This window comes from Zophobas morio, unplaced genomic scaffold, assembly GCF_036711695.1.
Source record: "Zophobas morio isolate AGI-343-1 ecotype UQ-CSIRO unplaced genomic scaffold, CSIRO_AGI_Zmor_V1 ptg000002l, whole genome shotgun sequence".
NCBI classification, from domain to species: domain Eukaryota; kingdom Metazoa; phylum Arthropoda; class Insecta; order Coleoptera; family Tenebrionidae; genus Zophobas; species Zophobas morio.
Genome location: NW_026972107.1, coordinates 24,983,153 through 25,196,594, shown reverse-complemented (window position 1 = coordinate 25,196,594; position 213,442 = coordinate 24,983,153). Strand labels below are relative to the sequence as shown.

The following is a 213,442-nucleotide window of genomic DNA, read 5'->3' as shown; positions in this document are numbered from 1 at the left end:
GAAATAAATTAATAAAAATTTACATTTTCGTGTTTATACGGAAATAAAATATTTTATAGCTAAAATGGTCCATCTATTGAATATAGACAAAAATAGTATCGACATTATCAGTAAAAAGAATAACAAAAGCATCAAAAATATACTCAAATGGTCCATGGACTCGTTAAAACATATATACAGGGTTTCTATAAATGAGTATAGGGTCGAAGTAGGTCATGAACAAGTGCCGCCTCTCAGTTTTAGGCCTTACTAAATGCACAAGGACGCACGACAAATGCCACACGCATCTGTAAAACTGGTTGCCTAAATGCTTCATCTTTAAAAAAAATAAAACCAATTCATTACAATAAAAATAAAATAATAATAAAATCTGTTTACATCTCTAATGTGGTATTTTGTATACTTTTAAAGTCACAACTGGAATCTATATAATTTGCAAAAACGATTTTGTTGTGATTTCACTTGAAAAGTTACGTGAAATAACAACAAACTCGTTAATAAAAAATAAAAGTTGAATCGATGGTAAACGAGAACCTTGAAAATTTTCTGGAGTTGGTTTGACTAGACATTTAATACGGTGCCTCGAATATTTCTCAAAACTGAAAATATTTGATTTAAATAAATTTTAGAATGACCTGAAAACGATATTGCTTCACTTAAATAAGTAGCAAGGTCAATCTGACTCAAACAAATGTTGATTAAAAATCTTATTAGACCGCATATAGCTGGTTTCTTGCTTATAAATGTAATACGAGAAGCTTCAAAACATTCAATATTGTTGGGCTTTGCTCCGTATAGATTTTCAGTCCACTTGTGTTTACGCGATTAATTTGCGATATTTAAAAATGGCGTACTAACTGAACGGAACATTATTAAGTTCACAAGTCTAAGTTCGAAAGAAATCATTAAAAAATTCTTAATGTCAATTTGACGGTCACCTGCAAAAATCGACAGAAATATCAATTTAGATAAATAGATTAAAGAAAAAATGAAAACCACTGTTGTCAACATTTTTTAAGTTTTTTTTAATATTATAGAATGAAGAAAACTATGAATAAAGATATTTTCGAAATGATTTTTGAATAATGAAAGTTTCATCGATTTCGTGTACCCAACAGCAAGTAGTGAATTAAAATATAGTCAAATATATAAAACAAAAATAAAACTTTATACTTAACTTAAAATAATTTGAAATATTCTTGGACCCAAATCTAGGACCCATATGCCTTCTATGTGTTCTACATTTGGACCCAATTATTTTTTCTTTGCTCAATAAACAGTGCTTAACGTGTCATGGAGTTAGTGCGTCATTTTTTAATCAGCCTGTATATTTTTTATCGTATTGAACACAAAATAATAAAACATTATTACGTAAGTACTAAGTCATAAAAATTGTTGCTGCATTAGTTTTGAATCACAGTAATCTTCGTTGGCATACTCTAATACTGAGACTTTATTAACTTGACTTCTGACCTAAACTCTATGTGTAGTATGTAGATTATGTACCGTTGAAATCTTCATGCATTATCTGAAATTTTTAAAACAATGTTCAACTGCTTAAATTTAAAATTAAATTAAAATATTCAAAACTGTTTTTATTTAACTAGACCTTAACCCAGTTTTTCAATAACTTAAGACATCGTTCGAAGCTTACCATCATCATTATCGTCAGTCTTATTATTACGAAAATTTTTACTTACACATATTTGGCCACAACTTCGTCTTCTATTCCAAATTTTTTACAAGTGATTTTTGTCCACACATTTCCGACTGCGCACCACTTTAGCATTCCAAAATTAAATGTTCTGAAAACAGTAGGGCTCATTGAAATGCATACTGGAATGACCCTAAGCCAATAAATTGTAGATTTATCCAAAATGAATATTTTACCAAAGTTAGAATTGGTGATAGTAAGACAACAAACCATAAATTCAGCACTTCCCCTCCGAACAATCTAGCTTACATTTAATCTACAAATATTTAACCGACCATCACAAGATAACACTTCTCGGACTGACTGTAATCCATTAATAAATTTCAAAGGGCGTGCTTTTAGCTGTACTAATTTTTTTAGCAACGGACATTCTATAATTAAGTGAGGTTCTTCCTTTTGTCCAATTTCATTAGTACATGAAAAACTTGTTCATTAATAAAATATCATAATGGAATTATTCAACGCTACAAGATCATCCCTCGCGTTGCTAAAAGAATCCAGTATTAGCTTACAACGGGTTAAATTCATTGAAATTATGATACTTTCCAAGATACGCCTTTGTATAACCTGTGTAGGTTGTTACGACCCTCGGCCATTATAAATTCTTGATTTTCGGGTGCATGTCATGGCCTTGAGGTCAAGGATGCAAGGGTCACTCCTCCCTTGACACTTCGGGAACAGATACAAATTATTTCAATAAAGTAACTAAAAGCAAAAAAGTGTTTCCCCGGCGCATCCACCAAATATAATTTAACTAAATCCGAAGAAAATGTATTGCGCTGCTAAGTACTTTAACGATTGCTGCAATTAAGTTATTTCAGATGTAAAATTAAATTAGCATAATATTATAGACTGAAGTCGTTGTATCTTGAACATTAACAACGAGCCAATGAACACGAATGCATACTGCAGATTAATGGGGTTATTAAAATTTTACATTTACTACAAGCATGAAATTCGAAATACCTGCTGATAAAATAAACTTGACAAAATGACTGTACATTAAAACGCCTAACACATACTGGTTTTGAACGAGCATAAAAAATGCAGAAACATGTTACTATGAAAGTAAGCCACCCTGAAATTGCACGATATTATTTTCACGAAGCTCTTATTTATTTATTTATCCATTTATTAAATAAACATACATTATAGTCAATCGCTATAAATTCTACAAATAGTAACGAAGAACATCGTTTACATTTTATGCTGTATAAGTAAAATGTAAAAACAATGTGTAAGACATAAGATGTAGAACAATAAAAAAAGCGTAAGAAATTCTAGGCATTTTCGATGTCGATGTGCAAAACAACTTTCGTAATTTTTTTAAATGGAATTACTGTAGTATGAAATTTACAACATAATTGCATACCATCATTTTCATGTAGACTCGAATTGAATTGAGGAATATTTTTCAACAATAGCTAAAGACGGATTGGTTTTTCGTTCAACAACAAACCCGTCGTTCACATGAAAGCAGATTTGTCCACAGTGTTGAACTTGTCAAACTTACTCAAATTATGTTACTTTATTGAGGAAACCATATTACTCCCAAAAAAACTCATTTAAAAAAGTTATTCTCATTTCCGGTGAAAGTGGAAGTGCTACAATAATTTTATAAAGCTGTTAAATAACATTTAGCATGTGGGGTGCATATGTATATTACATATATGTACGGAGTAATGTAGGTTAAAAATCAAAAAGATTAAAATTAGAAAACAAAACTCAACTTCTGCATGTGATACCATTTCAACATAACAAGAAGATCATAAAAATTACTCTTTAGCAATTGTTAGATTATTATTAGTCCAAAATCAAATAAAAATTGAAAAACTAAAATTTTAAACTCAATACTCCGTCATTCAACACATGGTCATCGGAACAGCTTTAATTTTTTTGCCGTCATGTTTACGTTTATTTGTGTTTTTAAACACAACTATTAAAGTCCATATTAGCACTATGTCCGTAGAACATTTGATTTAAATAAATACGGTGCTGGTGAAATTACTAAGACACGTGATAAAAAATGTTTTATTTTAGATTCATACAATTATTATTATTAGAGTATATTTTCATTTTTTTAACTCAGGGTTTCCAAAGTTGAAGTGACTTTCCCGCTTTTAAAAATAAAAAAAAGAAGAGTTTCTATATTTCTTTTATTTTTTCTTCTTGTTTCATTTTGGCACTTTATTCTTCGATATTGATTTATTTTTATTTATATATTTTTTTAAAACATTTACTACCGATGCCTTTACAATAATCACTAAGAGTACGCCACAAACAAAAATAATTACAAAATATTTCTAAAAACTAGCTGATGTACTTATTTCTTATTTCACAATTACTGACACGAAATATTTCAAAATTCATGATAATTTCATATTTGGCTTAAAATTTTCGACAACAAACATTGAGAGGTCCATGTTATTGGTATTCTGTGTAGTTTGCATTACTTTTCTTGAAGAAAATCAGAAAATTAAATTTAAAAAATTGATCGGAGCACCTCAATTTACACCGAAAACCAGAACAACTCACCGTTTTACGTGGAACTACGTTTCTAGTTTCTTTTGGAAATACCATTGAGTAAACTGAAACTGAGAAATCTCTTTCAACAATGGCCATAGGTTTTTTTTTCAACAAAAGATCCATCATTTATAGGGTGTTCAAAAATGGCGCACCATGACCACTGTGATCCGTCGTTCAGGACCATTTACTTAGCAGAGAAAAAATAATTTAAAAAATCATTTTTCCAAATGTAAAAGATAGCTTTGGAAAGTTTAATTTCTATTTTCGAAATTTCATCATATTTTAATTCATTGTGTTGGGTACCTGATATCGATTGGATTTTCATTATTCAAAATATTTATAACATCACAAAAAAATTTCAAAATTGTATAGGATGAATGTGACGATAGTAGCTAAATTACAAATTTTGCACAAAAAAAAAATATATTTAAAAAAAAAAGTTGTTCTCATTTCCGGAAGCCTGAAACTGGTGAAGCTAGCATATTAAACATAATTTATATTAAGTAATGATTTAAAGTTTAAATAATGATGTATAAAAATTCTGATTTATAATATAATATTACAAGAAACTAAAATGAAGAAAAGAAACAATAACAAGACGTAGTATGAAGTGAAAGGAATTTATAACTACCACCGTTATTAAGTTCACCATTTTCAGACGACACAAATCTTATAAAGAACTCCCACGCTCATTTCTTAAAAATTGATCAACTCTTAACACAAATCCAATTATTCCGGTAAATTCCGTTACCAGGATATCCTAATCACAGTTAATTTTTCCTTTAAAATGTCAAAGCAATAATAAGCAATATATTAGAGAAAAAATGTTACCACATTCAGGCTAAAATCAACGTTAACATTTCAAATAACCACACAGTATAATTAATTATAGAAAGTCAGCGAGGCACATAAAAAAGCAGACATGATAAAAAATTCACCCAAAATTGGGTAAAATAAAAAATTGCACGTGAACTTTCCTCTTGGCATCTCAACAATACGATATGGTAATTTTAAATTGTGGAAATTTATTTACGAATGATAAATTGGAGCATAATTAGTTCTTTCTCGTACTTTATTTCACAAAAGCTTCATTATCTAAAGTTAATACAATTGTAAAACAGAAATGAACGTAAAGTGATATCCGACTTTAAAATCAACATAAAATTTTATTACACTAAAACACTTTTTACATTTTCGGTTCTGAAAAACAAAACCCAGCAACTTAGCCAGTGAATAATTTTCTCAAACCAGCGTGACAAAATAAGCAGTCATGCTTTAGTTGCTCCCACAAAAAGAACAAAATAAACAGTTCTCGTTGCGGGAAGAAAAACTTGTACAGATAAACTCCCAAATAGTCCTATTTATATCCCTATCTTAAATAAAAACGAACCATGCGGAGTGACTATGACATTCGACGTAAAATATTATACAACTCGGAAATCGCTAAAGATTTTATATTGCGCATTTCCGCTTCCATGAAATATTTTCCTTTTTTGTGAGTATTTGAGCGTCAGATTAAAAAACGCGGAATTTTTGATATTGATCCCTGTTTTAATCTTTCGTGCGATTACAGCGATTACGTTTTGTAACTGCTGAGATTAAGAGGAAAAACGAAAAGCGTCCCAGAACGTGTAATGTCTGCATGGCCTTTCACTTTTTTCATTAAAGGACCATTATATTTTTTCTTAATACTTATAAGTTAAATGTTCCTTGACCTGTAAATGATCAGAGCGATACGAATCTCTTACAAAGACGTATTTTAGTCTTTTGCGAAGAAAACACAATTCTTTTGGGATCTCCAGGCTTATCTTTGCCAATTCACTAACTTTGGTAAAAATGTAACATTGGGCTATTATCATAAAAATTATAATTAGTTAATGTAGCATCTTAAAACTAATTAAAAGGGGAAAATGTTTCGAAGTGCTTCTCTAGATAACAAGAAAAATCTGTATGTGCCCACATATTGAAACATTTTTTTCGTGTTATCTAAATGTGTAAAGTTCTTAATATACCATAGACTTGACGTAGATATTTATTTTATAGTTATTGAGGAAATATACCGGGTGGAGCAGATTTAACTCGGAGATAATTTCTCGGTTTTTTTTTTAGTCAATTATTTATTTATTTATTTACATAACTTTATGATGAAACACAACACTAATTACCGTTAATGTTAACAAAAATAACATTGTACACAGACATTGTAGCGGTATGGACGGTGTCAAAGAGACACAACAATGTCCTCTCGTCCGCTCACTTCAGCTCGCTGGACAAAGTGGTTGAAATCTATGTAAAGGGCGGCGATGTGATCGGCGTACAGTGTAAAGGGGCGCATCGAACGTAATACTGCCGAAGGATTAGATGTGGGACGGTTTGTCGTCCCAGTCCGCTATGGCACCATTTATCCAGGCAGACATCGCTTGTGACGTCGCAGATGTGGCCCGAAAGATCCGTCGATAGTTTTACCCCACCTGGGCACTAGTTACAGGAGTGTGGCTTCACTCTCGGGCACCAGTTTTTTCACGTGGTGTACTCCATTCTCGACTACCTAGCAACCTAGCCCAACAAAATAAAATACCAAAGGTCTATCAACAACAGAAACATTTTAATTGTTATTTTAGTCAGCTAAAATCATTACAGACGGGTCGACATAGGCTACAGAACGAGGGCTAAACGACTAAAATTAATTCTCCAGATGAGGACGAGTTTGTCGCCTTGGCACCATTTATGATAGCTAACTCCTGGTGAACTTCTAACTAGAAACAAAAGTAGGGTTAAGAATTGTAAAATGTTCACATATGGTACTTGACCTAAATAGAAGCAGAATTAATACGATTAAAAGTAGATACGAACCGGGTGTGCGACGACGGCTGATTGGTACATTCCATGGCGACATGGTAAGTCATGCGAGTTTACCACCGTTTCTTGGAAGAGTGAGGCAGTTACACTATCAGAAATGCGATCCTTGAATGGGGGAATGTTTCAAGTTCCGGAAGGTGTCAACGCAGGCATTAACACGTGCTCACCAAAGGATTTCACAAGATCACACACACAGCGCTCGAGTGCCTCACGTGTAATCCGAAGCCTCATCCTCATACCGTACCAGCCGTCCTTCTCAATATTTACTACCCAAAAACGTGAAGACTGGGGTTCGCGATTGACTATTTAGCAATCAACGCAGACATTTTTTCGGGAAACAGCAAACTTTATACATAGAATTCACACGGCGAAAGTAACGGAAAAATGATTTTAAATTCAAAATGTATCTTAAAAATACATGCAATTTGTAAGTCTAAAAAATTTTAACTCTTCGAATTACTAATGTATTTACTATCACATTCTAATATGTTAAAGGGACATCTATACTAATTAGTAAAAAAATCTGAGACATCTGGTATAACAAATACTTGTTGAAGCTACGTAATTATTAAAATAGAATGTACTAGAAGTGAAAATAGGTATTTTTTCTTGAAGAATGTCAATTTTATTCATTACAAAACACATACTGTGTATATTACAGTGCGGCGCAAAATATTTACTGTGAGCAACACAGTTTACCTATTCGATTTTTTTATAACTATTATAAAAAAATATATATATTAGTTCCCAAATACAAACTTTGTTTCGTTGTAGATATACCGTAGGAACTGGTACTAAGTTTTTAATGTATACTCACTTGTATTTGGCAATGTTGACCTTACGAGATAAGTGTATTATACGTATAGGTATGTAACTCAACAAATGCCAAATATAGAAGCCAGTTGTCAAAAAAAACTTGCATTTAGCTCTCTCCACAACTTTAAAATGTACATTATCACACAGTAAAAGAAAAACAAACCGGAATACCCAATGTAGTTTGTTTTAATTATGTATATTATAAGATAAGGAATTCAAATTGCCTGGTGATTTCAGTACATACCTACTTTGCAATCTTAAAAAATAAACTAGAGCACGTAATTTTAATTTTTACAGTTAACGTTTTTTAGCATGTGCAAATATTTTTTCTCATCGCAAACCAACCATCATTGAAAGTTCTGTTTATTACCTTAATGGACACTCCCTTCCGTTCAGACGACAGTGTTTTTCTTTATTGATATTTAAAGTATTTTTCTATTAAACTTCAAATCTCGAAATGGCCACGCAATTCTTTTTCTACGAATATTTAGTTTGTAAAATATTCGTTTCTACAGTGGCTGAGTTAATTGCCCGTTTTCTCACCACTGCTCTTTTTATTTCATTAGTCTTAGTAAATGAATTCAACACTTGTTACTCACCAAATGTACGTGTATTTCTCAAATACATGAAATTCAATTATTTTCATTACCTACTTGGTTTGCTTATTCACGTAAAATAAACTTTAATTGTGCGAAAAATTATTTTGTAAATGAACTGTAGTGAACGTTAAAAAAATAAAATATAGAAACTGTTAATTCTGCTGTCCATCGATTTTCTAATCCCTTCGTATCACACTTATAAATCTACATATCATGCAGTTATTCACGAAAAGCTCCTGGCCTAAAAAATTCAAAATGCAATCAATAACACAGCAGTCTGATGAAGTATTTACTATCACTCTATTTTTGTAACTAAAACACACATTTCTTGATAATTTGGAAACAAACGTCAGTTATTAGGTTGTGGTGACCAAATCTGAATTAAAAATTTCGCCCTGAAAAAAGATTAACAACGGCGCGAAATTGCATCTGAATAATTTGAATTTGAAAAAAATTCAATCAAGGAAATCGTTAAACATAGGCAACCATGTGCACGTTTAGTTCTTTTCTGGTAGTTGGTAGCTCTCCTGGAGAATTTTTGTTGAGAGGGTTGGTAGAACTTGATTTGGGAGCTAGAGGAGCGAGAGGCATCACTTTTGGTGTGTTTATTGTGAGTGAAACCACGAAGTGAGTGAGCTAGGTTAAGTTTAGTTGGTTTGGTAGATAATAAAAAAGGGAAAGCCTTTGTTTATTTTGAATATGTAACGACGACGACGCCACAGTTCCCCTAACACGCGTAGCTAATTCTTGCGCTTTTTCCAAGCGGAAATATACAAATTTTCGACCGACACTAACACGTGGTGTAATGTTAATTCATTGTTTATAAATTCGCAGTTCATGTTAGGATTGTAATCATTACTGGTTCTAACACCATTTAATAGTCTGGAGATTGTTCAGATTGCTAGGAGATTTTATGAGATTCACTTGCTCAGGGCTCATCCTTTGTTTATTAAATTATGAATAAGGTTTCTGGATGCTGATACTTAAGTGTTACATTATAACGGTTCTTAACTCCTCACACAAGATTGTTAGTAGAGCTTATTTGAAATCAGAAGTACATCGAGCGGGAGGGATGAATGCGCGAAGCGCGAAAATGGGCGAAGAGTATGGACGACTCAGTGGCGGACCATTAGTGTTGTTATTGGGGTTTACACGTTGCACGCGTTAGTATAAGAACGTACAAAACAGGTCCAAAGAGTAAAGGAAGTTCGTTCTCGACGCCGCTGATTTTGTGAAAGTAATGCTCATGCGCACTGAATGGTGTTTCAAATACTGGTATCTGCGCTCTTTTATTGCTGTGTACTTCTGCTTTCAAATAAGCTCTAGTTCATTTACGGCAGTTAAATCAATCTAACGTTGCCCCACTCTGGGAAAAGACCGTGAAAGTACGGTAGAATTCATAATATCGTGGACAAAGGTACGAGCTGTGGCGGCACAATAACACGTTGGTAAGTCGAGAAAGATAAGCGACCTCGTAGTCTAGTGGTCAGGATACCTGCCCGGCAAGCGGGGGGCGTGGAGTTCGATGCCCACCGAGGCAGCAACATCGTTATCATCAGGGGCGGACTGGCCGGGCGGGCTACCGGGCATTCGCCCGGTGGGCCGTCGAACTGATAGGCCGGTAGGCCGGTTACGCTGAATAGACAATATCAATAATTTCTCAAAGTCAAACTTTTAAATTTTGTTTAACAATATTGGCGCCACCGCCGACGAAATATGATGCACCGTGATATGTATCGAGTTTAAATAACATTAACAAAGCATGAAATGCAATAGGCACGTTTAGGCAATTAAGCACGTACTATTTTCACACTTTTTTAATTAATGCTTAACAAAATATACAATCGGCCTAATCGAAAACTTATCTTTCTCTACGAATCAGTCTTATGTCTCTGCTTAACCATTGAGGGTGTACGTAGATCGTGAGGTTTCCATTAAGTGACAATTTATAATCATCACTGTAAGGTAAATTACTTTTTTTATCTGTAAAAATAGTATTTGCATTATGGCTTTTTCAAAACTAGTTTGGAGGAACAAGCCAAGTTTTACAAGTCATTGTCTTCATTTATTAAATTGCGTAAAGAAAATGTTGAAGGTGACAGTCAACCTGCACAATCTACAAGCACTACTCCTATTGAACCTGTTGAAGCGGTGCAACTTGGATTGAAGCAACCTACTACTTCAACGATTTTGGAAGATGTTTCTTCACAACAAAAAGTATCAGAACAAGAGTTTCTGCTACCCGTCGAAAGCAATAATTTTTTTTCTATCCCAGCAACAAGTGACATTGATAGCTTTTTTAAATTTCATCCAATTCAACCATGTGATGTAAAAGACTGACCATTCAATCCGATTACACTGTTTCGCAGGAAAAGTGGGGTGCGGCGTACTTGGTTAACTTATAATGAACACTCAAAAACTTTATTTTGTACAGTTTGTATGGTTTACAGCAAAGAATCTAGTATATTTAAAAGTGGTGTAAAAAGTATTCATCCTAAATTGAAAAAATTAAATATACTGTCTTACGTACCAAAACAAGAAAATATTCGTTTAAGTCAAGTTCAGAATAGAAGAGATATTTTACTGCGAATTATAGAAGTAATAAAAGTAATTGGTAAATGTGGTATTGCCTACAGAGGTCACAGAAATGAGGATATTCTTTCTTTGGGCAATTCAAAAATTAATCATGGTAACTTTTTGGAACTTATTTTACTGCTAAAAAAAATTTGACCCCTTATTAAATTCACATATTAATCGTGTTATTTTAGAAAAGCAAAAGCGATATACACGTGGCAAGAAAGGTAGGGGTAATATTGTGTCTTTTTTGTCCAAAACAATTATACATTCCATTGTAAATATTATCAAAAATTTAATAACGCGTAAGATTTCAGAAAAAATTACCAATATCGGAATGTATTCAATTCAAATTGATACAACACAAGACATTACAGTTACAGATCAAACTTCTATTATTATTAGATATGTAGATGATGAATCTGTGCATGAAACATTGCTTGCATTAAAAAGTACAAGTTCTACAAAAGGCCAAGCTCTTTATGAGTTAATAGCAAAAGTGTTGGCCGACAGTAATATCAATTTAAAATATTGTGTAGGTAGTAGCACCGATGGTGCTGCAAATATGCCAGGGCAATATAATGGTTTTAGTTCTTGGATGGCTACTTCTAATCCTGAACACATACATCTCTGGTGCTATGCTCATATTTTAAACTTAGTAATAACAGATATTACACAAAAACCACATCAGTGTACATCTTTATTTGGTTTGTTAAATGGTATTGCTGTTTTCTTTAAAGAATCTCACACTAGAATGGACATTTGGAAAGAGTCTTCTCTTCTCGAAAAGTACAATAGGAGAAACAAGATGGGATTCTAAATTTAATGCAGTGTTAAAAAATTTTGGAAGTTATGGTGACACAAGTAATGCCCTTTTTGTTACAATTATAGAGGTTCTTGAAGGTATATCAAAATCAGAAATTTTAAATTCTGACACACGATATAAAGCAACTTCCTACTTAAATTCACTTTCAAAATATGAAACCATTTTAACCGCCAATATGTATTTGAGAATTTTTCAGGATACTTCACCACCATCAAAATATTTACAAATATCTGGACTAGACCTAATTACTGCGCAAACAATGATTACTGAAACAAAAAATTCTTTAACTGCAATCTCCAGAGATTTTGATCATTTAAAGTTAACAACAGATAAATTTGTAGAATGGACAAATAATGAATTGGGAAAAGAAAACGATGCGTCTACGGTAATAATCAATTCCCAATTAGATATTCTGCGAATTCGTAAAAAAAAAATGTTGTCGGGTGAAAAAACTTCAGACTACTGTATTGATAACCCCTATGAAAAATATAAAATTGGTGTATACAATGTAGTTATGGACGTTATTGTGCAAAGTTTTAGTACAAGATTTACCAAAAACGAACAAATTTATACTATGCTTGCTGTATTTAATCCCCGACAATTCAACAATATAAGTTCTGAAACTCTAAATTCAGATTTATTTGTTCCACTATGCAATATTTTAATAAAATTTAATGCCGAAATTACACCGTCTCAAGAACTTTTAGATTTTGCTGCAAAATGGGATCAATTAAAACAAACAGTATCTGAAGAGTCAACTTTTAGTGACGATTGTGGTAACCAAAAATCCTGCAAATCCTGCAAACAGTGTGCTTTTTTAATGAAACACAATCTTTATTCAAGTGCTTATGAAAATCTTTTTCTTGTGTATAAATTTTTGTTAACTCTATCTATTTCGTCTGCTGGTTGTGAAAGGAGTTTTTCAAAGCTTAAAATTGTCAAAAACAAATTACGAAATAGTTTGACGGATGATCATTTGCAGGGCCGCCGTAAGCGGGGGTGCAAGGCGTGCACCGCACGCGGGCGCTGCCAAAGGGGGGCAGCAAATTGGTAAGTAAAGCAGCACTTTTCAAAATTCTCACAACAATAAAAAAATCTACAAATCAAAAAAAGGGTTTATTGGGACCTTGAGAGAAAGCAAAGAAAGAAATATTGTTTAGATGATCCGGTCATCGATAAATCAATAAACATCTATTTTTTATAGTGCATAGTGAACAAACTTGTAGATCGGTAAAGCATAAAGGAATAAGTTTCGAGAATTGCGGGTGTTGTTTGTCGGAACGTGAAGGAGGATGTTAGCAATAAATTAAATTATTTTAGTGATTGACAGAAAGGTGTGGAAAGAATATTACTCCAAAAATTAGTTGATATCCGCGCTGGCAAATGCAACATAGTTGTTATTTGCACTTGTAGTTTGTAGTTTGCACTGTTTGGAGGAACAGACGATAATTTTATTTTATTTACCTATACGGTATCACATTTGCAAAATGTTTGATGATTTGCTGGAAATATATGAAGATACTTCTTCATGGCATTCTATCATAACACATGAAGCTTATTTATTAGCTTTAAACATGCAAAACTATAAATTTATTTGTTCAAAGATAATTTGATTTGATATTTAGAATCCAATCAACATCTTAACCAAAATGATGCAGAATCCTAACATCGACATTAAAGTAGGTATGTATCAATTTCCTTAAAGATGTAATAGGTTACTGTACCAAATATCGTTCAGATGAAAGTTTTGCTAAAATTATAACTGAAGCAGACAAAGTTGCCTATGAAATTAATGTTGAACCATTTTTTCCGCCAATCCAAACCGTGCGTCCAAGAAGAAAACCGCAACATTTTGATTGCTAGCAGAATGACGAAGTTGTCGTAGATCCAAAAATTAATTTTAAAATAATTTTTTTTTACCGAAATCTGGACCAAACTTTGTCTTCTTTAAATAACAGATTTGAGGAACTAAACACATATGATAATGTATTTAAATTTTTTAATAATGTGTTTTAAGTCCTCAGAAGAAGACATGTTACATTTAAAACTTACAGTTGATTCCGTTGGTGACCGACATTGACGTATTTAATAAGATTAAAGCTTTAAAATTGCACTCTTCAGCTAAACCGTTAGAAGATCCCACCAAATTTTACGTATTTGTGTGAAAACAATTTGATCTCAACTTTTCCGATACATCAATAACATTAAGAATTTTGCTTACACCACCATTTTCGGTTGCATCTGGCCAGCAATCTTTTCAAAATTGAAAATAATAAAAAATTATCTCCGATCAACTATGAATCAAGGCAGGCTAAATAACTTGTCTATTGTTACAATTGAATATGAACTGTTAGACAATTTGGACATAAAAAAAATAGTCGCAGAATTTACCAGTATGAAATCTAGAAACATTCATTTGGCTTAGTAAAAAAAATATTTAATTATATTATTTGTATACTTTAAGTTTTTTTTTTCGTTTCTTTTTTTTGTATTCAGTTATATGATATGGATAAATATGTATTTATGTTTTTTATTAGCAAAATAGATTTGTGTTCGATAAAGTTATTTGTTTGTTCATTTGATACGAAATAAATTTTAATTTTAACGTGTTAAAGATTGCCCCTTAATTTTCCACTTATTTTGACACAATTTTTACTTAAAAAAATGCTATCATCTATATTGAAGAGGGGCGCCAAATTCAAACTTGCACTCGGGCGCCAAAAGTCCTAGCGGCGGCCCTGATCATTTGGAAGCATTTACAATGATGTTTGTTGAAAGTATCATGTTAGATGATTGACTGAAACATTGTTATAGATACACTGTCGGGTCAAAGTGCCGTTATGGCCAGGGCCAGCTCTAAGGGACCAGGCGCCTCGATGCAACTTACTGTTCAACGACCTTTAAAAATTGTTTGTAAACAAAAACAAAAAGAATTTTGTAATCACATATTTTTGTAGAGAGATACTTTTAATTAACAAACATACATAAAATTATGATGAATCAATCTTAATATATAAAAGTGTTTGTCCTGACTGACAGACTAACTGATCTATCAACGCAGAGCCTGAACTACTGCAACTACAAACATGAAATTTGGATAGTAGCAGTGGCGGCTCGTCAGATGAGGCAAGTGAGGCGGCGCCTCACAGCATATATCTTAAGAACAGATTGACTTAATTTATAATTAAAAAAGAGTTTTCAATGCATTTTTAGTTACAAAAATATGTTGAAATGGGAAATCTGTACATAATTTTTTATTTTTTACGTTTCCTGCTGACATTTTCCGTTGAATACCGTACGATTTATGCCCCTAGTTCTTTAACTGAAGCAGCCAGAACGTCGGTTCACTTCAGCCAGCGAAGCCCAATCACAGACACGGATTTCCATGGCTCAGCTCCTATACTCCTATACATGCGTTCGCTCGGAACTGAGGCGATATCTTCGGTGCTTCTCGGCCAATTTCGGCGTACTCATTAAACCATTTTTCCATTTATTTTACAGAACGGTAGGGTTGCGGGGTGCGTAGGTAATTAGCATGAACGTGAATAAAAACCCACGTGTTGGTGTTTTGTGTTATTGTCTCTTTCATAAGTACAGGCGAGTGAAAAATAAATCCCGAGTACGATATCGTCATGTTGCTTCTTGAAACGCCGTTCTCACGGCGAACCGAGCTAGAACGTCGACAAATTTTGCTAAATATCGAGCAGTCAAAACAGTTAATTCATTTAACTCCCATTGATAAGCGACAGAATCGTCAGTACTCCAAGTCTTTTAAATCAACTTGGTACCTACGAAACAATAAATGGCTCTGCCGTAATATTTACACATCCCGGGATATAACGATTTCAAGAATTTCCTCCGAAGTGCAAAGTTACATGAAAGTTCCAAAGTACACATTAAAAATTTCATTGGCTTAAAACATTTAGAAAAGAACACAACAACTATTCCCGAATCCCTCCAAGAAAGTGCTACTTTCAACAAAATTTTGACTTGTAAAAACATTGTTGATTCAATGTGTTATGGGTGTTATTATTATTATTATTATTATTATTATTATTATTAGGACCTACCACTGACCCGGGAATGACCGGTATTCAGGCAAGACTTCTATCATTACTAACTAGAAGACCAAGTAATATTACTATTATTGTCAAACTTCTATCATCGCCTCACCACATCAGACAGTCACGAGCCGCCACTGGATAGTAGATTCCTTTTGTGTCATAAGCACCCACTGAGAAAGGATTTTTGGAAATACCGCCCCAATTGGACAAAATAGGGGAATGTAAAGATTTATGTTAAAAATCTTTACATTACAAAAATTTTTAAATTCTTAATATTGTAAAATTGATACGATTTCAAAGTTATTTTTAATTTAGACTTACCTCAGTGTTATTCGAAATTAAAATTTAAAATATAACAAAACTGAACAACCAGCCGACTAGACTCGGAAAATACAATTTTTAAGTTTGTGCCGACAAGGAGTTTTATGGTACCAACAAACGTCACAAATGTTAGAAAGTTTTGGTCATACCGCTGTTTCGTCAAATTGTTACCCAGATAATGGCAGTCATAAATCTGTTATTTTTTGTCGGTATTGATCTAAAGGTCCAATTCCCCAACCCAAAGTTTCGATGGGCGCCTTGGTCTGTCCCTGCTATAATATTTTGTACGTAGTAATTCAATGCAAATCTAATACTCCTATTAATTTATTTCTATGGAGAAGCATAGGCGCCGCCCGCAGCCTGGCGCCCCTTGTCATGGGCTTGTGTTAAGCCGGCCCTGGTTATGGCCAAATTATTAAAATAATCTGTATAATATTGGTATAATGCATATAAAAAATAAAATTGCTACAACTTAACAAAATTATTTATTTTAACCTTATTAATTAATAGATAAATGTAAAATTGTTGATTTTACAAAATATCACAAAAAAAATTTACTATAAGTAGTAAATGAGGGTCGCCTCCAGGGCCGGTTAAATCTTTTGCCCGGGCCACTTTTAAAGTGCCAGTCCGCCCCTGGTTATCATCATCACATCACCGAGACATTTTTTCTCGCAACGTTGAAAATTGTATCACCGAAACGCATATTCCTCGCAACACTGGATGCATTTTGTGTTTATTTTATCATGTGTTTTGTTTGGGATGAGCTGGAGATAGTCCACGATTAAACTGTCAAAGCTAATTGTTTTAAGTAACCAATCACTTGGATAATGGCATAATTTAACATAACGTAAATTCTTTGTTTGAATCGTTGATAAAGTGTGGCATAATTTAACATCAGGTAAATTCTTTGTTCTGGCAGTGACCATGCTGAAAAAGTGTTTTCAAACCGAGAACATGTTTGAACTGTAAAATCTCGTTGAACAAATTAACAACATTGTGGGTCATGTGGGACGTGCATTTTATTCCTTTGATTTAGACCATTAATTGCACAGCGCCACAGGGAGACATATTTTTTACGCATTCGTTCGACGACATTTTGAACCTCCAGATTACCTGCTATGTTTTTTTTTGTGTTTGTTTGAGGGAATGTAAAACGATGGCCCACAATGCAGCTGAATAACTTCACCTTTAATACTTTACCAATAACTCGAATGGACATAAATTATTAACCTCATGCATATATCTAATAGTACTATATTGCTAGCTCTTCAGAAGTAACATAGAAACGGTGTTCACGGACAGAGAGAGACAGAAGATGTTGTTTTCTGTCTATAAGAGTACCGAGGGTCTGTGCGCATGTACACAAAATAGAAGCGAAAGTACGAAATGTCAAAACGCATCCAGTCACGCTATCCACTACAAATCAACCAAGTACGAGTGCATGCGCAGTACTGTTTAGTACCACAGAGAGACAGAGAGGTCCGATATATTGCTCTACCGTTATGTTTTCCGAATCTTTTGTGGCCAGTTAGCAATATAGTACTATTAGATATATGACCTCATGTAATTTTGTTAGCTTTGCATTTTTCTCTATCTCAGAATTTTAGCCTCGGTAATTTTCTTAGCTGTATAATTTAAATTGAACGTAAATTTTCATGGTCTGCAGTAATATTTTTTTATGTGCACCAGCAGCTTTATTTCACACCAGATCTTTTTGTTTTTATAAATCTTTGCTAGTTTTTTTGTTTTGTGAATATGTGTATGGCGAATTTAAATGTTGTTTATTGCTGTTTTTGGAACTTTGACACTTGTTCAGTTGTAGTTTCATATCAGTTATAGAAAGTGAATATTTAAAATGGAATTGAGGTAAATAACACAGAAACACGTGGTGGAAGCGGAGTGCGCGGTTCCTTGTCGAGCTGGCGATCGTGCCATTTGCACAAAAGACGCAGAGTTAGAATAGAAGTCAAAGGCGGTTGGGATGACGTGACGCTGTCGACTTCAGTCCATAGCCGGGACCCAACCACGAGTTTGCGATCGTAACGGCCTGCTCGTACGGCATGTTCGTAATGGAGGAGTGCTGTGCGGCAGTGCTTGCTAGAATCACCGTCGTGGATAGGAGAACAGCCACGACCAGAAGCTCCAAACTCCGCTCTTCTACAACGCCCCCTATGGGTAATTTTGCTGTGCTCTCGAATGAAATTGAGATTGTTCGATCGCCACACTCTTATAGTGCTCTGGTGCCGCTGCCGAATCATAGAGTTTTTATTAAAATTTAGTTCTCTTGTTGACTGCCATATGTGATATTCAAATATTTGCATTGATTCAAACCGTCAATAAAGAGTTTTGTGTCCTCCATATATTTTGTGTTTTATTTAGCGGTACTTTCCAACCTTGGAGTTAACCACTTACATCTGAACGCATTCCGCCACAAAAAAAAAACACTACGTAGGTTGTATTTTGTTAGACGATCACAGCCAAGGCCAAATATTTGAATTTTTGAATTTTTCGCTGGCTTTCAAATTGTTTTTTCACATGTCCATTTAAGGCGGGATGTTTGGGTTATCACACGGCGTTCCGTGTAGGAACGAAAAATTTTTGCACGTTGTTTTTGTTTTGACATTTTGTCATGAAATTTCAAAATTTAAGTTTTTTTTCTGGCCAGATACACTTGTATCGACTCAAAATTACATTTCGAAATTTTAAAAAATATTTATTGAAAATTTCATAATGTACAAGGTTTAATATAAAGTCAAAAAAAATGAGGGTTCAAAATATAAATACGTTAAATTTTCGGGAAAGTAAAACCACATGAAAAATGTGGGACATATAAATGTGTATTACCTTAATGTTTGTTTGAATCTAAAGCTTACGTGTAGAAACCTACAGCTATAAACAATTTACAGTTTTTAAGTAGTAGTATATTGTACATCGAAGATAAACAAAATTCGAAAAAAACATGTAAAAACAAAAATAGTTCTATATCTACACTATCAGTACAATAAACTCTAGATAAAATATGTATTAATCCTATAAAATTAATTAACCGTATCAGTAATACTCTGCCGCCAGGTGGCATGAAAAGGAATTTTGAGAATCTTAACTCTTGTCGTTGGTAAACTCTGCAACAACAATTTCTGAAGATTAGGTAGTGGGAGAATTTCCACTTGCGGTGGATCATGGGCTGGAGGTATTGTATCGTTTTTGTCCGTAATCAAAGGTACAGGTTTCAAAACAGGAATGCTGTCACCATTCCCTACAGGTTTCTTATCTTTTTTCTCTTTCTTATCTGGGTCTTCACACTGATCAACAAACAATTCGGTAACACGCAACAATTCTAAAGTAACTCCCCACACGAAATGTGACAGCGTACTTTGCAGTCTTAGAACACCACCCAGCACCATATGGTTTGTTGTAGCACTTTGAGAAATATACGTAGGAATAATCAACAACTTTCTTATATTCCTGCATCCTCCTAAAGCCACATCAAACCCACTTTTGATGTCAAAATTAACCAATTCCAACTGTTCTAAATGAGGCATTTGTTTCACTGCATCCAATATTTCGAACGTATGGCAATTACCCTGTCCTTTCTCTAGCCTTAGCTTCTCAAGATTTTTTAATTTTGTTAAAATATCTTCTCCGAAATTAGCCGGAAAGTCACTACATTCACCAAGATCCAACGATTCGAGACTCTTTAATGCTGCAATCACCTGGAGGTTCATCTTGTTAAGGTCTTTAATAGAGGTGAGCGATAAATGAGTTAAGTTTGTTAGCTCTTTTAACGAAGTAATATCAGAAGATAACGTCAATCCACTGGTTGACTTCAATCGTAATTCTTTTAGATTTTTTAGTGATGATAACATATCGAGACTCATGCTTTCACATTTGATTGTGACGGCATTTATCACCTCCAAATCTTTGTTGGTTACGGCCAGTTGCTCCACAACAGATGCCGGACACCTGAAAAACAAAATAAATGATTGTAATATAAAAAAACAAACGTGTGATTGACTATTTGAAATACCATAGAATAATTTGGTCAAAATAGGGTCCCAATTGAATTTGGAACAAAGTAAGCAATAATTTCCTTCAAAAAAACTATTCCCCAAATAACAATTCTACAAAAAAAGCCGTTCACACAAAAACACCATTAGACGGAACAGTTCACATAATTTTGTGTTATATTTACTTTTATGAAAGTATGTATAGGGATGCAAATTCTGTACCGATTTTACGACAGGATATCTTACAGAGACCACCCTAACAATGAGTGATTAGGATAATAGCACAAAATGATTGTGATAAAGACGACCACCAAATTTGCCTGTCTCCTTTAATTTTTTCTCATTTTATTTGTTTCTATATTCGTGGTATGAAGTCTGTTCTAGTTTTATTGAAAAATGTTGTGGCTGCTTTTTAAACTTTGTCCATAATGACTTAATAATGGATTTCGGTCCCAAATTGGTGCTGACGTAGGTAGTAAGACACGAATTTACCGAGGTATTAGTAAATCTTTTTACCTAAAGATTTAACACTCCATAATCACTTTGACAGATCATAAAATCGGTACAGAATTTGCACTACTATACACTCACGCTATAGTTGTCCCTTTCTTCTAAAATTATATGGCGGTAGTGAAATCGGATCCATTGCGTAAAAGTCAACCACCACTACATTGAAAAGAAATCGCATTAGTTGTAAATAACATTGTTTATATGGTGGTAGCCGTAAACAGGCAATAGGATTAAATAATAAAATAAGGAAGACGGTCCTGCAGTGTTGATGGTAGGTAAACAGATTTTAAATAGCGAGTGGTTGTGAGAGGTGGGATAACTTAAATACTAATAAAATAAACACGAAATATAGTTGCTCCAACTATAATAAAGTATGACGGAAGAGCTAGTGGGGTTATGGCTTAATTGCCAAAGTTTGTCTAAACTTATAAGCAAAAGCCGTCATTTATTTTATGAGGGGTATTTGCTGTCCCACACCACAACTTGCAATAAAATCATATCCCAGGTAGTATTGTTCTGGCCACTGTCCAACAGAACCGGACTTAAAATTTTCTGTGAATACTACAACTTTTGTATTAACAATTCTCTTCCTCAGAATTAATCTTACAAATATTTATTTTCATTATGTAAGGAGTTAACGACAATGGAGTCCCGATTATAGTAAGTAATCTGGAGCAAAGCTCACTCGCTTAAATGAAAACTCGGTAAATGCGAAATATAATAATATTCTTTAGGAATAAACAAGCGAGTAGGTATGTAACACACATACTGAAAGTGAGATACCAAAATAAAGATCGATAAAACTTTGGCGTTGATTTAAAAAATGTTTATGCTGCTTAATTTTTAAGTATTTAATTTTTATTTTATTAATATTGTAATATTTAATAAAAAGTATAATTAAATAGAAAAAAATTATAAAATCTGACTCTCTTTGAATTCATTCTCCTGTCTCAGTGTAATAATTAATGGTGGTACTTTTTTCGAGCTGTATTCGTCTTCAATTCTCTTGGTTTTTTGAACGGTTTTATAAAATTTCTGAGAAGTGAAAATATGGTTTTGGTAAATAACTGACGGTTGAACCAGATTACGGTTCTGGCAAAAAATACCTACCAGTAATCTTGATTGACGGCTTTACGTAGGATCTTGATCCGAAGAAGAGTCGGAAAATTATAACCCTTCATAAAGTAATTGACAGCGTTTGCTTGTAAGTTTAGACGAATGTTATTCAACTTCAGATAGTTTTTACAACTACATATATCAAAGTGGACCGCAATAAATATGTTTGTCTGACCAAACATTTTCTTATTATAAAGACGAAACCACACTGTAGTTCAATTCATATAAGAATGCAGCGCTGAATGCATATGGAGCGTTCATCCTTGCTTTTGATTCGTGGAAATAGCAGACAAGTTTACACTACCAAATTTTATACTTCTGTCTAGTTAACATTGTTCAATGTCACTTACTGTCAAAGTAATTTTGAAACCCATCAAACAAAATCATCTCAGGTAGTTTGGTCATACTATGTAGAATCAAATTACCTATACGCAAAGCAACGACGTATACTTAAAATTTTTCGTACGATCGTCAAAACATTCAAAATTCAAATCACAACATAAATTCTTCGTATGTTTTTTCGCACTTTTTTTTTGATTTTTTGGATATGAGATCTGTTGTCGCAATGTTCACATTTTCTGCGAAGTTTGGTGGAGTAAGTGTTGGGGAGGTTTCATTATCATTATTTATGTCCATTTTATTTTAATTTACACTAAAAAATACACAACACTTTTTGACTATTTGTTGTTATTATACCGGTTGTTAGGTTATGAGATTCATACGATTACTAATTGACTGTACCGATATTTGACATCGAAAATCGATGTAAATTTATTGCGAAATTTCTTGATATCTTTCTAGTGAGATTTGAAGTTCATAAATCGGAAAACATCAAATTCTTTTATACCACTTCAAAAACCAAAATATTTAAAATAATTTTTCATTTAATACACAAATTGATTCCATTCACATATAAACTAATTCGATGTACAGCATTGGGAATATGAATTGAAATGAAAATGACATTTGAATGTTGTAAAAAGTAGTGACATATCTACTTTGTAAAATGGTACATTAAGGCATTAATTTTAAAGAGAAATCATGTAGTTATAATAAGTTTAATGTTAGATCGTCGGAAAATGTATTTTACATTATTAAAACCAATTTTTTTATTTGTCTAAAAAAATGGGTGGTATCTCTCCATAGTTTACTCCATGATTTTGACACGAATAGTTTAGGAAACGAAAATATACCTCATAAAATTTTATTGCCGAGCATGATATGGATAGTAGTACAATGGTAAGAAATATTTATTATTCACACTAGTTTATCCAAATTTGTCGGAAAACATTTAGCAGGTAGGTAGGTTGGATTTGAGCTATTCTTAAATTTAAGAATAAGTAAGGTAAGTACCGTTTTTTTAAGATGCATCTGAATCAGAATCAAACTGATATTTGTTTATGTGTACTACGAATATTACATAATATGTCTGCATTTATTTCTTATTTTTTGTATGTATGTATTTTATTCGAATTATATACGTACTTATATGCAACTTAGTTCCGCATAGATAATTACTTTTATACTGTTATCCATTTTACACATAAAATTACGCTCATTTCCGTTGAAGAGCAAGGATGGTTCCAATCCGGACCTGGACTCTTCTACTTTCTAACATCTGGAGATAATTGACATGGAAAGACTTCAAATAATTATAGATTGACGTTACAACCCAAAAGTTGAAGTTGAACAGTCGCCATCTTGCATAGCACCACAACCGCGGGAAATTTAAAATCGTACATGTGAAACAATTCACTGAAAATTACATAGGAATTAAAAAAATAAAAACTATTTAGTGTTTTACTCTCTTAAAAAAAAACAGTTTAGGAAATTTCTGCCGCGCATTTATACCCCTTTCTCTTTTCGTTTCCAAAAAACCATAAGTGCACCACTTCCACAAACAACTTTACTTACCTGCACAATTCAATTTTGCGTAGAGTTTGCACTTTTTGGATAGCTTTGGAAAACTCAGGCCAAATATCATCCCCTCCATTTGTCGGCAACAGCATCTTCCTTAGATCAAGATGTACAGTACCATGTTTTTGAAGACTATTCGCCAAACCTTCAAAACTATGAACTTGCGAATTCTTCATGCGCACCGTTCGCCACAACGACGGATGACTTGCTATATCCCGCCACATAGTACACACACACCCTGCTCTTAACAAATCTTGCACTTTAAGGTACTGAAAAACGTACAAAAGCGTATTGTAACCATACGACAAATTCTGAAGATAACTGTCCATAAATTTCGGTTCTTCATGTTTGTCATTTGACACAACATTATTCGATCTAACAGCACGTCTTTTCGCCCTTGGAGACTCAACCGTTCTGTAACAAAAGAGAGAAAACTGTTACTTTTGTATTTCACGAAATGGTAATTGTAAGCTGCGATTTAAAAGAACTTCAAACCTTATACTTTGGTAGGTTAAAGTTTGATGTTCTTAGTAGCTGCTGAAAGCACTACAAAACAAAATAACAGCAAAATGTATTGGAGCAGTTTTTGCAAATAAAACCTAACGATGACAAGGAACTAAGGTGGGAAAATGTGAAACGAATTTGCCTGAAAAAAATCAAATTTAATTATGTCACAAAGAAACTCACTCTGGTCTATCTTCATCAGCACGATTTTCTTCACTTCTATCAGTAACTACCTCATCAGTAGCCCCCACCACACTGTCTGTCCTTTCAGTAGTACCACTTTGAACACGTTTAGGCGACGATAGTTCGTCTTTTACTTCATCGTTACTAACACAGTCATTCTCAATAAAGTTCAGCTGTTTTTGCTTACTAGGTACACTCGTCGGCGACACCGAAACGACATTGTGTTTCGGAATAATTAAAAATTTCCTACCAGCTAAATATTCAACGTACTGTGGTCTTGGAGCCTCCGCGGGCTCGTTCTCTTTATTCCTCTGCATATTGTCAACTTGGATGGTTGAACTATGCGGCAACCACGAGGTCACCGAACCGACCAAACTTTTCGTTTCGGTTATGTTCTGGGGGTTGTTTTTGGTCGGTTTTAGTGGTGGGGGCGCGTCTTTAGCAACTTTGGGTAAAGGAAGCAGACGGGGCATGTTCGGCACACCGCCAGGAGTTGTCGCTTCTGGTTGAGGTGAGTCAGGCGGTATGCGTTGCAATGTTGGCAAGACTGTCGACTGTGTCGTCATTGATTTCAAGGTGTTAATGGGGGTGAGGGGCGGCAGAACGATTGACGCGGATGTTGCGACGTTCTGACCATGTTCCAGTCGACAGTTCTGTAGAACAACAAAGAACATTACTCATTTTTGTTCTTCTCTTTAAGACAACATCCATCGTCTCTCGAGCACACTGCTGACAACAATGTGCGAATTAATTCTCTCTTGGATTGTAATAAGTAATCAGGATTTTTAACGACGGCCCCACTTTAACACCATCTGAAGAATTAATAAGCACATCATGACAGGTCTGGGAGCTGAAGCGAGAAATTCGTGCACGAAAATTCACTCTTAGCATTTTTTGAGGTATAGCCAGCGATATAGTACCCGGCGCAACTTTGCAAATGGTTAAAACAAAACGCATTTTTACAAAACATTTCCATTTTTTTTATTCAACTATTTATTCAAACTCCATGCAAGATTTTGTCGTATTTTTGCATATTTTTTTTTAATTATTAGTGTTTCGTGTAATTTGAAATTAATGTTTACTATAATAATAAAAAAAAAATACAAGACTCGGACCATGCGAAAAAATAAAAGAGAAAGAAATCAGGATCTGTCTCTTAAATTATACAAGTCACTGGTAATGTAATTACAAATGATTAAGCATGCGGTAATTCATCCAGTTGCTTTTCCATTTTTTTTTTAATTATTATTATTATTCAGTCGATCTATCAGATGCAGGATGAAACAAGATTCACTCTGATGTGCATTTTTAATTTAAAATAATTTAATCAAAAATTATCTTTTGCAGGATGATCTGAACATGCCACAAATAAAGTAGAGTCGGTACAACACTGATATCAACCATCACAACTGTATATCTCTGTAATTTTGCTATAACAAATGTATGACTTCCCCGCTTGTCAAATACTTAGCATTTTTTATAAAAAAAAATCAACTTTTGAGATGTTCGTAATTCAAAACAAACTTGCTCATGCATATTTCTACATATAGCAAAACAAAGGCAATGAGATACAACATCGTTGACCATAAACCTCGAAAAATATTAAGAAAAATTTGTAGCCCCAAATTTCGAGCCTCATATCTCAGACTATGACTCTCATTCGACGACAAGGTTCCCAAACACCTTTTTCTTCGTACCTTGCAGACGTATTCCTGTATCTGCACATGCGGTGATAATCCAACACACTCGTAATGGTAGAGACATAGGCAAAGTCGACATTGAAGAGTAGGTACCATACCCAAAACACCTTGGCATCGAATCGAACATGGTTGGCACGGTTTGCCCTCCATTTCTACACTGCAATACGACGGTGGTGAGGGATTGGGGGTTCGAGGGGGAACGATTAGGTGATTTATTTGCGTCGAAGCAAAAAACTACGTCCAATACAAGTAACAGAACGAGAAAAAGAACTCACTTGAGACAATTTCTGATAGTTACTTTACTTATTTATTAAAGACCGTAATGATGGAATGTCTGAAGTGTTTTCCTTGCAGTGTTGGATAGAGCATGCGCCAGATGAAGATTAATCAAAGGATGAAATTACTCACTTTGGGGTTACTTTCGCTGGGGTCTTCTTGTTGGCGGCTCGTTTTGTGGGCGGTGAGTCGACTTCCATGGGTTCTTTTTCCACCTTGGCCTTTTTCTCTGCTTTACTTTTGCTGGGAGGCAACTTAACCTGTAAATTCTTCCAGAAATGAAATATTTTAGCGTTATAGTGAGAAAAACTAAAAGGTTACCTTAGTGATAAAATGAACAGTTCAGATGAGAATGGTAACTTGATTCCATAAGAATTAATAAAAAAATGCAAATGCGAATAGATTTGGTCTCAAGTATGAAGCAACAAATTTTATACAGGAGACCAGAAAAGATTATTTGTATGAAAAAAAAGTAAATATTTTCATTTCGACTTTGTGTAAATGCACTGCGAAAACAAGACATACATATTAGCAACGAAGAAACCTTTCATGGGTTGTGCAGCTTTTTTTTAACAAGAAAATACAACACATAATTTCATCTTTCCCATTAAACAACGCCAAAAAATAACTTTCTATCACTATAATAAAGCACAAGACACATTCAAGTCTCCCTAAACAAGAAAAATACAATTTTAAAATTCCAACAGCAATGTAGAACAAAATAATCATGAAGTAACACCTAGCTAACAACGAAAAAACATTCGCAAATTTGCAGTCTTGTTCACGAGAAAAACAAAATCGTTTCTGTCATAGCACCACTCAAACCAGTAAAAATTTAAAACCGAAATAAATTGTTAACAGGTTCTAAAAAAATATATTGTTTAGCTTATTTTTTCCGTTGTATTTTTAAATAATAAAAATGTTGAAGTTTATGTTGTACACATGAACAGTAGCTTTGTTTCAAACGTCTGAGAGTTGTCTACAATATTAGGTAACCTAGTTTTATTGTCAGCACTGATTTGCTTATACAATTAAAAACAAATAAAATAAAACAACGACAATAAAAGAAAGAAGCTCAAGTAGTTGTCCTTTCAATTATTTTGGAAGTTGTATACAAAAAATTAGTATACTAAAGCAAGTTAGTTGACTTTGGCCCTTTTCTCTTAAACCATTGTGCTTCTATCTTGTTGGTACAAAACGAAAGCAAAATTTCAGCCTTTGCATATAAATCGTCAGCAAAGTATTTGTTACTTTTATGAGTACCGCTTTCTCGACCAGATTAGAAAGTAAAACAAATAGCGAACGCCTACTGCTGAAACCCTTCTAACAACATTGGCTCGCTCTTGTAAGAACTTCTGTCGGGTACCGAATTTTAAATGCAACTCGACCATTTCTTTCTCAATCGTGCGCAACAGTTCATTGTGAGAGAGGTCAAAGTCAACTTACTTTAATATACCAACAATGCTTTCGTGAATTTTTTCTCATCATCGTCTTAATTGCACTAGTACCCTTTCTGTAAGATATTTGTAAAAGATTCGTTGCTTCGTATTTGACGCTTTAAAAGTTTTACTCTTAAAATAATATAAACAGTGAATGAATGCTGACTCTTTACTTTTTTCTGGCCCGCTCAACTTATTTGGCGCTAGTTCTCGAGAACTATCTCCAAGCAAAAAATATAATCATATGAGTACTTTATTACAAGCTACGGATAGCAGTGGTAGAAAATATCAAATCAAAATCCAGAAATCTCCATTGGATTTTAAAGTCAATGACAATGCCGGCTGATTCAGCTGGAAGTGTACAAACTGTGTAATCCCGATCTAACACCACTGGATTATTTTTTTATAGGGATACGTTAAAGGAAAGGTATCTGCAACGCCATTTGAAAATATGGTTGAGCTACAAGAACAACTTGGACAAGTACGTCAGAACATTGGTCCCGAAATGTTGGAATGCGTGAGATGTAGTTTTATGAGCGGAACTGAGGCTTGTGACCAGAGGTGGTCAGATCGAGAATGTTATTCTGAACATCTTGTGTTTTATTGAAAAATAATAACCACTGTTTTAAAATGTCTTATGTTTATGTATTACTTTATATACTAACGTTTCAAAAAAGAAAAGCAAACTTGGATTCATGGCATTTTGAAATGATTTTTTTAATAAAGAAGTAAGCGGATAATGTATGTTGGGGTGCCTATAAGAAAGGGATAAGCAAATCATTTAAGCTGAATCATCCTGTATTTTAAAAGCAAGCTGGTTTGAAAACAATTCTCAATAATTATACTCTACCCAACAAGGTTGAACTCAGTTTAATTTGGTAGGTTCATTTTATGGAAATTCCAACAATTCAAATATTAAGTGTGCTTCAAATTCAAATTCTTCAATTACATGAAGGAATATTTTCTTCGTTAATTTTAATTTGATAAAAGTTACGTTGAAGTATTTACATATTTTAATTCGCATGAGAATTTTAAAATATTCGATTTATGACTAAAAAGAATAAAACGGGTCATGACTATGATAATATTTTCACAGAACACACCAGTAACATGCTTCTTCATCAAACTTTTTTGAAAAATTATATGCAGACGTTTTGAATAAACGTATCATTTAACAAATGAAAAGGTTAAACTTTGATAATTGCCAATAAAATAATTTAGAGAACACATTGGCTTTTATCGCACTGTATATTCTACAAGCTGTTCCGTCCCATATTTGACGGTCTTTTGAAAAATGGAATTAGGTTTCCAACATTCCTAATTTTCAACAATATACACTGCCAATTTTTTTTGTTTTTTTTTTTTAGTGTAAGTGGACTGAATTTTGCAGATACAAAATTTGCAATACCACTTTCTAACAATGGTAAACAAAAAAACCTACTCAAAATGCATCAATATGCAATTTATTCGATTAAATTTTGGATTAAAAAATAACTACTCTTCGCCTGATCACTGACTGGAAGACGACCTTATATACGAAATTATTTTAAGCACATTAATTACAACGACTTGGCTTCAATTATGATTTCAGCTTGAAATCTGAACGCTACTGTATACTGAAAACCAATACATTCTGTTTCTTTGTGGAAAAAAAAAACAAAATTATGACTGTAATGCGGTATGACAATGTTATCAAATAATATTGATACCTTAAGATTTTCGAAGCTGCGAGTAGATGCTTTGGTCCTCGTTGTAGCCGGTTCCACAGAAGTCTCAGCCGGCGTTGGAGCAACTTTCGGACTAGTGATTTTTGTTGCCTTTGGTGTGCTTGAAACTTTTGGACTATTCACTTTCGGACTTAAAACTCTTGGAGTTTTTGAACCTGTTTTCGGCATCACTTTCTTGTTCCACGCCTTTGCATCACGAATAATTTCTTTTTCAGGGTCATCTAAACCTAAAGGTTCTTTGAAAAACGTAAAATTTTCCAAAGCTAATTCTTTGTTTTTCAAGTTTTCTGAAACTTCCCTCATGGAACGAACCTTTTTCCCCGTCGGCGTATAATAATAAATATCCCCATTTCGTTTATTTGGATTATCAGACGTCGCCCTATATACTAATTCTCGTTTCCAACCATACACAAATGGTTTGCGATATTTGGGATCTGTAACATCTGTGGAATATTTCAGTCGTTTGGCAGCTGGACTGCTGGTATTTGACCTCGACTTGAGAGACGTAACGTTCGGTAAACTCGCAATTTCGTCATCTTTTGTGTTAAAGATGTCATTTTCAGGTTCGATCTTTTCGTACTTCTCATATTTGTCACCGTTTTCAAGGTTAGTTTTGTGTGAACGTGGTTGCGGTGATAATAAAATATCGCTGTAACGTTTATTAGGAATTCGGGCCCTTTTTCCTTTACCTAACGTTTGTTTTGGGGGTATGTTCAAATCTGATGACGATTCATTTGCAGAAGAGTCATCTAAAATCATAACCTAAAAACATTGCCTTGACAGAATAACAACTTACCTTTGTCGGCCTTCACGTTTATTGAATCTTGTAACTGTGTGTCTTTTATGTCGCTAACGCTCTCTTCTGAAGCGCTTTCGTCCCCTACTTTAGCCTCACTTGCTTTCCGCTTCTTCGACCTGGATTTGTCGGCTACAAAATCATCTGATTTTTCGACGCTTTCTTTCGCTAGCTCGTCTGGAGAATTCGCAACCGGGTTAGCAACAGTCTCATCTACACTTGTTTCGCTAATGTCTCGATTTTCACCTTCACCATTTACGTCGGCTTTTTCCACAGGTTCCTCACTAGTTGGGTTACTGCCATCAGGAGACTTCGACCGTTCCCGTTCCTTTTTTTCTTCGTCCATACTTCGAAATGCTCAAATATTACGCAGAAAGACTAACAATGCGAAGCATCAGTGCAACGTTCCTCGGCGTTCAGTTCATGTCAATGGATGCATAAGCGTCGTTTGCATCATTTTGTGTAACGCTTATTTCACACGCCTTATTCTCGTCAATAGTTGTTTTACTACTTACGGATCAACATTTAAATATGATAATGCGTTTTGCAATATGTAAACACAGTGAAATTGTCAAAATTTTTGCACATCTTTAGCCTTCAGTCAATCAACAGTACACCAAACGCCAAAATGATGTTTGAAGATGGCAGCACATTTGCTGAAAAAATGGCGGGCAACAGGCCGGGTGTTGTGGTGGCTAACATCTCAACTACGCATCCCACAATAATTTTTTTAAAATATGTAGTTACATAAAAGTACACAAAATCGAACTTTTCGGATAAGTAGATCATGTATATTGTTTAGAATAAAATGTTAATGATAAAATGTATTATATACTATATTTACATGAAAAAAAAAAGAATGCAGCGATATCGTAGACACTAATTATATAATTTTTATTTTTTTTTTATTTTAAAACTAGAAACAAAATATTATAAACTAAAACTAAAAACATATAAACTAAGTGTAAATAATTTTGCAATAATTGTAAAAATTCGATACATAAAAGGCAGGCAACCCGTTATATACCACAGAGTATAGAGACAAGTGGGAAAACAGACAATCGGAACCAGAAAATCCTGGACATCAATGTATTTCCACTGTCACAAGTGTAGTAAAACACCTCTAACACCTTATTAGTTTTTTAGTTGCGACATTTTTGATACTGCGGGCATGCTGATATTGGATGCACACCTCTTTTAAACTTTAAACGTCAAAATGACAATAAAGCATGGACTTCATCAAAATTTTCAAAATATCAGAAAACCCTGACTGTACCTCTTCTGTCGAAGTTTTTAAAAAAAGTACTTTTTTAAAGTCCACCAACGTCGCAATTTCCGCCACTAACATATACGGCAACATGGCAACGAATTTTTAGTGGAATACGAAAACAAGGTTAGGTTAAGTTACTTGTTTTGTGACATTTGTAAATATGGTGCTCTGTTGCTGTTCTCTTGCTTTCACACTTTAAAATCTCTGGTTGGGAGACTTTTTTTAACCCAGGTCTTAATGCAAGAACCATTTTATTTTTGGGGGGCATGTTTAAATTTTGAATTTTCTTAGTGCTTGCGTAAAATTCTATTTCGACTTGACACAAAAGTCCCTATATAGGGAATTAGGAACTTTGTACTTGACAGAGGATTCCATATTCCATGGAGGAAAGAATTTATCAACAAAAAAATAGTAATACCAGAAGATCAGACTGTGTGGAAGACAATTTTTTGATGCATTACTTGAAAAGCTCATAATTTTGGTTTAAAAGAACACAATTATATTTTGTTTACATATAATATCAAATATACATGCACTGCATCTTCGGATGTATTCAATTTCATTGTAAGTACGATGGGTCCCCTATCTCAGGATTTGTCAAACCATTATTAAAATGGCGATAAAAGCTCCATTAAACTCTTAAAAACGCTTAATTTCATATTTTAGTTTAATGAAATTTGCTATTTATACCCGACTTATGGTGGCCCATTAAAAATAAAGTTATTGGTCTATTGCAACAGATGTTGTGAACAAAAAAAAATCAAAATTAACACTGAAGTCACAAATCATACAACTGAAGGGGTGAAAAGTGTAGTTAAAGTCTGGTTATAAAATAAAGTTATATAATAGATGCAGGATTAATCACGAAGTTTTCACCCCAAAAAAATTCAAAACAACCAGAAACACAATTTTAAAACCACGTTTGATATTTCATATCTTTTTTAACAGAACTAACGTAAAGTATACTCAAACAACAAAAAGACTGATATAATTTTGATAAATAGCGAGTATAATGAATGCAACACTTGGAATATTTACTACACTGATTTGTAGATAAATTAGTATCCAGAATTCTTGATTTGACATTCTTCGTTTTTGCCTTTAGCCTAAATACCTATTGACGTTTATTTTCAAATTAGCAAAACCAAAGAGTTATTTTACTAAAAAAAAAAACCATATCAAAGACGGTTATACAACTGTATTGTTGGTTGCGTTTGAAATGTGTATCTCAGACGGGGAACTTCTCGTAAATATTTTAGTACAACACAATGTTAAAAAAAGAAAATAATAATGACAAAAAATGAAGATTGCAGCTTACAGATCTTGGATTCTTAAAAATCTAAAGTTAGGAAAAACAGTTTACAAAGAGTAAACCAGACACATAATGTGGTCGGGAAAAGATTTCTAAGGATTTTCGCTTTAAAAAAATGTCTTATTGATTATGACATAACAAAAGGGTGTCAAAATTCTTCTTCAAATGTAGACAAATCTACCAAGATTTTCTCGAAGTTCAGTTCATTTTGGCTCCTTTACTTGGCGTCCAAATTTTCACATCAATACAGAGTCATCAAAATTGATTGAGAGAGTATAATTTTAAAAACATGTAGATAGAAGAAATTCCGGTGGTAAAAAATGATGATGTTGTGATAACCCAAACTTCCCGCCTTAAAATTTTGACCTTGAAACAGTTTGAAAGGCCCGCGAAAAATTTAAAAATTCAAAGTTTGGCCTTGGCTGTGATCGTCTAACAAATGAGAACCTACGTTGTGTTTTTTTTTTTTTTTTTGGTTTTGAAAAGTGGCGGGAAGACGTTCTTTCATACAAGTGCATACACTGTCGAGAGCGCAAGAAATAATTAACAGAAATTGTTTTGGAGGGGGGGAAACGGCACCACCCTCACAGGGGGAAATACGCTGCGAAGATTTACCCCTCAGCGCAAAAACCCCCTTGGTTTTATTCCCGGACGACCTAAATATTACATTTCAAACACCTTAAGATATGTGAAAGAAAACACTCGCGAATTGACAGACATACACATATGAAAACCGAACAAACACAAGACCTACACATATGTAAATTGGATGGCAGAACCCGAATCATTATGAGAGTGTGGCGATCGAACAAAACATAAAACAAAATATAACAATTTCATTTACGAGCACAGCAAAATACCCAGAGGGGGTGTCGTAGCGTGAGCGAAGTTTGGAGCTCCCGGTCTGGGCTGGTTTCCCCCGCGACGGTGATTCTATCTACACCAAGCCTGCCAGACATCACCCCTCCATTACGAACATGTTGTCCAAGCAGGCCGTTTCGGCCTAAAACTAGCGGTGAAGTCTCGTCAACTACTACCTCGTCGTCAAGACCGTTCCCACTGAAATCTAGTTCAAAGCCTGCACATATGTGCAGAGAGCGCGACACATTCCGCTACCTCAACTAGGAACTGCGCCCATCGCCGACACTACGTGTTATCGTGTTATTTACCTCCAATTCTATTTAAATGTTCAATCTCTATGACTCTAATATTAAATGACAACCGAACAAGTGTTAAAGTTTCAACAAAGAGCAATACACAACATTTAAATTCGCCACACACTCTTACGAAAATTCAACAACAAATGATTCTTAATTGAGATTAAATTTGGACATCAGATAATTTACATGATAGAAACATTAATCAACAAAACATTTACAAGATCAAAACTTAGCAAAGATTTGTGAAAACAAAGATCTGGTATGAAATAAACCTGTGCAAATAAAATATCATGTTAGGCCAAAACTGTAGAGCATGGAAATTTACGTTCAATTCAAATTATACAACAAAGAAAATTACTGAAGCTAAAATTGTGAGACAAAGACAAATTGCATGAGGTGAAAGATTGTAAAGTTAACAGATTTACATGTGATTAATATTAATTCGTGTCCAGTCAAGTTATTGGTTAAAATTCAAACGTGAAATTATTTAAATGCATTGTGGGCCATTATTACACATACATTTCCCCAAACAAAACACATAAACAAACATGGCAGACAATCTGCAGTTGCAAAATGGCGTTGGACGAATTCGTCATTCCAAATAATAGGCGTCGAAAATATGCGATGCAAAATACGATGAATCCTGTGGCGTTGTATAAACGATGGGCTAAATAAAAGGAATAGAAGGCACGTCCCCCCATGACCCACAATGTTTGTTAATTTGTTCAATAGATTCAGTTAAAACATGTGCTCGTTTAAAAGAAACAAAATGGACGCTTCAAAATGGCCGCTGCCTGAACAAAGAACGGTGAAAATAACAACTCGTTTGCCGCCATCCAAAATACAGATTTCACAAATATAGCTAAATAAAGCATGGCCCGAACTAGAAATCACTTCCTGTAAAGCCCTACTGCGATGGATTTTAAATGAAAGATAAAAAACGAGATTAGTGGAAAAAAAGCGCACGCGTCGATGTCACGAGGCCAGAAGCATCGTCGGGGCTTGAAATTCGCCGCCAAACAGGTGTTCAAAACATACCTCTCCAAAGATGCGAAGATTTCGACACGGCTTACCGCCAACAGGAACACAAAAACCTCGTCGTAAGAACGATGAGAAATCAGGAACACCCAATGGCTCAACGAGGCTGCTAGGTTTTCCAATGGAACAGATCAACACTGGAAAAACAAAACACAACAGCAAAAGGCACAGAATAATTCACAATTAAAAATACAACCTGTTGCTCGAAGCGCTCGAAAAGAAGTCGACCGTTTGTTCCAAGCGGTCAAAGCGAAGTGGCCGATTTTACCCGAGACAAAACTACCCTAACATTTGCGCATGCCTCTCTTTCTTGGTGTGGTTGATTACCAACCTTCTTTTCTTCTTCTCACCAACTGTTTCTTGCGCGCGGGGAATTCATTTGAAATTTAAAAATTCGAATTGGATCCTTACAATGTCATAAATAATAACTTTACAGCGTCTAGCAAAATCTCGCGAATTTGTTTTATGATAAAGTCGAATGAAGCTGTAAATATTGTTATTACCAATTTCCAATTTTTGTCAATTTTGTGATTTCGCAAAATATGTATAAAAGTTCCTACGGAAATTAAACTTTCAAATATCATATGCGTCTTTGGAAGCATTTTTCAGTGGTAAGACGGGTAAGCTAAGAAAATGACTAGAAAAATAATTAATTACAAATATTCCTAGACAGCTGGGTGCTTCGCTTAGAAAATTTGTCGCTGATACAAAATATACAGAAGAACAAAAATATGAAAAGAAAATCAAGTTGAAGCACTTAGTGACAACCAATTTGCTGGAGCGTTAGCGAAGTTTGCAATGAGGTCTCAGGTTAGACCCACTGAAAGATTTTGGAGACATTTAAAGCAGTGAGAGGTATATGGCTGGAAACCGTCTATACCTACAAAACTCACTTGACCTTGTAAAACTTTTATGACTTCAGCGGCTTAAGCCCTTATAATGGACCCGAACCGCAAGAATTATTGCTGTCCATCGTTGCCATAATGGAGCTGTAAAGTTTTACTAGGTATAGGTGAACTGAGTTAAGTTATAAAATAGCCAGTTTGACTTATAAGGGTGCTTTGCCTTAGCCGCTTAAGTCATAAAAGTTTTACAAGGTGTATGTTAAGTGAGTTTTGTATACAATGGAGGAACTGGAGTCTAGAATAATCCAAAAGTTACGGTACTTCCGATCTCCAGTTTATGCCAACAGACATATGAAGACCACAATTCGTCAAGCCTGTCGGCATGGTGTTGATTTTGTTATTTAAAGTTTCCTTAATTAGGGCTTAAATTTTGTACTCTTAATTGATAATAAAATTAATTTTTATTAACATTATTAAAGTGTATGTATTCAAAAAATGTGTAGATTTTTAGAATTATAAAGAAATTGATAGATAATTTCTAATAATTTGTTACTTATAAGTAGAAACCTGTGTAACCAAAAATTATATTACTAAGGCACACGCAGTACCACATTTCATATTATCAATCCTTGTAAGGTCGAGTATAATTAAACCCACAAGTAAAAAGTACAATTTACTTAATAATATATTTGGATATCATCTATCAAAACCCGCAACAGACAATCGACAGACAAACATACAAAAAACACTTACACTTTTGTATTTTCTGAATTATGGATCTCAAAAAAAAACAAAATCAGAGATTCGGCATGGACCTATTACCATACTTTTCTTAACTATATATTTGAAAAATAACAGCTACTTTTTTCTTATAATAGCAGTCAGATTTTTATATAATTTATAATTTCACACTAAAGTAGACTGCATTGATATTCTAAATAGGTCTAATATACTTGTGTCTAGACTTAATTCTCGCCAACAAGTTCTGTTTTATACTGATTCTAGCCGTACAAACGTCTTAGTTCGCTCTCCAGTGTCGGTTATGTCTAATTTATTCAATAAAATTGCACGTTTATGTGATATTAATTTTTATTCTAGTTTTAGTATTTGCAATTGCACTGTAAATTTGGGTTAATGTTTAATTAGCGAGAGATACTTTTGTTTTTTCAATAGTTAGTTTGATATTATTTCTGTAATTGTGTGTTACCTGTAAGAATAAATAATATTATTATTATTATTATTATTAAACCAGAATGAATCCTTTTTTGTAAACTTTAATTTATTCATTGTGATATTTTTGAAATTTCAGGTAGCAGCAATATCGTATCCTTTAGATAATATGATTTAAGCAGTGATTTCAGTAATTCTATTTTTTCTTATGAATCATATGATATATTTTTTACATGCTAGAATACAAAAAAATATCGAACTTTTCACAACTCCATAAGTTCTTTTATTTTTTAAAAACGGACAATTAGACATACTTTTTTTATTAATATCTTGAAAACGGTCCAAATTATTTCAGTTTAGTACCCATTTATTGAAAAGCATAAAACAACACAATCATAATATAGGTTTTTTTTTATTTAATCTATCACATATTATCTGTTACTTAAAATCTCCACTGTCGTTATCGCTTAAGATAAAAATACTGAGTATATCAGAAGTTTTGTTGATTAAATTTAGTTAAATCTACAGGAAAATAATGGAAGTGACTAATTTCAAACTTCCAAATTTTGACAGGGAATTACTAACACTAAATCGACAGAAATAGTGAAACCTAAACGACAGTGGCATTTTCAAAAAATATATTTCAGGTAGCTATCACATCTGTGTTTTCCCAAAATAAATACATATTAAACTTAGGGAGGATCGAAACAAAACCTGTGTAATACCAAAAACAATTTTCAGTCTATTGAAAACAAATATTACTGCAAGAGTTTTTTTTAAACAAATAACTTTCTAGTGCGATTAATACCAATGTTCCTAGACGACATTTTTTATTTTTTACCAGAAATGTTTTTTTTAATAATCATCTTGCTGCAATGCGTTGAAAAGTTGGTAACATTTTAATTTTAGATAAAATATAACTGTTGTAAGTTGCAAGATATTGTCCAACAAAAATACAAGGACAATTTTAATTTAAAATTTTCACTTACAATCTCTCAACTGCAATTATTGTTTCCAGAAATTTTTTTGAATGCATTCCAATAATGTATTAATTAATCCGACTGGACCACGAGGGCCTAATGAAAATGAATACATTATTCGAATGTATTAATTATTATTAAATAATTATTGATTTTCAGTAAAACTATCGTTATGTGATATAAAGTAATGGTGAAAATCGTACGACACCAAATACTGGCTAATAAGAGGGCAGAATTCAGTACAGCCTACTATTGCAACACAAAATTTTCCTGGAAATACCATAATTGCATATGTATGACGTTTATTAACAATTACTTACAAATTTTTTTATTCTTTAAGACTGTGTCACGTTACATGTACTATGTACAAAAAATAACTTACTTTAATGTTAATATTAAGTAATACAAATGAACGAATTGTTTTTCCGAAACTATTAAAGAACAATTAAGAACATTTTTATCCTCGTTAGAAAAATAATGCAATTTTTGGCACCGGTTTTACGTTTTGCCGCCACTTGTTTAAACTATCTTTAGATATATGTGTTTACTTCAGTCCTGTCCTATTCACATACAACCGGTGAATACGTTAACTGCAACTTTCTTGATGTAGTACCGACCTATAATTTTCTTTTGCACTAGCTTGTTGCTAAAAATGAAATTCTCGCTTACAATTTATTTCTTAGCTTTCCTCTGTATGTATGGCAAAACAATGGTTTTTTAAACTGGCCAGTGCACCCCCCTTAGAAATAGCTGTGCAAATCAAATTCAGTAGGTTGGTTGATACAGAAACGCGTGTTTTCCAGATGGTAAATTAAATAATAACAGTCTGAGTTTCTGCTGTACGTATTAAATAATATCGTAATGAATCATAGGTTATATAAATTTGGAAATATTAATCATTGTTTCATTATGTAAATATAGACACATACTAATGCGAAATGTACTCGCATAATTTAATAATAATAATAATCATTTATTCTTGAAAATATACGGCACATGTGACTGTTGTTCTCTCTTCGTATTTAAGACTGTCGAGCTGCATTCATGCAGCATGCATTCTGTCATAATGGTGCTATTTCCGGATTAAGAAGCATAGTAAAGTATGCAAACAGTTCTGGTGAGAGAAAAAGGCAATTAAGGAGTAGAAAGAATACAATAACTACACCGTGCAACAAAAGAAAACCTAAATATTTCTACGAAGAGGCCTCTAGGGGACAGCTCAATTAACCTAGCAGACTTCTATAATTTGATCCTAATTTTATTTAAAATATCTCAGATGTTTTCTGGACATTAAAACGTGTATAAAAGACTAAACATAATTAGGGAAATTGATCCAGTCCCACTAGTATTTGTGTGCTTACAAGAACTAACAGATGTTATTTGATTAAGCTGTGAATAATGTATTTAAAAAATATAGAATAACAATCATTTAAATATGTATATTGTTTCTGTTTAATGTATTTATTGACTGTTGTGTTAAAGGTTATTCACTATATTTTAAAATTTAGATTTTTACGATTATTTCTACCCAGAAAAATGGAGATCATAAAAGTTTTAGACAGAAGCAGATATTATTCCTCAGGATGCTATTTTTGCGTGGTGGTTTTTGTTTGTTATTATATTTGGTGTCTATATTTAATAGTATCACGTTTGTGTTGTTCACACGTTTATATTATTTTTGTGACACATGAACTTTACTGAGCACCTTTAAAAACACCAAATTCAATTTATACTTTTAAAACATAGTCGCCGTAAAAACAGTTTTAAATATTCAAGAAGGATATTAAATTGCAATCCTAACTTAATGATATCTGTTGTGACATTTATTTAAGTTTGATAAAAATTCATTTCACTTTTAGTCATTAGAATTTTATAAGATTATTTTTTTTAACAAATAATAATAAATAAGTCTGGCTTTTGGAAAAAATATTCATGTCATCATAAGTTTGACAAATAAAATTTTAATTTTTTCATTAAAACAGTATAACTGTGAATATTTTTGTCAATTTATTTCACATACTTTCTGATAGATATTTGCTCTATTGTTAGTACCTGAAAAATATGTCATCGTGCAGCCGATGGTTAAATCTTTGGTCGAAGGTCTTTTCGACAGGACTTCCCTAGCCCCTGAAATACAGTCCAACGATTCCCGCTTATTTGAAAAATTATAAAATTTGATAATACATACTAATATAAATATAGATAATACTAGTAATAATGTAAGAAACTAGATAACACCTATATTTTAACACTTTACAAATGTGTTTGACATCCTATATTTTTTTTGTGTCTGCCTACGAAATCCAACTTTTTTTAAATGACACTACATATATTTTTTAGAGGCTCTTGTAGAGCTTGTTTTTCTGAATTCATTAGTGTATCATACTTTAATCACCCACACCCCACCACTGCCTTTCATTCGAACGCATTATGTTTCGAAAACACAAAAATATGAATGCATTGACAAAGGTACATATTGCACATACTGCACATATTTCTAGTGAATTTATCTATGTATTTGAAAATGTTCCGATTAATATTTCAGCAAATCAATTCCGACATGTGCTGTTTAATACTAATAGTAAAACCATTACCGTTAAAACAATCGGGTGTACCATCCTTAATTTGATAAATAAAAAAATATAGATCCAATAACAACGTAAGAAACAAAAAACCCATCTGATAATCGAACGCGCCCGATCTTCGTGTTGCAAGTCAGAAGTTGCACACTGTGAGCAATAAGCTGACGATTAATCTTGTGGGAGCTCCGCTTATACTAATCATTGATTGAGTACGTATGTACTTAATCAATGTACTAATATAGAAGGTTGCTATACAAATTTGGGTGTCTCGGGGAACCCCCAAGTACGGAGTATGTTATTTTATAAAATTTAAATCCTACTTAATATGAAAAATTTTGAAGGGACTGCACGATATTTCTAACATATGTAGGTACATACAAAATTTGACAACAATCGCTCCGGTAGTATTGAGGATTATCTGTCTAATGAGAATGACACAAACGGCAGATATACAGATGGACGGAAACGGGAGACCTATTTTTTGTACTTTTGGGATTATGAAACATCAAGGAAACATGAAAGTAGCTAGTCGATCGATAGACCCTATTACAACGAAGTACAACATTTTTTAACTTTGAAATTGCAGAAGTAAATACTCTGAAACCTTGCAAATGTTTTAAGGTTATCGTAAACATACTAAAAATCGTTAATCAACATTTTTTCGTTCCCCCCCTCCCCAAAATGATGACGTCATCTTACAATTTTACCAAATAAATGTTTCTTAAATTTTATAAAATAATCTACTCTTGCATGTGCGATTAACAAGATAACAAACAATTCTATGACTTATGACTAAAAAATTAAAAAGGGCACCGATTATTATTATTTTAAAAGTAGTTTTTTTAGCAACCGTAAACACTCCTAGTGAGACGCACTGGGGATGTCCTTGTGGACCAAATCAAAGCGTCCCCACTACTCGCCGTAAAACACACCTTACTTCAACTGAGAGATTGCAGCAATGAGATTTACTTCCGCGCACTGGTGATTAATGAACCTGCATTGAGTTTTTAGTACCCTAGGAACCTAGACTTTTGTAGTAATTTTATTCATGACAAGAATTACATAGTAATTTTTCATACTTCAATAAAATCAGAAAATTAGATATACAAGTAAGTACAGTGGAACTATCGAAATTTAAATTTTATACATTCTTCTAATAAATAAAAAGCATTCTCAATCAATAAGGTTTTTAAACAAAATCTAAAACTGGAGTAACTCTTGTCTTTAAAACTTAGTGGAAGATTGTTATACAGCTGATGACAAAAAAATCGTATACCATTTCTTGCACGTGAAAGTCTTAGAAATTTGGGTTGAAGTAAGTTCTTATGTTTTGTATCATATAAATGATAAATTGGTCGATGTTTCTTTTTGCATCTAGGAGACAGGAGAAAATGTATATTATATACATAGAAGGTACAGTCATTATTCCTAGCGTTTTGTAAGCGTTACGGCAATAGTCTCTATAATTCAATTTACTCATAATATGACACACCTTCTTTGAATAAGTAGGAAATAGTTTGTAGAGATGACAGGAATGACGCTAAACTAAAATTGCGTAGCAGATTTTACTGTGTGTAAAATAAGCAGTTTTTAAAGTAAATGTAGATACAATATGTTGCAAACGACGCGTGACATACAATCTATAAGAAACCGTCTTCGCTATTAAGTGATATGAACCTCCCATGTCATCTTGCTATCGAGTAAAACTCCTAGTAGTTGGACTGGTTCATTATTATTTATGACTTCTAAATCTCTAAGACTAAAGTAAATTCGCTTAGTTTTTTCGTTATGAAAACATAGTCGATTAGAGATTAACCAAGTACTCACACTCAACTCCACAATACCAATGTTACTCTGGAGTGTTTGTAGATTAGGGGAAGTTGCAGCGAGTGTTGTATCGTCTGCATACTATATCAAGTTAGTATCATGACCACAGTCAGGTAAATCGTTAATGAAGTTTAAAAATAAAATCGCTCCTAAGACCGACCCTTGGAGTACTCTTTGCTGCACAGTTAGACATGACGAATTTACATTGTCAAAATGAACAAATTGTCTTGTTCATGCAAGTACCATTCTAACAATTTAATACATGAGTTGTCTAAACTATAACATGGCTAATTTTTTTAGATGTAAGCTATGTGAAACACAGTCAAATGCTTTTGTTAAATCTAGACATACTCTTTGCTCTGAAAGGCATTTAAGACTATATCACTTAATCTGTTTATAGCTAGGGTTGTTGACGAATTGCGACGAAAGCCAAACTGATCTTTATTGAATAAGTTGTTGTGTTAAAAATTATTACAAATTTAAGTTTTTAAAATGATCTCCAATACTTTCCCTAGAATGGAAATTAAAGAAATTGGCCTGAAATTCGATGGATCATTCAACGATCCCTTCTTATGGATTGGTATAACTTTTGGTAATTTTAATACATCAGGGAATATACCTTTGTTGATACAAATATTGATAAGTTTGGTAAAGGTAGAAACAATAACAATAATTAAGGTTTTTATTATTTTGACGTTGACACCATAAACATCATAACTACCACTATTTTTAAAATTATTGATAGCATCTCTCACATTATTAAATATCACTTCTTGAAAGATAAATTTAGGAATATTATTAGTTACAATTACATAGGTACCTTCGAAATTGCATAACCAAATTCGCATAATAGGTATATACTGTTACGTTGATCGGTTAAACTCAATTTATTTCTTAATAACTCAAATTACACAACTGATTATTACGCGGCGATTAGGTACAAAATTATTTCGGCGCAAATTGACTGTACTCTCGTGGACTCGATTTGAGTGAATAACCCTCGTTCCCGAAGGTAGCCTCCATTTAAAACTCATACTTCCTTTTAGATGTGTGGTGATCGGGATCTTTCTGGATTGCCGTTCACGACTTCCGCTTCCAGGTGTTTCTTTAGTAGTCCGCCGCTCGGTCGCTGTCATTGACTATGAGTCATAATAGACGTACAGGCCAAAAAGTTCTCAACGGCGCATAGGCGTCGTACCGAGGCGGCGTATGGGTTTATTTCGTAAAAAAACTCATAACCCAAAATAATATTCGGAATGTTTTCCTCCACTGTAGCTTAATTATTAATTAATCAGTCCTCTTCTTTGTTTTGAGGAGACAAAAATCAGTCAAATTTCATTTTCTTTTTTAACACAAATCCCGCAGCTGAAGCTTGCAATAGTCGAATTATGTAGAAGTATACTACGATCACTTTAAATACACACTAATAATATTTTACAATTTTAGTCAAAGAACACAATCCGTAAAACTCTAACTGCCCATTCACAATGGACATAAGGCATAACAAGTACATAAAGCTTACATAAATACATAAAGTTGAAACGATGGAAAACGTGTACCCCTGTTCACAGTGGACGAACGTAATTCTTATGCTTATGAACGTTTTATGTAATCCTTATGTGCGTACACAAAGTTGAAATAAGTTCAACTTTGTGCACGAATTATGTCAAAATTATGTTAAAATCTAGGGACTTTTGAATGCTGCTATTGAATTCCCTTTGACAGTTGGCACTTGGCACTTCACACCTTTGATTATATTATATGTATAAATTATAATCAAAGCTTCACACTGCAAGTCTGTTCTGTACTGCGAGTTGTCAAGTTCGAATATCATATGAAATTGTAGGTTAGATATTTTGATTGACTCAGTTTGAGGTTAGCCTTATGTTTAGCCGGGAGTTATTCCGTTCTGCGTTTGCGCAGTTTAACAATTCTTACAGAGTTCGCTCTGTCCACTGTGAACGTAGATAAGCATAAGCCAGACACAAACCAAAAACGTAAATTATGTTATGCGCTCGTTCTTATGTCTTATGTCCATTGTGAATGGGCAGTAAAACCATAAATTATACAGGTACGACCGCCACAGACCGTCTGCTTGAGGCGACACTGTATTTGTAACGAACGAAAATTCTGTAGGCACGCGACACGGCTTACAAGTTTACAAGGACCCTACTGCGAAAAGCCGACTCGGCATTGTCAACCAAATAATCCTAATCATGATCTTACAATATAAACCTAGATAGTTGAAGTTAAGTATGTGTACAAAAATACACTTTTTTCTATTGGTTATCTGCTCTTTAAATATATTTCATGGGGGAATATAGAGTGGTACGTCAGAATAGGTAGAAATCACACATAAGATAGTATAAATTCACGGCAGAAATAATTTTATTCATGCCAGCGTTCATACGCTAAAAATAGTTAAACTAACGACAAATAAAATATTTCAGAACGCCAGAAAAGGAGAATGCACAGCAGATTAATCAATACACAACAGTAAAAATTTTCTGTTGGTACTGCACTTGTTATTCTATTTTACTTTTCAGAACATTTGTTTCTCAGTTATTAAGAAATTTTAAAACCGAATACGGAGTGACAACAATATGGAAATTGATAAAATATCTTTCAAACAACATTTTACGCGTTTCTTGCGTTTCCATATGTTTATTGTTTAATATAAAATTAATTATTAATGTTGTTTTGTAAAACCGATTCCTAACCAATTTTCAATAAAAGGTTTAAAAGTATACTTTTATTTACCAAGTACGTCACAATCCGCAGCGACCACTGATGTTTCAAAATAAGACGCGGCTACTGTAGGGTTAATACAGTCCTTAATTTGTACTTTTCTATATTTTATATCTTGTTACTAAGATTTTTTTTTCAGTGCAATATATATTTTTGTCACAGAAAATATTGTTTTGTCATTAGTTTACCTTTCCCTTGCAGAAGCTGCGGGGGTGTGATTTATGCTACTGGTTTTTACTTTATAGAGGTTACCACAAAACAAAAATCGGAAAAAATACTACATATTTGGATTGTTTAATTTTAAATTACACCGCACCTACTACAGTGTGAAAAAGGATAATCTCTGAGTACACTAATAATTTTGGAACTTGAAGTAAAGTTAAGCAAATGTGCAAGTGGCGAAAAAAGTAAATATATAAACCACGGGAAAGAAGACTTGTCGGGCTTACTTTTTCTAATTTCCCTCGATCCCTCGGATCTCGGGAAATAATTCTGCTCCAGCCAGAAAAATCTTTGCTACATGTATATGTAGATAACATATAAAGGTAAAAATATTTTACAAATTAAGGGACTCTAAAACATCAAATCAAACAATTGACTGAAATTAGTGTAAAGTTTTAATATCGTTATTTGAAGTGCAACTAATTCCTATTGAAATTTAACCAAACTTTATTTTATCCATTTAAAATTCACAAAAGTCAATTTACAGCAAAATCAACCCTAAGTTCAATGTTTGTTGATAGTAATCTTGACAGAAAAGTGCTCTATCTTTTTTAGTAAATTTTTAGCAGCTGCTTATTCAAGCTCTTTATGCAAAATTAAAAGGTAGTAAGTACATGTGCTAAATACCTTGAATTTTAATGTAACTAAAAATTATTTTTAAAATAATATTTAAATCTTTAGATACATTTTAAATTTAACAATTTGTGAACTACTTGTTGAAACTTTTTCTACACACATTAACTCAATTATAACTAAAGTACTTAGTTTTGTTTAACAGCAATTTTGTCCATTCCTGTTTGTCTACTGCCAGTTAAATTTATGTTCATATTTTAAACGAACACACATTTAAAAAAAAAATATCTGCATACTAGACCTTCGAAGTAACCACCTCATCAGTGAAGAAACTAACTTGATGGTAAAATTTGGCGAAGTAATTTACAAATGAATAAATACTACTATATTTTTAAAATATTTTTAAATAAACCTATATAGGTATCCAAATAACTTGAAAATCTACCCAATCTGAGACCAAAACGTAGCAAAATAGATTTTTTAAAATAAAGGTTTTCACACAAAAATGAAGAAACTAAAACTTGGCAGGCGTAATTGTAAAAAGCCATTAAAATGATTTGCTGAAAACAACTTGCTACGATTTCAAAATTTAAAATTGATATAAAGTCGCTGACAAAAAATGGAAGCATTAGCTAAGATCTACTGCCAAAAACTATTGTACTTTGCGACATTATTCAAAATCTTTTTTTAAGTTAAAATGTATTTTACTAGTAATTTGTCTGTGTTAAATTTCATCTGTCTGTTAAAATTTACTAAAAAGTCATAAACTTTTGTGAACCACTTTCTACCATGGCATCGGTGGTCCAGAAAACATGATTATGACGACATGTAAGAATTAAATTCTGAAGATACTGAACAACGCGAATGACAACGCTAATACATATCAGAACTTTTTCCTTGTTTTGATTTTAAATAAATAAATAGTCTGTCCGCATCGACTGTTTTGCATACGATGCGACCAATAAAATTCGACGTCAACGATGTTCTGAAATGAATCAATTAAGAAATTTTAATGAACACAGTCACAGTGCCGTATCAAATAATAAACATTTCTGTGGAAAATTGCGGTTTCAATGTAGGAATTATTATTTTTTTAGAATAACTCAATGTATAAAGCCAAAAATGGATGTCGATTATTGAAAAAAAAAAACGGTTAAAATAAAAAGGTTTTTGGTGAAAAGGGGGTAAGGGGATTTGATCATGATTTTAAAATGCATTCTAAATTTCATTGTAACTGGTATGATAGTTCCTGAGAATACAGCAAAAAAAACACGGAACTCATAGAAACACCTGTGTTGCAATACTTCCCTTAAAAATCGCCAAAGAAATAAAAATGTAATGTTTGCACTTTATATGTTCATATATGTTTACGCTACTACATGGAGATGGATTTTGAAATACTACTTGCGGTTAAGCTTTGAAGGTCATCATTATAGCTTTTCGTGTGTTCACAAACGTTCCCAAAGAGATAAAACTCAAATCAACACCAGCTTCAGCAAACTCGTAGATACCGGATGAACGGTACCTAGAAAAGTGAAAGGCAAAACGAATATTCCGACCTGGGTCTCTACGAATCGCCGAAACCAACTCTTTGGCAGTCGAAAATATCGTCGATTTAAGAACAGCACTCAGAAGATGCGGTTGAATATTTTTAATCGGAATGCGATAAGCAATGGATGTGGTACCTCTACGAAGAATACAAAGCGAGTATGCAAATAAGCGTGCATTTTGATTGGCGGTTTTGAAACAGCCACGCGTTTGATATTTTGCTTTTGAAACAATATACAATCGTTTTAAACAATGCGAATTCGCCCGCCAAAGATAACGAAAAACGAGGTGAAAGCTGCATAACAACAATAATCGTACGTATGGATAAAAAAGAAACCAGAAACACTAATCCCGAATGCACAGTTTTCGTGGCGGCAGTCGCGGAATATCAATTAAATCGTGCACGGAAAACGCGCTATCCCATTTACAATAATAAAATTAATCAACAATGTTGCGGATATTACTGTCGATTTTACGAGATAATCCAGCATTTTATCGCGACGAATGCGAGCGCAACGCCCAGTTGTCGAACTACAATTAGCTAGCCTAACCGGCAATACAAATTAATAAACGATTGGACGAAAAAAACGGCCGAAGCTTGCTTGATTTTTCGATCAATTTATTCGCATTGGCGGGCAACATATATCTTAAATTCGTGACTGTGTGTGCCGCTTCCAACCAATAGCGAGGTTCCATGATGTCATGCCGCGCCAATCGTGGCAGCCGCCTCTGACATCAAGGTCTAAAAATATCGATGTTATAAGGAAAACCGCACATGGGAGTGTGTTATGTTTGAGTTAAGCGGAGCACGCGGGCGACTTAACTTCGTGAGAGGCATTCTATGCGATGTTTATTATCCACGACGATACGGATTTTGTAAAATTGTGTCCGAATTATCATGTGGATAAGTGTCAGAGACTGCTAGATAGTGATAAATATAAACTGACAATTTGTGGTTCGAATCCTGGTTGTGGCAGGTGGTTTTACGTGAGGTAAATATTTATATTTACCCTGTGCCTACGCTCCGCCTCATCTCACGCTTTTCTTCAAATGCATGATTTTCTCAATGTCCGCCTGCTACACCCTTGCATTTACCACAAGCTTTTAATGTCCAAGTCCTAAATGTAATCGCATGCTTGTTTGCAGTCGAAAAATTATTTTTCTGATAAACGAAACGCTAGCTTATTTATCCTCACACCCTCTATTTTAAAATTTTGTGAAAAAAAAAGGCGCGAAACGTCAGTACGCGGACAATAATAACTTCAGTGAGTTTGTTTTGAAAATTTGCAACCAACTCTGTGACAAATGTTCGTACGGAAACTATGTGGCCACCCAGGCTGGTGACACCACTGAAACGAAATAAATAAAGTTACAAAATTAAAACTTTTTTAATGTAAAAATTGTGTATTTGAGTAAGTCTAAGATTAAGTAAAATGGTGCATCAAAACGATAATAAAATAATTCCTTCAGTGTTTCCAATAATCCTGCAAGAAGAGTCCAAATTAGTTTACATATGCTCTATATTTGTTTTTTTATTATAAGTATAATATAATTTTGGAATTTTCGAGGTCTGTATATTAACACTTATTTTAATAATCACTATTATTATATTAGTACATCCAGACGTAGTTTATTTCTTCTTCTAGGATTATTAAACGCATTTAAGAAATTATGTAAACTAAAGCAGCAATTAAAGTTTTAGTAAGTCTAACTACCTACTGATTGTTAGTAATTAGCAAATAATAACACTTTTGAGATTTAAAATGCATTTATTACAATCATAAATTCAGATTCACTTTTTTCTTTGCAAAAAGTCGGGACATCAGATTAGATCCTTTTTTTTTAAGTCTGCGAAAAAGGACATGAAATACGACACATCGCACTGTCGCGTGATGAATTTTGTAATAAATAACTCCAACGAGTTTGTTTTGAAAATTTGCAACCACCTCTGCCACAAATATTTACATAAAAACCCTCTTTGGGGACCGACAGTTATGACAACATTAAAACGTAATTTATGAGCAGTGGCGTAACCAGCCGTGTACAGAAGGCGCAATGAGCTTGGACGAAATTATACGAATTACAAATAAATTTCTCCAACCATTTCGTGCTTGCAAGCTATATGCGTTGTAGTTTTCACATAATTACATAAATAAATGGGCAGTTTTTCTAAAATTTGTTGCATGTGTCAGCCTATATCTTTTGTCAAAATATATTTAGTTGAACTATAGCACCACTGTCACGTTTTAAAATTTCAAAAGATAATTGGCACAAGTCGTCAAAACAACTCTAGCAGATGATGCAGAATGTAGTTCTTAGGATAACATAAAAATAAACAATGTTGTTAGTAAGCAGACAATGTGTCAGTAGAGCTTATCAGTGAACATCAACAAAGATTGTTAACTGTTAGTAACACTGTTTATAATATTCGTGCAGAAGGAAACTTTTTTGTGATAGATAGGATATTGTAAAAGTTACTTTTTAGTGTTTGACTAAACATACCAGAAATTTTGATTCTAAAGTTTTTGACGGTAAGTCGAAATCATGTACAATTCATCAAATAAATGTCCATTCAAACAAGTGTTTCATTATCATACAGCGTACAGTATTTTTGGCAGCCACAGTACTAAAATTTTTATAAAAAGAAACATGACACATTCAATGATGGCGCTGTAAATTACTTGGTCGTAACGGAAAAATAAATTCAGTGGTCGTCTTGACATACCTATTTTTAATTGTATTTTTCGAAAAATATCAGAAATGTGTCAACTTATTGATTTGTTATATATACATATTGTTAAAAAAAGGGTATTTTAAATGTCAAATTTCAACAATTGCAAAATCATTTAAAATTTAAAAAAGATTGTGTATTTTAATGTATAAATGTGATAACGATAATAATCAACAATAAAACATAGTTCCACGAAATGTTGTATTCGACATTGTTATTTTGTGAGATTTAATTAAATATTTTTATGGTAGTAGTACAAATTGATCTTATTTAATCTTGGTTTCACCAGAGATGAATATCTGTTACGTGGCAATAATTATTATTGTATAAACTTAAATGTCGTTGGTAAAATCGGACCTTATGTAGTTTATTTAAAAGAATGGCGCCAACTAAACATTTTTATACACAGTAATATACAGTGACACATTGTTGATTTGTTAAGTTATTACGTACAGTATAAGCAAGGGACATTAGCTACTTACTCACTGTGGTATTATTGGTGGATTTTCATGTTAATAAATCATACCGTTCATAAATAAATTTCGAAGTATAAAATTTTGACGCTAAGCTAAATATATCTGGTGTATTTGTTTTGTGAATCCAGCGCCGTTTTGTTGTTCCTTTCTTACAAGTTGCTTATTTACGATGAATTTATAATTAAACTATCTTTTCTATTTTAAAGTAAATCCAAATTTGTGGATATTGTTACTTGAGAATATATTTTTAGTAAGTTTAATTTTGTGGAAAGTGGTGTGTGAAAACGATCAAATTATATTCAACAGTTCGTGTGGAATGTACTTTTGACAAACTGAGTCGTTACATACGTATTTGCAGGACTTTTTTTAATGGAAATTTAATTATTTGATTTATAGTAGAACGGCTATTTTTACGATAGAAATTACCCACGTATTCTCTATAACTGCAGTTGCAAATTGCAACAAATGTTAGTTACTCTTGATCAGTGTTTTTTTATTTTTCTTAAAATATCCATGGTAGAAGATTCTGTTAAATAGGAGTTTTAGCTCTTATTACAATCTACAATATTCTACAGTCTTGGTCAATATAAAAAATCAGACTTGGATGGAAAAGTTTTTAAGTCAGTTACCGTTCGAATTATTTCGCAACCTAATTAACGTTAAAAATATTTTCGTTTAAAGCTTCGTTTTATTTTACTGTAACATCAGTGCCCACGGCCTTCAGTGATCCATGACCTCTTTCTAATCTACATCTCCTTTCTTGCTCCTGGAACGCACTCGCAGCATTACAATTCTAAAAGAATTAGTCCGACCTCCTACATGAGAATTAAAGTTCATTTGTAATCATAGGAGATCACAACGAACCAGAGCCCGCTGAATTGTAAATTATTGTTTTATAATGCTGGCTATGGCAGATAGAGGAGAAATATTTTCCAAGTGTTGTTTCCACCCACTACAAATCTGTGAACGATTGTAAACACGGCCTCAACAACAATATCATAAATTACATTTGCTCAGTTTTGGTGTATACGGTAGTGGAGGAAGGTCGTGGCGAAAAGTTGTCGTTTCCAATTTTTTGACCCGATAAACTCATACAAATTTATGGGATAGACATTATAATTTGATGAATGTGGGTTAAGAAACGCTCACACTTGTTTTTTTTTATATCGAAACACGTCTACAAAACACATGGTGCAAATTGCAGGAGGCGAGAAACAAAGAAAAAAAAGGGGAATTGGTGTTGCAAACTTTTCGAAAGCTGAAAAAGTGAAGACGTTTCTGCAGTAGTAGAAAGTTGCAAAATTAGCAAAATATATTTTGCTATTTTCTTGTAATAATTATATTATGTCAATTTTTTTTAGTATTATATAGTTGTACCATTTAAGTAAAGCACACGTCAGCAAAAAAATTCTCTTAATCATGGGTTAAATAAATTTATGAAATCAAAGGAATTAAAAGAAAATTTATTTGTTGTTTATTTATAATTCCCTGTAAAAATGGTTATTATTTTGTTTATGTAATTTTATGCAACGTAGAACGTTTCTCTGCATTTTCACTGAGACCATGTGAGATAAGATTATAGCCCAAAACACTATATCTAGGTTTTAAAATTTCTTACAAACCAGTAATACATTCGAATCTTACTGATCATATTATCGAAAATTGGCGAATATCAACAAGTATTAATGTTACTAATTTTAACGTAGTTGTACTGTTTGGACAAATATTCGCCAAGTACTTAAAAATCCTTTGTAAAATTTTTAAAAAACGTTGAACGAAATTTATAATTTCACTTGTCGTTCATTTTTTTTCATAACCCTGTTTCCAAATGGCAACGTTTTGTTTATTGTTGTAAATATCACTAACTTCTCACATGTTCGTTTACATGTTATTTGAACATTTTTGAAGGCGAAGATAACATACTGAAAATGATGGAGTACTAAATAACTTATTTTTCAAGGTAGTTGTTTGTAGAAAGGCAATGGTATTTTTTTTAAATGAATGTCTATTATTTCCCTCATGTAGTACCAAGTCATCGTTTTACATTGCTTATATAACCACAACTTCACATTAACAATATGTTTATTCCAAAGGTGGAAAATTACTGAGGTTAAATTTTCTAACCGCGATAAAATTTTTGCATGTAAGTCATAAAATTATATTGATATGCACTAGGGTGATTAAAAAAAAAAAAGTAATTTTTTTTTCGTGTCAAAGAGGTTCAAAAGTTTCTTTTCAACGTAAAAAAATACCAGTTAAAAGTTGAGCTCTTAATATTAATATTAAGACCGTCCGCATCGCGTTTTTCTATTTCCCATAAGAATAACATGGGAAAATTTTTGTTTGCACCTTCTGATTTTTATTGCTAGCCCGTCGTGTGTCGTGAAAAAAATTCAATCACATATTTTTATAGAGAATTGAACGCTCTACAAAAAGTGTCTCCTATGATTTTGCGAGAAACCTGACTATGATTTTTTACCCACTGATGCTGAAAATGTTCGGAAAGAGTTTTACTGGCCTTATTATAGCATAAAATTATAAACAATTACTGTTTAAAAAACTAAATTTAAAATGTGTATAAATTTTTGTGGTGATTTATTCCAATAAGACCATCAAATTTATTGTAATGCATCAAAAACGTCAAAATTTGGATAAATTTAACTTTAGCCTAAAATAACTCTTCAACTATCAGGTTTCTCGCACAATCATAGGAGACACTTTTTGTAGAGCGTTCAATTCTCTATAAAAATATGTGATTGCATTTTTTTCACGACACACGACGGGCTAGCAATAAAAATCAGAAGGTGCAAACAAAAATTTTCCCATGTTATTCTTATGGGAAATAGAAAAACGCGATGCGGACGGTCTTAATATTAATATTAAGAGCTCAAATTTTAACTGGTATTTTTTTACGTTGAAAAGAAACTTTTGAACCTCTTTGCACGAAAAAAAAAAATTATTTTTTTTTTTTGAATCACCCTAATATGCACATTTTTAACGGTTATTTGTGAAATAATCTTTTCATATCACTTTCGTGTTTCGTGCAGTAGAAAAATAAAATTTTTACTTTTTTTCTGGAACATATTGCTAAAAAAAATGTCTCTTAGTTAAGAATCTAAAATCCCTCGGCAACCTCTAGTTTATCTACATTTTGTTATTTAGAAATTCAGTTGAACTTTTTTTTTGAAACATGAAATGAAAAAAATTCTGTCGATTATTTTACGTGCACTTGGAAGATAGTCATTTCATTATGACAGACATAACAACAAAAATCGTCATTGATATTTATACAAAATCTTAAATAACTGTGAACTGTCCATTTGTTACGGATTAAACTTTCGAAACACAAAACCCCTTGCACATATGTACAGTCACATAAATCCTGTACAATCTCACTTTTACGTTGTGTCAAAATCAGTACAAAATATAGCATGGATACAAATTCAGATTGTCAATTGTACAGGGTTTTGTGAACATGACTGTGCCACAGTGAAACTTTTTACTGTTGTTTTAATTCATTGTAGTCCAAACAAATTGCTAATTTGGTGTAACGCGTTGAAATTTATATCAAATATTTTTTGTGTTGCAGGTGTCTATATTATGTTATCTTAAAAAACAAAAACATGTTGAAGACAGACAAGTTACATTTGCGGACTGCCTAGTCCATACAAATATGGAAAAGTTTGCAATATAAGAAATTTAATAAGATAATATTTTAGTAATTTTAATTATACAAGAAAAAATTGGGAACAGTTTGAACCATATAAGTAGCTGTTTGTTATGTAATATGCAAAACGTGCTGCCGTGTACTGAGACTTCTAAAATCCATCTGAATTTTTTTTTAGTAAAAACAACTCATAAAGTGGCAGTTCAAAGAACGGATTTTGTTTCTTTTATTTTTTTGTTGATTTTTTGTTGCTAATAAGTTTTTTCACTTTAGATACATTATTTTTAACATGTTTAATCAAAAATTAACATGAGGAAGTGTGTACATAACATTTTTACTTTCAAACTTTTTCATGTACTAACAAATTGCGCAGATTTTTTTAATCTTAAATACTTGTCGAACATGTTTAAATCATGCAGTAATTAATTCTCTATTCAGTGACTTTAAAATTCGGACAAAAATTGGAAATGTCATTGAGAGTCTGGTTAATTTAGGTTAATTTCGACTTCCGAGCCTTTATTTAGTGTGTTGGTTCACATAACGCAACATTTTAATTCCTCTTTTTTTATGTGAATTGTATACTCAGATTGTCGAGAGGACATCCTGAATTAACGATGAATGCTAAGATTGAGCAATACACTTAATGAACTGGGTCATATCAAAACCGTGCAAAAGTGGTACCTATACATTTTTTAGTTTAAATGTACAATTTAAACTACCGTGAAGTTACTAACTGCCTTGATATTTTTTGACAGTTGTCTCAATACTCCAATGCACATTCTAATAATAATAATTTTAGAGCGGACCAATTACGTCAGAGATACATATACTCATGATGGAACTGCAATTTCCAAGTTGTTATAGGTTCCATATTGCAAAGTTCAGTTATGCGAAAAAAAAATCCTTTCAACAACGAAACTAAATCCATGACATCGCTACAGAATCCACAATCGACCATGTTTATTTATTACAGTTTTATTTATGTCTGAAATGGTATTTTGCCACAGGAAATTGAGTCGATAAGAAAACGAAAACGATTTTACATCCTATTGGTTTTAAAAAGGTCGACGTGTTTGCTAAATCCCAATAAAAAAGTGTACCTTCTGAGTTCACTGACAGTAGAAAAGAATGACGAATTTGAAATGTTTATGTATTTCGGTCGCGCACACCCAGCCTCATGAACTGCATTGCCGGAGGTTTCAGATCTACTTAATCAAAATTACTGCAATCGGATATGGCCGATAACGTCGGAACGAGTCTCGTGCCACGCTTAAATTACAGTTTATTTTATTTAACAACACCTCAATGTATAGATTGAACGAGATAAGAACATGTCGCTGCAGGAAACTATTTAATTCTTATTTTTAAGTATCTGGAACGCGGGCAAATTTTGTGCTAAGTTATTAATCATCGCTTCCCAAATCTCATTGCTGGAGAGAATATATTTATGGTTCGGGCTTATCGATGAGAGAAATACAGTTTTATTGCGTTACTCGTTTCGCAGTATAAATGTTTTATTGTTGTGGGGAATTTGGCACCACTGGATGAAGCATCATTAGTTTTGTTTACTTTTATTAAGACGACAGTCGCTGTAATTGGTTGTAGGGAGTAATTAAAACATGCGACATGTGCTCCTACAATTCAAAACTGTGATCTTTACTTTGCAAATGAAGTTTTAATGGTTGGATGCCGGACGTTTCCCATTATCATTTTCACAACTGCTGCTTTATGGCCAATAACTGGAATTTTAAGCTGAGTAGGACGATTGGATGTTCTTACTCAATTAGTGTATCACTTAACAGTCTTACAGTGCAAAATCAGTCTATCAAAACCGCCCACACAAATATGCACGGCCATGATAATGGACTTCGAAAATGTTTCCGTCTGTGTTTAATTGTGATAGTGCACTTTTTATTGTCCATATGGCTAGCTTGATTGGGTGGAAAATTGATTTATAACTGCTATTTCTAATTAAAATGTATTGACAGGTCTGTATTTCATTCAAACAACTGGCTTTACTGCTTTTTAATTAATACGCTCACAATGTGTGTTTCTTTCTTAACACGAAAAAATGTAACCTCCGTTGTTCATTTGGGAGCGTTAAAGGGTTGATTGACAGACTTCACAACGGTTGATAAACTTTTTTCTAAATATTTGCTTGTTAGGGAAGTAAATAGAATCACTTATCTAAACATGTACAGAATGGAATTTATGCTGTTTTTTATCAGGAGTAATGTAAATGTGCAAAGACACTTAGTCTACACTTTTAAGCAATGTTTGTAACGGGATTAAAAACATTCTTGGAAACTTGTTTTTGAAAAATCTCTTTAATTTACGATCAGAAACTTGATAGCTTCCTCCGGGCGCTCTTCGCCCATTTCGACTACTAAAAACTTCTGGTAGGTACGTTTTATGTAATTGCCAATCATAAAGATACGTGTTGTAGGCAGAAGTCTTGCCCGAAGTCAATCTTCAATACTTACACGAGTTTTGATCCTAATCGGTACAAGGTTGCGACTTCATCTATCAAGAGTAGTGGATAATTATGTAATTCACGTGTTTGCGGCACAGAAAAGATGCAATCGTCTGGCATTTATTGTTTCAAAGAAGTTAATACCGCGACCGAGTAAATAAAGAGGCGGATGTTATTTATTTTCACAAACAATTACATTTTATTTATTTTTTTATTAGTGAGGCGAAAATAATTGTGTACTGGTATTCGCCGGAGCTTTTCGTCGTCGTGCTAATTCGTTGCACATAGACAATGGAATCGCGTTGAAATTTCCACGTTATGATAGATTAAATTATATAAGAAAAGAATATGACCCGGTAGAGGCGCTGCCGCTTAGTGCGACAAACTGACCGGGTTGAGGGTCACGAGATGTCGCGCAAATACATCACGTACTTCACGTACATGTAAATTTCTCTACGTTGCATTGAATTGCAGAAGCTTTACTCCAAACCGCAACAGCGACCACGTGCTCCATGATTTCAACAAGCAGAAAGAATCGAAGGTAAATAAACACGCGTATAATTTATGCATCACGTTTTTTTAAGAAGGATTAGTGTTTTCTTCTATAATTCGACTTTGATGTCATGATGGAATACGGAATGAGTTGGATTAATCATTGTTTAATTATGTTGAGGTGCAACCCGGTAAAAATTGTTCTATAAATAATGTTTAGTTCAACGTGTCAAGCCCTTGCCATGAAAGAAATGTGTATCGGCTACTACAATAGATCACTTGCTCTTTGGTTACGCCTTACCCACCTACACTCTACATTTCAATAACTAATTACTAACACAACGTGACCTTAACGTATCGGATGAGTTCATAATGTACGTGAAAACAACGTACGAATCGATGGAATGATAGTTTCCCATTTATTTACAAGGCCGCGGAGCATCTTCAATGTTTGTTGTTGATGCTCGAGGCGTCCAGAAGGTACGGTCTAAGGACACCGATTGTTAGTTAGATCGTCGGCGTTTTGTTTCTAATATAAATGACTGCCAGCGCAATTAGATCTAATTGCTCCAACACTTGTTGGCGTTTTATGATCTTTCTGCAATTTACGTGTTTGCAACGTTTTTTTCTGCACAAGAGTAATTGATCAAATTGCTGGCAACTAGGTCAAGAGGGAATTGCCGAAATTGCATCAAAATGGGTTTTGTGTTTGTTTTTTTTTTTTTTTTTGAGAGGAGCTCACACATGGAATTCTTTGCAAGTGTATTCAATTACGAATTTGTTTAAATACTTGACCTTCTTCGCTGTTGTGTAGACGTTGTTAAGAATTACTTAACTTCATTAGGAACACCCAAGTATCTTTTTCGCTTTCTACACGTCTACGTATTTTTTAATTTAGTTGGGTTTTTGTATTCACTGATAATGTTTGAACACTTATTATCACTTTATTTATCGCTACAGCGTCACAGGAAATTAGTGTCACGTGCACTTTATACATAAACAATTATTTTCGTTTGTACTTAGATTATTTGCTTTTAAAATTGCTCTAGGGAAAGTTGTACTTTGGACTTAATCTAAGGTATAACGAGTTAAACGCAAGTTCAAATAGGGAGATACATATTTCTCACCGTCATCTATCAATGGAATCTCGATACACAATAAGAAAAGCATCTATTCATTTTATTTCTATTACGTGGATTGTGTTATTATGGGTCCGCCTCTTTACGGCCCACTCAGAACGGTCATTAAAAAATTAATAACAACGTAAATCAAAGAAAGACAAATTAAAATTAATGGGAAACCGGGAGAGCAAGAAATATGTTGTTTGTTAAAGATTTATTATCGCTTTTTTGTGATAGTAGCAAAACGCAAGCGAATAACAAGGAAGAAAACATCTCTTTCGATTCGAGAAAGAGCGTTTGGATATATGTATTTTGAAAGTAATTTGTTTAAGCAAGTTTTTTTAAAAGAACTTGGGAGATTTGCCAAGCAAGTGTTAAAACTGCCCATAAAATCGGCACACTCACTGTTTCAAAGATTAACGATTTGCTGTATCCTGAAAGAACAAAAATTTATAGACCAGGCAATAATGTCGTTAAAGTTTCGACATCAAAGATACTTTTTGACCACGAAGATGCAACCGGTTGTTAAACTAATCCGGACAAATTTGTGAATCTAGAAATTTCCATCGTACCTGCTTTCATGTTTCCTGAAAAACGAAACCTGATGATTAGTCACTTAATCACTAAAACAGATCCGTAAACAGGAATTCAATTGGTAGTGATTTTTAATCTTTTGGAATTGTGAGATCATCGACACAACGAGGAGAATCATTGATTTAATCGAAATATATGTGTACAGAAGAGGAATTAATATTGGAATGTGAGGAAGATCGCCAACCATGACACTAATGCAACTGGAAAAAAGTGCGAGACGAAACGATGTTACATGGCTCAATTTAGCCTGATTTTTTAATAGTCTGAATTGCATTTGATTGATTGTTAGTTCATTGTCAAATGTTTTTTTTTGTACATTTCAAATTAAATTAGCCGACCACAATGCATAGCTGCGCGGGTCAGTTCAACCAGTCATTCTCTTCACTTCATGATGGTTCCATTGCCCGATTTTTGCGTTAATACATTGTTTATTGAGGGATTTCACAGGCATTACAAGCGTGCCACTTTAGTTTATTGGCTGTAAACATTTTTTATTTACTTGTTCTTTTTGTAAATCCATAAAAAGTAAACTAACAGTTAAGTGTTTCAAGTTTCAAGTGGGCTCTGATGCCTGGAGAGTTTCTTCCTCCGACCCGGAAAGGAATCGCACAGGACCACCATGTCTAAGATCATAATTATATGTTAGCAGAGACAGTCGAGTTTCTTTTGTGGCAAAATCTGACTTCATCGATATTTTCATTAATTTCCCCCATGTCAGACCGTTTTCACCGTTCTAGCACCGAACCTATAATCGGTTCGCTAATTAGAGACTTGCGGCAATTGAAATTCAAATTTTATGCACATGTTCAACACACATATAAGGTCTAAATGTTGTTAATGTGAGCGGCAAGCCTTCAAAGAAAATGGGCGTGATCTACATGTAAATATATACGCAGTTTAAAAAGCGATATGTTATCTATAGAATTGTGGCTAAAGTCATCATCCATAACCCACTTCTTGATCAGACCAGCAGTTCACCAAAGATTGATTGTGCAAAAAACGAATAGAAATATTCAAATGGAGGTGCGCTGGTTTAATTTCATTAGCATGAAATCATTGTCGAGCCTGTTTTCTCACTCATTGAGCAGGAAACGTCCTGGCAGACCGCCTGACGCTGTAACCACACATATCCTTTAATACAAATATCTTGAATGAGAGTTATATATGACGTAATCGTTTTGTGGAAATCTTACATGTACCAAGAAGAATTACTCATGTTAGCGACGTTACTACAATGGAGCATGCTTTATTTTTAGCGGACACTCGTCCTGAAAACATCTATACGTTGTGAGTCAATCGACTTTGACCGGTTCAGTTTTTCAAATTTTTTCAAACGATGGCAATCCTGGAGCTCCCACGCGATCCTAAACCTCTTCGGTGGGCAAAGACCCGCATCTCGGCGCTATTACAACTGTCACTTTTATGATGATAGAACGTTTTGTTTTCGAAATGAACCGAAATTGTTTTATGGAAATTTTGGGGGACCATTAATTTATTAAAGTAATTATAGGGTGAAACAGGGTGATCGGCACGACATGCACCAATTTGGGCGCACCAAAAGCTGTGAAACTTCACCCTTTAGAAAGAGGAAAAGTAAGATGGTTGACTTTTTGAAAGCTAAGTGGATTAAAAAAAAAGATCAAAATTCTGCTTATCTCATTGCTACATTAGTAGAATATTTGTATGAACGTGTACCAAAAGTGGAAACAATTTCCAAAGGACCTACAATTTAGGTTTATGAAAATGTTTTTTCGTTTTTGTGTAATTCCGTCGTATAGTTAACCCACTCTACAGTGCAAATAAATACAAGGAAAATACTGAAATGTATGTCACCAAGATTTGGAGATCAGGATCAAGCCCGGTTGTTCCTACAAAATCGACCAGCATTTTCAGTCAATAAAATATCCGTGCTACAGCTATTGAAAAACAATACAAAATTGTCGATAGTGGCGTAACAAAAAATATGGGTGCCGTCCCGCAAATTTAAGTGTTGCCTTTTATATATTTAATAGTAATAAAAACAATAATGTTCATGGTAACAATTACTTGCGCAAAACAATATACAGAACATCTTGCTCCATTGTAGCTTAATCAATAAAATTAGTCATCTACTCTGTTTTGAGAAGACAAGATGCATATTTTTTATCTGCCGCCACTTATCTGGTCAATCAGCATTTGTACGTGCTTAAAAGTTGAAAAGTTAAGCATGTACTGATAATATATTTTTGGCCGTTGGTTATCTAGCTTACATAATACATATATATTTAATATCGTCCGCATCTGAGCGGACTACACGCAGGAGCCGCGGGATTGTTAAATAACGTCGTAAATACGTCACTGTTTGTATACCATTAAATTTTAACTCTCATTTTTTTTTACTTTGTACGAAAAAATGACAAGTTCAACTTGTTTTTATTTTGTAATATTCTAGTAAAATTTGGTTTCTGAAACATCCCCATATTTTGCTGGTGTCTGTTGTTTCTTGGATGGTTGAAGCTTTAAGGCATACTTGACGTATACGGTATAGTTTATAACCAACTGACTTTTTTAAACGACTATTTTAACATCCTTTGTATGCTTGAATACATTAGCGATAATTTTTACAGATGGCATCTGAGAAAAAAAAAATCATTTTGTTTTATCTCCTTAGCGTTGTCATAGTTAAATTTTTCAAACTTGCTAGGATAAGACTGACTTTGGAAAATTACATACCCTCTAAGAAAATAGAGAGCGGGTGGGCGGGGCTAATACTTGCTCGTATAAGACTGATTTTGGCAAATAACATACACTCTAAATAAAGAAAGGGTGGGTGGGCGGGGCTAGTAGTTGCTAGAATAAATAAATAATGAATCCATAAAAACGATTATTATAATGATACCAACGATTGTTTTTAACTGTTCGTTAACTGAGGTTTGTGAAATCCACCCTAATTGTATCAAATTACCTTTATATTCAACTAAGTATATGTATACTAGAATAAAAGTAAGGTAAAATTATTAGTTTTTACGGCTAAAAAAAAGTTTTGAAAACTTTTTTTTATCCTCGCCTCATCGACTGTGAAAAGGGATTTTTTCTGAAACCATTGTTGGCATGTTTTTCCATTTAGAAGTTGAACTGTCGTAAATCACAATAGCCAGCTTTAATGTTTTTTTACTGAATTTATATTTGTGCCAATATCATCGAGAATAACAAGTAAAACATTATTAGAGCGCGTATGTGAATCACATCTGTATAGAAGTGACATTAATGTCAAAAATCCATTACAAAAGAAAAACCTTCATTTGCATTTTTTTAAGAGAAAATTTGTTGGCAGTCGCCATGTAAAAATGCCGAAAACAGTTTTTTACGCTGCAGCTATGGCAGTTCTTAAAACTTTTAACATTAAAGCAAATTGCAAGCAAAACGTGTAAAGGTTATATAAAAAGAAACAGCGAGTTTGAATTATTCGTTTTAATGCTACAGGCAAATTAATTAGTTAACAAACAAGTTAAACTAATTATTTATACATTAAAGGTTGAAAGTGCAGATTTCTAGACGCAACATGAACGGAAATTGAAGTTCTTAGCGTCAGTGACGTGCTAGGGCTGTTGCTAAGCTGGCTCCTAGTGACTATCTTGTTTTTTACTTCTTGGGCGTAAGCTAACCATCGGACTACTTTCCACTTTCATGTTTTCTCGACGTTTCATGACTTCTAGAGTACGAAAAAAGTGGTCTCCCGTTTCCGTCTCTCTGTCTGTCTGTCTGTCTGTATGTCTGTATCCATACTTATTAGACACGTAATCTTCGAACTACCGGACCAATTGTTGCCAAATTTTGTACGTGTATTAGGAATATCAAGTAAAATTTGACTAATCATTCCCACCATCAATAGGATGATGTCATCTCCAAAATTTATAATAGTATGTGAATCCGTGTCAAATTTTAACCCTAGGCATCCAGATTTTTGGAAAAAATTTCAGAATTGTATAACAATATTTTGCAATTTAATTTTGAAACTGTTAAAGCGAATGGTCTGAAATCTTGCAGACATTTTAAGGTTAACTTAGTCATGATAAATCGTTTAGTAAATTTTATTAAATTATTATAATATTATAACTATACTTGTCAATGCGCTTTTTAGAATTATGCACTTTTACAGGCTGACTTGAAAAATTAATGAAAGAGTCGATTTATTTTATTGATTAAATCAGGAACTGCTCAACCGAATGATTGAATACTTGCAGACGTTTTAAACTTATTGTAACCAGGGTAAATTTTTAATCAAAATATTTCTGTTTATGTAGTACTCTCTTATAAGGGCTGTCCAGTACATTGATCCTATGATATTTCAGTTTATAATACTCCTAGTTCAGGTAACCAACTGAAATACGAATTATGTATATAAAATTGTTAAATAACAAGTGGAAAGTGTGTTGTGATTTTGGAAATTATGGAAATTTTTGAAAAAATTGCAATTGCAATTTCGCCAGCTAGATTGGCTATTTATTTCCTGAATATAACGAAGGATTTATATAAATCTTGTTAGCACATATGAGCAATGAGAAGACTTGATTACTTTCTGTTTTTGGAACGAACTGGACACTGATGAGTGATGAGTACATTTTTCTGTAACACTTGATTGTACAATCAAAACATTCTAAAAACTGCCGACTTAGTATGTATTGTATTATATGATTGGACAATTACATTCAAAATTTAAAAGACATATTCGTGTTAAAAAAATACCTAAAAAATAAATCTAGAAAAAGTTACTAATATTTATACGGATTTCCTCCAAGAATAGGTGGAATTTGATCCATTTGAACATAATTCACACAGTCGAACAATTGTAGAAAAATTTCTTGTTACTAGGATTCTGAAAATGTATTCTGAAAGGTTATTTTGTGCTGAAGAACTATCTAATAAGATATGCCTGCAACGTCAAAAAAAATTATTTGGAGATTGTTCATAAATTCATGCTTCCCCCTTTACACGTAAAACTGGGAATTATAAAAAATTTTGTTAAATCATTTGCATTTCAACATCTGAAAATAATGCTTCTTAAGCTTTCTGCTAAAATAAAAGAAGGTAAAAACTAAAACATTGCAGTGAATTTTAGTTTTTATGCTATGTACTTATTATGTTTTCTATATTGAACATTGTTGAAGGATCAAACATTCTATGCCTATTTGAATGATACGGAAACATTTACTTGGGAATCAATTAACTTATCAGTGAATTTTTAGGAAAAAAATTAATTTTCTGCACTCTCATTTCAATTTCTTGAGGGAGTGGAAGAAAGATTTAAAGGAAAGTACCAAGTATATATGCTTTCCGAATACATGTGGGCTTAGATAAAGAGTTAGATCCTTCTACACATTCTAGGCAGGCTAAATATTGAAGACGTAATTAAATATCTATTGAAACAAATCTGTAGAACACTAACTAACAAGATGATAGACAATTACAACAGCTAGCAGCTAGCTCCTCCGTAATGACAACAATAAAAAAATAAATTTCACTACGTTTAGTGAAATTATTATAGCACCTAGTGTATTTAAATAAAATTATTAAGAACGCAAAGTAGAAAAATAACATTATTGCGATTTTTTTTCACGAACCCTAGCATTGTTAAAAAAATTCAGAAAAATTAAAATAATGTAGCAACGTCACATCGGAATTTCAAAAATAAACTGTGGTAATAAAGCTCAAGAAGAGGCTAATATGAAAAAATATATACAGGATGGTCTATTTAAAAAAACTAAGTTCTCTGTGTATACAATCGAAAAAAAAAATCTTGATTAACTTCATTCCAACTACCTTGGGATTTTTTGTTCTACAAAATCAACTAAGTATTTTTGACGTAACGTTGGTTTCATGCTCCCATTGCATGTGCGTTTTTTTAGTGGCTGAAGAAGGGGCGAGTACCTGAAACCGGTATCGCCAAGAACAAACAATCTCAAAAAGAATAATTGGTAGATTGCTGAACCCTAACCTCAAAATATACATCTATATTTAAATTTTAATTTTTGTGGAAATTTTCATGCAGATTGAATTTAATATTTAAGTATAATAACACCAAAAGTAGGGTTAAAACTAAGTCGGATATAAATGCCAACACTAAATAATTACAGAAAAAAATTTATAATCCAGTTATTTGTTCAAGTGTTGAACTTAAATTGTGTTTCTTGGGCATTTTTCTGTGTAAAATTAGAATTTACTTCATTTTTTCAAATTGTTCACCGGAAGGCAATAAAAATTTGACTTTTTTTTTGACGACGTGGGCATATTATCTATGTATTTTGAGAGCTGTTCAGCACAAAATTACCTTTCCATCTATGTTTGGAAAATATATGTAACAAAAACACTGTTCTACTGTATTATAAATGAGACAAGTATACCTATGTATGTTCTATGTCTGAGTAAGAACGTAAATAACGAAAATAGTTTTACCACTATAGGTGTATCAGTCTATGGTTAGAAAAACTAGTCGTGCCCTGTACTAGTAGCCGAGTATGCAGTTCTACATACTTGGCCCATATTGTACCTTCGACGCAACAGCAGCAGCATTTATCAGTTCGATTCTATCTCGTACGATAGATAGCTAGCACATGGCAGACAAATCCGTTTCGTGAAGTTTGCCCATAAATAACGTCTGAAGATAGGACATGTGTGCGCTTAAGCGACCATGTTGTCTAACCTGTTATTAAATGGTTCCGTTCGCTATGTAAATGTTAATGTTGTTTGTCCGCCGTTATTTAACAATGATATTGGTTAATTTATAGATGTGTAATTATCAGCGATTGTAATTCAAAAAACGCGTCCTTGGTTTTTTCGCACGTTTTGTCTGAAAATAATGTACCCATTATTTCGTTAAAACAATGGACAAGACGAAATTGTTTGTATACAGGAAAACGTTGAAGGCTTCAAGGCTCCCATCCTGAAATTATACATACAGAAGGAAATGGACCATGTGTTATGTCGGCCATAAAAATGTTAATATTACATACAGCTTTTTTATTGCTGTTCTGCATATGTTATATTTAACGAACGGGTTATGTAACTCTCATTAGAAAAGTTCACAAAGTCCGAAATTACAAGATCGAAATGCCGACTTTGATCTGAACCGGATCCATTGTCGTGCAATAAGGGGGGTTTTTTGGGTTAATTAAGAACCCACCATTTTTTACGATCTGTTTTCGGCGTTACCGTTTTATAGGCGATATTAGCGTTATCTGCCATCTCTATACTTTCTAGAACTGCACCTCATTTTGCACAGCCAACATTCAGGGGGAAATGAGGCGGCACATCGCGTGTCGAGCTTCCCTAAAATTGATTGAATCTAAAGTCTGAAATATTTCGTCGTAAAGAACTTTCTAGCAGTCTATGTGGCAAGAACGTCAGATCTTGTAGACACTCTTCGCGGAATTATAGTGTGTTGTGCTTTATTAATGGATGAACACCCACCAGTGTGATTCCTTCTGAGAAAGACTCTGAGTTAATGAGCTTAGTCGCGGAACAGGTGTTTAAAATTTGTATTGAATTAAATGGGACCAAGGTTATTCATTAACGTGAAAACGCGTTGATAAGCGAGTATTTTGACTGGAGATATTCATCACCTTTTTTTCAGGAAATTTATAACTAGTTTTTTGCAAAATGAGCGTTGCGAAGTAGTTTTAATTTAAAAAGCTTAGTTTTTATTGTATATCTTTTCGCATGTTAATTAAATATGCTGTGTTAACAATAAAAAATGCGTAATCTTTCTTTTCGGAAAAGTGAATGGTGAATAAGTGAGTAATGTTTCATGTTAATAAATTCTTGTAGGTGGTAATGAGTTTTAACTCCTCGCTTTTATTATTTATTTTACATTGTATTATACACAGAAAAAAGATATGGGTTTACACGTAGTTTATTGTTAGTTGTTTTTGATGACTCTTAGTAAATGCGTAACAAAATGGGTAATGTTAATAAAGAAAAAAACCGAGGTATCATAAAATAAACAAAAAAAGTTGTAATATTGACCTTTCAAATGGATAAAACTACCATAAACGCACATTCCACCAACTGATAAGTATGACTTCGAAAATTGCGCTTTTTGGTTTGTAAACTGAAAAAAATTATACAAAAGACAAAAATAGAAAATTAATTGTTGAACAGATTGTCTAAAACAACTTAAAAACTGGTTCCATGTTTCTAATCTTGTTAGAGAAGATTTTGAAAAAATAGGTTAGAGAAATGTTTGTCGTACTGTATTTTCTATAACTAAGTTGCATTCGTTGGTATTTGTATCTTCTTCCACAAATAATACAAGACTGATCAATATTTCATTCAGTCGGAAGTTCCGTTTGCCAAGAAAAAGCCTGGTCCATACCGCTGAACATGAGTGAAAAATAAATGAAATTATCCATTTTTATTGCGAAACAGTAACTATAGATTTAAATTACATACACTTCGTTTACCAACAATCTATTTTTAAAAATATGAAAAATCTTGAAAAAAGATTGTTTTTGAAGTAATTAACGTTATTGTGCTGTTGTACAGCGATAATAATACTACGATGCTTTTATCATTGGCGATAAAACACTAGTACACTATTCTACATCGTTAAAATTGCGTGGTGGCATTTTATTATCGCGTAAAAAGCACTTGAGAATGTAAATTAACCCTTTGGTCTTTTGTTTCTAAGTTATATCTCATGCATTATTCTCCATAAATAATAATCGACACATTTTAGTAGACCAATATTCTTGAAATTTTATTCGTACGCGATGGTCCATAGTTCTTGCCGATGAAAGCCTTCACCTTAAAGCTCACGGACACACCAAATCTGTTGTGAACTGGTAAAAAGTTTTATTCCCAATCAGATACCTAAGACAGGACTATGTGAGTATATACAAATATAAAACTTAAGGCAATGTAAATACTCGGAGAATAATTTGTAAATCCAAATCCAAACATTATGGTAAATAAGAAAAACTAGTAATACACTTGATACTGAATGGTAGTTACGAATTTAAGCGGTTTTTCGTTTTTAGATGACCTAGTTTTCGTTTTATGACGCATCGTAATATAACCACACGAATTTACCCTAACAAATTATATTCTTATCTTCTCCCTACTAGACTTTCTAGTTAATTTTTTAAAGACGTGCTTTTTGATTTGATTGTTTGGTCAAACGTGGTTGTGTATATCACCTTCTTGGTGAATACGTGATGACATTATCAGCAACATCAATCGCTATCAACAGTAACTAGCGCAATATAGAATAAAGATCCGAGCTCACCATATGACAATGATTAAATTAGCTTCCATAGATTATGATTGATCGAACCAGTATATATTAAAAAAATATTTTTTCCCTATTGTTTTTGAACGCTAACGTCTTCTATTCGCGGTTTTATTCCATGACACTGTTTTCATTTCCTATACGTATAGTTTACCTAGTTCTGATTCGGTTTTATGATGTGTGTAAAAGTTAACTTCCTTAACAATAGATTACTACTGCCGGTGATGGGACAGTCATAAATACGGATTTAACCATACCTTTACCATTAAACTGTGTACTGGCATGGTTAAATCCTTATTTATGACTGTCCCATTACGAGCAGTATTAATCTATTGTTAAGGAAGTTATCTTTTACACAGTGGGGTACTATCACAAAACCGAATTAGAACTGGGGAAACTATAATAAAGTATGTCAATTATAAGTCTAAAATTACACACATGAACCTACCACGTTTTGAAATTTTACTGATTGAATACTGATTCGAGCAGTTTCGCTTCCTTTACATTTGATTCTGTATTGTTGTTGGTTTGATAATTTTCATGTTTGGGTGACACATTTTATGTTTCGCAATGTTTGTATTTCTTATAGTGTCTGCCTACATTATTTTGGTGTGGTTATAATAATATAATTGTTTTAATTATGCAAAACATGTCTGGATATTTTGCGAACTCCTTAAATTCCTCGTTTTACTGTATGGCCCACATCCAACCACGACAGCAGTGGGCTTCTTCCAGAAAGTTGCACAACTATAAAAGGCCCGGAATAGCTTTAAATTGTTGGGCCGAGTCGCATAAACAAGCTTGTTTGACCAGTTTAAAATTTGTTTTTGTGTGGTGGTGTTATTCGTGTTTAAAATATGATAATTTAGGTGGGAAAATGTGCCCCAATAAAACAACACAAAAAATAAAAAACGCCAATATTTACAGACAAAACTGCGCACGCTATGAAGCGAAAATATGAAATGTTTATAGTTTACAATTAACGTATCTTTTGTTGATAGTTAAATATGTATTAAATTAAAATAAATATTTACATGCGACATCCGCGGCATGGAGCACTACGAGTACAAGGAGCGGAATATTTGTGGTTGGTTGCAAAATATTTTTTCTTGCTAATTTAAATAGTGCCGGGAATTCGCATTCAATTAAAGTTCATAAGCGTTGGAAAGCTGTTGGAATGTTGGAAAGGAGGTTCTAAGGGGCAGCTTCCCTGGAGGTAAAACGCGATAAAATCGGGATAAAGGAGATATATTTTTCCGACCTATTTAGCATATTTGCCTCATCACAATTATATGTACAGCCGTTCCAAAATCCTATCTATACGATACATTCACATTTAATTTATGGTTTAGATAAGAGAGACATAAATGCTCGCAGTTATCAAGATCAGAGTTGCAAAAAATTAAGCACGCTCTGTCTAAGGACAGCTTAAATAGTTCTTAAAGAGTCACTCAACTGCGATCAAAATTACATAATGGCCGTATCAGACCGAAGATGGGTCGTATTTTGACGGCACATAAACCAATTCAGCTTAATAACTGTTAATTATTTTTGCAGCACTTGAATGAAAAGGCTGTTTGTTAGTCGGAGCACAAAAAGGAACGACCTTGTCGGACGTAGTTAGAAGTCCATTAAAGTTGCATTATTTTTTATTTTAGTGCAAAAATTCTTTTGTTATCTAACCCAAGGCTTTTCCAAATGCTAGGCATTAATTAATCGGAATTTATTCATTTGGCGCAACCTTTAAACCGCTACCTGTCCATCACTCCTTTTTGCCGAACCCGCCATGTCAGTAGTAGGTAAAAGGCATAAATTAGCGCTCCCTAGCAGAACTCGTTTGTTCCGGTCAGGTTGGCGCACTTTTGGCAAAACTCGCTAATAAAACAATTGATGCATCGCTTGTCAAATTTCGAGCTGCTGTCATTAATCACTGTCGACGCCACCGTCGATCATACTTTATTGGCAAACGATCAGGACAGCTGCGAGTGCAGTGGCGTCCGTCGATAAAACGGGATGCACCGAAATTTCGCGCACAGTTTTCACGACTTGTGACATAAATTATACGGAACAATTTCCTGTTGCGCAACGTAGGCCCACCCTGTAGCATTAACAAAGTTAATGACGGCTATTCATAGTCCAAGACTACAAGATAAAGGCTCGCCCGTTTCAAATGGATGTCATGCTAGGATACTAACTAATCACCGTCATTTATTTTAGGCAAAGATGTGCGAAATAAACATGCCACTGACATTCCGCGCAACCACTCCTGTCATTGTCTGATTTTATCATATCACCCTGTATCATCGCGTTTTGATGTATTCGACGACGTGCGGACCCCTCCCGCGCGCCTTTATTACCATGTCATGGAGCGTATTTTTGAACATTTCTAAAATAAAACACATTTCAAGGTCATGTCTTGCCAATAAATTTCGTTGCAACTACAAAAACAAATGAAAATGTCAGTGTAAACACTTTCGGGACGGTTACGTATTAATCTTATTATTTAATAACTCGGAGCGGTGGAGGATGGATGGAGTTGCCATTAGTGTAATTTTACGGGTTTTGACTACTTGAAGATCTAGACCATTAATTTAATTCATGGGGGAACATTAATTAGCCTCCTATTCCGCCAATTACGGACAATGAATAAACCCCTTAGTTTACCAACAAATTTAATTATTTATTACTTTGTGGGTTAAGGCGGCAGTTGCCAGCATGTTTTACGGACCACAAGTCGAATTGAAATATTGAGTACTTCATGAACTTCATGGTTCTGCAGGTCATGAACAAAGCAACTCATTAATAATTTTATTATGTTTCCTGGTTCATAAATATTTAATTGTCCCGTGTTTACATTATTACTGATGCCTTAAATTTAAAGTAATAGAAGACCTTAAACATAATAATTACATATGTCACCGATATTTACATTGGATTCATTCACACTAGGTTACGATTTGCAGTTTATTTTTCATATGTCCAACTCTAAATTGTGTAGTTTATTATTTTACTCTTAAACAGTTAACCTAAAATTACATTTCTCAACCTAAATTTCTCCCATCTAACAATGTACACATTTACGCTTGGGATATCAGCGTGTAAGTTATTTCTAATAAATACAGGACACATAATATTGTGTTGCTGCACGTGATAAAATTATTTTATTTTTAAATTCATCAGACAGTTTAATAAGAAAAAGCCGCAAGTAATCCTCTGATCCTTCAAAGACGTAGTTCTGATATAAACTCTTATCAGATGTTATAGGTATAATTATTGCAGTTTAAACGAGTTTTTCTTAGGCACCAAAAGATTAAAACAATATACAACAATTCCAAATTTTATACCTACGTTAAGCGTGGGCTCGCTCACGAGGCACCACAATCGCGTTGGGAGCAAACTTCAGCTTAACATATTTACAATGGTTTTGGATTTTTAATTCCTAAATTAGTTGTATACATATAAAAAAGTTGTTATAGATTTTTGTCTATTCCAGTATACCGTCACTTGAGCCTAATTTATTTTTTTAATGTGAAGTAGATCGACAACTTATACCTAATAAAAGAAGTCAAATCATAATAAAAAACATTGAAAAAACAAAACTGTGTCCCATTAAATTTAGACAGTCAAAAGCATCTAAAAATTAATTAAAATTTGAATTTAACTTTGATGGAAAAGTATATATGTATTTGAACTCTGTAGTTGATGTTTAAAAAATTCATCGTTTGTTATTTTCTCAAAGCTTACTTTGCAATATTTAAAAAAAAGTGACAACATTTTATTTAAAATTCAATCCGTAAATGTTATATAGTGCACTATGTAGATGTGTTTGAAAATTATATCTTAAAAATGATTAATATTTATGTTGTTTCGTTATACACCTCGCATATATATCTATATATCCAGTTTTAGAACTGGAAACCTTTACTTCTCGCAGTCATTTACGCATTCATAACTTCTAGTTTGATTTAGGTGCCCAAGAATTTCGTATTTTGAACCCATTGTTAATTGTATTTTGAAGAAAATAAAAAGATGTTATCAAACATGTAATTACATATGATTTTTCTACGTTACATAGAAACTCGGCTTCCAATATTTTAATCAAATATTTGGTTCTGAAAATCGATTTAATGCATTATCCGCATTAGGGAAACGTCATAGGCATTTCAAAAACGAATTGTGTGTTTATACGTGTATTCCATTCAAATAAACTTGACCTCCAACCATGTTTTCTTTATTCTTTGCCTATCATGTGCAGAATTATTTATGTACAGAATAAGTGTTTCTCTTTATTTATTTTACTTATTCTGTACATAATGTTCGATAATTAATCAATGATATTCTAATGAAGTTTAGGTTAACGTTATTTTTTTTCTAAATAAGGGTAACTTCTATTATTTTTAGTGTAGTATATGCTATATGTATAAATTATTCACTGTTTCTGTTTATGCAATTGTTTTGTTTGCTGTTACTTTCACGATTAGTAATATGTACTTTCAAGGTATTTAAAATCCGTGGTAAAGATGAAATGAAATCCTTTTTTCAAAAAGGTTGTAACATATTGAACTTGATGTTCGAAATACGTAATTTCGTAAAAGCATTTTATTTGCCTCTAATTGTGGAACTTAGTATTTCGATTTCTAAAATGAAATGTAATGTAGATATACAAAATGATGACGGCTGTATCTACGTAAAAATTGTTTGACTGTTTTAGTCTTTTAATATGTGTAATATTTTTGAAAAAAGAAGCAAACAAGTTCGTATATAATTTTTTTCAGAAATAAGTTTGTTTCGTTGATATTGTAAATATTTACAGTACAAATTAATTAATTTTTCTTATTTCAAAACCATTAAACATATTGACAAACTGTTGTTAATTAAACAACAGTTAGCTTTTTCCATCACTGGCGCTGTTTAGTTTCTGTTTTGGCCTTAAAAAGTGCTCATGTCTATATTGAACATAGAAGCATTTCTAATTCAGATGCTGGATTTGAAATAAAACACATTTCGAAAGTCTGCTGAAATAAAAATTTTCTATGATTAGATCTGACAGGAATACTAATTTTCTAACGTTTACTCATGAAGTACGATACATACATTTACCTTGCGCCACTTACAACACGATCACATGAAAATCAGCTAAAAGGATGGATAACCATATTTTGTTAAAATTTACCAAAAACTTTAATTTTAAAAATTCTACAAGACTAGTACCACTGTTATCTTTCGCTGAATATTATCACTGCGAAAGTTAACAACTAAAATGTACTGATGACGGACGAGTATTAATAATAGAAATCTTGTATATACCCATTTGTTTTATTATTTTTTATAACATCTTTTGTGTCTGAAAAGCGTCAGGATCCCACATAAGAACCTCCTTCCGAGTTTGGATTGACCTGCCTTTGACCTTCTACATTGAGCGCAGACAATCTTTATGCCAAACTTATTTATAATTGTAAACAAAAAATTGAACAATGCAAGGAAAGAACATTCAAGTTATTTAATGTTTAAGCTGTGCTATTTTTAAAACCATATTTGAGTTGCTGTTTCTACATGTTGTGTACTGTGCAGGATTTTCATATCTTGGTTGACAAACAAAATGAACGCATAAAATTGTTTTAAACGTTAAAACATTACATTGAAAATTGAAAGCTTATTATAAATTATAATTAACGAAATTGTGAACTTTCATTTGATGAGCTTTCTTAGTTCTTATAAATTCGGTTGAAATCAACACTGTGTTACGATGTTAAATGGTAGTGTTATAAATCTAAGAAGAAACATAAAAATTGGCTTCTATCAAATTGAGTCATTTCGTATTGATATCGATTTGGAAGTAAAAATTGGATGCACTAGTATTTTTGTCTTGTTAAACTTTTTTCGTAATATATACTACTCAGATGAAAACACATAGCATGTAACATTTAGTTAATAATTAAATTTAAAATTTGTGGATGTGAAAATAAAATTTATAACAAACCTATGGCAGACGAATGGCATACGGTAAACAAATGTGATTCTTTTATATTGTAAAAATTTCGCGTTTTTAAAGTGAGTTCACTGTTTTACATTATTATTTTTAACACCCACCACTGACCCGGAAATGACCGGCATTCAGGCAAGACTTCTATCATTACGGGTATGAAGACCAAGTAATGATATGCATTATTGTTAATATTATTTCGGCCTAAATATTATTGAAAAAGTCTCGAAAAACCAGATGTTCTGATTTGAAAACTGTGACACAGTTTCAGTAGATTTCGCTTCGTATAACGCAGCATGAATAAAATTTCCTTATTCGTCCAGTTTTTGACAAATACTGATGTTAGTAGTATTTTTGATTAATGTTTTTGTATGTGTAAATAATAGTCCTTCATTTTTGAAGCTGGTCAATTTATGTAAAATGTGAACAAATAAAAATACTACTAGATAGTCCGATTACATGCTTGATAAAATAATAAAATTAATCTTCGTGGCATCGTAGCATAACAAAGATTCCCTTTATGTTTTCGTACTACATATTTTTATTTGACAATTATTATCTCGATTGCTGCAATATCTATCCATGTTTAAAAACAAAATTTCTCTACTAATTAAGCGGAGATAAGTTAACCAATAAATTAAATTTGTTATTGCAATTAGCGCATTTTTCCCAATTCGTTTCGTAAATCATTAGCGCAAACGCAAAAAAAAGTTCTAGCGTTTCTAGCACACTCCTGACATTTAGCGAATGCAACAGTTTGCAGGAAAAACGTCGGTCGAAGCCCTCATTAATTTCGCAATGTGGGTGTTTCGTCCATCCTGTAACATATTTAACGAAAGTTGCGACATCTTCATCTAATTTTTGCTTACCTGAAAGAGGAAGGACCATGATAAACAATTTTTTGGCGCGACGCTTGACCGATGGCTTCCTGTGTTTATAAGGTGGTACCAAACTAAATTAGCGGCAATATATTGTCTACCTAACTGGAGTTTAATAGTTGCCTCTTGGCTAGAGATCTTGCTGTTCTTGTTAAAAGCGGGAAGTGAAGATGTGATTTAATTTCTAAAAGCTAAATACAGACACATGTGACTAACTTTTTCGATGGGTTGAACAAGGCATTATCCGTCATGCCGTTGTGTAACTGAACCTCCTCGCAAGTGTTAATCTGCTTTTCTTTGATCTCGTAGATTTTCGCGTCCAAAACAAGTGATTTAATGCCAAAGCGACGGATATATTCGACAACTTAAGAGAAAAAGCGCAGCAGATGTTTGCGTCAAGGACAACGAAAATCTTAATAACAGACATGCAGCAGTACACATTTGTTCGCGCTCTGTGTCCCAACACTATATAATTAGACATCCATCGCATGCAACTTTTTTCACTTTCTGTCCAATTTCTTGATAAATTGCTCATAATTATGTAAATGTACGTGATTTATGAGAGACGAAAAACGCGACGTGCATCGACAATTCAAGTGAAATTGTTTGGTTTTGGCACACGAAGGCGTGGAGCACGTCGAAAGTGCCTTTATTTTCAAATTAAGACGTGTTATTTGTGCCGAGCCCCGGGATATGATTGTGATTTTTTTCGTGTGTGTAATTTCATTATGCTCGTTTTTGCACATGCTTTCACTCGACGATTATTAAAAAAATTCTAATAAAATTGCTGACGATTAAAATCTCAAAACGAAAGTTGTGGTTGCATTAAAATATTCAGTATGTTGGGATTGCTTCATAAATCACACGATAATTTTCGGGTAGGTTTGCCAGATTGGTATCTGAAAATGTAAACCCGTAATATTATTTTACATGACCACCGAGACTTAAAACTTTTTTTTATAATTTTATTCCTTTTTGGCATCTCCTCGTGGATGCGTAATAATCAATCCTTCTACAACGAGTTAATAACATGTAATTATTTGCATCTGAATTTGAAATTAATTGATCAATAAATCAATTAGTATAAATCAATTATAACAGGTACAACATGTAAGTGTCTACATACTTAGCAGTGACCTCGAAGTTTTTTCCAGTGTATGTTACGTGAGATCTCTTATAACAGAGTAAGTTTACATGTTAGGTCACTTGTATTCTAAATATTTTTGTCCGTGTTTTAATGCTAAAGCTGCTGTAAAACGAGAAGTTGACTAACAGGTTGAGTGTAAATTACTCTTTCGATTGCAACAAGAAGTAATCTTAGTGATATCGATAACATCAGAGTATAATAAGTGCCACTATTGTTTTAATCCTTCAATTTAAATTTTTGGAATAGGGTATTGTACGTTTTAATATACACCATCACCTGATTTATGGTCATTCAGTGTGTTTTAAATGTTTTATGTTTTAAAATATCCAGACACTGTCATAGACTCTGTTTTTACTTCCAGTGCATATTCTTAATTTGTGTTAGGTAGGTCAGGTTCTTACTAACTTGTTTATTTTAATTGGTATGTATTCATTTTTTAAAACTTCATCCTGGGGCGTATTATTAATAAATATTTATTTACATATTACTGTTTGAGATGACATCATCAAATTTTTGGTAGCGATAACAACATTTATTGTGCCTTAGAAAAACTCACAAACTAAACATAACATTGCTGGTTCCCACAATTTCAGCGAATCGTAGTAATATGTCGGCCTACGCTATATTTTTTTGAGACATACTATGTAAGCACTTGGAAAAAAATTAGAGCATATTTCTAAAATTGGAAGAAAACATAAAATTAAACATTTGTTAGTCAAAGTAATGGCAAGAAATAAAACGAACATCACGTCACTGTTCACTACCATTTTTTCTTTTAAGTTTAACCAGATGTTCAATATTCTTGTGTTTGTTGATATGCTGGTATTTGTTTTATTGTTTTTATTATTTTACTTAATATTATTATACATAGAACACAAACACATTGACATATACCAAACTATCTAAGAATTTTTGTTTATAATTAGATTTGATTTTGAACTTGAAAACATTTCAGAATTTTATTTTTCATGTACTTTTATGTTGATGTAGCATTTTTTTTCTAATTTTTCGTAAATTTGCGATGCGTATTTTAGTTTGCAGTGGAAACACGTGGAAGGATTTTCAGCTGTTTGGGCTAAAAAACAAGTATAAACTTCCACCATTATTGTTATAGCTATTAACATACCTAGGATGTAATAAATGTCATAACAGCCACAAATGTCAGTTCAAAATCCGAGCGATAGGTTTTATCGGTTTCTGTCCATTGAGCCAAAAATTGAAAACAGTTAAATCAGACAATTTACTTTGAAAAAGTTTGAGCTGATCGCGTTTGCATGAGATGTTTCCCTGTTATGGTTACATTTTGTTATTTATTCAAAAAAGTTTTGTAAACAAAATTAGAAAAATGATGGATTTAGGCGACGTATTTAAATAAATTTAGTTACATTTATTGGTTTTCACATTCATTGCTTTTCAATTCCTTGACAATTGACATACAGGATGCAGTTATGGCTTTCCTACCAGCCAACTTTTATAAATGTAAACAGGCATTCAATAGACAGAGACCGATAAAATTAATAAAAAAATATTGTTTACAGCATTTGCAATGTTCTTTATGTAAAAAAAACTAGGATATTAGTTGCAGAGAACTTGCCGATGTGATAACTAATTTGATAAATTTTTGAGGTTCACTTTAAAAATGAGTAAAAAACATTTATTAAAAAAATCACACATCGCCATGCTTTACAGAGGTTTTTCTAGCAAGTTATAAAGAATTATAGTGTCTCATATTATCTATTCACGATATTTTCGAAGTAAAGTAGGCATTGCTAATTTTCCTTTTGTTGGACAAACTAACTCGATGGTAAAGTTTTTTTGTCTGTCACTAACTAGTTTGACATAATTATTGCGACATTTACTTCAAGTTGGTTTGCCCGTTTTCTATTTTCTACTTCATTTTTTAAAGGCATTTTTAAATTAAGTAAAATAAAAATTTAATTTTGTCAACAATATGTATGTTTTTGACCTTACATTTAAAACAACAACCTAACAGAAAAAATTGGAGAGAATTTTTATTATTCTGTACCGACTATACAAAACTCACTTGACATACACCTTGTAAACCTTTTATGACTTATGCGGCTTAAACCAAACCACCCATAAGTCAAACTATTGTAAGCTGTATGAACCGCAACCGCAACGATTATTACTGTCCATTGTTGCCATAATGGAGCTGTAAAGTTTTACTAGGTATAGGTATGTGAACTGAGTTAAGTTACACAATAGCTAGTTTGACTTATAAGGGTGTTTTTAAGTCATGAAAGTTTTACAAGGTGTATGTCAAGTGAGTTTTGTATACTATCAAACTTACTAGATTTTTCAGTCAATCTTATTTCGTAAAGTTCGTGAATGGATACCTAATGTGTTCAAAATTTTAACAATGTAGCCAATTGTAAATATCTGTAACATTTTTCTTACCTAGGCGAAGAGGTGCATTCCGAATTTTAATGTTAAGTAAAAACAAGCTTCATGCACACGCAATGTTTCATTGATAGTTACTTGTGACTGTTGGAGCTGACAAGCAACAACATCATTGCATTTGTTGATGTTGTTTACTTTATCTGGTGGAGACAGATTGCAATAGAAGATAATGTATTAAAATACATAACTTTTTATAATCTTTCGTTTACACATAGTGTGTGCAATACACCACTGACTTCGTGCAGGAATGTCAATGCCTCTAATAAAGTGATCACCTCAATAAATTGTTGGAAAAACTACACAAAACGAGTTTTGCAGCTGCATGTGACATATTGCAATTTATTATTCTCCCAATTACATTTGAAGCTTGGCAGAAATAATTTGTTAATTAGAACATATCTACGAAGAAATTGCAGTAATGTCGGCCCAGTAAAAGCATGTAAAATTATAATGCCATCATTCAAGCAACAAATTCAATTTAATTTGAAAGCTGGCACAGTTAAAATTAAATTTTAAAGTTTCCTTGCAATAATGTGTGTTATTTATTATAAGCGAATGCAAGTTAATTCCATGTTCTTACAGCTCGCATGATGGTAATTACAGGGTAGTGACCTGCACAATATTTGGATTCTCTTAGGCTAGGTTTAATGGCAAATCAAATTCGCTGTTAGATCCGTTATAAGGATGTTGCAAATTAGTGTTAATCTTGCAGACAAGGATTTGTTAAGTAAATTTATGGGTAACCGGTGCATAAGAATGTACTCATTAGGGTGTTCACCTTATTGCAATGTACGCAGCTAAAGTGCGTACTTATTTTCGAAAGTTTACGACGATATTATGTTTCATTAGATGCTAGAACGAAATAGAAAATGACATAACTCCACACTTTCGTTTAAAAATATTTGAGATTTTTCCCGGTTCTAATGGACCATAACTAAGAGGAGGTCGCCGTTTGTTTGATGGATGTTTCATGCATTCCGTTTTGCCGGATCAGAATTTTTACGCCTGTGGTTCGGATTAAAGCAAGAAATATGGCCGAGCTGAAAATGTCGACCAGTGGGCATTAGAATGCGATTTTCAATAAATTTCAAATTTGTTGGACGTTCTAAAAATAGAGCTGACACGGTCTACATCACACGAGATAAGATTGGTTTGTTTACGTATTTATTTATTTGAGCATTCATTCAATTATTTAATTATAATTATAAAATTATCAATTGATCTTACTTCATTCAATTCTATGTTATCTGGACCGAGATGTAAGATATGAATGGCCGTGAATAAAGAATATTATTTCTTGAAAGCACTTAAATATTTTGTGAATAACCTTCACTGTCGGTTGACGAAAAATAAAAATTAATTGGGCGATAAGATCGTGGCACGATTTGTGGGGCAGCGTAAAATTTGTGTTTGCTGTTTTGATTTTGCCCAAAATTTTTATTTTTGCGCCCACTTATTCATTAAAATAACCTCCAATCCTTATTAACACTATTGAATCACGAGAAAACTAAACATTGTGCAACAGATTTAAACCATCTTATTATCATATTACACGATATTGGTACAAAAAAAAACTGGTAAAATATTTGAACAGGTAATAATTTTGATTAACCTAGTTTCATCTGCCGATCATTGTTTTGAATGAGCTTCCAAGCCCATCGCTATTATGTTATTAGAGATGATAGCTCCATACATTTCTTTTATGTCCTTTAATTTCCATAATTTTGATCGGCGTAGGTTTATTGTATTTACCTAACTTCCTCTACCTCCCGCTTTTGACAGGTAGTAATCAATTTACAAGACCTTAGCAGTTAATTTTGTCGTTCGAAAAATGCAAATGCATATGAACCCACTGTTTAGCTATAAATTGCTCAATCAAATTCCACAAGAATCACAGAGGGGTTTCAAAATAAATATAAACAAACATTGTGGGCATGCACTGAATTAATTATATCCCGGATTTTTGTACCGATTTGGGATTGCTTCAATCAATCCTTTCAAATACTAAATTCTGACATTTATTGACCATAGACGTCGAATAGCGCAATATATTTTTTTCGTGACAGCTTAAGTAATTCTCATGCGGCGGATTGTAATTATTCAAACATTTTTTTCATTTTCGACACCTGTTAATTTCGGGACTTTGAAAACAAATTACTTAGACAATGAGAGCGAACATTTCACGTGTCAAAATAAATTTGTGAGGAGGTCATAGACAGTTTATTTATTCGCTGGCTCATTATCATGTTCGATTAATTTAAACATCTCGAATGTTCGACAGTGAGTAATTAAACGTAATCGTTCAAGTAATGTTGGCATTTTTGGGTAATTTAGGCGGTGTTCCCCTACTAAACTGTAGCTTTCTACAATACGTGGGAGTGCCGAAAAGTCTCTTTTTATCTTATGAGACTAGTCGTAGCTCTGTCCTTCTTGATAAATAACAATAAATAAAGACGCCCACAAGGTTTATGCAAATTTTACTTCTCAGCGGGATGTCTTCTTGAGTTAATGATATTAGTAAATTTCGTGCATTTTTCACTTATCGAATCACTTTGTGTCGTTCTCCCCTGTTTCAACAGCCCATTAACACAATTAATGGTCGACTAATTTGTTTTGATCCTTCGAACCGGATTTAGGAGAATTTTGAGGTTTTGGTATGAATTCCTGCACTCTTAATGGGTCATAACAATTGTAATTATGTGGAGACTTGTTAGAAAAACCTTGACCGCAAAAAGCTCGAGTAATTACAACTCTGTGATATAGCCGTCTTTGAGCAAAAACAGGTGATAAATCAAAGGATAACCCTCATCTTCACAATTGTTGCTATTTACGACGCTCCTCAAGGTCCAACAATGAGGCCTTTCATTTTATCCAAATTCTCTATTATACATGCAAAGTCGAATTAGAGGTCTTCGGTCTTATATGATCTTCTCGTTCCGGCAAACGTTGCCGAAAAGAAACATCTTAAACTTGATCAAACCTTGTAAACTAAAATCTTTTATTTATGCTTTTGATGGGATTAGTATTCTGATCGCAATTATTATTCAGTTTAACCGTTCCACGAGCGCTAGAGCAAATAAATGGCAACATTACTCTAAAGACCAAGGGGGCCCGCTCTGGGCTCTTTGCAAGCTTTTCCTCAGGTAGGTTGTGCATTTTATGGTACAACTTTATTAAGACATATGTTTGACGAAATGATTCACACTATCAACAGCGTTAATTGTGTAGTGTGTACTATGGATTAAGTCCATGCTAGTAAATCTAACGCTGTAAACTTGTCTGGAGTGTTTTCCGATTTGCCGTAGAAAAACACGGATATCTCAAGGTTATCTTTGTAAATTACATTAGGAAAAAAACCTAATCTTGCGAATTTATCAAAGGAATAAAAATCACTTCGCGTGGCGAGGAAACCTGCAAGGAAATGCCAAATTTAAAATTATCGCTGTCGGAATTAAAATGGCAATGCAAATGTAAGCGAAGTCTTGTATATTTATGATTAAAAAGTCTTTTAATCTTATCATAGTTTAAACTCAGCTTAAGCTGAAAGATAGTGTTTCAAAATGTCGGAACATTTTTAATTTAACCGAATTACCAAGAAAAGCTTACGGCTCAAAGTCCTGTATAAAGTGAATCAACATGTTTCAGTATTAATTAAGCTTTGCTGTTGATGTGCAAACACGTTTTGATTTATAGAGTGGTCTATCACTATGAATATTTTTTTAAACACATAAGTATATAATTAGTAATAGTTTTCTATTTTACAACACTATTTTTGTAGTAATAATAACAACTGTGGTGTTCTGTTTTTAAGTACGACTCAGTTTTCTTTATTAATTAATGTTAGAATTTAATGTTAGATCAACTTTATTTTACTAGATCTTACAAGTGCCTTTCAAATATCTTTACCCATTTGCATACCAAATTATTAACAGCAACCGTTGTAGTAAGTATTCTTCTTATGATTTTGTAAATCACGAAAATGTTTTCAAAATTTGGAGTAAATATTTTTGTAATTATACTTAAATAATTCTTTTTTTTTATTATATTGTAAGCTTAAACTTCCATAATGTTAATATCTAGTTATACTTCTATAATATTTCTTGGTATGATGCATGTCCGATGTGGTGTTATAATATTATGTTAGATTCTTAATGATTAATTTAAAACCAATTTACTAGAGTATAATTCTCTCGTGGTTATCTATAAGCTCAAATTGTATTTACCTGATTAAAAGTGTCAACGATAAATAATAATTTGTCACTACGATTGCAATATAAAAGTGAACAAAAATTTGTGATTCTTAAAGTGTTAACAATAAATATGTCATTAGGATTATTATAAAAAAATAAAAAAAAAGATGATTCTATTGCAAAGCGTTAGTTTTTTATATTAATTTCAAATTTTAAATCATGGCCATTTTGGCTAGTGTTAAAAATAAATTGTTTATTACCCTGTGGCTTATAGAGTCAAATGTGACAGAAATATTAACATACAATTTTTGATATAACGTTTATCCCCACAACATCGAAAACACAAAAAATATTGTCCACGCGTTTCGCCAACCACTTTGCATTATCTAGACAAAGCTAAACTGAGTTTAACTCACAAATACTTTGTGTCGTCCATGTTGTGAGGATAAATACAATATAGTGCACCGAGTGATTAAAAGATTAAAAGATATACAAGTTTTAAAGCAACAGATGATTTATTTTAAACTGAACTTCATTCCTGACGACAGTTTGTGTAAAGCACAGAAAACATTTCTTTCATATAACCGCCTTTTTAATTCATCATCATTCGACGTTTTTTACAGGAAAGTATTTTTTTAAATTTTGTTATGTATGATAATTTTTGCGCAAATTTCATACCCTCAACACACAAACGTTGTATGTGAACTTGTGAAGGCTGTCCACTTTAAGCTCGAGTTTACTTAAGACGATTTTTTGTACTTTTTACTATATATTTGAACAGTATGTCTAAATTGTGCAAATTCATGCCACAGCCAACCAAGAAATTTCAGATCAGATATGTTACCACCAAGGTTCCGGTGTGTAACATCGTATTTGTAATCACAACTTGACCTAACCCTGATTTTGTAGTATTATTTTTTGAAATTTCTTGTTTATGTTGATGGTAACATACCACACAATAAACAGCATGACATTTGCCCAGAAATGTGTGTTAAATAAATATCGAAATACTTTTTTATTATATGTAATACGTATGCATTATTCTTTATTGAAAATATTTTTATACGAAGAAAGAAATTTGCGGTCGCAACTCAACTGTGACAAAAAAACAACAAAAGATGGTAATGGCCAATAATGTCGTCGCGGGCTTACACTTGCAGTAACTTAGAAGCCAAAATAACTTTCACTCTTAATAACAAAGGTTAATAGCGTTTTGAGTAAAATTTTTGCCTCATGTGTTTGGCAGTTTTTCAAAATTTGGAGCACTGTTGAAGATGAAACGTAATAAATTTGTAAACTTTATATTTAGAACAAATGACATAAACAGCGTTAAAATGAATACATAGTGGCATGCACTAATAAATTATTGTTAAGCTTTTAGCGCGTGAATTTAAATCCACAGTATTTTGAAATATTTTCAAACGGATTAAAACATCTGTTGATACCATGTTGACACTCGTATACAAAGTGTGTACAAAGCGTTTTCTTTTCTTACTAAGATCCTTCAAGTTAAAACCCAATATTTGCATACCGCAAAGGCGGTAGCAGCTCGAAACACATCCAGGAAGTGGTCAAGCTTCACAAAATTTCACGACCAAGCAGCAAATTAAAATTCACATTTAATTGTTAATAACGGCTAAAATTTCTCTTGGCACATTGTAAATATTTGCCTGCCAATCCATCAGACTGCCAATCACGACAAGTTTAATTTATCCATTACTATAACTACTCAAATATCTGCGAAGTGCAATCGAAAGGTCACTCAGAACTTACACCATCAGGAAGTACCAGTAAGGAACTTCGGCCAGTAAAAGTATCGGCCAATTAAAACTGACACACGTACCCTAGCGCCCGCCATTTTTCCACATGGTGAAAACTCGTTAAAATGTTAATTAGAGCCGTTTAAATCGGATGCAGCTCACGTCGCAGCGGTGCCTTTGTAATTTATATTATTCTTGCACTAAACTAATAACTTGCAGGATTTCGTAATCGTTCCCTTTTTGGTGCGATGCACTCGCTAAACGGATCTGCCTGTGGAAATTTGAATATTTGAAAGTAATAGGTTTATGTGGTATAAATCATTGCGGTTTTGGCCCACCCTAGCTGTGAGCCATGATTCAAGACGCCGGCAAAAGTGGGCCATCTGTTGCAAAAATAGCGGATAAAAAATCGGCAGAACCATCGCATTCTGGTTTTAATGAAGGTGGGTTTAACCATGTTAAAAATCGCATAAGTAAAATAGGTCAAGTGATAAAAGGTCGTACCGCGAGGGGCTCGCCTTAAAAATTACCGCTAAATACAATTTATTGCCGCTCATTGGTAGCATGAACATGTATGGTTATTTTATTTCAGGATTTTATTCGCATTTACGATGCTCTATAAATTCGTTACGGCGCTGTAAATTACTTTGGATAATTTAGGTAAAGTTGACACGAAAGCTTTTGGTACAGTTTTTCCTGGTCCGCAAGGACGAACTAAAATTGAAAGCAATCGAGTAATGACGTGGTAATTAATAGCGTCGCTATTTTTTTTTTTAAGTAAAAAGCTTGTTTTGTTGGTAAACGGCTAAATTATTTTACACAATGTTCGTAAATAATCGTAGATGTGAATAAATTACTCACAAGCCATTAGTTATTAGCACGTTTACTTGCTCAATCCTTGTTTATGTTTATTTTTATTTGAAAGATGTGTTAAATAATGATGGACGGTTATGGCAACAGCGTAAAAAACTAATGGTGTATTTGATTGTTGAGTAATCCTTGAGGAGATTGTTCTGAATGTTTCAAGTCCAATTAGAAAACTGATTGATTAGACCAAATTCTTACGATTCCGCCAACACTCGTTCCCACAGTTCTTAGCAATCCACCTTGAAATTCATATATTCACAGTTTTTACCGATAGTGATCTTGTTTCCCTGCTTTGCCCCCCACGATTAATCATAACGATAAATAAAAACGTCACAAAGATAACACTGATAAAGCTCCATATCGCTTATCGAGTACTTCGAGATTTATTAAAATAATAATGAAGTCATGGATATATTTAATCCTGATACGCTAAATAAAAATGTGTTTACAGCTACCACCCTATTCGATAAAATCTAATCAATATCGGCACTCCATCAGATCAAGACCCCCCTCAAGTCAGTCGCGTTTCGCTACAATTTTCCTCTGTTTAAGCGGATGTTCCGCTGACACATTTTTGCTTATCACACTTCTTTGATGTTTGTGGTACACGATTCCGCGATTGTGTAAACTGGTACAATTAATTTTTGTTTATTGTGTATTCGGAGTTTTAAATAATGTTTTGACGTTGCCACATCCGAAGTTTTGCCAAGACAACTGAATGAACGTATTTTGGCTTTTTTTTAATTCGTGAATCTGAATCATTTTACGTTTTGTTTATGTCCGGCTATAATTCGACCAGCAGATGTGTTTCTTGTTATTTATACGCGATGTTAATAATAAAGCTATAAATAAAGCGGTCTCTGGTCCAAAATTTCGAAAAGTATCGTTCCGTTATTGCAAAAGTCGTGGCTTCGCTTTTCTCTCAAGTGTATCGAATTTCAGTGTTGAACTTAATGGCAAACATTTGTATGTTTATGTTTAATGATGATGAGACCGTAATGTCTTGTCCTGTTTACCCACCCAGAAATGGCACCATTGCGCAACGAGCTCGACCCATAAAGCTGGATCACAACATGGTATGAAAAAAACATTGGTTTTCAATATTCACAACTTTTGGTCTTTGATGTTATTCAGGTTAATTAACATTTTTTTAGTTTTTAATTTTTGAAATTTGATTAAGGGAGATTTATTATTACAAAATTAAAATTAAAATAAAACATTGTGTAATTTAGGTAATATTACAAATAAAATATTTGTTTTTAAAATGTTGTTTTTAAAATGTTCAAATGCAGTCCTTTCAATTTGAATAATAGTAATCTTAAATAATCATCTATTCTTAATATTTCAGAATTTTTTATTCTAAGCAACATAGTGGATATTAATAATAATCGTATCGTCCTCAAAAATAGTATTATGATGTAAATACAAATAGAAATTTATTTCTTCTTTATATTATTATTGTGTGTATTTTGACTTGATAAAAATTTAAGTATTTTTTAATTGTTTAGAAATCTTTGTTCTATCCATGTGTAAAAATAAAATCTATAAATTACTGTAGTTCGACATTTTTTAAATAGAGTAGGAAAAGAATTATTTTAGCAACCTATTTTTGAGTTATTCTTCTAAATAATTCGTCACTTGTTAATATTAAAAAACCAGAATAACTATCGACCAGTAACGAGACAATGTTGTCAAAATATTTACCAAAATGCTGGCACCACTGATAAGTTATGTTGTTTATGTCTTTTTTCTTTGAACTGAATTGTATAACTACAATAGAAATATTTTATTCACTACAAGTCGATTGGTCTCTGTAGATAACACAAGTTTGAGCAAATCACAATAATTTTTAATTGTACAACATTTCTGCTTTCGAAAATTTCAAGCTTGTGTGCAAACTATATTCGTAGATTTGTGTAGTTATTCAGTGACTCATTTTAAAATCTGGATTTTATACACATATATGCTCTTTTTTGTTTTATTAAACTTAATATATTTTTCTTTTTTTGTTAAAATATTCCCAAAAAGAAAAAATCAAACCATCAAAATTCCAATTAAGTTGTAAAATTTCAGATTGTGAAAATAGTGTTAAGGAGTAAATCCACTAGTCCTTAGTGTACTATACACATAGCATAATGGATTACATAGTTTAAAAAAAATTACGTTACTATTAAATAACGACTTTTTTTGGAATTACGCTTGAATTTATTATTACTTACGTTTGTGATGTTTGAGAGCCGTTAAAAATTGGTATCAGATAAAATGTTATTAAAAAAGTCTTGTTTTTTCGCGCGGAATTCAGAATTTCCATTTTCAAAGTACAAAAATATTTGTGTACTACTTGTACTACTGTAGTACTCTAACAAATACTTACAAACTAAGAAGGAATCTAAAAAACCATCTCCACTTTCGAGAAAATTTAAAAGTTTGTTTGAATATTATGGTATTTTCAAAAATATTTTTGTGGATTTTCAAGTGTAATATAATATACAGGGTTACTAAAAAATATGGAAACAGTTAAATATCTCGGGTTGCTTCTTCTTGAAATTTGGGCTATACTGGAAGCTCTATTTTCTGTAATTTTTTTAAAGTTTAAACTTATTTGTTTTCAAGATGCAAGGCTAACTTGATTTTTTTTAAATAACACCACTAGTCAAATCGTCAATTTTTGAATAAAAGATTTTTCCTGTATTCAGTACTGTAATACATGCATACACTCCTTTAACTAAAACGATAAAGAAAATCTAAAATATAAAATTGTAGTTGGCTTTGAAAATATATACTGTCATTGATTTGTCAGTGTATGCTGAAAAACAGACTTCTACATCTAGGTTTAAAAATATTTCAATAAAACACCAAAAATGGCACCATTAACAGAACTGATTGAATATAAATTGATGATGGTAGGCTATGGCGACAGACATCGAAGCAATACTGAAGTAGCAGCACTTTTTAATGAAAATCATCCCAATCAAGAATCTCTCTAGGTCGACGGTTTCAAAAACATTGCGCAGATTTAACGAAACTGATAATCTTAGACCAAAAAATGTTACAAATAAGGAGAACTCTTCTAATATCAAGTTAGATGTAACTAAAAATGCAGCAATTGTCATTAAACCACATTATAAGTTGAGGCTCAGTTAAAAAAATACTCAAAAATATCATCCATACAAAATTCATTTACTACAAGATGCATTTATTAGTCGCCACATTGTAGTCCCCGTCTTCATTAATGGAAATTTAACGTGTAACAAATACCTCCAACTTTTGCAACAAAGTATTCTTCGATTTAGACAAATATTTCCCAATTATGAAAACCCAAATCTACCTGCACAGTCTTATCTGGTTCCAACAAGATGGAGCACCAACTCACTACGGACTTCAAGTACGGCAGTGAATGGAACTTTTCCTGGAAGGTATATACGACAAAGGGGAGCAGTTGAGTGGCCAGCTAGGTTACCCGATTTAACCCCACTTGACTTTTTTCTATGGCATTATGTAAAAAATCGAATTTATGTTAATAATAATAGACCACAAAGCATCGAAGAACTCCAAGAAAGAATATTAAATGTGATTGCTGATATTCCTCCTAATATTCTAACAGATTCATTTGACTACTTTGTGCAACTATTGCCAGGAAGTAAATGGAGAACATTTGTTGTAAAATTATTGTTTTTTAAATGTTAATTTGATCTTTTTTCAATAATGAAGTTCTTTATTTAAATTTTTCAAAAAGCTTTCATAACAATGTATTCACTATATACAGTCATTAAATCGGAGTAATTTTATTTCTAGAATACATTTATAATAAAATAATTCATGCGTTACATTTCTGAATTTAGAAAAGAATGCATTATTTAAAAACGGAACATTAAACTACTTACTAGGACTATTAAAACAAAATCAAGTTAGCTCTGCATCTCAAAACAAATGAGGTAATTTGTAAAAATTGCAGAAAATAGAACTTGAGTATTCCTAGGGACAGGCCAAATTTCAAAAAAGTTTAACAAACCGTTCTCGCGATATTCAACTGCTTTTATACTTTTTAGCGACCCTGCATGTAACTTTCTATTTTATTTTTTTAATTGTTCTGTATTATACGTTTTTTTTTGTATCTTTATAATATGTAATTTATAGAGCCTTAAAACTAATATTGATAATAAAATAATTGATTAATTATCAACAAAGATAAATTATAAAATGATTCAAATTGTTTAAATAATTGTAGTCTTCAATTTCATTTAAGGCGTAAAACTGAGATTAGCTGTTTGTTTTTTTTTTGAGGTTCAGATTAGTTTTTTCAAAATTCTGCAATAATTAAGATTAACATAAATATTTATTAATGATTTTAAAATAGCTTTGAAAATTTATTTGGAACAATATATTTATGTTTAAAATTTAAATTTTTATTTTTGATGCAATGCCAGTTCCCCTATTGCCGTAAAAGGAAGTGCATTGGGCAGGTGGACCAAAGTGGGCCAAGGGACGCGTCGACGCTTTGGCAGGCGGCACAAGTAAAAGCATGTAAATGCGACATTATCCTTCGTGCCACCCAAGTATCTAAATGGAATTAATTCCTAATTATTGCTTTATGCAAATTCGGTGGCAAATTTATGTAAATGGTGGCTCATAAACACAATGATTTAATGAATGAACGCGGCATGCGCGCGCACCCTTTTCAGCTAAAAAGTTACATTTTCATGTAGATTTGTAGCATGTACACAATTTCGTTACGAAATACGTTTTTATAAATTTCTGTTCCATTGTGGTATTCGCGCGGCTATCCGACCGGATGTGGTAATTAACTTTAGTCGAATGGTATTCCTAACAATTTGGACTAAATTAATTCGTTTGCCAGACAGTTTATTAGGCCTGGCTTTAATTGCACATAAACATTTTACGCCCGTCGAAATGGGTCAGCTTTGAAGAAGGTTTTTCTTTTGGAAAATTGCTCGCGCATCCATGATACATCAAGCCTGACGTTTCCGCGTTTACCTGTACTCCAAGTTCCGTTATCATCTTATTTAATTGATTTTATTGTAAATAATGCTGAATATTCATGAATTACTTAAGCGAAGGACGTCCATTTAAGTTGCACAATTTTCGTCTCGAATTTCTGAAACCTCTTACAGATGGAGCTTTAATTATTATTTGGCAATAGCACCTGACATTTAACGATTATTTATTAAAAAATGAAGATGGGTAATCGTAACCTCCGCACAAACAAATTCCAATTAAATCTTAACACTCATAAGTACATTATTTGTTTCAGATTGCCGTCACCCATAGTGGATTGCCTGAACCATACGCGAGAAGTTGCCCAAAGATAACAGGTGCTTAACCAAGACACAGACGTTTTTAATTTATTAATTTAAGAGTGCGAGCTTCCTCGCGTTTGATTGTGATCTAGTTGTAAAACCCGTGATATTATGCATAATTTAAACGTAAACTTGGCCTCGACGGCCGCCAGCGCCGCAGGATTAAACATCCTAGTGGATAGTACGGCTACACCCCGTACTCCGGAGATCCTGAATTCGCTCATAGCCATGACAAATCCGATGGATAATTACTCGTTCGGAAACAACACGACGAAGACGTCGTCGAAGCCTCCCACGAATCTGTCGAGCGATTCCAATAGTTCCAGCAGTAGTCAGATGGAATCGCCGACCACGAATCCGCCCAGCGTCCAACAGACATGCTCTCAACTTATCAAAGCTGGACTCAAACTGTCGATCGAGCAGAAACGAAAACTTCAAAGCGACGGCGAAGACCTCCTCGACCTCGATAAGTGCAAACGAATCAAAAAGAACGAATGTAGTGAGTCCGAGGAGGATAGAAACAAACAGGATGGGGTAAGGATCATTTGCTTAGTTGATAAGATCAATACAAGAACTAATTTTCCGCCCTCTTGTTTGTTTATGCACAAAATCGATAATAGTGTACAAAGTGTAGCAGAAGTGAAAAATAAGGCCCAACCTTCAAATTGTGTAATTCGCAGCCATTCTACAGCTAAAAGATTTTGACATAGCTCCCAAAATATCACAGCATTGTGCAGTTTGCACTGGCAACTGCAGTTTCAGTAATGTGTGTATCCTAAATACAATGCTTAAGAAGCACTTTTTTTTATATTACTAGCGCGGAAAGTTATGTTTTACTAAATGAGCAAGCAAAGCTTAAGACCTGTAGCCTGCGAGTCTAGTAAAGAACCTTCCGGACGTGAGGTATACATTTTTGGCGGTCGTTAATTATCTAATTAAAACAAGCAGTGATAAAAAAGTTATTAAAAACTAAAGATTTCTGAGTTGTATACATAAAAGTTGCAAAATTGGATGTTGATGTATCATGTATGTATTGTTGAATTTTTATTAAAAGTTTATTGATAAACATTTGAAAATGAAAATTAATTGTAATTCAGTGAACGTAAACTCCTTGTAACTCTTGGCACGTTGATAAGTTATTTTTACCACCTTCAAAAAAACTTTGTTTTGGTTGCAAACCACGTTTCAACAACATCTATTATCATCTCTTTTGAAGAAAAGTTGCCCTTTGAAAATTATTTTTTTTAAATTTGTGGAATAGATAATAATCTAATGGAACTAAATCAGGTGAATTAATTTTTTTCTAGAGTTATTTCGATGGTAGCATTTGAGGTTTTAGTTGTTTTAAGAAGAGTATTTCCTTTATCGCCTTCATTGTCTCCATTCAAGCAATTTACAAAAAAAAATCCATATAAAATACTTTTTGGTTGTGACTTTTTGACTTATTCAATGGGCTGCATCTGTCTTGACAACAACAAAATGGTTGGTTTGCTTGTTTCAAAACCAGTGTATCTAACAACTTCAGAAGTTGTTTCTAATTTGTCGGATTCAGGACCATAAAACGTCATTGTTCCGAAGTGAACTGTTTTTTCAGAACTAAAAGTATTACTCTTCGTATGTTTATTTGATTAGCGAAAATAGCCACCAAAAAGACGTTTTTTCAGTTTCTGAAATCGTATTTCTATGCAAACTGTCCAAAAAATGTTTCTTTTAAGAAACGTCGAAAATCTATATTTGTGTTATTTGTAAGGATTCTATGAACCGTTTAAGTATAGATATGATATAAATACTGATTTTTTACAAAACTACGAAAATTCCTGTTACAATAGTTCTTATCTAATACGTATCTTTATGTATCTAATCTGAAAAACAGATAGTTAAAACAACGTGTCATTTTTACAATTTTTTAGTTCCGAGTAATATTGTATAAATACATAGTAACATAGGTCTCATAAGAATGTCTTTCTAACAACACTTTGAATATTAAAGGCGAGTTTCATCACCATTAAAAATTTCGTGTGAGATATTTAAAGATTTTTGTCCATATTTCATATAATTAAAAGGTCTACTCTCGCCAACTTGACGTAAATTGTGTATTGTCCAAAAAATGATTGTTTTAGAATTTTGGAAAAAAAATTACTTGGCAAACATTTCGTTTTTCTTATGTCAAGCGCACATTGTATACATGTATTAAAAAGGTAAAAAAAGTGTCTTTCTTTTAAAGGAAGCTTTTATTTGTTATTCAAACAGTTTTTAATGTTGGTCATTTGAGAGTCTTAAAAAAGTCGCATATTTACGTTACGTACTTCAGTTCTTGTAACACGCAAAACTACTAAAAATAAAATGCACAATTTTTTTATGCAAAATTATGCTACAAATTTACTATTTATAGGTATTTAGGTACTATACAGATTATAAGATATGTGAAAGGTGTTTTTTTTAACAAAATGTGACTGCGGATGGGGATCAATGTAAAAAATAAAGTGTTTTTAAGATCTATAGTTTCTTTGGTAAAATAGAAATATATATGTATATTTTTTGTACTAACCTCGGCGATTTATTGCTTCTCCCGAGAAGAGGTAATTCCAGACCACGGTGGTATTCCAGACAGAGATTTTTTTCAGCATGCTCCCCTTTTAATGAATTGATCACTAAAGCTTTTTTATGTAGTTACAAATATCTATAAAATTTATTCGTGGTGGCGACGCTAGCAAATTTTAAAACTGTCGAATGGTTGCAATCAAGGTATTTTATAGCTGAAGTTGTCCCTTTATATGCATAAATTTCAATGAGATCCAAACTCTTCGTGCGGTTATGATTTTCGAAAATTTATGGAATGATCTTGTAACCAATTTGACGACAATTTACGACACTAAACTTGGAATTTTTATTACCATCTCATCTACTTTTTTTCTACTCAGTCTTAACAGTTACTTTCCTACGCGAAAACAAATTTTTAACTGTTTGTTTTAGACAGCGAAAATGAAAATAATAAAAAGTGGTGTTGATTCATTTAAATTATGCACATCAAAGATATGAACGGTAATTAATTCTGTAAAAAGAGATGGGAGAGCATGTAAGAGGAGTATATGGTTTAGACCTTAAACTATAAAGATATCAGCTAAATGGAAAAAATATTTTGATGTAATTAATTAGTGATGTATAAATATTAAAAACGCATAGTTTATTAAGATAAAAGGTAAATTAAATATGTGGATATGCTGCATGTGAATAAAAAAAACTGAAAACGATTTCTTTAAAAGTTTTTCGAAACAACAAATGTGGAAATTGTATTAAAATTTTCCCAAAATTTTATTTGAACGAGGCACTTTATACATACTATTGGCAACAAGAGATTCTGTATATTATTAGAAATAATCATTTGGTGCAAATATAAAATGCGAGAAAAAAACCGAAGGCGTAAATCATTCTTGTAGCAGTTGTAAGGAGAACATGAAAAAACTAAAGTTTACTCATATTTTATTGAAAATATCTTTCATGATCTACTTTAAATGAATAATTTCTTGAGTTGCAACTCTGCATTACTAGGAATGTATGTTAAATGAAAATTTTGGCAGTGACTCGTAAAGTTTTTTTTACAATCCACAGGTTGTTGATTACAAGGATAATTCTTGTGTCAGATATTACCACAATTTCTTAATTTAGACATTAGTGTATAACAGATAACGATGAGACATCATTTATACAAGTTAGAAGCGTAATGGAAAAGTATGAAACTCTTTTGTATCCATATTAGTAAGAGTTAGTACTCGGAAAACACTGCATAACTAGCAGAGTACTAACTTGTGAGAAATGGAATCAAATCAGTTGCACCTGCGAGTCGATGTGTGTTCTGACTTACTTCGGAAACACTGTGCATTATGTATTAAAATTTATACAATTTTTAGAATGCTATAATATTATGAATTGAAGCGCTATTTTTGTAAACTGTACTGTGTAAATTATTTAAAAAATACACCCGGATTTAACTGACAAAAAAGTGGAATTTTATGTCTACATTGTGTTATTAAGGTCAAGGTACACCTGTTCACAAAAATGTTTTACGTGTAAACAATTTAACAATTTACCAGAAAATTTAATTTTTACTGTATCGATAGTTGCTATCAAGATTTTTCTCGTTATGGAGTTTTTATTCCTCGAAAATTAAAAAACAAAGGAAATTGTTACGTTGGGGTTATTGTGAAATTGTGAAACTATTAGAGCGGATACTTTTTTATTTTTATTAGAAAATTGAGGTGTAGTAAAAATGTTTGTTTTAGAATTTTATGTTTTTAAAGCACAAAGCTGTTTGTAAACATTGTGGCGGCGAAAATAAAAGCATAATAAGAATAGTAAAATAATAGCGGAACATCAATAAAACTGAATTAGGATGTGGAACAATGATTTCTAACTGAAGTAAAGAATTTAAAAACAGGAACTCCCATATTTGTTTATTTTACTATGTAACTAGTTTTAAAATTCAATTCACTGTTGTGCTTTGTAATGATAATTCATTCCATTATTCTACAAAAATAAATGCATGATTCTTTCGTAAGATATAAATAAAAATAGATGGTTATCGGTAAGTTGGAAAAATATGAATTTACATAAATCTTTCGTGTCATTCATTATAAAATTATAGATTAGCATGCACCAGCTCATAATGTTAAATCAGTACAATTACCTTCTGGCAAAAAGAATCAAACGCGAAAATTACAATAACGCTAAATGTCAGACAATTAATTACAAGTATTAATACATTTAATTACTACATATATCTAAAAGGAAAAAGTTCGTATTACTTGATTTAAGTCCATTTGAAAGCAAGCTCACGAATATCACTTAATTAACGTACTCCCTAATTATATGCTCTTCTGATTAAGAATCATTGTGCCCAATTGTGGCCATCACGACTGCTGCCTTGGAACTTCTAAGCCAGCTTAGTAGTCTTTCTTGAAAAAAATTGCAACGTAAAAGCTAATTTTTCTTATCTATACTTAAATAAAATAGTTTCTGTGACCCACATTAACAGACGGCAATTGAGAACTCCTCTGTCTTATCAATATTGTTTGCGTTTTTCATTGAATTAAAGGAGCCCAACCGTGCAATTATCAGAGATATGGGAAATGCCAGCCAATTTAGTTAGAAAGTTTCCATAAATTCAGCTTTTAACACGCTTCAATTATAGCCGCCGTTTTCAGAGACACACATAAATGCGCAAATTTATTGTTAGTAGTAGAAACCGTTGCAGATGCATACAGAAACAAACGACATTATTTGCCCTGTCGAGCCCACGCAGAGTGCTTAATAAGACGGTTACAGGGGTTATTTTGATAAGTAATTGCAAATTACGGTATGCTGTTTGATGGTAGATTTTTACTTAATTTGAAAATGTAAAGTGAAGCTTTATTTATATTATGTATTTATAATTTAAGGGAAAATTTGCAGTCATTTAAAAATAAAAGTAAAAACTTGATGTGGGGGCTTGACAGTCAAAGTTAACACTATCTAAAGGTGAGATTTCACAGCGATGTTGACAGACAGAAAATAATGAACCCCGTGTGTGTGCAGTGCATTATCAAGGTAAAACCCAAGGAGTTGTGCATCACTAAAAATCCCTCTACGTAGTAAGATAAATACTAGAATTCAGAGAACGGTAACATAAATACATGAAATTGGAGAGAAAAAATGAAAAAGATTGTAAAGAAGATATGGAAAGGAAGACAAAATCATTATTACAAATTGTATAATGTATGGGTGGAAGTTAAAAAACGGAGAGAAACAAAGAAAATAATGGGAAAGAAAATGCCAATACGTAGTTTAAATATTGACAAACAAGAGAGAATTACTGATATGAGAGCATCAGTGTACAGTTCAGCTCACTTAGTACACGCACAGTATCTATAGCGTAAATATGAAAGAGAAGAAATTGATTGCATGATTTAGATACGGAAACGAGTACTGTGAAAAGAAAGATAGGGTACAAACATGTGTAGATTCAAAGTTAATTTTGTTATTGTGGCTATTTAATAACGTAAAATAATGTGTGTAGCAAAAACCATTTGACCCTAGTAGGGGACAAATGAAGTATGCAGTAGATAAACCTAACTAAAGAAATAGATTAAGAAAACTGTTTTTGATATACTAGTAAGATAACACAGCAAGTATTCCTTACTTACACAATGGGAGTCCTGGTGAGAACTCTGGAAACCATGAAAACTAAGCTGTCCATCCTCTTTTTATTCATGTTTCTAAATGTCTGATCTAAATACATTCGATGCTATGGTAATGGGTGGCGGAATGCTATTCTATTCAACAACTCCCACAGGAAACGAAAATAAACTTTAAGAAAAATACTCCCTACCAGAAACCGTTAAATGTCTATATTGTAATTAGTATGGACATCCTGCAGTTTAAAAAAGTATAATGTTGAGATTGTAGTGTAGAAATTCCAGAAAGATAAACTCAAATACCTTCTGTCAAATGTTAAGCAACTATATTTTCAAAATGGAAAAAGTAAAATAACATTTCTTAAAACAAAAGAATTAAACCCTCAGAAATGCAAACATCGTCCTTACGGAACAAAGCGATAAATAACAAAAACCCACATGGAATGACCGACCAGGATGTAATCACTCATACAATTCACGACGAAGTAAAATAAGAAGTTCAGTTGCAACTGAGTTAATTAGGACTACGTAAACAAAATAAATTTGATCTCACTAAAAAAAAGAAACTACCAACATACAATTCCATCGACACAAAACATACACGATACATGCATCAGGTGTTAAAATGATGTTAGCTAAACAAGTTGACAGTATTAAAAATAAGATCGATGACTTTCAGGAACGCTTAAATGACAGCAAAGATAAGAAACGACAAAAGTTTCAGAGAAGTCTCCAGTGAATGATATAACTAAAAATTGAAAATGTTTCAAGATTCTGAAAAAAGCGAACCAATGGAAAAAACGGAGATAATTAACGCCTTAATTCGCCAATTCAAAGAAGATGTTTTTTGTCGAACACTGCGAAAATCACTTTGGATCGCAAATTCATTGTAAAAAAGTTGGTTCTAACGCTTTTTTTGAATGTCAAATAACTGAAGCTGAAATTTGGGTAAAGAAACGTGGTCATGAAAAAAGTAGAAATTTCGTCAAACCACCAATAAACTAAATTAATCACCATGCAAGTGAAAATTAGAAAAAGTCTTAAAAAGTGAAAAACAACCTATTTTATTTTTTATCATTTATAACATTCTATAGATACTCAAATATTCACTATTAGATTGAATTGTTTTTGCCCTCAAGTAATAGATTTTATCACATTAATGTGTTTCTCAACATAATGCTGATAAATTTCATAATATCTTGTAAACACAAGTGGTACCTACTACAATTTTTTCTCGAAATAATTCACAGCGTACAATTTCAATAGAATATGTTTAACTCTGCAGAGAAATCGAATATGATTACGCAAGAAATAAAACAAAATATGAGTAGGTATATATATCCAGAAGCCTTAAAATTTTCGTTAGACGGTTTAGAAGATTTAACGAAAATATTTGGAACAATAATTAAGAAAATTCTTGTTTGCCAAATTAGTGATTTGCTCCACCAAGTGGTTTAATTTTAAGGTACTTAAATCAGCAATTCTGGCTATGTATAGTTCGTTTTGTTGTTGACAATTCTGGGAGTGGAGAATTTGTGGGTGAAATTTTTGGTGATTTGTTGGACATTGCGACGTGTTTATTACAGTAAACACAAATCAAAGAAAGTTAACTAACTTAACGTGGTGTGTTACAGAGGCCAGTGTTACGAGCTTTGCAGCTCTACTGATATATAAACGATTTTTTTGACTTAATGAACAACAAGTTGTATCATGGATTTGCAGGCGACTCAATTTTCCTACATATCTCAAATAAAGGTGAAAATTTTCGCAACCTTTCAATGATTCCAAAGTAAGTAGTAAACAAGGACGAGTACATTTTAGGAATTATTAGCTCTCAATCAATGACTGTCGAAACTAATATATGAGGCAAGCTGTACAGAGTTGCCATTTACTACGGCTTTTTAATATGGACACATAATAATTGTTGTTTTAATAGAACTAAAATTTTCAAACGGTACCGTCTATGTATATTTATAGCTGAATAGTCCACAATGAGATATACATGATGATGACACTAGAACCATAAATGATGTTTTAAACTTTGGACGATTACGAAAAAGTGAAATATAATAAGTATATATAATTCCGTCCTTCTCAAAGTGACTATGGTTTCATAAGTTTAAAATGTAGAAGAAATACGCTACAAGTATTCAGAGTATATTTAGGTTGCTAATATGTATGTTTCGATACAAACTAGTATCATCAGAGCTAAGTATATGTTGTTTGTTATCTATTTTTTTTTTTTTTTTTTAAACATATAGCCCTGATGATGATACAAGTTTGTATCTAAACATGTTAGCAATCAAAATAAACTCTGAGCCTGTACTTAAATTAAATTTATTTTTTATATCTCTATCACTCGTGATTTATATACAGTCTATACTTTTTTAAATATTTTAATGGGTGTTGTTTAACATTATAATAAAAATTTAATTGTTTCAAAGATACGAATTTATTATTTCTTAGATACATAGAAATTAAAAAAATAATGGGTATTAATTTCCATAAAAATTTGTATACCTAGGCTAAAAATCTCACTTTAAATTATTTCGAAGTTTCGCAATTGTTAAATTCATTTATTTTTTTTAGCAAAGTACTCCACTATCGTAAACTTAATTGAGAAACAAAAAATTGCGCCATCCTGTATAAAACATGGTATTGAAGATCTAATGGTTTGCAGCTTCTTGTCGTTGGCGTTCTTAACTCTCGCCAAGCTGTCAGTAGTGAACAATAACGGAGGAAAACTCATAACACCTAAACAAGAAAGGTCACATAAATTTAATACTCGCCAATTAAGAATGAACAACTTGAAAATCAGAAACTAGTATTTTTTAACTTTTTTTTATTTTTAATACTTTTCCAACAAATGTACGAAAGCTGCACTTGTTATTAATAATACAAAAGGTTTTAAAATTACACTTTGTCTCTTATACATACAGCACAGCTTATTCATGTTTTAACTTCATACACTTGTCACAAAGGTCTTAAAATAAATTTAAGCTTTAAAAAAATCTTTCATTTGCCACCCTTCCACAGTACTGGTTACTGTTTTATTCGATGAAAACTCCTTCCCTTTCAGATAATAGTCGACTGGGGCTAAATCAACGGCACTGTGAACAGGGATGTAGCCCTGTCCCACTGGCAATTTTTACACAACGTTTCTTCACATTTTTTCCCGAGCCTAGCATTAATAAAGTTGAATAATACGCCCCCGCCACAGTTTTACCTTGTTTCAAGTAGTTTAATATAATAGTCCTTGTCCCAAAAAATTGATGCGAGAACTTTTCCCGCCGATTCTTCGACTTTTTTAGTCGGCAGCGAGGCTGCTTATTTACATTTCTTTAATTGTTCTTTTTCTTCTGGATTGTAGTGAACGATCTGTAGTTACAATACCTTTAATCCTTCAAACTCAAGACATGCAGCATAGCAACATTTTTAGGAGTTGACACAAAAACATTTTTCATTATCTGTAGACATCGTTGACATCTGAATTTGGTCTTCCAAATTAGACAACATTTCTTGGGATAAGATCCTTCAATGTATCCGACATATCTGCATACATTTTTTTGCCTTTTTTTTTAAATTTGCCATATGAAATTGGCAGCACCAAAATTGTAAGAACTTATTGTAAAAGGACGTACACTCTACAGTACGATACTAATTAGTTTTCTATACCCCCTCCTATAAGTTTTTCCTCATCAAAAAGTAATTTAAATGTATTAGAGGAGGTAACATTACAAACTGGGGAGTGGTAGTGCTTGTGGTAACCGCAGTATCATGTTTGATTCTATTTTTGTATACTAATCATTTTGTCATTAAAAATTAGCTGCTACGTACAGTTATTTGTAGCAACTAATAAGGGAGCTATTATTTTTAAAAGAAAATCTAGCATATCATGTTTAATAAAATTATGTAAAACAGCACAAGAGAATATGCTTTTTTTTATTAAATTTTAGATATATGACACTAAAAATTAATTACATATTAGAAATATTTTAAAGGTATCATTTTCATATAACGTACACTTTTTTAAATTTCTAATTTAGGTAAGATACATACGGGGTGCATACACCACAGATCTGTCAATGTTTTAAGTTAAATCCGGAACAGTAATATACCTATCTAACGTAAAAAAAAACACTTTGACAAGTGGTGGTCTCAAGACGTAAATTTTCATTCCAAAGCCAACCTCGATTCGAAATTTAAAAAATCGCATGTTGTAAGTACAGAATGCTACAAGACCCATGTGCTTGTGTAAATCCATGAGTAATAAAAAATAAAATAGGAAAAATGTTACACAATGGCCAACACGCTACTATTTGCTAATGTGTGCTTTCAAATGCAACCGAAATATTTTGTGAAAGAACACCGTACGCCGACAAAAATAGAAATAACTATGCGTAAATTCGGCTCCCATCGTCCCGTCTATTTCCTATACAATTTATTTTATTGCTACATGTGCATACAAAATCGCAAACAATCCCATTTGCCCGCCCATCCCACGCTGCATGCTTATTTGTACCGTTATGGGGCCAACATTGATAAATCCGATTGCAAATTTCTGTATTTGATGGTCCAGGACGTGGGCAGGCTACAATTATGCAAAACTGGTTTCTTTCATGAAATAAAGCGTCTTTTTGGAAGCGGTCCAATACAACCTGTGCCTAAGTTCAGAAATACGATACGACTCCGCGCTGCCAAATCTCATTAAAAATAAACAATGCTTTTGGCGGTAAAACCCCCTTTAGCACAATCTCTCAGAGAAATAATGCAAATTGTATTTAGATTGTGGTCCACTTTATGTCGTTTTTGACAAGTATAAATTTACATTGACAGCGCGTGGGATTCCCATATGAAAAAAGCACAAGCAGGGCTGCCAACTCCCATCATCACTCTTCATTTATCGCTAATGTCCCGATTGTTATGAAAATCATTTTGTTCGCAATATCCTGTCGCCGTTCAGAATATGATTTTGGTTTTATTTTTCTGCAGGATAGCCCCAAGGTCGAATATTTTAGCAGCTAATTTGAAATTCAATGTGTATCCTGAATGTTTAAAAATCGCATTGTTTGTTGTGTATTTCAAGCACATTTTTCTGCTTTTCGAGATTAGCAACAAGTAAAATTATTGTTGAACATGTTTTTGATCTACCCGGCGTGCTAAAGTGCTATTTATTGTGAATTTTTATTAATTTGACCTTGTTGATTACAAAAACTTGTTTCACTTTTATTGCACTTCACTATAATTAAGCGGAATATCACAGAATGAGTTTTCCGCGGAAAAACGACCTCGGTTGGTCATGAACTACTAAACTAAAATGGTTCACTTATCCCCTGTGGCCAGCATTCTCATTATCATGTACATAATTTCGAATTTTTAAATTTCAGATGCAAAATTGGACGTGGTACGAAATTGATGATTATTCAAAAGTAAGTTGAATTTAGTTTTATTGCGGCCAGTAAATGCAAGAAAGTGCATGATTAACGAAAATATCAGTTTGGTACACTCTGCAGAAACGAGGTTCTTTCTCTCACGGATCTCTCGACATTTGGAAATTTATGTTTAAACACAAAACTATAAACCTAAAAAGCAAATTATTGTTAAGAAGTGACATTAAGCGTTTCCATTCTCATGTTACTGCTAATTAAAAAACGCCAGAACTTTTTCGTGCATTAAAAGAATCTGTTGTTATTTATACCTTGGCAGCCATTCAAACTGATATTTACAGTTATACATTGAATTAAAAGGTGCATGTTGGAATAATATATTTGGTAGCCCCAATTTACTACTAGGTACCGCTCGTAAACGAAACGATTTGTCTTTACAAAAGATTACTAAGCAAATGACTGCGCTGTATTAATCACACGGCCTGCAGAGACTCGTGTCAAAATTATTTTTTGTAATAAAGATAACATCATCTGTTTGGGTCCAAAATTTATTTTTAATACTACAACTGAAGACCGGTCTCTATATAACTGAACTTCGTCATAATCACGAGTTAATGACCAAAAAGATGAAATATTTTACTTGGTGTGTTATCCATATATAAAATTTTACGTTTCACGTTTTTTTTCTGCGAAATGCATTTTAATCTGTTTCAAAATACAAATTAATTTATGAGCATCTTTGCTAGTAAAATAAAAAAGTAAGATTTAATTTTCTCCAACGATTAATAACATGTCCACGTTATTTAGATCATCCTATCGTATATTAAATGCAGAATATTTAAAAAAGTGTTCAGTTATTTAAAACATGCCATAAAATTAACAACTTGGAATCTATTCTAAGCTCGTTAGGAGGAGGGAAATGAAATTTTAACGATAACGAGTTTTTTGCGAGAATGATTTTATGTTTAAGCAAGATTGAGTTTTTTTATTTACAATTCATGTTATTAAATTTTGAATTTGAATCTTCAGAGGAGAAAACGTGCCGCACTATTACCTGTGTTGTAATATAAAAAACCACAAATTAAGCTTGCAGACGATCATGACTGTGATCACGTCAGTAACATCAACGTGATTTAACATCAGGAAAAGTACTAATACGATTAGTGAACAACTGAAAATTAACTTTTTTTCTTTACTTTTGATAGTTCATTCATTTTCAATATCCGGAACTTGCATGTTTTTATGTTTAATTCTGTGATAAATGCATTCGAAATTTTTGTTTTATAATTTTTTTACATTTCCCAACAGTTATCATGCAAATGTCACTTTCAACTAAACACAGTCGATTTATTCACCATCATGTTCCAGATGAAACCGTCGACTGAAAAACTTAACTACGGTGTAGGAGACAATGATCTATGCTTAGATTATTATATTTGCCGTGGGATTTTAACGACTCTTTCCGTTGACGGCTTTCCTTAGCCTTAGAGAAAAGCTGTGCCCTCTAACTTTTGCGATTCATTTTATTGGATGAATCGTATCCGGTTACGGAGTGTTTTAAAAATTTACGATGTGAAACTGTAGTAGATATTGAAGTCTGCACAGTGAAATTTTTCCCACCTAGATTTTCTAGTATGTTACAAAATGTCGTGATTATACCGTTTTACAATAGAAAAGCTACTAAAAGCATGCGATCTGATGCCGTACTTTGAATGCACATATGTACTAACTTATTGTCATCCTGTACTAATATGAATGTTTTATATCTAAAAGTGGCCAGTTGTTTTCAGATTTATTTACGCTACCAAAACTTAAATGCAAATATGTTAAGTTAAAGTCAAATGCTGTATGTAATATCCAGAAGTTTAAAAAATTATAAGATTTCGAGTAGTTTTGGTGTAATAGTACTACACACAATGGTAACTAATTGTGTGATCTCAATTTTTCGTGGTGCAACTAATTTTTATATAATTCAAATGTATTTAAAAATAAAGTTGACGTAAAAAATATATTTTCCCGTTAAGGTTAACTATTAATTTAAATTTTAACAAAGTGGTCGCTGCAAAATTGTCCAAGGGCAAGTAACAAAATATGTCCAAATATATGTAAATTATGTATATGCGTTGTATGATGGCAAACATAAAAAAGAACCACAATAATTTGTAAGAATTGCAGCTCCAAATAAAAAATGTCATTTTGGAGTTTTTGCTTTTTTACAGTATAACAAAAAATGAAATGTAATATTAATGAGGAAATTACTTTTCGTTAAATTTTAAAAAGAAATTTGACGTCTTGTGGTAAATGGTGCAAAGGAAGTCTCTTCAGGATGTTAAAAGTAAATGTGTAGTATCTGTCAATTTCAAACATTGATACCAGATGTGGTCAAAACCGAGCTAAGATCATGTATAGATAAGAAAAGTTCACAAAGTTTTCCAGTCAGAGGAATGTTGAAAGTATTGGCTGTACATAAATTCTTGTTGGATTTGCAACGTAATGAAATTTTGTCACTTCATTGAAACTGTGGATACGCTAATTATTATGCAACACGATGTGTTAATAGTGCCCATGCCTAAAACTTGCAAAACGATCGAATCTGTTACTTCTATGCTGTAAATAAACCTAAGATTTTGCTACATGTATTCAAATTCTACCCACTCTAACTTTTGTATAAGTCATACGTTGAAATTACAAGCTTAAAATCAATAGATTTTATACAGTGGGTTTAACTATACAGCAAGATATTTTTATTGTTATTCCTTATTATACTATCGTCATAGAGAGAGTCTTGGAATGTGGAATATATGAAATTAGTTCTTGCGCGCCTGCAAAAATAAATTTCTAGCCAAGTTTCTTGAATTTCAAGGAAACGATTCATTTTTAAAGAAGCAAATTGGAGATGTTGTAAACCGTTGGACACATGGGCAGTATGTGTCTGTGTCTAAGGAAATTGTTTGAAATGTGAGAGAAATGAGGGATGAAAATCCGAGAATGTCTATGTCGAGATTATCTCTCAAATGGACGTTCCGGTCGACCCTTTCCAAAAAAATGTCAAAACAATACTGAATTTGTATTGTTACAAAATTTCCATAGTCTAAAAGCTTCTTCAAGTCAATTATAAGGCGCGTACTCAGTATTACAATTTTAACAGTTTAAAGAATGAAGAATTGATGAAGCTTGGTTTCGCCTTTCCAGATCTATGGGAATCACTTTATGAAAAGCCTCTCGAAAACGTTTAACATTTTAGAATACTTGAAAATGAAAATGTTTTCGACTTCTTTGCCTGGTAGCCAACCACTGCATTTTCAGAACAAAGAATCTCGAATAAAATGAAGAAGTGTGACAGTTATTATATTTTGGTTTAAAAACAGTTTAAAATTTGCCGAAGAAACTCTTTTGGTAACATCGAAAGAAAAGTCAGTGAGGTCACTTTCTTTCAACTTGTTTTGCAACCACAAATGTAGAAAAAAGCCAAGTGTATATCTCTTGTGTAAAGTGCATAATTTTCGTTCTAGGAATCGTCGGTAAATTACATAATCCATTAAAAACATATTTGATATATATACAGTACATACATACAGAAGGTAACACTAAATTTTTTATATTCTGCAAAACATTTTTACGAACGAATTTTCATCAGTTACAATTTGCATTTACTCTTTCACTTTTCACAAAATTATTTAAAACCATATAGCAGCATTTTGTGCCAGTTTCTTTTTAACTTTTAATAATAGAAAGTTATATTTCCCGTAGTGATTTCTACTAACATTCAAATATCAAGACCAAAAGTCGAGAAAAGACCTTTTTTTGTGACAGTTGCATAAAAACTCTCAACAGAAATAGAAACTTTGATTGTGTTTTTTACGTATGAAATACAGGCTCCTGTCCGTCAGTCACTCCTTTACGGAGATAAATAATTATATACCCGGTTTAGCATGATTTTGGCAGTTTAACAAGCTTATTAACCGTTACTATACATATACGGAATAGAGAAATCTACCCATAACAACAAAAAACGAGATAGTATCACCACAACCGGGTGATGTAGTGTAAACGTGTGAAGATAATATCGTCGTTATTTATTGCACCTTGAATCCCCCGAATCAAAATCCGTTCTCTTTTAAGATGCATGTCAAGAGTGGGCGGAAGATCCCCGTTCGTCCGTTTAACATCTTCCTAATTTCTCTAATCCACATTCTTTCGTTTTGCAGCTAACGCCCGAAGACGAAGAGCGCCGCCGCCGTCGCCGCGAGCGCAACAAAATCGCGGCGACAAAATGTCGCTTGAAGAAACGCGAGAAGACCGCGAACCTCGTCAACGAATCTGAAACGCTAGAAACTCAGAATATCGACCTGAAAACGCAACTGCAAGAGCTCCAGAACCAGAAGCGCAGCTTGCTAGACATGTTGAATCACCATAGGCCCCTTTGCCAGCAAAACATCAACCCCGTGACTCGCGAGAGCATTTATCGACTACCTCCGGTCGGTTCCGTCATCGACAGCCATTCCTACAGCCGGCCAGCCTCTGTGGATCCCAGCTTCAGGACGCAGAACATGGAGGCGTTCAGCCGTCCCGCAAGCGTGGGAGTGCCCAGCGTCACGTACGCGCGCTCAAACGTGAACTTTAAAGCGCCGAGTATCGTGATCGAGGAGGTGACAGAGTACCAGCCTCAGCTGACCAACCTGGATAACCCCCTTAACTCTTACCATTACAACAGCCAGTGTCACAACTACTCCAACCAGAACTACACCACGTCCGGGATGGATAATGGGTGTATGGCATAGCCCTTTTCGAAAGTTTTACTGTACTTTGTAGTGTGAATATTTTTTATACTTATGCATAAGAACGGATTCGAACCAGTTATGTTTGGGACTCCGGAACAGACGCACACTCATCTTCCACACCTCGTTAGGACTGGGTGGTGGTATTATTAGACATCCGTCCGTTATTTCGTGTCCTATCAGATTAAAAACGGGAAATGAGGTTGGGTAGTTTAAGTACATAGCTTCCATTTTATAGCCAATTAGAATTTTTGTACGTGTAGCGTGTGCAGGGTGGGGTGTCGAGCATAACTGCGAATTCTCTTGTTATTGTTAAGTGTCACCTCATTTGTTACCAGATCTGAAGAAAAGCTACCAATGTTAAGAGTTATATTAATTGTTAAAATATTTTAATGTTGGTTTACAATTTCTTAGCATTCCAGTGGATAGAAATAGTATTTCTTACTTCATATTATTTATGTTATTTTTGTATATTACTGCCAAATTTTTACCTATTTTTACTTTTAATATTATTGTGTGTTGAAAATATTTAATATTGTTTTTATTACATATTTTTCTATTTTACTTTTTAGGTATTTTAGTCGTAAACTGTGTCTTGTACCTTTTACTTCCATTTACCTCTTTTAGATTTAGAAGAGCAAGAGCAGCGCATTTTGGCGCACTACACCTTTTATTTATGAATGCGGTGCTTTTGCTGATTTCAGAAATAATCTTGGACACGTATTTTAGTTACTTAGGCAATTTATTTGCATAAATTTGCTTTAAGAACTTTGCTTTAATCACACATAACATGCTTTGTAGTACAAGGTCGCCAAATTTTGTACTACTTCATCCTTTTTTGTATTATTTTTAAACAGTGCCTTATTGTTACACTCAGAAACAATAAATTGGCATGTGTTTTTTATTTTAAATTAAAAGACAACTTTTAAAATTGTGATATTGATGTTGCATCATCTATAAATTTAAGAACTAAATTCTAATTTTAGAAAAAAAATCAAAAATAAACATGTGCCATCACCAGCTTTTTCTACACACACTTCAAGTTTTTATAAAACTTTTTAAACCGTTTTACAGCCTTGGTGAATTCATTTGTATAAACGATTTAATGCCGATTTGGTTGATATTAACTCTGAAATACTGGTGCAGAACTAATTACCTTTGCGTTACCTGTACTTCTAATAAAACGGGTAAATTAATAATATTTTTGAAATTGTGCCTTAATCTGTGACTTGAAAACACAAATAAATTCATGATATTACCCATAACTGGTCTTTTATATTTACTGAAACCCCAAAAAGATAGCAGTAATTAAAAATTGAAGAGAAACCAAGACTTGTATATTCAATACTCTTGCTGTGATCAGATATAGTAGCTAATGTACCACATACACTTTCTCTTTTTTTCTTGTTCTGTTCTATATGAATACCTAGTTTTGTTTTAAATTTTCCATGTCTACGATATTTTTCAATTGGTAGCTTTTGAAGATAAAGCAAAAATTATTGGAAAATGTGTTTTATGGGATTCAGACAACCCACGCCAAAGCCGCAACCCCATTAACTTCGAAATTGACCCAGATTGTCTCCTTTGCGGAATCCGAAGCTGTTTAGCACACCTGCGTGCCTCTGGCAAACTCTAGATTGCTTGGAACTCAATCTTACTTAGCTAACTTCCAGAAATATAAGAAAACTAATTTATAATTGTAATTTGAACGTTTCCTCGACGTGTCTGTAACAATACATTGTCAAAGTTTCTCTTATGATCAGTATTTACTTCTCACTTGAAAAATTCATTGGTGGTATATAGCAGAGCTAAAAAAAAATTAACACAAAAAACCGATCAAAGACTTATTTCAGTATTTTCTCAATTGTTTCATTTAACGTAGGTATCTCGAGAAAATCTGCAACTAGCATTTTCTAAAATTCGAACAACCATCGTCAAAACAACAGCTGGCCGAACTTGAAAACTCCAGGTTGTCACCGTTGCCATAATCTGAAATGATTTAAAGCACATTTGTCTGTTTGGGAGATCCAGAATGTTTACAGTGAAAAAAAGAAGTATAACAAAAGCTAAAAAATTATAAAGTAATTAAACGACGTGCTCCTCCTCCAGAACTTTAAACGATACAACTGAACTGCAACTCAAATGGTACCTTTTTTTGAGTTTGTGGGGTACCTATTTGATGAAACTTCAGAAAACGTGTCAAAAATGTTGAAACTATCAGTTTCTTACTTTGATTCCTGTTGTCCCGGAATTAGGAAACTGATACAAGAAATTCCTTTTCTGAATTTGAAACGAGTGAGGCACACCTAAGAAACATACTAGAAAATTTCTATATAGAATTTAGTGTGATTGCGATGATTCACATTCACAAAAACTAACGAGCATAAATTTGCATTATCAACTTTATTTGAATCTTTGGAATGAATATATTGTACATGATGGTAAAAATAAATATGAACAATAAGCAACGGATCAGGATCACGGTTTAAGTATGTTCCAAGGAGCCCACATACAATTCTCGTCATTGTGGAAGGCTGAAGAAAAAAAACTTCTCTGAAGACAAAAGTTCAGAAAAATTTCATCAGAGTGTTAAACTGATTCTATTTTGAAAAATGCGGTCAAGAAATTCAGCTGGTAAAATTTCTAAACACACCTCGTAACTACTTTAACATGTTCAAAATCATTCGGGCAAAAGTATTTATTAACTAGGGAAAAAATCAAATTTTTGATAACAGAAACAAAAATAATACACATTTTACGCAGGTCTATAATAATTATAATTTGCAATTATTATTATTATTGATGGTAGTCTTTAATCTGATAAGCTTTGTAAAGTAGAACAAAATGATGAAATATTTTCCCGAGGCTAATTTTAATAAGGCTTATTCGTTAACTGCTGATTTGGCTAGCTGCCTAACAGGAGTGGATCTGGTAGAATGATTAGGTAGTGATTTTCGTATGTTTTACAACGAATTTTCTTTTTCTGTGCTTAATTTCCCCCATTTATCCATTTCATTGACGAAATCTTTTAACGGTAATATCCACTCCTCATCTTTGCATCTAAAAAATAGAAACTATTAAATTAGAGTAGTAGATAGTAGGTATTTCTCGTTGTAGTACAAAGTACACGCCAACCACTTGTTGTCTACAAACGCTGAACTCCCACTTTGAAAATATCGGGTTATGGTCCAAACGGTTTGTTCACTGTTCTCTATTGTCTATTTTCTCAAAAATAATCGATTATAAGCAATTACTTAGCCTTTTTAAATTCTTTGAATGGATTGTGAGGATTGAATGGTTGTGTTCCAATTTTTACAAAACTCACTTGACATACACCTTGTAAAGCTTTTATGACTTAAGCGACCTAAGCCAAACCACCCATAAGTCAAAGTGGCTATTGTAAGCTTTATGAATCCGAACCGCAAGGATTATTGCTGTCCATTGTTACCATAATGAAGCTGTAAAGTTTTACTAGGTATGTGTGAATTGAGTTAAGTTATACAACAGCCAATTTGACTTATAAGGGTGCTTTGGCTTAAGCCGCTTAAGTCATAAAAGTTTTATAAGGTGTATGTCAAGTGAGTTTTGTATAACAGTAACCGCTTCATATTTTCAAGGTGTAGGGAGTATTTCTGTGGGTTAAGTTATAACGTTTAGTTAGTTTATTTTAGTCAGACAGAATTTTGTAATTTGATGGTGGACGACGACGTGGTGTCCTTTCGTAGCTTCTCAGACATTTGACTTGTTGCCCTAATCGGGCCATATTCATCACGAAATCACAAATTGAAATGAAGGAAATATTTTTTTTGTTATTAAAATCAGCGACATGATATCGTCACTGAATTTTCACTAATCGATAAAAAAAGCTGATTGAATTCTCTTTTCAAATTCAAGTTTATATCACGTCAATAGCAGGCAATTAATTTACCAACGTTTGAAAGTGGTTTTTCAATTCTAAAAATATTCCTGTTAAGCACTTGTGGTCATTTTGAACCAAAAAGCCATTTATAATTTTCTCATGAAAATTTGCAGCAGTCACATAGATTTTTGTCGTATTGTGTGTGAAAGAAATATACAAACTACTGAAGGTTTTACAGTATTTTGCTGCGTAGTAGAAACACCAGGTAAAATTTGGTTCAATTTATATTTAAATAATTTCCGATTGTGAATAAAATTAGGGGAAAGAGTGTTATGTGCTGTGACAGTCTTTCCAATAAGAAAAGCCAAAATATTGCTTTACAATAACTAATTCTGCAGCAAAATTTTTGAACTTTTTTTGGTTTCATTGACAAATTTATTCATTTTTTCTTGTGTGTTCAATAATTAAGGTTCTCTTTCTACAGACTGCTGAAGTATATATTTACAAACCTTCAATTTCTAGCATTATGTTATAATCTGATAAATGCATTTTTATTGATGATAATGATGATGAAGGTGCTCGTTCGCAAATAGTAAATTCGACGAAATTTCAAACTGATTTGAAGATTTTTAAAAATAGTCTCGTAGATTTTTTCCGAAATTTTGTCGTGACTTTGTCTTTTTTATTGTACCCATTAGTACTGCTTCTGCTGAGTGATCATTTTTAAATTCATTGAAAAACTGTCTCATCTTAATTAGGGGTCAGTAGCAACTATAATGCTTTTTAATGAATATAAAGCATTTGATTCTATTCTGTTTTCTGAGATAACTCACAAGTTTGCTACCATGAATGCCACAAACGTAAAATTCTAAACTATAGTTTGATTTTTTTAATACTAATTTTAATTTACTACGCTTCCATACATTTTTTACGTACATAAATACTCACAAACACGGTATAACTATTAGATGTAGAATGCTAGAATGTATAAAATAATCATGAACATACTAAATTCCGTTTTTTATACCCTTACTTTTATAAAATGAATCAATTTACTTCATAGCACCAATGTAACAAAAAAAACATTGTGACCGGCTGTGAAGGACAGCCGTTCTACTGTAATACACAGACAACTAAATAGCCAGAACCATCCTTGTCTACAACATAGTAAGAAAATTATATTCTGAAAATCTAGTTAACACTTGCAATCATTTATCTGCACACATTGAAATACACTCAAATAATAAGTTTAGTAACCATAACAATCCATTTATTTCTGAATGTATTACAAACAGATGAAGATGAAAATACAAAATCTTATTAGAAATGATAAGTTAACTCTCTATAAAAATTTACTTTTGATGTCTTAAACTTATTGAGATGTAATAAATACCATTTAGGAACCCACAATAATGTTATTAATGGGTATATGAATCAGTTTAACGAAGAAACCTATAAAACCCATAATACAGAATCCGATGGCTGTAGCAATGGCGATCTTTTGAAATTCTGAAACAAAAAAACAGGATGATCAGTCATTACAATTATTTTTAATCCACAACAATGACATCAACGTTTATTTACACGCAGTGCACTATTACTCGATATTTGGGGCAGATCCAACTGGTACCTGTCCAGAGGAGAAAAACAAAAATAATACTTTGAACATTATCTACTCTGGCAACAGGTTGTTTTCATTTGAATTACTTAGATATATGTAAAAGACCCATTTGGTAAGTACATGCCCTTTAATTTTATTGTGCACGTCACAAGATGCAACTTCATAATGAATTTTTAAGGAGAAGTTTTCAAACTTCTCAAGGCGTTATTAAAATCACAAAAAACAAATGTGGAAACGAAAAACTCACCCCTTCTGTCTGGTTTTGTACATCTCTTAACTAATCTAATGGAATCTTTAGTGAACTGACGGCCTGGCTCGATGAATTTCGTGATTTGATCCATTTTGCTGTAAATTTAATAGGGATATTAGAAGTTTTTTACTAAAACCATTGACTTTAAGTTACGATTCAAACGAAATAACTGATATAATGAAAAATGAGTTAATTACCTTTTTACTACGACGCTGCGAGTTTGAATAACTGTGCACTTTCTCCACTCGTAACTACGAATATTTCATACGTCAACAATATTCGTTGACAGATGGCAAGCCACGATGGCAGGAAAGTTGTGACGTGTAGCGGTTCGTTCACGACACGTTTTTAACATCGACATGGAAAAAATATTTCATGCATTTAAAACATATGGGTTATATTGTTGTAGTCTTTTAAGACATTATGATGAAGAAAATCGTATACAAAACTTTTTTCTTGTTTAAAATTGATTTTGGTGCTATTGAACAAACCATTACACGCGGGAACTTTAAATTGAGCCTGATGAAAATTCAGATTTTTGTCAATATTGAGCAACAGTTATTTTTTCAGTAACATATAATAGATGAATAATTTTTGTTGCAACTATACTTTTGTAATGACGTTTTTGTTAACGTTATTTATAGTCACAAAAGTTACTTAAATAAGATCAAAATTAATCCTAAGTAATTTATGCAATTTTATAATCTCCGTTGTCTTGTTGGTTGCCTAAATATTATATAAAATTTATACGAACTTTCCTAATGTATACGACTGAGACGTTCATTATTTATGACATATGTATCTGTATTATTAAGCATAATAATTATATAGAAGTATATAACAACTACTATTTAGCATAAGAACGATAATTGTATGATTAGGTTATTTTTTATATATCCGTTATATCAATGTCGAGGTTGAAGATACACGTTTGTTTTAAATTTGAAATACTGATTAAGTAAGAGCGTAGAGACAATATGAGATCAAAACTAATATTAATAAAATTTTTTTTGGTGATGTAACTGAGAATAGTCGTAAAAGTTTCTTCGAGCTCCAAAATTGGAACATAAGTAAGAATAAAATTAGTTTAGATGCGGATTTATAAATCACGTGGACAGGTAGAGTATGCTATTTCATTAAATTTAAATCTTATTTGCTCTGAAAAATCTTGAAGGGACGTCATCACCTTGTTGGTGGGGATGATTATATACATTTTGGTTAACATAAAATTTACACAATCGGTCTGGTAGTTTCTAATAAAAATTGACACAGACGACAGACAGACGGAAACAGGAGACCTAATTTTTGTACTCTAGGTGTCATGAAACGTCGAGGAAACCTGAAAGTAGCCATTCGTCCACTGGATTCTATTGTAACGCCTTTTTAGCTTACGCTCAGGAAGTAAAAATTACAATTCAAATAATTTCGACTGCTTTATGTGAAATGCTACAATAATTAACATCCGTTCAAACCATGGAGATAGAAGAAGAAGAGAGGAGGGAAGACAGTTTGAAAAAGTTTCCGGTGCCGCGCATTCAGTCATAAATTGCTCTTCCAGGTCCTTCGAGATAGTGGTTGCTCCAGTGCTCGAAAGTGTTCGCCCGGTACCAGACATAAGATACAAAAGTAACTCAATAAGGCAAAATATAAAAGCAGTAACAGTAAAATTTACTTGAGTTTTTATGTTGCAATAAATATTTTTGTTTTTATTTTGTAATTAAGCAAATGGTAAGATGTTTTTACTAGCTATGAATCTATTTTAGACCAAACAACAACGCCTCTGGCCCATGGTAGAAGGAGACATGGTATAGGCATCCGATGTACCAATTTAAAAATGGTCTGCGCATCCATTTGTGACGTTAGGTGGCATCAACGACCTTGTGACTCTTGTGAGCTTCGCTAGGGAAGTCTAGGGAATTTTAGCTTGAGTTGTCAGTGCTCTGTCCAATACGTCAATTAGTTGTCGGATAACGAATTGTATTTTAAATTTCGCGCTAATTTCACCCCACTTGACGTCACAGTCGATGCGTATGCCTATACCATGTCTCCTTCTACCATGCTCTGGCCTATGGTCCTCTGTTGTTCATCGACCATTCCCGATGTAGTACGGAAAAGGATATGACGCTTTGGTAAAACTTCAAAGTACTGTGACTCAATTGAAAAAACCTTCCAGGTGAATTTGGGAAAAAAATAAAAAGGAAAGTAGAATCTGTTGTTACTAGAAATCCCGATTTAAATCTTTTGTATCAATTTTGCGATGACATAACGGAGCCACACATTAGAACAAAATATGAAACTTATCTTCCATTTTTTAATTACGCACACCAGTTATGACGTGGAGCGTTTGTTTTCTAGATTGAAAAACTTATTAACCCCTAAAAACACGTTTTACAGAGGAAAATTTCAAGCGAACGCTTGTTGTGTATCCAACGCTAGACCTTGAACAGTCTGCGAAACGTTTCTGCACGCCTATGGATTAAAACGGCTTCGCCGCTCTCTGCTGATGTGTGAATAATTTTTTTTATCGGATTTGGTAAAAAAGTCGCTAAATGGCGCCCGCGTGGTAAATAACGAGTAATTCAGAGTTTAATAATAATATTCCCTATTTCTTAAAGCGGCAAATTTTGATCAATACAGTTTTGAAAAGTTTCCATAAGCCACTTGATCTACAAACATTTATAGACACGCTGTACAAGTAGATAACATGTTTAAAATTCCCAGGAAATGGCTACTTGATGAAATAGTTTTATTTAATTATAATAAAAACCATTTGGAACGTGTTTTCCAACATTCTATAAATTTAAACATAAATGTGAAGTTGGACTTTGCTGAATTGCAACCTAATTCATAACTGGTTAAAAATAAGCTTCCAAAATTTTTTTTTGCGAATTAAGCAGTAAAAATTTGGGGCACAAAATTGCTATAATTTACTCATTTTGTCCATTATCTTCTAAAACGCCGAAATGTACCTTCGTGTTGATTGTTCTAAGCAGTGGCGGCTCGTCAGGGGAGGCAGGGGAGGCAGTGCCTCCCCTGGAAAAATTGACTATTAGTTTTTGTTTTAATACCTCTCAACTTCAAATATATTTTAAAGATATAGCAAATAACTTTTATAGAACACTGTGATTTATTAAAACGCGTCTTGGTAACATATTTTGAAGTACGCGCTTTCGACAGGAATAAGCGCTGATCATCACCGTGTAGGCCAACTTCAGACGGAGGCATGCCTCAGATAGACGGATATCTTCAGTATGATTAGTCAGTGGTGCTAATATGTTTTTGAGAAAGACAATAGTCAGCAGTGGTTTATCAAAGCGCCAGCGGAGGCACCAACGCCTACCGTCCTTAAGCCAATCGGATCGAATTTTTTAATCTCACAGTGAAACTGCACAATGCTGAACAGGGATGCTGAATGCATTTAGCGTGCATTTAGTTGTGCACTAATTAGACGCGAGAAAAGGTGTTCACTGCATGTGCATTGCCAAGGTTATGTATTAAAACTTTTAAGTTAAGTTGAAAACATTAGGACCATGAAAATGCCAGTTTTGCAATGCTGATAGGAACTAAGAATCTCTAATTCTCTAACGATATTGTAGAATTTCTTATAAAGTTTAAATATTTAAGCACGGTTTTCTTACGACGAACAGTTGTATGTCAAAGATTTAGGAACCTCTCATCCCAGATTTGAGCAGAACTTTATTAATTAATTGATTAATATATTTAAATCAGCCCTAGATCATATGAATTAAAATTTATGCTAATAAAGCAAATTCGGTAGTCTTTACACATTCTCGTTGGTTTGTGAGAAGCAATTAAATGTTTTTTATTCGAAAAGGGTGGAAATATGTTACTGACTCAGAGTTATTTGTATTGTTTTCATAAAAACGGATAAAGAATCTGTCTTTTTACAAAAGTAATTGCGAACATGTTAATTAATACCTGCTGATTTTGAAACGAAAATGTTGCCTCCCCTAACGGAAAGACCACGAGCCGCTACTGGTTCTAAGCTACCTTATATTAAACATTTCCAAGAACTGTTTATAATTAGTACATATTTAACTCGTTCGAAGGTGTATAGCAACAGTAGGTCGCAGTGGTTAAGGCTATTATTATATTATTACACGTTAATTAAACATGCCGTTAAACATCAGTGGTTGTTAGTCGCGACAGAATTGTTTGGCAACAACACATTAGAATTAAGTATTAGATAACATATAACAGCTAGTACATATTATCTGCATGAAAATGTCTATGAGAAAAATAAAAATGGTGTTCTGCTCACACCGTAGGTAAAAATTAAAAAAAAACTACAGGAAAGGAAACAATTCTAAATATTAATTCACAAATACCACCTATTTGAAAACGGAAAAATCATTGACGCTTCGGCTTTAAGTGAGCTTGAATTTGCATTTCCGAAACCTGTATACATAAGGCACAAACGATACATGAACAAAAAGACGAATCGACATCACAATCTCGGGGTTTTCAATTATTCTGATCTGTGGCACCATCACATAGCACCACTTAGGAGGCGCATCATTCTAAAAAGTAGGCCACTGCAAACCAGAAAAAACGCTTGAAGACAGAAAATTTCTATACATCAGTATACATACATCATGGAGGTAGAATGACAGGAGGGTGTATGCCTTATTTAAGCAATGTTAAATGCCGACAAAAGAGCCCCTTTCCGTGCCACATCGGAAGAGGTCGGTCATCAAGAGAGGATCAGAGACGGTGCCGTTTAGTTTAAAATGGCTTCATAGGATCATAGGGAATAGAAATGTCTTACCTAGTTAGTATTTACTTAATTGTGATATAAAAACAAAAATATTGCTGGTAACATAACCAGTGCCCGGTAAACGCAAAGCAGGCCGCTGAAACAATTAGTTTCTCGGAGGAGCTGGAAGAGCCATGATCCTAGTCGCAAGCGCGAAAGCACTCACTTTTTCAAAATATCTTCCCTCCTCTCATTCTGCCTCCATGATATACACAATAAAAAAGTGGTCTCCCGTCTCCGCCTGTCTGACGTCTGTCTGTCTGTCGTCTGTGCCGATTTTTAATAGAGTTTTGAACAAAATGTTATTTAGAAAAGTTTACGCTAAAAATGAGTTACCGGTTAAATTTTTTGCATTCAGTTCGATAACACCGTGTAGGTATAACCGATATCTCGTGCACGTGCAAACAAACTACTTACATTCTAGCTCCTTGTGTTACGGCGACGGGACATACACACATAGTTTGAGGTTGCCGAGCGTTCGATTAAGATCTGCAAGACTTAGTTTGAATCTTTCATCATTGTTACATTTTTTTTTTAATTAAATCAAGAACAGTTCACCCCATTTTTTCGAAAATTACAGTATTTTTATTACAATAACGGCTCCTCACCTAAAATAATATTAGAATCATTTTGCTGCTTTGTAGCTAGTCCTCTTCCCTCCTCTTAATCAAATTTCATTTTCTTTAATGCGGTCGCTGACGCTTGCACAAGAATACTCTTAGTCTTTCCAAGTATAAACATAAACAGTTGAAGTTACCCATATAATTACTAAAAGAGCACATTTTCCCGCTGGTTGTCTGGTTTAAATACACTGACCACCAAAAAAACCGACCACCTTGAAAAATTTCGCAAAACCACTTTAAAAATTAATAATTTAACTAGTGATTGTTATTTTATTAAAGAACCATTCACTATCGACACATGATGTACAAATTAGCAAAAAAAAAAGAAGACAAATAAACGCAGAATTAAATTTAATTTAACAAAATAACTGAAACAGACCAAGTACGATATTTTCTTAATTAAAACAATAAAGGAGGCTGTTGTTGTAAACCGTGTTTTTCATCATTTGATTATAAGTTTGGCAGTTAATAAACGTTTTCACGCGAAAACAATGCCCTTAACTCTTACAGATGTCTCTCAAATTGTCGCTCTGTTTCTGTTATTTTGTTAAATTAAATTTAATTCTGCTTTTATTTGATTTCTTCCTTGCAATTTGCGCTACCACAACACAGGCGCTGCGGGAGGTATTATTTAAGCCAATGGTTTTTACTTTGAAGAGATTATTACAAAACAAAAATCGTAAAATCAAATTTTATAATTTTTCAAAGAAGCGGGATTTGTTGAACTCTACTTCAGGGCTTTCATACTCACGAAAAGATAGCCATTCGCCGAATGGACTCTAGTTATTACATTACTTCCTTACCTTACGCTTGAGAAGTAAAAATACAGATATATTTATGTTAGAGCAGAGCTTCATTTAAAATAAAATATTGGTTACCAGGAGTCAGTTAAATTTATTCTGAATTTTCTTTGATTTCATTTCTTTGAAATTAGAAGTAGTTTTTATTGTACCACAGAATATTACGTATGTAACGTGCGTGCAATGTAGGTTATAATGACAAGCACATCCATTTATTAGCAGCTGCCAAAACTAATGACTATTTTACGAAGTAGTACATGCGTCACTAAACCACCTTTATGAGTCACGGAGAATATTGACAATTTACTACAAGTTAATAACGTTATCAAACAGTCAAATTATACCCAGAACGTTACTGATGTATCTATTACCTTTTAATGCCTGTGATAGAAGGTAATAAGTAATGTAGAAGCTTGCAGAGATATAGGGGCCGTACATAAAATCAAAAGTTGGGAATAAAAATAACATAAAACTGACTCAAAAGGAGTCCACGACGATGGCTTGCAAGTTCTGACGTTAGAAGTTCTTTACCACATGTGCGTTGATAGAAAGATTAAATAAAAGTTAATGATAACTATAAAAATAACACTTTTAACTGAAACAAAACAAAACAAAATTCCAAACTGTGTTATTTTAATACTTTTTTTTACTTTTTAGTACAAATAAGAAAAGACATGTGTTACACTATTGAATGCAGAAAAAATGTTTTTTTTTTTAATATTAAATTTGAGCCCTCGTACTATTTAAAAAAAAGTTATGCGAATTTGGCGACACAAACTCCTTTCACTGTATCTTATTTCCAAAAAAAAAAAACTTGATAATGTTTTCCATAAAATTTATAGAATTTCGTAAGCCGAAAACAGTGGTGAAAACCGGTTCCAAAATTTCCATTAATAAATTGAGATTTTGATTTTTAAAGGCACGTGATGTAAAAATTTCACCATAAATGTCGTAAATTATTGGAAAATATATATAAGGCATTGTATACTGTGTAGGATTTTTTTCTCCAAATTTATTAAGAAGTAAGTAATTTTCCAATAATGTAAAAAAGTTAAAGACCAAAGTTGTACGGTTTTTGATGGCATACAATGAAATTGTTTTCAGTTCATTCGAGGGTCCTGTTTGAAGGTGTGTGTTGTAACTTAGTTTTTTTCAAGTAGGATACGTATAGTCTCACTTTTACGTTGTGTTAAAATCAGTATTTTATAACCCATTTATAACATTATAACCCTAGTTTATTTTTGAAATTCTAATTCCTTGTTATTTCAGAATTTTTTTAGCAAAGTCTGTCTTACAATACTTATGTATTTTAGAGAAATAAATAAAGGTGCGTGCTTTGCTGTGATATAAATAATAAAGTTGAGTCTTAATTTACAGTGTTTTCTTTTTATTAATTATTACGATTTCCAAATATCGGTATTTTAGTTTTTTTCCAATAGAGCAGCCTTATTTTACTGCTTCTTATTCTAAGTATTTCTTGTTCTTTCTTTTTTGTTAAGTATTTTGTAAATTTAAAGTTGATAGTTATTGCAATTTTTTAATTTTTAAGGACATATTGAAAAAAAGGGAACAAAAATAGAGTAAGTTGCATTAATAAATTACCGGGTCTTCTATTTGAAAAAAACTAAACTACCGATATTTGAAAATTGTAAGGTTTTACTGCATACCTACATTAAAATTTGAATGCGAACGTCCATAAAAGCCTGGAATACAGATCTTGAAAATCACATTATTACGATTTTTTATGAACCCCTGTTTTGCTAAAAAATTTAAGGAACTGGAATAACGTGGCAATATCGCATCGGAATTTCAAAAATAAACTACGCTTCTAAAACCTAGAAAGAGGGTAATGAGAATACGCAAAAATATATCGTATGCCACATTTGCTACTCAAAGAACCGTACTACTTCAGTTTGTGATTTTTTTTTCCATTTCTAATAATTAAAATTTAATGAGATATCGTGGATTGCGCGTTGAGTGACTCACCCTATACAGGGTGACTGCGAAATATGTGCAAATATTTTAACCACGGCATCCCCCACCCCAGTAGAGCCGAAATATAGAAAAAACAAATTAAAAATCGAATGGGGCAAAACCCCCATGAACCACCCTCGACACGAAGACACTGAGCCACCTTGTAAACAGAGTTGGAAAAACGTTCGACTAAAAACGACCCAAACACTTTCAGTTTCAATTAAAAGTAAAACCGACTTTTTGCTGCTTATCATTCGTTCATTCATTTACTCATTCATCGTTAAAGGTCAGTGTGAAAGTTTTTTGGTAATTTTGATTCTGACGGATGTTTGGTCCTTGTCACAACGATTTTACATTGTTTATTGGAACAGAAATAAGAGCAACTTAGAATGCTACTACCTTTTTACAAGAAATGTTGAAAATGTTGTTCTTGACTAGCAATACAGGCGTCAGAGCGTCGCAAGAGGTTTGTTGATAGGCAAAAAAACACCGGAGTAGCGGCTGCCACTTTCACTTGTTGAAGCTCTTCAATAATTTCTGGACACTGTTGATTTCCACAAACGAATTGTTTCATCCAACACCTTTCTCGAAAACCGTCTCTTGAAATCGTACTTGTTGACGACTATGTGGAGTTCCATTGGACAAAAAGTGAGTTACACAACGTGGACAATCAGTGGACTCCAAACCGTGCACTTTGTCAACATGGTATGGATGTGGCCGTGTTCTTTTAATGTAGGATGCACTACAAACTGCGAAAATCCAAATTCTCCTTTCTGCCCCATCACGACCACGATCGTAAATTTGAGGTTGAAGGTAACATGATCTCGGAGATGCTGTACCACCATATCGACACACTCTGCATTGGAAAACTGGACCATACACCGATTTCAACGACCGCTCGATAATGACTGGCCCTTTTCGTGTTTTTCACGTTGCGATTAAAAAAGTGCCTGATAAAGTTACTTTTTTGGTTCTTACTCCGAGTCCCCTACCCATTCATTGCAGTAATTATGTAGGTCACGAAACATTACCAGCGGCGCGTATAACAATTTACATTTAATTTCAAATAATTTTTTCTAGACACTGCTACCACTTAGGACCGTGAATTTTTGCCAGTGACATAATCATATTGTGAGCTATTGCCCATTTTTTTTTTTTGCATGTATTTCGCAGTCAGCCTGTATATTCAAGTACTTATTTCTTTAATCACGGCTGACTGAACGGATGTACGTCAGTACTGTTGTTGAATTTTGTGGGCTTGGAAAATCACGAACTTTGATTCCTTCGAGTGTTGCGCATTCATGCGACCCTTTTGCTTACTGCCATAATGTCAGTTTACTACGTAGTTATATGTTAATAAAATAATAATATTTGGTACGAATTAAACATAATGTTGATAAATGGCATCACAGTTTTCAGTGTTCATACGAGATGGGGATTAAAGTTAGAATTATATTTTTTTAACAATAAGTCAAACCATTTTCGCATTATTTTCACTTGAGCAATTTTCACTGATTTTTGTTATCAGAAGATTATAGAATTTCAGTGAATCAAAATTTTAACAAAAGAAAAAAAAACAGTCTTAATCAAAAGTGACCTCTTGATCTATGCTTTGTTACATACATACATATTTACATTTTTGGCGTTTAATAAGTTCACTCACTTTGACGTAGTTTGCTAGATAAAGATTAGCGCGCCAAATCTATCAAAATAATAAGTCGTAAAAAAAATGCAAAAAAATCTTTCCGCTCGTGGCATGTGCTTATTCTTCCGACTCTCGCAGCCATAAAACCTAAACGGTTGATTCAATGAAGCGTAATTTACCAAATAATGTTTATTCCGGTCGACCAATTTTTATATTAAATCTCAAGTATACAGATACTATATTCGCAGATGCTGTATTTCTGCGGTCAAACTTTATTTGAAATTAGATAATAACATTGTATATCCGTAGCGTCGCTCAGTCGGCATTGCCAGTGCTCACCCGCATACTGTAGAGAATAGATCAACATCGACCAAAGACAATTTTCAAACAATGCTGTGTAAAGTTTGCGTAATTTTCCTTTTATTGGCTGCTTGTGCTTACGGGTATGAAGACTGCGGTAAGTTTGGCTTTCTTGAATATTTTTACGAGAATTTCTTTTACACAATCATAATTTTCTTTGTCTGTAGTTTTTTACGACGAAACGCACTGAAGAACATTGATAATTATTAAGAACAATCGTTTGGAATTTTTCATTTCGACTGTTTATACGACAAAAAAAGTAACCATAATGGTATTATCCTGTGAATAACAAGTATTATTATATACCTATTAAAACCTCATTTCTTAGAACCTTAAAAAAATGAAAATAAGTCATGCTATTTTTGTAAATTAAACACATATATTTTGATATTAATTTTAAGCATATTCATCTAAGTCAAAGTTCAGCTAAGTACATTTTGATACATTTGACTTATTTTATACAAACACCGATAACATTGCTTGTCTCTATATGGTATTAATTTGATAATGCCTACGTAATGTAAAACAGAAGAAGTATTACGATAAAATTTAAATGAATGCAGTTATTTTCTTTTTAATAAATGAAATATTTTAAATTGGGTATATCACTCAGAAAACGTTGCTGAAATTTTACATTGTTTATAAACTGTAATTAGGTTATGCAATTTAATTCTTTGTATCGATAGCATGTTCGCAAAAATCAAGGTCATATGCTACTGAATATTTTCCATAATTTTATATGACCGTGACAAAGAAAATTCTACGTTTGCTTTGTCGTTGTATTGTTTTTATTAGCAAGTACCTATTCAAATTGAAATATTATTTTTCAGTTCATTTAAATAATTCTAAAAATTTTTAGAAAAAGAATGATTGAAAAATAAAAATTTAGCTCCTAGGCGTTCTAAATTAGTATATATCAGTTTATTAAAAGAATCTTTTAGCATAAATAACGCCAAAAGGGGCATTTTAACAAAATCTGATGTCAACTGTAACAACGTCGAACCAGTATTGTCTTTTCATATTTCCTACATTTGGATTTAACATTGAGCAACATGATAAAATTCAGTTCATAAGCGATTCTGGAACCAATATGTAAAAACATATTAGAAATTAATTTAGATATGTTACAGAATTATCAGGAAAATATGTATTTAACTGCGATTAACTTGTGAGTTCAAAAATATCACATGGTCATTTAATATCTTGAATTGCCGTTTACCTATATAAAAAGAGTGACTGAAAACAAGTAGTAATTGAAAAACAATGGCATTTTTTAGTAGATATGTTATTTAAAAAAAAAAAAAAAACAGATTTGCGGAGGCAAATAGCGCCTTATAAATTCTTGGAGATTATAATAAAATATGTAATTCATATTGATGTTCATTATCCATTTCTCATAAAGTTCTGAGAGTGTTGTATTTATTATGCGTCATATAGTTTATCTCGTCATAAAATACTTGTTCAGGGCAACAGATACAGAATTAGGTACTGATTGTAATTATTTTTGTATATGTAAGCGGTGCCATACTTTGGATCTAGAAGTGTACCTACTCGATATGAAATTTTCTGTTCTCTCCTTATAACTATTCGTCGAATTTTAGTTGCAACATTCTGTAACCTTCATAGAAGTTTATGTTTGATGTTACGAAAAAGGAAATACTATATCCATGTCAGTTTTATTACTGCAGTCTTGCACATAATCGCCGTTATAAACACCTGCAGTTGCAACTAATCTAATATCACTTTCAGTTGGTAATCCCACACAAGGTCATTAGAGAAAAGACAGAAAGCATTCATTACTGTTACTGATTACTCATTTGCTTTAATTACCTCAGTTAACAGCAAGAAAAAGTGATTAACATACATTATTATCTTTTTCAGGTTCAACTGCTGGATCAATCGTATCAGTCAATGTATCCAATTGTGACAACATAAAGAAATGTGTACTGAAGAGGAACACAAATGCAAGCATAGAGATTAGTTTTACGACAAGTATGTGTAAATTAATTTAAAAATTCAAGATGAATCAATTTGTCAAGACATAAATATTAAATAATGCGAATACAATTTGGTCAGCATTTTGCATGATTGACTTTGACGATCTATGCGAAATGAATTTTTATTTTTATACAATTTTGACCTCTGGGAGGTTGAAGGTGATGCGACTGTGGAAAGCGGAAATGTAGATTATAGCTTCGAATCAATGTAATCAATTCAAATAACGAAATCGTTTCATTGCGAACTGTACGTAGTTTGTAATCGTCATGGTCAACGATTTATTTAATTTCGTTTGACATTGCACGGTGTAAACCTGTTAATAGCAATTTTTATTTTTGTTTTTCTCCAACAATGGGGTTCGTTTATTCTAAAAGTATAACAAGATTTTTATGTCCGATAGTATAATAATCTGTTTTATGATATCACTTGGCGTCCATAAAGTGACTCTTTATGGACTAGTCCGTAATGATAAAGTAAAAAGGCCGGTTCCCAATGTTAAGTACCTAATTATAAATAATAATTAACCCCAACATAATTTTTTATGGAAATCAGAAAACAATCGAATAGAAATTACAAATATTAATTCATTATTAGAGTAATAGTTATTGTTAATATTGATCACACAATTAACACTATTGCTTATAGAAGACAGTACTGTTGATTGATGTACTTATTGGATTTTCTTGTACTGAACTTTAGATGAGGGACATGTGTGTCCTAAAATTTTTGTGGCGACGTTAATTTTTGTCCTTTCGGATTCTTCTGCATATCCTTCCACAACACTGTCTGAGCGCCATCCTTACTATCTGCTTGCACTTCAATGCTATCCAAATGAAAATGTAAATCCGTAATCAAAGTTAATTTTTTTCACTACAATCGAACATAAAGCTTTGTAGTACATAATTAGGCTTTGTGGGCTTGCCCTATTTATTGTCCTCGCTTGCAAGCACGCTCTGTCATAAACTATAGTCCATGAAGACCTATATTATGTATCCTCGTTACATGAATAGCTATTTTGTATTACTTAGAAAATTCATTATTGAGGTGTTCATATTGCTTTCAATAATATTAATTACTTTTAGATGAGGATTCGGATGTTCTAAAGGCAGTAGTACATGGAGTGGTGCTTGGAGTACCATTTCCTTTCGATTTGCCAAATCCTGATGGATGTACAGACTGCGGAATAACTTGTCCCATTACTGCGGGTCAAACGTACAGCTACCACACGACATTACCTGTTTTAAAAAGTTATCCCAGGGTGAGTCAGTGACACGTGAAGTCATCTTTAGTAAAGCTGAATTAATTTTGCATTATCCTTCAATTAGAGTTATATCAGCATAATACACTTTGTTATTACACACTTAATTTTATTCTTTTTTTGTAGGTCACTGTGGACGTTAAATGGGAACTGCAGGATAAAGACGGAAAAGACGTGGTTTGCGTCACCATCCCATCACAAATTAAATAATGGGTTCAATACTTAACAATAGGTTTATTTTATTATATTTTGTTTTTTATATAAACGTGCAATACTGTTATCAATGAGATTAAAATTAGCAAAATTATAACGTGGTAATTTTATCAATTGAACAAATAAACTCAAACATTTCCGTTTTTATGTGGTTTTGTAATAATGTATCCCGTTTTGACATTTTTTACAATACCAATAAATTAAATGAATTTATCGACTACTCTTCAAGGTGCCTTAATAGTGACTAGGTTAGTGCATACAGTGAGTTTGTAGACAGACCTGTTACAGGGGGAAGCGGAGCCACCACTCATTTGTGACGTAGAAAGTACCTCGCTAGGGTTTTTGAGATCTTGTTGTGAACTACCCTGACTGTGATTACGTCCTGGCTACAAAGGTTTTGTAAACACAATGTCAGTTTCGGCAAAATCGTTCTTATAATGTAATGGGAAAAAGTAACTAGATTTCAAATTACCCGCCTAGGAGGTACTTTCTACGTCATCAACATGTCTCTTCAAGGTCATAATATACCCTAACCTAATCACTATAAAGGGACCTTGACTACTCTTGTTAAAATCTGCCGAATGTACAGAATGAGATAAGGTTTCGTACCTCTACTAGGAGTCAAAACTTTTGACGTGAATATTTCTGTAAAAGTTCTGCTTCTTTGGAAAACAATACTGTTTCTGCAGCTTGAAAAGGGCATGGGTCAGTTGCGCGCATCGGTCAGAAAAATCTCCAGGTGGTCCTAGGGACAGTAGCGCGCAAACTACGTAAGAGGTAAGGGATAGTTGTGCGCGGCGGTCAGAAATATTTGTATATAATTTGAAGAGTTAATACCATAAACAGTTGTTGCCTCTTCTAGTCTTGTAATTATATTTGCTACTTAGCGGATAAGTGTTTGAAAAAGGGTCTCGAACAGGGATGTTTATACATATTTCCAGTAGGGCTTATAATATCTGACTATATCAGCATTTGGAATAGTACATATATTAGCTACATTTTTTAAGTCTTTTAATGGCTGTAGTTTAGTCTTGACTCTTGACATAGACAGAAACTGATGTAACATTTATCAAAACTATTTGAATATATTATTCAGACCTAGCATCATAAGCTGAAGCAAATAACTTAATTTTAGATTCAAATTTCACTGTGGTCGTGTGGTATAGTGTGGTATATGAAAATTTAAGACAATTAAGTCTGTCTAAAACTGGCTTAGTCATTTAAGTATCTTTAATATTTTTAACTGCTTAGTAATCTTAATAATATGCGAATAGATAATTTTTAAATTAGGTAGTCCAACTAAAGCAATTTGGCATAAAGGTGGAAAATTTGGAGACTATGTTACTTAAGCTATTTTTCATTTTGTTCATCATTAATTGTGGTTTGTGTCAGTACAAAGATTGTGGTAAGTCATCATCTTATATACTCGTAGCTTATTTATACTTTTCATTTTTGTATGTAAACAGAATTCATTATGTATATGTGCAATATTTGTTGCTTTAATGAAAAGTCATACGTCACGAACATTTACAGAGATTTCTTTAATCAGGTTCGAAAGAGGGATCGCTTGTTAACGTTTCAATATCCGACTGCGAACCTAACGCCAAGAGATGCATTCTAAAGAAAAAGAAAAGTGTCACAATCACAATAAATTTCACCAGTAAGTACGACTTATGTCGTTTGTGAGTTTTTAATCATAGTTGTATTAGCAGAATTTCGCTTTTAAAGATTTAGTTAGTATACGAATTTCGTTTGAAATTAAATTTACAATTCGAAACATTTATTGCAGTGCAAGCAGTAAATATAAGTATTTTTTATTATTATGATTGAAGACTGGACAACAAGAATTAAATTTCTTGCCTATTTTTTCCAGTGATAAGTTTGAACTGACAACATGTTCTTGGTTGGGTACAAAATTTCTGGAATCGTCAATTACTTTCATTATTTGGAAATATATATTTTTTTAATTTTTATTGTTTAAATATATAGTTATAATGAAGAAATTTACTGACAACATTTTCATTTTTTTGCACTTCTATTTTACCCAGAAATGTATCCAAGATTATTTGAATTGAAACACTTTGTATATTGTTTTGTTTTTGGATGCACAATAAAACACTAAATCATAATGTTTCATATATATGCAGGTGAAATTTTAGAAAAAATATTTTCAAATAACTAAGATAAGTGACTATTCGGGACTTACCAGTATAAGACTATAATGAAGTTTTCTTATTGAAGATGTAGAATCTAAAGTAGTCACAGCGGAAGTATGTGGTTCTCTGGTGTTCTTAAATGTAGTGTGTGCTCCTTTCCCATTACCAGAGTCAAATGGTTGTAACTCTGGAATAAAGTGTCCTGTCACACGAAATCAAATTAATACATACAAGGCATCGATTGATGTTAAATCTGTATATCCCAAGGTATGTTTTTTTTTTAAATAATAAAACAAAAAAAATATTATTAAACCAAATATTATCTCTTACAGGCTGCAGTGAATGTGAAATGGAAGTTGAAAGACGAAAATGGACAAGACATTATTTGTCTAATTATACCGGCAACTATACGTTAATCCTTATTTGCTCCTAGTAAGTGATGGTTAGTACCGAGTTCATAACTTGGACAATGTCGTAGTTTAAAATTAGAAAATATGCTATCAATCTTACTAATAATTACTAATATTAAACATTAATAATAATAAATAACAGTTGTATCTCACAGTCCAATATTAAATCTGGTTGACTTTATTATTAATTTATTTTCAATTTTTTGGGGTAAGTAAAATGATATAGGAGCATTCCAGGAGAAATAGGAACTTGCAACAAATTTTCAAAATAAAATGAAACAACATTTTTACTCATCTAGAGTGCTTATAGTTCGTAAAAATATTGGCAAAAATTGCAGCATATCCCTGCATATGAAGTACCCCGCCGATGGGACTTGTAAATTTCAAAAAATGCTCTAGAATTGACAAACATATAAAAACCATTGAAAAGTCATGTACTTCGTCGTATTTTTTTGTTTGTTTGTTATTGTTTATGTTTAACTTTGTCATTATGGTGTATTCTATGTTTACTAGTTGTTGTTGTTTACTAAATCGTTAATTGTGAATTAGAATTTTTTATTAATTTACTGTTCACACCGGCGGTGACAATTTAAAAATAATTTCTTATGAAAAAACTGTCAAGGACAATAAGTCAAAATAATACTCAAATTAAAGGTGGTATTTCTACTTATTAATATAAAAAATACACACTCTTTGGGTAATTAAGACGGATCAGATATAGCAAAATCTTTTCAATACATTTAGAAAGTGAGAATAAAATCAAATTGCCCAAGATTGTCCAAAAAATTCTAAATTTTTCTAAGATAGCCGCCATTGTGGTCATTTCCGCTTTAGAAAACTAATGTGACTAAGTTTTACACAAAATTATCGTTACCAACGTGACAATGGAATGCTGCTGTATTGTATTTTGTGTATGCGATATTTTTCGTAAAGCTTTCCACAGATTACATCACTATACTGTGAAAAACAGTTAAATTTTTGTATATGATGATAAACTTGAAATCAATATACACTGAGCAACAAATAAAATTTTGATTAGATTTCATAGATTTTCACGAGTTAAGGTCATCTGAATAATATGTTCGACTCATATACTTAGTTTGAATAATTTGTCAATCTCATTGCCATCTCGTACATAAATTTCTTCTTCACCCATTTATAAATACATCACAATTGAGAAGGGGAGGGTGGGCGGGGCTTATATCTTGTCCATATTTTCTTAATATACGAAATTTTCTTTTCCCAACAATAAACTGAAAACATCTTTAAGTATCGTGTTATCGAAACAAAACTCTATATATTAAGAAAAAAAAAAAAAGGTTAAGCAGAACGCACCCGTCTCGATCTCAATTATTATGAATTTGACGCGTCTCACCCCTCTACAAAGCAAGTACACTTCACTACCAACTCTTTCATTAGATACTACCACCCACAAATTCCCCTAGCTACCAACTTCCAGAAAAAAAACTAAACTTACACATGATTGCCTATGTTTAACGATTTGCTTAATTATTTTTTTCCAAATTCAAATTATTCAAATGCGATTTCGAGCCGTTGTTTTTTTTTGCGCGCAACTTTAATTCAAATTTGGTCACCACAAGGTATGTCATATTTTATCAAGGATTTCTTACATGATGTCAAATTAAATTATGAATTAATTCAAGTCATCGATTAAATCAAAAATGTGTTTTCAGATTACATCGTCCCATCGTCGTTGACCGAAAGTCACATCATAGCACACACAAACATTACAAACAAAGCACATGCAATAAACAAAACAAGTACAAGTTAATTAGGGTTAAAATGTAAGTAATAATTTGAGAATAAACATTCCGATTCAATTTATAAGAAATTATTATTTTCGAGTCCACGATGATAATTTTTTTGAATTGATGAAAAATTTCAAGAATAGTTAAAAATCCCAACAGGAATTGTGAATCCACCTATTTCATTATTAAGGAAAATACAGAACGGCATGCGAGGCGGGCTTGACCTTTGACTCAAAACTGGTTATTTTTCCAATGCTTCACCCCTTAATTTTCCCCTACATCTCAGCTAATTAAAACAATAAAACCAAAATCACACTCGTTGAAAACTGTGGCGTCGAATGCGATTCATTCTAAACTAAATAGAACGTATCCCCAATTTTAACATGTTTTCCTACACTTCCGAAACAAGAAGTGGCTAAAAAAAATGCCCTCTTTCCGTATGATTAGAGGTTTTTTTCTATCTGCTCTACATTTCAAACCAAGGGTTTAAATTCCACTAGGGATGCATGGTTGCCTATGCTATCGAATGATTTTTCAAACACGATTTAGAGGAGTTGTTTTTTATTTCTCGGCGTAAAGTTTGATTTTTAAATTTAGGATACCACAATATCAATTAAAAAAAATCAACCCACAACAAAAACGTCGCTATTGACGATAGAGAGATCATTATTTCGTTCATACGGTATTTTTTTAGACAAATAGTTGTTTTACATAACAGTAGAGCCTATTTTTTTTTAAGATAATCCGTATATGCGTAATTAAACACGTGGATGAATTATGGAAATAATTAATCATGAGCGGATTATGTTCAGTCTGGTAGTAAAGTTAATAGAAAAATAAATACACTTTACTATCCACACGTAGAACTGAAAGTACAAGTAGAAAATTAGAGTTTTGGTATATACAGCAAGTCCTCATGATGAGTTTACAACGAAAAAATATGTATGTAATTCTTAAAAAAAAAATGTTGGAAGGACTAAAAATTGTTGATTAGCTTAAATAACTACTTCTGCAATTAAAACGACAGAAGTACAAACACGTGTTTAAATAAACAAGAATAATTACGGTTTTTCATTAAATTATGTGATTAATATTGATTTATTGAAAAATCTGTATTATTTAAAAGTTTCTGTAGTTGAAATACTTGTTTTAAGTCAAGCCAAAATGTTTACTCCTTTGACTTTTTTCTGTAAAATAACATAAAAAAAAAATTCTTGTAAACCCAATCCGGGTCCATACTATAGAGCACATTCTCCGGAAACGGGAAATTCTGTATTTCCATATTTTACAAGAAATCAATGTGAAAATAAAATTATCAAATTAGATAAATGTTCAACGTTATATAAATTGACAGAGGTTCAGATATGGATTTAGTTATTATGGAGTTCAAAAATCTGGCTGGAACTCCCTGAATTTTACTGGACGTTTATTTATATATCTTTAATGCATATGAATTTGTCAGAGAGTACACAGTATTAAATTTATTCGACTTTTGTTGGTCCAAAATAAAAATCACATACAAGCATGGTGTATCACCCCCATGCTTTAATTCAGTTATTCAGGTAGATGAAACGGGATATCTTGCATTTTACAACACAAAAATAAACACATAACATATTTATTGTATGTCATAGGAACGAAACAAATATTTTACAAAAGTATAAAAATAGGATCTTTTATACTAATATATCAATTTACAAGTTCTGTAGAAGTAGGCACTATATTATATACATAGCTGGAAAAATACTTAACACATAATGAATATCATATGATAGAGCTTTAGTACAGAGAAAATAATTCTGCTCTTAATACATGTAGGCGTTTAATGAACTACAGGCTCGTCAACATCCTAACAATTTGATTTTAGTTATTTAAAGTAATGGAAGATTTTTAGAACAAAATAAAAATAACAAAACTAATCTTGTATGTGGACTTTGACTAGTATGTATGAGAATTAAGTAAAAGCGATTAATTTTAAGAAAAAAATAAGCTCAATGGCACACAAGAATAACTTCCAAAGTGACATACATCTGATATGAAAACAAAAAATAAAAATCTAACATAAAATTATACTTAAGTAAAAATCAACAACATAATGTTAGGTACATAACAAAACACATTGCAAATGTGAAATGGTCCTTTCTAAGTAGAAAGACAATAGTCAATAACTCAAAAAAAACTCTCAAAATTAAAATTAAACCGAGATTCTTTTGCTTGAAACATTAAGCAAAAATAGGTATCTAGTTACCATTCTATACATTTAACTTTTCATCATCCACAACTTATATAAATGATTTGAAAAGTCTGGTTGGCAGTTGATTATATGGTTATTATTATCTGAAATTGGACTTGGTGGTGGTTGAATGAGATCATAGTCCACACTTTCACATAGTTGTTCAGATTTACGTTTTTGGCGTCGATTCTCATTTGAAGTCTCACCTTTTTCCAATGTTTGGCGGGCTTTGTAAATAGGCTCGTATTCAATTAATTGTGCTAGAAAACCCTCATTTGGGTGGATGCATCCGCGTCGTCTTTTAACACAATCTATAGCTTCTCTGCAATAAAAATAATTAAAAATAAACTAAGAATGATAAGATTCAAACTTACTTGCTACTCAGTCCATATTTCTCCATGATATACGCTAAAACTAATGTGGCACTCCGTGATATCCCGTTGTTGCCATGCACTAAAACCTTGCCATTTCTTTGAAACGCTTCATCTATGAATTGTTTCACGGTAGGAAAAAACCTGATGATGTTTTCTGTAGCAGTGTCTGCGATGTTTAGTGTTAGGTATGTGATAGAGAGATCGTTGATTTGCGGTTTTATATACTGGGCTTCTATATCTTGTCTTACACAAATAATGTGCGAAATGCCGTGGTCACGTAACGTCTTCAAACAGTGTTTCTGAGCAGAAGAGTATGGTCCAAGAAACAGTCCCGGAATGATTTCTTGCATGTTTCTTCTCATTGTGTACGTCCATTCGCTGCATTGCAACGTTGGAATTTCATGCATAGGCTAAAAACGATTCGCCTTTTAATCACAAGTGGTTTAATTTATTGCTTATTTTTAGAAAAGCTTTCAAGTTTGACTGATTGACAAGTGGGGGTTAGGTTTGATGTCAAGGCGCCAAGTGAGAAAATGTCAAGAATATGAAGAATTATATCTCTAGAGTGTGTTACTACGCACGATTATTCACACGCAGTAATAAAAATGCGTATAAACACGCATCTTCATCCGACAGAAACGAGAAAAAATTACTAACCTCATCTTGTTGAAACTTCACTGAACTGGAATTCACGTCTAACATTTTGTTGTAATTTGCACACCTTCAGGGAGAAATTCTCAGATTTGATAATTTCACCCCCTTTATGACATCTTCGCTATTACTTTACTATTAATTTATCGAATTTTATATTCATAATTTCTACGACAATGGCAATGGAGTAGCTTTAATTGTTCGTGCGAATTCGCATGTCTTCCGACTTCCTTCGGTCCTTTTAATGCGCACTTTTGTGTGTATCGAGCGCCTAATTTAAACTGTTTCTTCAAAATATCAAATGATTTTATTCAAAATAATCCAGTCAATCTAATATTACAAAGTAGAGAACAGTGCATTTTGGGTAGATAGAAATTTTCTCGGTTTTCGTAGAGAGATAGATCGTGAGTATAAAACTGAGTGTTCGGGACTTTACACTAATTTTTACTTGAGTGTAAGCGAAAGAAATATTGTATTCGAGTCCGTCGGCCGACTCTCTACTTTTACGTTTTTTCGACCTATTATGACCTGTACAGTATGAAGAAATAGGTATTTCGTTTCCCTCTGTCTGTCTGTCTGCCGCCTGTCCGAATTTATATTAGACAGATAATCTCCGAAACTACTGGACTGATTGTTATCAAATTTTATATGTATATTAGGACTACCGTGTAGATGGTAAAAAGCTAACCAAACTTTGTCTAATCATCCCCACCAATAATGTGATAACGTCACCTCGAAATTGTACGTAGTAAATTCGTGTTAAATTACATCAAATAACACAGTCCTACACGTGTAATTTATGAATTCGTGTTGAGTTTTTACCCCACACGTCCATATTTTTGGAAAAAAAATCAAAATTAGATAACAACGTTTTGTAATTTAATTTTGAATCTGCAAAAGCGAATTTGTAAACTGGACTCAATTGAATAGGTATTCATTAACAATGCCATTTCAACGTCAATATATATTTGAAAGTTACACCGGGGAAAGAAAAATGTCTTACTTACTTTATTTTGGCTGCCACTGTGTACTTGTTTCAGTTGTACTCTTCTCTTTGGTATGTATGAATTTTGATTTAATTAATAACTTGTGCTAACATAGTTAAATGTTATGTTGTTTATAGTTCTTGATGGAGCGTCCCATAACGAAATGTTGCTTGTTTGCTTTCTAGCAGATTTAGTTAATTAAAAAATTAATTCTCGTGATAAATTTAGGGAATGAGAAAATTAAGCTTAACCGAGGTAAAAGTACAAAGGCGCAAAATGGGGAGTGAGGTGGATGAGCCCGAGATCAAGTTGACGGTTTTCTTTTGTCGTTGTCATTGTTCATGTTTATGTTTATTTGCAATTCCTGGAATGTCCTCATCCGTGTGAGAGGGACAGTCTGACCTTTTGATATAACGTTTTCAGGGGGTTTGGGTTTGGAGTGGTTGGTGGTGAGGGGACCTGTTTCAAACATTTTGTTTATTAAGATTTGTAATTTCATTGTCTCAATACCAATCCCGTTGAAACTTAATAAAGATAATAACAACAACAAGGGCGTTTGAAAGGACAAATAAAGGTAACTTTTAATATCCTTTGTTAATGTTGTTCGTAAACTTATTCCAAGCGTCTTTTCTGGGATAAAATTTAGTATTTTACGGTAATTGACCCGTATACAATTTTTATTTGTTTAGTTACAATCCCCAAAAAAATAAAGTTGGCAGGCGTAATTGTTGACTAAAAACCCGAGAGGCGCTGTTACCGAAAATATAATACATATTAGTACTTGTACAAATGATCTGCAGAAATCTTGTCTGTGGCTGTCGTTCTAAAAGTGGGCCCGTAGAAAACCTTGAGGGTAAAAAAAGTTCCGAATGACCACAGGATTTTTTCAGAGCAAATGTAAAGGGAGAATTAAAATTTTTGTCACATCCACTAACTTTGTAGAGTCACTTAATTTCAAAAACGCTGTGAAGTGGACGTGTAACTAATTAAATTATAATAATATTTCGCATTTTGTAAAATTTAATTACATTATTGGTACATATACTATATACTTATTAGACTAATTCAGTTCACACACTGAAAACCTATAAGCCAAAACGGCGGTTATTGTTTAAAAGATAGTTGTGAAAAGTGTTCTCACTTTCGAAAAAAAAAAAAAAATAATAGTATTCGTCATTCCAGTTATGGAATTTTTTTATAGTTAAAACTTAGACAACATAAATTATTATTAAAACTGTGTCAACAGTTCTAATTCGGTTTTATAATAGTACCCCATTGTGTAAAGTTAACTTCCTTAACAATAGATTACTACTGTCGGTGATGGGACAGTCATAAATAAGGATCTATTGTCAAGAAAGTTATCTTTTACACATCATAAAACCGAATTAGAACTGGGGAAACTATAATCAGAGTTAGGCAAGAGTCGAAGTGATGGGGAATCAATCAGACAAATATTAAATACGACAGCGCGACGTCAGGCGATAAATTTGGTTGGCCGACTGTGCAGTCTCAACCTCAATGGCTTTTGATTCATTTAAGGGTTTATTTGATCAAGATCATCACGAAAATTGTGATGTTAAACAGTCATTTTTAATTTTTAAAGCATTTTAACATCTAGAAAAACTCGTCTAACTGAGGAAAACCTAGAGAAAGTAGTAATTTTTATTAAGAATTCCCGAAGTTGTAGGTCACGAATGCAATAGCGCTGACGATCGGACGGCAATGAGCATCACTTCGGCGATACCGAAGCCTGTTAATAATATACGCTAAACTAAAAATGTCTGAGCATTGTGCTATTCTGGTTTCGCTTCAATAGCATAAAGCAGAATTAATTATTTTTTAATAAGTTTCTATTATTATTATTACTGTTATTTGGATTGTTTACATGCCATTGTAGGTAAGCGGAGAAAAATGTTGTTATTTCGGTGGGAATTGAACCCACGCCTCTCGCATTCCGGGCAAGCATCTAGACCACTAGACTACGAGGCGACTTATCTTTCTTCGCTTACCGACGTATAAAAAAATCGTTATTATTTTCCCAAACGACAGAATACTTTTCAGTAAGCACGACTTAAATAAGCAGTAGCAGCATATTGACGTTAACATCAGCTTTGGATTTGGATAATTGTTTTCGAAGGCTATTTGTCTATAATTATGATTACTTTTTTCGATTAAACTTATTTATTTCAAGGACGACTCATTTGTTACTGAATTAATCCACTGCAAGTTGATCATTTACCAGAATCTCCCAGAAGTTGGAGTGATAAACTGAATCTGCTAAGTCTTCAAGACACGTGTTCACGTGTAGGAAGAAAAATGTGGCTGCTAAATCTTTCTTCGCTTACTACTACTTGTTATTGTGCCGCCACACACGCATTACCTAACCATTGGCAATGTTAGGTTCGCTTCTCATGCGTTGATGACGTGCTTTTGTTGCTGCATCTGTTTAAGGATTCTAGTATAGATTAAGTGAACAAAACATAAGAATCTAAATCCAAATCTGACATCTTCAGCTACATGTAAAAAATAATAATAATCAAATACATAATTATTTTAAAAGAGCTGTACAAAGTGCTAGCAGAGAATGTAAATTAGGAGAACGCGAAATACAACATTTTTTGTTTGTTTGGCGCAATGCGTTCAAATGCAAAGTGGTGAATCTAAATCAAAATGCAAATGGAGAGCAAATTGTTCATTCCTTTATTCTGGAGGGAGAAAAGCTCTTGAAGTAGGCTACATGGAACTTATTTTCCCCTTGTAAAAAAAAAACACCTCTCTTACTTTCCAAAATAAAATCGGATGTCACAAATCGATGCACGTATTTGAACATCATAAATTTAAACACACAAACTCTCATTGAACTATCTAAATAGATAATAAAATACACGTTATTACCATGGTGTGATGGCAAATTTAAATATGAATGGTGAAGCGATGTACGCATTCCTGCGGCTTACTTCCATCCTCGCAAAGGAAGCATCAGTCAGCTAGACGGTCTGGTTCACTGACGGCGAAAATCTGGTATTGAAAATAAACATTCATGCAAATGTGAACAATGGCAAGGAGGAAAGCTCTCGATCTGAATGCGTGGTACATACCAACTTTTCCGTCTCCACTACGTGATGTGGTGTGTTTATTTCGGTTAAACTTAAAATCTCCTAAATTTTGACGATAGCAAAATGAGTATATTGTGCGTGAGAATTTACATCATGCTAAATTATGTATTAATTCAAATTAAAGTAAATTTCAGTTCACATAAAACAAAGTACACATGAAATAAACACAATAGGCACCTGTGTGAAACTATGAAAACTCGTCCGTTTTCGAATCTACTGCCTTTGATTAACTGATAATTTTCAAGGTCATTTCTTTTAAAAATGACTTGATGCGTAAAATTCCTTCAAATACCACGAATGAATTACTATAAACCTCGAGTGAGAAGTTATGAAGTGTGGATTATGTAATAAATTATTATTATTAATAACTTACGCAAAAATATCCAGAACTTTCGATATGTTATTATTAAAATAAGTTGAGTCTGAATAAGCGAATTTCTCGCCATGTACCTACTTTACAAGAACATTTTCGTTGTTGTAGTTAAATTAGAACCATAAACAGTTAAAAATCTTGTCTCATTAACTGCGAATTTGCAAATACAACAAAAACAATGTATGTTGACAAATTCGTCAAAGTTTCATAACATTGTTTACACTCACAACATCAAAGCAAGAAGTGGGCCCAACAGACCCTTTAAATCGTCTACCTATGCAACATTCCAAGCTCCTAAACTACCACCCTAGGGGTGGCCTTCAGCTAAGCTCTCTATTGCGCTAACCTTATGATTGTCTACGTTATTGAATAGTTTTTTATTTTTTAAATGTAGTTTTAAAACGGGACACCACAAGTGGATGGACAGTTAGACACAATGAAGACCAAATCTACGATATCACAGTTTTTATGATACCACCTGCCACCTGCTCTTTTTTTAAATGAGTCACCCATTTATGTAGTCATTTCTCTAAATATTTACCAGGCGTTTATTAATAAGTAATGCTTGCACCCGTTCGGAATTCGTAAATCGTCGGCAGGTATTAGAAATGATTTGGGTGCTTGTCAAAGATTTAAGAATCTCTCATCAGTCTGATATTATGCACATACCAAATTTCTGAGCGACTTCAGATGCCACGCAATGTTAAAAGTTCTTTAATTTTAAGCAAAAGTGTTTGCTTGTTGATTTAATACTAAGTAGTGTACGATGTGTGAAAATTTAAATACAGTAGATTACCTCGACTCGGTCGGTTTTACTCGAATATGTTATGTGTCCAAAGTGACTTTGAAGAAGTTCAAAATATTTTAAAATTATAGGGATTTAAAAAAACTGTTAACAAAAATGTATAGTTAAAACGGGTTGCATTCTGTTCCTAATGCTTTCAATTTCAATTTTTTGTGACAATTTAAAATGCGGTTTTATTTCCAATAAAGGTTTATTTAGTAACTGGACATGTGTGTAGACATGTACAAATTAATTTAGTTCACAGTTTGGTCGAAATAAAGAACAGCCATAAATGTATCAACATACAAATCATATCTGTGAAAAAAGTTTCTGCCAATTTGCAATAAAACTGTTGACTCACATGCATTATTCGGTATCTACTAACTGCAAGAAGCCTTCATTCTTACATCTACATCCTAATTATTCCTACAAAAATATGTTTGAAATTTTCACTTGACAAGGTGTAGTTAAACATTTGGCTAAAATAAAGTGTTCTTTGGATTGAGAGAAAGATTTATTTGAGATCTACAATATAATCAATGGCTGGCTGATTGAAACAGGTAACATTCAAGACATTAAATGTTGAATTCATCTAATTTGTTCTTATAATTATGTTATTTCTCGGTCAGCAAAAACATTTCCACAAACGCAAATTTGGCAAGAACGTTTAAAACAGCAATAAATATCATATCTTTCATAGAAACTAATATCACTTTGTACAAAAAATATCAGTTTGAACAAAAACGAGTGCGTATTGCACGAAATTGATAGCAGAGATGTGCATATAATACTTATGATTAATATTTTCACATTCAACTTGTCACTTTACAATTACATAATTATTAGACTAGAATGTTCAAGCAAAATATATACACATCACTTAAAAATTAATCATAAAAAAATATACAGAGGAACAATATTAACAACCATAAAATAAATTAATATTGCAACTTAAATCTGTGCTATCTTAAGCCTATACTAAATATATTTAAGCTAGGTTTTTAGTTGTTTCTCTTCCGTGTGCTTCTCCAAGACTATTACTTTACGTCGGACATATAACTGTAACAAGAAATCAAAATCCATGTAAGAGAAAAATTATTTGATAGGTAGTTGATTTTACCTTTCAAGATATAATCCGTTAAGAGAGTAGGGACAGTGGGGCTGTCTTCATTTATGGCTTTTAAAACTGGAAGACAAAAGATCATTAGTACATCAACTAAAATTTTTAAATATGATTATTACTTTTAATCAGTACTTGCAAAGTTTGATTATCTGGCGGTCCGCTATCTAAGTGGTACGGAATGACGGTGGTTAAATACTGAAATTAAACCGAATTAGAAACAATAAAGGAAAACTGCAATTGTTTGAATTACTTTAGGGTCGAGTCCACTAGGTGCTTTGGACGCATTTTTTAAACTACGCTTCTTCTCAACATGGTATTGTCTACGTTTATTTTGCACGGCAAGAAGTAAAGAAATAAAAGTATTCTTCAACTCCTTCTCATATTCCAGTTCGTCCCTAAGGGCTAATTCCGAAATAAGAGTTTCAGAAAATTCCCTAATTAGAACTTCCAGTTCCAGAAATAATTCATTTAGCTGCGACAGACTAAGATCCCGCAGTTCTACAAAAAGAAAAATGAACTAGTTAAGAACAGGCATGTGCTTAAATACCACGCACTGTCTTCATAGAGAGGTGAACTTAAAACTTCTTTCGCTTTTTCAAGAGTTTCATTCGTTTCAATTAGAGAGTCTCGAGATCCGGGCGAGCCGTCTAATGAACAAGTTTCTTCCTGCATCATGTCGTCGATCTCTTGGATAACTTCGTCAGCGGTTTTTAACGGCTCCGCATCTTGGTGTAAACCACCTAAGATGAGAGCGTGCATGTCTAAATCACTAGCCACCGCTTCGTCTTCTGAACTTAGTTCTAAGTCGTCGTCGGGTGTTGAAACTTCCTGGAAAGATACAAAGACAAATTTATTAAAAAACATTTAAACTTAAGCTATACAAATTGAGGAAAAGCGATGCAACGTAATTATTAGCTTTGTCCTTCAAAAAGTGTTAAGTTTATTTTTCAACAATAACTACTTTGCATTCATTTATCATATTTTGCATGTATTATCACTTCGTTTTATATATTCATAAGAAATTAAATCATTTCAAAAGCGAAAAACGTTTCACAAACTTCTTTTTTTTTATCATGTTGTTCTGTTTGAGTTGCTCGTATTATTTTATTTTTTGCTTTTTGATTTGTTGTGCAGTTACCACATAACATCATCATTATAGTGAGTGTGTTTACTTCTCAAGCTAGGTATATCAAAACTTACTAACTTTGAAACGATAATGAACTTCACTTAATTTTTTTCATAGAAAAAATGCTAAATAAAATCAAGCAACTAATAATAATATGTGCAGTATTATTACGAGTCACCAGATTTTCATTTCAAATACGGTTAAGTTTAGAATAACGTAACGTCGACGCCATTTTCACATCCAAAGTTTTAGGGTTGAATAATTACACTAGCAAAGGAGAGGTGTAACTTTGGTTGATAAATTAATCACATTTTCGTAAAAGGGCGACACTTCTGTACCTCTCGTCATTCCACGAACCCTCTGTAATTATTTTTGTACAGTTCTCTTGACATGAAAGGTAACAGTTTGAAATGGTCATAATTAGCTGGCTCTGTTTTGTCAGAAGGGGTACAGCGAAACCGCTATCAATTTCCATTTTCCGCTTTTATAAATTATTCAAACAACATTGTTTTTTAATTATTGGAAATAATAAAACGGACATTGGGTTTCACGTCGTCAATTTAATAAGTATTTTAAATACATTACACAAATTACTTAAGTTCAGTTGCTGAGACGTTTATAAAATTAAACGAACATCTTTTTCTTTTAACTATACCTCAGGAATATATTTGTATTGTGTTCTGCCTTTTTTTTATACGTGAGTCAGGTGCTTTCAGTTTTAAAAATCTTTAGAATAAACGGTTTTAAATATTTTGATAATTTTCCAAAATAAGATAACAGAGATTTCATCTTTGGTTCGTTGCATAAGCTATTTACGTACAAATTAAACTTACTTGGTTGAACATTTTTGGGAAAATATTTAATAAGAACCTCGACCATTGAACGGTTTTGATGCAGAATATTGCACCCGTCCGTACAGTTACAACACACGACAACAACATCGTTAGTACATTATTACATCTGTATACGTGTTGTTATTTTTATAATTGCCTTTTTAAATTATGTGCAAGTTAGTTCAGTTGTGTCAATTTACACAAAATCAAATTAATTTTTTTTATTATATTAATTTTCTGGTAATTGAATTAGTATATTTTCACTTTTTGGGAGAAAAAACAACTTAAAAGGTCATCATACAAATTACCCGACAAGAGAATACAAGTCAATAATTGTAAAAGGAAACAATTTCTCAAGAAGTGCTTTACTAAAAAAAAATGCAGTCGTGCAAAAATTCGTGATGTTATAACTGAGCTAGCGCCTCTTCAAAAAGTTTCATTTTCGTGCCTTAGGATATCATTTCATTGTTAATGATACAGCCGTTATTTATGTTACAAGGGGAATAAAAGATTATTGTCATGTAAGTAAGAAATCTGCTCACAGCAAGACATTAGCCGAATTCTGTAACGTAACATAAAATTTAATTGACTTTCGAATCTGTAAAAAATTATTAAATCAATTTAAAAATAAAACTGTTATAAATAAGTAATCATTTTATAATCGTACACTAATAGATATTTTACATTTTTAGACTGAAATAACCTTTTTATGAAAACAGTTTGATGTTATATCGTGAAGCTATAGACAATACTACTTATTACTACCATGTATTAAAACATTTTACAACTTCGTAATCTCTTTCATTTTTTGTAGAATTATTATGCTGATTTTAACACCAACGCTTGAAATATTTCATTAAAGCCAAAGCAAACATGTCTTCCGAGTCTTTAAAATACCTCATTTAGATTCTGGGCTTTGCACAATATTCAAATGCATTTTTTTCACTTGATGACTTCAGAATAAAACGTGGCTAAATTTAAATTCCTTAAATTTTACTAAGATTGTCATGTTTACTTTTGATGTAAATTCCGGCAGGAATGGATAATTAAATGTAATTAAATTATACTAGAATAAAGGAGTTTTTATATTTGTAACTGGTATAAAAGAGAAAGAAACGACAGTCCATTATTCCGAATAATAAATTCTTAGCAAATAACAAGAACTACTACTACAAAATAAAAAAAAGGTACTCATTATAATATTCAGTTTATTACTAATTGTAAACAAGTTAATTGCAAAATCATTACTAAAACTCTAATATTAATTTTTTATTTATTAGATCAAAAATTTGTATATAGGTATTATTTTAAATAGTGATTTATTACTCCGTAAGACACTGAAGCTCAATCCTGACTTCACAAATACAATTAATAAATGTGTGAAATATATTAAAAATTTACCTAAACGAACACAATATGTTTATTTTTTACTAACTGCTTGTTATAATTAATTGCCTTTTCCTATGTTGTGTATTCTCACGGAAGCTGATTTTTAAGGAGTAAGAGAATCTATAACTGGGAACTGAAATTTTAAATTGATGGTAACTTACGGTTAATGATAAATCTATTAATTCAAAAACACAATAGAATGATGATTTAAGAAACACAAAAGATGAAAGTTGTGACCCGTGTTGTTAAAATTTATATATATTTATATAAAATCATAAATATTTATATTTCTTTTTGAATAAATCATTTAGACTAATAACTATTTCTTTCAATGAAACTCACGTTCGCCCGAAATTACAAAAATTTTGTTATTTAACGTCGATTTTCTAATTTTCTATAGTTTGTCAAAAAGTATACGGTAGGAAATAGAAAAATGTCTAAATACATGAACATGTATTGTAAAAAAAAATTGGAGTATATTTTATGCTCGATGGGTAGATTATTATGAATGAATTCGCTATACTTTTACTACTATTATAAAAAATGCAGCAAAGATTGTTTTTTTTTCTTACAGAAAGTGTTAGACTATAAGTTGAAATACTTTATATGAAGTGTGGTGAAAATTATCGTTCTCTAAATAGAAAAGCAAAAAATTAAAAAAAAAAAAGAAAAAGTCACGAAGCCCTTCCTCATGTTTCTAATCTCACGCCTTAGATTCACTAATCGCTAGTATTTTTTCTTTCATAATGACCGTATGGGCTTTACACTAATAACACGAACACGACAAGAATGATTTTCAGTGTTATTCTGTGGAGTGATGAATACGGACAGATTTTTTTTATGTTTGTATATGTATAGCGGGACATTTTTATAACTCTGAACATATGAAAAGAAGTATCCCTACGTTCAGTTTTAAAAAACATACAATGGATGTATGCAACCAAAGTCACATTCAGTCTTCTTCATTAAAAAAACTAAATGTCAACTAATTATTGTCATAAAATATTTTACAAAAATGTAAACAAGTCGATGTCGAGTATAAACACCACAAATGAAATAAAACAAATTATATTTTAGCTGAAAAAAAGAAGTTTAAATACCTTATGTTATGCAGAAAAACATCCAATGTCTTCGGTAACTCACTTGATTTGTACCTAGTAAAACTTTACAACCCCATTAATGGACCATAGAAGACAATTACTGTTAAGTAAGTTTACTATACTTTGGAATTTCTTGTTCTACAAAATCAAGTGCACGTTTTTATGTAATATTAGTTACACACTCCCAATGCATTGATATGTGTTTTTTAAAACTGAACACAGTGATTAGGCCCATACTTATTTCAGATATTTAGAGTTAAAAAAATTGGCACAAGGTTATTTCGACAAAACTTCCTTCAACTGAAGTACAGTTCAACAAATCTTGCTTTTTTGAAAAATTATAAAATTCGATTTTGCGAAATTTTACTTTTTTATGATGATGAAGTTTTCTCGATTATGTGACCGTTTGCACGATACGGGCGCGTATTGGCTTACGCCACGGAGAACCTTGGCCGGCGTTGTTCGTAATTTTTTTGCGAAAATTTGGATGCCTAGGGGAAAAACTCAATGCGGATTCGTACACCACAAATGCGGGAGTATATTACTGCATAACATTCAATTTATTTTAGTGTAGACATTTCTGAGATGGCATCGTCAAATTGTTGGTGGGGCTGATGGGCAAATTTTGGTTAGCGTTTTACCATCTACACGATATTCCTAATATACATACAAAATCTCATAACAATCGGTCTAGTAGTTTTGGAGACAAACATAGAGACGGTTAGACAGACAGGCGTGAGACAGACGAAAATGGAAGGTTCATATTTCGGCAATCCAGGGGTCATGATGAACTCTTCCTTAACTTACGCTCGGGAAGTGAAAATGTCTTAGTATATACTTATGTCTGTACTTAAAGATTTCATTGTGAAAGTATGCTTAAAGTCCCTACCTTTTTCACTTGCGGGGTATTCATTCATATTTTCAAAATGTAATATCTTCGTTAATAGCATCACTCTATATATATAACACATCGGCAGTTTACCATCATTACACTTTTTAAAGTTTTAGTGAAATTTTTCAACACGTATATTTAAAATTCGATATCTCAATTATTTATAGCAATTTCAAAATGTGGTTTTCACCACTATTTTCAGCTTATAAAACTTTATACATTACGTGGAAAACATTGGCAATTTATTTTGTTGAAAATGAGATACAATAAATCAACTTCTTCGACACAAGTTTCTTTCTAGTGTATCTTCCCACAAAAAAAATCGCGAATGTATAGAATTATGTAAGCTGAAAACAGTGGTGAAAATTGTGTTACGAAATTTCCATCAATAATAGAGATATTGATTTTTAAATAAGGTATACACGATGAAAAATTTCACCAAAATGCCAAAAAGAAGATGATGATAAACTTTTAAAACATTCCTGTGTTATACCTACACCGAAATGTGTGGACAGGTTACATTTAAAATTTAATAATAATAACTAAACAAAACTCTAACTGGCCAGGTTGTCAGGTTGGTTTTGGACGTGTTTTTTTCTATTTTGTAAACAAACAAAAAATTTAAATTTGTTGACCGGTCTAATTTTTAATTTATCCGTATATGCAACCAACATTGCATACACTGTTACAATATTCTGATCACTATAAACAAATTGTTTTTTCAAGAGCATTTTCTCCACTTTGTATTAATTGAGAGGAAACAACAAAAGAAAATGCACTCTACAAATACTTCCGACAGCTTTCTTGCAATTTTTTACAATCATATAAAGAAGAAACATTATACATATATAGTTATTATGCATGTCAATAACATTTGTGTCTAAAATGAGACTTTGTGTGTGTACAATCAGAAAAAAAATACACATTCCAAATCAATTTTTTTTTCTGCTGATTATTATGAATCTTCTTTTGGATTTTTTGTAGCCCTATAATTTTTTCAAAATATTTATAATTAGAAAATCATACAGAAATGAGGCATTTACACGAAATAAACCATCATCATGCAGGGATAAAAAATTAAATGGGAAGTGCGTGTCATTCGTTGTCTCATTTTGCTCAACAATGTGGCGATTCGTATCAGAAAAAAAAAAACTGGTTGCATATTTAGAATGAGCAAATCCAATTTAGTACTCTTTTTTTTTCTTAATGTTTTTTTTGTCAGTGTAATTATCAATTTTCTTATGCTTATAGCAGTTCTGTTATGTTATGACATTGAGTTATGACTAAATTTCACAAATAAACTCGTAGTTAGTTGTTAAATATTATAAATTAGAATTAAATTTTATATGTATTATTAACTGTAGTATTTAAATCTACATTTTACGCAAATTACAACCTTTGATACAATATGTTGACAATCTATAATTATCCCTCCATTAAAAATAAAAGCGGGACCATGCTGTGTTTGTAGAATCGATGTTTGTCACCAAATCCACAAAATACATGGTAATTTTTTGCTCAATAGAAAAAAATAGTTATCAATAAAATAGCACGGTGGTATCAAACGATTTTGCACGTGAAATGTGTTCTTTCCTCATTAATACAAATGCACATTCCTTAAACTTGTCAAAAACAACTTGGCCCTGAATTTGTAAATCTCGGACTCGCTGTGAGTGAATTTGGTTGAATAAAAAGTTATAAAAATTACACGTCGAAATTTATACCTATTTACGACAATTTGCTATATTTTGTTTTGGATGGGGTCTACTTTATGAATTGTGTTTGTTATGCGCCAGTTTTTGCGCTACTTGAGAGTGTTGATTATGGAGCTACTTAAGATGTGGCACAAATCAATTTGGAAGAAACTTGTCTGTATGTTATAATGACTGCGAATGACACGTGCTGGGCGTATATCAAACTGGTTATTATTTAACAGAAATATTTTATCTTATTACAACTTTATTTATTTATTTAGTCAGTGAGCAGTTTGACTGTACAAGCCGCTACTAGAAGTACGATGAGGAGATAAAAATTAGCGACAGTTAAAACGAATGGATGTGCTTTATTATAAAGGTCAGAGTATTTGTTTTATACTAGACTATGTTTACATTGAAAATAAATTGGAGCTGCTTGTGTCAAAATGGAAGCAAATATTTTGGTAGTCTTCCGCTTTTTGTTGCATTTTCGCTTGATTGAAGATTAAATAGAGTGAGTCACGTTATCTGAAGAAGCAATTAAACCACGAAACTAAATTAGTTCATGACGCAGTGAGAAAATGTGAAAACGCTGTTAGACGAATGTGACCTTATAAAGCTTCCCTAGTAATTGGCGGAATTATCCAAATGTTGATACTTTAACAGATCATATTACTCATAAGTTAGTCTCTAGACTGTCAAGTAAACTAAACCAGAGTACTATAAACCGCATTTCGCGTTTATTAGTTCTGACTCACATTTCCAACATATCCAAATAAAATCGTGCATAAATGAGAATACCTTTTCATTTAAGTTTAAAGCTGGCATGTGTAGTTTCCTAGCGTACGATTTCGACCAATCGATTGGTAGGATGTTTCCAAAATTTCCCGTTATGGTCCACCACATTCTGTAAAGAGAAAATCAGGTTAATCTTGACCTCATACACGGCAAATCAGTACAAGAAAAATTTTAACCGTGACGTAATCATTTACATACGGCCTTGCTTCGGGCGGACCAAAAGCCTATTTCTGCCCACATATAGCCGTAAAAATGAAAAAGTACAGCTGTCGATTCCAGACACGTAACGTTTGACCACTTTCGGGTTGTCTGGATGATTATGGATGAAGAGTTGCCGGTATAAAAGGCAAGAGTTTCATGCATAGTAAGGACCGTCCAAAAATTGTGACGTTGCGTCATCCGCAGCGAATTTGACGTCTATTAGCAAGTTTATGTTTATTTATTTAAGGCTGTGCATTCTCGCGTAGAGGATGCTATGTTTGTGTTATGGGCTATGAATTACTTCAGTCAACACTCAAGTGATAGAACAAATCGAAGAAGTTTTACAGTTAGAGTAATTTAGCGAAAGCGTCAGCTGTTTTATTAATTGATTGATACCAAGTGTACACAGTGGTGTTTGTGTAGATGGCCTTAATTGAAGGGTCATACCTACAAATTTACCAGTTCCGGAAACAAAAAAAAAAACGAATTCAGTTTTCGGTTTATTCATTTTATGTTACAAGCATTTGTGAGCTTTTTAACACACGAAAGAGTTTATAGGTAAAATACTACTTTAACAAGGCACGTTTAAGGCTTTATTATAATATCGGTAGCTCGGCAGAAAATTTTATAAACTTTTAAAGAGCGCATTTTTAACAGCTGTGTATTTTGTGTTAATAAAAACGGTTATGTCTGTTATAAAAAATGGCAATAAAAGCACTTTACAGGCCTACGCAAGGTCGTGGCAAGGCGTGAAAACCGTAGCGGTTGTGCTGACGACTCCGCAATGAAGATGGATAAGAGGTAATGAATTTTTCACAATTCCTATCCTCTTGTGTGGGAAGGAAACGCAGAAATTTTTGCCATTACCATTTCGGCGGTGTCGGCTTTTGAATTATTTCACCATTAGTCGTCTACCAATGAAATTTTAAAAATAGGAGCAGTTCGCAAAAGAAATTTGCGTGGTATAATTCGTCCAGTTGTTTTGGTTCTTATCCGCTGGTAAATTACTGCTCCCACACGAAACATAAAAGCATTTTTGAGTTTACAGTCTATATCTGGAATACTGTTATAACAATTCTTTGAGATTAAGTGTTACTTCAGACCATATTGATAGAAATAGGTATGTTTTGTCGTGGCCGATTAATATTGTAAGAAGAAATATCCTGCAGTTCTGAATATTTTGTTTATCTGTAGTGTAACCAACGATACATTTTTTTCAGGCGGTCTGTACATTGCCGTTTTATTAGAGAGAACGCTAAACAAAATTTTCCTTCAAAGATTACTAGCGTCACCTCCAAATAATGTTAAATAATTCTCACCACGTTTCATTACGTGTGATTTAATGGTCGATTATTGCTATCAACCTTACGAATGAGGGCTATCTTAGAAAAAGTGACCTTTACATCAACAAAATTTACAGTTAATCCCAGAAATTACACCACAGACTCCTCAGTAATTATGGTAAGCCACTGTCTGTGTTTGTTTAGGGATTAGATGACTCTTAATATTATATTAGTTATAGGCAGAGGTTATAGGTAACACGTTAACTAAAATTCATGTCTAGCAAAACTGATGACATTATGTCAAAACAATTGTTGAGTAAATTTCATTTTACCAGTTCACACTTCTTAAGATTGTGTACTTGGATAACTTCGTACGTTTCAACCATGAAATTTACAGTTTGTCTGGGAAATTACACAACAAACTCGTTCGAAACTCTTTAAGATACAAATATTGATTTAGGGATTAGAGAATTTTAAGCAAAATTTATTCATTCCCCCAAAAACTGTTGATGCAATCTCAAAATAAGTATATTATTACCCAAATTTTTATCAAGACTAAGCTCCGAATTGTGGCACTGCTTGTCGTTAAGTATTAAGCTTTCATTTTTTGTAAATGTGGACACATTATTTAAAAAATAATAATAACAATAAAGTAACGAGCTTATGTTATCAATTATCTCAGAGCTAGTCATCCAATTTTTGTGAAATTAAGGCACCAATACCGGGGTTATGCTGTACACATAAAATGAATATATCGATCTGATTAAGAACTGATCACGTTATTAAAATCAAATTTTTGTTGAAATATATCCCTGATGCATGATAAAGTGCTTGTGTTTCACGGGAGAGGGATATTATTAATAAATCACTGTTGAGACTTTTATCTATAATTACAGAGTGTATAGTAATTTTATCCAATAATAATAACACAAGTACCTACATTTGAATAAGGAGTAACCGATTAATACATGCGAAGTTGATTGATGACAGAGAGCGTGGCAGACAGCAAAAGAAAACACTATAATAAATTAGAACATTTATAGTTTAGACCTCTTAGTAAATGATTAAGTTTTATTTAATTGAACACTGTTTTGTTCATTTAGATTTTTATTATAAAAGATATCTACCTAATTTTTAGAAAAATAAAAGATAAAATTAAAGTTATATAACTTTTCTATTACGTTACAAAGATAATTAGGAGTATTATTTTCGGTGCTTTTTCTGCTTCAGACAAACTGCTACCCGGACAAGAAGAATGGAAAATTCTACAAAATTGGTTAATTTAGGGACGTTATAAAAAATGGTGATTTTCACAACTTTTACAGTTTAAACGAGATTATCATTTCTTTTAATTTGTAGTGGGAAGATTACTTGATTTTCTCAAGGCAGTATACTGGCTCAAGAAAATTAGCGCTTTTATGACTTTGACTTTTCTTTTCCAACCTCCTTATTTGCGAACAAAAAGCATATCAAACTAAAACCGCTGAAGATAAGCCAGATAAGCTTGCCAGCCAAATACAAGAAAGAGCCTCTATTTAAGTTTAGGGCAAATTTTCATCTAATAAGCATTATTTGTTGATAGCAGTAATGCAAGATTCAAAGTCTGTATAACAGAAAATTGATTATTAGTTCAAATAAATATACGTTGGAAATTGCTTTTTAGCAATGACGTAAAGTTGACTATTGTTAACTGAAAAAGTAGTCATAACCATATTTCTATAGTTCTACTGTTGCAAAAACACTTTTCATTTGATTTTATTCGAAAATTTGTCGTGACTCTGAACATTTTTTTAACTTTACAAGCACAGAGGGAGCAATAATCTTCAAAGAAAAGTTAGTGCTGCAATCAATTTCATGATGCCCTTAAATAAAATTATTTTACAGATTCTTCATCGTCTAGTTTATTTTGTGTACGAGTAGTTATTTTTAAAGAATTTTGATAGATTCGTTAGGTTGAAACATCTTGTATATAATAAACGCTTTTATGAATTTTTTAGCAGGGTGTCAAAAACGATTTAGTTATTACAACAAGGATAATGATGCATACGTTCCTAATTTCACAAAAAAATAATACAAAACTTCGTTTTTGAAATACATATCTGTTTTGGATTTTGATCGTTAGAAAAAAGAAACAAATAAGGGATTGATTGAATCAAAAGAAACACAGTATAAATTAATAATGCACGTGGTAAACGTCATTATCTTATTAATACTGGGATGTGTAGCATAGAAAAGACGTTCACGAATGTTTATCGTATGTAGCATTTTTTTTTTAATTTTTAGTGTTACGGATGTTCCTGTTAGTGTTTAGAAGATAGTTTTCAAAATTTAAATTAACTAATAAAATATGCCTTAACAACAAACTAACAAAAACACAAATGTGTGATAAATAAAAAAATAGATCCATTAGCGCTTCAAAATCGGAATGTATTTATTGACATTTAACACATTAATAAATTCATGCACGTGAGTTTTATGTTTCAATTTATGTTAAGTATTTAAAATGTATTTCTACGCGCAGTGAACGTTTACTAAAGCATTGAAACTTTTATGGTTTCAACTTGTTAACATCAACAGAGAAATAGAAATCAATTTTTTCGAAGATTTTTAGTCCTTTTACGAATTCAGTTTTAATTATGATTACTTAATTTTTGCAATAGAACAAGTTGCTTCCAAATTTTCAATCGTTTGATGCACCAAACTTTAATCATTTCAATTTGCTTGACAAATTATCGTTATTGTCGAGACTATAAAAATGAGCTGACAAGCTTTTTACGACGCCAGGATTCATTAAAGAGCTTATTTCAGTCAATAAGAAAATTTAAAATACGGACTTCGGTACTGTTTCAGGTCAAATTTTATTCACAAAAAAACTTGCGTGTATAAAAACGCGGTAGTAGTTGCTAACACGAGATCACGAAACGTGAAATAATTTAATATTTTTTATTAACTGATACATAATTTTTGCATACCTAGAGTACGGTAAAGAAATGAACTTGAAAACTGTCTATTTCGTTGATTTATCCACTTCTTTTTTCGAAGATACTCGATGCATTTGATGTGTTAATGATTAAACTTTTTCGACATTAGTACAATGAGTACGTAGTACAACAAAAAAGTCAGCAAAACGACTGTGAATAATGCATGAAGCTACACAAGGAAGATCGCGTGTGCAGAGAAAACGTAGGCGCCGACCGGAAATTATAGAGTGCAGAGATAAAAAGATGAGGGTGTCAAGAACAAAAACATCCTTTTTCTCTTTTTCAACATACATGACTTGGACGAGATTATATTCTGTCTTTAGCAAAAATCGAGACCACACATAAATAATCCACGCGATTATATAAAACAGCTTCCTCTTTAAAAATTTACCTCCTGTTCCTGTTTATACTATATCAAAAATAGACTCAAGTCCCGGAAAGTACACACAGAACCTCCAATGCAAAAGCAAACTCCTTCAAAGGTCAAAGCGAGTGGTCACACCGAAATTTAAAAAGTTCCACTGCAATGCAGGTAATTTTCTCCTTCACAACTCTGTAAGCATCACTTATTACCTAACCAACCAGGTAGAACAGGCATGTTTTTGAGGACATAAATTACATGCAGACTTCTTCATTTCAATTTTACAGCTACGTTTCGGTTAGGTGGCACAGCTCAATCTTCTTCGATCGCTAAATTCGCCAAAAGCCAACATTTTACAGCCTTGAACGCTACATGCAAATATTCCCAAACTCAACTATTTATATTCTCCTGAAAATCTTTACGGCGGAATGTATTTCGAGATATTTTACGTTGATGAAACACGCAACGCAAGACTCAATTACGGTATTACACGTGAAGCTGCTCCAGAACAGGTTTCGGAACAACAATAATGCTTCTGATGGAATTCTGAATGCCCAGACGTTCTGACCCAATGTTTTGTGATAAAAAAGTCAAAGGAGAGGGGGGAGTTTTAATTCAAGAGCAGCCAGCAGCATTCCGCAGTGCAAGTGCGTTTTTTCTGAAAATTTGTCAGTTTTACTTCTCTTCCGTTTCTAAATCTTCTTTATAACTGCTTTCATTGATCATAAGAAAACATTTTTCAACTATTTCTCCAATTCCTTCCTGAGACCAATCTCGTAATGCATATATCCAGTTCTTAAAAACTTATTGTTTAAACATAAGCAACACCGCATTTCATAAAGAAATGGATATATAATAATGTTTGAGATAACGTCAACTACTTTTGAGTGGAACTGTATATTTCAAGATGTACAACGTAACCTTAATTATCAGATTAGATACTATGTTTTTAGAATTTTTGGGAAAGTAGATTATGAGTTATTTTAGAGATTATCCATCAGTACAACAGTATTTGTTTGGTTTCCTATTTTCGAATATTTTTGACAAAACAACCGTATTTTAATAGTGGTGTTGATGTTTCACTGTTCATTTAGCTTCCCCAAATAGGTGGAGATGTGTGGTGCTATTTATTAGCTGTACAAATTAAAATTTACTACTAAATTGATTACCTAATTTAAACATACTATTTTACCGGACAATGTCGCATCCTCCCTTCCACAAAATAAATTACAATAAAATGGCGTTATTGTTGTATAATTTTCGCTGTTGCCACCCGTACTTCTTTTCCTATGGTACACATATATCTATATCTTACTTGGCATAACATAAAATAACAAAGAAAAATCCACCCACACCTCCTCCCTGAGGATGTTTAAAAACCTATTCTGTTCAAATTAGTCGAAAACAATTTTTTTTGAAGTAGAAAGGGAAGTCTGTCCCTATTTTTACATTGAGAATTTACTTAGGAATATTTTGCTATGATGTCATTCATTTTTTTAAGGAAGTGAATAAACTTGTTATTTGTCGTATTATTCTCAATATTAATCATAAAGTACATTTAAAATGTCATTACAATAACAATTAATAATTGGTATTACTGAAAGGCATACAAGTGGAAATGGAAAATTTACATTTTCATATCCTACGACTTGAAAATATAAATTTAGACATTTATAAAAATGACCCTATTAGTAATCTTTTCCTAGGCTATCGCTATAAAAACACCGTACAAGGCTTTATAGTATGTATATTTTAAAGAATAAAGGAAGAATGATGTAGGGAAGTAAATTATTCCAGCAGTCGAGTCTGACGAGATTTTTACATTATAGGGTACAACACGGAGATTTTTTATTTGTGTAAATTTATTCTGGTTCTGCATAAACAAATTCTTCAGAATCAGTTTTGTGACGGATACATAATTTTTGTTTACGGATGGTATGCCTACGCTATCTACAGGTTAAACAACTCGTTCCTAATATACATTACTAGTTCAAGATGCCCTAAACAAAATAACAAAATATAATTATTTGAAATCAAATGTAGACTTTCCGCAGTAATTTTCAAGAATATAATAATTTCAGTTATTATTCATGAAGATAATATGCCTTGAGTTGTAGGTATCTTTTTTTTAATTTAGTATGAAGCTTTCTACACAGCTTGACATATCAATATTTTGTTGAAAAACACCGATTTTATTTGTATACTTAATTATACCCCTGTGGTGCAATATCTAGGTTCCTCAGTATTCGTAATTTCAGCCTTCACTGAAAAAAGTTGGATGTATAAATAAATGGTCGTATAATGAAGAAAGGAAAATGACCTGCAGACTGTTCTTCTGCAATAAAAAAAAAAACTAATAGTGACGTAAAAATAACATTATTTGAAAAGATCGATTGTCTCCGCTCTCTTGACTTCAGTAAGCTTTAAAGGTCAATATCTTTCGATATAACAAGAGAGGAAATAAGCAGACGGGAACACAACAGAATATTGTTTTCTAGTCATTTCAGAACATGATAATTAACATTTCCAGATTCCCAATTTAAACTTCAAGACGATACATACATCGACACGTTCTGTTTTCATGCCGTCTCTTTACCTTCGCTTTTATTTGGATTGTAGATTCAAGGTAAACAAGGCGACGTGTTGAATTAGGGACTGTCACAATCTTCCAACTTGGACAATACCGACATGTTTCGAGTTCCAGCCCTTCATTCGCAGAGGATGGGTAATAAAAGGAGCTGATCAATACCCACCTAAAACGCACCAGGTACGTATACAAAATCAGTTTTGTCGGGAGTCGGGCTGTTCGTAACAATAGGTCGACTTCCTTTTTCTCGACACGGTCTGCTGGTCGAAGAAGAGGCAGGTGCTAATTTTGGAAGGTAAAGGGATTAAAACCGCAAAACGATTCGTAACAGGTGCAATGCAGAAAGTGTTTTTGCGGGATTAGATGCTTCGTCTTCACGTAATTATTTTAAATTGGTTTCGCCAACAAAACCAAGGGCTTTCTTTATTGGGACAAATAAATCAGAACAATTATGAAATAAAATAAATTATTTTCAAGATGTTCCAGTTAAACTTTTTCCTAAAAAAAAACACACATTGACTATTTCTAACTTATTTTAATTTCAGAGAAAATTATTTTTACGATAAAAGTGTACTCCCAAGGTTTCGTTTGCCTTGCTACACAGTTTATACATTTTTTTCCACTACTTTTTCTATGTTTTTTTAAAAAACACTTTATCACTGGCTAATACAAACACCAATAAGATAAAGATTATAATATGAATTCTTCGCAAGCAAAACACATACATATTAATAATTTTCGGTTGAATTGTCAGTTTATTCGGAGGCGTTGCACGTGATTAAACAACCATTTTGCGTTTTACGAACTCTTTAGAACAACATTCATGGTTAGCATCAAGAGAGAAAGTCGGAGGCGGTTATTTTCGCTGAAATCGTAATTTCATTAAATTTATCGTCATGTAGCTAATTATTATTTATAGATTTCAGTAGGTGTACTATAATATGATTCTTTTTGTTATAGTTGGCAAGCCAATGTCCTGAAGAAGCCAGACTATCATAAAAATCTAAATCCGTGAAAATTGCACAAGCATATTCACTTTCGTTTTCTTCAAATTACAAGACGAAGGTGCTTTAATTATTACGTAAGGTACAGCTGAGATTTCCATGTATGGTTACACGCACAACCGGTCTTTTATATTGAATAAGTTTCATACCCAGCTGTCGCACAATATTGACCATTTTCTTTATCACGTTCGACATATGGCAAGGACGAAGGACCTACAGCAACATTTGTGCCGCAAAAATAAACTCTGTCGTCATACACTGACTAATTCTTTTTTGATCTTGAACGCTACAAATGTAGCGGGTAAAATATGTTTGCAATTATATAAGCAAATACGTAACCTGTAGTATTTATTGCGAGATTTCTACAAACTAAACGAAAACGTTGTCCTCGATTTGGAATTTTCTTACGTCCAAATCAACTGGGAGATCAAATTTGTAGGGTGTTAACACATCTAAACTTCTGAGACTGTCCTGGTATCCGGTGGTAGCTACGTAACTCCATGGGTAGTAAAAAGTCTCAATAATATTTCCACAGTGGAAAATTAGATTCAACCAGGTCACAAGTCTTTTAGCATTTAAAGCTGCGCACACGAAGGCTTTAAAATGCGAATCGTGACTTCTTTTATAACGCGAATGTGTGGAAGTGATCTCTTCAATAACGCAAAGTAAGTTCTTTTTGCTGCTTTTAGGAGAAACACCTGCAATGGCAAGATTGAAACTCCGCGATAATGTCTGAATCGTCGATGAGTTGTATGCATCACCTTTTTTAAAATGGTAATAATACATTATAATATCCCAGCCATGCGATGTCGATGATGGTTCAGAAAAATACTCAAAAAACGACAACATATATTGCGACCTCATGCCATGTTGGATTAAATCTCTAATCCTTGTAGCTAAACACTTCCGAACTGTCGCGGTAATTTTTTTTGGGTCTTCGTTACAACGCAGCATTCTTTTCAGATCGATGATGGCAAGTTCGAGCTTTGCTCGTAAATCACCCCAGTGATTGGTTTTTTCCGTGTTCTTGGTGAAACAATTAGAACCCCAAGTAAAATGAAGCAAAGCGAGCATCTGCAGAAACGAGAAGCTCCGGTCGAAAATTTCGAAAACATAATTTTTACAGCTTTTCTTATTCTGTTTACAAGCACATTTGCCACTTAATTTCTTTAAATATTGAATAAACCGTTCCAAATCTGCGACTTGCGCCCGCAGTTGTTGCTCCAAATTTTCCTTCATCCGCAAATTATCCAATAACTGTGTCCACGTCATATCCGCTCGTCTCGTCTGCATATCAAACTCCCTTAATTGTTTCAACTGGGATTTCAGCTTCTCTAGTAGTATCCTTTGTTGTTGGCGTCTGTTTTTCACCACTTCCATTAAATTTTCATCAACCCTATCATTATCGTTTAAAAAATGTACATCCGCGAACGCAAATTCCTCCAACGACTTTACTAAATTTTCTTGTTCTTCGAACGGGGCACTGACGACTTGCTGCAACCGAAACTGCACTTGTGCGAAATGTGTAGTCAGCGCAAACAGAGACGTTTGTAAAAAATCTTTTTCTTCTTCTAAGCAAACGCATTTGGTACAATCACTCTTGAAAGGGGTAATTTCGTCACTTTTGTCATCCGAAGCACCGAGAGGTTCTAATCTTTCACCTTTTGGAAGCATGTCAGTTGAAATTTTGACGGAAGTCACGCATTTGACGATTCAAAATATTCCTATCATGAAATAAAACGCGCTTAAAGTAAATCAACGACCTAACGACTTAACGTAGTGACAATTTACTGCATAGCATTACGATGATGTCAAAGTGACAGTGACAGTATTGACCATTGTTAAACAGGTGGGATTAGATTTTAGTGGTTTAATTAGGTTCATTTGGCGCAACTACTCAACCCTAACATCGTATAAAGCTAGTTATAGTTGAAATAAGTCACGCGATGTGCCCACGAACTGGCGACTCTTACACGAAATGCAGGACTGGTGGTTTGGTCAATCGATACCAGGAAGAGAAATTTGACGTGGCCATCATGGGAATAGAGCCAATAAATTTAAAATAAACTCAGGAGTTTGGTCGCAAGTTTGCAATATTTTAGAAGTGAATGCACATATTGCCGATCGATAAGGGATTTATGAATTTGTGATGCCTTTTGGAACAGCTGTGTCAAAAATTCAAAATCAATAAGTCATCGTCAGTAATAAGTTTCGAAGGCCAGCGTTAATTGACAGTTAAGAGACCAATCAATCGGGGCTTACGTCTGATACTTGAGTCTAATACTTTGCAATAGTTACTTGTTTCACAAGCTGAGAACTAGGCTTTTGCGAATACGAGTGATTTTGTGGAGCCGAGCCGTTAGGCGAGGCCTGCAAATAACGAGTATTCGAACAAATATGGTCTGCGCGAGTGATCGACACAATTTTTATGTCGATTTTTATACAGTGGCGGACAAATCAGTTCGGAGATCATTCTTTCACACTAACGTGTGAAGTTTAAAAGATTTGTTACGTCGAATGCAGTTAGCATGCTCGCCTTTACAGGATCCAAAAATATTTTCTTGTATACAGATGCTCTTCAAAATGATTACTTTGAAAACCTCTTTGAATTCGCAAAATAATTACTTGAGGGCCTAGTACTTAAAGGTATCACAGCAACACTACTTTTAAACCTTGAGACAATGGTTTAAAGCTCCCATTAGTTAAAGGATTATGAAACAAGCCGAATTAGGGTCGATTTCATAATGTGCATTAAGAAACCAATGGTATATAAGCATATTATTTTCCTCAGACTGACAGAATTTACTTGGCGAAATTTTGATACGATGTGATCAAATCTTTGCCGGGGATGTACTTGCGCGATAGTCTAAAATACAACGAACATTTTCTAAGAATCAGTCCAGTAGTTTACTGAGATGATCTGTCTAATAAAACCGCTAATGGACGATAGACGGCAGATATAAGAAACGCCAATCTATTTTTGGAGTTTTAACTCCTTTCTTTTCGTATTATAGAACACGTATACGAATACGACGCGCGCCGGAATAGGATGTCGAGCTGCGAGCTCGAACTCGGTGTCGGTGTCGAGGACACCGGTCTGAACTGAGTCTGAACATCGGCATGTAACGTCGCGCTATATTTTTATACAATATTATTACATCAATTAGATATTTCTATATGATAAATAAATAAAAAAAGGATATTTTATAATAAACAACAATTGACAATACATGAATATTTACTTTAATTAACCCAATCATCATTATTAATTATTATCATTTCGTCAAAAAATACAAATGCAACACATTTTTGGTTTTTATTATTTTTTAAGAGAAAATTAATGACTTCGTTGCGTATACGTGTTTATAAATTGACAACGCAGAGTTAAAACTCCATACGTGTGTCCCTGGGTCGACGAACTCTTTTTTTATAGTTTAGGGGTTATGAAATATCAAGAGACCTAAATTTAGTTTATGCTTTGTAAATATAAAAAGTACCCCATTTGTAAGTATCTATTTGTGTTTCCTGTGCGTCACACGCGTTAGTAAAATATATCAAAACAAAGAAATACTAAGAAAATTAACATTATCATTAATATTGGAATGGGCATTTTGTATCAAAATCCATTAAATTTAATTGAATAAAAAAAAATTTCCTGGTAAAGTTTGATAAACTGTTGGCTATGTTTTCAGAAATTTTGTTTTTCAGTCTTACAGTTTTAAAAATTTATGGTTAAAACAAGCGTGATTTACGATAAAAATCATGAAGTTTAACTTAATTTTTTACGTGTTTCACTATCTATTTCCAAGCGCCATTTCGATCTAAAACGAAAAAACATTTTGTAACCTCCACTGTGGAGCAAAAATAAAAATTTATCTTCCACAATTGTGGATAAATTTATCAAAATTTTTTCCGTAGAGGTAATTTTTTTGAGAAAGATAGCATACATGACGCATTGTTATCAAGTAATACAATAAATAATCTTTTAGTATAACCTAATGATGACGTTAATTACTTTCCTATGGACATCAAAAGTTTCATCGTTTTACTGGAAAATAGCATACCATGATAAAAACAAGCGGCCTCAATAATTGATTTTCTATGAGTGATAAATCCTTAATAAACAACATTTCTTTGCCATTGGGATTTCAATTTCCATTTGCTTCAGCTAAGCACATCAGGAGAAAATTCCTCGGTGATTCCCAAGCGAAAAGAGTTATCCAACAATACGTATAGCTATTTGGATTCGAAGCCGTCTTTTACCAGTAAGACAGAGAAAATATGCGACTAACGTTTTACTCACAATGACGACAAAATAAACCATGAGTGAAATAAAGGGGGCTATTATAGTTGGCAATTGATGCATAATGCCAGGGTATTGTTGGCGTTCTTACGACAATATCTTCCTTGTTAATGAGTGTCGTTTCTTTCCAGCAATGCACTTGTCTATGCTGATTGTTTCAGGCGATAGAATTAACTACGACTTTCTTGTACTAAAAGTGATTAATTTTAAAACTCATTTACATACAAGGTACAAAAATTAAAAATTTGTTATGGATAATTAGTGTTAGCGAAAGTATTAAACTGTAATCGCACAAATTGGTTACGTTTCATTATGGTGTTATGTATTAAGATGAGACGACAAGTAAAAGTTAGCCATAAGCTTTCTACTTTAATTTAAAACATTGGGATACTTGCATTTTTCAAATATCAAATGCTATTTATAAAATGTGCAGCAATGGATTAATAGTACATGTGATAAAGAAATTAAAGTGGGTGTTGAACGTTTACAATTGCACTTAATCTAGCAATGCTAAAGCCATTCCAAATCTGATAACCCAACTGAGTAATCAACAAAACAATAACCTGCATAAAATGAAAGGATAAGGCTGTTATCAATGTTACTTTTTAGTAGTACTTATGTTAGTACCTGTTGCTATTTCGTTTAAATGAACTAACTACCAGTAACATTGCAGACCCTCCTGGCAAATTTGTTTCTAGTAACATTCAGGATACACCGTGATTTACATAACAGACAAAGCTATGTGTAAATAAAATGCAAATGGATTAAAAAAATCAGTTAATATCATACTGTTAGGTACGATGACCTGGTAGACAAACGTTTTTCAAGCTAATACATGCAAAGTTGTTTACTTGCCAGAAAAAGCTCAATGCATCAGTTGTATTAATATCGATTCGAAAGAGTTCTCACAGCGTTAATAAATTATGAAACAAACAAATAATAATTTTATTACAGTGCAACGGAGTGAATCGATCTGGGCTTTCATTGGCTTTCGATTTTGGTCCACTATAATTTTACGACTAATAAAAGCAGAGTTAGACTTGCTTTCTCAACCACCTAGAGTTCAAACCTTGGTGGACAAGCAATCAAGTGTGGATGTACTGAACGGACACATACTGCTGCTTAACAACATTATTCAATAAGTTTATGGTCAAATACTTCGAAAATAACAATTTATTCAAGGGAGACAAAATTGCATGGAAGTATTTTACCATAGTCATAAAGTCAGTTTAGTGCTTTATACTATTTGGGTCAGAAACAATAAATGAGGCCATATGCTGCCTATTAATGTTTATTGTTCATTAATGCTTCTACTAAATCCTGCATTTAGCAGGTGACACTGGAATTATTAATAAGTTCTTATCACTGATTGCATTAAAATAAAATTCTAAAATCCAGTTAAGGTGAGTAAATTTTTATTAGAATATTTCTTATTTATTAAATGTTTTATTTTTACCCAAAATGTGAAACAAACTTGTTCCACCGTATGCGGCAATTGTGATTTACAAAAATTTATTACCCTAGAAAACAGGAAACATTAAATGTCGCCTACAGTAATGGGACTAAAATTACACGTGCTTGTTGAAAGATGAAAGCAACCGAAAAGCTAATAAAGATAATTTCTCCATTAACGTTGTCTCCCGCATAGTTGACTACTTCGGAAAAAAGTGTTCCTCGAATGAGACGATGTCTTGTTTTCTTACAAAATAACCAAACGTTGCAACTGACGTGATTCTTAAAAAAAAGTGATTTACGAACGATGTTTTGTTACAGTTCTGACAAAATAGGTGACGTATGAAACAAGCTGAATGTTAACAACTTTGTGGTTTGCGGTTGACGATTTTGTTCAAGACTGCCAACATTCGTGAACTTGGAAATACGCAAATTGTTTACCTAGGTTATGCACTCTTATTTTATCATCTGTATACTGAATTATTTACGAGTAGATTCTGTTGAATCAAAAAGGCAATATTTGTTTGATCAAAAAAAAAAAAAGGTGTAGGATAACTACGAGTCTTGTTTTCTGCTATTACGTTTTGCGTTGTTAAAAGGCGGTGTTAATAGCGGTTCTCTAGAAATTCTTCAATAGTTATCATTGTTATCACAGACCAGTACGCACAGGGATTAAGATACTGTTTCCTTTGGGAGTTATTTTCGCGCTGGCTGTGTTACACACACTCTGCACTGTGCACAGTAAGCACTTAACAAAGATTGCATCCTGTTGTACTGTTTATCCAACATAATACCACCACAATTTATTATTATTAGTATAATATAATATATACTTACATTCCGATAAATAAAATTAAGGAATAATATTCTGGCGGTCATATTACTTATTATGTTTAATTAAAATCACCTTTCTGTCGATCAGTAGAAACATCATTTATGGACACAAATATGTAATTAAACGAGTTAATGAAAACAACGCATGCCGACATACAAACAGCAAAATTTACAACATACGTATTTACGACTATCTGCGCCCAAGATATTCAACACAATAGGGAGATTTTACTTTGTTTGGTGCCGTACGTGGGTGTACTTAACGACTAAAAAATAAACTAGATAAGGAAGTAAATATACTGCATTTGAAGGTCTGTGTTCATACTTCTGAATATACAACACAGATCTACCGAACGCTTTAAAGTTAGTTTTTATTACTTCTTAAATGTCTTATATAAAGAAATTGTTGATCAAATATTGGCTGAAAGTCGTGTAAAAACTAACAACTTTTACCTTGACTTTATTACTTCGCCTTTTCTCGCAGTTAAGTTTGAAAATGTATTTTCAGCGTTAGGACAGATTCATAACATAATTTTATTTTATATCATTTGTATGTATGAGAAAGCTTTATGATCTTCGCAGCACGAATTTTTATATAAAAAATAACCTCAAAACGTTTTTATGACAAACTTTTTAGGTCGGAATAGCTGTAACCAAGCTTCACGGTCAGACTACAGTGCTGGAATCTCATCAAAGTGATTCATCTTCAAACGTCAAATAGACTTTCTTTACTTTAATCTTCTAATCAAAACATAAAGAAATCAAGACCTACATTATGTTCCTTAGCTTGTGTGGCAGTGATATTATCTTGTCCGACATTTGTTATATGTTTATAGGCGTACACATGTTTTTCAACGGAAAACGGTATTGAGAGCAAAACTTTTCACCACCGTTGAACTTGGTATATTGGCAGTTATACTTAAATGACAAACAATTTGGAAGATCTTAATCTGACTGAAGTCACATAAATCCACAACGTTATTAAATAATTTTTGTCTTACGAAATTTCACATACTTTACTCCATCACATAAGCGGCATGTGGTCTTCGCATTTAAACTCTGTATTCGTAAGCTTACTCTCCATTATCCTACTTTATTACTACTCGTAAAATTTTAAATGTCGTTGTGGAATATGCTTGTCCATCTTTGTAAATGAAATTTGAAAAAAATTCAAAGAAATCTGATGAGAAACTTGTTTGCTCTGAAGATCATCGACCAGCAACCATAAATTTTAAAAATAAGCTTGACGATTTAAATAGCCTGCTTATGATTCCGTTATAAAAACGATTTACGGCCTCCAAGAAAGGTCGGAGATGGAGTCAAGTATTTTACAAATAAGCGTCGATATAGGACACTTTTAGCGATAAAATTTGTCGCAGAGATAAGAGTTAAATGAACTAAATAGATATTTCCGATGTTTTCCTAGCGTATGAATAATAACGTTCAAACACGGAAGTAAAATATTAGCTTACTAAAAGTTTTGATGATACCGACTCTTTACAATAATGGTAGGTGCATTGTCTGCGGTAAGTAGATGAAGGGTAAAACAAACAACATGGAGATATATCCTCTATCCTCTATTTCCCTGCGTAAGTTGTTTTCACAGGATTTTCCACCGTCATAATACCACTTCTCACCTAGTTCTTTGGGTACGGTATCTGACAGCCAACTGCAAAACTAAGGTTACACAAATACCTCCGTTCTGATTTTGTTCAACACCTAGGCAGGCTCGTCTTGGCCATATATATGCAGGTTCAAGTGGGGTTGGTAATGTTAAAAAAAAATCTGAGGCCTAAACCGTGATCAATATTCCGTGCATGTCAGGGTGTACTTTTTTCATAAAGATTTCCTGTCAAGGAGATCTATTTTGAGAAATAAATGGCAGGTATAAAATTATGCCATTTGCAACACTTCAAATGAGATTACTTCCCAATAATTTGTGAATAATTTTTTTAAAAGAATGAACATATGCAAAATTTCCGGTCAATTTATTACATAGTTTTTAACAACGATTGTTAACAGTGGGTTCTAAAATGAGACTTTGTGTGTATACAATCAGAAAAAAAATTGATCGAAGGTTATTTCGACAGAACTTCCTTCGCTCCTGAAGTAGAGTAGAATAAATCCAGATTTTTCGAAAAATGATAAGATTTGATTTTGAGAATTTTTTTTTATGATAACCTTTAAGAGAAAGATATCATCCACATTTTTGCAAGAACACGTATATCAATTTGGATAGATAGTATAGTATTAATAATAACAGAACTGTTCTTGATTTAATCAATACAATAAACGACGTCATTCATTAATTTTTTTGAGTTACCCTGTATAAGTAATTTTAAAAACTATAAGTGGATTGATAAACCACAAGTAGGTATGCATCATATTTTGCATATTTCAGAGGGGATTTATTCTGCAAAATTTTGCGATGACGTCATCAATTTTTTGGATTTCGCACGATTACGATAACCTTAAAATATTTGCAAGATTTCAGAGCATTCGGTTTTGAAATTTCAAAATTACGTTGCAAAATGTTATACATTTTTGATTTTTTTCAAAAATCTGGAAGTCTATAGTAAAAACTCAGCACATACATAATATTCCCTAATATATCTATACATAAAATTTGCCAACAATCGGTCCAGTAGTCAACATCAGAGTTTTCAGAAATTGCATGTTATGTATTTTAAATTGCATAAAGTCTACGCAAAACATCACAGTGTTCTAATTAAAGTAAAAACAGAGGAGTTCATTAGAAGACACAAGTGAAGTAGCAGGGTTTCAGGTTTCAGAGGAGTTCGTTATGAATTTGCCAAGGTAAACTATACAATTTTATTGTACAATTCTAATTTTTGTTACAACATAATATGTGTTAAAATCAAAGTAAGAATAGAATACCAAAATAAATATAAAGAAGTAGGTCTTGTATACATTTCATGTGTAAAAATTTTAATGGTATTCTGAATCAACGTTAGGTAGTGTTATACTTTAAATTCAAAAACTGTTACCTTTCGCTTTTTATAGCAGCTCCTAATGTGTTAAATTAAGATTAAAATCGATTTATCAAACAAAAGAGCCGTTATTTAAAATTAAATTTTATTGATGAAATTTTCTGATGGCGTAATGCGTTTTAGTAGAAAGAAACACATACGTCTACTGGTTTTGACATGTATGTACACTGTAACACTAATAACAATAATATTGTGTTCACAGCACAAATATTAAATGAGTCGTAATTGATTTAACAGAGGAAAATATGTAATTGTTTTATTCATTAATTGTTTAACTCATTTTAATTCCTAAAAATAAAAATACACATGTACCTAATATTACCAAAACGCAAACAATACTGGATATTGAAACATTTTTTCAATAAACGTTCATTTCATAAATTTTTGAAAGGATGTTTTGGAGGGTATAAATAAATAATTTAATCGATGTTCTGCAATCCCCATATAAAATTTAGTGTCTTATCAAGACCTAAAGAGCTAGAAGACACTGCAAAATTTCATTTTACAAGTAAATTTTTTGTATGAATACCTTATTAAGAAAATTTTAAAATAACGTCCCCAAATTTTTGGTGGGAATGAACACACAAATTTCGGCTATCATCTTAGTATGTACAGGCTAAGCTTAAAGCACACCTAATTTCACGATGCGGTAGTTTTTGAAGGTTACCATAACGCGTGGTGAAAATTCGCGTTTCCCTTTTTCTTGGTTATTTTATTTTTATTATTAGTTAACAACAGAAAATCGATTTGAAATTATTTGTAACATTGCTACGTATTGTGAATTCTATACAGATTCCACCATTTGTAAGAGCTGTTTATTATTTTCAACTGTCAAGTTTCACAAAGTATATCAGTGTAACCTGATGATTAATTTATAATAAGCCATTAATGATGTTATAATTTTTCTTCTAATAAGCCAAGCGAAAAAATTCAAACAGAATATAATATTAGATAAACACTCAGTGAAATTTCCCCAGAGGGGCAATTCCGCTACGCCCGTCCAAAATGAAATAATTAAAATTCGCAGCGCTCTTCAGCCGAATTTCCCTTTAGAAAGTCCAAACCTTCTCAATTGCCTCCTCAATGGGTGCACTGGCCGTAATCACGTATCGTGGAAAAGTCAAGCTTGGCTTGATTGAAAAGGTTGACTTTTTTTGGCGACATTTAATCGAACTTTGTTCTTTATGCGACATAAATCCGTTTAGTGCGGTCCTCTTACCCTTTAGACAGTGTTTTCCACGTAATTAACCTCTGCGCCGTTGACATACATACTTAGGGCGAGCAACTACCCTAAATGAAGTTTGCGCACTGATGTGCCTGTCTCGCTTTTGACGTCATCGGGTTTATATTGAGAATTTCCTGCTTTAGTGGGTCCCTGCGAATCCCAGCTGTTACATACAACCCGACTTCAGACCTTTGCCTTTGTCATGCTAATATCTATTTGCATGTGGCAGATAAAGCAGTGTTAAAAGTTGATGTGTCTTGGCATGGATTGCTCCAGATTAAGTTGGTCGTTAGCTCGTAGGTTCTTGAAGTTGTTTTGTTGTTGATAATCGGCTATTTATTTGGTGGCTTTTTGATAAAAGACGTTCCACGTGGAGTTAACATGTCTGATTCTCGACGCAGTGGCGTAGACGAACGATATCGATTCCAGATTTCTTAATTGTTCTCGGAATGGTAATTCATCATTGGAAGTTGTTTTGTAACCTTCATTTTCAGTAGATTAAAAAGCAAGTTAGTTTTATTCTAATTGAGCATTCGGAGACGTTATTTCTTGTCATCTTGTTTTTAAAACTAGTATGTAGTTGGATTTTTCAACCATAAGCAAATGAAGGGTGTGGTGATAATTTTAGGTACATTTGTTCAAATAAACGACTAAATAACTATTATTTACACATTACACTTTTTTACATATTCATGCGAAACACTTACAAAAGCAAATTCGCTGATCTTGTGTTTGTACAATTAACTAAATTACTAATATATTTAATACATATGTTACTATAAACTGCGATAATTTTCGTTCCTGCGCTGCCACACTTAATATGAAACTGATGGAACTACAATGTAGGAGGGTAAAAGGACTGTGCGGATTTCTTTTAATCAGCTAGGTACCTCTAGGTAATTAGTAATAACGTTTATAATTCCCTACTTTCGCGGAAGTGTCTTATGACCTTTTTGGGAATTAGACCAGCCGCACGGGGTACATTGACCGCCGCGTGCAAATGACCAACACCCAATTTTGGACATTCAGCTGTCACTACATCTTAATTCTGCTTATAATACAATCATCTGCATTTAAGTGCCAATTCGTCAGCGTCAAAACACATAGACATATCGTTTTCAAACATTTTTAACGAACGAAACACTTGACATGTGGAAAAAGTTGTAAAATAACACTTCATTATTTTTTCAGGTGAAATATGCATGAAACGAAAATAAAAGTTATTTAGAGAAAATTAAAACCTCTTGTCTCGTACCGAATTTTACAAAATCTTGTGTGCAACTCGTCAGGAAAAGCATTGTTCCACGCTTGCGACGTGTTTTTGACCTCGACGTCGTCTTGATCAAAAATCTCATTGCACAAATAGCTATGTAAATATTGCTACAATAATGGACTCCAAGCATGTCAGAAATTTTACCGTCACTACTCGTAACGTTCGTTTTACTGTACTGGGAAAATCAAATTATTTTTATATAAATTAAAAAAGAGAATAGGACTTGCGATGTTCTTCTTAGTTTATTTTGTAAATTTTTTACTGTAATTTCTAGAAGTCTTGAGGTGATTTTATTTATCAGTTGTGACTTATACTATAATTGAATTATATTAATTTAAAATATACTAAATGTTATCTTTGCGGTATGAAAAATTAATAAAATCAATTTAACGTGAGAATATAATTTTTATAAGTTTGTAAACACTGACTCGTAAAAAATGTATCGAAAAACAACATTCATATCACGCTAGCATTATCTGTAATTTAATATTTATAACAATAATAAAATTAAAGTGGGCCAGAATTAAATTCATTATAAATTTTGTCGCCCATGAACTTATTACGGATCAGAATATTATAACTATCCGAAGTATCAAAGATAACTTACTAACAGTAATGACTAATGAGTAAAAATTTCTAAAAAAACCTTTACTATGTTAGACTGGGTGTATATTTTTTTGTATTTATTTTATATATTTTTTCTCCGACTATGCTATACATTGTGTAATACTCGTAATTTTCCGTTAATACATCAAATTAACTGTTCTATAGCGAAATCAATAAGTAATACTTGAAACGTAATGTTGGTTCAATCAAAGTAGGTACATATATGTGCTCCGAATAAGTAAATAATACTGTTGCTGGTCCAGTTTTGTTTGTTGTGCACATATCAATTTACCGCCCTAATGTTTATTGACACACGTCCGGTAAAATAAATTATCAGCGCGTTTTTCATGGAAGAAACTTGTTTTAATAGTATTTACAGTTTTGCGGGTTTTTAAGTAAATTTCAAAAACGCAATCATATTTATAACTTTGACTTTTTCAGGCGGTCAGGGCTAAAATTGTATATTATTATATAATGTTGACTACTTGCGAACCTAATGAGCTTAAATGTGGACCAGTGAAAGTAGCCACAGAGCTCGGAGAAGATACTATTCATTCACAATTACGACCAAGATCTGCATTCCGTCTTTTATTCTCTGCTCTACCTGCCAAATTAAGAAAAATGCAGTCGTAAACGTTTGTCGTCAGATTTTTCTAGTATTGAAATTGTCCAGTCTAATACGAGCTCTTTTGGAGAAGATACATTTAAAAAAGGAATTATTTGCAATAGTCAAATATTAAGGCAATTTTTGTATACTGATTTCGAAAAATACACTTCTGTATGATCCGTTTCTGTCAAAGATATGTTCGTTCTTTTAAAACGGTTTTAACAATTGCGATAAAAACTTAAAATAGAAATAATTTATAGCAGTACCCACGCCAAGAAAAATGACCAAATATCAAGCTAAATGTTTTTATTATTACACGTTTGATGTGCCTTCTTACTTTTAGAATCATTGCTCAAGTGTATAACATAGTTTTTTGCGAATGTTAGATGCCAAGAAATGCAGTTGAGAACTTTTCACTTTGGGTAAATTCGCAAAAGCCATTTCTTTTCTAAAAATGTTAAAAATATAACGAACAACTTTGGGGAAATTGACTTTTATAACTCGGCTTTATTACAAAAGAACTGGGATACTTATCAACACGCATAGGGTAAAATTTGGCCACAATTAAATGGCGATAAAATTTTGATTAGGGAAGTAATTTCTTGCGTTATCGGTATAATTATCTAAAAGTCGAAAGATAAAACAATTGCCTAATACAAAAATTGTTACCAAGTACAGACACAAACCAAAGTAAGCTTATTTTTTTAAAAACAATAATATTCCATTTTCTGTTATCAATGATCTCTGAAACTGTTTCAAAGAAACTTTTCTTAATTTTTTGTTATTCACTATTCAACATTTTAAAAACAGATAAAGAAGAACAATGAAGTAATACTTTTTATTGTTACTACACTAGCAAAATGTTCCACTAATATTCAGTAAATATTTATAGAAAAAAAAAAAAACAATATTTTAACTACATTTGTTTTAACGAAATTTTGTTTCTATGAAAACTTAACGAATTTAATATCGGGGACAAATGGAACCTGAGTTTCTTTCAAATACAAGGAAACAAAATTCATTACCTAAAAACAAGCTGGGGGTACATAAATCAGGATATTCATTTATAATTCATTTATTAATTCAGTCATATACTTGCTTTTAAAATAATTGAAAGCTTTTAATGAGTTTTGTGTTTATTGTTATTTTCGTGCGATTCTCTGACTGATGCCAACGCTTAATCCTTGGTTCCAAATTTCTTACTTCTAGTCCTCGAATTACTTCGATAACTCACATTTCACATTTAATTTTCGTGTAGGGTATCAGCAATTTCAAGCTCATTTTATTTAAACTGTTACTTTAAAATAAATTTGAAAAATGGAGAAAAGCTAAAATTATCAGTTGTGCATGCACTCATGCACATTTGTAGACAATTTAATTTAAAACAATCCCTGCAATGGTTCGTTGCAATAGGCATACCAAACGGAACACTGACCATAGCGGCTATCAATAAAATAAAACAATTTAAAAGTTATGTTCTGAGGTCCACCGATTTAACCAATTATTCTGTAACGCTACAATACATGTTTATACTCGAAAAGCTGTAAATATTTTAATGACGGTAATAACCTCAAAGATATTTTATATTTTTTCTGATTAAAAAAAATTCGATTTTGATACTTTCATTTGTTTTAAAATAAACCTAAACTTTTTTCCTAGAATCTATATTATACATATTAGAAAGTCATTGTGCCAAGAATAAAAATGATGCTATTCAATATATCAAATACATATACACACTTTTCCCTTTTGTTTAATAACCGCTGAATACGATTACTAATAAGGAAACAGCTAACTAATCTTTAGACATACATTTTTACTTTATTTGTGTGCGTTAAATACCTGGAACATTGGTTTTTCCGTCAGTTACGCATGTACTTGCATATTTAATGTGTTGTGTTTCATATCGTATGCAATTCAGAAAAATAGGAAAAGTATGTGAACTTGGAGGACAAACATTTATCCATTCTAATTTCGATTGTTATTAGATAAAACGAAGTGATAACTGGAAACTCCGTTGCGCCGGTGCAGAGAACCGAACTACGCCACTGCTCGATATTGTTTACAAACACAAATACGCTACAAAAATTGCTGGATGCAAGATTAGAATTGCTGAAATACAAATAACAATGGATATGCAAAGTAAGCGTTTCATATCCCACTCGAAGAATAGCAATTTTCATAAAGCGGAAACTTGCTCAATTAACGGAAATGATGGACAGTGGCACATGTCAATTCTATTCACTCCACGATTTCATTACCAGTTGTCATAAGCATCATCGGGTAATCTAGATCATGACGTAATCTCGTTCCTTCTCTTGCATTCTCCATTTCATTCCTCGCTCTTTGTTTTGATCCCATAGTATTGACCGGTAAATTTAATTTTCATGACGTCGCGACGTGAGGCGACAGCCAGTCTGCCCAAACCGTGACTCAGAAGATCCTCGTATTATCATTCAGGCTTCCTTTTATGGTACATTTTGGGTTTGTATCAATTTTGACGTAACAAATTCTAGGAAAGAAGAGGGGTACCAACAACCACCCTTGTGTATTGATTTTCATCCCTCTAACCTACGCCAGCACGCACGCGTACTTGTACAGTTTGTTGCCAATTCCCTAATTCTAAATAGGTAAAATTTGCAAAATACTATTCGAATGGAAATTAATTTTTGGAATGTAATCACATTCGGCCTTGATATACCGAGAGGGCGGCGAGTTATCAAATTTATACTTGGTTCAGCAGCTTTCAAAGGTTTTTTCTTTGCGATTGTAGATGTATCGTGGTAATTGAAGTACACTGGCACGCGTCTACGCCCTTATTAAGTAATTCCCATATGGGTTTGTTTATCGTATGGTGTTCGTAGGAGAAGATGCGTTTTTTACTTTCTGTGGGTATGGGATGAGTCACTGTTATCGACACCCACGAGGCTTTATTTTGGTCGTAGCACACAAGAATGACATTTTTATTCGGCTGAAATATAGAGCATCACGTTTATTTTAAATTTTCCTAGCGCGTAGACGATATGAATCATTTTCTTAATCTATGTAACTAAAACAATACAGGAAAATCCTGTACACGATACACGAGCCAAGATACCGTCTGTTCATATAGGGATTCCTGCTCTACGAAATATTTTTCTCGAGTTTTGACGGATTCCAAAAGGTTTCTCACAGCTTCGTCTTTAAATAGCTACGACACCTCCAATTAAAACAGCGTCTAACAGAAACCTTTCCTAATTAGTGATCAGACGAGAAATTCAAATCTCACTTTTACTCAACTCTGATAACAAACCGAAGTAAACATAGAAAGTAATGCAATGAATGTGTCCCCATAATTCCTATGACGCATTAGTAATATGATACCGGGTGTCACAAAACCCTTTTAGTCGCCACGACATAGATATATAGATATAAACGACGATCAAGGGTGCATACGAATGAGTTCCCTTGACAGCGCTTCTTAGCCACTTTTTCATTTTGGCAACTCTTTGTTTACATAAACTGTCACTTACTGGCATTCGTTCATGATCTCCTCCTGGGTCCTGACTTGCACGGGGGCCAGCTTCTCCACCGACTCCTCGTAGTTGCCAAAGCACTTGGTAATTTTCTCGTCGAACGTGTTAACCAGGTCCTCCAGCGAGCCCGAAAAGGTCTCGGTGAAGTTATCGGCCACGGACGCCGTTTCGCCCGTCTTCAAAATGACGTTTTTTGGCGCCAAATCCGCGTTTGAATTGTTGAGGATGTCCTCGTTGAAGTCGTTTAGGACGTCGTTGATGTCTTTGATTTTTTTATTGAGGTTGATGTTGTTGAGTTCGTTCTCATTTTTTATGGTCGCGTTTTGGAACTCTGTCGAACCCCATTCATCGGATTCTTCGAATTGGGCCAGCGGTGCTTCAAATTTTAATTCGGCCATTTTTGTGGCCAGATCCCGCATGGCGAAACCCACTCCGCGTCACAGCCTGCACAACACTGCGGAAAGCGACGAGCGATAGTAGGCTGTGCTGAGCGCAGAGATGGGCGCGGGAGTGGGTTTTATTTGGATATATCTATAGCAGTTTCGGTGCAAAACTACGCAAACGAATAAACCACGATTGTTTTTTTTTTTTAATAATGAATTTATCATTATCAAAATAGAGCCCCAAAAATACGAAACAAGATCGCACAAAAGTGGGATGATCAACACAATAATTCACCGAAATCAGTAGTTCCTAATGAAAAAGCAGAGAGGCATGCTAAGAGCTAGAGCCACAAAAGATTAATCGATTCAATAGTAAGGAAAATAAAAGGCATATAGGTATCACTAAAGTCATCTTTAAAAAATTGGTCGAAGTTAATTTCAACCGAACTTCCCTCGCCCCTGAAGCACAGCACAATAAATCCATATTTTTCGAAGAATTCTAAGATTTAATTTTTATATTTATATTACGGGTACAATTATATTACAATATGTAATACATCAATTGTTAACTGCATTTCGCCGTATTCCCGTCATCTTTTGCCAACCTTCCTGGTCCAATGCATAATCTTTTTGTATATCTCGCTTTGTCATAGCTGTTCTGATGTTCTCATTCCACGACCTGCGTGGTCTACCCCGTTTTCTTCTACCCGGGACTTTCGATCGAAAAATTCTTTGAGGCCATCGCTCCTCAGGCATCCTTAATAAATGACCAAACTACTTCAACGATCTTTTCTCTATTCTATCTACCGCCGTCTACTCTGCTTTCATTCTCCTCCTTACTTCTTCATTGGTTTTTCTTTTCAGTCTTGATGTCCTCGCACTTCTTCTTACATAATCCATTTCTATGGCTAATAGTCTTCTTTTTAAATCTTAATTTAAAGTCCACACTTCCGACTCTACCATTGTTTTATCCACTCTCATTTTGGTCTTATTCGACCATGTCTTTATCCCACTAGAATGAGTTAAGGTTCTCTACCATTTCTCTACTTTGTTGGATTCTATATTTTATTTCCAGCTCTCCTAATCCGTTGCTATCCAAATAGGTTCCCAGATATTTAAACTTCTCTACTTGGTTGATCTCTACGTCGTGATTAATCAGAACCTGCAACTGGGCATCGTTGTTAATTACTAAATATTCTGTCTTAGTTAGGCTCATCTGTAGGGCCCTTTTTTTAGATTCTCCGTACAGATTTTTCATCATCCAAAGTTAAGATTTGACTTTACGAATTTTATTGAGTAAATCAGTAAATTTTGATTAACGATTTACGATGATTACGATAACCTTAAAATGTTTTTTTTTTCAAATTAAATTACAAAAAAATTACTGTTGTATATTTTGGAGATGACGTCATCCCGTCTAAATTTTGAATATGATTCAAAATTTAGACGGGATATTCTTAAGGTACATTCAAAATTTGACAACAATCGGTCCAGTAGTTTCGAAGATTACGTATCTATAAAAAATCGACACAGACGCCAGAGAGAGGGACAGGCAGACAGACAGGCAGACAGAAACGGGATATTACTTTTTTTGTACTCTAGGAGTCACTTAGTTTACGCTCTGGAAGTAAAAAGTCAAAGGTAAGTTCTATACCTACCCAGAAAAGATGATCTGACAAAATTCAATAATTACAGACCAATCTCCATGACTTTTGCCTAAAATTTTGGAAACATGTCTTTAAGTTTAGTTGGCATATTACCTATTTCGAACTAAATAATTTCATTTTAAAGTTCGGATTTAGGAAAAACTAATCTACATCGTTAGTCGTTGCTCATTTTTATAAAGTGCAGGTACCCATTTAGTGGACTCGACTCGTACCAAAGTGTTTAAAGATTTACACAGGATTTGTCATTTTTTTAAAGTTAGATACCGGGTGATTATTAATGATTGAAGCAAATTTTTGTGTTGGTAACTCTGTATTATTGGCAACAATGTTAACATGTCAGTTCACAGTTTGACAGAAGTGCGTCTAACGCGCTTTACAAACGTGATGTTGCCCTAAATTTCATTTTGACAATCAGGTATCATAAAATTATACAATTTTAAATGTGTTACCAAAGTGACAAAAAAATCAACCATTAATAGTTACCCGGTATTAATATTGCAAAATCTTCTGTTAAAGCATGAACGGCAGATGGACTGTATAAAACTATGATTGTATCAAAAGTGAGTGTAAAAACACGTATGTTAATAGAGTGACTTTATCTCAAGAAACAGTTGATGTGTACACAATAGTACATTCATGTTTATTTTTATTTAATTTTTAAAGTCAAGGTCAATACAACTTGGATGATTTTACGCTATTTTGTCACAGATCTAGCACGTGTTAAGACGACGAAGAAATTGGTTTCCAGCAGAAATCAGTAAACAAGTTGTTTTCTGTGGTTTTGGTTTTCAGCAATCCCTAGTCATTAACACGTAAAGGAGTGATCGTACTAAGTGTTGGTACCTGATTTTATTATCCACCTCAATTTACATGGTATAATTTAAATTGTGCAATAATAAAACACAAATAGTTTACATATCCCCGGTTTTTCATTTCCAGATGATGATATAGTCTCATACACCGATGATACCTTTTTTTAACATCCGATGTTAAATGTTAATGTTAAGGTACTAACAAATCTTATTAGAAAAGGAATGTTATCTTGAAAAACACTTATTTTCTAAGCGAAACTTAATAATAAACAAGTCTAAAATATGCAAGTGCTATTTTTCTTTAAGGACATTTCTTCCAGAGATCAATGTTTCTATGTTTGTTAACTTTTTATCTAGATTCACGAATATGCGGTACTATTGTATTGATCACGTTGCTAGTGAGGTGTTTTTGTTAAGATCATTGTGTGAATATGTTTCTATTCTGTGTATTCCGCATACGTGCATATTGCAGGCGGAAATCTATGGCTGAAATTCTACACTATAATAAGCTGCCAAATCAGATAAAATGTCAGAATTTAAAACAGTTAAACCTGCAGTAAAATTATTTCTAATCGATCAAAATCTACTATACCTTTCATAGTTTCTTATATCATTATTATTATTATTATTATTATTATTGACTTAAGCGACACACTTTCACAGCCGAGGCTGGAAACAAATTTGACCGGCTCCTCGCGCGCGACATTGGAGCTCGGCTCTGTGAATAACCAGGAATTTACGTCCAAACACTTTGAATGAAGTTGGTCAACAGACTTGAAGCCCAATTACAGACCAACTAGTACAGATTGAAAAAGAAAAAAAAAAAATAGTTACCTAAATTACAGGCGGCCACAATTACCACTGCTTCTCATAGAAGATAGGTTTGTTTAACACAATCTGAAGGAATCGTTATGCTCGTTATAGTTAGCGCACATCCGGTATAACGGTGAGTTTTTCTGGATGTCAATACGTGGCGTTGGAAGATAGAAAAATTGATAATTCTCAGGACGAAAGGATGGTCTTGGTATGCTGATGTAAAGTTGGCTAAGAAGTTGAGGACAGTCAATTTGATGATTAAAAATTTTCTTTAAGAAACACAAAGACGCGTTAGTGCGTCTTCTATCCAGATCGACGAGGCCGAATCTTTCAAGAAGAACATTTTGCGGAATTCCTCTGGGTGGGTAAACGCCATCTAATTTGAAGGATACAAATTTCAAGAATCTTCTTTGAATTTTTTCAAGTGCCTGGATATGAATTTGAGTTGCGGGGGCCCAAACCACACTAGCATATTCCAATTTAGATCTGACGAAGGCAACATAAAGTCTTTTTAAAGTAGTACCATTACTGAAACAACCACTAGATCTTATAATGAACCCCAGACATTTAACGGCTTCAGACACTATAAAGGAAACGTGTGGGGCAAATGAAAGGGAAGAGTCAAACGTGACACCAAGGTCTTTAAATGAATCAACTCGAGACAAACTGGAAGAAAACATCGAGTATAAATACAAAACTTTAGAAGTTTTATTGGTCAAGGACATAACGTAACATTTTCTAGCGTTTACGGGAAGGAGATTGTATATACTCCAATTTTGAAATTTGTCGATATCATCTTGAAGTTCTAGGCAGTCTTCGAAGTTATTAATGCGTCGGAAAATCTTTAAATCATCTGCATACATCAACACGTTTGAACTCAGATTTTTGGTAATATCATTAATAAAGATTGCAAAAAGTAATGGTCCGAGAATAGAACCTTGCGGAACGCCAGAAGTAACAATAATTCGATCGGATTCAAAACCATGAAATGTCACACGCTGAGATCTACCGGACAAATACGACCTAAAAAGCTTAATTAAATTTGCAGAAAAACCGATGCTACTTAATTTGGACAGTAAAATATTATGATTAAGCTGGTCGAAGGCCTTAGAAAAGTCGGTGTACACCACATCCACCTGTCGTTTAGCATCAAAGCTATCAGATACAAATTGAGTAAAACAGCACAAGTTGGTGACTGTAGAGCGGCCATTAATAAAACCATGTTGCGTGTGCGATAAACGATTGCGTACTTGAAATTGTATGAATTTATGAAGAATAGACTCGAAGACTTTGGAAAAATTACAGAGTAAAGAGATAGGACGATAATTTATAATCAATTGAGTATTGCCTTTTTTAAAAATGGGTGTAATTAAAGAAAGTTTCCAGAAATTAGGAAAGGAGGAAGATTTGAGTATTAAATTAAATAGAATGGTCAAAGGCCGAGAAAATGCAGTAGCACAGTCTGAAAGAAGAAAACCCGGAATATCGTCATGACCGCACGTAGAATTAGACTTAATGTTTTTCAATGCTTCTAATACCTCGGATTCATCAATAGCAGAGACAAAAACTGGAATATTGCTGAGATCTTCGTCAAGACTATTAAAATCAACATGTGCTAGATTAGAATAACTGTCACTAAAGTGTTCGACGAAGGCGTTTACAATGTCTTGAGGATTCAACAGAGATGTGTTTAGATAGCTCATTTGAGAAGGAATCCCCGAACGTTTTTTAATATTATTGACATGAGCCCAAAACTTGCGAGGATCCGAGTTAATATTAATTTCCAAATTGTGAATATAATTGGCATACGATAGTTTAATGTCACGCTTCAATTCAGCTCGAATTCTTTTAAAATTAATCAGATCTAAGTCACTATGGGATCTTTTGTAGATGCACCAGAGCTTCCATTTGATTTTAACTTTTTTTATGTTATCAGAAGAGAACCAGAGAGGGTAAGAGTAATTGTGTAGTCGGCAAGTTTTGGGAACATAAAGATCAAGCACAGAGTTAAGTTTATCATAAAAAAGACGACAAAGAGTATTAACGTCCGTGACGGAATCCATGAAAGACCAATCAATTTGCTCAAGATGACGATATAAGTTTGGATAATCAGCCTTACGAAAGTTCCACTTTTTCGCAGGAGAGACAGGATTACCTAACAGTTGCGTATTGGGCAAACGAAACTGACACGTAATAAGCAGCGAAGGGTGATGTGCATCCTCAGGTAAAAGATGATCTACACAGCGATCGATAACACACAGAAGGTTTGTAATGACCAAATCCAAGAACCTACCATGGCTATTAGCGATATTAGAATGTTGTTTATAATCGCACAAATTCAGAAAGTTAGAAAGTGATGACAGTCTGTTGTTACCTATTGCAGAAGCTTGTAAATTATAATGATACTCTGGAATGTTAAAATCTCCAACGATTAAGACGCGTTGATTATGCAGTTCTGTAAGATTACTGATCAGGCTGAAGAACGAATTATACTCTTCTGTAGAAGTTCTAGGATTAATGTAGACAACAAAGATGAAAAGGAAAAGATGATTAAAACAACACTTAATGCCGACTACATCGATCAAACGTAAAGCATCAAAACCGCGTGCAGATAAGTCTAATTGAACTGCCGAAAATTGTTGTTTGAGTGCGATCAATACTCCTCCACCTCTGGAAAGATTGCAATTGGCAAAGTTTCTATCGGATCTAAAAACATTGTAAGCAGGAGGACAAAATTCGGAATTTCCAACACCGTCATGAAGCCACGTTTCAGAGAGACATACAAAATCAAAATTGGAAGAAGACAGAGAATTGAGAAGTGTTGTAAGTTTGGTGTTAATGCCACGGGCATTTTGATAATATATAAGTAACGAAGCCGATAAATTATTGTTAAGGGATGGAATAAAAGTAGTAACAAAGGAATTATTAGAAATATTTGATAAATCTGAGTTCGATATAGCTGGACTTACACGTAAAGATGAAACTGAAGTGTTGGATCCAAATATTAGTTGCTATTCGGCAATACCGAAAAGATCTTGCTTCAACTTAGTAATAGCCAATTCGTAAGCTCGACAATTATCGTGATCCCAAGAGGCGTGGTCAGTTTTAATATTCGCGTGTTTGCTATTTGATTTTAAGTTGCGACAGTTGACGCAGCACAAAGAAGCAGCTTTACATTCCTTCACGTTGTGGTTTTCTGAACATCTAGGACAAACAATAATACTTCTACAAGAGCTCGATGAATGATTAAAGCCACAGCACTGGAAGCAACGTGGGATTTCCAAACCGCAATAAATAGAACAACTATTCAAGCCGATAAGACAGCGACCAATGTTGATAGCTTTGTTATAGGTAAGCGAGTCAACTTCTATTAAAGCCTGGAATAAGTCAGCTTTTTTTTTAAGCGGAAGAAATTTTAGCAGTTTATAATCGCCAGGTTTGTCAAATAAGAAATCGTTTTGTTTGACTGCATATGACAAAACGCTGCTCTCATCAATATCGTTTGAGATGCCCGAAATTCTGATGCGAGGACGCAAGGTCTTTACTTCTTTAATATCGTAGGATGTAGATAGTTTTACGCTGGCAAGTTCTTTAAATTTACTAGCATCCTTACATCCAAGCAACACTGAACCATCTTTGAGATTTTTAACCTTGCCGATATCAATAGCAGAATTCACCGGATTTACCTTAGACAAGATATCAGATTTAGTCTTGTTAACCGATTGATTCTTATCTTTGGGTTTAACAATCACCGTATCCTGAGAGTTTTTTTTGAATACTTCTGAATATGTGGTTAAAGTATTGCCGGCTGCAGAGAGTGTATCTGGATTAGGAACTCGGTTGAGCGCGAGAGTCAACTTGTTAACTTCAGAATGCAGCAGGGAATTTTCCGTACGTAGATTGCCCATTTCGAGCTTCAAAGCGTTTAACTCAGCAGTTAAAGGTTCAAGTGCTATCTTAAGGACATCATTGAAGAGACTTTTCAGTGAATCAGAAGTGAAACTGAGTGAAGGATTTTTATCAACATTAATATTAACATCAGATGTGGCAGATAAAGTAGATTTTGATTCGGGTTTTGAATTGCAAAAAGAACAGCACCATGCGGAGAGAGTAAGTTCTACTTTCATTTTCTCATAAATCTCTCTGGTTAAACCCGCACATCCAGCATGATAGATATACTTGCAAGTACTGCAGGATACATAATCATCGCAACGCAAAACTCCCTTTCCGCATTTCTTACACTTAGCGCCCATGATTGTAATTAAAAAGAGAAAGAAAAAGAAGTAAACGAAATTAATGATAGAAAAACTATTATAAAGAAAGGAGAGAGAGAAAAAAAAAACTAAATGATAGCTCGATACAGCGAAGCGAATAATATATATAAAAACACTGGACAAACCCAAACTCACCAACCCCACGAGGGGGTCAGAAATTTGTGCAATACAAAGGTCCTATGGCTTCTCACAAAAATAATAATATTCGCGCACAGATTCACTGGTATTTCGACTTAGAAACGAGAGAGACGCGAACACACACATTCGATATACTATTAGTGGTCATACATTTAGAGCAGTGATATGATTGTTGACGTGTGTATGTATTAACACAAGTTTTATTTTTACTAAAAAAGTACCATCGAGACAAGGTAAGACAAAGGACATTTAGATTCTCTCAGGTAAGGTGTAATTTTTAGCTTTGGCAAAAGAAAGTGGTTGTTTACGATTCTAATTTCTCGAGGAATAAAGTTTTTTTAGAAAACCAGCAGGTGATTGACAAATTAATAAAGTATACGTAGCCGACGAATTATTTCAGAAGTACCTATACGATAAATGGAGCCTGTGTCTAAAAGTTTTCTATTTCACTGTCATCTCGATTATATCATTTTTTGGAGCCATTCTGCCATATGTTATAAATTGATCAAAATATAAAGAAAAGCCATAAGAATTATAACTTAAACATTTTTACTCTATTATGTTTATTCATTTCTGGAAGCATCGAATACATATTATTAACTATTACGAAAGAAGTTTATCCGAGCGTAAATGTTATCATTACTGTAATTCATGAATACAAGAAATTTTTACAAACGCTTGCAATTCACTAAGTGGAAAGTTGCCATTAGATATTATGGTATCAAGTTCTTGAACGCCCTACCCGAATAAAATTGAAACTCAAGATGTTTGTGACTAAAATTAAAATATATCTTGTCTGGACAGCATTTTATTCTTTTGATGAGTATCAATATTTGGATTGGATAAAAGATTTTTTTGTTTTGTAGCTCGAATAAAATTTTTGTGCTTAAAGTTTTCAGTTTTTGTTTTTTGTACCCTATGGTATCTTTGAAGAATTTAATTTGATATCTGGAACAATGAAAGTCGAATAGTGATGTGTTTTTAATGTTTATTTTAACTTAGTTTGATTTTTTCATATGCCTCTTTCTGAAATAAAAGAAAACATTGATAAAGTCACTAACTTTACGAGACTGGTGTTTGTTTCTGAAATGTAATTCATATAGACCGTAATCCTTTCAGACCAACTTTTTGATAACAGTAAGTTACTGATAGCAAAATCTTAAGCGGTTTATTGAGCTCTCGAGATAAATCCATCATATATTATTTGGTCGATGTTTCTACTTTTGTTAGAACTAGAAGTTAATTTAGTTATTTTCTTAACTCTGCCATAGCATTCTGTCATATAGAATGTTGTGATCGTGGCGAAGCCCCGTGAGGTAAAAATCTTCTATGTGCTTTCGAAATGTCGTGGCGCTGTGTTAGCGAGCCGCGAATGGGGACCTTCGCATACCAGAAAACCTCCGATTGTATTGTATTACCCTTCTGCAGCATGCGAGCTCTACTGCCGTTGAATTTCTTTCCCCGGTACTCGAGGGACATGTATGAAGGCCAGCAAATTTAACGAATCCAAACTGAGTGGAAACAGGAACTCACAATAATCTGGGAACGTGGAACAATTTGTAATTGAGAAAAAACCTTAGTAGAACTGAAAAAATCGGGCCCTAAAGGCAGACGAAATGATTGTAAGGGCTGAGAAAATAGACTCCACATAATCACAAAACAAACAGTCCGATAGGTTCAAAAGAGGCCAAGCCAACCACGACGTTTTGGTACAGATTCACTGGCTCCAACCAGTGTTTCAGTCTCAGGCAAACATCAGGGATGTGGATCTTGGACTTCTTCAGAAACCCTGGATATCAGGCGGTCGGATAAAGGGCATATGTTTACAGAAAGGATCAGTTATTACTGTTAAACCCAGGTCATGCCTCTACTTATCCAGACGAGTACAGGCTTTCCTTTGGGACACCTGTGGTCTCGTGTAAATAATATCATAAGCGGTGGAATACTGATAGTGTGTTCGGCCTATGTACCGAATAACTCCATCCTCAGCTGAGCTGACGCCGGTAATACACTCTAGCAAGGCTAAGGAATGACCTCTTATAGTGGGGTGTGATGAGAACACACATGGTGTGGGGAAGTTCTAGTGTCAATCCTAGAGAGAAGACTCTTCTGAAATATCTTACTACAACAAGTTTGGACATTCAGAATGGTGGAAACGCACCTATCTTCTTCACTAAAGTGAGGAAAGAGCGATTACCTTTCTTATCACCATGAGCTTAATAGTTTGGCCCATGCAATCAAAGGCTGGCATGGTCGACTTAACATCGATACTTTCAATTTAACATTCAAAGAAATGAAGAGTCGGAACGAGAGCATAGAAACTCCCACGAGGAGTTTCTTGCGGAATGGATTTTAGGGCTACCAAATAGAATCCGAAGAAGGCGGAAGATATCACCGCCTTTATTCATGAGGTAAGTGTCGAGTCTTACAAAAAGAGTTGCATAACACGCAACTCTCGTAGGATTGACTGTGTCCCATGATGGAACTCTTACATCAGAGGTTGAGAGATACTACAAGGACACTGTGGAATCATTCAATTCTTGTGAGTTTTATAAAAGGATTCAAAACGAATTTAAATCTGCAATAAAAAATCTTCCAAAAGCAGCAAAACTTCAAAAGGTCCTGACTAAAAAGCCATCTGCTAAACTGGGGTCGCAACTCCACCGTGTCCGAAGAAGATGCTTTAACACTTTTAATTAAGTACGCAGTTTTCGAATTCAGAGGAGGTAAGGGAAACACCAACGCACACCACTTCTTGGGCGAAGTGTGTTTAACGTCATCAGCACAGAGAAGTTCAAATAGGCAATAAACATTTTTGCTCTATTTAAATCAACGAGCATGGATGAGATTTTGCTAGGTCTCTTGTAAAAGGGATTAGGTTCTCTTACTAAGCTACTGTTGCATCTTTTCAAAGCGTGCTTTGTTCTAGCATATAGATACCTAGTGGTTGGAAAAAAGTAAGAACTGCTTTTGTCTGTATATCTGGGGGTGGTACATATGCCGAGGCTAAGAGTTTGTGAAAAGCAATATGTCACTGCTTTAATGGGATTCGAACCCGCGTTTTCCACTTGTCGGGGGCTATGTTACCAAGTACACTATAAAACGATTATCTTTGCTTACTTTCCACGTTATATTGTGCCGCCACAAGTTTTAGGATCATTAATTTAACGCGATTTCTCGAAAAAGCGATGGAATGGAAAGACTAATTGACAGGTACATTCGAGACGAGTGCTAAGTAGGTAATGAGGTGGGAACGTCTACAGAGTCGGCCTTGTAACAAATCGTCACGGCGATAGAGGCGTGGTTGGAAGGTGGATCTTACTCACTTGGAACATTCCTAGATATGGAGACGTTAATTCATGCGTTCATCTTTGATCAAGTGTAATGGAGATCTAACACTTGTCAGATGGATCCGTACGATACTTAACCAAAAGATCAATCAAAGCAAACTTGGGTTGATGAATGTAATTGCCTCGTAGAGTTGTTCATAGGGCCATAGCGCAAGGATTATCACCACTTTTATGGAACCTCGTAGTACATAGATGATCTGATTTTACAATTAAATGAAACGGGAGTATAGCTCAAGAATACGCTAGGGCACTTGAGAAATGGACTTGTCTGTTAATCCAGATAAAACTAGCCATGCCATTTTTGCAAGGAGGCGTTGGGATCACCATGATTGTGGGCCCTACATTCTTTGAAAAAACATGTGGAGTATACAGAGAAGTCTAAGCATTTGTCTGGACTATAGACTTTCTTGGAGGACTCACATAACAAATCGGACGAAGAACTCTGAGGCCCTTAAAAGCTATCGGACCATCGGTTGATGATCCTCTACGGTGCCGTTTTCTGGGGGGCTCAACCAATACAACATTTGGCCTGCCTGATCATAACAGGTGCAGTGAAAACCATAAGAACACCCACCATGAAAATACTGACCGAGTTGTCTCATTTTCATCTGTTGGTGATGAAAACGACTAGGTGGAAATTCCTGACAATATGTACAGCTCTGGTCCGTGTAAAAACACGACAATGAGGACGGACCATGGGACCATTGCCGAAAGGCCAATTCCATTTTCAGGATGGAGGATGACAGTAATATTCTCGTTGTAGTGACAGATCACTCATACGAAGTGCTTATTACAGCTCCACGACAGGAGTGGGGGGAAATACCGAAATTATGATCCAAGGGAGTAGGATAGTGCTAAACGGATGTTAAATTTTATACAGGGTGCCGCATCCAAGTCTGGATATAGGGAATTAACATGCGAATTGGTTTTTATTTTATAATATCTCCCCAGATCACTTTAAAGCTATTATTGAGTGATGGCTTTGTGGAGGTCGAAGAGCGCTATCGGCCAGTATTTTTTTCAAATCGTTGCATCGCGCTCATTCACTGTAAAAAGGTTTTAAAAATCGTATTTTGAAATTCGCGCCCGATTCGAATTGTCGCGAAGTGTTCCGTCGTACTGTCGAAGTTCGGCGATCGCGTATTTTCATTATCCATGCAAAATTCAAATGTCAAAGTGAAATTAGAAATTATTCTCATCAGAAATCAACGAACAAGTCAAACTGAATTATTTTATCCAGTGTGATGATTATTGTAGGACAAATTAAACGGAATAAATGCACAAATTGATCCATTCATTCGTCATAGTGCGCGACCCCGTCAAACGAGCCATCTCGAACTACAATCAGACCGTATCCAAAAAGCCCAAGATGAAGACTTCAAGACTTCGAGCAGCTGGTCTTCCTCAAAACCCCATCAAAGCCCATCGGCAGCATTACGACATTTTCTGGGAGCCCTCAAGCTAGGAATGTACTCGGGCTGCTTCACTCAGTAATCACTGAACGACTCAAATTGAATTATTTTATCCAATATGACGATTATTGTAGGTCAATTTAAACGGAATAAATGCACAAACTGCACAAAATATTTTATTAGGTTATGCTATGTTCTACTGCGATTAGATGAAAAAGCGGGGGCCTGCATGTTCGTCAACAGTTAATTTAATTAGTAGGTAATTTGGATAAATTTCACCCTTTTTTTTGGAATCACTAAAGATTGGAAGTCAATTGATTTTACATTCGTTAAGCAGGGATGGAATTTTTGCCTCCAGGAAGCATCTTCATTACAGGAAATTTTTGAGAGAGAAATGTAGAACATTGACTCATCAACATTTTAAAGTATTTTTCTCTATTACGAATGTGTTTTGGGATTCAGAAACTTTTGTATTACTGTTTTATTTGTTTATTGTGTTAACAACAACAAAAATAAAAATAATATTTCGCAAAATAAAGTTACATTTATTTTCAAAGGTGATAAAAATTACATAAAATCAGGTGGGCACGACGTTTTCTAGGGGTCTTAAACAGATGAGATAGAAGAATTTCAAAAAGCATCATGACAAAAAATTGAAGCCTGGGGACTACTTCTCACATATAGAGTTTTACGAAGGAACGCTTGAGAGAATCTAGGCTGATGGAGAGTTTTTGAGGAAAATTTGTTTTACTGACGTTCATTTGGTCTTAAGGGAAGTTATAATCGTCAGAGCGATCAAATTTGAGCATTACACAACCCTCACGTAGTCCATGACCTTCGTTATCAATGGCGTGCAATTGTCAGTGTATGACTGGGGCTTCTAGGACATCATGTCATTGCACCTTTTTTCATCGAATCCGGATTGAATGCTCAGAAGTAGGATAATATGCTAGCTCAGCAAATACTTCCTGGGACTCGAAGGGTGCGGCATCTGCAGCAGGTCTTTTACATCCAGGACCAAATCTCCAGCCATACAGTTCGCATAAATGTTGTTTATTTGAACCAGTATTTTTCCGCAATGTTGGAATGGAAAGTTTGCACCGCCCCATTGGCCTGTGCAATCGCCGGATATAAACCCCTGAGAATTTTTTCTTTGGAGATTTCTTCATGACCATCTGCATTCAGACAAGCTATACAAACAGAGAAGTGCTGAAACAAGCAATCCAGCAATATTGTCTTCAGATTTCAACTAAAATGCTGATCAACACGCGTAGGAGTTTTGAAGATTGGCTTACTTACTGTACAGCTGCTGAGAGCAGTCTTTTTGAGCAATTCTTGAAAATAGTGCAATACTTCTCCAGATTCGTACAATATTTCATTACTTCATTAATCAACAATTGTTAAGTTTTGTTATTTGTAGTTATCTAAATGGTTCATTAAAAGGTCCTCTTCAAAAGCGCCAGCTATTTTGATGGTAAATCTTATCATCACACAATAAGAAAAGCGGGCCCTCGCTTTTTCATCTAATCACAGTAGAACATGGCATTTTAATGAGATTTTAGTAATAAAGACTCGATCAGCACCAGCAACATAACCTAATAAAATATTTTGTGCAGTTTGTGCATTTATTTCGTTTAAATTGACCTACAATAATCGTCATATTGGATAAAATAATTCTATTTGAGTCGTTCAGTGATTACTGAGTGAGGCAGCCCGAGTACATTCCTAGCTTGAGGGCTCCCAGAAAATGTCGCAATGCTGCCGATGGGCTTTGATGGGGTTTTGAGGAAGACCAGCTGCTCGAAGTCTTGAAGTCTTCATCTTGGGCTTTTTGGATACGGTCTGATTGTAGTTCGAGATGGCTCGTTTGACGGGGTCGTGCACTATGACGAATGAATGGATCAATTTGTGCATTTATTCCGTTTAATTTGTCCTACAATAATCATCACACTGGATAAAATAATTCAGTTTGACTTGTTCGTTGATTTCTGATGAGAATAATTTCTAATTTCACTTTGACATTTGAATTTTGCATGGGTAATGAAAATACGCGATCGCCGAACTTCGACAGTACGACGGAACACTTCGCGACAATTCGGATCGGGCGCGAATTTCAAAATACGATTTTTAAAACCTTTTTACAGTGAATGAGCGCGATGCAACGATTTGAAAAAAATACTGGCCGATAGCCCTCTTCGACCTCCACAAAGCCATCACTCAATAATAGCTTTAAAGTGATCTGGGGAGATATTATAAAATAAAAACCAATTCGCATGTTAATTCCCTATATCCAGACTTGGATGCGGCACCCTGTATAGTGTCGATGTGCCATGTTTATGCTTAAAGGTGATAAATTATTATTATTATTATACAACGGAAACAAACATTTTTTTAAACCCTTAATTTTCAAATAAACTCAAATTCTGGAACGTTGCCTTGTATCTCTTTCAAGGATCTATCGGGGATCTCAACTATATACATATTTCATAGATTTTATTAATTCATCCATCTAGAAAATTCGCCTTCGAAATTGAACAAAACAATTTTATCCCGTTTTTAGATTTGCTCATCAAAATAAAAATATGTCATCAATCTTTTTCATACGAAATTTGCATAAAACCCCACCACCATGGACACTACCTATCATACTGTGGTGTTATTTTCATCTCAGATCCGACAAGTTTGCAGCGTTCAGGTTCCTATTATACAGATTCCCTTAAACCAAGAAGCGTTCGAAAGAGAACTTGACATCATCCGACAAATAGCTTTCAGTACTCATAAACTTAACCTGCAATTTCATTCCCCATCCGTGTTCCATCATACCTTTTAATCTTCCTTCATCATTATCTTTTCTAGGTAACTTGTCTTTTCCTATTTTAAAAATTTTTAAAAAGTTAAACTCTTAACATTTCCTTGAAAACTAAAACAAATTTTTCTTCCCTGCTAGTTAGAAACAAAGACCCGACCTATATTTTTTCGTAGCTCCGATCTATACTAGTTAAAAAACAATAATTGTAACACGGTGTACGTGAGTCAATCAGGTAAAACAACTTGAGAATTAAAGAACATAATAGATTCAATACTCAAATTCAGATATAGCAAACATTAATTATTTAGCTTTTGCCAACCACATTTTAGAGTATAGTTAAACATTATTTCGACCCAGTTAAAAACGTTGAATTTCTACACGTTCTAAATAAAAGTATTGCCCTCAACTCCAAATTTAAAATGTGTAGATGAGCAAACTTGTTTCAACACTCCCCCATTCTATTCCCGTTTCTCTCTAAGTCCTAAATCTCTTATCTATATTAATAAAAATGAATCGCCGAAATGTATGTACGCTCATAACTTCAGAACGGCTGCACCGAAAGGGACGATTCTTTTTTTTACGTGTTCCTTATTGTCAGGACAAGGTTTATATGTAAGAAAATTTATAAAAAATAAGACGGCTAAAAGATTTAAAAAAAAATAAAAATTTTGCATGGAAATCGCCATTTCGAATGAATTTGAATAGTTGGCGTTTGTGACGGACCTGTCGCCTAACTGACGTGTCATACAAAACTATTTCTTCCGTGCGATTGTGAAAAGTATTATTGCATTTCAAGTCGTTGTTTGTTTTTTCGTAACAAGAAACGTCGTTTATTTTCAGAAAAGTGTTCGTTAAAGTGAATTTAGTTACGCATTGCGAAAGTTTCTTATTAATTTTGATCTGCCATTCTATTTACGTATATTCACTTTGTTGGTTTCGACAAAACCTCAAACTTTACCGTTATTCGAGGATTTTATTTGAAATTTTCAATATTTTAAAATTCTCAAGACAAAATTTACAGATTTGATTGACGGTGAAAATAATTCTGTGTCGTTTTATGTCGAGAAGACGACAAGCTGACATACGTCCGTCCACGAAGTCAATCAAATGTGCGACGAACTACCTCAGGTGCAAATCGCAATGATTTATTTCATGGGTAATTCGGATACGGAAGTTGATCAGCGTTGTGCTCATAATCAACATAATAGTCAAACATTGAAGCGAGACATTGGGTGGTATGAATAAAACTGAGTAGATATTCGTATTCGAAGTACGAAGTACCTACTTGCAAACATTGTATCTCCCCGGACACAAATTGAACATCTACGCGTTTTGTGAGTATTTAATCTAAAAATGAGCATCGGTGTGGCAAATGACTATTTGTCCTTATAAATAATAAATTAAATGTAATATATTTTTGTTTCCTTAAGAATACAAAGTTAACAAAGTTAGTTGAGTTACAAAAGTCTCTTTTGCTCCACGTTGGCCACCAACGAGCGATTTTCAAGATTTTTGTGAAACTTTGCTGGTTTTGAATTTGAATTTTCTGTCCTCGATAGTTGATGCTCAGCAAGAACCACGGGAAGGTCTGGAGCAGATCTCGCTAGGAAAGGAGAGGGCTAGGATTTGTTAATGAGGGATATAACGTTATACAGTACAATACAATGGAAATACAATACATGTACCTACAATCTAACTACAATACAGAATACACTACAGATACAGATACAATTCAGATACAATACAAATGCAAAGTTAGTAGCCAATACACCACCGGAAGAAATTGCACCAAAAATTGCAAAATGAAAACCCAAGCAAGCACACCCATGGAACTCGGAACGAAATCTATTGGTCGCAGCGCTCACACGCCCAAGGGAGAACGCAGCCGCATAAATCCAAGGCCGACTGACCTCATCCTTATAGGAGATGCGACCCAGCGTCTAAGGGCCAACAGAACCCCCCCAGGCCAAAGCGTCTGACGACATGGAGAATTCAGACTCTGAACCAAAGAATGAACTGTTGCAAAATGAAAACCCAAGCAAGCACACCGATTGAACTCGGAACGAAATCTATAGGTCGCAGCGCTCACACGCCTAAGGGAGAACGCAGCCGCATAAATACAGGGCCGACTGACCTCATCCTTTTAGGATGATGAACCTCATCCGTTTAGAATATGACCCAGCGTCTAAGGGGCAACAGAACCCCTCCAGGCCAGAGCGTCTGACGACATGGAGAATTCAGTCCCGGAACCAAAGAATGCACTGTTGCAAAATTAAAACCCAAGCAAATGCACCATGAAAACAAAGCATTTGCACCACTGGAGCTAAATTGGCAAGACCCAAGTTAAGTTAGTAACACATACAATATACAGCACAAAATGCTTCAATTACAAAAGTTACAATATACAAATTTCTCCACGTTTGCCACCAAAGAGCGATGACTTTGCTCGCTCGTTGCTGTTGCCCAGCAAGAACCAAACAATACGAGGAGGTCTGGAGTGCGTCTTGCCATTAAAAGAGAGGACTAAGGTTTGATAGCATGGGTGAAGGACACCGTATTTTGTAAATTTCGACGCCCTACTTTAAAAATGATGAATACGGTATTTTGTGAATTATGAACGCAGTACTTTGTATATTCTAAAGGCGTACTTTATCAGTCCTGAATGCATGTCATTAACAACATATTTAAAAAAAAATCGGGCATTTTTGGAAAAATATCCACTTTCCTTCGTGTTCACAGCACTTAACACAAAACATTTTCGCTAATATTTATTAACAATAAATTAGAAATTCGCGAACACGTGCTACTTTTAACCCAAAACGAAGCTCCAATGTTGCTGCTACCAGACGGGAATCAAAACTGAACAGAAAGGATCGAAAATGTGACCTTTTATCAGGTAGCTCAAGTGACAGTGACATCATCGTACGTCACGATGAGATTGCAAAAATTATTTTTCATATTTTAGATCAGAAATTGTACATTTTCGGGGTTAATTTAACAACGTTTAAACAAACTAATTTGTTTTTACTAACTTCGTGTTCTTAGGAAAACGGATTTCGGTTTAATTATCATATATTGATAGTTATCATATTTGAACATTATGAATTGTATTAATTATGTTTAAATTTTATTTAATTATATCGCGAAAATGTATAGCTTTGACCCACCAACTTCAATCGTTTCGAAAATTTATCCAAAATGTAAACATTGTCGACCAAACGTGTAACATGAAAATGTTACCACGATTTAAATAGCGCGCGTATTTAGAGAGAAGGGGGGGTAGGAGATGGAAGGTTCGAGAAGAGCGTGGCTTTTTGGGTTTTGAGAGAGCGACGAGAGAAGGTCGAGAGAAAAAGACACGGAAGTTTTGGGGTGTCGTTGTTCACGAAAAAGGGGTGAAAAGTTAGTGTCAAGGAGAGGTGCCATCCTGTCATCCTGGTAAGTCTGTCGAACCGCCGACCTGGAGGTGAATTAACCGCGTTCATGGACTGCTAAACGCCACAGCCAACCGAACGTCTGCCCACCACATTTTTTTTCATTTCGAATCATAGTTTTTTTATGTAATTAGTGGATTTAATTTATTTTGTACAAATAAAAAGAGCATTGGTGAAGTTGGGTGGTCTCAGTCCCCCCAACCCTCCTTTCCACCATAACGACTGAGTGGCGCCCTATTATTTTTGGTTAGGAAGAGTTTAGCAACGAAGTTGAATCCAAGGTAAGTGCAAACACCACGAGAAGAACCCGCTCTCCGAAAGCAGCACCGGCGTAAAAAGAAGATAAGAGGTTATAAACGAATCACGGAATCCGATAAATTAAAACTGAAGTCGTACTTACCCTGTTTTCGGTCCTTTTCGGAAAAATATCCATTTTCGTTCGTGTTCACAGTACTAATACAACACATTTTCACTAATATTTAAATATATAAATTAGAAATTCGTGAAAAGAGCCCTACTTTTAAGCCAAAACGGACTCTGATGTTGCTGCCACCAAACCGAAATCAAAACTAAACGCAGAGGACCGAAAAATGTGAACTTTTATCAGGTGGCTCACGTGACAGTGGCGTCATCGTACGTCACGATGAGATTGCAAAAATTATTTTTCATATTTTCGCTCAGAAATTGTACATGTTCGGGGTTAATTTAACAATGTTTAAACAAACCAATTTGTTTTTGCTAACCTCGTGTTCTTAGGAAAATGGTTTTCGGTTTAATTATCACATATTAATAGTTATCATATTTAAACATTATGAATTATGTTAATTATGTCATTTCTGCAACTCTTGAGTTATTTTCTAAAATAAATTGACTGATCCATACATTTTTTTGTCACTGTAAAAGCAAATCTAAAAAATATGAATGCAATGATAAATTTACGAAAATATACTGATGATATTTTGCACATTTTAGATAGGATTTATTCGGCAAAATCTTGAGATGACGTCATCAAGTTTTTGGGCTTGATAAACAGATATATTTTAATTAAAAACGTACCATGTCAAACAGTAACTTCAAAACGTCTACAATAAATCTAAAAATTTAGTTTTGCAATTCTTGATTCAATCAATAAAATAAACTGACTCAGTGATTAATTTTTTTTGAGACACCCCCTATAAGCAAAACTAAAAAATATGAATGGAATGATAAATCACAAGTATAGTCTCATCCTATTTTGGATATTTTAAAAAGGATTCATTTGGCAAAATTTTGGGCTGACGTCATCAATTTTTTGGAGGAAGTAAGTATTATTTTGAATAAAAATTTATTATGCTTATCAGATGTTTAAAACATCTGCAAGATTTTAGAGCATTCGATTTGCAGATTCAAAATTAAGTTGTAGGTGAAACGAAGTTCACGGGGTCAGCTAGTTCTATATATATAATTACGGATGTCTAGTCCCCTATCACCGGGTGTTTTACCCTTCAATTAATTTTCTCAAAAATTTGAAAACCTTAATATGCAATTTGTGTAATTATTATTAACATTTTCATCTTTAGCCACCTACAAGTTTTTGATCGCACTAACACCGCTAGAGTTATAGTTTACCACACTATCTGCTAGATGACTTTATATATATCTAAATCTCACACTATCTGTCTAAATTCTATGTTTCGCGAATCCTAGGATAAGTGTTTTTTATTGTTTGTTACTTAATTCCTTATTTTCAACAAAGCAGATCGGATGATGATACGAGTTAGCAATCTAAATAAATTCTGAACACTTGTGGCGTCGATTTATTTCTTCTACGTTTTAAATTTATATCCTAAATAAGCAGCGTTGAAGAACATGATCGAGGATGAAGCGAATAAAATCGAGAATTTTATAAAACGTCATCATGACGTCGTTGATCTACTGATCTAGACAACTCGCCATAAAAGTTCACTGGCAATTTACTAGAGTACTTACAAGCTATAATCAAGTAAGATCCTAAAAACAGTAGATATCTAAGTTGATCAAAATGCCTACAAAAAACGATTTGACGGAATTTCACACAGGATTTTGCGCAAAATTATTTTGATAACATGTCGTGTATTAAAGAGAAAGTATTAGAGCGATTATCTATTCAAACAATAGAGCGAGCAAATAATGACCGTGCATATTTAATTCAACAACAACAAACAGCTCTTCGACATGTTTTAACATTTTTCTTTATGAGGATTCAAAAAAACTATGACTATGGTGCGTAGGAAACGGTCAGCATCCACTCGGTTCCACAGAAATCAAGAATATGGTGATATTTGTAAACGGGTTGCCTTATGAATTATGATACAGTTGATCTTCCAATTTAATGTTTTTTGCTGCTTGTACGTTGATAAGTAAGATCAGGAACTTGCAATTATTGTGTTATTGAATAATTAAGAAAAATAAAATAAACGAAGTTGTGAAATGTAAGTGAGGGATGAAATATAAAATAAAAAATTGATCATCACCTTTAAGGTTGTGTTCATCAGAGAGATATTAAGGCCCAGTATTTCGTAATTGGTTTACCTTTTCGTAAAAAAACTGGTTTAATTAAACCTGTGTACCTATTGTGTATTATTTATCATTATTATAATCTGTTCCTAAAAATAAACAATATGTCGGTTTTCGTTGAAATCCTCTACTCATATTTTTTTGTATGAACCTGTAAACTCTGTCTTAGACTTCTCTGCCCTTATTTTGGAATTTTTTTGTAAAATTTTCTAATCATTTCTTGCATGAAATACATATATTCGCATCTTATTCTCTTACAAAATCCTTGTTAATTTTATCCCAAAAAATGCCTTAAAAATTTTGTGATAACATTTGATCTTCATTAATAATAATTTCATCCATCTTACAAGTACATTTTTGCAATAACTTTTTATTTAAAAAGTATAATACCAGTTAAATAATACAGAATTCTATTTTTTAAAATCACTGATGTATATAAATGAATGGCTTAACGGTGGAAGGTGGATAGTATCGTGTAAAAAAATCCTTTGGTGAAATGAAGCTATTTTGAGGTTTTTAGAGGCTGAAAACCAGAGAAAATTTGATACAGTATTGATTTGTTCCAAACGGATGGACGAATATGAAATAATTGTACAATCTTTCTGTTGACTGATTTTTCACATTGTCATTATCTGTTCGTTTTGTCTTTGGAGTTCTTGCATTATTAAGTAGTTTTTTTTTAAATTCTCGAACAAAGTTCGAGCAACAGGGATTTGGGCTTGAATTTAAATCGAAAAGAAATGAACCTAATTTAGTCGTTGGTAATTTCACAACTTCGACTCCTGCTCTGGATTCACGCAGTGATGCTTTAGCTGAATGCGTTTCTACAGCCTGTTCCACAATTGTCGTATAAAAAATGCAAGGCGTAATTAAAAATGTTAACATGAACAAAAACGGTTGAAAATATGTTTGGATTTTCAAGATTTTCCGTTATATTTAACATTTGTAACGATTTATATATTCTGTAATTTTCTAAAAGATGCTGAAAAATAGGGTATTTTTAGGCTATTTTAAGTAAAAATATCGATTTGGCCTAAATTTTTATGATATGATATGAATATATTTAGCAGACAGTATTATCAGATATTTGTAGCTAACAACTGCCACCCTTTAAAACCTTTGTCTTCCAAACCTAATTACCTATCTTCGGCCATTTTCTAATGGGTGAATCACTTACGGCCCCCGTTGAATGTGATCTTTCAGGTAAAAGCCCATAAGTTGACCCTCTAGCATCACGTTGAAAGGTTACCTTAACATTTTAGGTCCAGACAGAGTCTGAGTCTCGTTCAGCAGCCCTTCAAGTATCGAATTGACGCTTCCACTCTGTTATGTGATTCAGTGATAATAATGAAAGACAATTTGTATTCCTTGTGCTTGAAATTAGAAAGACTAATGACTATCCATTTTCCACCGAGGGTCTCGTACGACTTGTTTTCCTAAAAACTGGGTTGATTAAGAACGTCGTGATAAAAAGGTCCTTCTGCCGAATTACGCACGCAGTGATTAAGATATTTATCCACACATTTTATACTTGCACTTCAGTTAACTATGTATAAGTACAGATAGTTGTATTTTTTCAATCTGTCCTGATATATAGCGTTGGATCGAATCGTTAGTGCTAGTATAATGTTATAATTAATTACAAAATTGTGTAAAACGAATATGTTAACATACCTAGAGCAGTAAAAACACGATCAAATGCAGCTATGAATTTTTGATGATTTGTCTTTGATCGTTGCTTTTTAAACTCAAACTTTCACATTAAGGGTAATCTGACAATAAGATGAAAATTCTATCAAATAAAAATCGTCAAAAACCTATGATCGTGCTTTTTATTGTTCTTTCGACAGGTGTTAACGCGAATAATATTTTTTAACTTCTTTGTTACCGAGAAATATTATTGTTTTTCACAAGTATTTATAACAAAGGATAATAAAATTTCAATATAGTTTCACATAATCTTTGTTTTTCTTAGTAATAGCGAAATTAATGTTTGTTGCTTATTGGACAATTTCACTTTTAAGACCAACTTATTTTAAATAATTCTTTTCTTGTTGAAAATTTTCTACATTATTATATTACCCACTAACGTCATTAATTCATTATTAATACGTGATGTAAATTAAATGGAAAAACATTATTCAGTAGGCACCAAACATAAACTTTAATACTTGAAACTTAAAAAAATCATAAACAAGCTGCATACACACAAGTCTGAATAGGAAACGGATTTCTTGAACGCAGTAAAAAGACGCACTCATCTCTAACTTCGACTTGATTGATGCGTGTGACTGTGATGCGCAACACTGGTACAGCATCACGACTGGAGCACACAGAAGAAGCCTTTTCTGTGTTTTCATTTTTGTGGTTAAAACAATTAAAATAATTAGCCCCTAAATATTCGGCAACATTTTAAATATCTGTAGCAATTGCGTGCTAAAATTTGTGACATTGAATTGTTAAATAATTGGGTTCTGATTATAATGAATATTGATTAAATATGTAAAGTTGGCTGCATATTTTTTTCGTACATATTTATTAATATTTAATTTGAATTACATATTCCGTACATAATATGAACCAATTATAAGTATTTATTAATGGAAATATATTATGTGTTTATAATAGTAATTATAATTCACTGTAATTTTTTGAATAAATATAAAATTATATTTACAGAAAATTTAGACAGAAAGTTGTAATTTTACAGTTCAGGTGGTGTGAGTTCTGGCTATTATGTTCGCGGAATATATAGAAAACAGCAGTTATTTTAGTAATTTCGAAACAGTTTTCTTTATATTCAGAATTTTGTTGTACAATATTATCTAGATGGCGCTCTATACCTACACGCTGTAGAGACCGTAAAGAAGAGAGTTTAGTCTGCCCTTTCCGTCAAAGGTTAGACCATGCACGAATGAATATAATTTTTTTTTTCTCCATGGGTCTGAACAAGAATGTCATTTTATATCTCAATCAAGCGCTCGTTTTTTAAAATTTGCTGTAATGCGCAAGCCGAAAACGTTTATTCAAAAGAAATTTTAGAAGAATTTCAAGTCGGCCAGGAAATGATTTGATGAAATATTATTTTTCCAAATTTAATAAAAATGTTGAATATCGAAGCTTCTTTGAATAAGTAATTAATAATGTAAATGAATAATCAAGCGTTCCTTAGCAATTTTTGACTGAAGTGTGCCATAAAGGCCAATTTATGGCCGCATTTATAAACACGATTATGATTCTAAAATAGAATAAAAGTAATAAACACGTGATAATAGACCTAGAGCCAATTTACGAAAGCACAATTAAATATTTGCTTGGAATTACATTTTTAGTGGAGCATTAACAGAACGGTTAATGACGTAGAAATATGTCTTCTTTCTTTGTTTTTATGCATACATCTTAATAATTTTCTTGACAGATAGAGCGTTACATCAAGGCATTTCTTACATATGTTGTGACGAGGATAGTAGAATACTTCTACTATATTACGTCCTATCTCCTATGTAAGAAGGGTACATGGAGAAAACAAGGAATGCCAAACACAAAAGTTTATAGATAAAACTATCGACTTAATTTTTGAAAGTTATCATAATTTTTCGAAAGTATGTACAGATTAGATATGATAGTTTCTTGTAGAAATTTATAAATATGATAATCAACTTAAAGGCTCAAACACAATGCAAGATATAAGAAAAATGAATAAAATTTTTTACCACGTACAAGTGGGTGTAACCACCCACAATACTAAAATAAAGAACAAGGAATACATCAAATTATATTTCTTATCTCTTATCGCTTATTCCTTGTTTATTATTTTTTTAATTCTTGTATTGTGTTTGGCGTTAAAAATTATTGTAGTTCTTGATTCTTAAAAAAAATATTTGAACATGTTCTGAACGTATATAGAGTATCGTATTTTCGGGAAACTGTGTTTTAACTTAGATATAAACATATAGGATAATCTTTATTGTTTTGTTTTTGCATTCTTCATATAGCTGTACATATCATGTAGGTAGAATGACAGCCTCACTGGACCAATTTTAAAAAATTCCGGCAAAAGAGCTCCACTCAAGAGCCAACGGAGGATCAGAGATGGTGGTTTGGTTTAAAATGAATTCATAGGTAGAAAAAATGTCTTACAATTTGCTTAATTGTGGTATAAAAACAAAAATAATTATTGCAACATAAAAATTCAAGTAACTTTTATGGCTACAGCTTTTAGGTATATCGTATTAAAATTATTTTTGTGTTTTATGCCTAGTGCCCGGTAAACGCTTTCCAGTACGCCACTGAAACAGTTTCTCGGAGGAGCTGGAAGAGCCATATATAAACCTAAACCCAATTAAATCTTCGTACCAGGCACTTTTTCAAACCATCTTCCCTCCTCTCATTGTATTTATAATTTTGTGTACATGTCTCATTTTGGCGGGATGGTTGGGTTATCAGTTTATCACAATACTAATAAGAAATTAAAAATATATATAAGTCATTGTATTGCTCCTGTTTCACCTGACACATTAGTTTCCTCTTTATAAAAATAATAAATAATCCACCTACTCATCATCGAGATACTAAAACAGTTTAAAAAAAGTACTTCATTGCTCCGAGATGAATCGCTTATTTCGGAATTTCCGAACAGATTGAATGTAGTTACCCTGATAAAATAAAATGCGATAGCATTAAAGAAGCAGAATTGAGTACAGTTTTCTTAAATACTTGTCATATTGTTTTGATAAGTGTTGCTGCCAGAAAGCAATAATTATTTTGTATGTTTAGTCGGAGGCTAACTCCCTGTAATTCGCTGCTGAAAACACTGCTGTTGAATGCACAGGATTCGTTTTGTTCCTCGTTTGTCAGGGCCGTAGTGAAATTTTATTCGTTACCGATTCTTCCTACAAAACATTGACCTACTGCTCATTTATTGTATTTTTTGATCTTCCGGTATTTATATTAGGTATCTTTTAAGTTCGAATGTATTTTCGTTGAAATAACAAACGGTGTTTTTCTACTCAAGTTGATATTCAAAAGTTTCGTGCATTTCCGCAGTATATTTAATGTAGTAGATTTGATCAAAGGGGAACTTTTTATTTACATACCACGGACGTGTAAATACACCTTAATAGCATTATAGTACTATGTGTATACATAATTTCACCGAAATCTACTTCTAAGAATTTTTACGCGTATTAGTAGGATTTTCACAGAATAGTTGGAATTATATATAAACACACACACGCACACCCACTTAGTTCATTCATGCAGTACATCGAATACATTTTCTATAAAAAAATGATCTTACAAATAATTTTGTTGTCATATGCATTTGTGTCTTCCTAACAATAAATACAATAAAGCCAAGTTTTGACGAGTCTTTTCAACAGTTTTTGTGTGCTATGTATCGTGACAACAAATTTTTATTAATGAATACTGCAATTAATTTTTAATATCGTCAACAAATAGGTGAATTATTCTAGATTATTTACCGCATATTGAAGTAGTTTTGACAATGCATTTTCACCACTTAGTGAACAGCTTTTCCACCATATTCCTAACAACTTATTTTCGTAACAGTGGATTTTTTTATAGTGGCTGTTGGAAAACATCAATAAACAAATATATAAGGAGAACTATTATAAATGTGATAATTTGCAGTACATTGCAATCTTCTAAAAAACGTTGTTTTGTAAACAATTCTGGGAAAATTAATTATTAAATTTTTGATTAATAATTTTGATCTTTACTTACTTTATTCAAGAATTTTGTATTAAAGTGATTTATATGTATGTACCTAATTTCTTACCTTTTATTTTATAATCGTATAAAAAGTTTTATAATGCATTTTTAATGCAATCCACTTTTTTTTACCTTTTTTCTTCAAAACATTTCTGTGAATAACAAATTGCGTCCCATAGTTTGAGAAGTGTTCTAGGAATAACATATTACCCATTTCAAGAAAGGTATTAAAATCGTAATAAATTACTGTTTTTCTTATGTAACTGCAGTTGCGGTCGTACAAAATTGCTGCACTTTTATTTGAGGTAGCACTTAATTTGTAATAGGTATTGTTAAATTTGTCTGATTTTTTAAACTGATGATCGTGCGGTCAACTAAAAGAGTGATTATTCTTATATTTTTATTATTTACTTATTGTTCTTCTTCTACATTATACGTACAAAGCTTAAAAAACTGGGTTGACAACTAAGTATATGCAGTAAAATACATTGACTCCGTTTTGTATTATACTATTTTACTTTAAAAGTGATTTTTTATTATCCAGATAATGACAACTCAGCGTACTGAGATATGTTAAAACCTTGACTTTAAATTTTTATAATTACTTACGTGATTTTTAATCAGAATGTAAAAGACAAACGTTTTTATGAAAAACGAAACGTGATTAATTACGGTGGTGTCATTCGTGATTCATTTTTACAATAAAGTTCAAAGCTACGAAAATGTAAGTGGGATTGTAATAATGGTAATTAACATTGCAAACTACAATATAAATTTGCATATCAATTTTTTTTTTATTGATTTGGCGGAGAAACTACTTGGTATCTTCCACAATTATTTTGTTTTCTTTTATACTTACCGATTTTTTTGAGAAGGTTAACCGATTGTAAGTGTCTTCTAAAAGACACACAAACCACATAAAAAAAAACTAGAAATTACTAGTTTTTATCCGGTGGGAAACTGGTATGAGCACTAATTAATTAATGTAAAAACAATTTCCTTGAATAACATAATATTTCTAGACAGGTCCCGTGCTCCTATTGACGACATTACTCACATTACTGATTCACTTTGATTCGTTTTATATTAGCAATATTAGTTTTCCCAGCCACAAGCTGTATGTATATTTCCTACAAATGTACTAAAAAGTGTATTCATTATTTATTAAATTAGTCACTTATTCTTAATTATATTGTCCTAATGACTAATTTAATTAAATATCGTTTTTAGACCGGATGTGTATTATCTGTACTATGATACAAACTGAGCATAAATATAACCTGATCACAACGATAGTTACTTGAAAACTATAAATAATATTAGATATATCGCGTACCATCTATAATGCTGCCCTGTAGAATAATGGACTCAGATTTGTTTATATTTACACATATTTTGTTATATAAACGAAGAAAAAGTATGTGTCTTAGTAGACATCACGAATTTACTATCAATATGCATATTTTTGTCAAGTTACATCGACCCACATGGTCAAGACTCATTTACATATTCTCCGAATAAATTTTACGTCACACTATTTCCAAATTTATGACGTCAATACATAATTTTTTTTATTTTGTTGCGGTTTGTGCCTATAAAATTAGAAAGTAAACAAAATTAAATAGAACATAATATTATACACTTTACTTCTTCATGTTAGATGTAAATACATCCACTTGCTATTTTGACTTAATTTGCCACATTTTTCAAATGTGTTGTGCTAATATAACATAAAAGTAATTTGATTAATAAAACAATTTGAATATGTTACTAAACTGTGTAAATAAAGACATCGACTTCTAATTTTTCTCGCCAATATATGTATTATGCATCTCAAGGTGTATTTTTAATAAAGATTTATTTATTTAATCATTTATCGAGAAGATGCTATTAAGATTCTAGAGTTGATAAATATGTAAATAATTATTCTATTAATTGTCTAGTCATTCCTAAATATGTTAGTATATGGACAATTTAAAAAAATCCAAAAGAAAAATGTTAAGATGTAAAATTTTATTAGATTTATTATTATTATTTTTCTGAGGAGGGTAGCTAGATAAATTTTGTGTAGCGTTTTAATATCTGCACCATGAACTTAAAACTCACCTAAAATTTCAAAATATTCAGGTTTACAGTTTTCGAAATCATTTTTATGAAATCGCTAACAGACAGACGGAAATGGAAAATTGAGAATGTCTTATTCTATAATGTATAAAATCTCTAAGAAACAAGAAATTAAATATTATTATACATATTACATATATAACTGCATTTTTAATCTTTGTCAATATATTTTTAAATTTACGATTAAAATTCTATTTTCTGCTAATAACCTATCACAATATTTGCTTCGAGTAATAGTTTATGTATTATATTTTTCGGACTTCTATGGAAAGTAACTGTACTAATTGTGGTTTCATTGTAGGTTTTCCTAAGCCGACAAGAGTTATCGTTTGAACCATTCTTATATTTATAATTGCCGGAAAATTGTTGTATCGTAAATTCTTAGAAAGGAAAAATGTTCCAAATTTGAATCGACAGTTCAAATAACTGTTATCTGAAAGTACTTTTGGAACGAAATATGGAACTTCGTTTAGTCATAATTCAACTCGTCAAATTGCGAGGACTTTTTTTAACATTCTGGGAACCGTCCTGGCTTTTGAAGTTTTGGCAGGCTTTTTCTAGGGTACTAACTGACGGCATTCATTTAAGTCTTGACATTTGGGTGTTGCTGATGCATTTTGGAAGCACTTATTTCATCTAGCTATGGAAAACTCAATAAATTCACAAAGAATGATAGTTTTCTTCTTGTGGAAAGATGGTGGTAAACCGTCTGACATAGTTCAACACCTACATGCAGTATTTGAGGACACTACAGAATCGAAAAGTACTGTATATTGGCAGTGATTGGAACAATTACTTTTAAAAACTGATGCATTACAATAACTCATTACTTTATCAACTACTTTTTGCACTTTGAAAAATGTGATGAAGACACAATTTTAGATATTTGTTGCATAGGTCCAAAGGGTCAAGAAAAAACGTGTTAGAAAGAAAAGGCAGTGAGTGATTTACTTTACTAACGCGTTTGTTACAGATTCACACCAGATAAAAACAAATAAATATGTCACGCAAGAGGACTATATTCATAATTTAAATTCAATAATAACTGATATTAAAAATTTTTGTCAGCTAAGACATGACGTTTTGTCTTAAAAACATCCACGCCAACACTAAACGTCCTTTCCACTGCGGCGCTAGATGGAATTGTTATGGTCCAACATGTTACAGTTCCTACACTACATCAGTACCTAACAGAATTTTATTGGTATTTCAAAGTTAACTATGAAGGTTGGACCCACACAACCATAAATTACAAATTCAATGCCCACTATACACTGGCGGCACGCTCCTTTCATTCGCGTCATTATCCTCCTGCATTCTCCGACAATCCCTCAAAGTAGGGGTTGCAAAATTTTACTAGGTACTGATGTAGTGTAGGAACTGTACATATTTTACCAAAAATTGAAAAGCTGATTCTTTTGCACCTAATTTTATTCCACTCTAGCTACAAATAGTTAAAAGTTCGATGCCAACTGCAACAACTTTTAAACAAAAATTTGCATTGGTAGGAGAATTCAAAATATCGTAATGGCTACGTGTAAGTGTATCGTAAATATTAGTCCACCGATAATTACCTGTGGACGCAAATCTTTTAATCCTTAATAAAAAGGATGTTCCTAAATACTTAGAAGGGGGCTACAAGATCATTTAAACCTAAAAGTCTGTTTTTAATTGCGTCTTACTTGGCGTTGTCACTTATAGATTAAATTTAGAAAACCTTAGAGGGTGGACACTTTCATAAAATTTTACTGTCGGATTATGAGGGATGTAAAAAGACCGGTTTTATCGGTTAACTGTTATAGATTTGAGTGGACCAGAAAAATGGCTAAAGTTTGTTTCACCACAAATTTTAAATATTCTGCGCCGGTTTACTCAATTATTTATTAAGATGTTTTATTTCTGTAAAGCGAAATGAATATTTTAATACAATTTCTACTAATGGACCTTTTTTGAAAATTTAAAATTGATCCCTAAATAGCGAAAACCAGATAATCTCATACTCGTCACAATTTTAAGACAAGTTTTTTACGCTCATTTCAACGGTGTGAAATTTATTAGAATCGGACGTATACTTTTGGCAAAAACTTGGACAGAAGTTTATATGCTTTAGCTCACCCTTAAAATGATGCAGAGCTTTTGTATATTATGGTTACCTGGTTTCTTAACAAATTCTGTGCTAAACTCGTTTTAGAGTTTAACTCCCTACTGGTTTAATCTTCTTTTTGTGGCGACGAACAGTGTTGGGGACAGATACTTTTAAAAGTATCTAGATACAGATACAAGAAAACAGATACTTTTTGAAGCTTTGGCGAATAAAATAACTGAAAAATGTTTATGTATTTTTTTTTATGTATTGTTTAATGAATTTTTTAAAATTAACAACATTTCGAACTAGCTAAATTATTTCTTCTTGGTGTCAGAATTTGGTTTCCGCTACTAAACACCCGTTCCAGAGGTGCAGAAGAAGAGATTGTGGTATTAAATTTAAAAAATAAACATTTTACTGTAGCATAGTTATTCAAGACTGAAAAATCTTTTCTTTTTGCCTGCAAGTAGGCCATCGCTTTGCTGTTTGATGTGTCGCAAATTGTGCAATATTTATTACGTACGCATAAAAACAATATTTTTTTTTGTTTTTATTCCCATACTACAGTGTCCAAATTATGTTTGAGTCAGTGGCGGCTCGTCAGATGAGGCAAGTGAGGCGGCGCCTCACAGCATATATCTTAAGAACAGATTGACTTAATTGGTAATTAAAAAAGAGCTTTCAATGCATTTTTAGTTACAAAAATATGTTGAAATGGCAAATCTGTAGATGATTTTTAATTTTTTACGCTTTCTGCTGACATTTTCGGTTGAATACCGTACGATTTATGCTCCTAGTTCTTTAACTGAAGCGGCCAGAACGTCGGTTCACTTGAACCAACGAAGCCCAATCATAGACACGGATTTCCATGGCTCAGCGCCTATACTCCTATACATGCGTTCGGTCGGAACTGAGGCGATATCTTCGGTGCTTCTCGACCATTTTCGGAGTACTCATTAAACCATTTTCCCATTTATTTTACAGAACGGAAGGGCTGCGGGGTGCGTGGGTAATTAGCATGAACGTGAGTAAACGCCCACGTGTTGATGTTTCGTGTTTTTGTCTCTTTCATAGGTATAGGTGAGTGAAAAATGAATCCCGAGTACCATTTCGTCATGTTCCTTCTTGAAACGCCGTTTTCACGGCGAACCGAGCTAGAACGTCGGCAAATTTTGCTAAATATCGAGCTGTCAAAACCGTTAATTCATTTAACTTTCATTGATAAGCGACAGAATCGTCAGTACTCCAAGTCTTTTAAATCAACTTGGTACGAAACAGATAAATAGCTCTGCCGTAATATTTGACGTCCCGGGAAATAACGATTTAAATAATTTCATCAGAAGTACAGTTACATGAAAGTTCCAAAGTACATATTAAAAATTTCAATTGGCCTAAAACCTTTACAAAGGAACACAACAACTATTCCCGAATCCCTCCAAGAAAGTCCTAGTTTGAACAAAATTTTGACTTGTAAAAACATTGCTGATTAAATGTGTTATGGGTGTTATTATTAATATTATTATTATTATTATTAGGACCTACCACTGACCCGCAAATGACCGGTATTCGGGCAAGACTTCTATCATTACTAATTAGCATTAATCGCATTAATTTAATTAATTTGATTATTAATATTATAATTAAATAGGGAACGTTGAAAAACGCTTTGCGAATCGTTGCCCTTTTAGATGTTGTACACTGTACTTATCTAATAAAACCATGTTTATGTTTAATGTTATTATTGTCAAACTTCTATCATCGCCTCACCACATCAGACAGTCACGAGCCGCCACTGGTTTGAGTATATCTAATAATTATCTCCAGCATTAAAATTAATATTTCAAAAGAATACGGGAAATGATTATTCTGTGATGAAGGTCTGTTGTCGGCAACCTGTCATAAATTATTATTCTTCAATATCGGCTTACCATGTTTTTATGAGCATGTTCGGTAATCGTCTATCCCTGTGTGGCAGGTATATACATTTTAGGAAGAATTGCTGGTTCCGTTTAATAAGGCAAAATAAGTACAATTTCTTAGAAAGGTATTTAAACCTCTTATAGGATCAAAGGCTGCCTGGCAAGCCGGAATCACTAGAGTGCAACTTTAAATTTTCAGATTTTTGTTGAAACTCATTTTATTTTAATTTCGTTTCACGATTTCTGAGAATATATTACGATAAATTATTCTACCGAGGGTTGTAAAAATATTAATTTTATTGCCCAAGATTACAACTTAAACATAATCGGCACATTCTAGGGCAAAACGGACCTGCCAAGCCCGCCTCGCGTTAGGTCTAACAATGAAAAAGCGAAGAAATGGCACATGTGGCAACAGGAAAAGATGCTAAATTTGTCTGAAAAATAACGGTATAAAACAGTAACAAATATACGATTTATGCGAGAGAAATGTATGTATTGAACATTCGATTAGTCGATTACAGAACTAATTTGTGCTAATTGAAAAAATTAATCATTGTGTAACACGCAATTATTATTTTCTAAAAATAATAACATACCTTAAACAAATATTTTTACTATTAAAATTACTCTTATTTAATAACACAAATACAACCAGCGGGCCTACCGGACCCGGGTTGCTCAGGTACACAGATAAAATGCATTGCCCTGATAAGCGTAAAACGCAGTGAATAGTGAATTGTGCTTTATGGTTTTTAAAATACCATCTTACCATGGCTTAGATTTTTTACTCCTCAGGATTATATTTAAAGATGTATAAGTACTGAAGGCTACAATGTAATAATATTAATAATAATAATAATAATAATAATGAATTTATTGATCCAACGAACCAAGGTTCATAGTGGATACATGAGTATTACAAACATATCAAAAGTAATTTATGCTTAATTTTAACAAAATCACGATAGAACAAATCCAAATCATCACAGTTGTGCTGGCGTACTAGTGTATTATACAAGGTGAAACAAGACAAAAGCGGGCTATTGGCATGGCGGATCGAATTTGGTAAATTATAATAAAACGTAACAAGATTTCTAGTTCCTACTCGTGGGACGTAGTATTTTACTAATGATAAAAGAAACAAGCTTTTAATACGACCATTAATTATGTTTTGTAAAAATATCAGTTGAGCCGTTTTTCTCCTAGCTTCAAGCGACGTCTCATGTAGAAGTACCAACAATTCATTTTGATCATAGTGTCGTACCGGGTAGTTACCATACATTTTAAAATGCAGAAATTTACAAAATTTCCGTAAAATTTGTTCTAAGAGTAAAATATAAGTATTCTGATACGGACTTCACAGAATAGAACAATATTCAAGTCTAGACCTAACAAGAGAGTAGAAAAGTAGTTTAAAACTAACAGGGTTTGTAAAGTCTGTTGCATTTCGAATTATAAACCCTAACATTTTCATTGCTCGTTTGGTGACACTTTCAGTATGAGTTTTAAAAGACATGGTTGAATTCATTATAACTCCTAGATCGCAAAATTCATCGCAACGTTTCAGTATCTTACCATTCATATTATAATAAAAAAATTGCATTGTTTTTTTCCTTAGAAAACTCATGATTATGCATTTGTCAAAGTTCACATCCAACATATTATTATAACACCACTTAATTAACATGTCTAAGTCTTCTTGTAAGTCTAGGCAATGCTGATAACTTCTTATTACGTTGACAATTTTAAGATCATCAGCATAAATAAAAGGTTTACATTTCAATACTTTTACAACATCATTAAAGAATAAAATAAACATTAATGGACCTAAGTTTGAGCCTTGACATACACCACTATTAGTTTCATAACTTGCAGAAATGTATCCTTTATGTTCAACATAGTGAATCCTATTACTAATCAGTGACTGAAACATTAAAACTAGATTCCTACAAATACCAAAGCTTCTCAATTTGTGTAACAGAATACAATGATTTACCCTGTCAAATGCCTTAGACATATCCGTGTATATCATGTCCACCTGTAATTTGTTATCGAGTGATTCTGATACAAAGTGCGTAAATTCACACAGATTAGTAAGAGTGGAGCGCCCTTTCACAAACCCGTGTTGTTCTATGGCAATATATTTTTCTACATGTGAATATACTATATTCGATACAATGGATTCAAACAGTTTGGCAAAGTTTGAGCCGATAACATTTCACATCAGCCTTATTTCCTTTCTTAAATACAGGACACACACGTGACTTTTTCCAGTTACAAGGATAAATAGATTTCTGTATAATTAAATTAAATATATGATATAGTGGCTCAAGTAGGCAACTTATGCAATCCTTAACTAAAAACGCAGGGATATTGTCTGGTCCTGATGTATTGTTGTTCTTCAGCTTCTTAGCAGCTTTCACGATGTCATCTTTATTTATTTCAAAGAGGCATAACGTGTCACAATTACTTGAAATATCACAGACAGAATCACAGAGTAGGGAAACACAACACTTTTTATTGCAAAAGTCACAGCCGCCGGTATCACAGATGCAGGTGTTATCACAGGCATGGCTATCACGAGAAGTTTTATATACGTTGGCGAATTCAACAGCAAACGCATTAACAATGTCTTGGGGTTCCTCCAACAGTATGTTATTGTCACAACAGTCATGCTGCCTGGCATACGGTCACAGTGACGTTTCATATTAACGTAAGACCAGAAGTTAGTTGGGTCCCTCTTGACACACTCCTCTGCTCTATGAATGAAATTATCGTGTGCAATCTTTATATTCCGCCTTAAATTCTGTCTTAGTTGTTTCGTTTTGTCAAGATCATATTGTAACTTTAGCTTCCTATATCGATTCCAATGTAGAAAATTGTGGTATTTAAAATATGAAAATTTCCGTGACAGAACACTATTAGTGGACCTCTTACCTCTATTTTTGTTTATGTGACCAAAATCACCAACATGAAGTATCAAAAATTACTACTAGTATAACTCAACTAATAACTACTGAAAAAAAAGTGAAACAAAAAAAATGTATCTGTATCTGCGCCATTAATTTTGTATCTAGATACAGATATTTTGTGCTTAAATTCGATTTTATCTAGATACAGATACTAGATACCCAAAAATGTATCTAGATACTTTATTTAGATACAAGTATCTAGATACTGCCCAACACTGTGGACGAACCAGGTATGATAATCTCAGCAGGTCAGATAAACGATTCGTAGAGAAAAACAAAACAATATTTTTGAGTATTTGGGTTAAAAGTAATTGCAAAAAGTAATCGTGAAAGTGACTTAATTCTTTATTACTTAATTCATTACTTAACAAGGAATTGAATTACAGGAATAAATTACTTAGTAGTTGAATTACTTCCAACCACTATATATTGGTGAGTCGATAGTTTTAAAGCTAGAAGAATGTGTCTCTATAGTTATATTTGTGAAATAGCTGTAGCTACAGACATTGCATGGTCTGTGACAAGTTCATGAAGTTTTACACAATCCCTTGGGACTGAGAAAAGTTTTAGCTCGACGGCTGTTACGACCGGAACCAAAATTGAACAGTGTTGTGATTTGTCAGCCACTTAAAGACTTTTTGGTGACGATACTTTAACCCAAAAACAAAAACAGTCTAAATAGTGGCGCAGACCCGAAGAAGACCCTGCATTTTAAAAGCTCGTGCAGTTGCGTCTGTAGGAAAGGTAATAATGAGAACATTGATAACTGTTTTTTGGGATTGCAATTGTAAAATTCTTGTGAATTATGCGCCAAAAGGAACTGCAATCTATGCCGAATATTATACCGTTAGCTAATTGGAAAAAGGTTTAACAAAAGAACGGGTTGGAATGTTCCACATCTGTTCATTACTGTAACAGGATAATCCAAGATCTCACACGGCCCTGCAAAACCAGGGAAGTTTTATAAATGATTTACGTTGAGAATTGATCCTACATCTAGCTAATTCTTCAGACTTGGCACCCAGAAAAACCACTGCGTGGAATAGCATTCGAGGATTTAAATCAGTGTATGCTGGGGAAGTAAAAATATTGAAAAATGTTGTTGTAACATTGAATGAAATTAAATAAAAAGTAAAGAAAGTTATAAATTTTACAATTATTAGAATTCTTAGACCCGGTTTATAGAAGCTCAGTTAAATATTTGATCGTAATTAAATTTTTAACACGATGTTAAACTACTACGTAACTACGCCAATTAGACGTCGCTAAACTTAATCGTAGTTAAAATATTGTATAAACTGGTCCCTAGAATTTTAGAAACACTCTTGTCAAATCAAATACAGCAAGTGGAGAATTATTAGCATAAGTAACTAGAAGTTGTTAATTTAAAAATACTATCTACCTATCTAAATTACTTATCCATCTACATTATTTTTTACGATCCTGAATCTAATCCGACTCTAAACATAAGCATGTGTTAAATGTTTACTAAGTAATTACATTTATACGAGATATGCATTATAACCTGCACAAAAGATTTTCATCTAAAATTATTCGAGTACCTTAGAAAGTTTATAAAAGTTGCCATTTTTTAGAGAAAACAAAACTTTATTTTATAATGCCATAAATCACCATATTTAATTTGGGGTACTAATAAATGTCCGAATTTAATATTCGCAGATACAATATATGTATTCGAACGCCATGTCACGGTAAGTAATTCAGCTAGGAGATTGGAGCAATGGTAACAAAAATGTTGAGTGTTGTAATGTAGATACTAAATACCTATGTTTCAGATTTATTACATGGTCTTGAGAATTCTACAATAGCTGTGCTTGCAAGCATAAAGTTAAAAATAGAGGTGAACTAATAAATCTTAGGTACAAAAGCGTATTAGTTGGCACATTTTAAACAGGTGTTAATGAAATTTTGAGACGTCATCAACTTGTATGGGAATATTTCGACAAATTTTTGTTAGTGTTTTGGCGTTTGTACGATATTCTTAAAACACAACTAAAATTACGCAACAATCAGTTTCGGACTTGTGCGTCTAATAAAATCGTTAACTCAAGACTGACAACATCAAACAGAAATGGCAGATCTGATTTTTTATTTTCTATTTTATTAATTTAATTATTTGTGAAGTGGGTCCTATTACAATACTTTTCAAGCTTGAAACAACGATTAAATTTTGCCAACATTAACTTTCTCTACTAAGTATACCATACAAGCAATTGAAAGTTTCCTAAACTAGAACAACTTGCTAATTTTGTATGTGTAAAATTATATTGGAAGTTGTTATAAAGTAACAGTAAGACATCAAAAATTTAAATGTAAATAAGTACATTTTGACACTACGTAATGACACACACATAAAATTTATACTCTATTATTGTCTATTTAATTGAAAAGAAACCTAATTATACTGGTTGTAACAGGGATATTATGTGAATATTTTTCTAGAATGAAACTTATTTTAAAATCTTGTTTTAGCGTCTTTAATAAGACCAAAAACTACTGTTAGCGTTTTTAAATGTTCAATCATTGTGATCTAGAGAAAAACCTATGTATACTACTTGCTTCGAAGGACACGTTTGTGTGAACTGTATGCGTCTGTCTTCAAAAAATATTGTTTTAAATTTTTGTTTGTAATTTTTTTTATTACTACCTGTTCCAAAAAAATAATAAACTATAGTTATAATGATTTTTTTTTTGCAGAATTAAAGTGTGCACTCAAATAGGTACGTTATATTCAAAATTGTTGCGATAATTTCTTGAATTGTGCAGCTTTGTAATCGGTAGAATTGTCACAGAATTCCATTTAAATTATGTTATATTCACAAAATTCTCCCTATGATAAATTATATCAGAAATGAGAGAAACCGAACATCTGTCAAGTGTCACGCCATCCACCCTCTCACCATCTGCCCACATTCTTGCAGCCGAAAAAATTGATTTCGTATCCCACAAAATCCACTTTAATAATTTATAAACAATTAGGGGTATCGAGTATGCGCAACAGTAATATGGATAAATAGGGGTTCACCATATAAACGAACCGTAAAGGGAAGAGAGAT

General features: G+C 33.0%; 7 protein-coding genes and 1 long non-coding RNA gene across 13 annotated transcripts; 2 read left to right on the top strand and 6 right to left on the bottom strand.

The window, feature by feature from the left end:
* Nucleotides 1-19,029: 19,029 nt before the first annotated feature.
* Nucleotides 19,030-31,171, bottom strand: LOC135131457 (uncharacterized). 2 transcript variants are annotated; one of them, XM_064059232.1, is made up of 7 exons: nucleotides 30,478-31,171; nucleotides 29,664-30,430; nucleotides 26,648-26,784; nucleotides 26,237-26,396; nucleotides 24,540-25,192; nucleotides 23,850-24,266; nucleotides 19,030-20,265 (listed from the first exon to the last, which is right to left on the bottom strand). In XM_064059232.1, the coding sequence occupies exons 1-7, from the start codon at nucleotides 30,821-30,823 to the stop codon at nucleotides 19,341-19,343; spliced, it is 3,405 nt and encodes a 1,134-aa protein (XP_063915302.1). In that variant the 5' UTR covers nucleotides 30,824-31,171; the 3' UTR covers nucleotides 19,030-19,340. The 2 variants fall into 2 exon arrangements, with proteins under 2 accessions (XP_063915302.1, XP_063915310.1); XM_064059240.1 differs by having other exon boundaries at nucleotides 26,648-26,775; nucleotides 30,478-31,170.
* A 17,360-nt stretch (nucleotides 31,172-48,531) lies between these two features.
* On the top strand, nucleotides 48,532-108,735 carry LOC135131432 (activating transcription factor 3). 5 transcript variants are annotated; one of them, XM_064059186.1, is made up of 4 exons: nucleotides 48,532-48,744; nucleotides 91,090-91,669; nucleotides 102,693-102,734; nucleotides 106,901-108,735. In XM_064059186.1, exons 2-4 carry the CDS (start codon nucleotides 91,247-91,249, stop codon nucleotides 107,471-107,473), a joined length of 1,038 nt encoding a protein of 345 aa, XP_063915256.1. In that variant the 5' UTR covers nucleotides 48,532-48,744; nucleotides 91,090-91,246; the 3' UTR covers nucleotides 107,474-108,735. The 5 variants fall into 5 exon arrangements, with proteins under 5 accessions (XP_063915256.1, XP_063915290.1, XP_063915282.1 ...); XM_064059212.1 differs by lacking the exon at nucleotides 48,532-48,744 and adding an exon at nucleotides 76,596-76,616; XM_064059195.1 differs by lacking the exon at nucleotides 48,532-48,744 and adding an exon at nucleotides 86,576-86,893.
* A 3,842-nt stretch (nucleotides 108,736-112,577) lies between these two features.
* On the bottom strand, nucleotides 112,578-113,532 carry LOC135122805 (protein transport protein Sec61 subunit gamma). Its single transcript, XM_064047246.1, has 3 exons — nucleotides 113,398-113,532; nucleotides 113,198-113,295; nucleotides 112,578-112,838 (listed from the first exon to the last, which is right to left on the bottom strand). The coding sequence occupies exons 2-3, from the start codon at nucleotides 113,289-113,291 to the stop codon at nucleotides 112,726-112,728; spliced, it is 207 nt and encodes a 68-aa protein (XP_063903316.1). The 5' UTR covers nucleotides 113,292-113,295; nucleotides 113,398-113,532; the 3' UTR covers nucleotides 112,578-112,725.
* Nucleotides 113,533-122,794: 9,262 nt separating this feature from the next.
* Nucleotides 122,795-129,595, top strand: LOC135131767 (uncharacterized). Its single transcript, XM_064059648.1, has 9 exons — nucleotides 122,795-122,817; nucleotides 123,329-123,476; nucleotides 125,261-125,371; nucleotides 126,460-126,635; nucleotides 126,762-126,842; nucleotides 128,139-128,253; nucleotides 128,398-128,508; nucleotides 129,090-129,271; nucleotides 129,337-129,595. The coding sequence occupies exons 1-9, from the start codon at nucleotides 122,806-122,808 to the stop codon at nucleotides 129,418-129,420; spliced, it is 1,020 nt and encodes a 339-aa protein (XP_063915718.1). The 5' UTR covers nucleotides 122,795-122,805; the 3' UTR covers nucleotides 129,421-129,595.
* Nucleotides 129,596-132,785: 3,190 nt separating this feature from the next.
* On the bottom strand, nucleotides 132,786-134,664 carry LOC135122796 (serine/threonine/tyrosine-interacting protein-like). Its single transcript, XM_064047234.1, has 3 exons — nucleotides 134,448-134,664; nucleotides 133,791-134,200; nucleotides 132,786-133,738 (listed from the first exon to the last, which is right to left on the bottom strand). Exons 1-3 carry the CDS (start codon nucleotides 134,490-134,492, stop codon nucleotides 133,444-133,446), a joined length of 750 nt encoding a protein of 249 aa, XP_063903304.1. The 5' UTR covers nucleotides 134,493-134,664; the 3' UTR covers nucleotides 132,786-133,443.
* Nucleotides 134,665-139,892: 5,228 nt separating this feature from the next.
* Nucleotides 139,893-174,363, bottom strand: LOC135131422 (fasciculation and elongation protein zeta-2). Its single transcript, XM_064059174.1, has 7 exons — nucleotides 173,896-174,363; nucleotides 148,659-148,764; nucleotides 141,378-141,651; nucleotides 141,074-141,321; nucleotides 140,943-141,018; nucleotides 140,821-140,886; nucleotides 139,893-140,759 (listed from the first exon to the last, which is right to left on the bottom strand). Exons 1-7 carry the CDS (start codon nucleotides 174,315-174,317, stop codon nucleotides 140,743-140,745), a joined length of 1,209 nt encoding a protein of 402 aa, XP_063915244.1. The 5' UTR covers nucleotides 174,318-174,363; the 3' UTR covers nucleotides 139,893-140,742.
* Nucleotides 156,819-158,990, bottom strand: LOC135131412 (RUN domain-containing protein 1-like). Its single transcript, XM_064059163.1, has 2 exons — nucleotides 157,834-158,990; nucleotides 156,819-157,770 (listed from the first exon to the last, which is right to left on the bottom strand). The coding sequence occupies exons 1-2, from the start codon at nucleotides 158,744-158,746 to the stop codon at nucleotides 157,442-157,444; spliced, it is 1,242 nt and encodes a 413-aa protein (XP_063915233.1). The 5' UTR covers nucleotides 158,747-158,990; the 3' UTR covers nucleotides 156,819-157,441.
* A 12,911-nt stretch (nucleotides 174,364-187,274) lies between the features above and the next one.
* On the bottom strand, nucleotides 187,275-189,034 carry LOC135122789 (uncharacterized). Its single transcript, XR_010279461.1, has 2 exons — nucleotides 188,451-189,034; nucleotides 187,275-188,394 (listed from the first exon to the last, which is right to left on the bottom strand). It is a non-coding gene; the product is annotated as an uncharacterized LOC135122789 (long non-coding RNA).
* Between the last annotated feature and the right edge of the window lie 24,408 nt (nucleotides 189,035-213,442).

Bases quoted from the DNA above. Each gene is read 5' to 3' on its own strand.
- LOC135131422 (XM_064059174.1), bottom strand. From the start codon at position 174,317: ATGCGGGATCTGGCCACAAAAATGGCCGAATTAAAATTTGAAGCACCG. The intron at 141,322-141,377 runs GTGCGTGGTATT...TTCTTTTTGTAG, and splicing joins TTCACCTCTCTATGAAGACA to AACTGCGGGATCTTAGTCTG. The intron at 140,887-140,942 runs GTAATAATCATA...TTTGTCTTCCAG, and splicing joins TTTGCAAGTACTGATTAAAA to TTTTAAAAGCCATAAATGAA.
- LOC135131432 (XM_064059186.1), top strand. From the start codon at position 91,247: ATGCATAATTTAAACGTAAACTTGGCCTCGACGGCCGCCAGCGCCGCA. The intron at 91,670-102,692 runs GTAAGGATCATT...TTTAAATTTCAG, and splicing joins ATAGAAACAAACAGGATGGG to ATGCAAAATTGGACGTGGTA. The intron at 102,735-106,900 runs GTAAGTTGAATT...TTCGTTTTGCAG, and splicing joins AAATTGATGATTATTCAAAA to CTAACGCCCGAAGACGAAGA.
- LOC135131767 (XM_064059648.1), top strand. The intron at 126,636-126,761 runs GTGAGTCAGTGA...CTTTTTTTGTAG, and splicing joins TTTTAAAAAGTTATCCCAGG to GTCACTGTGGACGTTAAATG. The intron at 128,254-128,397 runs GTAAGTCATCAT...TTCTTTAATCAG, and splicing joins GTGTCAGTACAAAGATTGTG to GTTCGAAAGAGGGATCGCTT.
- LOC135122796 (XM_064047234.1), bottom strand. From the start codon at position 134,492: ATGTTAGACGTGAATTCCAGTTCAGTGAAGTTTCAACAAGATGAG. The intron at 134,201-134,447 runs GTTAGTAATTTT...AATCGTTTTTAG, and splicing joins TGAAGTTTCAACAAGATGAG to CCTATGCATGAAATTCCAAC. The intron at 133,739-133,790 runs GTAAGTTTGAAT...TTTTTATTGCAG, and splicing joins AAATATGGACTGAGTAGCAA to AGAAGCTATAGATTGTGTTA.
- LOC135122805 (XM_064047246.1), bottom strand. From the start codon at position 113,291: ATGGATCAAATCACGAAATTCATCGAGCCAGGCCGTCAGTTCACTAAA. The intron at 112,839-113,197 runs GTGAGTTTTTCG...TTTTTGTTTCAG, and splicing joins TACAAAACCAGACAGAAGGG to AATTTCAAAAGATCGCCATT.
- LOC135131412 (XM_064059163.1), bottom strand. From the start codon at position 158,746: ATGCTTCCAAAAGGTGAAAGATTAGAACCTCTCGGTGCTTCGGATGAC. The intron at 157,771-157,833 runs GTGATGCATACA...TTGCCATTGCAG, and splicing joins TTATTACCATTTTAAAAAAG to GTGTTTCTCCTAAAAGCAGC.
- LOC135131457 (XM_064059232.1), bottom strand. From the start codon at position 30,823: ATGGACGAAGAAAAAAAGGAACGGGAACGGTCGAAGTCTCCTGATGGC. The intron at 26,397-26,647 runs GTGAGTAATTTC...GTCGTATTGCAG, and splicing joins CCAGCGAAAGTAACCCCAAA to TGTAGAAATGGAGGGCAAAC. The intron at 24,267-24,539 runs GTGAGTTTCTTT...CTTTTGTTACAG, and splicing joins GCTGATGAAGATAGACCAGA to AACGGTTGAGTCTCCAAGGG.